Source organism: Mirounga angustirostris, unplaced genomic scaffold, assembly GCF_029215605.1.
Source record: "Mirounga angustirostris isolate CCGP_5_RB_7025 unplaced genomic scaffold, mMirAng1.0.hap1 SCAF_11, whole genome shotgun sequence".
NCBI classification, from domain to species: Eukaryota; Metazoa; Chordata; class Mammalia; order Carnivora; family Phocidae; genus Mirounga; species Mirounga angustirostris.
The window spans coordinates 32,352,604-32,640,961 of NW_026991719.1; the positions used below are offsets into that span (position 1 = coordinate 32,352,604).

The window sequence follows — 288,358 nt, forward strand, 5'->3', positions numbered from 1 at the left end:
TTTTTAAATAAAATATTTATAGTTAAACTTTAGAACCACTTTGGCCACTCTCCCATCTCCTAATTTTGTTGCAGTTTTTTAAATTAACATCTAATGTATTATTTGTTTCAGGGGTACAGGTCTGTGATTCATCAGTCTCTTATAATAACCAGTGCTCATTACAACACATATCCTCCCCAATGTCCATCACCCAGCCACCCCATCCCTCCACCCCTCTCCCCTCCAGCAGCCTTCAGTTTGTTTCCTATGATTAAGAGTCTCTTATGGTTTGTCTTGTTTCATTTTTTCCTCTCTTCCCCTATAGTCCTCTGCCTTGTTTCTTAAATTCCATATATCAGTGAGATCATGTGATAATTGTCTTTCTATGTTTGATTTATTTTGCTAAGCATAATACCCTCTAGTTCCATCCACATGGTTGCAAATGGCAAGATTTCATTTTTTTGATGGCTGCATAATAGTCCATTGTATATATATACCACATCTTCATTATTCATTCATCTGTTGATGGACATCTAGGCTCTTTCCATAGTGGACATTGCTGCTATAAACATTGGGATGCAGGTGCCCCTTTGGATCCCTACATTTGTATCTTTGGAGTAAATACCCAGTAGTGCAATTGCTGGGTCATAGGGTAGCTCTATTTTCAACTTTTTGAGGAACCCCCATACTGTTTTCCAGACTGGCTGTACCAGCTTGCATTTCCACCAACAGGGTAGGAAGGTTCCCCTTTCTCCACATCCCTGCCAACATCTGTCGTTTCCTGACTTGTTAATTTTAGCCATTCTTTTTTTTTTTTTAAGATTTTATTTATTTGACAGAGAGAGACACAGCGAGAGAGGGAACACAAGCAGGGGGAGTGGGGGAAGGAGAAGCAGGCTTCCCGCGGAGCTGGGAGCCCGATGCGGGGCTCGATCCCAGGACCCTGGGATCATGACCTGAGCCGAAGGCAGGCGCTTAACGACTGAGCCACCCAGGTGCCCCAATTTTAGCCATTCTGACTGGAGTGTGGTGGTATCTCATTGAGGTTTTGATTTGGATTTCCCTGATGCCGAGCGACGTTGAGCATTTTTTCATGTGTCTGTTGGCCATTTGTATGTCTTCTTTGGAGAAATGTCTGTTCATGTCTCCTGCCCTTTTTCTTGATTGGATTAGTTGTTCTTTGGGTATTGAGTTTGAGAAGTTTTTTATAGATATTGGATACCAGCCCTTTATTTGATATGTCATTTGCAAATATCTTCTCCCATTCTGTAGGTTGCCTTTTAGTTTTGTTGACTGTTTCCTTTGCTGTGCAGAAGCTTTTTATCTTGATGAAGTCCCAACAGTTCATTTTTGCCCTTGCTTCCCTTGCCTTTGGAGATGTGTCTAACAAGAAGTTGCTGCAGCTGAGGTCGAAGAGGTTGCTGCCTGTGTTCTCCTCTAGGATTTTGATGGATTCCTGTCTCACATTTAGGTCTTTCAACCATTTTGAGTCTATTTTTGTGTATGGTGTAAGGAAATGGTCCAGTTTCATTCTTCTGCATGTGGCTGTCCAATTTTCCCAACACATTTGTTGAAGAGACTGTCTTTTTTCCATTGGATATTCTTTCCTACTTTGTCGAAGACATAAGCCTTTCTTATGAGAATGCAGTGGTACCTCATAGAAGCCATGGGTAAGAATGCTATTGTAATCAGGAGGCAGACAACCATTGAGGATCTACACTCAGCTCCACTCTGTCTACTTTTTTTCTCTGTCTCTTCCCTGTCTTCTATCCCCTCCAGACTTTTTTTTTCTATTTCTCCTGATGGCGTAGCCCTTACGTTTTTGTTATAGCCCCAGACACCCAGTCTTACCAATTCCCTCTCCCCATTCTAAATCCCCAGGGAAGTTCTCTGATTGCCCCAACATAGGTGAGATACTCCCTCCCTATCCATCCTGATCCAATCAAGCGTGTGTGTGTGTGTGTGTGTGTTTATTTAGAAGGCTCATGGATTCCAGTCCAAAGAAATCATAATATATGGGGGTGGTATCCAGATAAGACATCAGTATTTTTTATAAGCACTCCAGTTTGGGAACTAATGATTGAGGCTCTGTTGTTTTTATGAAAAATAAAGACTGTGGTTGGGATTATAATGCACCCCTCCCCCCCACAATGCCAATGTGCTAATATCCAAAACATGTGGAAATACTATGTTACATGACAAAGGGGAATTAAAGTTATAGGTGGAATTAAGGTTGCTCATCAACTGACCTTAAAATAAGATTATATGAGATTATCTGGATGGGCCAAATATAATCACAAAAGTCCTTAAATGTGGAAGAAGTAGGCAGAATTTTCAGTGTGTCAGAGTAATGTCATTGCTGGCTTTGAAGATGGAAGGGGACCATGAACCAAGGAGGTGGCCTCTAGAATGTGGAAAGTCAAGGAAAAGGATTCTGCCTGGGACCTCCATACAGGAATTCAATTCTGCTGACACCGTGATTTTAGCCCAGTGTGACCCTTTTCAGAATTCTGTCTTCTAGAGCTGTAATAAATTTGTGTTGTATTAAAGGCACTACGTTTGTGGGGTTTTTTTAAAGCAGCCACAGAAAACTATTAAGAAGAATGGTTAATACTTGAATAAGAGAGAGAGGTAAGAGATCATTTCAAGGCTGTGTTCCTTAAGTAGATTTGTTCCATGGTGAACTTTTTTTTTATCTGTCCAGCACTTTTCTCTTGTTCTGAAAATAGCAACTCCCCTTACTCTTTTTTTTTCCCCTCCAACTAAGTGGTTCTACTGGGGGTACCATTGTTATGTCACACATGTACTTTTTCTCCAAGAATGATTATGTTACTTGATCTTACCCAATCATGCTCTTTATTTGGTGTTCTAAAAATTGGAACTGAGGGAAGAGAGGCTCATTCTGTCTGGTAACAACTTGATAGGTATGAGTCCACAATTTGTCAGAGGCCATGGTTCTAAGCCTACAGAACATGCCTTTCAGATGTTCTGAAAGAATGACCCTGTCTAAAAGAGGCTGTTTGAGAGCCTAACCTGGAATTTGAAGCATTCACGTTACTTGTTCCATTTATTCCGAAAGTCATTCATATACTTACCCTTTCACAGCTTGGGTTACACAATAACTTTCTCTTTTTGCCTAAGCTACTTCGTTGTACTTTTAGTCACTTCCATTAAAATATCCTGACAAACTCAGACATAGAATAAGAAAATAAACCCAGTAATCAAAGTTCACACACATATAGACACATCTATTAAGAATGCAAAAATTACCTTTATTAACTGAGTGGGGTTTTTTAAGATCTTCTGTATGTAAAACATTGTCAGTGAAATGAATAGGACAAAATCCTACTTACAGGCATTTACAGATTTATTCATCCTACAATTGGTGTTTACATTTACCAATATACATACCCTCTTACAGTATGTCTTCACTACAATCCCCCTATACTTATTTGACAAATAAAAAATAGAAATGAGTTCAAGAAAGTCTGGTTTGTAAAATACACAAATGGAAGAACCACAAAGGTTAATGGGAAGAATTTCAGGATATTCAGATCTCTAAGGGCAATTACCAGACTCTCCCCAAAAATGCTGCCATCACAGTCAAAACAGTTGCTGGGCAGGACTAGGGGTGTGGCCCTGTGGCAGTTCTTTTATTCTTAGCCAAATGTTTCTCAATTCCATCATAACTAAAGCAAAAAGAAGAAAGGAAAAGTAATTTGGAATAAATCACTTTAGGCCCACAGGCCAATTCACGTTGGATTCGCTCAGGTGTGTTTATTTTAATAGCTGCTCCGAGGGCACTTGAGATACCACAGCTGACCAGATTTTAAACATAAAAGCAGAGAACTTAAAACTAAGCACGCATGCAGCATGGAATAATAATCAAGTTGGGCTTCTTAAAATGCTAAATGCCAGAAAACCTGAAACCATTAGGGCAAAGTCCACACAACATAGGCCGAATATTCTGTTTCTCAGAGGGGCTTTTAGAAGGCTCAGATTCTAAGGTGGCTTCCTAAAAAGCAGGATCAAAGATGCGTCTTCTTTGACAACCCGTGTTCTTCTTCCCAAGATATTCGGGTAGGCTTATTCAAGAATCTTTTTAAGAAAAAAGCAGATTATTGTCACTAAAAGTGCAGAAACAGCAACAGTAGAGTTCTCAGGAAAAGTGCTGAGCTTTAACAGCTGTCTCTGGTTGGATAGTCACCCACTGCGTTCTGGGCTCGCACACAGCAGAGACACGTTAACCAGGATACGCTGCACAGACGGTCTGTGGGTGAGAAATCCCCAAGCCCCTCACCTCTGGAGGGCTGAGGGCTGCGCGCGCGAGGAGGAAAAATGCGCGGAGGGTAGGGGTGGGGGAATAACATGTGGGGAGATAGGCATGCAAAAAGGTGAAAGGCTAGCTAGGGAGGATCCAGGGTGGCTCCAGGGAGAGGCGTGGTGGCCCCCGGGGACTGGCTAGCTTGGCCCCACGCCAAGCGCGCTTTCTCGAGGATGAGTGTGGGGGTGCACCGAGGGGACCAGAAAACTTCTCTGCCAATGTTATCAACAGACCTCCAGAGTGGAAAACTCCAGCCGGGTGCCCTGAGCACTAGGTTTTCCGGACCAAGACGGCGGAGGCTCCGCGCCTCCTGTTTCCCACCCTGCCTGGCCACGCCCCTCCTCTCCTAACCCCGCCCGGGCCCCACCCCCTCCGCTTCCCACCTCCCTTCCCCTCGGTTCCCGGCTCCAGGCTCCTACTAGGTTCGTCGGCGGTGGGAGCGCGCAGGCGCGGCTGGTGGCTCCCTGAGAGCGGAGGAGCGGCGCCCGGGGCGCGGTGAGTGAGGTGGTGGCACCGGGCTGCTGGCTGCGAACCTGGTTCGCGCCGAACATCCCGGGAGGGTTCGGGGAGTGCGCGGGTGAGTGCCCGGGGAAGCTTCGGTCTCGGGAGGAGAAACTGGCCGGACTGCTTAAGGGTGTCCAGCCCCGGCTGCGTGCGGAACGGAGTGCGTGGTGGCGGGAGTGGGTGAGGGTTTGTGTGAGGAGGAAAATAGAAGAGAAGGGCTCCGGAGGCTGGAAGTCCTTACTCAGGCTTGGCAGGACTGGGAGGCTCGCCAAGGGCGCTGGAGGCTGTCCCAGCTTCAAGTTCAGTATGCCCCGCTGGGTGCCCCTGAGCGGCGTCCCGGGCCCATCCCTCCCCCCCGCGCTGCCGTCTCAGAGTGCGGAGTTGCCAGGAACGTTCCTTGTCGCGGGGGAGAGGGTCTGGGGAAGGTGGGCTTTCGCCCCAGGCTAGTGCCAAAGAGGGTGTGGCGTTCGTGTGACTTTCCTTCACCCCGCCCCCGGGAATGTGTCCGTCTTCTGGTACATTGTGCTCGTGGACATTTTAACAAAGGCTATGACTGTTTTCTAGGCAGTGGCGGGTGACAGCGGGGGCGGGTCGGTGGAGGGGGCAGTGTATGAGGTCGCAGTGTGGCCCTGGGGGGGGCGGGGGCAGGCATGGAGGGAATGGAAGGAAGGGAACAACCTCCCTGCCGCAGCTTTTTCCTTCTTCCTGGTCCGCTGATTTTGATCAGTGGTAGGAACAGCCTCGAGAGGGATATAATTGGAAATCATTGTGTGTGTTCGGACTCTGGCTGCAGCCATTGGTTTTGTAATTGTGCTGTTGATGTATTTTTTAAGTGTCCCTTCAGTAGAAAAGCGAAACTAATGAAATTGAAGAGGAAATAAGAGGTTGGGTGTCAAAACTTAGAGGTAAATTAATGCCTTCTGGTAGTCGTAGTATAAATACAGCCAGATTTTGAAGGATGTGAAGGAGTGCAAGTCAGGGTAAGTGAAAAGTTGATTAGTGTGCTGTTGATGGTTTCAGTCAAGAGATGTGTGTGTGGAGGTGTTGCCAAGTTCTTGGGTAGACTCACTTTAAAACCTTTAAAAATGATACTGGGAATATAAAACACTAGGGCAAACACTGTAGTATTGGATAAGGTTCTAAGGCTTTCATTTGCAAAATTAGGAACTTTATGGAAAGTGGTATATGTGTTTTCAAGCATAAATGTTGATTTCTTATTCATCTGTTTTAACTGAATACAGCAACTACTTCCTCCTCCACCCCTTTCCCTTGATTGTGAATCCTGTTTTATAAATAGTGAGCTTTCAGGGGTAGAGCAAGGTGGTGGAGGAGTAGGAGACCTAAATTTTGTCTGGTCCCAGGAATTCAGCTAGATAGTTATCAAACCATTCTGAACACCTACAGACTCAACAGGAGATCGAAGAAAAGAATAGCAGCAACTCTATGAACAGAAAAGTGACCACTTTCTGGAAGGTAGGACGTTTGGAGAAGTGAATCCGAGGCAATATTCGGGAGGATAGATGGCGGGGGAGGGGGCCTCCGTCGGCCGCTCCTGGCAAGTGATAAGAGCAGCAGAGCACAAAATTGGAGCTTTTAGAAGTCTGCTCCGCTGAGGGATGTCGCTCCAGTGGCTAAGCAAGGAGTGGAACCCTTGCTGGGACAGTGTGGTCTCGGGACCCTCGGGGTCACAGAAAGACTGGGGATGCCTGAGTGCAGCAGGGCTCCCACGTATCAGAGCGGGGAACCTGGCTGCAAAGAGTGAGCCTAGGAGTGGACTCTCAGCTCGGGGTTGCCATAGACCGTGATCCGTGGCACAATCTGGCCACTACTCTTCTAGCAGGGACCCACCAAGTGGCAGATCCAGGGAGACTCCCCTTCCTCTCCCAGGAGGAGTGGCCTGGGAGCGCACCGCAGGGATCTGCTGGGTTTGGAGACTTCACACAGGGTGGGGTGCCAGAGATAGAAATGCTCGGTCACAGGCCAAGTGAGCACGGAATGCAGCCAGAGACCAGGGAGGCAGGAGTGATTGACTGCTTTTCTCTGAGGGCTCACTGAGGAGTGCGGCCCCAAGTTCTCAGCTCCTCGGGACCAGAGATTGGGAGGCTGCCATTTTCATTCCCATCCTCTAGAGCTGTGCAGAAAGTGTTCAGAAAACAAAAGCTACCGAGAGCAAACCCGAGCAGATTACTTAGCCTGGCCCCTGGCAAGGGTGGTGCAATTCCACCTGGGGCGCCTGGTGGCAAAGACATTTGAGAATCACTACAACAGGTCCCTCCCCCAGATCAGCAAGAGCCAAGACCAAGTTTACTGATCAATGAGACCTGCAAAGCTCCAGCACTGGGGGAATACAGCACATAGAATTCATGGCTTTCTTCCCATTATTCTTTAGTCTTTCAACGTTAATTTTTTTAATTTTCTTTATTTTTTCTATTTCTTTTTTTGAATTTTTCTTCTTTTCAACCAACATCTTATCAATTCCTTTTTTAAACTCTTTTTTAAGTTTCATTTTTATAGCCATATTCCATCCCTTCATTGTATTTACCCTTATTTTTGTATATATATGAAGTTTTTTTTCTTTAAAATTTTGGGAGGCAGTTTCTTCTAACAGACCAAAATACACCCAAAATCTAGTGTGTGGCTCTGTGCTTTTCATCTGTCTGATCATATTCTTCATATTCTTTTCTTTCTTTCCCCCCCGGTTTTGGGTCTCTTCTGATTTGTTTATTTTTCTGGGGTTGTTGTCACCCTTTTAGCATTTTGTTCTCTCATTCATCTATTCTCCTCTGAACAAAATGACAAAATGGAAAAACTAACCTCAAAAAAAAAAAAAGAATAAGAGACCGTACCAACTGCCAGGGACCTAATCAATACAGACATTAGTAAGATGTCGCAACTAGAGTTCAGAATGATGAAAGATACTAGCTGGGTTTGAAAAAAGCATAGAAAATACTAGAGAATCCCTTTCTGGAGAAATAAAATCTAACCAAGTCAAAATCAAAAAGGCTATTAATGAGGTGTAATCAAAAATGGAGGCAATGGAGTCTCTAACCGCTAGGATAAATGAGGCAGAAGAGAAAATTAGTGATATAGAAGACCAAATGATGGAGAATAAAGAAGCTGAGGAAAAGAGAGATAAACAACTACCGGATCATGAGGGGGAGAATTCGAGAGATAAGTGATACCATAAGACAAAACAATATTAGAATAATTGGGATCCCAGAAGAAGAAGAAAGAGAGAGAGGGGCAGATGGTGTGTTGGAGCAAGTTATACTGGAGAACTTCCCTAATTTGGGGAAGGAAACAGGCATCCAGGAGGCACAGATAACCCCCCTCAAAATCAATAAAAATAGGTTAACACCCCGACATCATTTTTTTTTCTTTCTTCATTAAATAATTTTTTTAAATTAACATATAGTGTATTATTTGTTTCAGGGTTACAGGTCTGTGATTCATCAGTCTTACACAATTCACAGCACTCACCATAGCACATACCCTCCCCACTGTCCATCACCCAGCCACTCCATCCCTCCCACCTCCCTCCACTCCAGCAACCCTCAGTTTGTTTCCTGAGATTAAGAGTCTCTTATCGTTTGTCTCCCTCTCTGGTTTTGTCTTGTTTCATTTTTTCCCTCCTTTCCCCTATGATCCTCTGCCTTGTTTCTCAAATTCTTCATATCAGTGAGATCATATGATAATTATCTTTCTCTGATTGACTTATTTCGCTTAGCATAATACCCAAATAGGAAGATTTCATTTTTTGATGGCTGCATAATATTCCTGTGTGTGTGTGTATACATATATGTATATGTATACACATGCACACACATACCACATCTTCTTTATCCATTCATCTGTTGATGGACATCTAGGTTCTTTCCATAGTTTGGCTGTTGTGAACATTGCTGCTATAAACATTGGAGTGCAGGTGCCCCTTCAGATCACTACATTTGTATCTTTGAACACCCCAACATCTAATAATAAAACTTACAAATCTCAGAGACAAAGAGAAAATCCTGAAAGCAGCTCGGGACATGAGGTCTGTAACATACAATGGTAGAAACATTAGATTGGCAGCAGAACTATCCACAGAGACCTGGCAGGCCAGAAAGGACTGGCATGATATATTCAGGGCACTAAATGAGAAAAATATGCAGCCAAGAATACTATATCCAGCTAGGCTGTCATTGAAAATAGAAGGAGAGAGAAAAAGCTTCCAGGACAAACAAAACTAAAAGAATTTGTGATCACCACACCAGCCCTACAAGAAATATTGAAAGGGGTCCTCTAAGCAAAGAGAGAGCCTAAATGTAACATAAACCAGAAAGGAACAGAGACAATATACAGTAACAGTCACCTTACAGGCAATACAGTGGCACTAAATTCATATCTTTCTTTTTTTTTTTTTAAGATTTTATTTATTTATTTGAGAGAGAGAATGAGAGAGAGAGAGCACATGAGAGGGGGGAAGGGCCAGAGGGAGAAGCAGACTCCCCGCTGAGCAGGGAGCCTGATGTGGGACTCGATCCCAGGACTCCAGGATCATGACCTGAGCCGAAGGCAGTCGCTTAACCAACTGAGCCACCCAGGCACCCCTAAATTCATATCTTTTAATAGTTACCCTGAATGTAAATGGGCTAAATGCCCCCAATAAAAAGACACAGGTTATCAAGATGGATAAAAAAACAAGACCCATTGATACGCTGTCTGCAAGAGACTCATTTTAGACTCAAAGACACCTCCAGATTGAAAGTGAGGGTGTGGAAAACCATTTACCATGCTAATGGACATCAAAAGAAAGCTGGGGTGGCAATCCTTATATCAGACAAATTAGATTTTAAACCAAAAACTGTAATAGGAGATGAGGAAGGACACTATATCATACTTAAAGGGTCTATCCAATAAGAAGATCTAATAATTTTATATATTTATTCCCCTAACATGGGAGCAGCCAATTATATAAACCAATTAATAACAAAATCAAAGAAACACATTGAAAATAATACAATAATAGTGGGGGACTTTAACACCCCCCTCACAGCAATGGACAGATCATCTAAGCAAACAACAAGGAAATAAGGGCTTTAAATGACACATTGGACCAGAAGGACTTCACAGATATATTCAGACCTTTCCATCCCAAAGCAACAGAATACACATTCTCCTCTAGTGCACATGGAACATTCTCCATAATAGATCACATCCTGGGTCACCAATCAGGTCTCTACTGGTACCAAAAGATTGGGATCATTCCCTGCCTATTTTCAGACCACAGTGCTTTGAAACTAGAACTCAATCACAAGAAGAAAGTTGGAAAGAACTCAAATACATGGAGGCTAAAGAGCATCCTACTAAAGAATGAATGGGTCAACCAGGAAATTAAAGAAGAATTTAAAAATTCATGGAAACCAATGAAAATGAAAACACAACTATTCAAAATCTCTGGGATGTAGCAAAGGCAGTCCTAAGAGGAAAGTATATAGCAATATAAACATTTAGCTTTCAGATCTGAAGTGTGTTTAAAGGCACAACCCTCCCCCCCATGAAGTGAACAGCATTTCTTCTTGTCTTGTCATTTTAGTCCATATTTTCCTTTTATTTTAAGTTAAATGCCACAAACATTACGAATTTGGGGGAGGGAGTGATACCTTTTCCCTTTTCCAGTGCCTAATGAGCCCCTATTCATCCTTTAAGATTCAGTCTAAATTTTTCTTGGAGAAATTTGCCATCTCCCCCAGAATGAATTAATCACTCTCTTTTCTGTTAAACTGATACCACTGGTCTTATTTTTGTCTTGCAACTAGAACCTCAGTCTTTTGTGTTACCCTGATACTTAGGGCTGCTGCATATGTACTAAATGCCTAATAAATGCACTTACATGTAGATGTTAATAAATGCTGGTAGATTGATATTCATATTCATATTGTGTATTGTTCATACATTTCATATTGTGTATTGTTCATGGGGTAGTAGAAGAAATTCAGAATGCTGAAATTATATATCATATTTGAACAACATTATCTGGAATGTGGATAAGAAAAGTATGGAAATAAGTTCCCATGTGTTAGTCTGGTTTATCCTTCTAAAAGAGGTGCAAAAGCTTTGCATATATAGACAAAGTAGGTGTCAGGAAAAGGCCAGATTTTAAAACAAGTCAACTTCTGATACTGAAACTAGTGAAAAGTCAACATGAAACAGAAGATTAATCATTTGTAGAAGGATACTAACAGGGCACTGCTGGAATTTAGGAATTTACAACTGAATCAAGCTAGCCAGATGGTATCCTTCGAAGGCTAATACAACTAAAGAAACTGTAACCTATTAGACCAATTAGGGAGACTAATCAGTTGTATTATACTCCTAAATCTTAAGGTGGTTTGAGGGTTTGGCTAATGGGCCTCTTCACGTTATAGTGCCCTCCACAGGCTTTGCCTATTTCTGCAGCCCATCTTTGACATCTGTCTTAACTCTACCAGCATCGTGGGCTTTACAGTCACCTCTGGTTCATGAAGGGAATTATTTTTCCTTTGCTCCTTACCACTCAAGCTCATCACCCCCCCACACCTAGCTTTTATCTACTCAGTGGATTTACCAACTGGAGAAAATACTATGAGCAAATGATCACTCAACTTATAAGTGAGTAGAAATGATACTTTAGTCTAAAAATGAGTCAGGATTGGCTACTTGGTTAGTCTCAGTCTCTGTGCCAGCAATGCAGAGAACCTATTCTGGCTATTAGTAACTTCTGTTTTTCTCCTCTCAGATTATCCCCTTTCCACCTAAACATAAAAGCACTTTTTCTGTCTCTCTCTCTCTCTCTTTAAGATTTAATTTTTTATTTGACAGAGAGAGCACACAAGCAAGGGGGGCAGCAGGCAGAGGGAGAGGGAGAAGAAGGCTCTCCACCAAGCAGGAGCCCGATGTGGGACTTGATCCCTGGACCTTGGGGCCATGACCTGAGCCGAAGGCAGACTCTTAACCAACTGGGCCACCCAGTCACCCCTCCACATCACTTAAAAAAGAAAGAAAGAAAAAAGAATGTTAACTGTTGTTCACGCCAAAACACTTCAAGTTAATGCCTGGTTTTTCTGAGAAAAACTTGGGTCTCGGAGAGGATGAGTAGAGTCCGTAAAACTTCTTTTTAAAGAAGTTCTACCTACATCCTCTGTGGTCTTTAGATTCACTTACTGAAAAAGATATTCCAAACCATTGTGGTTAAGGCTTTCTTCTTAAACTTTCCTCACCTAGAGTTCCTCTCCATATTTGTGATTTTTACTCTCATTCTTTGACAGGTCAACCCCAGCTACTTCCACTGAGTCATCTTAGGGTTCTGTCCAAGACTCTCTTTCCCACTCTTTGTAGAAGACAATAATATGATGGTCAGGGGCACGGAACTGGAGGCATTTGTTAAACTTCTTTCTCTAAGTGTCAGTTTCTTCATCTATAAAAATAATGAGTATAATATTTACCTCATAAGTGAAGTCAGGTATATTACAGCTTATCATAATATTTGGCACATACTAATTGCCCTAAAAACGGTAGCTATTGTTATCTTTAATTGCCATTTCTTATGAGGAATGTAATTTCAATAGCAGTAAATTTCAAAATGTAAATGTACTGACATCTACTCTGTTCAAACTCTAGTCCTGTATTTGTAGATTCCTCCTATATATCTAAAACATATGGCTTAGCACAATGGTTCTCAAACATCAGCTTGCACAAGAATCCCAAGAATGTTCACTTAATTGGAAGTAAAATTGGTAGGGGGATATGACAAAGGATGAGTCAAGAATGATACCAAGGATTTTGGTCTGAGCACCTGGAAGGATAGAGTAGCCATTTAGTGAGATATGGAAGATTGCAGGAGGAGAAAATTTGAGAGGAGGATCATGAATTCAGTACTAAGCATGCTGAGTTCAAGATGACCTTGATATTTGGGTGGAATTCAGGAAAGAGGTATGGGTGGATAGGAAGCTCTGGGAATGGGTCAGATCATTACAAGGGAAGAGAAGAGGTCACTCCTTTGCTTTAAAAAAATATTAATGAACTATTTTTAGAGGATTTTAGGCTCATAGCAAAATTGAGAAGTACAGAGAGATCCCATATGCCTGCTGTCCACAGACACAACCCCCCCCCCCCCCCAACATCCTGCAACACAGTGGTACATTTGTTACAACTGATGAACTTACATTGACACATTTTTATTACCTGAAGTCCATAGTTTAAATTAATGTTCACTCTTGGTGTTGTACACTCTGTGGGTTTGGACAAACATTTAATAGTATCTACTATTGTGGTGTCTTACAGAATAGTTTTACTGCTCTAAAAGATCCTGTGTTCTGGGGCACCTGTGTGGCTCAGTCTATTAAGTGTCTGCCTTTGGCTCAGGTGATATCTTCAGGTCCTGGGATTGAGCCCCACATCTGGCTCCCTGTTCAGTGGAGTGGAGTCTGCTTCTCCCTCTCCCCTCCCTCTGAGCCATCCCCCCCCCATGCATGCTCTCTCAAATAAATAAATAGAATCTTTAAAAAAAATTCCTGTTTATCTACCTCTCCATCCCCTCCCGCCAATCCCCACAACCAATGTATCTTTTTACTGTCTCTCTAGTTTTGCCTTTTCCATTATGTCATATCATTGGAATCATAGTATGTAGCCTTTTCGAATTGGCTTCTTTCAATTAGTAATATGCATTTAAGCTTTCTCCAGGTCTTTGCATGGCTTGATAGCTCATTTCTTTTTAGCGCTGATTCACATTCCATTGTCTTGATCTACCACAATTTATTTATACATTAACCTACTAAACCTACAGGCAGACTGTTTTTCAAAGTAGCTATACCATTTTGCATGCTCGTATTCCTGTTGCTCCACATCTCCACCAGCATTTAGTTTTGCCAGTGTTTTGGATTTTGGCCATTCAAATAGGTGTGTAGTGGTATCTCGTTGTTTTAGTTTGGAATTCACTAATGACATGATATTAAACATCTTTTTGTATGTTTACTTGCTATCTGTATATCTTCTTTGATGAGGTGTCTTTTCAGGTTCCTTGCCCATTTTTAAATCAGGTTGTTCATTTTATTGTTTTAAAAGTTCCTTGTATACTTTGGATAATACGCCTTCACATGTCTATTTTTCTCTCAGTCTGTGGCTTGTCCTCTCATTCTTTTGACATTGCCTCTCACAGAGCAGAAGTTTTTAATTTTTTAAAAGATTTTATTTATTTAGGGGCGCCTGGGTGTCTCAGTTGTTAAGTGTCTGCCTTCAGCTCAGGTTATGGTCCCAGGGTCCTGGGATCAAGCCCCACATCGGGCTCCCTGCTCAGCGGGAAGCCTGCTTCTCCCTCTCCCACTCCCCCTGCTCATGTTCCCTCTCTTGCTGTGTCTCTCTCTGTCAAATAAATAAATAAAATCTTTAAAAAAAAAGATTTTATTTACTTATTAGAGAGCGAGAGAGTGAGAAAGAAAGAAAGAGATCACGAGCAGGGGTAGAGAGAGAAGCAGACTCCTTGCTGAGCAGGGAGCCTGACAGGGGACTTGATCCCAGGACCCCAGGATCATGACCTTAGCCAAAGGCAGACGCTTAACTGTCTGAGTCACCCGGGTGCCCCAGAAGTTTTTAATTTTAATGAAATCTAGCTTATCAGTTATTTCTTCCACAGATCATGCCTTTAGTGTTGTGTCTAAAAGTCATTGCCATGCCCAAGGTCAGTTAGGTTTTCACCTATGTTATATTCCAGGAGTTTTATAGTTTTGCATTATATGTAGTCTGTGATCCTTTTTTTTTTTTTTTTTTTTAGGATTTTATTTGACAGAGAGAGACACAGCGAGAGAGGGAACACAAGCAGGGGGAGTGGCAGAGGGAGAAGCAGGCTTCCCGCTGAGCAGGGAACCCGATGTGGGGCTTGATCCCAGGACCCTGGGACCATGACCTGAGCCGAAGGCAGACACTTAACAACTGAGCCACCCAGGCACCCCTGTGATCCATTTTGAGTTAAAATTTTTGAAGGGTGTAAGGTCTGTGTTTAGATTCTTTTTTGCAAGTTGTTCCAGCACATTTGGTGAAAGGACTGTCTTTGCTCCATTGTATTGCCTTTGCTCCTTTGTCAACAATCAGTTGACTGTATTTATGTGGGTCTGTTTCTGGGCTCTCTATTCTCTTCCATTAATGTCTTAGTAATCTTTACCAATACCTCACTCTCTTGATTACTGTACCTTTCTAATCTGTAAATAGGGTAGTTTTAGTCTTCTTTGTTCTCCTTTAGTATTGAGTTGGCTGTTCTAGGTCTTTTGCTTCTCTATATAAATATTGGGTAGGTTTGTCAATATCCACAAAATAACTTGGCTGGATTTTGATTGAGATTGTGTTGAATCTATGGGTCAACTTGAGAAGAACTTACATCTTGACAATATTGAGTCCTTCTATTCATGAACATGGAGTATTTCCCCATTTATTTAGTTCTTTGATATCTTTCATCACAATTTTGTAGTTTTCCTCAAATATCTTGTATATATTCTGTTAGATTTATACATAATTCATTTTGGGGGTGCTAATGTAAATGGTAATGTATTTTTAATTTCAAATTCTACTGATTTATTGCTGGCATATAGGAAATTGATTAATTTTTGTATATTAATCTTATACAACATTGCTATAATTGCTTATTAGTTCCAGGAATTTTTTTGTTGATTCTTTTAGATTTTCTACGTTGATGATAATGTCATCTGGAAACAAAGACAGTTTGGTTTATTTCCCAATCTCGTATAACTTTTATTTACTTTTCTTGTCCTATTGCATTAGCTAGGACTTCCAATATAATGTATAATGTATATAAAAGAGCAGTGAGGGGACATTGTTGCCTTGTTCCCGATAGTGGGAAAATTTTGAGTTTCTCACTACTAAGTATGATGTTAGCTGTAGGTTTTTTGTAGATGTTCTTAACAAGTTGACAACATCTCTATTCCTAATTTGCTGAGGTTGTTTTTTTTTTATCATGAATGAGTTTGAATTTTGTAAAATCCTTTTCTGTCATCTATTGATAGAATCATATGGTTTTTCTTTTTTTTAATGATTTTTCTTTTTTAGTCTGTTGATGTGATGGATTAAATTAATTGGTTGTTGAAACAAGCTTGCATACCTGAGAAATCTCACTTGGTTATGGTGTATAATTCTTTTTTTTTTTTTTAAAGATTTTATTTATTTATTTGACAGAGAGATAGAACAAGTAGGCAGAGAGGCAGGCAGAGGGAGAGGGAGAAGCAGGCTCCCAAGGAGCAGGGAGCCCGATGCGGGGCTCGATCCCAGGACCCTGGGATCACGACCTGAGCCGAAGGCAGCCACTTAACCAACTGAGCTACCCAGGCGCCCCTAATTCTTTTTATACATTGTTGGATTTGATTTACTAATAATTTGTATTAGGATTTTTGTATTAGGATTTTTGCATGTTATGTTCATGAGAGGGATTGATCTGTAGTTTTCTTTTAATGTCTTTGGTTTGGTATTAGGGTAATTCTGGCCTCATGAGCTAGGAAGTATTCCCTTGGTTTCTGTCTTCTGGAAGAGATTGTAGAAAATTGGTATGATATGTCCTTAAGTGTTTGATAGAATTCACAGGTAAGTCCATCTGGGCCTATCGCTTTCTGTTTTGGAAGGTTATTAATTATTGATTCAACTTCTTGAATAGATATAGGCCTATTCATATTGTCTATTTTTTTTTCTTGTGTGAGTTTTGGCAGATTGTCTCTTTCATTGAATCACTTCATTTCATTGAGGTTATCAAATTTGTAGGCATAGCTTTATTCATAATAATCCTTTATTAACTCTTTAATATCCATGTGATCTATAGTAATATCTCTTCTTTCATTTCTGATACTGTAATTTGTTTCTTCTCCTAGCCTGGCTAGCAGTTTATCAATTTTATAGATCTTTTCAGAGAATCAGGTTTTGGTTTTATTTATTTTCTCTATTGATTTCTTGTTTTCAATTTCATTGATAATCTGCTCTAATTTTTATTTGCTTTTAATTTGCTCTTTTTCTAGTTTTCTGAGGTGGAAGCTTAGATTGTTGATTTTAGATCCTCTTTTCTAATATATGCATTCAGTGCTGTAAATTTCCCTCTAAGCACTGCTTTCAGTGCATCCCATAGTATTTGATAAGTTGCATTTTCATTTTCATTTAGTTCAAAATATTTTTTAAGGATTTATTTATTTGAGAGAGAGAGCATGTGCGTGAGTGGGGGTGGGGTGCAGAGAGAGAGAGAGAGGGAATCATCTATGTGCACTTTGTAGGATGAAGTAGTCTGTAGATATCAATTATATCCAATTGGTTGATAGTGCTGTTTACGTTTTTATTGAATTTCTGCCTGATGGATCTGTCCATTTCTATTAGAGGAGTGTTAAAGTCTGAAGCTACAGTAGGGGATTATTCTTTTTCTCCTTATCAGTTGTATTAGTTTTTGCCTCATATATTTTGACATTTCATTGTTATGTGCATACACATTAAGGATTGTTATGTCTTCTTGGAGAATTGACCCTTTATCATTGTGTAATGATCCTCTTTATATCTGATAACTTTCCTTGCCCAAAAGTCTGCTCCATCTGAAATTTATATAAGCTATTTCTGCTTTCTTTTGATTAGTTGATAGCATGGTATATCTTTCTCCATCCCTTTCCTTTTTATCTATGTAGCTCTTTATATTTAAAATGTTTTTCTTGTATACAACATATAATTGGTTTTTTTAATCTAGTCTGACATTCTCTTTTAATTGGTGTATTTAGATCATTGTTGGATTAATATCTACCATAATTGTTACTGTTTTCTATTTGTTGCCCTTGTTCTTTGTTTTTGTCTTCCACGTTTTTTCTGCCTTTTGTGGTTTTGAGCATTTTATATATTATGTTTTCATTTTCTCTCATTTCCTATCATATTAATTATGCTTCCCCTTTTTTTTTTTTAACTTTTTTAGTGGTTGCTCTAACATTTGCAAAATGCATATTTCCAACTAATTCTATTCCACTTTCAAATAATACTGTACCACTTCATGGGTAATGCAAGTAACCTTATAATAGCAAAATAGTCCAAATTCCTCTTTCCCATCCCTGTATCATTGTTATCATTCATATCAGTTATACATAAGCATATTATATATATAACCATTCATAATTGAATACATTGTTGCTATTTTGAACAAAATGTTCTCTCTTACTTTTTTTTCAAACTTATTTTTAGGTCAATTAAGAATAAGAAAAATTAAAGTTTTTAAGTTTTACCTTTAGCTATTCATTTTTTGATGCTCTTTGTGTGTGTGTGTGTGTGTGTGTGTGTATAGATCTGACCTATATTATTTTCTTCTCTCTAAACTTCTTCTAACATATCTTGCCAGGCATATGTACTTGGCAAAAAATTCCCTCAACTTCTGTTTGTTGAGAAAGTCTTTATTTCTCCTTCCTTTTCTTTTTTTTTTTTTTTTAAGATTTTATTTATTTATTTGAGAGAGAGAGAATGAGAGACAGAGAGCATGAGAGGGAGGAGGGTCAAAGGGAGAAGCAGACCCCCTGCCGAGCAGGGAGCCCGATGCGGGACTCGATCCCGGGACTCCAGGATCATGACCTGAGCCAAAGGCAGTCGCTTAACCAACTGAGCCACCCAGGCACCCCTCTCCTTCCTTTTCAAAAGATAATTTTTCAGGGTACAAAATTCTGTGTTGGTGGACTTTTTTCTCTCAACACTATAAATATTTCACTTCACTCCCTTCTTGCTTGTGTGGTTCCTGAGGGGAAGTCAGTTGTAATTTTTACCTTTGCTCCTTTATAGGCAAAGTGTTTTTTTCCCTCTGGTTTCTTTAAATATTTTTTATCTTTGATTTTCTGCAGTTTGACTATGATTGCCTACTTGTAGTTGAGTTTGTTTTAGCATTTATCCTGTTTGGTGTTCTCTGAGATTCCCAAATCTATGATTTGGTATCTGACATTTATTGGGGAGATTCTCAGTCATTATTGCTTCAGATATTGCGTCTGTTCCTTTCTCTATTTCTGCTTTCTGGTCTTCTCATCATGCATATATTACCTTGTGAACTTGTCCCACAGTTCTTGGATATTTTGTTCTTTTTTTTTTTTTCAGCCTCTTTTTTTTTCTTTTAAGTTTTGGAAATTTCTACTCTCTCATTTTCAAGCTTAGAGACTCTTTCCTCAGCCATGTCCAGTCTCCTAATGATCCATCAAAGGCATTCTTTATTTCTGTTACAGCATTTTTGATTGGTAGTATTTTTAAAAATTCTTTCTTAGAATTTCCATCTCTCTGTTTCTATTATGTCTATTCTTACATGTTGCTTCTTTTTTCGATTAAAGCCCATAGCATATTAATCCTAATATTTTTAAATTCCTGGTCTGATAAGTCCAACATTCCTGCCATATCTGACTCTGGTTCTGATGTTTGTTCAGTCTCTTCATCCTGTGAATTTTTTCCTTTTCATATGCCTTGCAATTTTTTATTGAATAGTAAGCATGATGTACTGGGTAAAAGGAACTGCTGTAGCTAGGCCTTTAGTAATGTTGTAGTAAAGTGTGGGGGTAGGGGAAATGTTCTTTAGTCTTGTGATTGGTCCCAGTGTTTGGTGAGCCTGTAATGCCTGGACCGTGAACTTCACTGGTGCTTCTGTTTTTATTCCCCCTTAGGTGGTGGTATGGTTAGAGGGGGCTGGGGTTGTGTATTTTTCTACTCCTGGGTAGGTTTGGCTCTTTCAGGCTCTGGTAAAATAGGTTCTCCTGAGGGAAGTCCTTGTTATGAAGAACAGAGTGCTCCGGCATATTTCAAAGACTCCTTTTCCCCTCCCTGCACTGGAAGCATAAGGGAATTTTTTCCCACCATTTAATGTGAAAACTAGTTCTAGCCCCTGAAGGTAAATGTCACAGAAGTGTGCGGCCCCCCGTAACTGGGTCCACCTTAAAGGTTTAACTCTCGTACTTGTCTATACTGCATCTCCAGCAATTCATCACTAACAGTTCACATTGTCCTGCCTTGGCACTGGTTCCCTCTGAGGTTTCTGCTTTAAGAAAAGTTGTATTTTCAGTTTGATCAACTTTTTATTTGTTAAGAGAGAGTTGTGTGCCAGCCTGGAATCTAGAAGTCCCCTGTTGCTTTTCTTTAGAGTTTTACCACCTAATTGTCTCTAAATATTAGGGTTTTTTTTTTTTTTGCTTGTTTTGACCTTTCTATAAATTGGATCATCTGTATATACATTTTTTTTTTGCTCATCCTTACATTCATGGGATAAATTCATTAGTTTGATACTTCTCTGACATTGGTGTGAACGTGTATCCCTTGAGAATTTTGTTAAAATGCGGATTCTGGTTTAGAAGGTCTGGAATGTATTCTGAGATTTTGCCTTTTTAACAAGCTTTTGTGTGGTGCTGCTGTTGCTCTTCTGTAGACAATACCTGGAGTAATAATAAGGCTCTAGAGCATCCCATTTTCACCTGCTACATATGCTTTGAATAGCTCGGGTAATTTACTGTAGAGATTTTGTGCTGGAATAGGAAAAATGGGAAACTGTCCTTTGCTAAGTATCATTTTCCAGAGTTGGGGGCTTGGAGGAAACAAGTTATTTCATATTTAAAATGGATATTTTCATCAATATAATGTAAACTGAAGATACTATTTGAATAAAATATTAACAATATAGTCCTGTAAAATTTCTCACACTGCATTTCCAGTTGTAGGTAAGGTTTTGTTGACATTATTTCGTGTAGCTAATTTTTAGGTAAGGCAAAATTTCAAAGGATAAATTGGGGCACATGTATGCATGTATATGTGCTCACTTGGATATGTATGGGAGCAATAGACAAGGTAAAAAAAATTTTTTTTTGAACTTTTGACAGGAAGTAATTACTCAGGTGTTTTGATTTTTTCTGCCCTATTCACAGGGCTTGGAAGACAGTCTCTTGGTATTGCAACACCTTTTCCACAGTGACAAAGTAATTCGGTTATCCTGAAAACCTTGGGAGTCATACAAATAATATTGTCAGTGCAAGTGGACTTTTAGAGTCTCTTAAGGAAATGGCTTTATACAATATATGTCAAACTTTAATTCAGCATTTACTGAACACCTTTGCTGTGTAAAGAGTGTGTGTTCTATAACACCCAGTGCTCCATTCAGTACGTGCCCTCTTTAATACCCATCACCAGGCTAACCCCTGAATCATGGAATACTACATCAAAAACTAATGATGTAATGTATGGTGATTAACATAACAAAATAAAAAAATGTTAAAAAAAAAGTGTGTGTTCTAGCTTTACCGTTTGTAAAATTGAAACTTAAATTCTTCTGAAGAATGCTTCTTTTAAGCTTTATTTTAAGAGAGAGAGAGTGCGAGCGCATGCAAGCGGGGGTAGAGGGAGAGGGAGAGAGACAATCTCAAGCAGACTCCGTTGAGTGCAGAGCCCAACACAGAGCTCCATCTCAGGACCCTGAGATCATGACTTGAGGCAAAATCAAGTCAGCCTCTTAACGACTGAGCCCCCACGGTGCCCCTCTCAAGAATGTTATTGAGAAAGGAAAAAGAGTGTTATTGAGCATAATGAAGTGAGAATCAAATAAAGTGCCACTGTCTTGTGGGATAATCAGAACTCTTAAAAATATGCAATGGTTGCTTTGCTTTCTCCATTATTGGATGGTAATAACTGGTAAACTTCTTTTCAAGCTCATTCAGATACTAATGATGAATTTTTGATAGCACTCATTATCTTCTTGAAAGCCTTGGCAGTTAAATGGGTCATAATTTAAATAACAGTTTGAACTTCTTAGGTTCAGTGCCTCAGAATTTAGAACCCAGGATTTCTTTAGGAAGATGTGTTATATTTTATGTTCCTGACTTGGCTTAAGTTCCTTGTGTTTTATTTTTTCCCTTCTTTCAAAACTGTGTCTTAGAAGATATGTGTTATTCTGGAGTCCTAGGTAATCAGTCCCTTCCTTTTCGAGTGGCAAAGTCTTGTTCAAGGCCCTGTATGTTCTGTGTATCTGCTCCATTCAGTCTCCAGTATGCCTGTTCTTTGTGGTTTGGTTTCTAATGTTATGCATTCCAGTTTTGTTAAAAAAAAAATCCATATGACTAACTTGCCACAGTAATCCTCTTTGACGTGTTTGCTTCAGGGAGAAAGCTAGCAAAGTTAGAAACATATGCCTAGTTTTAAAATTTGCTGTCACTGCAAAAAAAAAAAAAAGTTAATGGAATATATTCTAGTTTTTTTCTCTGTGTTAGTCTTACTCATGGGACCAGAATAATGATTTTGGCAAGGATATATTTATTTTCCCATGTAATTTTATCATGCTTCATTATCTCACTCATTTTTCTTTAGGATTTACCAAGAAAATATTATTACATAGAGAAGTAAAAAATACTTCTTTAGACTCATAAGCAGTCTTTAATTTTTTTAATGGTTTATTTATTTGAGAGAGAGATTGTGCACACATGGGGTGAGGGGCAGGGCAGAGGGAGAGGGAGAGAGAACCTCAAGCAGATTTCCCACTGAGTGCGGAGCCTAATGACACAGGGTTCGAACCCACGACCCTCAGATCATGACCTGAGCCAAAATCAAGAGCTGGATGCTTAACCGACTGAGCCACACAGGCCCCCTCATTAGCAGTCTTTAAATGTCAGTCTTCAGATGTTTTTGTTGTATTAGTATTAATTATATTGCAAAATCAGTGTGTTCTTTGAATTTAAAATTTTCTTTAAAATATAAATGGTAGATGTTAGTATTTATTATTAGCATTTTATTTATATTTTATTCTCTAAACTGTGAATGTTCACTCAGTTTATAGAACTGACCTTTGCAAAGTTCACTAGTCCATTCCACTGCTATTGTCCTAGTTCAGAGTTTATTACTTCTTTCCTAACACTGTAATCATATCTCTTTTACTGGTCTACCCAGTCATTTATTACCAGTCCTTAACTCAAATCTGCCCATCTACATATACTCAAAGCCTCCAACTTATGGGCACCACACTTCACAGTGCTCTTAGAAAGTCCCATCCACAGTTATGTACCCAACTATTCACTTTCTCAAGGGTTGCATATGCCTAACCTTTCTGAGTTGGCTTCTACTTTTTCTGTTTAGGTTCCCTGGTTGCATTTCAGTTCTTAACCATTTAACTGGCGCTGTTTCTGTGCCACAATCTCAGCCTTAGAGCCAGGGGTGGTCAGAGCATCTATATTGTCTTTATCTACTTGATCTCTGCCTGGTTCCCAACACCAAGAGTCAGGATGATGAATATTCCTGGACTCCTTGCATCTATATTGGGTATTCTCTAGTCTGCTACAACAGGGCTGGTGTCAGGGCCCTCAGAAGACCGGGAAGGGGACTGAAGCAAATCCTGTGTAGAGTGGGATTTTGTTTTTTCTCCAGAACCCAGACCCATTCTTGGCTGGTCTGTTCACAGGAGTATACTGAGTTTATTATTCAGAAGATTGTCTGAACCATTTTTTCTCCTCATCTCTCAAGCAACTCTTTGCCACATGGGTTATGTTCTTTAATAATAATAATAATAATAGTAGTAGTAGTAATAAAGCAACTCCTGGCCACATGGATTATCTTTCTTGATAGTAATAATAACAACAGGCACAGTAACTGCAATGACAGTAACTCTTCTATGTTGTACTAGATGTGTTACTTTCATTATTTTTATTACCCTGTATGGTATATGATATTTATCTCTGTTTTATAGTGAGGACGCTGCAATTCAGAGAGGTTAAATGCCTCAGGTCACTTGGGAATATGTGGTAGAGCTGGAATTCTAATCCAAGTCTCCCTGACTCTGTCTTGGAGCTTTTTTTCTGGAGGTCCCACTGCATGAAGCATGCTTTTGGGCTGCCTCTTCCCATTCTCAGTTTACAGAGCGAGCACACCGAAACTGTTTAGGAAGAGAAAGTGAATATCAAACGCTTACTATGTATGCATTTTAAGCATTGACCATCATGGTCTAATAAGCATTAAGTGCTTAATGAATGTTGAATGAATGAATGAAAGGATACTATGTAAATTAGTTAGAAAGGGTAATCTCCCTGTTCTTAACACCGTAGCAGGCATGAAGTAGGTACTCAAAAATATTTGTTGAATTGATGAGATTATCCATTCAAATATTGTTGACTTATTCACTGTACTCTTCTGTAAAAACAGATGATGATGAATATAAGTATTTAAGTCCTAGATCTCTTCTTCTGGTGAAGTAAAGATGTGTTTTAATGGATGTTTTTTCCTTTGGATCCCTCAAAAAGTTAATTGATATCATATGATGAACTCTACTTCCGGAAGACTTCATTTACCTACTGCATCTTACCTGATCTCTTACTTATTCAGTCCCTGAAACTCCTTCCTTGACTTCTGCCCTTTCCCTAGATAATGCCACCGTGCCCATGACTTCAGCTTCATCTGCACACTGACAGTTCCCACAGCTATATCCAGTTAGAATTTTTCCTTGAAGATCCAGGGTCATATAAATGACAGTGTACCTTAAACTGAAATGTCTTAAATAAAACTTCTTCCCCTGCCCACTGATGTGATGGTGGGAATCTGGGAGGGAATTGTCGAGAAAGAATTCATGAGACCTCTTCAGTGCAAAAAGGTGGTTTATTAAAGCAATGGGGTGGGAGGTGGGATTGTGGGGGGCGGGGGCAGGACCTGTGAGCAGGGAGAGCTGCACTGGGATTGTGAGGAGCCATTGATTATATACTTTTAAGTTGGGAGGGGCAGAGAATAAAAGAAGTTTCCAAAAGGATTTTCATATGTTAAAGAAGACTTAACAGGATCCTGGAGGTCTGGCTATTGTCAAGCTAAGGTTGCTTTTTGCCTCTAGAAAACATTAATGTTCAGGCAGTTGTGAGTTCCTGGAGGAATGTCTCCAGTATTTGTCAATGGGCTGCAAGTTGTAAGGAGATTTTTGTCTACATTTCTTTTGCCTTTGTTCTCCGCATCACCCACTCCCCCATATATGTATCTGCTACTTTTTTGTGTCCCATGTTAAAGGGTAAGGAAGCGCTATATTCAAAATAAAGACTTCTATGGGCGCCTGGGTGGCTCAGTTGGTTGAGCGACTGTCTTCGGCTCAGGTCATGATCCTGGAGTCCCTGGATCGAGTCCCACATCGGGCTCCCTGCTCGGCAGGGAGTCTGCTTCTCCCTCTGACCCTCCCCCTCTCATGCTCTCTCTCTCTCTCTCATTCTCTCTCTCAAATAAATAAATAAAATCTTCAAAATAAAGACTTCTGGGTAAAAAGCTGCCTGAGTATAAGCATGAATGTGACACTTGGGGTTCCCTTGGTCATTTCTTTGGAGAAACCAGTCTTGGTCCTAGCCTTAGGAGCTCTAAATTAAGGGGCTAACAGGAGTCTGCCTCACCCTCTTCAGAGAAGTTTTTGTCTTTTGGTGCTTTTCTGTGCCCTTTTGACCTCCTCCTTCCTAATGCTAGCAGGGATGGCAGGAGACGGGCCTTGTTCTCATTACCTTCTTTTCTCAAGCATAATGTGTGAGAGAATGTCCTCTGATTACCATTTATAACAGGACTCATTCCAAATTTTATCTAAAATACAAGTCTTGGCATTAAATTCTTATTTTTCATCTGATACTTAATTGAACTACAATAGTCATATGACTTGGTAAATTACTTTGAGAGTTTATACTGCATTACAGGTTTAGCTTATCCTAGTGTCTATCAGTAGCCCTTAATTAGGACAGTTACATTATCTTGAATTTTCATTGTGGTTTCACATCACAGAACTCTCACTAGGTTTGTATGGATTTTTCTTCCATTATCTGTTTCTTAACTGGATAGTAGACCATAGATTGTTTTGTGGGTTATTTTTCCTTCTAGTTCTCACAGAGGTCCTGCCCAGTGACGTTGTGCCGTTATCTTTTACCTGCTTCTCTAGGCCTATCCATGGTTTCCCCTTCTTGTGCTACAGTTACTGGACTTCAGCTGATAGTGTTATTTTTTTTCCTATTACATTACTACAATGGCATGTGGTTTCGCTTCTTTTTTCTCCATCACACACTGGCTGGGACCTGTTTTCTAAAACAGTATATGAATTGTCTTCAAACAGCTTTAATTAAGTTAAATGTTGTCTCTGTATAATGTTGCCAAAGAAATCTTAAACATTACCTTCCTACATTTAGTCATATTAAAGAGAAATTTATAAGGAGTATTTCATTCTTTTTATTCCAAAAATGTTTAAGTCCTTATGCAGTATTGATGGGGAGCTGTGGATTCTTTTAAGATGATCAAAAGTGAATGCACTTCTAACCTTCATTTTAGTATAGATAAATCTTAGTTGCTGTATGATCATCCATTATCTATCTGTCCATATCTGTATTTAAAGAAATGTAATTCATACCTTTTTTGTTGTAGGTTCCCCAGTTAGCCAGGACTAAGGCACGCTGTTTCAGAGAGCTCTGATACGAGTTTGTTTACAGCCTAAAGTTCCAGCACTCTCTGGAGTGCTCTCTGATTATAGTGCGCTGGTTGTTTCAGAACCATAACCTTTGACTGACCCTACTGTATTTAATGAGCATTTAAGCAGCATTAATTCCAGAGAGTATTACCAGACCCCGAGACCAAGAGTGAGTGGTTAGGGAAGTCATCCACCTGGTGCAGTGCTTCCTTCTTTGTGCACTGCACATACCTCCCACAAATAGGCCCCCTGCTTCAAGGGTGCCTGTATATGGAGTGGTGAACTCCATTAGCCTGTACAGGTAGGTGACAGAGGACATTCCGTTAAAAACTTCACACTCCTCCTACTTCACCATGACTTTCTTTTAACTAATTTAGGCCCCAGCTGAAATTACTCTGTCACCTCTTAGTAAGTGCTTCAGAAATCTTGGCATTGAACATCATTCTTGTACTTCTGGATTCCAGAGAAGCAGATAAGTTCGGCATATTGTAGAAAAGCTTCTCTCTGCAGGACCTTGGCAGCCTTGTATGTCTTCTTTCAGGCCACGGGGGCAATGTTTGACCGTAATCTGACTTAAGTCTTGGCAAAATGCCCTGTGATGCCTCCCAGAGCAAGGGTAGATGAAGCAGCTGGTGAGGACCTGCCATGAGGCAGCTTCTCATACCATATCTTGTGGGAAACTGCCATCAGGACATTTCTCACCCACCTCCTGGTTTCAGCTGAGTGCAGGACTTTCCACCTGGTACCCTGTGGGGTACAACTTCAGGTGTTGTTGTAAATTTTATAAAACTGCTTCGGTTCAGTTTAGAGGTAGCTCGGATTGTCTGTCATCTGGCCCCTCCTGCTTGATCAGTCATCGTATGGGAACTCGGGAAATTGACACCATTCTGGTTTTGATTTTGCTGTCTTTGTAAGTAATAAATTGTTTGAATCCATTTGAGCTCATTGTCTCTTTACCTGCTGAATCTATGGAAGTGTGGCAAGGCAGTCTAATAATTGTGGTAGTAATACTTGTGGCCCCATCAGCCATGGTGTTGCTCCTTCGGGAATGTTTGACTATGTGATACACTAGGACTCTTCACTGGACAAATACTCAGCTGCTTTATGTACCATGACATGCTCTTTGAGCCTTATACTTGTCTGTGGGCAGAATGGGGTCCCCAGTTTGCAGGTGGGTAGAAGCCAGAGCTTTCTAATGGAATTGCCCTTTTCTCACATATGCAGGCCAAGGAAAATACCAAGACCTGCTCATTAGAAAGTCTTATTTATACAACTGGAAAGACTGCATAGATTCTGAAGCTGCCTCCCTCTCTACCCCCACCACTCACCCTTCAGTGTGGTAGGAAACAAAGCATAATAACAGTGTTTGGGCCTCCTCAGAATGGTGTACTTTTTTTTTTTTTTTTAAGATTTTATTTATTTATTTGACAGAGAGAGACACAGCAAGAGAGGAAACACAAGCAGGGGGAGTGGGAGAGGGAGAAGCAGGCTTCCTGCCTAGCAGGGAGCCCGATGTGGGGCTCGATCCCAGGACCCTGGGATCATGACCTGAGCCAAAGGCAGATGCTTAATGACTGAGCCACCCAGGCACCCCAGAATGGTGTTCTTTAAATGGTGCATTCCTACTCAGGAGGTCGTTGCCTCCTGCTCTTAGATCCTGTGGTTTCTTCAGTCTATAGTATTTTGGTTTCCAAGGAAACCAAATGTTTTACCATACAAGCATCTATAAAACATTCTTATTCTGGCCTCAGATCTGGAAAAAATAGAAGATACCATGGAGGGTAATTTCTGCTTATATATCTTTGGAAAATTTTCCGTAATACTTTTTGGTTTTGTATTGTCATTTTTAATGTAGGCATTTAAGGGTATAAATTTCCCTCTAAGTGCTACTTTAACTGCATTTCACAGATTTTGATGTTGTATTTTCTTTTCCACTTAGTTCAAAATATTGTCCAGTTTGTCTTGTAACTTATATCTTGATCCAGTGATTGTTTTGAGTTTTATTATTTACTTTCCAAATATGTAGGGTTTTCCTGGTTTTCATATTGCTGTTTGTGAGGAAAATGTTAACACAGTGGGCCTGGTTGCTAACTTCATGACTCTAAGGGAACCTGGAACCATGGTTGACTCTTGGTCAACCCTTGGGAATGTGGCCCTTTGAATGTTTTTATTTTAATGCTTGATTTTGTTTTGTACATCAGGAGCAATAGACCGTGCTGTACCTGTTTGTCTGAATTGCTTTGTACAGACATGCAGATTGATCGATCACGTGTACCTGGATTCATTAGTGGGGTCCTGAGTTTCAATTACCATGGCTGGTTGCATAGCAGGATATGCCTACATGACTAGCCCTCTGTAGAAGTCATGAATGCCGAAACTCAAATGCTCTTTCTGCCCTTCCCTGGGCAGAGATATTTTGCATATGTCTCTGTATTTTGCTTCTAGAGAGAAAACATATCTAAGAAGCCTATGTCTGGCCTTTCTGGGTTCTACCCAATGCATATCTTTTCCTGATGCTTTTACTTTGTACCCTTTGGTGTGATAAATCTTAGCCATGAGTATAACCTACTATTGAGTCCTGGTGAGTCACAAACTTGAGGGTGGTCCTGTGCCCTAAAACTGTATTCTAATTTAATTTTATTGTGGTCAGAGAACATACTCTGTATGATCTCATTTTTTAAAAACTGAGACTTGTTTTATAACCTAGAATATGGCCTGTCCTGGTAAGTGTACCATGTAAACCCAAAAAGAATATGTACTCTGCCATTATTGGGTATGTTGTTCAAATATAGGTCATAGTGTCTGGTAACGTTGTTTAGTTCTATGCCTTTGTTGATTTTCCCCCCTAATTCAATCAGTCCATTGCTGAGATAGGGGTCAAAGTCCCCAAATATGATTGGGGAATTGTCTATTTCTCTCTTTAAAAAATAAAAAGATTCATTTATTTTAAAGAGAGAAGGAGCACGCACAAGTGCAGGGAGAGGCAGAGGGACAGGGAGAATTGTAAGCAGTGTATATTTGTGTGGTTTATTTTACTTTGGCCTTTTGACAATCACTGGAGCATTTAATTTGGCAATCTTTACTGTAGTTACTGACACGATTGGGCTTAGGCCTAGTATTTTATTTTGTATTTTCTACACATCTCTGTTTTTCCTTCCTCTCTTCCTCCTTCCTGCTTGTTTTTAGAGTATTTGAATATGTTTTTAGGATTCCCTTTCATTTTTTTCTGTTGATATTTTAGATATTCTTTTCTTCTACTGTTTGTACTTTTTTTAAAATGGTGGCTGCCCTAAGGATTATAATGTACAAACGTAACTTTTCACAGTCCACTTTATTAATGTACTTCTCAGTACATTAATGAATAATGTACTACAAGTAAAACGTGGAAATCTTACAACAAAGTTACAGGCACACATCTCTGTTCTTTTGTTACATTTCTTACACACACACACACGCACATGGCACTGTTTTAGTTTACTATTTTTTTTTTAAAGATTTTATTTATTTATTTGACAGAGAGAGATACAGCGAGAGAGGGAACAACAAGCAGAGGGAGAGGGAGAAGCAGGCTTCCTGCTGAGCAGGGAGCCCGATGTAGGGCTCGATCCCGGGACCCTGGGATCATGACCTGAGCTGAAGACAGATGCTTAATGACTGAGCCACCCAGGCGCCCCTGCACTGTTTTAGTTTTAAAGAATTATTTGGTTTATAAAGAGAAGTAGAGGGAAAAAGCAAAAAATAGTCTTTTGCATTTACTCAGCCATTTACCATTTTGGGATCTCTTTATTCATTTCTGAGTATCTCAATTCCATCTGGTATTATTTCCTTTCCATATAAATAACTTTTAGCATTCCTTACAGTGCAAGTTTGCTGCCAACAAATGCACTTCTTATAGAGCCAATCTGCCAGTGACAAATGCTTTTAGTTTCCTTTTATCTGTAAATATCTTTACTTCATTTTCACTCTTCAATTATATCTTTGCTGGACATAGAATTCTGGGATAACATTTGACCCCATCCATCTCCTCCCCACCCCACCCCCACCCCCAAGACTTTAAATATGGTGTTCCAGTCTTTCCTCCATGGTTTCTAATAAGTTAACCATTAATTGGATCATTGGTTTCTTGACTGTGATATATGATTTTCCCCCATGCTGCCTTCAAGATTTGCTCTTTATCTTTGGCTTACAGTGATTTACTGTGTACTTTGGTCTTCTCTGTGTTTTTCTGTTTTGTGTTCATTTAGTATCTTGTATCTGTGAATTTCTGTCTTTCATCAATTTGGGGAAATTTTTATCCATTATTTCTTCAAATATTTTTTCTCTCTCCTCTTCATCTGGTATTCTAATTACACTTATTTGTGACTGTTTAGTATCATCTAACAGATCCCTGAGCTTCTGTTCATTTTGTTTCAATTTTCCTCCCTCTTCGCTTTCTGTGATTGTTATTTTATTTTTTTTTTAAGAGGGAGGGGGAAGAGGGGCAGAGGGAGAGACTCTTAAGCAGGCTCCATACCCAGTGTGGATCCTGACATGGGGATCGATTTCACAACCCTGAGATCATGACCTGAGCCGAAATCAAGAGTCTGATGCTTAACCAACTGAACCACCCAGGTGCCCTTTGATCTGTCTGGTTCACTTACTCCTCTGTCATTTCCATTTGGCTATAAATTCACTATACAGATTTTTTTCAGAAATTAATTTTTGGGGGACACCTGGGTGGCTCAGTTGGTTAAGCATCTGCATTCAGCTCAGGTTATGATCCCGGGGTCCTGGGATCGAGTCCCACATCGGGCTCCTTGCTCAGCGGGGAGCCTGCTTCTCTGCCTGCCACTCCCCCTGCTTGTGCACGTGCATGGTCTCTCTTCCTCTCTCTCTGACAAATAAATAAAATCTTTTTTAAAAAAAGATTATTTTTTTTGTTATTCTAAAATTTCTTTCTTAATTGTTTCTCTCTGCTGGGGTTTTTATGAATTGATCATTCCAACATCTCTGTCATAATTACGTATGGTTCTGATGCTTTCTCTGTCTCATCAAACTGGTTTTGTTTTGTTTTTGTTTGGCTGGTTTTATTATGCCTTGGAATTTTTTGTTGAAAGTTGGACATGATGTACTACTGGGAAAATAGGCTTTTAGTGTGAGGTTTGATGTTTATCTGGCTAAAGGTTAGGCTGTGTTTAGTGTTTGCTGTAGCTATAGGTATCAGAGGTTAAAATTTCTCCTGTTGTCTTTATTTTTGACTCCTCTGTTGTCTTTGGGTTCCCCTAGGGACTTGTTCTTTTTTTTTTTTTTTAAGATTTTATTTATTTGACAGAAAGAGAAGGAGAGAGAGAGAGCAAGCACAAGCAGGGGAACAGCAGAGGGAGAGGGAGAAGCAGGCTCTCCGCTGAGCAGCAAGCCTGATGTGGGACTTGATCCCAGGACCCTGGGACCATGACCTGAGCTAAAGACAGATGTTTAACCCACTGAGCTACCCAGGCACCCCAGGACTTGTTCTTAAATAAAGTCTGAGATGTGCAGTTCTTTCAGTGTGTTCCCCTGTTATTATATAGGAGTCATATTGATGTGGTGGCAAGGTGTGGAAAGAGAATAAGTGTTCTATAATCCTGTAGTTGGGTCTCAATCTTTTAATGAGCCTATGCCCCTGGGTTGTGACCTTCACAAGTGCTTCTCCCCCTTGAGTGAGACAGGAAGGTTAGATGGTGGCTAGAATTGGGTATTTCCTTTTCCTCATGTGGAAGGCTAGAGAGGGTTAGAGCCAGCTGGGTATTTGGGTATTTTGAGCCAATTTGAGTATTTTACTTCTCCAGGTTTGGTTAGGGTCTGGTAAATAGTTTCTCTTAAGGACAGGTCTTGTAAAGAAGAGAATGTTCTGGGCATGTTAAAAAAAAATGGATACTTTTCTCCTCCCCCTGCTTGGAAACCTGAGGGAAGTTTCCTCTGATCTTCACTGTGAGAACCTGGTAGGGCTCCTGGAGGTAAAACTCACAAAAGTGTGAAGGTTCCCCAAGATGGGGCCTCCCTGAAGTTTTTAACTCTCACACTGTTCACACTGAGCCTCCAGCTATCGGTGATGCTGGTACTGGTTCTGGACTTTTCTGTTTCTGGGTTTCTGATTTGGTGAGTTGGATTTTCTGTATCTTCCTGTCTGTTTCTACAATTTTGGGGGCATTGGTTTGCCTTGTGACCTCATTCGCCTGATGGATCTAGGAAGAGTTGTTGATTTTCAGTTTGTTCGCCCTTTTTGTTGTTGTAAGAATGGGAGTGGTGACTTCCAAGGTCCTTATATACCAGACCAGAAACTGGAAATCAGGTTTTTATGAATTAAAAACATCCCTCCTTGTATCTCATTGAGGATTGCCACTTTAACATTCTCCTCTTTTAATTCCAACATCTGGTTCATCTTTGAGTTAGAAAAGAATGACTTTCTTTTCTCCTGATAATGTGTTATATTTTCCTGAATCTTAGTATACTCAGTACTTTTGGATTATATCTTGGATATTATGAATAATAGTGAAAAGATTCTGGACTGTATTTTTTTCCCAATAAGTATTATTTCCTTTGTTTTAGCAGCTAGTTTTTTTTTCGCTGGGCTTGAACAGCTAACTTTTTCTTGTGTGGTAGCTCTTGTCTTTGTTCAGATTTGTTGTTCTGGGATGGGCTGCTAAGAATCTAGTCTGTGCAAGCATTGTTCAGGGTTTAGTCAGAGATAGGGGTAATCAGGGCTTAGGGATCTACTCTGGCTCGTTCTCTTCAATGCTTTTGATATCCTGGATTTTTTTTTATGTGGTTATCTAGGCCTGAATGACTGGATTTTTAAATATGTGCTCACTTCTGCTGTGGACTGCCCCTGGTCCCAGACTAAAAGCACACCATCTCCCCTCTTCCAAGTGAGTGCACAGTCTGCCAGTGTCATTCATTCACTAGTACCTTCTGGGTGGCAGCTATCATCTCAGTTCAGAATTTGTTCTTTTGCTTTGCATTTGTTTAACACCAGTATGGTCCAGGGTTCAGTTAAAGATGTGGGTAGACAGAATTTGGGCATTCCCTCTCTAGCTCTCTTCCTTCAGGGATTCCCCCTCTTCCTTTGACATTTTCCCAACTCAACTTTTCTGATTCCATAGATCTGAATAATGACTCCCCCCGCCCCCATGTATGCCCCCTCTAACTGCTGTTCACCACAAGTGCTGCACTTAGCCCCAGGCCAAAAGCCATGGTGATGAAAATTTGTTTAGCTCCCTGTCTCTGTTCCTCGTAGCAAGTATGAGTCCCCTGTGAGAGCCTGTATGCTTTTATTCATTGTCCAGTTTTCTACTAAAACCAGCTTTTGTAGTTACTTTCTGCTTGTATATGTGCAGGGGATGGAAAGAGTCCTATAGGTTCTGTGTTTATCGTACCTGTCATATTTCCTTGAGGGCAAAAAAATTTTTACTGAATAACCTCTTAGAAACCAAGACCATGCATTCCTTTAATGAGTGTTTGTAACACTGAATCTCATGATGTCCTAGCCTCTAGTTATTCATACAAAAGGGAGTAGGATGTATATAGAGAACCTGAAAGATTCCATCAAAAAACTGCTAGAACTGAGAAACAAATTCAGTGAAGTCAGAGGATACAAAATCAATGTACAGAAATCTGTTGCATTTCTATACACCAATAACAAAGCAGCAGAAAGAGAAATTAAGGAATCCCTCCCATTTACAATTGCACCAAAAACAGTAAGATACCTAGGACTAAACCTAACCAAAGAGGTGAAAGACCTGTACTCTGAAAACTATAAAACAGTGATGATAGAAATTGATGATGACACAAAGAAATGGAATGATATTCCATGCTCATGGATTGGAAGAACAAATATTATTAAAATGTCTAAACTACCCAAAGCAATCTACCTATTTGATACAATCCCTATCAAAATACTAACAGCATTGTTCACAGAGCTAGAACAAATAATCCTAAAATTTGTATGGAACCACAAAAGACCCCAAATGGTCAAAGCAACCTTGAAAAAGAAAAGCACCCTTGGATGCATCATAATTCCGGGCTTCAAGTTATATTACAAGGCTGTAGTATTCAAAACAGTATGGTATCAGGCCAAAAATAGACACATACATCCATTGAACAGAGTAGAAAACCCAGAAATGAATCCACAATTATATGGTCAATTAATCTTTGAATTGAAAGCAGGAAAGAATATCCAATGGGAAAAAGACTATCTCTTCAACAAACGGTGTTGGGAAAACTGGACAGCTACACGCAAAATAATGAAACTGGACCACTTTCTTACACCATACAGAAAAATACATTCAAAATGGGTGAAAGACCTAAATGTGAGACCCGAGGCCTAAAAATCCTAGAAGAGAACACAGGCAGTAACTTATTTTATATTGGCCATAGCAACTTCTTTCTATACATGTCTCCTGAGGCAAGGGAAACAAAAGCAAAAATAAGCTGTTAGGACTATATCAAAACAGAAGGCTTCTGCACCATGAGGAAAACAGTGAACAAAACTAAAAGGCAGCTACAGAATGGAAGAAGATATTTGCAAATGACATATCCAATAAAGGGTTAGTATCCAAAATCCAAAATATATAAAGAATTTATAAAACTCATAACCCAAAAAACAAATAATCCAGTAAAAAAAAATGGACAGAAGACATGAATAGACGTTTCCAAAGAAGTCGTACAGATGGCCAACAGACATGAAAAGACACTCAGCATTACTGATCATCAGGGCAATGCAAATCAAAATGACAGTGAGATATCACCACACACATGTCGGAATGGCTAAAGTCAACACAAGAAACAACAAGTGTTGGTGAGGATGTGGATAAAAGGGAACTCTCTTGCACTGTTGGTGGGAATGCAAAGTGCTGCAGCCACGGTAGAAAACAGTGTCAGATTCCTCAAAAAGTTGAAAATAGAACTACCTTCTGATCCAGCAGTTGTACTACTAGGTATTTACCCAAAGAATACAAAAATACTAATTCAAAGGAATACATGCACCCCATTGTTTATAGCAGCTTTATCTACAGTAGCCAAATTGTAGAACCAGCCCAAGTATCCATCAACTGATGAATGGATAAAGAAGTGGTGTGTGTGTGTGTGTGTATTGCATATATATATATATTGCATACACACACACACACAATGGAATATTACTCAACCATGAAAAGGAATGAAATCTTGCCAGTTGCAATGACATGCATGGAGCTAGAGAGTATTATACTTAAGTGAAATAAGTCAGAGAAAGACAAATATATGATTTGATTCAGATGTGGAATTTAAGAAAGAAAACAAAGGAGCAAAGGGGGAATAAAAGAGAGTGAGAGGCGGGGCGCCTGGGTGGCTCAGTTGGTTAAGCGACTGCTTTCGGCTCAGGTCATGATCCTGGAGTTCCGGAATCGAGTCCCACATCGGGCTCCCTGCTCAGCAGGGAGTCTGCTTCTCCCTCTGACCCTCCTCCCTCTCATGCTCTCTGTCTCTCATTCTCTCTCTTGCAAATAAATAAAATCTAAAAAAAAAAAAAGAGAGAGAGAGAGTGAGAGGCAAACCAAGAAACAGACTCTTAACTATAGAGAACAAACTGATGGTTACCAGAAGAGATGGGTGGGGGGATGGGTGAAATAGGCGATGGGGATAAAGAGTGCACTTGTAATGAGCACTGGGTGTTGTATGAAGTGTTGAATCACTGTATTGTATACCTGAAACTAATATTACACTGTATTTTAACTAGAATTTAAATAAAAACTTAAGAAATATAACAAGTGAAAAAAACTGAACCCTTGTATCTAATGACAAAAAAAGAGAGTAGGAGAGGGAGACATTTTAGAGTTAAGCAGACTTCTTTGGGGACTGTGTGTAACCTATGTGATCCCACCTCACTAAGTTGTTTTGAAAATAGAATAACTTTTTATAAAGTCTGGGAATTTTAAAAAATGTATTATGGCTCTTTTGAGCTAAATGCTAGATTCTACTTTGCTACAGTTCTGCTGTAGGTATTCAGTAAATGTTATTTGAATCCATTAGTTATGGATTCACCATAACAAATCACTCACCATTAATAAATTAGCTAAGAGTATTTTGATTATGTCAAGTAAGATGATTAAAGAAAAATATTTGTGTGTGTGTGTGTATATATATATATATATATATATTTTTTTTTTTTTTTTTTAAGAAAGAGCATGCATGAGAGAGAGTGAAGGGGGGCGGGAAGAGGCAGAAGGAGAGAGAATCCCAAGCAGGCTCCATGCCCAGTGCAGAGCCTGATACAGGGCTCGATTCCACACCCCCGAGACATGACCTGAGCCAAAATCAAGAGTCAGATGCCCAACCAACTGAGCCACCCAGTTGCCTCTGTATATGTTTCTTCCTGTACTCATGTGGATACATGGCTAGTAATATTTCAAGCCATTTAAAAGATGAATTTGTCTATGATATACTTTGCTATATAGTGCTATATATATGAATTATTTTGGGGAAAATCCCTGTAATGGTTATTTCTTACTTCTGTCTTAATTCATTTGTTGAAGGACTGTAGGGAATAGTGAGCTAAGTAATTAAATAAAGTTCATTTTATAGTTTGAACCTGATATGACAACCACAGTAAATGAGATTATTAACTTGAACACCTTAAGAATGCATATAGCAAGTAGATTTATAGAAATCATCTGGGAATTTAGGTTATAGAATAGCTAAGGATTAAAGTTTCTCTACTGTTGGGGTTAAAGTGTTCTGGAGCATAAGTCTACACACATACAAAGTATAGAATTCATCCAAATACAACTGACAACCTTTTGCCTCAATACCTTCTTGTTAATTTACATGTAAGAAATTATGTAGAGTCTTGATATCATTATGATAAATCACAAGCTGTACTATAGGTGCTACTCACTATTTAGTGGGAAGGAGATCAAAGCAGCCACATTGGTCTGTCATTAAAATCAGAGGTTGGGGGCGCCTGGGTGGCTCAGTTGGTTAAGCGACTGCCTTCAGCTCAGGTCATGATCCTGGAGTCCCTGGATCGAGTCCCGCATCGGGCTCCCTGCTCGGCAGGGAGTCTGCTTCTCCCTCTGACCCTCCCCCATCTCATGCTCTATCTCATTCTCTCTCTCAAATAAATAAATAAAATCTTTAAAAAAAAAAAATCAGAGGTTGGCACTGACTTGTCAGTGATTATTGTATAAGAGATGTAGTAGGAACTATTTCCTGAGATTAATCCAAGTATTAAGTATCCTAAATCAGAAACTCCCTTTAGTTCTCTGCCCCAGGTTTCTATTTACCCAGTGCTGTAGGCAGACGGGTGAGCCTGAGAAGGCTTAGGACTCCTAAGGGGCTGTGGTAGCTGCTTTGCTTTTGGCTCTAATGACCCATAACTACAGATCGCCCTGTTTGCAGCTCCTTTGTTCCTCACTTAACCTGGGGTGAAATTCACTGCCCCCAAGCTGCTTTGAGGCCCTAATTGCATGAGTGAGCAGTAAAAATGTGAAAATAATCATAGACCGAGTAACAGGTAAGTAAAGCCAAAGAATCTTTTTATGGATACTCATGCATGTTGCCAACAGGATTCCGTTTTTTTCCAGATGAGTCTCAGAGAGCATTTATAATTTAACGAATTTATGTGTGATTCTTTTGAGCACCCCGTTGCATTTCTCTTAGTTCTATACCAGACCACCTTCATTAGTACCTTTTGTCTTACTGTCATATCTCTGAGGTAGATGAATGCTTCAGTTGAATGGGAGATAAGGAGGTGTATTTTTAAGAAACTATTCCTCATGTTTCATGGTGTCTGTGTGATAAGGACAGGGAGGAAGTCTGTTTTGGAATAAGCTGCATGAGGTATTAGAATCCTGTAATGCTTATATGAAATTTGGTGAAATGCTTTTCCAAAGAGAATTTTCTCTTCAAATTAATAACTAAATTGGTTTATGGAAGGGACCTTCCCTAAGATTGACTTTCCTTGGTAGCTAAAACAGCAGCTAGACATTTCAGAAGCAGCTTCCAAGGAGGTGAACGGATGGTAAGGTGATTTTCTTAAGTACTTGGATCCCGGTTGTCTCCAGAGGCTTTGAAGCCATGAGTTACAAAATAGACTGATTTGATCTCCTGGGATTTTTGCCAGATTAGTAATTGCACTGAGATTTTTAATACTCACAAATGACAACATGGTGTTCTTCCTTTTACTTTAAGAGAGAGGTGATTCCTAGATGATAAGGAAACCGGAGTATGTTTTAGTTTGGAAGACTTGGGAAGATCAGACTTCTTATAGGCCAAACAGTGGTATATCTAAGCTATAGTTATGTAGCCACTAAGTTGTCACTACTTCTTTTATTGAGATAGCCTTGAAAATGTCTATTAGAGTGAGCAACATGAGGGTAAGATTTATGTCATTTTGGTAATCATTGAATCCTGGCACAATGCTTGGCTATGGTAGGGAAGAATGAGAAGTATACTGTATTGCAATGTGCTGGGTTTCTTTACTTGTTTTAGCCTAGGAAAAGAGGTAGCCATGTTGGACAGAAGACAAGGTAGCATATTCTGTCTCTTCTGCTCCGAGCAAACAAGTCTTCATATTTCAAGACTCAAATGTTGCTATGTCTGTGAAGCCTTCATATGTTTTCTGGGTACAGTTGACCTGACCACTTTTCCCTTAATGTATACTTTGCTTCTTTTACAGCATCATGACATTTTTATTGCATTTTTGGTGTGTTTCTGTCTCTTTCTATCATAGTGGAGAACTCAATTACTATTTGTCTGTTCCTAATATATTAGTAGGAATGAGTTTGGCTGCAGTTAGGAAATGCAGTTAGTGGAAGTTTAGATAAGGGTGTATTTATAAGCTTTGGAGGTAGACAGTTCAAGGTTAGGTGTCTTCAAGGGCACATATCTTTCTGTTTTTCTAGCCCACCAGGCTTAGCTTATGATTCTCATTCTCATGTTCGTACAATGGCTATGCTCCACATCTCATATCTGTATCCCAAGCAGAAGAAAGAGGGAAGATGTCAGAAGGGTTTGCCAGAAGTATGTCCTCTTGAAAAAAAGACTTTCCCCTTATATCACATTGGCTAGAACTGGGTTACATGGCCACACTTAGTTCAAGGGAGTCTGAGAACTTTTCAGTACTTATATTGGAGAAAGGGGGCAAAGGCATTATGGATGGCTTTTGTGTAGGTAGTCTACAATGCCATATTCAGGATTGGGATCTCCCTCAAAAATGTTTTGGTACAGGGGCACCTGGGTGGCTCAGTCGGTTAAGCATCTGCCTTTGGCTCAGGTCATGATCTCAGCCCCTGGGCAGGCTCCCTGTTCAGCGGGGAGTCTGCTTCTCCCTCTGCCCCTACCTCTGCTCACGCTTGCTCGCTCTCTCGCTCTCTCTCGCTCTCTCAAATAAATAAAGAAAACTTTTAAAAAAGTGTTTTGGTACGTGTCCAATCAATTATGTCACATATTGAACATAATTTAATAGTAAGCTTACCATCTTAAATGTCAAGGAGAAAATCTGTTTCTTTGCTATTTCTTCAGACTCTTTGTTATCTGTTTTTTTGTTTTAAAGATTTTATTTCTTTATTTGACAGAGAGAGAGTGTGCAGAAGCAGGGGGAGCAGGAGAAAGAGAGAGGGAGAAGCAGGTTCCCCAGTGAGCAAGGAGCCTGATGTGGGGCTTGATCCCAGGACCCGGGGATCATGACCTGAGCCGAAGGTGGATGCTTAACCGACTGAGCCACCCAGGTGCCCCTTTTGTTATCTGTTTTAAAAGTATGGCCTGGCTCATGGTTTCAAGTTAAACTTACTTTGGCCATTTCCAAAGTGAAGGGTATGGTCAGGGATGGAAATAAGCAGTAGTACAAGAGAATGTAGTTCCAGGAACTTGGCCCCAGCAGCATGGAAACCATTTAATTCTGTAAGTGATGGACTCCATAAATAATGTGTCTGCTTCCTAGGATTCTATGATTTTTTTTTTTTTAGATGTCCCTCAGCTCTCAATTTCTTCCTCCTGTGAATTCCATTTGATAGAAGAAGAGGCTGCAGCCCTTGTTGTGTCCCCTTATTTGTAGTGTGAGTTTATGTAATTTCTTTATCAACAAAGAGTCTCTGGGTGTCCTCTTAAGCTTTAAGAATGAAGTTGAGGGCAGCTGGGAACCGTTAGGACTCTAATCCTTGCTGCTTCCACCTGCTGTTACTCTATGTCGCCTGCTTCGGGTCCTCCTTCCCTGTGATTCATGAGTTTACATGTGTCCCTTACTGTGTTCTCTAGATAGTTGTGAATTTTAATGTCTCTCTTTTTTAAATTTTATTTTATTATGTTGTTAGTCACCATACATCATTAGTTTCTGATGTAGTGATCCATGATTGATTGTTTTGATATAACACCAGGTGCCCCATGCAGTATGTGCCCTCCATAATCCAAATACAGAACATTTGTTTTCAGCCATAAATTCTCTTCTTACCACAGTGATAGGAAAACTCTACAGTCTTATATATTAGATCCCTTTCCTCAGAGACCAAGCTTTGCTCCACAGTCCTTCCATTTAACTATTCTAAGAAAGGCAGGAGCTTTTCTGCAGGTTTCTTTATTTTTGAATTATATCTAGGAAATTTATGTCCAGTTTGGTAGTGGAGAATTTTTTTTTCCTTTGAGGGCCACATACATAAAAAGGAAGAGATCAAATAAGGGCCACACATGTAAAGATCTTACTTAGAGGTTAGTTCTTTTGTGTGGAAGCTTAATTTTTGAGAGAAAATGTTCCTCCTGTGTGCTTTCAAAATTAGAAACAGAGTGCACACACCCATAAAGAACAGAGAGCACAAAATTTTCTTAAGTAAACTCCATGCCCAATGTGGGGCTTGAACTCATGACCCCAAGATCAAGAGTTTCATGCTCTACTGACTGAGTCAGCCAGCGGCCCCAGAGAGCACAAAATCTTAACTAAAAGCTATAGGTTAGAAGGATGGATGGATGGATGGATGGATGGATGGATGGATGGATGGATGGGTGGATGGGTGGATGGGTGGATGGGTGGGTGGATGGGTGGATGGGTGGATGGATGGGTGGATGGATGGATGGGTGGATGGGTGGATGGATGGGTGGATGGATGGATGGATAGATAGATAGATGCATACATACATATTCAACCTGACTGGTGATCAAGGAATTATAAACTAAAGCACTGAGATAGCATTTTTAATTCATTGAATTCACAGATTTCAAAAATAAAATGTTAATACTCATTGTTGACAAGTAGAGAATAGACAGTCTTTAAAAGTTTTTTGTAATTAAGAAAAATAAACATAGAATAAATAGGCCAATATAATAAAAACTTATATATCTACCTTTTTTTTTCAGATCTTTTTTAAAAAGACCTGACCCTCCCTAATCTGATTCTTTCTCCTTCCTTCACTGTTATTCCCCCCAAAGGCAACATCAAGCAACCACTTTCTGTAAAGAAGCACCCTCATACATTGGTGGGGAAAATGAAATTGCTTCAAACTTCCTGGAGAGTAAGTTAGTGATACATATCACCCTTGGAATTTAATATTAGAAAATAATAAGAGATATGCATACATTTACCAGCATTATTTATGATAAAGAAATGGAACCATCCTAAATGAACATCATTAGAGGACTGTTGATGAAAAAAAATTATATGATGGATTACAAAGCAGCAATGACAGTTTATATATGTTCCAAGTTGTTTGCTTTAAGTATACTTCAGTTTGGTGAATAGAAAATATTCCCCATAGATGTCATGCAAGAATCTGTAGTCAATCCAGTGTTAAAAAAGCATGTAATTTGGTTTTGTGTTATGGACAGTTAAAATTAGAAAAAGAAAGGTAAAAGTGAAATTGGGAAATTAAAAGACTGGTTGAGCTTGTAATGAAAGATAGTGAAGTAGACAGCTAGTTGTTTAGGCTGTTCAGGGGACTTGCTGTCTTAGCCATCAGTTATTGAGTGTTTTCTCTGTGTCACCTGGGTGCTAGATACTATCATCACTCTAGAAAGGTCAAGTGATGGCCTCATCTGTCAGGCAGCTTACAATCTGGGAAGAGATAATACACACACAGAAAACCAGTGAGTAAACAAGTGAGAGTAGTATTTAGCCAATGAGTACTACAGATTTGAATGCTATAGAAATTTAGAGGACAGAGAGATTATATCCTGTTAAGCTGATAGAGCTATATTTCAGGAGGTGGGGGTATACTGTCATTAATAATGGCTTTAGGGTAAAAATAAGCCAAAAGGAAGGGACATCATATTTATTTGTTTATTTATGTTTAATCTCTCTACCCCACATGGAGTTCAAACTCACAACCCCAGTATTAAGAGTCACACACTCCTCCAACTGAGCCAACCAGGTGCCCCAGGGGGACATCATATTTAAATTAAGGGGAATGGTGTGAACAAAGCCTTGGAAGTGGGAAAATATATAGTAATGTGTAGAGAGCCAACTTGACTTGATTTGTAGGATTCCTGTTGGAGTGAAAAAGCAAATAAAAGAGACTACAACTCAACCTAAATGTCAACCTTGTTTGTCTTAGGACCTTTCACTCAGGTTTACATGCAGTTGTATTTGTTGTATTTGTTGTATTTGTTGCTTTTAATTGTAAGTTGCAGAAACAGCCATTTTAGTATTAGAAAGGGCTCATGAAATTAAGCTGATAAGTTCAAAACATACATTCTTGGTTCATTACTACAGTGGGGAAAGTATTAGAGTGAGAATCAGACCTGGAATGTGCTACAGGTTCTACCAAGTAGTGACAATGTAACCAAACCAAAGCTTGATTTCCTCATCTGTAAGACAAGGATGATATTATTCACCTTACTGGACTCACAGGGTTCCTACTCGATCTGTATATTAGGAATCCTGTGAGTTCTTCTTGTTGTAGTGCTGGTGGAGCAAAAAAAAATTTCAGATAGAGCGCCCTCTGTACCCTCTGCTTCCTCATCTCAACTTTGATGAAAAGATGTGTAGCTAGGAGAAATAAATGAATGATTAATTTGAACCCACCCAAAAATTGAGTACTAAAGTGATGATAGTCCAGAAAAATGTGCCCCTCACCTAGTACCAGAATCTTTAGTGCATTGTCCCCAGTTGGACTCCAGTATTACAAGGTTTTGGGTTTACTTTTCAGCCATTACTATATTATCACAAACATCTTTTTGTTTTGATTGATTATTTATTTGGTAAACCAACTTAGCAAGCTTTCCACAACGTACTTGCCTGGAGTAGTAATTCTTAGGGACCCAAGGCTACCCATAGATGAACTATAGTCCCTCTCTATTAATTATTTAGAATAGAATGATATTCTGAATTCTCTTGGCCCCTGGGGTTGCTTATAAGCATTTCTTTCAGGGCTGCTGCTGTGTTTTGAAGGGCCAGCACAGTGAGTCAGATCATGTAGGTTTTGGGTATAGAGTGGCCATCAGGATATTTGTCTGGATCAGCTAGATGCAATGAGTTTCCTTTGGCATAGGTATCCCACTGGGCCTGGGGTGTTTGCAGTTGTATCTAGGCAGTTTTAGGAAGCCATTTGAATGGGTCAGTTTCTAAATATATTATACAAATGTAGGGTACACTGCTTCTGTGCTATCTTGTCATTGGCCTACTTATAACAAAGAAGCTACAAGAAATTGTGCTATAAAATACCTTGTTGTATTTACAACATGGGTGCTGAAGATACTCATTACATTTCTTCTTTTGAAGACATCAGGAATAATTTTTCTATTTAATCTCAAAAATCATAAGTAATGAGGCTTCTGGGCAACTGCTTTACTGCTTTGTTTTTATCTTAGGGATACTGTGGCTCATGTAACTATTGTGTTTTTCTTTTGGCATTGGCTGCTCAGAGGTTTATCTCTTCTTTAACAAAGAGTCAACCTAAAAAAAAAAAAGATTCAACCTTTCAGCAAGCTTTTTTTATACAAACTTGAGTCCTCTCTATTCCTCTGAATCTCTTGATTTTTTTCCTTTGTCACATTTTCCTCAAATCCTTTTTAAATTTAAATTTTATTTTATCTTATATGACATTTTATATAAATCATCTTTAATTCTTTCCAGAACTGGGTAGGGTACAAGTAAATAAAGTGAATTTGATACTGAAATGTTAAGTTTAATGTGTTGAATTGGTATCTGTTTTGCTTCTTTTGTTTATCATGATTTGGTGATAACCTTCTGTGCCAAATAAGGTGATGTCCAGAAGTATCTAACAATTGAACCTTTAGATAAGCTAGCATGAGAGGTAAAGCAAGAAGTGATCATATGCCTACAGTAACCCCTGCGAATACTTCAAGGTGTGCCCAAGTTGTATCTTGGCCCTTTCCTCTCAGGCTTCTCCAAGTCTCAGTTCATTTCACCAGGAAAACTCTAATAGGAGAGTGAACAAGATCCCAGAAATGCGTCACAGCTGATGAAGTAACAGAACAAAAACTAAGTCCAGTGCATAGTCCCAGGTCAGGATCAATTCTGCCATACCCACCCTGTATAATCCAACTCTTTCACTGCCACACCATCTCCACCATAGGAAAACTCCAATTTTTGTAGTCTATTTCAGCTAGGTATTAAGAAGTAAGCTGATTAAATTAATTTACATATGTGTGAAGAGCTGATAACCTCCTCTGTTTGCCCCAAAGGATAAGATAGCTCTGTCTCTAGATGGGTAAATCCATCTTCTCCCACTTGTCTGTCCCAAGGAAATTTAAAAAATGAAAATAACAGTTTATATTAAAAAAATACACTATTACTTTATGACAACAAAAAATAGAATAAATTCTTAATGGATGCATCATTTTTTATTGTATTGGATGGAACAAAGTTTATTTCTCGGGCGCCTGGGTGGCTCAGTCATTAAGCGTCTGCCTTCAGCTCAGGTCATGATCCCAGGGTTCTGGGATCGAGTCCCACGTCGGGCTCCCTGCTCAGCAGGAAGCCTGCTTCTCCCTCTCCCACTCCCCCTGTTTGTGTTCCTTCTCCTGCTGTCTCTCTCTCTCTCTGTTGAAAAATAGGTGGAATCTTTAAAAAAAAAAAAAAAAAGTTTGTTTCTCAATGACAGAATATTTAGGAAATGGTTAAGTTATGGTACATGAATATAATGGAGTTATTAAGAATTATGTTCATGAAGTATTTAATTTTATAGAACGATTATTACATTATATGAATAAAACAAGTTTGATACAAAATGGAATATCATATGAGTTCAACTTGTTAAAATACAATATTTTATTTATTCAATAAATTTTGCATGTCTAGTATATGTCAAGTGTAGTGATGAGTATGGGAATACAGCATCAAACAAGATATACATGATCCCTGTTCAGCATTAAACAAAATAGGACATCATTATGAAATTAAATCTCCCTTTGGGGATTGGTGAGTTCTAGTCAAATGTGATTAAGCTCATTTTCTAGTTTGTGGATGCTCCAGGACCTTGGTTTCATTTCTCTTCTGCTTTTTGTCTGAGAATTCAGAGCTCTCCAGTTCAATTAGATTGAGCAGTGGAGTTTAAAAACAGTAGCAACAGACAATTCAAGCCTAGCATTCCCCATCATCTTTAGAATTTTTTTTTTCCTACCTACGTGGTCACTGTTGCCCAACAACATCAGTGAAATAGCTTCTCATAGGAATCCATTATTGAGATTTTGTCTGGGCTGCTCCTATGAGAAGGTATTAAGTAGTAAAGGATAAAAGCATTTCTGCATGGGCCTTTTTATTTTACCTTACAAACAAACCCATACTCATGCTTTTATGGAGTGTAATTCTTATTGTTATGTAGCATTATCAACTTAATTTTGTTCTTGAGACAAATTTCCTTTAAAAAATTTCAATGATACTTATAGGAAATGGACCTTTACTCAGGAATAATTTTTATTGAAGAAAGCTGTAAATACTGTTTATTTAAGAACTTCATCCTACAAAATATACCTTCTTCAGAGTTGAGGTTAATGTTTTGTCTGTGTTACACCATTAAATTTTGGTTCTCTCAGCAGCTTTCATATAATATCCTTGAACATATTAACGACAGTGATGTTTTGTTAATGATGCAACAGTATTACATGTTATAGAAATAACTCTTCTAAAGCCTCAGAGCTGTATCACATTTGTTCCATATACTATTTATGATTATTTTTCAGTGCCATTTTTTTGTAATGTGCATACACAGTAGGACAGTGGGATTATTAAAAATGTGAGAACCTATTTTTTTCTAGTTGAATTGTAAATATTGAGCTCTTGAAGTTATTTAGGTATATCTGATCTCATTTATTTAAAAAAAACTGGAATAGTGGAACTTCTTATATGATCACATTTAAAGCACCAGTTTGTTACATTAGGGGCTAAGATTCTGTGCTGTGGTATGCCTAAGATAATACAACCAAAGCCACATTATTTATTCTTCTACTTTTTCACTCACACATGGTGTCCATTATGCATTGATCTTGTCCAGCAATATTAACTTTCTTTAACTGATTGTTCTGCTATCTGAAGAGTCTTATTAAAGTTTAATCAGTAAACTAAAAATAAGCAGCTAATGCCATAGTGCATTCTGGTAACTCATAAAGGAAAAAAAAAGGTAAAGCCTAATGTAGCTTGTGAGGTTAAAGGAAGGTGAGTGTATATATTTTATTGGCTGTTCAAGGGTATATGTAAATTACAATTTTTCCTTTTTCTCAGCTGTATGATGTAATGGGAACACACAGGTGATTAACACATTTTCATTTGCAGAATATTTACTGTTTTCCCTGCACTAGCACTGAACTGCCCTGAATTATGACACTACATAATAGGGTTAAAGCCCATCTGTGCCCCCTTGTTTTCCTCAGAAAAGCTTTTGTAGATAGTGGCTACATGGCTAGCATGATTCTTGAGCTATGTCCTGTGTGTGCTGTACTTCCTTCCCATCCAGCAAAATGAAGCAAACCCTACCCTCATGCATCATCTTCATAATGGCCTCTCCCTTTTTGTCTCATTCTTACATTACGGGTTCCTTTTGCTTTACTGCTTTTCTTGTTTTTCTTCTCAAAACATTTCTAAATTTAGAAGAGGTACCTAACCATATTCCTGCTGTATTAGGTTTGTCTTTCTTTTTGATGACTCTGTTCTGCTCAAAAGTACTTGTTTTCATAATAATACAAAGAACTCATTATTTTAGAAAATTGTCGGGTGCCTGGGTGGCTCAGTTGGTTAAGCGACTGCCTTCAGCTCAGGTCATGATCCTGGAGTCCCAGGATCGAGTCCCACATCGGGCTCCCTGCTCGGCGGGGAGCCTGCTTCTCCCTCTGACCCTCCCCCCTCTCATGTGCTCTCTGTCTCTCTCATTCTCTCTGTCTCAAATAAATAAATAAAATCTTTAGAAAAAAAAATTGTCATGGCATTTTGCTGATCTTAAAAGTAATATTTCTTTAAATGAACAAAAGACTTGGAACAGGCATTTCAAAAAAAGATGTCCAATGGCCAGTTAATGTACAAAAAGATTTTCAACTTCACTCATTAGGAAAATGCACAAAATACCATTAACACCCATCAGAATAGCAAAGACAAAAAAGACAATACCAAGAGTCTGTAAGAATGTGGAGCAACTAGAACTCCATTGTACTGCTGTTGGGAATGTATACTGGTACAACCACATTGGAAAAGTGTTTATCAGGTAATGAGTAGAGCTGAATATAGGCATCCCTATGACCCAATAATTCCACTTCTAGGAATATACACAATAGAAATAGGGATATAGGTTCATAAAAAGACAGGTACAGGAATGTTCACAGCATTGTTTCTAATAAACCTAAGCCCAAGACAACCCAAATGTCCATCAAATGATAAAATGAATACATTGATGGGGATATATACCTAATATGGAATCAGTAGCAAGAATGAATGAATTATAACTAATGCAGAGATATGGATGAACCTTACAGACATGTTGAGCAAAAGAAGCTAGATCCGGGGCGCCTGGGTGGCTCAGTTGGTTAAGCGACTGCCTTCGGCTCAGGTCATGATCCTGGAGTCCCAGGATCGAGTCCCGCATCAGGCTCCCTGCTCAGTGGGGAGTCTGCTTCTCGCTCTGACCCTCCCCCTGCTCATGCTCTCTCTCTCTATCTCATTCTCTCTCTCAAATAAATAAATAAATAATCTTTAAAAAAAAAAAAAAAAAAAAAAAAAAAAGAAGCTAGATCCAAGAGTATACACTATGATTCCATTCATATGAAGTTCACAAACATGCAAACCTCATTTTATTTATTTTTTTAAAAAAAGATTTATTTATTTTAGCGAGAAAGAGCACGAGTGGGAGGGGCAGAAGGAGAGAGAGAGAGAATCTCAAGCAGACTCTGCACTGAGCATGGAGCCTGACAAGGGGCTTGATCCCAGGACGCTGAGGTCATGATCTAAGCCGAAAACAAAAGTCAGAGGCTTAACTGACTGTGCCACTCAAGCACTCCAAATCTCATTTCTGATACAAGAAATCAGGCTAGTGGCTACCCTTTTTGGGAGATAGTGACCAGACAGGGGGCACAAGCACAAGGAGTTCTTCTTTGGGGTGCTGGTAATGTTCTGCTTTGTGTCATGATGTGGGTACTAGTTACATGGGTGTGCTCACTTTATGAAAATTCAATTTGGAGTGTACTTATAATTTGTACACTTTTCTGTATGTATGTTATATCTTGATTATTTCTTATATAAGAGTGATAAATACTATATTACTTATCTACTGCTATATAACAAATTATACCCCAACCTGGCAGCTTAAAATTATGAACATTTATTATCTCAAATAGTTTCTGAGAGTCAGCAGTGGAGGAGCCAATAAGCTGGGTGGTTTTGGGTCAGGGTCTCTCATGAAGTTGCTGTTAAGATGGCCTGCAGGCCTACAGTCATGTGAAGGCTTGAATGGGGCTGGAGGATTTCTTTCAAGGTGGCTCTGCAACCTTTCTGTTGACAGAAAACCTCAGACTAAAAAAATATTACCTATATCCTATTCTGTTAACACAGACTAAAAAAATAAAACCCACAGGTAACAGTGTGTGTATGTATGTATAAAGTATGTTTTTACATGTGTTTACATGTATTAAGCAAATTATATCACAAACATTCTCATAATTGTTTTCTCCACTCAATATATCGTGGGCATCCTTTTTTTTCCTAATGATTGGCTCATCTATAGTTCTATTTCATCCTTTTTGTGTATAGCTTTTTTGGGGTATAATTGACATACAAAATTGACATACATGCACATATTTAAAGTGTACAATTGGATAAGGTTTTGCATATGTATACACCCATGAAATTGTCATCACAGTCAAGGTAATGAGTAATCTATCACTCTAAAAAGTTTCCTCGTCTCACCCTTTTTAATGGCTGAAAAGCTTTATTTACATGTGTAAAATGTCTTTAAAATCCATATGTACAAGTTTCTCACAGATAGGTCTAATTTGTTGTTTAGATTGTAAAAGTCTCACCCCATTTGGAGAAAGAAATCTCTCCCTCCCCAGTTAAGAATGTGCAAGCGAGATTGCCTGGATTAGAATCTTAGCTCTGCCACTTTACAAACCGTATGACTTTGAGCAAATTGCTTAACTACTTTGCATCAAATTTTTTTTTTTAAGATTTTATTTATTTATTTATTTATTTATTTATTTATTTATAGAGAGTGAGCTGGAGAGAAACAGCATGAGAGGGGAGAGGGTCAGAGGGAGAAGCAGACTCCCCGCTGAGCCGGGAGCCTGATGTGGGACTCGATCCCAGGACCCTGGGATCATGACCTGAGCTGAAGGCAGTCGCTTAACCAACTGAGTCACCCAGGCGCCCTGCATCAAATTTTTTATCTGTACCTCTGGTACTAATGATAGTACTATACCTAACTCATAAGATTGCAAAGATTAAAGGAATTAATGTACATACTAATGTGATAACCAACCAGGCACTATGTTACTGTCTGCTGTTATTATTTTCATGGGTTGTTACTGCTAAAAGCTTAGGTTGTCAAGCTTCTGATAATATCAAAACTATGAGTTGATGGGGCCCTGTGTTCTAATATCCTACCAGCACTTACCTCTTCCTTTTGCTCCTGTATCACATCCCTGTGAGCTCCTTACTAAAGGTGAGGAAAGGTATGTACTTAATATTAGGATCTTTTAGTATTTAAGTAATATCTTTAGGACATTTTATATGCTGAGAAGTACCTAAAATAGGATGTTTAAAAAAAATCCCAACTATGTTAAAATGCCACTTACATGTCTACATTGAAAGTCATTAGTGATCACTTAGATAATAGTGGTTACACATGTATAATAGCTATTCCTTTTATACAAACTAAGTATGTATTCTATGAAAGATTCAGAGAATTAAGATATTTTCTGTCCTTGGGAAACTACTATTAACTTGAAGAAATACTAGATTTTGTAGTGATGAGTATGGAAAGACTGGGATCAGTCATTAGAGATACAATAAAGGAAGACTGAGTAGGTCTTACTGATTGGTTATGTTAGATTGAGCTAAGGAGGGGGGAGGCAAGATGGCAGAGGAGTAGGGAACCTCATTTCAGCTAGTCCCTTGAATTTAGCTAGATAACTATCAAATCATTCTGAACACCTATGAATTCAAACTGAGATGTAAGAAAAGAATTGCTGGAATCCTACAAATAGAAAAGCACCCACTCTTTGCAAGGTAGGAGATGTGGAGAAGTGAATCTGAGGGGATATGTTGGGAGATAAATGGCGCTGGAGGGAACCTCAGTAAGCCAGTTTCCAGAAAGTGATATAGCCCTGGAATGTAAAACTGGAACTTCTAGAAGTCTGCCCCAGTGAGAGACTTCCCTGCCTGAAAGGTACTCAGGTAGCAAAGCGGGGCAGAATCCTAGGAGGGATAGTGTGGTCTCAGGATCTCCAGGGTCACAGAAAGAACGGGGCCAGGGGGTTCCTGAGCCGGCAGAGTTCCCAGGAGTGAGCCCAAGAGTGGGCTCTCAGCAAGAAACCACAACTGTGGAAGGATCAAATGACAGCTTTCTGCCAAGCGGCAGAACCGTGGCAACTCCCCCAACCCCCCACCCCAGGATCCATGTGGTTACGCAGCGCAGGAGTCTGCAGAGTTTGGTGCACATAAAAGTGAAGACTGATTTTCCCTGAGGGTTTACTGAAGAGAGGGGGCCCCGATCTTTTGGCTCTGGGGATAGAGATTGGGGCAGGGCCATTTTTTAAATTTTCATCCTCTAAAGTAGCGCAGAAAGCCTTCAGGGAACAGAAGCCACACAGAGCAACCCTAAGAAGCTTACACTGAGCCTGGCCCCCTGGCAAGGGGCAGTGCAACTCCACCCAGGCTAAGATACCTGTGAATCAGCACAGCAGGCCCCTCCCCCAGAAGACCAGCTGGAACATCAGGCGGATATCAAGTTTACGGAGCACACAGAACTGCAAAACTCCAGTGCTAGGGGAAAATAGTATATAGAATTTGAGGTTTTTTCTCATGATTCTTTGACCTTTCAGTTTAAAATTTTCCTTTTCAACTAGTTTCTTATTTTATCAGCTCTTTGTTTTTAAGTCTTTTTTAAACTTCCTTTTTTACATTTACATTTTATAGATGTATTCTTCATTTTTGGCTTCCTTTTGCTGTATTCAGTTTTATTTTTGTATATATATACATAAGTTTTGCTGTCTTTACAATTTTGGGATTTAATGTATTCTAACCTACAGACCAAAATACACCCAGATCACCCAGTTTTGTCCACCTGGGAGATTATTCTCTTTTTTCCCTTTTTCTTTTTTTCCTTTTCTGGTTTCTGACCCCTTTGGATTTGTCTAGTGTGTATTTCGCTTGGGTCATGGTTGATATTTTTGATTTTGTTGTCTCGTTCTTCCATTCTTCTCTAGGCAAAATGACTAGAAGGAGAAAGTCACAAAAAAAGAAGGAACCAGAGCTAATACTCTTGGCACAGATCTAATCGATATGGATATAAGTAAAATGTCAGAGCTGGAATTCAGGATAATGATTATAAAGTTACTAGCTGGGCTTGAAAAAAGCATAAAAGACACTCTTAGTGCAGAAATGAGATCTAATCAGGCCAAAATTAAAAATGCTCTAACTGAGATGCATTTTAAATGGATGCTGTAACAGCTGGGGTAAATGAGGCAGAAGAGAGTGACATAGAAGACAAGATGATGCAAAGGAAGGAAGCAGAGGGAAAGACAGAAAACAAACAAACAAACTAATAGACCATGAAGGAAGTCTTTGAGAAATCAGTTATACCACAAAGCAAAGCAATATTAGAATTATTGGGGTCCCAGAGGAAGAAGAAAGAGAGGGGGGCTGCAGAAGGTATATTTGAGCAAATAATAGCTGAGAATTTACCTAATCTGGGTGAGGAAACAGGCATTCAAGTGTAAGAGGTAGAGAGAACCCCCTCAAAAATCAATTAAAATAGATCATCACCCCGACATATAATAATAAAGCTTGCAAATTTCAGATACATAGAAAATCCTCTAAGCAGCCGAGACAAGAGGTTCCTAAACTACAGGGGTAGGAACATTAGACTGGCAGCAGACCTATCCACAGAGACCTGGCAGACCAGAAAGGGTTGGCATGATATATTCAGGGTACTAAATGAGAAGAATGTGCAGCCAAGAATACTTTATCCAGCAAGGCTGTCATTCAGAATGGAAGGAGAGATAAAGAGCTTCCAGGACAAACAGAAACCAAAAGACTTTATGATCACTAAACGAGCCCTGCAAGAAATATTAAAGGGGATCCTGTAAGTGAAAAGAGAGCCCAAAAGTAACATAGACCAGAAAGAAACAGAGACAATCTACAGAAATAGGGACTTTACAGGTAATACAATGGCACTAAATTCATATCTTTCAATAGTTACTCTGAAGGTAAGTGGGCTAATGCTCCCATCAAGACACAGGGTATCAGATTAAAAAAAAACAAGACCCATCCATATGCTGGCTGCAGGAGTTCATTTTAGACCTAAAGACACCTCCAGATTGAAACTGAGGGTGTGGAGAACCATTTACCATGCTAATGGACCTCAAAAGAAAGCTGGGGTAGCAATCCTCTTATCAGACAAATTAGATTTTAAACCAAAGATTGTAGTAAGTGATGAAGAGGGACACTATATCATACTTAAAGGATCCATCCAACAAGAAGATCTAACAATTATAAATATTTATGCTAACTTGGGAACAGCCAATTATATCAACCAATTAACAACCAAATTAAAGAAACACATTGATAATAATAATAATAGGGGACTTCAACATCCCCCTCACAGCAATGGACAAACCATCTAAGCAGAAGAGCAACAAGGAAACAAGGGCTTTGAATGACACACTGGACCAGTTGGACTTCACAGATATATACAGAGCATTCCATCCTAAAGCAACAGAATACACATTTTCTTGAGTGCACATGGAACATTCTCCAGAATAGATCACATACTGGGTCACAAATCAGGTCTCAACTGATAGCAGAAGATTGGGATTATTCCGTGCATATTTTCAGACTACAGTGCTTTGAAACTAGAACTCAATCACAAGAGGAAATTTGGAAGGAACTCAAAACACATGGAGGTTAAAGGGCATCCTACTAAAGAATGAATGGGTCAACCAGGAAATTAAAGAAGAATTAAAAAATTCATGGAAACAAATGAAAATGAAAGCACAACTGTTCAAAACCTTTGGGATACAACAAAGGTGGTCCTAAGAGGGAAGTATATAGCAATACAAGGCTTTCTCAAAAAATTAGAAAAGTCTTGAATACACAAGCTAACCTTACACCTAAAGGAGCTGGAGAAAGAACAGCAAATAAAACCTAAACCAAGCAGGAGAAGAGAACTAATAAAGATTAGAGCAGAAATCAGTGAAATAGAAACCAGAAGAACAGTAGAACAGATCAATGAAACTAGAAGCTGGTTCTTTGAAAGAATAAGATCGATAAACCCCTGGCCAGACTTATCGAAAAGAAAAGAGAAAGGACTGAAATTAATAAAATCATGAATGAAGGAGGAGAGATCACGGCCAACACCAAGGAAATACAAACAATTTTAAGAACATATTATGAGCAACTGTATGCCAACAAATTAGGCAATCTGGAAGAAATGGATGCATTTTACTTATAAACTACCAAAACTGAAACATGAAGAAATTGAAAATCTGAATAAATAACCAGCAGGGAAATTGAAGCAGTAATCAAAAATCTCACAAACAAACAAGAGTCCAGGGCCAGCGCGCCTGGGTGGCTCAGTTGGTTGAGCGACTGCCTTCGGCTCAGGTCATGATCCTGGAGTCCCTGGATCGAGTCCCGCATCAGGCTCCCTGCTTGGCGAGGAGCCTGCTTCTCCCTCTCCCACTCCCCCTGCTTGTGTTCCCTCTCTCACTGTCTCTCTCTCTCTGTCTAATAAATAAATAAAATCTTTTTTAAAAAAAAGCTGTAATCATCAAGAAAGTATGGTACTGGCACAAAAACAGACACATAAGTCAATGGAACAGAATAGAGACCCCAGAAATGAACCCTTAACTCTATGGCTAACTAATCTTTGACAAAGCAGGAAAGAATACCCAGTTATAAAAGGACAGTGTCTTCAATAAATGGTGCTAGGAAAATTGGTTAGCCATATATAGAAGAATGAAACTGGACCATTTTCTTACAACATACACAAAGATAAACCGAAAATGGGTGAAAGACCTAAACTGAGACAGGAGTCCATCAAAATCCTAGAGGAGAACACGGGCAGCAACCTCTGTGACCTCAGCCTCAGCAACTTTGTGCTAGACACGTCTCCAAAGGTAAGGAAAACAAGAGCAAAAAGGAACCAGTGGGACTTTATTAAGATAAAAAGCCTCTGCCCAGCAAAGGAAACAGTCAACAAAACTAAAAGGCAACCTACGGAATGGGAGAAGGTATTTGCAAATGACCTATCTGATAAAGGGCTAGTATCCAAGATCTGTAAAGAGCTTATCAAACTCAACACCCAAAAAACAAAGAATCCAGTCAAGAAATGGGCAGATGATATGAACAGACATTTCTCCAATGAAGACATACAAATGGCCAACAGACATGAAAAAATACTCCACATCACTTGGCATCTGGGAAATACAAATCAAAACCACAATGAGATACCACCTCACACCAGTCAGAATGGCTAAAATTAACAAGTCAGGAAACAGATGTTGGCAAGTTTGTGGAGAAAGGGGAACCTTCTTAAACTGTTGGTGAGAATGCATGCTGGTACAGCTACTCTGGAAAACAGTGTGGAGGTTCCTCAAATAGTTAAAAATAGAGGGGTGCGTGGGTGGCTTAGTCGGTTAAGCATCTGCCTTCAGCTCAGGTCATGATCCTGGGGTCCTGGGATTGATTCCCTGCTCAGCGGGGAGCCTGCTTCTCCCTCTCCCTCTGCTCCTCTCGCCTACTTGTGCTCTCTTTCTCCCTCTCTCTCCCTCTCAAATAGATAAATAAAATCTTTTTTAAAAAGTACGTGTCTTACATAGACAATCATCTTTAAATAATTTTTGCCTTCCTTTCCTGTCTTATTTTTTTCTCCTTGGTATGTACCACTATTTGTCACGATTTGACATGTGGGACATTTTTCTTTGTTTAAATAAACAAGCACAGGTTAATTAGTTCTTTCCATCTAGATTGTAACTTTCACGAGAGCAGGGATTTTTTTGTCTTTTGTTTACTGCTGTATCCCCAGCACCTAGGCAAGTAGGAGAAATACAATGTGTGTTTGAGTCGTCACCCAGTATATGTTGAATTGAAAGGATGTGCTGAATCTGCTCTATACTACTTTACCCAAATCTGAGGGTAATTGGATTGTAAATTCTAGAAAAGCAGAGCATTTGTCTCTTTTCTTTGCCACTGTTTCTCTAAAGCAAGGTTTCTCATCCTTGACACTATTGACACTATTGACATTTGGACTGAATAATTCTTTGTTGTGGGAGGGCTCTTCTGTGTATTGTAGGATGTTTAGCAGTATCCCTGGCCTCAGGCCACTAGATGCTAGTAGCACTCCTCCCCAGTTGTGACAAATGAAAATATCTCTAGACATTGCCAAATGTCCTGTGGGGAGAAAATTACCCTTAGTTGAGAACAACTGTCCTAAAGAGTAGAGCAGTGCCTGGCAAGGAAAAGACAATAAGTACTTTTAAATTAACCACAGGAATGAACGTTGTTCCACAAAGCATACTGCTTGTGATATGCAAAATAACTGTAGGAAATCCTGGAAAAGTTTGATATTTTAATAGTTACACATTTCATATGCATTAGAAAAATAAAACATAATCGAACCCATGCTTTCCTATACTATTTTATAGGACAGGGCTAAAGTGGACACTGAAGTAAAAAACCAGTAAGGAAGCATACATGATAAATGCATCTAGCAAGAATCATGAAATTGATTAAGGTGGTATGTAAATGACTGTGATTTGATGCAGTGATCTATACTAAGGAAAACTTAGGGAAGCATGATGTGTCCTAAATACACTTGATATGAGAGCTTCCCCTAAGCCTGGTTTGTGTAGGCCACTAGAACCCTCATCGGGAATGATCTAGTGCCCTGCATAAACTAGACAAGATGTAGAAGACAAATTGCTTACCCTCTGGGAATTAGACAGTCTGAGAGATACTGTAATAGATGCACATCTGTATGAAATAGCACCTAAATTCCATATCGTATAAGAGTATAAAGGAAAAAGATTACTTCCTGTTCAGGTAATGAAGAAAGGCTTCACTGATATTGAAGGATGACTGGAATTTTAGTAGGTGTCGATAATGCAGAGGAAAAGCGCAGAGGCATAGAGTTGGAACAGTTTAAAGCATATTTAAGGGATGGGTGGAGGCCGATTTGGCCAGAGTGTGGTGTAACTGTTAAGAAAGGTGGAACCTGGTTATAGAGAGTGTTTAATGCCAGGCTGGGTAAATCCATGGAATAGTGATTTTTATTTCCTAATGTCTGGCTAACAGCTGCTCTGCTGTAGTTGTTTTTTGTTTGTTTTTAAAGCGTGTTGCCATTACTCTAGAAGTGATGCTTTAGTTTGGGATGGGGACCTGAGAATCAAGTTTGACAAATACTCCTACTTAGAGAGGTATAAAAACTAGAATGAACACACACACAACACACCCCCCACTAGAATGAACGAACACACACACACACACACACACACACCTGAAAAAAGAGAATAGAGTGGAAAGAGCAGGCTACACCCTGGCATCAGAAGCATGGTGGTAACCTGGGACTGGGGGAGTTCAGGGTTTGGGAGTAATGTTGACAGTAGGCCTTGAAACCTCTTATCTCTGTAAGGAAGTTGTCTTTTTTAAAACAAGATTCTGATCTTTGGAGGTTTGTTCCTGGACCACTAGGTGAGGCAGCTGACAGGTGATACTGATTTTTGACTCCTTAGTTTCATCTTGCCCTGGAAGAGGGCTGCTTTTTGATGCCTGTCCTCCACCATGTTGACCTCCAGAGAGGCAAGTCCTCTTTGAAAGTCCTGGCCCATGCCTGACAAACCTTTCCTTTGTGGTTCCTCTAACACAAATGCAGGGGGCTGGATTCTTTTCAAAAAGGCTTTATTAAATATTAAAGAAGAAATAAAATACAAGAAGGCCTGCCAGATTTACCTAGCATCTCTGATATCACTGTACTCTCACCAGTCAGATCTCCTTTCCCTACTGCCATCAGAGCTATCTTCTCAAAATCCAAATTTAGCCATATGACTCCTCTGCTTAACTCTTTCATGATTTCTCATACAGGGATTGCATTTTAGTACATTAACTTTCATATGGTTTTTCCTGGACTGAGGACAGTTTTATAGTTCTCTTTACATAATACTTATTTTATTTATCTGACTTGGAAGGATTACAGTGAAAGTTAAGATGATACTTGGGAAAAGTAGAAGACCTTCCTATGAATATGTATGAGAGTTCCAGCTCTTTCCTAGAGCCTTCCACGAATAGCTTCATCTGAAGGATCAGGGGGTCACTAGATTTCAGACTCTGCTTCCTGTGGTGCTGGCTTTCTGATGAGTTTATCTAGGCTGCCTGAAGGAGAAATCCTAGTGGGTGGGACTACAGCCATCCTCCTCAAGTGAACCTGCAGAGTTTGGCCCTAGCCCATTTTATGTATTGGTGTTCTGTGTAAGATTTTTTGACGGTGGTTTGCAACTTTAAATAAAAGGGGGGGGGTAATGAGAGAAACCATTAGATGATTTCTAAAGTTCCTTTTGGTTTAAAAATTCTCGGAGAATCTAACCCCCCTGACTTCTTTCTTCATTCACTTTATGTTAATTTTGTTCCATACAATTTCTACCTTGTTAGAAAATGATGAAATTTCAGAGCTGCAAGAGGGTTTAGTAGTTACCTTGTCCAGTTTCCCAAACTGAGCTCCAAAAATAGGACTCCTGAGAAACATTGATTACTTACAAAAAGGATTATGTAGCCAAATACGCTGAGAGACTGTACTTTGATCACATTGCTAATTAGCATTTTTAAGGCTCTGAAAACTCTTATAATAAACCCATTTAACTTTAACACAGCATTTCTTACATTTATTTGATCAGAGCCCTGGTTTCGAATAATGCACTTTTTAACTTTCTGTGGAGGACAATTTGGGAAACACATGTAGTTCAGTGCCCTTCATTTGTAAGGAATTTGAGATAGAAAATTATTTTCCAGTGTCACACAACTAGTTATCAGGTCTCAGTTTCATATATATTCTCTAATTGTCTATGTTTCATATATGCTTAACTTCTTTTTTTTTTTCATGGCTTTTTTGAGATATAACTGACATAAAGCGTTGTGTAAGTTTAAAGTATATGATGTGTTGATTTGATGCATGTATGTTGTGAAGTGATTAACACAAAAGGTTAGCTAACAGATCACCTCACATAGTTTTAATTTTTTGTGTGTGTCCCTGCCCTAGGTATGTGGGATGGGTGTCTTTATGATAATCACCTGCGACCAACAAAGAATAACCAGCCCCTAAAACAGAAGTAAGCCATTGAAGGTGTTATCAATAGAGATGTTAAAAGGATTTAAGTCCCCTGGTTAGCTTTTTATAAAAGATCAACCCTAAAAGCTCTCGCTGGCAACCCTGTAGGGACCCCTCTCACTCTTGAGAGCTTTTTCTGTATCTTCACTTAATAAACTTCTATCACTTTACTCACTGAAAAAAAAATTGTGTTTGTCGAGAACTTTTAATATCTACTCACTTAATGTCTTTCAAATATACAGTACAGCATTGATAACCATAGTCACCATGCTGTACTTTATACCCCAGAACGTATTCATCTTAAAACTGGAAGTTGGTACCTTTTGACCACACCCCCCTTCCCCCTGCCCCTGGCAACAACCGTCTACTGTCTATTTTTATGGGGTTTTTTTTTAAGCTTCCACATATGAATGAGATCACACAGTATTTGTCTTTCAGTGTCTGACGTATTTCACTCAGCATAATGCCTTCAGGGTTCATCTGTGTTGTTGCAAATGGCAGAATTTCCTTTTTTGTGGCTGAATAATATTCCATTGTGTGGGTGTGTGTATATATGTCACATTTTCTTCATTCATCTGTCAGTGGATGTTTGTCTATGTCTTGACTATTGTAAATAATGCTGCAGTGAACATGGTGGTATAGAAATCTCTTCCAAATACTGATTTCATTTCTTTCAGATATATATACTAAAGTGAAATTGATGGATCATATAGCAGTTCTACTTTTTTTTAAAGATTTTATTTATTTACTTAGAGCATGAGCAGGGGGAGGGACAGAGGGAGAAGCAGACTCCCCGCTGAGCAGGGAGCCCGATGCGGGGCTCGAATCTGGGACCCTGAGATCATGACCTGAGCCAAAGGCAGATGTTTAACTGACTGAACCACCCAGGTGCCCCAGCAATTCTATTTTTTTAATTTCTTGAGCAACTTCCTTACTGTTTTCTATAGTGGCTGTACCAGGTTACATTACCACCAGCAGGGTACAAGGATTCCCTTTCCTCCCATCCTTGCTAGCATTTGTTATCTTTTGTCTTTTTGATAATAGACATCCTAACAGGTGTGAGGTGATATACCATTTTGGTTTTGATTTGCATTTCCCTGATGATTAGTTATCTTAAGCACCTTTTCATGTGCCTCTTAGCCATTTGTATGTCTTATTTTGAAAAATGTGTACTTGGGTCCATTGCCCATGTTTAAATTTGGTTGTTTTTTTGCTATTGAGTTGCATGAGTTCATTCTGTATTTTGGATATTAATGCCTTATCAGATATGTGGTTTCCAAATATACTCTTACATTCCCTAGATTGCCTTTGCATTTTGTTGATCATTTCTTTTGCTGCGCAGAAGCTTTTTAGTTTGGTGTAATCTCATTTATATGTGCTTTTGTTGCTTGTGTTTTTGGTTGTCATATCCAAAAAATCATTTCCAAGACCAGTTTCAGGGAGCTTTTTTTCCCTTTGTTCTTCCAGGAGTTTTATGGTTCCAGGTCTTACATTTCAGTCTTTAATCCATTTTGAGTTAATTTTTGTCAGTGGTTTAAAACAGGGGTCCAATTTCATTCTTTAACATGTGAGTATCTAGTTTTCCCAGCACTGTTTATTGAAGAGACTGTCTTTTCCCCATTGAGTTTTCTCAGCTCCCTTGTCAAGTGAATATTAGTTGATTTTATATGCCTGGGTTTATTTCTGCATTTGGGATTCTGTTCTTTGGTCTGTTTTTATGCCAGTATCATACTGTTTTGATCACGGTAGTTTTGTAATATAGTTTGCGATCAGGAAGTGTGATGTCTCTAGTTTTGTTCTTTCTCAGGATTGCTTTGGCTATTCAGGGTCTTTTGTGGTTCTATACAAATTTTAGGATTGTTTTTTCTATTTCTGTAAAAATTGCCATTGGAATCTTGATAGGGATTGTGTTGAATCTATAGATGGCTTTTGGTAGTATGGACATTTTTAACAATCCATGAGCATGGGATATTTTTCCATTTATTTGTTTTTCTATTACTTTCATGAACATCTTACACAGTTTTCAGTGCATAGATTGTTCACCTCCTTGGTTAAATTTATTCTTAGTATTTTTTTTTTCTTTTTGATGCTATTACAAGTGGGGTTATTCTTTATTTTTCAGACAGTTCATTGTTAGGCTCTGTAAACAACTTATTTTTGTATGTTAATTTTGTATCCTGCAATTTTACTGAAATCTTTTATTCTGACAATTTTTTTTTTTAGTAGAATTTTTAGGATTTTCTGTATATAAGATCATATCATCTGCACCCAGGGAGAATTTTACTTACTCCTTTCTGAGTTAGATGCCTTTTTTTTTTCCTTGCCTGATTGCTCTGGTTAGGACTTCAGTACTATGTTGGGTAGGAGTGGGGAATGTGGGCATCCTTGGGAATCTAAGACCATTCCTGATCGTAGAGGAAAAGCGTTCAACCTTTCATCATTAAGTATGATGTTATGATGTGGGCTTCTCTTGTATGGCCTTTATTATTTTGAGGTATATTCCTTCTGTACCCAATTCCTTGAGAGTTTTTTTTTTATCATGAATGAATGTTGAATTTTATCAAATGCTTTTTCTGCATCTACTGAGATGATTATATGATTTTTATCTTTTTTTTTTTTGGTAGAGTTTGAACAGGACTGGCATTAATTCTTCTTTAAATGTTAGAATTCACCAGGGAAACCATCTAGTCCAGGACTTTTCTTTGTTGGGAGGTTTTTGATTACTGATTCTATCTCCTTACTCATTATTAGTCTGTTCAGATTTTCTATTTTTAAATGTTAGAATTCACTGGGGAAACCATCTAGTCCAGGATTTTTCTTTGTTGGGAGGTTTTTGATTACTGATTCTATCTCCTTACTCATTATTAGTCTGTTCAGATTTTCTATTTCTTCATGATTTAGCTGGTGGGTTATATGTTTCTAGGAATGTATCAATTTTTTCTAGGTTGTCCAATTTATTGGTGTATAATTGTTTGTAGTAGTCTCATTTTCCTTTGTATTTGTGGTATTACTTGTAATGCATCCTCTTTCATTTCTGATCTTATTTTTTCTTGGTCTAGCTAAAGATTTGTCCATTTTGTTCATCTTTTTAATGAACCAACTCTTAGTTTTGTTAATCTTTTCTATTTTCTTATCTTTTATTTCTGCTCTAATACTTAGTATTTATTTCTTCTCCTAACTTTGGACTTGTTTTTCTTTTTTTTCCTTGAAAGTTCACTGCTATAAACCTCCCTCTTAGAACTGCTTTTCCTGCATCCCATTGTTTTTCTTATGTTGTGTTTCTATTTTTTTATGTCTCAAGATTTTTATTTTTTTTTTTTAATTTTCCTTTTGCTTTCTTCTTTGGTCCATTGTCGATCAGAGGTATGTTATTTAACTCCCATGTACGAGAATTTTTCAGCTTTCCTCCCATTTTTGATTTCTCATTTCATACCACTGTGGTTGTAAAAGGTAGTTGATATATTTGTTTCCTTGAATTTGTTGAGACTTGTGGCCTGCCATATGATCTGGTCCCTTTGGTCTATAATGTTATTTAAGTCTGCTGTTTCCTGATTGATTCTCTGTTTATATGACCTATCAATCACTGACAGTGGATATTAAAATCCCCAACTATTATTGTATTGCTGTTTATTTCTCCTTTTAGTTGTGTTAGCATCTGCTTTATGTATTTACATGTTTCAATGTTGGGTGAATAAATATTTACAATTAAATGACCTTCTTTGTCTCTTGTGACCATTTTTAGCTTAAAGTCTATCTTGTCTGATAACAAGTATAGCTATCCATACTTTCTTTTGGTTACCATTTGCTTGAAATATCTGTTTCTATCTCTTCACTTCATTTTATATGTGTCCTTAAAGTAAGTTTTTTTGTAGACAATATGTCATTTGGATCCTGTTTTTTATCCATTCAGCCATTCTGTGTTTTTTAATTGGTGAATTTAATCCATTTACATTAAAAAATAATTATTGATAGGTAAGCCATTCTGTTCTATTGAATTCTGCAGTTGTATTTTTAGCTCTAAGATTTCTGATTTTGATGGTTTCTCTTTCTTTGTTGCACTTCTCATTTTGTTCATAGCATTGTTTTCCTAATTTCATTTAGCTGTCTGTGTTTTCTTAAAGTTTACTACAGTTCTTTAAGAGGATTATTCTGAATTCTTTTTCAGGCAATCTATAGATCTCTGTTTTGTTAGGGTCACTTATTGAAGCTTTATAGTTTCCTTTGGTGGTGTCATGTTTACCTGTTTCTTCATGATTCTTGATGCTTTGCATTGGTGTCTCTGCATTTGCTTAAGCAGTCTCCTCTTTCAGACTTTACATGTTCACTTTAGCAGGGAAAGACCTTCACCAGTCACTATAGCTCGGGGGTACTGGACAGGTCATCTGGTAGCCTCTGTGGGAAGGCAGGGCTTGCTACTGGGGTTTCTAGTTGGGTGAGGCCATTGTCCATGTTCTGAGGTTGGGGGGATGCTGCTGGCTGGGCTCCACAGTTGGGTGGGCCTGTTGACTGGGCTCCATGTTCAAGCAGGATCAGTGGACAACCATCTCTTTGTTTGGGTGGGGCTGTTGATTGTGCTCTGAAATCAGGTGGGGACACTAGCTGGGCTCTGCAATCACCTCTGGTTGGTCAAAGTCCCAGGCTGTGTTCCCTGGCAGGGTGGCACCACTGGTTGAACTCCTTGATTGGACATGGCTACAGGCTGGGCTCCGCAATCACCCCTCATTGTATGGGGCCTTGGATTGTGCTCCACAACCAGATGGTGCCACTGGCTGAAGTCTGTGTTTACAAAGGGCCCACAGTTTGTGCCCTGAAGTTGAATGGGGCTGCATGCTCATCTTCCTGATCATGTAATCCATGGGCTGTGCTCACCTGGTAGGCAAGGTCATTGGCTAGACTTCCTTGTTTGGTGGGGTCACAGGCAATGCTCCTTGATTGGGTGGGGTTACTGGCTTGGTTTCTTGCCTTGGCAAGGCTACAGGCTATGTTCAACAATTGGGCAGGGCCAGTAGTCTGGGCTCCTCTGCTTATCAGGGTTGTAGGCTGAGCTCCATGACTGGATGGGATTGTAGGCTGAGCTCCATGACTGGATGGGATTGTAGGCTGGGCTGTGTCTCACAGTATAATAGGCTGTGCCCCCACGTTTCCCAGGTCACTGCTCAGGCTCCTTGGTTATGTGGGGCCAGAGGCTATGCTGAACTGTTGGGCATGGCTGCTGGCTTTACTCCCTGACTGAGCCAGGGCTATAGGATGAGCTCTGTGGCTGCTGTAGTTCTCTGGCTGGGCCTCCTGGATGGGCAGAGCTGGAGGCTTTGCTCAGCACTAGGGTGCGGCTGGGAATTTGCTTCCCTTCTTGGGCAGGGTGGTAGAAGAGGCTCCCCTACCAGTATGGCCCATTGACTGGGGATCCAAATCATGCAAAACTGCCAACCAAGTTCCCTAGCCAGAGGGGACCACTGGCTCAACTCTGCAGATGGCCAGAGGTGCTGGCTGGGATCTCTGCTCAGCAGTATTGCTGCAAGCAGGAATGCCATCTGCTAAGACCTGCTATAAGCTCTACCCCCTTCTCCATCTCTAGCTGATCCCCAGTGGTCAAGCCCTACAGATTCTTCCACTGACCCCTATGAGGCAAGATATGAGTGGGCTTCCTGCAAAGGGGTCCCATGTGCTGAAGGAGCTAGGTGTCTGCCTTGGGCTCTCTCTTCCCACTGTAGAAACCATAGTCCCTGGGCAGAGGTGGTGGGGGGAAGCCCTCTCAATGTGGCACTGTAGGGGATGGGCAATGGGGTCAGAGCGTGTCCCGTCCTCTTACCCTTCTAATGTCGGATTTTCACAGTGATGTTTTTTTCTATGGATAGTTGCCAGTTGGTCTTCTCGTGAGGGGGACTATAGTTGGGAATGACCTATATGGCCATCTTGATGATATCATTCTCCCCTATATGCTTAACTTCAAGTAGGTTATACATTCCTTAATGGATGGATAGATTATGTCTTATAATTTTGCCTCTGGTGCTTAGCTCCATGTTGGGAATGTGGCAGGTGAGTAATAAATGTGTGGTAATTCTATGATTGAACTCTGTAAGAAAATGAAGCATTATGGTATGAATTAGCTTCTGTGTATGTATTTTCATCTTTTAAAAACAGAATTGCTATTCCTCCATGCATACCTACATTTGGATTATGTGGTTTTTTCCCTACAAAATTTCTGTTGTCAGTAATTCATGGTTATTGATTCATACTGTTTATTGGTAATAGCTCTGTGGGCTGCTTTGCTTCAGGGATAATTTAATTAGGGGTACTGCTATTTGACACCATTCAGGAAAATGTTACACTGTAAAGGGTATATTGGATTTGTCACAGAACAATACTGAAGAGAAGCCAGGGATAGGCAAACTAATAACATGCCACTTGCTTATTAAAATTGGGCCTTTTGGCATTTTTGTCCAACATTTTTTGTTTGTATCACTGCCTTCCTAAGAAACAAGCGGGTGACCAGTTTGATGACTTTTATTTGGCAAGGGCAGAAACTAATGCTGGATAAACAAGGACATAGTAAGTTGATACAGATGGAGTCCATGCTTTCAGAATGCTGTTTCTGTTCTCTGAAGTTAGATACCTATTTGTGATGAAGAATACATTTGTGTAAGGGGGCAAGATTGGAATGCACTGAAGTGAAATGGCTCATGTTGACCACATCAGCTTTAATGGAACTTACTTGATATACTCACAATCTGACTGTGTATGTGCTGTGTTTTATACAGGGAATCATCATCCAGGGACCTGCCAGAGACCACAAGAAAACATGGGGAGGAGTAAGTGTCTCTTTGCTTTTTAATAATTCATACTTTCTCCATATTAATCTGTGTATCCAGGAAATTAAATTTGCAACTCAGTTTTTTTTTGTGGACATCTAACTTGTATTTCTGGTTAGTGTTAGAAAGTTTTTGTCTGAAGCAGGGCAGTGCAGGGAAAGACCATCAGACCACATGCTGCTCATTGGCTAGGGTCTTTTGTTTTCCTTCCTTCTGCTCTTTTCTGAACATCTCCCAGTATAGGGAGAGAAGGCTCCCTATATATAGACCTGTCCTAATCCCAGCTTCTTGACAACTCTTAGCAAAGTTACCCATATGCTTCCAATGGTTTCAAAGCCTTGTTGATAATGACATTAAGAAACAGACAAACAAAAAAGATATTGCTATGCAGCTAGTGACAGTATTAAAAAAGTCATCTGTGAGGTTGATTTATTAATGGTTTTGATTTCCCCTAAAATGTTAAAGCCTGGCATTAAGAACCATTAGATGAATTCCTTTTATTTTTCCTTTCTCATGAGGCTATTTATGAGCAGTAGACAGTAGACAAATTCAAGGTCATTTTGTTGTTAATATTAACTAGCCACCAGTGACTCCATAAATAATTCTAATCAACATAGACCATAAAACCAGATGCATAAAGGACCTCAGAGGGAGACTTGGTGTTGTGTAGTATAATGAGAAGAGTATTGGTCATGGAGTTAGAGGCCTGAATTCAAATTCTACTTCTACTGCCTTGATCATATCCTAGAGTTCCCCTACATTTGCTTGTCCCATCTCTCAAGTGGGATTTATATATTCTGCACTTCTAGCCACGGAAAGTTGTGGTTGGCATAAGGTAATGATACATATAAAAGTGTGTGAAGAACTCTAAAGTATAGGGGCGCCTGGGTGGCTCAGTCGTTAAGCATCTGCCTTCAGCTCAGGTCATGATCCCAGGGTCCTGGGATCGAGCCCCGCATCGGGCTCCCTGCTCCGCGGGAAGCCTGCTTCTCCCTCTCCCAGTCCTCCTGCTTGTGTTCCCTCTCTCACTGTGTCTCTCTCTGTCAAATAAATAAATAAAATCTTAAAAAAAAAAAAAACTCTAAAGTATATAAAAGAGAGCAGTGGAATCTGCTCATTGCTGTCCTTATTGAATAAGTATATTTTCATTGGTGCTGCCTTTTTTTAAAAGATTTATTTATTTTAGAGAAAGAGAGTGCGCGCATGAGCAGGAGGAGGGAGGGGTAGAGGGAGAAGGAGAGAGAATCCTAAGCAGACTGCGCTGAGTGCAGATCTTGATGCAGGGCTCAATCCGTGACCCTGAGATCACAACCTGAGCCGAAATCAAGAGCTGGCTGCTTAACTGATTGAGCTACCCAGGCACCCCCATTGGTTCTTTTAACAGTTAAAATGAAGTTATATGATCAGATGCTTATGTAGGCAACAGGGCTGGGATCAGGGTTGTGCAAGGGACAAAGAGTGCCTCCTTATATTTTGTGCTCTAGGCACTTTGCTTGCCACATCTTAGTATGGGCCCAGGTTGGCAGCCCCAGGGATTATGGATCAATCATGAAAAATTTCTTCCTGAACCTTGTTGAGTCAGATTTTGCCTGTTTTCTCCAGTGATTTCCTGGGGGACTGATTAGCCCCCGGGATTCTGGTTCTTTCCCAACCTCCACGAAATATATCAATCTCCTGATATTTTAGAAATGTAAAAGACATGAGTAAATTTGAAAAGAACCGGTGAAAGTTCTGGGACTAATCCACGCCATGTCCTAACTCCAAGTCAGCTATCAACAGAAGTGTCCAGAGTAACTCACTGTGGCTTGGTCCTCACCTAATCTCAAGCTTCAGGTGGATTTGGAGAATGTTTGGATTGTTGGATTTCATCATGACCACACAGAGAAGCTACACTGAGGCAGAGCAACACATTCCTTGTTGTTTCCTCTCTTCCTTTTCAGAATGATCATCAGGTCATTAGCAAGGAGATCATTAGGAGCTTACTTTAAAAGGTGCTTCAGCAAGTCTTTGTTTAAATGGTCAGGCAACTAAAAGGAGTTCTTGTAAAGGATAGGACATGGTAATGTTATCTGCAAGGATGGGCATATTTCCATTCTGGAGATTAGATAAGGGAAGTGCTCCAAAAAATGCTACTTAACAAACACATGGAAGCTTCTAATAGCATTTTGACTGTTTGTGTTGACCACTTTAAAAGCATCCTTCACATCCTGAATCTCAAAGACTCTATCCTTTTCTCCCTAAGCTTTACTTAGCTTGCATGATTTCACTTGCTAATTGCAGTCACTGTTAGTGGGGGGAAAAAGATGCTACTATGTGGTAATTTTTTTCTCTTCTGGCAACATACAATGAAGTTTTTTACTGGATTTGGCAAAGATTCTCACAAACATAGCTCAATGTGTCATACAAAGGGACAGCAGAGGAAAATATCACAAAGACATGGCACTAGCCTCATTAATGAGGAGGCCAGAAAACAAAGAACACAGCTGGAAAACCATACGGTGTAGGTGAAAAGTTAAAATTAATATTGGCGTGAATTTCTTTTAGTATTTTTTGGTACTGGATGAAGAAATTATCTATTAAAATGTGTTAGATGAATCATTCTTTTATGTAACATGAAAAAAAGTGTGAGCCAAGTCTTAAAAATGGTGGTGGGAGGATGAGAATACGCTTGTGTATTTAATTTTTTATTAGACCACCATCAGTGTCCATTTTATGTGTCATTGAAATCCCATTTACTACATATATATGAATTCTGAACTAGAGCTTTATATTTAGGACTTTAAGAATATATAATTATTTTGATATCAACAAGTGTCTGTGGAGCACTTCATAACTCACAAATATTTCTCGTGCATTATCTTATTTGAGTTGTAAGAGAACTCTATGATGTAAATAGGGATATTATCTTTATTTTATATATTATAAAACTGAAGGTAATGAGAGAAAGTCTTATCTAAATTCCACAGCCTATAAAATGGAGAGCCATAATGCAAACCTAGGTTTCCTTATGTCCTATGCAGTTTTTTTTTTCTTCCAATAGACCATGTTCTGAATACCCTAGTCATTAGTAGTATATAAAGTCAATTAAAAACTTAGGAGCTATCTGTTGATTTGATAGGTAGGGAAGAAAATGTTTTCTCAGATCTACGAGGATGTTCATATATTCCATGGGGGACTGGACAGATGGGCAAAGAGAATTGGCTCACTGTTCATCACCATTTATGATAACAGCTAAAACACATGTATTAGATAGTGGAGTGCCTCAAATATCAAAGTCTTGTGAGGAAAATTAATGAAGCAATGAACCCATAGTGCCAGGTGCCTAAAGTAAGGGGTCTAAAATACCACTTACCTGGTGAAAGCCACCATTCCTGATCAATAGGTTTTTGCCTTGGTGGTTTTTCTTAACAGGAAGAATATAATACATTATGGAACACCAGAATAGTAGGAGACAACAAAGGGAGATGCTGTTACAAAAAGGAACAGCATGTATAAATAAAATCATGTATAAGATTTCACTGGAGAATGAACATTTCACAAAGAAGAAAATGTGAGGATTTTATAATGTGTATGTATATACTGCTAGAGTATTTATCTTCATCATCTTCAGATGGAAATTAAAACTTTATTCTATGTTTTCATCCTCCCACCCCCTGAGCAACTGGTATATTAATGACAAAAGTCTCGATACTCCACAAAGCAATTCCTTGGGATTTTTCTTGCTAAAAATTTCGGGAGTTGTTTTGTTACAATGTGGTGTTTTGTTTTGTTTTTTTAGATTTATTTGAGAGAGAGAGAGTGTGAGAGAGAGCACAGGGTGGGGAGGGGCAGAGGGAGAAGGGAGAGAGAATCCAAGCAGACGCCCTTCTGAGTGCAGAGCCCAATGCAGGGCTCAGTCCCACAACCCTGAGATCATGACCTGAGCCAAAATCAAGAGTTGGTCACCCAACCAACTGAGCTACTCAAGCACCCCTGTTTTGTTACGAGTAGATTTTGATTTTTAAGTCATACTTCTTTCCATGTGAATTTTTTTTATATCAGAACACACTTCTCTTACTGCATGTTCTAAGTGCTAGAGCAGCAATTCATGGTTTTTATCAGCCTAATATACAGTTATGGATTGTGAATTCCACTGTCTTTACCTTAAGAACAGAGCTTCTGGAAGAAATTCATTATGTTGGCTCAATAATAGCCACAAGATGCTGCTACACCTGTTTTACAAAATGGGAATAATATTTAGCCATGAATCTTCGAAAGGATTAATTTTGCTTCATTGTATAGAAAACAGTATTGGGAATAGCTGAATGATGGCAAGCAGACAGGGCTTATTTGTGGAGAATAATTAAAATAATGTAGCTTAGCATTTTTTGTTTTTCCTCTTCCCTTATTTAGTCTTTAGAAATTTACCTAGCCTAGAAGAAAATCCTGGGTCTCTAAGATCTAAGTCTGAAAAATGAGTTTCTATCTTCATTTTCTATAACTAATGGTAACTTAATGCCCTTGATGTTCTCATATCCATGAACATATAAAAAAACAGCGGCCGTGTGCCAGTTACAGTCTTTGTTTTTTATTAAAACGTAGCAGCATAATTTCTTTGGGTCACTGGATGTACTTGGCTCCTTTAGCCCAAGAAACGCAAACATGTTACCCCACTTATCAAGACTTAGTGGAAGGAAAGATGGTTTCGAGCTACCACAGTAAATCTCTAAGCTCTTTGATTCCCTGCTGAACTACTGCTCAGTTGAGGCCAATCCTAAACTTTAACTCTGAGCATACAGCTCTGTATTTTCAAACAGGGAATGAACATTCAAACTGACAAGCACTGTAAAGTGACTTTCTTTTAATGTAATATCTAATTTTATTTGACAGCTCCCTGGTTTATAGTTCAAGTAAAGGCACACATTTAAAGCCAATTAATTATTTCATTTTCTGGCCTGTATTAAATTTCAGAGTTTCTTTATTACAGTAGCATATTCATGCCTCTGCAGTTTAGATGACATCACCAATTTATTGTAAACCCTTATCTTCATAATTTTATAACAGTAATACAAATCTGCTTGGGGTTGACAGTAGCCATTGCTTTTTCCTAGCAAGTCTTTTCCACTAGGAAAATGAGGTAACTATTTAAGGGTCAAGCTACTTTAAAAACAAACAAACAAACAAACTCATTATAGTGCTTGATGCTTCTTGTCTTTGATACAATCCTCTCTGCCTTTTACCTATTTAACAAGAAAATAACCTTTGGTACTTAAGTTAGGTTTGCACTGTTGACATTTTTTTTTCACTTGAGGCAAAATTCATGTAACAGAATTCACCATGTTAAAGGTACAATTCAGTGACACTTCATCATTCACAGTGTTATGCGACTATTTCCAAAAATGTTCATCACCTCCAGAGGAGACTCCAGACCCATTAAGCAGTCAGTCTCCAATCCTCCCTCTCCCTAGGCCCTGGCAACCTGTAATCTGCTTTCTTTCTCTATGGGTTTACCTATTTGGGATATTTCATATGCAGGGAATAATACAACATAAGACCTTTTGTGTCTGGCTTTTTTTTCCTTTTTTTTTTTTTTTTTTTTTAAGGTTTATCCATGTTGTTTTTGTTTTGTTTTGTTTTGCTTTAAAGATTTTATTTATTTATTTGACAGAGAGAGAGAGACAGCGAGAGAGGGAACACCAGCAGGGGGAGTGGGAGAGGGAGAAGCAGGCTTCCCGCAGAGCTGGGAGCCCGATGTGGGTCTCGTTCCCAGGACCCTGGGATCATGACCTGAGCCGAAGGCAGACGCTTAACGACTGAGCCACCCAGGTTCCCCTCCATGTTGTATTTGTATTAGTACCTTATCCCTTTTATGGCTGAATAATATCCCATTGTATAAATATACCACATTTTGAATATCTGTTCACCAGTTGATGGACATTTGGGTTGTTTCCACCCTTTGGCTATTGTAGGTAATGCTGCTGTGAACATTGTTGTACAAGTTTTTGTTTGAATATCTGTTTTCAGTTCTTTGAGATGTTTTCTAGGAGTGACTGTTGACATTTTTGGCTGGATAATTCTTTGTATGGGAGGGGGGTGCTGTCCTGTGTGTTCTAAGATGTTTAGAAACATCGTTGGCCTCTCCACACTAGATGCCAGGGGTTCCTTCCTCTCCAAGTTGTGACAACCAAAAATGTATCCAGACAGTGCTAAATGTTCCTTAGGGGTGCAAAATTGCCCTGGGCTGAGAACCACTAATTTAGAATAAAGTAAAGTAAATCTTTACAGACAAGCCATAATACACATATTATGGTGTTTTTCATAGAAGTATTTGAGTCTAAAGGGGAACGTTATATGGTTTTGGAAACCAAGATATAACCCTGGTTCTATAATCAAGCAGTTGTGTCCTTGGGTGAGTCACTTAACTTCTGGATTTCAGTTTTCTCATCAGTAAAATGAAGGGATTGAGATGGATCAGTGGTTTCCAGTGTGCTCAGTGAAGCCCCAGGTTTTCTAAAGGGATCCCTGAGGAGCCACCATGAGGGAAAGGAAGAAAACGAAGTATTCCTGGTAATTAGCACCTCCACTTTAGGCAGAGCAAGCAAAAGTTTGCATTGTGCTATCATTCCTAGAGAAAATTCACATATAAACAATATTAATTCCACCAGTAAAAAGTCATTTCTGAAGTCCATGTGCTAATTAACAAAGGCACTAATTTGTCAGTGAGACTCCATTTTCTAAATCCATTATGCTCTGCTGCTGTTGGCAGGAGAAAAAAGTAGCTGAGTGCTCTCTTTTGAGTGCTATCTGAATAGCCATCTCTGGAATGTGGCTTTTTGATTAACTGTAGAACATATTCTATTAGGACAATTATTCACTCCTAGAGTCTAGATTACAGCTATCACATAGGTAATATCATACTGTCTATGTTGACAAGTTGTAAAGCGTTCACTATAAATAGAGTTAGGTATTTAAAACCATATTTCGTATTTGGTGAGTTCTGTCTACCTGCCTTTTTTTCCCATTAAATGGCCATTATCAGTTATAGTTATTTCCATATTCTTCCATGTGGGTCAGAACTATAATCAGTGTAGATAGGATACGTAAACTAAAAAGAAACTTTTATGGTTCTAAGAACTGTAAACACTGAGACAAATGATACTCTTGCTGATATAATTAAGGTACTAGTGACAGGAGAAATACCCATCTTTGGAATTCTTCTGTTCTGATGATTCCACCTGATTATGTGCTTAATTTTGTATAAATTAGACCATTTTCTAATTCTGTATTTGTTTGTTTCCTATGGGTAAGGTGCACCCCCTCATCCATAAATATCATGTATTAGAGTATCCTACCTTTAAATCAGTTCTTATGATCACTAGTAACTTGATTGCTGCCATCTACCATCTCAGAAAAATTCCTTAATAAGGAGTTATGAATTGTAAAATTCCTCCAAAAGAAAATTTGGCCTTCTACCTTTTTTTATGAGACAATCTATGAGACCATTTCTCTGTATCTCATTATTCCTTATTAAGCATAAAATCAGTGGACAAGAGACATCTGAATGAATATACGTTGTAAAATTTGATTTTAAAGAAAACCATTTTGAGTTAGTAAGACTCACTCTTGGGGGAACCATGTTTTGTTTTTAGAGAATATTGACTTTATAGACATACATTACTTCTGTTGTTTTCTCTCTTATAGAAATCCATTTCTGGCATTTGCTCCACCCTTATTCCTGGAAACCTGCCTGTTATCATCTGGCATTTTGTTACATACCTCCGGGGGCACAAAGATGTATTTTTTTAAGTGTTAGATAGTGATCATAACCACCACATTGTCCTTAAGAAACAGCTTCAGGATTATTTCTTCTCTCAAACCCTGAGGCTTCCCACTCTCACTAGCTCAGTCCTGTAACTTCAAATTAATTTTTTAAGTATCTGAGTTCTTATATGGGCTTCAGCTCCCTAATTCACATGAAAACATATATATATATATATACTACATGCCATCATAAGCTGTACATTTGTAACATCTTGATTGGGTATATGAACACCACTATACAACAAATTTCTGAATTAGAAAACCTACCCCCTATGAAAAAATTAACCTTTAAGTTCTACAAATAGGTCACAGAGGTAAAATATAATTGGGAAATACTTTATTTTTTTTCCACCTTATCAAGAAATAGGAAGATGGTCCAAATGGCATCTTTTTAGTTTGCATAATTTTGTTTTTTAGTAAGTGAAGTGTCACTTTGGAATGTGAGAATTTGTTTTTCTAGGGAAAGTTACTTCCATCAGTCTGTGATAAGAAATACCTACTTAATACCTTTTTCAGCCAGAAAAAACCTTGAAGGCATTGTATGCATGACCAACGGAGTAAATAATAGTATCAAAATGGCTTAGAAGCAAGAAAACAAGGAATTATGAATATGACACATCGTAGATTCTTTTTATATATATCTGAGCACAGGGTTGGATGGGGAGGGTGTGCCTTGTTGATTTTCTCTTCTTATTTATTTGCTGTTGGTTTGGGGGATGGTGGTTGCTTGGCTGGAAAATAGTGTATTCATATCTCAAAAGGTTTTGGATAAGATAAACTACGCCTACTCAACAAAAATCTTTCCAATTAAAAAACTTCACAGTTACAACTGAAAGGGCCTAAGAAATCATATACGGCACCTTAGCTTAGGAGACAGGCCCAGATAAATTAAGCAATAAAGAACCATGTAGCCAGTTTAGTGCCAGAGCTGGAATAGGAATCTGCATATTGTGACTACAAATTCAGGACCTTTTCACCATATTACACTCCTCTCTTGTCCTGCAGTTTCACTGGGCTTAATTCAAGGTTGGTGAAAGTGGTGAACAGATACTGGTTTCGAAAAGATGGTTTCAGAAGTCGGTGTTGATGTGACAAACAGGAGGCTCATATATATGGATAGCTTAGCATATTCTGCAGTCTTATGAGAAATTCACAACTAAACAAGATATTAGAGATTTATTCAGAAAAGAAAAACAGCTTCCTGGTTAGTGTGTGAACCCATTATAGATTCAGTTGTTGCTGTACCAAGATTTACACAGCATTCTCTAGGAACAAACTTTCCATTTGAATAAATACATTTTGCAGATTACTGATGTTTATCTTTTTAATAAGTGTTTAAAAAAACTTTTTAAAAAGTATTTTTATGGAAATAGTTCTAAAACAGATCATATAATCTACTTCCTTCCTAAACAATATCGTGAACATCATGGTCCTTTCTTGATGACTCAGATTCATCATTATAAACATAATCACTGATACCTACAGCTTTGGTTAGTATGGGGGAAGGGGAGAGGTTAAAGCCTATTCCAAATAACCCTCAAAGGGCCTTCTGTCTCTCTTTTCCCTTGCCTTCAGATTAATCAGCTTTCATTTCTTGTTTCTCTCAGTGTGTTGAAGTAGTTCAGCCCATCCTGCCCCTTCTACTTTTCAGCTGTAATGTGCAGTGAGGCTTTCAAGTTTCATAGCCAGGCTCGTAGATGAGGGTTGCATAAATTGATCCTTGATGAATCTAAGGGAGCTGGGGCTTCCTGTAGGTAAAGCATAAGATAAATTGTAATGCAAGACCTTGGTCATCTCTTGTTTCTAAGTTCATGAGATAGGGTTTATTTGAGTGTTTTCTGCATAAATGATATATTACTATCAATATCCACAATGATCATGTAAAATATTGAATAGCTACCTGAACTATCAGATAACCTAAAAATGAATAGAAAATAATTATTCAGTGTATTTTGTTGTAGCTACTCCTGATTCTCTTTAGATATGTCATGTGTATAATTTTCATTTCTTATTCTAACCTTCTTAAAATCTTTGTGGTCTGTTGTTAAAATTCTAATGATAATAATAGACTGTCAGCATACATTTGACCAAACTTGAAGTTAATAAAAGTAAGCATATAAGTTATTGTAAAGGATGCTTCCTTATGATTTTGTTACAGATGTCAGATCCTTATAATAAGGACCAGAAATAGACCTTAATTTACGTTCTGAAGAATTTCTTGTATTTTAAAATCTCTTACCTCCCAAATATTTATTAATCATCAAAGTATATTGTGGCCACTGCACGGCATTAGGTAATTGAAAGAACCTATGAGATTCTCATAAGGCTTTAATAGTGGCTAAATGTATGGTGCAGCAGGAGAAAAATGGCTAAGGTGATTTTTAGTCGCACGGGACTCACTTTGTCTTCTAATTGTGAACCACCGAGATATATCTAAGATAACCTTGGTTTCAGGGAAGCCAAGGCACAAGTTCACTGAGAATCTTTGATACTCTGCTGATCAGATAGCTGAAGGTAGACTGCATATTCAATTAAGTCAGATGCACACCATCAGTCTATACATTTTCAATAAGCAGTCTAGACAGACTAGTACAGAGTGCCTCCAAGGGAGTTTCAGACTTAAAACAACACTTTATAAAGCTAGTACTTTTCATCCTAAACTTGACCAAGGGGACCAAACTCCCAGGCATCCCTAGAGTTAAGCATACAGATTCACTGCAAGTTAACCCGATCCTTATTCATTCTGTATTTTCTGAGTGTATTTTTATTATCAGTTTGGCAGATCTGTTGTTTATCCTTTTATGCAGTAACTGCCACCATGATGGTGACAAGTCATACTACTATTTATTGAGCATTCATTCTTTGCCAAGCCCTGAGTAAAGTACATTATGTACGTTACCTCATTTATAACTATGAGACTGGTGCTATCATTCCAGTCTTACAGATGAAGAAAGCAAGCTTAGGGTTTTTGCTTTTCTCCCATAGCTGTTTGCTCTAACAACTTTTTCTTGCTTTCTAAATGTGGAACTGATGTGCACCACTGAACAAGCTTGGGATACCAATGAGATCACATTTGTTACTCAAACAACCACAGCCTCTGGTAATACAAGAATGTCTTCCTTCCCTGACCAACCCTGTTCCCAGGGGAAATTCAAGAACTTTAGGATTGCACATTAGGTCTAGAAGAGTAGGTCTTGACTCTTGCATTGAAGAAAAGATAATGGAATGCTAGATTAATTTTACACAGTTCCTATTCTCTGTTGCTCTTGATTTTCTTGCTACTGTTGCTACTATATAGTCTTATATCAAAACCAGGGCAACTAAACCAGGTGTTCTGGTACCCAGAACAGTCCCAAGTACACTAAAGGAATCACTACAGTAATTGAATAAATTGCCCTAGCTGGGCTGGTAGTAATTTCCAGCAGTTCTGGAAAAAGAAAAGGGCACCTTTCTATTTAGCATTTCACTTACCTTTGCCTGCCCACTCCATAATACAGTAGGCCTGATTTCCCGGTAATTCAGCTATTTAGTGACCTTGTTGTTTCAGTTTTTATATTCCTGATCTCTTCTACAGGCAAGCTCATGGAAGCAGAGTGGCTAATTGAGGAAGGGCTAACTTAGTATAATCTACAACTGAGTGATGTGACTAGGGGAACTACACTGTATTCTTTTCTTGCTACCTATAACTCTTATGAAGGCTGCAATAACCCATATGATAGGTTTCTGTCACTTTGAACCTTCAAAAGGATCTTGATTTCCTTCCTCAAGAGAAGGAACTTCCCAGCCCATTTAAGCTTGGAGTGCCAAATAGATTTGGGAGAGTGGTAGCAAGATTCCATGTGTCTCCAGAACCTGTAGGTCGGAGTCTCCCACTTTCTGAGTTTTTGGTGCCCTTAATTGTCAGAGTGATTTTTTCATAGCAGCCATAGGCCGAAAGAAGTACCTAATAATTCCATTTAGTAAGTAAGTAGGTCCAAACAACTTAAATATTTCTATCCTGACAGCTTAGTAGCCATTTGAAAAAGTAATATACCTAAATTCAAAGAAAGTAATATTTTTATTTAAATATTAAATAGTCCTGCATAGGATGTGTGTTCCTGTTGGGTACTTCTCAAACCTTGGAATCAAATTGGATACTGCCACCTCCATTTCCTGTTCTATATTGATTTTTCACACAGCATTTTTTTTTTAAGATTTTATTTATTTATTTGACAAAGAGAGACAGCGAGAGCAGGAACACAAGCAGGGGAAGTGGGAGAGGGAGAAGCAGGCTTCCCGCCGAGCAGGGAGCCCGATGCGGGGCTCGATCCCAGGACCCTGGGATCATGACCTGAGCTGAAGGCAGACGCCCAATGACTGAGCCACCCAGGCGCCCGCACACAGCATATTTTTTTAATCACAGCTGAAAATCGAACTTCACGAAGGAAATGAGTCTAGAACTATCTAATGATGAAACCATTAACTACCTTAAGCTGGTAATTTGTGGGCCAGCAGATGTTGAGTATCAATGCATTTCCTTCAAAAATATAAAGTATCTGCACATTCTCCATGAATTTGCTGCAGCACCCTAGGGGCCCTTGGTACACACTTTGAGTACCAATGTGCTAGTTCCTTGCCAGGCCAAAAAGCATCTGGCTATGCCCTCTTCCCCAAAACAGTATGTGTCTAGCTACTCCACCTCTCCATAACTATTAGGGGAAGTGAGATGGTTCTTTTAGAACTAAAAATGTTGCTCCAAAGGGAGCACAAATAGAAGTATTCTACACATTTCAAAAGATAGTTTCTCTTGCTAAAAAAGGATATTTAAGTGCTGTAAATTACTTTACTGTTGTATTTGTTTCATAGTCGTATATTAAGTTTGCAGTGCTACTTTATAATTAGAACACAGTCCATGGTTTCCCAGGTTCTAGTCACTTTCAAGTTCTTCCCATTCTGCCTTTTCATTCATTCTGCACTTAGTGAATCCTATTCTTTTTTTTTTTTTTAAGATTTTATTTATTTATTTGACAGAGAGAGACACAGTGAGAGAAGGAACACAAGCAGGGGGAGTGGGAGAGGGAGAAGCAGGCTTCCCACCAAGCAGGGAGCCCAATGTGGGGCTTGATCCCAGGACCTCGGGAACATGACCTGAGCCGAAGGCAGACGCTTAATGACTGAGCCACCCAGGCGCCCCACTGAATCCTATTCTTACCAAGTTCTTTATCAGGTGTTATGAAAGGTTGGATCAAAATATTAATAATATATGGGCCTCTGCCCTCAGGAAGCTTACAGACTTCAGGGGGAACCAGATAGGCATACCAGAAATTATAATACAGCTTAATTAATTGCTGTAATTGACATATTCACAAATACTGAGAGTCTATAGCACCTCTGTCTAATGAAGTGGGTAGTAGAATCTGGGGAAAATTTTTAGAGGCTGTTACATCTGAGTGGAATAGGAGTTCACTAGGCAGAGGAAATATTAGGTACAAAATTAGAGAGGCATAAAAGAAATGGTGAATGGTAAGATTTGGTTTGACTGAGGGATAAGGTGCATGGTGCGTGTAGTGGCCGAAAAAATCACCCAGTAGCCATATCTTTCCTCTCTTTCCCCTTCTTTCCATTCCTGTTGCCACCATTCTAATGCATAACCTCATTATTTCTTAATCTGGTCTGTTGTCAGTAGCCTTTTACCTAGCCTTTATCCCTCCATTTTGTCTTCATCCCACCCCTAAATCTGTTGTATCTATACATTTTTCTAGGTAATGAAGTAGTAATCTAAAATCTTGAGTGCTATCGAATAGTTTGAATATTGTAGCTTAACATTGAGTGCCTCCATGACATGGCTATTGGCCCCCATTTCCAGTTTCATTTTCCACTCCTCCCATTTTGAATCTTATACTCTGGCCCTACTGACCAAGCTCACTGTACCTTATTTATGTCCCTTGCTTTATTCAATTCAAAGCCCTCATTCAGTGTTTTGTTTTCCTAGGATGTCTTTCCTCACCACCTTTGCATGTCCTAATCCTACCAATCCTTAAAAGGCCAGCCCAAAAAAACTTTTCAGGAGTCCTCCTCCAGGTTACTTTCCCACCCCCAAACATACGCACCCAGTAGAGTTATACCTGCCTTCTGACCTCAAAGAGCATCCACCATGGTCAGTCTTTCATTAGAGTTCTTTGTGTTTCTTTTATCTTTATTATCTTTTACACTGAAGAGCCTTGAGGGCAGAGGCCATCTGCTAGTCATCTTTGTAACTTGTCATGATCTCCTTGTACATAGTCTATATTCAGTAAGTATGTCCTAAGAAAAAGAATTGTGTTCACTTAAAAGAAAAATGTAAATATTTGCAACTTTAAATAGTGGCTTCTTCAGTGAAATCAGACCCAAAGTGAGAGAACTGATTAGATAATTGGAGTAGACATTTTTCGGGGGCAGTTCTTAATTTGCAGACCTAATTGTCTGCTGTTTTTCAGCAAATGTTTGTACGTGATTGCACTTGGCTAAAGATTTTTGGCATTATCCTACAATGCATTAAGAAATATATTCTACAACTACATATTTTGTTTAAGGCAGTAATTTAGGTAGTTACTTGAGCCATTCTCATTTATTTTTATTCTTTTCTTTTGAAGAGAAGGCATAGGTGAGAGCTATTTATTTTGAAATTATGAAAAAGTAGTTACATTTTTAAAATAAATATAATTGGTGGGTGTGTATGTATCAGTCCTAGATTTTAAATATTTTTATTAGTAAGGGTGTTTTCTAACTGAATCTAAAGAAAACAGTTTAGGTTTTTCTTTATTTCCTTAATGAGAGAAGTACATGTTTCAGTAACACCTCAGTGTTGTATTCTCAAAATAAATTTACATCCTGTATACTTGTCATATCATTTACTCTCTGATGCAGGCATACAAATGATTCCAGATACCTGTGGCTGACTCACACCCTTTGATGAGAAGGAAGCAGAGGAAGGTGATCAACTTTAGTTAAATATCACTGCCTTAGTTTTTGAAGTCCAAATATAAGCCCTTGCATCTTGGGAAGTGCCCAGTGTTTTAGGAAAAGGTAGTCTGATCTTATCCTATAGGTCCAGGCTGTTATCTTCCTCTTTATTTTGTTTCCACATTGAAAAACTCCTAATTCTGGTATCATCCATTAGATTTCCAAATTGCTTTGATGAGGACCTGACACAACTTCCTGTTCCCTAACATATGGCAGACATAACTAATCTATAACAATATCATTCCTGCTGGTCAGATTCTTACTACAGGTGGTATCTTTTACTTTTTTGATTTAAAAAAAAAATTATTTTTTAGTTTAAATTCAAGTTAGTTAACATATAGTATAGTATTGGTTTCATGAGTAGAATTTAGTGATTCATCACTTACGTATAACACTCAGTGCTCATCCCGACAAATGCCCTCCCCCTACCCTCCTCCCCTCCAGCAACCCTCAATTTTTTTCCTCTATGTTTAAGCATCTCTTATGGTTTGCCTCCCTCTCTCTTTTTATCTTACATTATTTTTCCTTCCCTTCCCCTGTGTTCATCTGTTTCGTTTCTTAAAACCCACATATGAGTGAAATCATGGTATTTGTCTTTCTCTGACTGACTTATTTTGCTTAGCATAATACCCTCCAGTTCTATCCACGTCAATGTAAATAGCACGATTTCATTCTTTTCGATGGCTGAGTAGTATTCCGTTGTGTATATATATATATGTATATACCACCTCTAATTTATCCATTCATCTGTCGCTAGACATCTGGGCTCTTTCCATAGTTTGGCTCTTATGGACATTGCTGCTATAAACATATGCCCCTTCTAAACCCTATGTTTGTATCCTTTAGATAAATACCAAGTAGTGCATTTGCTTGGTCTTAGGGTAGCTCTATATTTAATTTTTTGAGGAATCTCCATACTGTTTTTCGGAGTAGTTGTACCAGTTTGCATTCCCACCAACAGTGTAAAAGGGTTTCCCTTTCTCTGCATCCTTGCCAACATTTGTTGTTTCCTGTCTTGTTCATTTTAACCATTCCGACTGGTGTGATGTGGTATCTCATTGTGGCTTTCATTTGTATTTCCCTGATGCTGAGTGATATTGAGCATTTTTTCATGTGACTGTGAGCCATTTATATGTCTTCTTTGGAGAAATCTCTGTTCATGTCTTCTGCCCATTTCTTGACTGGATTTGTTGTTTTTTGGAGTGTTAAGTTAAATTCTTTATAGATTTTGTATGCTAAACCTTTATCTGATAAGACATTTGCAAACATCTTCTCCGATTCTGTAGGGTGTCTTTTAGTTTTGTCAATTGTTTTCTTTGCTGTGCAAAAGCTTTTTATCCTGATAAAGTCCCAATAGTTCATTTTTGCTTTTGTTTCCCTTGCCTTTGAAGACATGTCTAGTTAAGAAGTTGCTGCGACTGAGGTCAGAGAAGTTACTGCCTGTTTTCTAACTCCAGGATTTTGATGGATTCCTGTCTCACATTTAGGTCTTTAATCCATTTTGAATTTATTTATTTATTTATTTATTTTTAAAGACCTTATTTATTTACTTGACAGAGAGACACAGCGAGAGAGGGAACACAAGCAGGGGGAGTGGGAGAAGCAGGCTTCCTGCCAAGCAGGGAGCCCGATGCGGGGCTTGATCCCAGGACCCCAGGATCATGATCTGAGCCGAAGGCAGACACCCAGTGACTGAGCCACCCTGGCGCCCCTTGAATTTATTTCATTCATCCATAAGTCTGGGTAGGGGTTTATCAATTTTGTTAATTGTTTCAAAGAACCAGCTCCTAGTTTCATTGATTTGTTCTGCTTTTTTGATCTCTGTATCATTGATTTCTGCTCTAATCTTTATTATTTCCCTTCTCCTGCTGGTTTTAGACTTTGTTGTTTTTTCCAGCTTCTTTAGGTGTAAGGTTAGGTTGTGTGTTGGAGACTTTTCTTGCTTCCTGAGAAAGGCCTCTATTGCTATATACCTCCTCTTATGACCACCTTTGCTGCATCCTAAAGGTTTTGGATTGTCATGTTTTCATTTTCATTTGTTTCCATATATTTATTTATTTATTCTTTAATTTCCTGGTTAACCCATTCATTCTTTAGTAGGATTTTCTTTAACCTCCATGTATTTGTGGTCTTTCCCCTTTTTTTCTTGATACGGATATAATATTCATGATCTAATAGTTTTCTTTCCCTTTTCTTTTCCATTACATAATTTTCCATAATTTTATTTTCTATATCACCTATTCATTCCTCCTCTTCTTCCATTCTTGTTGTGATTTCATTTTTGCAGTTAGTTTTGCATCTCAGTTATAGCATTTTTTATTTTGGCCTGAGTAGTTTTTAGGTCTTTTATCTCTGCAGCCCGTGTTTCTCTGGTGTCTTCTATATTTCTTCCAGGCCTAGCTAGTATTCTTTTTTTTTTTAATTAATTAATTTTTATTTTTCAGAAAAAGTTTTACTCAACCAAAATATGCACTGTTAGCATTAACTGCTCTCCCCAAATAATAAATTTCTCCAAATATTATATATTCATAATATTCAACATTGTTAAAATATATTCAAATCCTTCAATTATTGTCTCTTTTGGAGAATATTCTCTTAGAGTTCCAAATGATGAAAGAGGTGATGATCTGTTGATAAAATTCAGGTGTATGTGATGGATATGGCAAAAGTTTTTGGCCCTATTCAGTTATTCCCTATGGTTGTCTGGGATTTCACCACCTGTAGTGGTCAGATGTTGTCATGGAAAAGTATAGGTCCATCCATGTCTGCTAACCAATGCAGAGTATGTTTAGATCCATTTTTGATACATAATTTCAACTTTTTTTTAAGATTTTATTTATGTATTTGACAGAGTGAGAGGGAGAGAGCACAAGCAGGCAGAGCAGCAGGCAGAGGGAGGGGGAGAAGCAGACTCCCCGCTGAGCAAGGAGCCCGATGTGGGGCTCGATCCCAGGACCCCCGGGATCATGACCTTAGCTGAAGGCAGATGCTTAACCAACTGAGCCACCCAGGTGCCCCCATAATTTCAACTTCTAGACAATAAGATGCTACTGTTAGTTTTGCCTGAGTTAAAAGTAATGAAATACTCTCTTTGCAGACCACCATACAGTTACCAGAACCTTCTTGTTGGTTATAGTGATGGTTTTAACACGTTTGGGAACTTCATCAACATCCAGCCATTTTCCAGACCACTTTCATTTTTTGTCAAAGCTTATGATCCTCTTCAAAATAGGTCTCTGCTCTTTCAAATCTTGAGGTATTAGTACATCTCTAATCATCTCAGTTTATGATCACCCATCAGTTGGTGTGTTACCTACCCACTTGTCCAACTGTCTTACCTTTCCTATTGCAGCCAGGTGTTGAGAAATTGTAGCAGAAACTAAGTCTGGTTCAAGGCCTCAAATTGCTGTTTTGGGGTTAGCTTCTACCATGGTTCTCAATTGATCTTTATTTAAAACAGATTTGGATCTCCCTCAAGCCTCATTTTTCAGACTCATATCCCCAGAATAAAATTTTTCACACCACCACCGTATAGTCCTTTCACTAGCAGAGCCTTCTCCAAAGACGGAATTGATGTTTCTACTTGGTGTGGTTGCACTATGTCCTAGTTTAAATTCATATAAAAACAGTATTCACAAATATTTCAAAGATATGGTACTGTTCACTTCTGTAAAAGGTGATGATTTCTCTGAGTGTTTTACTTTTAGAAGTTTCATGTTAAGAAATACATAAGCACAGGGACAAGATTTACATGCAGCAGGAACCTGTTGGTCGCACTAGGTGCATGACTTGGTGACCATCTTCACTTTCTTGTACAAGTTGAGGACTTGCTCCTCTCTAGCAGCCATGGCAGCTTGGGCTCCTCTAAGCCCAGCTAGTGTTGTTCTAAATTCTTGTTTAGATACATTGCTTATATCTGTTTAGAGCAAATCCCTGGCTGTGATTTCTTCTTGATCTTTCTTTTGGAGAGATTTCCTCCATCTTATCATTATGTCTAGGTTTCTGTCTTTTGCATTTTGAAAGCTTGTTATGTTTCCTGTTCCTTAGAGTAGTACTATAATTAAGAAGGGGTCGTACATTGTCTAGGGCCTGGTGCTTCAGGAAGTGTTTCCGGTGTATGCTGTGTGCACTCAGCTGTTGTGTTTTGGCTGCTCTCTCCCACAGGTCAGTTCTCTGCACAGAGTTCCTCCTTGCTTGCAGTGGGGAGTGTTTGGGCTTTTGTCTAGGTGTGCTTTTATTTGTTTGTTAAGATAAGCCTGATTTAAAAAAAGAAGAAGAGAAGAAGAAGAAGCCTGATCCAAGAAAAGAGTAAAGGAAAAGGAACAAAAAAGCAAACAAACAAAAAACTGTAAGCCTGGCTCCAAAGAAAAAGAAAGAAAGAAGGAATAAAGAAAGAAAAGGAGCCTGAGGGCGCCTGGGTGGCTCAGTTGGTTAAGCGACTGCCTTCGGCTTAGGTCATGATCCTGGAGTCCCAGGGTCACATCCTGTATCGAGCTCCCTGCTCAGCGGGGAGTCCGCTTCTCCCTCTGACCCTACCCCCTCTCATGCACTCTCTCTCTCACTGTCTCTCTCTCAAATAAATAAATCAAGTCTTTAAAAAAAAAAAAAAGAATCCTGATCCAAAAAATGAAAAGAGCCAATAAACAAAACAACAATTGAACAAAAAACTATAAGCCTGTTTTGAAAGAAAATAAGAAAATAAAGTAAAATAAATTTAAAAAATTTTTAAAATAATTGAAAAAAAGAAAGTCTAGTCCTATTTCCACCAGAACTGAAGCTGATGCTTTGGAACACTCTGTGATCAGTAGATCTGGTACATGCAGGGGACCTGTGTTGGTCTTCTGAGGGAGAGACCTGCCCTAGTATAGATGCCCCGGCCTGGTGCAGGCACATGGGGTTTGGTGTAAGCAACTCCAGCCTGCACTGGAAGTGCTGTGTTTTTCTCTCTGAACTCCAGCCTTGCTGGTGGGGGCGGGGGTGGAAAATGGTGGGGTAATTCACAGCTGCTGCGTTCAGGAGGCCCTCACAGAAAAGTGAACAATCTCCCGTCCTTTGTTCCAGGCTTTTGTCAGATCCCTGCCTTCAGCCTGTGTCTGGACCGTCAGCACTGCTGGCACTTCTGTGTTTTATGTCTGGCCAGTGGCCAGTGGATTCAAAATTCCAAATCTTAAATGACCTGGCAAGGCGCAGACCCACTGCCCTGTCCTGGAGGAGAGCCTTACAGCGCTGCGCCCAGCACCATTCTGCCCCATAAAAACAGTCCCATGGCTGCACAGGTGCCTGGAGTCTATGGTGAAGCGCAGCAAAAAGTTGTCCCCTGCCGTTTAATGGCTGCTGTGTGGCGCCTGGTGGGCCTTTTGTCCCTGGAGAGGCAATATACACTCTTCCAAATGTACTACTGCAAGGAGGGGAGCATTCTCTCTCACTGTGACCCAGGGGATCCCCACACCACAGTGTTTTGCAGGAACCCTACGCGTTGTTCTCTCTCCACTCTCTCCCTCTCTCCTTGACTTCCACTCCCTGAAAAGGCCTCCCTCCCCTCTGAGGCACTGCAGCTTTTCTCCCTCTCAGTTCATGTCTCAGAACCTCGCATCTGCCACGTTCTCTTCCTCCAGTTGTGCAGATTGTTTTCTTAATCCTTAGATCGATTTCCTAGTTGTTCAAAATGATTTGATGTTGATCTAGCTATATTCAAGGGACAAGGCAAGCTTGGGGTCCTCCTACCACTCTGCCATCATAACTGTCTGGGTGGTATTTTCTAATTGACCAGATTTGTTGGGCAAATGAGATAAAATCTACTTGCTAGCGTATTCTACCTAGACTTCTCAGTATTCTATTACCTTGCCGCCCAGTACAAGAAATACAAATACTGTGTTTGTGGAATGCTCTTGGTAATTTGATTAGGCTGGCATTAGAGAGCTGTGTCATGCTATACGTTACCTTAGAGTTGCTTAACTTTTTGAATTAGCCTGCTTTCTGGTTACAAGAGTTAGCTGCTTTCCTTGAACCCCTTTTCCATGTAGATGGTATATATGAAAATTATTTCTGAGGAGTATTTAGTTTTTTCTCTTAAAATCTTAAAATAACATTGTTGTTGATTGTTTGGTTTGTTTTCAAGAAAACTGTCCCAAAATCCAGGGGTATCTTAGACTGTATTAATATATCTGTTGTGTTTAAAAACAAGGAAGCAGATAGTCCTAATCAGTTTTACACTTGTCAGACCACTCAGAGTAATGCACTGAGTGTAGGACACTGCATTTTATGAGATAAAGATGGTGCAGACTCCTGTCTATTTTATATGGCCACAGATGAATAATCTAGACATGCTTATCCTGGAAAAGAGAAACCTCAGCAGAAATCAGTTACTGTCTTCATGTATTAGGTGGTCTATTTATGGAAGGGAATTGTATGTCATTTCAGAGATCAAAAATAAGACCAACGGCTAGAAAGTTGTTAATTCAGTGAAATGTTCTTTGATAAAGGGCTCTGTAATCAAATAATTATGACAAATGTACGTATCATATTCCTGTTCTGGAAGTTTGCACATATAGATTAAATATATGTTAAGGCCCCTAAAAAGTCATGCAGTAAAAGATCTTGTTAAATTTGTTAATGCCAGAACTGGTTTTCTAAGGAGCTCACATTTAGGTAGTGGTTCTCAAACTGTGGTAGTTAGACCAGCAGCACCAGCATTACCTGGAAACTTATTAGAAATGCATCTTCGGGGCACCTGGGTGGCCCATTTGTTAAGCGTCTGCCTTCGGCTCAGGTCATGATCCCAGGGTCCTGGGATTAAGCCCTGCGTTGAGCTCCCTGCTCAGTGGGAAGCCTGCTTCTCCCTCTCCCACTCCCCCTGCTTGGGTTCCCTCTCTCACTGTGTCTCTCTCTGTCAAATAAATAAATAAAATCTTAAAAAAAAAAAAAAAAAGAAAGAAATGCATCTTCTTAGCTCTACCCCAGACCTATAGAATCAGAAACTCTGGGAGCTGGGCCCAGTAACCTCAGTGATAATAAATCCTCAAGGGGATTCCGATGCTGCAACTGTGAGAAGTACTGCTAGAAAATTTCATTTTTTTTTTCCCAACTCAACAGCACCCTTTTCATTTCTTTTGTACTACTTGTCACAATTTTTATTTTTTACAATTTCTTCTAATGATATTCTTTGACTCTTAGCTCATTTTTTTTTATAGATGGTTATCCCTCTGAGGTATAGAAGGAAGGAAACTCTTATGAAAGGCCTACCATAGTTTTCATCCTAATGTAGGTGCCATCCAGGTGGTATCAATTTGGATACTATAAAGAATCCTAAGTAATGAATCCATATCTTCTGTGAAGTGAAATATTCATTTCTATAATGAAGTAAACCTTAAATTCATTGCTATTGTTGCCATTTTTTTAAAAGAGCACTTACTGTTTTTCATTTACTTTAAAATGTTCTTTGTAAAATGTAGACTTTTCTTTAACATCTTAAAAGGATCTGTAATGTGCCCTTTCTTATGTTAGAAGTCAATAAAATTAGAGATTTTTCTGATTTCCTTGCATTAGCAGAGATTAAATTCTTGTAGCATTGTATTTATCTACACAAAGAAGTATGAATGACACTTTTAGAAAAATGAAATTGTAGTTTAAAATGAATCTGTATGTAAAATTAAAAATGATTCCCTGTAAGTGTGCCTATAACTAGTGCCTTATTTATTTTATGGGTATCATAAATGTGCACTTTGAGTGTTTATATGAAATGCCTCTATAAGTCATATGGAAGAATTTTCTTTTTCTGTAGGACAGGGAAATTGGGTTGATATATTAAAATATCACAATATATTTAACCTAGGTGTATTTAGGACAAAATTATTAGTGTTCCTTGGAATGAGTTATGGCCAAATTCATCTTAATTTCTTGATACTGTCTTGTCAGCTCTTCTTTTCATAGAAGTAAGGGTTCCCTGGGTTTATATTACTAGGTCAGTTGGAGCTTTATTTATTTTTATTCAGGGGGACAAAGACTAGTAGTCTGGAGACTGGATTTTGATTTGGTTGCTGGTGTCCAACAGCAGAATGCCTGGAGGCATCCACTTGTAACACTGAGTATAAGTGGTGGAATCATTATTACTATATTTAAATACCGATAGTTGGCAGGAATATGCTAAAGTCTGAATCTAACCGTGAATTTTGTCCCTGTCCCTGCCCAGGGCAACTGCTACTGAAAAGACATGCTCATATGAGGAGGAAGACAGCAGAGGTGGTGGTTTGGAGCTAAATGTTACTTTGTTGTTGACTCAGGGGAAGAGGTGTAGGATGTTGGCTATGTTTTCTAAAGAGCACCTAGCAGTTTTCACCTTGTGTATTAAGCTTCTGCATGTTTTTCAAATTATAACTTTATGCTTATGATTTTATATCTTCTTAGTTTTCCTCACAGGAGAAAAAGCCAATTCAGTATTGAAACGCTATCCAAGAGCGAATGGACTTTTTGAAGAGATAAGACAGGGCAACATTGATCGTGAATGCAAAGAAGAAATCTGCACATTTGAAGAAGCAAGAGAAGCTTTTGAAAATACTGAGAAAACTGTAAGTATATTGGCAATTTTTAAGAAACCTTCACAGTTTTGCCTACCTTTTGGATGTATGTTTGCAATCTGCATTCCCAAATTGTGTGCATTGTTATCAGTTACAAATGGATCACAAATTACATTTGTGAAGAACTCTGGAAGTGGCATCTAACTAAGAATACTCTGTGGATAGGAGAGCCAGGTTCACTTCCCCGTCTATGAGGGCCCTGTTTCCATGGGACTCTGCTGAGCCAAGACTGATAATCCTAGCAAGGGGGAAGCGCTTGTTTCACAGGAGGCTCTGATGGGGAAAGTTATAAATACCATCACCTTACTCTGCCTCATCAGTGAGAAAGTGTGGAGGAACCTAATAGATATTGACACTGTTTTAAAATCGTTTACTTCTTGTACAAAAGACATATCCATATTTGAACTCTCCTCCCCACTCTAAGAATACTCCTTACCTCTCTTTACTCTAGATGGCAAGCCATTCAAGGAGAGCAGGGTTGGGAAAGCAAAAGGCAGTGGTATAAATTCTGTGGAACTGCTCTGCAGTTGGAGATGACATTACCAGGGGTAGCCATTATAGAAAGTTCCATTTCTGTGCACCGACCATGGAAATAACACTAGGTGCTAAACAAGTGATGTCAGATGTGCTTGGAGGGATATCAGTTATGTCTCAGAAGTAGCAGATAGAGAAGTTTTAAAGAAAGGGGTTTGTTTGTTTGTTTGCTTTTAAAGATTTATTCATTTATTAGAGAGAGAGACTGTGAGTGGGGCAAGGGGCAGAAGGAGAATCTCAAGCAGACTCCCCGCTGATCATGGAGCCCAACACAGGGTTTGATCCCACAACTCATGAGATCATGACCTGAGCCAAAATCACAAGTCAGATGCTTAACCCACTGAGCCACCCAGGCACCCCAGAGAAGGGGGTTCTGATCTTTTGTTAGATAGAAAAGGAGCCAGAAGTTAAGGAAGGAGCTCAAGGAGAGATGATGAGGGAAGCATCACAAAGTCAGTGTATAAATTGATAAGCTGTGAGCATCAGTTTTTATATTTTTATTTTTTTATTGAAGTATTTTTATTGAAGTATAATTGACATACTGTATTAGTTTCAGGTATATAACATATCAGTTGGACAGTTGCATACATTACTTAATGGTGTAGTCATCTTCTGTCACCATCCAATGTTATTACAATATTATTGGCTGTATTCCCTCTGCTCTACTTTTCCTCAGTGTGATTTAGTTTATAACTGGAAGTCCGTACCTCTTAATCCCTTTTATCTATTTTGCCCATCCCCCATCTACCTCCCCTCTGGCAATCACCAGTTTGTTGTCTGTATTTAAGGATCTGTTTGTTTGTTTTTTAGATTCCACATAAAAGTGAAATCATATAGTATTTGTCTTTCTCACTTAGCATAATATCCTCTAGGCCTGTTCATGTTGTTGCAGATGACAAGATCTCATTCTGTTTTATGGCTGAGCAGTATTCTACTGTGTGTGTGTGTATGTGTGTGTGTGTGTACCATATCTTCTTTATCTGTTTATCCTTGGACACATAGGTTGCTTCTGTATCTTGGCTATTGTAAATAATGTTACAGTAAACATCTGCGTGCATGTATCTTTTTGAATTAGTGTTTTTGTGTTCTTTGGATAAATACCCAGTAGTGGAATTACTGGGTCATATGATATTTCTTGTTTAATTTTTTTTTAAAGATTTTATTTGAGAGAGAGAGAGTACAAGTGGGGGAAGGGGTGGAGACAGAGGGAGAGGGAGAAGCAGACTCCCCACTGAGCAGGGAGCACGAAGTGGGGCTCCATCCCAGGACCCTGAGATCACGACCTGAGCCAAAGGCAGATGCTTAATCAACTGAGCCTGGTTTTAATTTTTTGAGGAGCCTCTATTGTTTTCCACAGTGGTTGCACCAATTTACATTCCCACCAACAGTGCATGAGGCTTCCTTCTCTCCATATCTTTGTCAAAACATTATTTCTTGTCTTTTTGATACTAGCCAATGTGACAGGTGTGAGGTGATAGCTCATTGTGGTTCAGATTTGCATTTCCCTCATGATGAGTCATGTTGGGCATCTTTTCATGTGTCTGTTGCCTATCTGTAGGTCTTTTTTGGCAAAATGCCTTTTCAGGTTCTCAGCCCACTTTTAAAATTTGATTGTGTTTGTTTAAAGTGGTTTTTATTTTTTTATTTGTTTTAAATCAAATTTATTTATTTAGAGACAGAGAGCACGAGTGGGGGGAGGGGCAGAGCGAGAAGGAGAGAATCTCAAGCAGACTCCGCACTGAGTGAGGAGCCTGACTCGGGGCACAATCTCACGACCTTGAGATCATGACCTGAGCCAAAATCAAGAGCCGGATATTTAACCGACTGAGCCCCCCAGATGCCCCTAAAGTGTTTTTTAAATCTTAAATCCCACAGTTAAAAATGAAAAAAAAAAATCATCTACAGTCCCATCGTGCAATCACAAAGCACTGTTGGCCTTTTAGTTTCTTTCCAGCTTTTTTGCTGTGCACCTGCTTAGTCCTTATTTTATTTTACACATTTATATTTTTCTTATGAAATTAATATATGGTCATTATAGAGAAATTTAAACTATAGTAAAACATGAAATGAATAAAATCATTTCAGTTTTTAGCACCATCAGTTTTCAGATTTTGGTATATATTATTCTGGCCTATTTTTAATACATAGATAATTTTTAAATAACAGTAAGATGGTAATATAAATAGTGCTTTATAGCATGCAGCTTTTAATAAAAACAGGTTAAAACAAGCAAAGTTTAGTTTTTGCTATTACCTTTTTTCAAAAAATACAAATTTTAGATATTCTACCATCATTTTCATAAAGCTAATGACTTTTCATCCTGCTTTATCATTCTTCTTTAATGGAAAGGTAAGAACTTTAGTGGAAAGATACTTTGAAATTATGTAAATCTCCTATTCTTCATCAGACTATTACCCACTAGTTTTAACATCTTCTGTTTATGATTCTTGACTGAATCAGTTATAGTTGCTAAATGATGATTTCTAACGCCATCATATGTACATTTGTTGTTTGGCATTCAGGAAGTAGCCATAAATTAAACATATTTTATTGAATGTGGATTTTTGATCATAGTAGAAAATCTTCTTCTACACCGTATTAGAGAGCAATTCACATAGTTTCTTCTAATATACTTGAGCTTTTACATTTAGATCTCTAATTGACTCACTAGTTTATTCTTGAGTATGGTGTGAGTTATGGATATGATTTTTTTTCACATGGCTATAGAGTTGTCCAAAGACCATTTCTTATAAAATCCCTCTTTGCTTCAGTGATTTTAGTTACCCTTATGCATCTCAGTGCTTCTATATATCCATTCCTGCCCACAGAGATAGGATACTGCATTTCAGCAGTCTTTGAAGCAAATAGAAGAAGAAACTCCTTCAGCAATTGCTTAAGCAGTTCTCTGCCCTCCCCAGCATCACCTTTTCTTCTCTGTAGATTCATTCTCATTAGTCTACACACCTTTGAAAAGAACTCTCTTCACCCCTCATCCCGCTCCAACAACTACCTCACGTCTTGAAATTCTGTTCTGTCTGTACTCAACTCCCCTGGTGAGGTTTCCTAGTGTCATGGTTTGAAATGCTAATGACTCCCAAATTTTTATCCTGGAGGGCCACCCTGCACTGCAGAGCTATGTGACTCACTGCTTACTCAGCATCTCCTCTTGGAATTGAATATGTTTTTTAAACTCAACATAAAAAATTCATGTCCCTTCCCCCCAAATCTGCTTCTACCACAGCCCTTCTGATCTGAGTGAGTGGTAACTCTATCCATCTCTTTGCCAAGCCCCCAAACCTTGTTGTTATCCCTGACTTTTCTCTTTGTTTCATATGCGCATCCCATCTGCCTGCCGATAGTGTTGGTTCTAACATGAAAATACATTCAGAATCTAACCACCTTTCACATCTCTCTACTTGTTAACACTTCACATCCAAGCCACCATCACTCTCTTATCTGTATGATTTCTTACCCCCCTCCCCATAGCTGATTCTCAAAACAGCAGGCCAGAGTGATCCTTTAAAGGGTCTTCTCTGTAATGTCTTCCTCACTTAACATCAGAGTGCTCGGAATCACCCACAAGGCACTATACTGGCAGTCCCAGGCCCTCTCCTCTCCACTCCTTCGCATCTCCTCTGCTGCTTTGCCTCTCGTTCACTTTGCTGTGGCTTTCTTGTGACTCCTTAGAAATACACAGTGCACGTCCTGCCGGTGTAGTCACAGTGCATGACTTCGGCTCTTTGCTTTTCCAGACAGATATGTCTGAGCTCCCTCACCACTCTGAGGTCAAGTTCACTTTCTCAGCAAGAACGAATCTTACCTTAACTTGTAACCTCTTGCCCCTTCTCTGAATTATTTTTCTTTCCGGCACTTCTCACCATCTGACATCTGTTAATTTTATTTATTGTTTGCTCTCCCTCGAGAACTATTAGCTCTACGACAGCTGCATTGCTTGGTCATAGCTACGGTCCTTAGCATATAAAACAGTGCTGGCACATAATAGGAATTAATTAAATATTTGATGCATGAATGAAGAATGAACGACTGGATTGGCATATTATGAGGTACGTTTATTTCATAGGAAGTAGTGATTTAAAACTTATTCACAAATTAGATGATAGATGTGGACTTAATTTTAAAAACTTTTTTATTATTATACTGGTATTAGGTTCTTTTCCTTTATGGTTTAGAGCTTGTCATCTGCGTTAGTTTATGTCGTTAAAACCATACCATTCACAGTAAGGTGTGCCCAAAGTCTTTTGGTTTAATAAGTGTAATAGAAATAGCATTCTGATCCCTGATCTGTTTCAGAATAGTGTTTGTTGTATGTTAAGAAGGATCTGCTCTGTGTTAAGAAGTACTGAACAACAGTTTCATCTTTGAAGTTCATGACTGATTAATTCTGGCAGTGAAGAAAATGATTGACTTTTGGGATTTGCTTTCTATACTTAGACTACTTATTAACTATCTTTCTGTTTACTAAAATTTATCACTCAGGTTTATTCGTACATATTTTCACCATCCCCCAATCTGAACTGTGTTAATTTAGAAGTATGCTTTCAGTAGGATGGGTTGGGGTTTGTTTGTTTGTTTGTTTGTTTTTGTAATTTTTTACCTAATTGGAACATAAGTCTAATTATAACATATAGTGGAAGAAAACGTAGTTCATGGTTCTCATTCTCATCATATAGAAATTTGGTCAGATTTAATCAGATTTATCTGCTAAGTACCTGCTATATAACAGACATGGGACATAAAACAGTGAATAAGCTGACCCTCCATCATGGCATTTGAGATATGATAGAGACAACATACATACACACAGAATCTCACATACGCATTAGTTTCCAGAATTCTGTGTCACAATCCTCTGCCTTGAGAATGACCAGTAGACCTGATTTGGTGTCTCAACTCTGCCACCTACTGACTATATTGCTTTGTGCAAACATTTTACCTTTCTAGGCATCAATTTCTGTATCTTTTAAAAAGTAGAAATTATACCTACAGCATTAGGTTTGAGGCTGTGCACTTAGCTTAGTGCTTGGCATAGAGGATGCTCTCAATAAATAAATTCTGTTCTAGTTTTTAGGTGCTCCATTACAGTCACTTTATTTAGGAATCATTATTTGATCTCTTCCGTTATTTTCTTTTTTCCTCTCTATTGGCACATCAGGGTGCTTTGCATGTTAGAATTTTAAATTTTGAACTAACATGAATAAAATATAAGTAATTTTTTAAAGCAGCTATTTCAGAACTTTTCTTCACGTATTCTAGTTTATTTGTGCTTGACTTTTCAAAATGGTTGTCCTCAAACTTTACTAGATTGCATAAGAATCAGGTTGGCTACTTGTCAGAACTGCATAGTTCCACTTAGCATCTAGATCTGGGTTTCTAATACTATTCGACAGTAAAAGGAACCATGACTATTTAGGGAAATGGCTGATTCTAGGGCTGGGGCAGGGAGAATATAAGATGAACTGGAGTATACTGCAGTACTAGAAAGTGAGGAAGTACTAAAAACAAAGAATGGGAGCATGTCACTGGGACACAGGAGCCAACCTGAAGGAGGTCTCAGTGGTCAAAGCTGGAACAATTTGAGTCACAGAATAAGTAATGCAGTATTGGATTATAACCCAAAGCATACAATAAATACACGTGTCCACAATGATATGAATGAATGAATGAAAAATAAATAGCTGAGAAAAATATACAGTACACAAGAATTCCAAATTATATATGCAGATACTCCCCTTTCCAGGAGGCGGAACTTAATTCTCTGCCTTTCTGGTGTGTGGTTTGGACTTAATGATCTGCTCCCAAAGAATAGAGTATGGGTAATACTGGGAAATAACTTACCATGGTGAAACCTGGCGAACACTGCCTTGACCATGTGATCAAGGTTAGTATCATCAGTGATAAGTCATATATAGCATGTGATGAGAAGGGACTTCACTTCTGTGGAGTTTTCCCCCCAGTGCATAACGCCAGTGGGATCATGAGAAAATTACCAAAGACATCCAAATTGAGAGACATTGTACAAAATACCTGACTCCTCAAAACAAGATCATAAAAAAGAAGACTGAGAAACTGTCACAGACCAGAGGAGACTAGACATGATGATTAAATGCAGTATGGCTCAAAAGGTCATTAGTGGGAAAAATAGTGAAATCCAAATCTGTTGTTAATAGTAATGGACCAATTTGTTCACTATTTCTAACAAATGTACCATTCCATTTTAAGATGCTAATTTTAGTGGATACTGGCTGAGGAGTATAGGAGAATGCTCTGTACTATCTTTGCGACTTTGCTATAAATATAAAATTACTGCAAAATAAAAATGTTTAGTTTTAAAATTCACGGTTCAGGGTCCACAGCTCTCCATGGGACCAGGGAACATGCTTTAAGGAGCAGCCTTGGGGATTCTAATGTACATGATCAGCAGGTAACATTTTATAAGATTGTAAAGTTGTTCAACTAAAACCATGTAGTTGGAATACGCAAAAAGCTTTGCAGTGTGTGGTGTTCTTAGGGGTGTGGATGACTGCGGTGTCCTGTCTGGGTGCATCATCCCAAGTCTTTATCCCATTCCCTGTGTCCTCCATGCTCCACTCTACACCCAAGCTGTGGTTGCATTTTAGAAACTGAGTCAGTAATATCCAAGGGTTTTAGATCTAGGTCCAATGATTGTGTTTTAGATAATACCTGTCATTCCAAAGTGTTGCTATTTAAATTGGTTTTATGTGAAAATTGTTGAAAGAGAAATTGAAGAAAGAACTATGCAGTGCCCTTTAGTGCTAGATGTTGTTAACAAAAGCAATACTGGCAATCTCTGAATTTAGAGCACCTGGCAAGATGTAGCATGTAGACACTTTTGTGTGGAGATAGCAATTACAAGAAGTGTTCAGTGTCTGAGGTATTTTAGACTTGGTTACTAGTTCCCCAGAGATTTCTCATCATACTTGCAGGCAGAAACTCATATTCTTTGGCATTGTTAAGGAAACTCCTATTTCACTTAGCTTCTGATGGCACTTGAGCCACTGATTCAGAACTCTGTCCTTTGAGGGATGAGGGACTTCAGGAAGGAAAGGAGGTAGGAGTTGAGTCTGGGCATAGACATGTAGGGGCAAACGTGGAGCATTGCTGCCACCATCTCCCAGCCATACTCTGCATATTCATCCACATCTTCCCACATGTTCCCTAGGCCCATCCCAAGCCCCTTCTGGGGGAGCCAAATATGAAGTTTCCCTTCAACCACATGAGAATTGTTTCCTGGGGCTCCTACAGGCATCCCCACTACTTCTTTTGGGATCTCTTGAGAATAAGATAGTAAGTTAGGCAGGGCCAAAGTATGTTATTTTGTGTGTATTTTGAAAATCCTCGTCTTGTTCCTGATCTTAGAGGAAAAGTCTCAGTTTTTCACCACTGAATATGATTTTAGCTGTGGGTCTGTCATACATGGCCTTTATTATGTTGAGCTGTGTTCTCTTTAAGCCCACTTTGTTGAGAGTTTTTATCGTGAACAGTGTTGAACTTTGTCAGATGCTTTTTCTGCATCTATTGAGATGTAAAGATTTTATTTATTTGAGAGAGAGAATGCGTGCATGTATGCGCATGAGTAGGGGGAGGGGCAGAGGGAAAGGAAGAAGCAGACTCCCCGCTGAGCAGGGAGCCTGATGCAAAGCTCAATCCCAGGACCCTGGGATCATGACCTGAGCTGAAGGCAGACGCTTAACCGACTGAGCTACCCAGGCGCCCTGAGATGATCATATAATTCTTATCCTTTGTTTTATTAATGTGGTGTATCATATCGGTTGATTTGCAAATACTGAACCATCCTTACATCTTTGGAGTAAATCCCACTTGGTCATGGTGAATGATCCTTTTAATGTCCTGTTGAATTTAGTTTGCTAATATTTTGTTGAGGATTTTTGTATCTATGTTCATCAGGGATATTGGCCTGTAGGTGTGGTGGTGGTTTGTTTTTTTTTTTTTTTTTTAGTGTCTTTGTCAGGATTATGATATCAGAGTAATGCTGGCCTCATGGAATGAATTTGGAAGTGTTACTTCCTCTTCAATTTTTGGAATAATTTGAGGAGAATAAGGATTGACTCTATTTTGAATGTTTGGTACAATTCACCTGTGAAGCCATCTGGCCCCGAACTTTTGTTGTTTGGAGCGTTTTGGCTACAAAATTCAGTTTCCTCACTAGTAATCAGTCTGTTCAGATTTTTTCTTTCTTCCTGATTCAGTTTTGGAAGATTGTATATTTCTAGATATTTATCCATTTTATTTATGTTCACTTTGTTGGCATAAATTTTTCATAGCAGTGTGTTATAATCATTGTATTTCTGTGCTGTCAGTTGTTACTTCTCTTTCATTTCTGATTTTATTTATTTATGTCCTTTTTTTGTCCTTGATGAATCTGGCTGAAAGTTTATCAGTTTTGTTTATTTTTTCAAAGAACCAGTGCTTGGTTTCGTTGATCTTCTTTTCTTTTTCTCTTTTTAGTCTCCGTGTCATGTGCTTCCACTCTGATCTTTATTATTTCCTTTATTCTACTAACTTTGGGCTTTGTTCTTTTTCTAGTTCCTTTAGGTGTAAGGTTAGATTGAGATTTTTCTTATTTCTTGAGGTAGGCCTCTATTGCTATAAACTTTCCTCTTAGAAATGCTTTCACTGTGTCCCAAATATTTTGGACTGTTGTGTGGGTTTGGTTTTTTTTTTTTTGAAGACTTTATTTACTTATTTATTTGAAAGAGAGGAGGGGCAAAGGGAGAGAAAGGATCTCAAGCAGACTCCACACTAAACGCAGAGCTCAGTGCGGGACTCGATCTCATGACCCTGAGACCATGACCTGAGCTGAAATCAAGAGTCGCAGGCTTAACCAACTGAGCCACCCAGGTGCCCCGAGAGACTGTTGTGTTTTTATTTTCATTAGTCTCCATGTATTTTTTTATTTCCTTTTTGATTTCTTCATTGACCGATTGGTTGTTCAGTAGCATTTTGTTTAGCCTCCACATGTTTGTGTTTTTTTCCAGTTTTCTTCTTGCATATGCTTTCTAGTTTCATACGGTTATGGTCAAAAAAGATGTTTGATATGATTTCAGTCTTGTTAAATTTATTGAGACTTGTTCTGTGGCCTAACCTATGATCTGTCCTGGAGAATTTTCCATGTGAACTTGAAAAGAATGTATATTCTATTGTTTTTGGATGGAATGTTCTGTATGTATCTGTTAGGTCCATCTGGTCTAGTGTGTCATTCAGAGTCACTGTTTCCTTGTTACTTTTCTTTCTGGATGATCTCTGCATTGATGTAAGTGGGTTGTTAAAATCCCCTATGATTAATTACATTTCTGTCAATTTCTCCCTTTTTGTCTGCTAATATTTGCTTTATGTATTTAGGTGCTCTCCTGTTGGATGCATACATATTTACAATTGTTATATCCTCCTGTTGGATTGATCCTCTTATCATTGTGTAATACCCTTCTTTGTCTCTGGCTATAGTCTTTTTTGTCCAATATAAGTATTGCTGTTCTGGCTTCTTTTTTGCTTCCATTTGCATGGAGAATCTTTTGCCATCCCTTCACTTTCATTCTGTATGTGTCTTTAGGTCTGAAGTGAGTCTCTTTTTTAGAGAGAGAGAGTTTGCAAGTAGGGAGGGGCAGAGGGAGAGAGAGAATCTTAAGCCGGCTCCATGCCCATCATGGAGCCTGAGGCAGGGCTCGATCTCACGACCCTGAGATCATGACCTGAGCTGAAATCAAGAATGGGGTGCTTAACCGACTGAGCCACCCAGGTGCCCCTGAAGTGAGTCTCTTATAGGCAGTACATAGATGGATCTTTTTCTTTTTTATCCATTTACCCTGTGTCTTTTGATTGAAGCATTTAGATCATTTACACTTAATTATTGATAGATACGTACTTATTGCCATTTGATAATTTTTTTCTGGTTGTTTTAGTACTACTCTATTCATTTCTTATTCTCTTGCTGTCTTTCCTTGTAACTGATGACTTTATTTAGTGTTATGCTTGGATTCCTTTCTCTTTATTTTTAGTGTATCTATTATAGGTTTTTGGTTTGTGGTTACCATAAGGTTCATATATCCTAAGTATATAGCCATCTATATTATGTTGATGGTTGCTTAAATTGGAGCACATTCTAAGAGGAACTTTATTTTTACTTCCTCTTCCATGTTTTATGTATATGTTGTCATATTTTATCTTTATTTTGTGAATCCCCCAACTATTTTTTAGATATAATCGATTTTTACTATTTTTGTCTTTAACCTTCCTACTAGCTTTATAAGTGATTGATCTACTACCTTTACTGTATGTTTGCTTTTACTTGTGCAATTTTTTTCCTTTGATAATTTTCTTCTAATTATGGCCTTTTCTGCTTAAAGTCCCTTTAACCTTTCTTGTAAGGCCATTTTAGTGGTGATAAACTTTAACTCATTTGTCTGGGAAAGTCTTTATCTCCACAATTCTGAATGATAACCTTGCTGGGTGGAGTACCCTTGGTCGTGGTTTTTTTTGTTTGTTTCCTTTTAGCACTTTGAATATATCATGCCATTCCTTTCTGGCCTGTCAAGTGTCTGCTGAAAAATTAGCTGACAGCTTTATGGGGTTTCCCTATTACATAACTGGTTACTTCTCTCTTGGTGCTTTTAAGATTCCCAACTTATCTTTAATCTTTGACATTTTAATTATTATATGTCTTGGTGTAGACCTCCTTGAGTTCATCTTGTTTGGTGCTCTCTTTTATTCCTGGACTTGGATGTCCATTGCCTTCCCCAGGTTAGGGAAGTTTTCAACTATTACTTCTTCACAAAAGTTTCTGCCCCTTTCTCTCTTCTTCTGGGATCTCTCTCATGCGAATGTTACTATGCTTGATGTTGTCCTAAAGAGCCCTTTACCTATTCCCATTTTTTAGAATTATTTTTTTGTTTTGCTGTTCAGCAGGGTGCTTAACATTACACTGTCTTCCAGATTGCTACTCTGTTATTCTCCATCTTCTAATCTGCTGTTGATTCCTTTTAGTGTATTTTACATTTCATTTACTGTATTCTTCAGTGGATTGATACTTTTTTATATTTTCTATCTCTTTGTTGAAGTTCTCATTGAGTCATTCAGTATATCCATTCTTCTCTAGTCTAGTGAGCATCTTTATGACCATTACTTTGAACTTTTTATTGGGTAGTTTGCTTATCTGTTTCATTTCTTTCTTGTTCTAAAGTTTTGTCTCATTCTTTCATTTGGAGCATATTTCTCTGTTTCCTCATTTTGTTTGACTTTCTGTGTTTGTGTCTATGAATTAGGCAGAATATCCACCTATAATGGCCTTGTGTAGGGACATCCCCTGTTTAGACTGCATGTACTTGGCAGCTTTGGCTGGTTGGCTGGAGTTTTAACAGGCATGGGCTGGAAGTCCCAGGGCACTCCAGGCTGGGGCCACCGTGCTTGGACAGCTGGAACTGAAGTGGGCACAAGCTGGGGAGCCCTGGGGCTCTCTGGATAGAGGGCAACCTGGCAATACAGCTGGAGCTATAACAGGTGTGGTCTGGGAGGTCCTGGGGCACTTTGCATAGGGGGTACCCTGGCGAGTCCCCCGGAGCTAAAGTGAGTGCAAGGCTGGGTGTCCCGGGATGCTTGATACCTGTGTTGCCTTGGTGAGATGACTAGAGCTATTGTAGACATTGTCCAGCAGTGTCCAGGTACGTGTGATGCTGGGGCCACTTTAGCGGGAAGGCTGGGGTTGGTGTGGGCTAGGGCCTCAGGGCTCACTAAGGTAGCTCGCTGGCTAGGGCACCCAGACACTACTCCCATATGTGCAGTCAAGGTGGAGAGGGAATATAAATTGTGGTGCTCACCAGCCCCTTCAACCCAAATAGCCGGGAAGCTTCCTGCTGTTTGGCAGAGTTCTAGGACTGGTTCCTTTATATTCTAGTTGCTCGTTTAAACTGTGCCTTCTTTTCTGTGCCCTCGGGCAGACAAATCTGTTTCTGATCCCTCAGTACTATCCCTCCCCACTGTAGTTCACAGTGTAGGAGGTGGGAGTTCTGGTCTTTTTCTTTCCTGCTGTTTTATATGCTGTCCCTCTATCCTTTGTTGTTCAGAAGCTGTTCAGTCAGTCCTCAGTTCTTTAGGAGCAATTGCTTTATATGTAGGTTTAGATTTGGTGTGTCCATGGAGGAGTGAGTTCAAGGTCTTCCTATGTCACCATCTTGGACCCTTTGAAAAACCTTATATGACCAATTAAAGTAAGTTTTTATTCATTAAATTGTTGATATTGTTTTTAAATTAGTGGTGTTTTATTCTCTGGCATTTGGGCCCTTTTTTAGATTATAAATCCTTTGAAGTCACAGTTATCCTTTTCAGGTTACAGTAAGAACTTAATTTGGAGGGTTTCAGAATGTGTATTACCAAAATAGTGGATTTGTTTCAGTGTGGGTCTCTCCTGCCCATGCCAGCAGTCTGTTAACCTTGGCCTGAAGTTACCTCAACAGGTTTCCTCTCCCACTACCAGTTACTCTTTTTCAGACCTGCCCTCATAGATTGGGTACTGGTGGGAGTAATGGGCCCAATTTTTTGTCACTTGTACAATCATTTGCATCATAGATTTGATGTAACTCTGCATATTATTGTAGGCAACAATGTCTAGTTAGTGAGGCCCTGTTTAACCTCCAAATATGCTATTCACCTAGGATTATACTAAAGACACATATAGAATTTCAGAACTCATCAGTGCTTCTTACTAGAATTAATTTGCCAGAAGATGTTCTTCTAATGGATATGGTGGAAATCCAAGGATTCCTTGACAATATTGCACCAGAGTTTGGGGTCACATAAATGATGAGTCAGGTGTCTAAAAAGACCCTGCTTTGTGTAGCCACTCTAGTTTGACAGTCTAAACTCCTATTCCTTAGGGATAGGCAGATCTCCTACCCATTCTCTTCCAATTGAAACTTCAGTGTTGGATTTCCTTTATGCCCACTTTTTTCTCCTTTGCTCCTTCAGCTTCGGCTAGACCTTGACCTTAAGATCATGGAGTGAGGAGAGAAGCATTATCTGCTCTTTAACCCTTACCCTTCCCATCTCTCTCCTTAAGTATTTTCGGGGGAAAGGAAGGGGAAAGGGGACAGATGTCTCTAACTTAACTGGTATTGCTCTATCCCCTTTTTGGCTGTCACTAATTCTTTGGTGGGCCTAGTTAAAATTGGGTAGGAGGTGAACAGTGTTCTTCAAGGGATCCCTAAAAGAAACCTCTGTACAACATAGTTCCAGGAATAGGAGTTATGACTCCTTGTTGGCCTCTTCCACCCCCTTTCCCAGCTGGCTTCTATCCTAGTATGTATGCCTCACATCCTTGTTGTTGGGACCTTTAGCCCTCTGGGACAGAATAGCTGCAACATGGCTCAAATTTTCCACAGTATCCACCTAACTGGTGGGAAATTCTTACACCCTTATTTTAATCTTTGGGAAAGGTCTGTAGTATCACTGACCCTGTTCTCTACCTTACTTTCCTCAGATCCACCCTGCCCTTCATATGGGCACAGGGGGCAGGAGTGGGGTACATCAGCCATTCCACTGCTTAAGCAGATGTCCACTCAGGGAATGAAATGTCAGTGTTCTCTTCATACACATATCCTAACTCCTGGCTTTCTTAGAGCTCCCCTCAGTAGTTCAAAGTCTTAAGTTCTAAACAGTAACTGTGACTCTGAAATGTGACATGCTAACCTAGCATGTGCAGCGGTGATCCTAGTGGCCTTGTCGGCTACTGTCCTTGTTAGAAATGGCTCACCTTATGTAACAGTGAGCTGCAGTCAGTCAGTGAAATTGAAGAGAATAAAACTTTCACATTCAAATTGGGATTTGAGTAGAAACCTAGGCCAGCAACGTTGCTTGTTAAATCGTTATCTGTTATTTCATTTGGAAGATGATGCCACATGCCTCCCATAGCATGCTAGGAGGAGGTTAGCCATGAATTCAAAGAACAGGGGTTTACCTGTTTCCCAAGGAATTATATTCCTTGGGCTAATACACTAAGCCTCTCCCTCCACAAAAGGAAAAGGAAAAAAGTCAGAAACCACCCATTCTAGGATGAGACTGAAATGTAAAATGACACAATATCCAAGACGAAATGCGTATTTTTTCTTTATTAATGTTTTCTGTCTGTACATAATACTGTAGACTATTAGGGCCACAAATAAATTACCAAAAAGTATAAACAATTATGAATATTTTAAAAGGTAGCTACTTTGATAAATGTATTCAGACAAGTTGATGAAAAAAATTACCATATTTCATTGATTGTCTGATCACTTACTTATTCACATTTTAACATCTCTGAAAAATTGAAGTGCAGCTTAAGATCAATGACATGTCATGGATTAGTTGAAAGCATTTTTTTTCTTTTTTAATACATAAAAAAATAGTGTGCTTTTCAATTCATGGTATATTTGATAAAATACAGCAATGAATCACCACTCATGCCCACTCAGAGATTCCCATCTGGGTGCAACCACCACTGTAAATCACTTTCTGTTATAGTAGGTAGCTGCTGATTCCTTTAATATTTGGAGTTGTCACTGTTCCCCCTCCCCCCACCCCCCGCGTTAGGGCATAGTCTCCCTAGGACAAGGCTGACAGTGGCTCTCATAGTTGGAATATCAGTAACTGTAGAAATAAGATTTCGTCGAGCTACTTCCAAAGTACAATAAAATCAGTGGCAAAGGGAATTGGAACTTTGCGATAGCCCTATAGTGTTAGCCCTAGGTCTTGGGTACTATCAAGCTGAAACAGACAATTTATTCTCCCAATGCACATAAAACAACGAACTGAGCAAAGATGGCTGTGCCTTTTCTTCAAGTGTATGCTTTAAAGACTTGCATGAATGCCATAAATTGAAATAGCATTATTATTTGAAGGTTAAGGTATTGTCCCATTCCCAAAGCTAATATTTGATACCAGTCACCGCTTGTCATGAATAGACTATAGGCTGATTTTTCCTTCCATTCCATGGCTGAAGAAAGATTCATGGAATAGGCTCCAGTAATATTTATAATTGATAGGGTCCATGAAAACCAAATAGGCCAAGCTCTTCATTTTTCAAATAATAGCCCCAAAGAAGTCAATTTACTCCTTTTCCATAGAAATTGGTGCAGCCCAAAATAGGACCCAGTTCTCCTAATTCAGTGTCTTCTCCACCCCTCCTTCCCCTTTCCTTGCTTTGCATTGAACATAGTTCCCTCCTAATTTAATTGGTGATGGTTATACCAGGAGTTTTACAATGAAACAACTTACCTCTAGGTTTCTTATGCTGGTTCTTATTAGGCCATTATTAGGCCATAAAGACACATCACAATATACTTATTCAAGTTCAGATATGATTGAAATGGAAAAATTGGTGGCTGGTACCTACTCTTAGCTGGCATTTTAATTTTACTGTTTTAAAATGCTTAAGAACAATACCATTTGGGACAGGCAAATCAGGTAATATTCTTTCCATCTCTGGACCAATATTGTGAATGCCAAAAAGACCAATGATACACGTGTCAAGAAGGAGACCACTCCCTTATTGATGTACTTTGCCTTCCTGTTCAAGGAAAAGCCTGTTAGTGAAATGGACATCACAACTGTGGATCAGATACATGCTAATTACATAGGTTAATCAAATGTGCCCTTTATTCCTAAGTATGCATGGAAAGGGTTTGTAAAATATTTGAGGAAAGTGAAAGAGAAGGTCATGATGAACAAACAGAACAATTCCTGAGGTTAAAAAAAAAATACAGGAAACAGAAGAGAACTTTACCAAAATATTAAAATTCATACCCAGAATTTTGAGAATATGAATTTGAATTAAGAATATGAATAAGGGGGCGCCTGGGTGGTTCAGTCAGTTGGCGGCTGCCTTCGGCTCAGTTCATGATCCTAGCGTCCTAGGATCCAGCCCCACATCGGGCTCCTTGCTCAGCGGGGAGCCTGCTTCACCCTCTCCCTCTGCCTGCCTGCCGCTCCCCCTGCTTGTGCTCGCTCTCTCACTATCTCTCTCTCTGTGTCAAATAAATAAATAAAAAATCTTAAAAAAAAGGGGTATGAATATGAATTGAATAAGACTATGAATTTGAATAAGAGTATGTATTTGAGTTTGAATAAGAACAGGCTGTAATAGAGGGGATCAGTTAGAGAACAAAATAAAGTACTTGGAAAATAGACACATTATCACATAATTTAAAACTTAATAAATGCCAAGTGCCCAGCGTGGGGTTGCCCTGCCTCACTTAGGCTCCAGCAGAACCTGGAACACATCACTCAGGCCCCGCCCCCGGCCCCACCCCCCAACCGGAAGCTCGCCCCCCCTTCCCTGGACCCCATTTCCGGTCCCATCCCAGAGCTCGGGCAACATCCCAACGGACACTTCCCTGAGGTCTTCCAGCCGCCACTGGTTCTGCCTCCTGCCTCCCTCGCCACTCAGGCTGGGAAATCTCCGAGGCCGCCACCGCCCTCGGCCCCGCCGCTGCCTGCTCCGCGGCCCTCGCTTCCGCGCCGTCCTTGCCTTCGCCTCGGTGCCCGGGCCGCCAGCCATGGCCACCGCGCCGCTCTCCCAAGTGCGCCAGAACTACCACCCCGACTGCGAGGCCGCCATCAACAGCCAGATCAACCTGGAGCTCTACGCCTCCTGCGTGTACCTGTCCATGGCCTGCTACTTCGACCGCGACGACGTGGCCTTGAAGAACTTCGCCCAGTTCTTCCTGCGCCAGGCCCGCGAGGAGACCGAGCACGCCGAGAAGCTGATGCAGCTGCAGAACCAGCGCGGCGGCCGCCTCCGCCTGCGCGACGTCAAGAAGCCGGACCGCGACGACTGGGAGAGCGGCCTGAGGGCCATGGAGTGCGCCCTGCACCTGGAGAAGAGCGTGAACCAGTGCCTGCTCGACCTGCACCAGCTGGCCGCCGCCAAGAACGACGCCCACCTGTGCGACTTCCTGGAGCGCCACTACCTGCACGAGCAAGTCAAGTCCATCAAAGAGCTGGGGGGCTATGTCACCAGCCTGCGCAGGATGCGGGCTCCCGAAGACGGCATGGCGGAGTACCTCTTTGACAAGCTCACCCTGGGCGACGGCGACGAAAAGAACTGAGGTGGGACTGTTCCCCTATAGCCCAGGGTGCGTGGCGACTTTCCCTGATCACCATGCCGAGCACGCATACTGCAGCATCGCCTTTGCGAAACGTTCCAGTTTTTTTCTTCCAGTTCTGCCATAAATAAAGTTAATTTGGTTTCAATAAAGTTATTTGGTTCTTAAAGAAAGGTCTCTGGTTGATTTGTATGCAAATCTCTCACCTTTTAAGTTTTAAAACAGGTATTCAGGAATCTCTCCACCCACCGAACCCTATCTACATGCAGCTCAGGACCTCTGAAGATAGAGGGAGAAGATATTTCATGGGACTGTAGAAAACACAAAATGAATCTTAACCCTTATAAACAGGGTGGGGTGGGTGGTCTAGGGCCCTGATGAATGTGGGAGCCTGTGCATAGTAAAAGTATAAAAATATGGCCTGAAAATTATGATTGGGGTTGATCTGGGGAAAGAGTGATAGAAATGGGTTTGGGCAGGGATTAAAGTAAAGGAGGTCTTCAGCTTTACCTGAAAACTTTTACTTTGTTAAAATATGTAAATACTAATGTTTGTTAATTCTAAATAGCAAGAAAGGGACTCCAGAAGCCATGGCAGGATACCTCTTTGACAAGCTCATCATGGGCAACAGTGATAAGAGAAACTGAATATTAGGCTGGCTTCCCCAAGATATGGGAGTGATTGCCTTTGGACCCCTTTGCAGGACATGCATATTGTCATTAGGAAACTTCTGCTTCCCCTTATAAATAATGTGATTATGTGGGATGGGGTAAGATGGGTGGTTTGGAGCCCTGGTTGCTGTAGATGGATGTGTATGACAAAAGTATAGAAAAAGCATGGTCTAGAATTCATAATAGTAGTTGCTTCTGGGAAAGAAGTGAAAAATGGGATTGGGCAGGGATTAAAATAAATGGAGTCTTCAACTTTATCTGAATCTTTTTTAGCTCATTAAGTCATGCAAATGTTGTTTATTGTTTCTCAGTAACAACTTGGGGGCCCTGGAAACTGGCATAGTAGATTATCTGCTTGGCAGGTTCACCGTTGTCAGTCAGTGAATATGGAACTGTGTTTTAGACTTATGTCTCTATATAGAGACACAGGTGTGATTTCAAATGGCCATCAGTGCCAGGTATGCATGCTGCCAATACAAAACCTCCAGTTACGGGTTTTTATGTACACTTTCTAATAGTTTGGTATGGAAAGAAGACCCTACTCAGTATAAGAGTTGAAAATTTAACAAAGATGCTAAACATCAAAATATTTAATAATATGAAGTAGATTGAATCTCCAAGAAAGAAATAATTCATAACAATAATAATTCATAGTCATAGAAGGACCTTGTACAATAACAACCACTCAGAAGAAATTCCCAAAGAAGAAAGCAAGGGGTTGTTCAGAGAGAGAGTAGACAATAATCAAGAAATAATTTTTTTAAAAATAGTATAATCCAAATACTATTATCTTATATATTTCCTCCTTTAATCTACTAATGTTCTGAATTACATTAATAGATTTTCCTGTGTGGAATTATTTTTTTATTCCTGGAATGAAACTTACTTGGTCACTGTCGATTTGTTTTACTACAATTTTTTTGAGATATAATTTAGAGATACAACATTATGTAATTTTAAGGTATACAGTGTGTTGATTTGATACACTTATATGTTGGGAAATGATTGCCACCAAAACCCTAGAAAAAACCTCCATCACTTCATATAGTTACCATTTCTTTTTGGTGGTGAGATTACTTAAGGTTTATTCTCTTAGCAATATTCAAAGATATAATATTGTTAACTATAATGGCCATACTATACATTAGATCTCTATAGTTTGTACCATTTGATCAATATCTCCCCATTTTCTCCAACCTCCAGCTTGTGGTAACTACCATTCTACTCTACGTTTCTGAGTTTGGCTTTTTTGAGTTCCTTATATAATTGATAGAATACAGTATTTGTCTTTTTCTGACTTATTTCACATAATATCCTCAAGTTTCATCCAAGTTGTTGCAAATGGCAGCATTTCTTTATTTCTTATTGCAGAATTATATATATATTATATATATACCACATCTTCTTTATCCATCTACCCACTGACCAACACTTAGGTTGTTGTTTCCATATATGGCCTATTGTGAATAATGTTGCAGTGAACATTGGGAAGCAGTTATCTCTTTGAGATCCTGTTTTCATTTCTTTGGGATAAATACCCAGAAAATAAATTGCTGGATCATATAGCAGTTCTATTTTTAATTTTTTGAGGAATGTCCATACTGTTTTCCATACTGGCTGTATCATGCAATACTCCCACCAACAGTACACAAGGGTTTCCTTTTCTCCACATCCTTGCCAACACTTGATATTTCTTGTCTTTTTAGTGATAGCCATTCTAACACATGTGAGGTGATATCTCATTGTGACTTTGATTTGCATTTCCCTGATGACTAGTGATGCTGAGCACCTTTTCATATACCTGTTAGCCATCTGTATGTCTTCTTTGGAAAAATGTCTTTTCAGGTTCTCGGCCCATTTTTTAATTGGGTTGTGTAAGTTCTTTATATATTTTGGATATTAATCCCTTATCAGATATATGCTTTCCAGATACTGTCTTCTATTCCATAGTTTGCCTTTTTGTTTCACTGATTCTTTTCCTCTGCAGAAGTTTTTTAGATTAATGTAGTCCCACTGATTTATTTTTTGCTTTTGTTGCTTGTGCTTTGGGTGTCATATCCAGAAAATCATTTCCAGGACCAATATCAAAGAACCTTTTTCCTATGTTACCTCCTGGGAGTTTTATGGCTTCAGGTCTTACGTGAAAGCCTTTAATCCTTTTTGAGTTAATTTTTGTGTATGGTATAAGATAGGGGTCCAGTTTCATTCTTCTGCATGTGGTTATTCAGTTTTCCCACCACAGTTTATCAAAGACACTATCCTTTCCCCACTGAGTATTCCTTGCTCCCTTGTCAAATATTAGTTGACCATTTATGTGTGAGTTTATTTCTGAGCTTTTGATTATGTTCCATTGGACTATGTGTCTTTTTTCATGCCAGTACCACACTGTTTTGCTTTATAAGGTTTTGTAGTATTGTTTGAATTCAGGAAGTACAATGCCTCCAGCTATGTTCTTTCTTAAGATTGCTTTGGATATTCAGGGTCTTTTGTAGCTCCATAGGCATTTTAGGATTGTTTTTCTATTTCTGTAAAAAATGCCATTGGAATTTTGATAGGGTTTACAGTGAATCTATAGATGACTTTGGGGAGTACAGACATTTTAACCATATCAATTCTTCTGATCAATGAACACAGGATATCTTTCTATTTATCTGTGTCATCTTTAATTTCATGAAATTCTTAAAGTTTTCAATGTACAGATCTTGGTTAAATTTATCCCTAATATTTTAATTGTTTTTGATGCTAATGTAAATGGGATTGTTTTCTTTATTTCTTTTTCTTGTTATTAGTATATAGAAATGCAGCTGTGTTTTTGTAACCTGTAACTTTTCTGAATTCACTGATTATTTCTGACAGGTTTTTGGTGGAGTCTTTAAGACTTTCTAGATATAAAAGCATATCATCTGCAAAGATAATTTGACTTTTTCCTTTCTAATATGAATGCCTTTTATTTCTTTTCCTTGCCTGAATTCTCTGGCTAGGACTTCCAGTACTATGATTAATATGAGTGGTGAGAGTAGGCACCTTTGTCTCATTCCTGATCTTAGAGGAAAAGCTTTCACCATTGTGGATATCACAGCTTGTCCTTTGTGACCTTATTATGTTGAGGTATCTTTTTATACTCAATTTGCTGAGAGTTTTTTTTATCATAAATAGATGTTGAATTTTGCCAGATCCTTTTTTCTGCATCTATTGAAATGATCATGATTTTTATCCATTTTGTTAAAGTGGTGTATTACATTGATTGATTTATGGGTGTTGAACCATCCTTGCATCCCTGGAATAAATGCCCCTTGATAATGGTATATAATCCTATTAAAGTTTTGTTTAATTTGGTTTGCTAATATTTTGTTGAGGATTTTTACATCTATATTTGTCAGAGATATTGGCTTGTAATTTTCTTGTGGTATCCTTGTCTGGCTTTAGTATCAAAATGTTGGCCTTGTAAAATGAATTTGGAAGTGTTCTGTCATATTTTTTTGCAATTGTTTGAAAAGAATTTGTATTCTTTTTTAAATGTTTGTCAGAATCCACCAGTAAAACTGGTACTGGACTTTTGTTTGTTGGGAGGTTTTTGATTACTGATTCACTCTCATTACTAGTAATTGGTCTGTTCAGATTTTCTAGTTCGTCATGTTTCTGTTTTGGTAGGTTGTATGTTTCTCAGAAATTATCCATTTTTTCTAGTTTGTCCAATTTGTTGGTGCCTACAGTTGAATGGGAGTTAGGTGCACCAGTCCCCTGTGCAGTCAAAAATCTGAGTATAACTTTTGGCTCCCCAGAAACCTTACTACTAATAGCCTACTATTAACCAGAAGCCTTACCAATAACATAAATAGCCAATTAACACATATTTTTATGTTATATGCATTATGCTGTATTCTTACAATAAGGTAGAGAAAATAAAATGTTACTAAGAAAATCATAAGGAAGAGAAAATTACACTTAGTACTGTAAAAAGTCCACATATAAGTGGACTTTTGCAGTTCAAACTTATGTTTAAGTGTCAACTGTAATTGTTTGGAGCAGTCTCTGAAGTTCATTTGTATTTCTGTTGTATTTGTCTCTTTTATTTCTGATTTTGTTTGTTTGAATCTTCTCTTTTTTTTCCTTAGTCTAGCCAAAGTTTATTGATTTTTTAAAATTTTTCATTTTCTTATTTTCTGAACATTCTATAATGTAATATCTACATTTATAAATTTTAAAAATCTTCAAAAAACATTCCAAAATAAACAAATAACATTCCATATGTTCTGCAATTTTTTATTAACTTTCAGAATAATAGAAATATCTTGGGAGTGTCCTGCCAAGTAACTATTGGAGGACAAAGTTCATATTGATCTGTAAGTACTGATTCAAATGTGGAAAATGGGTCTCGTGATCTCAGATACATCTGTAATATTCCAGCAACAAAACCTATTTCCTGCACTTGGGACCAGTCTTTCCTAAATCCATAGAAAGTACTTCTGTGAGAAGGTGCCCAACTGAAGCCAACTACAGGAGTATTAGCAGGGACTCAGAGTAAGCATCACCATGGACAGCAGCTGTTGCCACTGACTCCATGCAGGGCACAGTTGTTCTTGCTTGAAGATCTCCTGACAGAAGGGATGAGCACTTTTCCCCCAAAGGCTTGAGAACTGAAAGTATAGATGAATGAATTAATGAATGAATGAATGAGCAAGTGAATTTTAAGAAAATCAAAGGTGGTTGAAGAATGCCAGAGAGGTCTTCTGACCATTTGATTTTATTTATCCTTTCAAAAACCAGCTGTTAATTTTCTTGATCTTTTTAAATTTTTTTTCTGGTCTCTATTTCATGTTTTTCTCCTGTGGTATTTTTTTATTTCCTTTCTTATGCTAACTTTGGGCTTAGTGTGTTCTTTTTCTAGTTCCTTGGTGTGTAAAGTTGTTATTATTTTATCTTGATCTTTTTTTTCTTGATGTAGACATTTATCAGTATATACTTGCCTCTTAGAACTGCTTTTCCTGCATCCCATTTTTTTTTGTATGTTGTGTTTCCTTTTTTGTTTAATTCAAGATATTATTCTGATTCCCTTTTGAATTCTCCTTTGACCCACTGGTTGCTCAGGAGTGTGTTCTTTTGTTGTTAAGTTTTTATTTTTAATTAATCTCTACACCCAACATGGGGCTCGAACTTACAATCTGGAAATCAAGAGTTGCACACTCCACGTACTGAGTTAGCCAGGCACGCCAAGGAGTGTGTTTTTTTAATTTCCACATATTTGTGAATTTCCCAGCTTGCCTTTTGTTGACTTCTAGCTTCATACAGTTGTGTTCAGAAAAGATACTTGGTGGGGCGCCTAGGTGGCGCAGTCGGTTAAGCATCCAGCTCTTGGTTTCGGTTTAAGTCATGATCTCAGAGTACTGGGATCGAGCCCTGCATTGGGCTGTCTGTTCAACAGGGAGTCTGCTTGAGACTCTCTCCCTTTCCCCCTCGTGCTCATGCTCTCTCTTTCTCTTTCTCTAAAATCTTAAAAAAAAAGAAAAGATACTTGGTGTGATTTTGGTCTTAAATTTGCTAAAAATTGTTATATGACCTATCACGTGGTCTATCCAGAGAATGTTGTGTGCACTTGAGAAGAATGTATATTGTTTTTGGATGGAATGTTCTGTAGATTTCTGTTAGGTCCATGTGGTCTAAAGTGTAGTTCAAGTCCATCATTTCCTTTTTTTTTTTGGTCTGGATGACCTATGCGTTTTTGATAGTAGAAGCTTAAAATTCCCAGCTTTTTGTATTGCTGTTTATTTCTCTTTTTAGTTGTTAGTATTTGGTTTATATATTTAGGTGTTCTATTGTTGGGTGCCTAAATATTTACATATATCTTCTTTATGGATTGATCCCTTTATCTTTTTATAATGACTTTCTTTGTGTGTGTTGATCATTTTTAGCTTCAAATCTGTTTTGTGTGATAGAAGTATAGCTGTCCCTGCTTTCTTTTCCTTGAAATGTCTTTTTTCCATTTATTCACTCTCTACATGTGTCCTTAAAGCTAAAATAAGCCTTTTTTAAAAAAGGTTTTATTTTGGGGGCATCTGGGTGGTTCATTTGGTTAAGCTTCCAACTCTTGATTTTGGCTCAGGTCATGGTCTCGAGCCCACATCAGTCTCTGCGCTATGTGTGGACCCTGCTTAAGATTCTCTCTCCCTCTTTCTCTGCCCCTCCTCCTCCCCACTCTTGTGCACATGTTCTCTCTCTCTCAAAAATAAATAAATAAAAATGAAAGAATAAAAAAGATTTTATTTTTAAGTAATCTGTACACCCATTGTGGGGCTCGAACTTATGACCCTGAGATCAAGACTTGCACACTCCTCTGACTGTGCCAGCTAGGCACCCCTAAAATAAGTCTCTTATAGGCAGTTTATCATTGGACCTTGTTTTTTTTTTTTTTAATCCCTTCAGCCATTCTCTGTCTTTTGATTGGAGAATTTAATCCTTTTAAATTTAAAATAATTATTGATAAGTAAGGTCTTATTATTGCCATTTTGTTCATTGTTGTCTGTTTTGTAGATCCTTTGTTCCTTGCTTTCTCTCTTGCTGTGTTCCTTTGTGATTTGATGACTATTTGTAGTGGTATCCTTTGACTCTTATAATTTTTTTTTTTTTTGTATCTAATACAGTTTTTTCCTTTGTGTCTTTGGGATTGGTTGCTGGAAGATTATTGTATCCTTTGGTTGTGTCATGTTTCCTTGATTTTTTTCATGTTCCTTGAAGTTTTCCATTGCTCTGTTCTCATTTGAAGTAGCAATCTTTTACAGTCTTTACTAACTGCCTTCAGGAGAGAAATACTTGCCATTAACCCTGATAGTGATTCTGAGACTTTCTCGGACTTTCTATGGATACAGCTGCTCTCCACTTCTTACTCCCTCTTGTGGCAGAATTCTTAAGCTCTCTCTTATGCCTTCTCTCCATCCTGCAATGCACCAGGCCAGGTGTTGACATTCTCACTTTTGTTTTCCAAAGACTGGTACTAAAGCTTAAGTTTTTGCTACCTAGCCATTTCCCAAAGCTCACTTTTGCCACTGCTGACATGAATGTGCTAATGAGGAGGCACAGAAAACCACCAGAATCTGCAAGTCAGAGACCACAAATTTGAGCTATGGTGCCACTTTTTGGAAGACCGAAGTGAGAGGAGCGCACACCGGAAGCTGACCACAGTATGGCAGAGGTGTGTGGTGGAGGCATTCTGAGTGCTAGGGGTATGCATGGGCCAGTTGAGGTCATCTGTGGGTTTTACCAGCAACTTGTGGGCAGGCTTCTTGATGAAATGTAAGACATGGTTGGTCGATCCATGTCCCCTTAATACCCTCTGAGAGTCTTATTTGCTGGCTCTCCCAGCTTCTTCCTGATTCCCAGTCATGTAGCTGAAGATTGGGTACTTCTCCCCAGTGTGTCCCAAATTTGTATTTTGTACCAATGGTGTACAGAAGTTCTCTGGAAACCTGAACTTATACAAAGGCTTTCTAATCTGTGGATGCTTGTGTAAATCATTGTTTTCCAGGGGCTCCTGAAATGTAGCCAGGATGGACTGGAACCAGTTTACAGGCCACTACATGTTCCATAGCTGGGAACAAAGTCTATATGCCTTTACCCAATGCACAAGTGGTTGAGATTCCAGATTCCTTCTGAGTCATTTGGCATATGGAGCTGGATCATTTCATAGCTCCCACAAAGGCACTTCTGTCTGTGGATGGATGCCAAATGATGGTTGGGGTGGGGCAGTACAAAAACCAGAACTGTCTTATTACACCATGATGCTGACGTCACTCTTGCTAATATTTCTATTTAGGATTTCACATTTCTCTACTTTAACATGTAGTTTTCTTTTCAGATGTGTGAGTACCATCTTTGTCCTGTTTTGGTATTAGCATTATTCTGGCCCTGTAAAACAAATTGAGAGGTTTTCTTTCTTTCTTTTTTTTTTTCATTTTATATACTCTGGAATAGTTTTCATATTATAGGTTTTCTTGTTCTAAGAAGATTTAGTAGAATTCACATTAAAATTATCTGGGTCTCCTCTCTTTTTGAAGATAGATGCTTTTATTTCTGTAAAAAAAATGGCTTTGGGATTTTGATAGGGATAACATTGAATCTGTAGGTTGTTTTGGGTAGCACAGGTATTTTAACAGTATTAAGCCTTCTATTCCATGAATATGATCTGTCTTCACATGTACTTGTTTCTTTAATTTTTTCAGCAATGTTTTGTTCACATTGATTATCATATGTTCAACTATCCTCATGCCCCAAGGATAAATCCCACTTGTTGAGGTTTGTTGCATCTATATGCATCAGAAATATTGGCATGTAGTTTTCTTTTATTGTAGTGTCTTTTTCTGGCTTTGCAATCAGAATAATACTGGCCTCATAAAATGAGTCTGGAAGGGTCCCCTCTTCAGTTTCTTGGAAGACTTTGAGAAGGATTGGTATTAATTCCTCTTAAATTCATTTAGAACCACAAAAGGCCCCAATGGCCAAACAATCTTGAGAAAAAAGAACAAAGCTGGAGGCCTCATACTTCCTGAATTAAAAACATCTTACAAACCTACAGTAATAAAAACAGTATGGTACTGGCATAAAGACAGATAGACAATAGAACTGAATTGAGACCTCAGAAATAAACCCACAGATACACGCTCAAATGATCTTCAACAGGGGTGCCCAAATACACAATGGGGAATGTATAGTCTGGGAAATAGTGTTGGGAAAATTATACATCCATATGGGTAAGAATGAAAATGGAACTCTGTATTACACCAGAGACAAAAATCAACTCAAAATGGATTAAAGAGTTTGACATAAGAGGAAGGTTGGGCAGTGGGCAAAGGGGATCACATTAGAGCTACTGATAAAATTATAACTAAAACTGAAAATCATAATGCACGTTGCCATTGAGATTCTCAAGCTTCGTTACACATTAGAATTACCACCAGGCTACATCCCAGACCAGTTACATCCCAGACCAATTACGTGCCTCTGGGGGCAGTACCTAGGCATTCCAGGCCGTCAAACCAGTGTGAGTGAGCACCTTGCTCGTCAAAGTATGCTCTATGGCAAGTAGTCACCTGAGAGCCTGTTACAAATGCAAAATCCCAAGTCCCATCCCAGACCTACAGTATCAGAATCTCCATTTTAATAAGACTGCAGGTGATGAATATGCACCCTGATGTTTTTGAATCACTGCTTTATCATCCTGGTTTTCAACTATGGCAATACACTGGGATAACCTGGGATGCTGGAAAATAATACTCATGCTCAGACTTAAACAACTTACCCAGTTATATCCTTATGAACGTACTGAAGAAACACACTAAAAACTTATTGTAACTTCAGAAACTGTCATTGAATTAACAAATATTTAAAAAGACTTGAAAACCTTATCTAATTTCCATTGATGTTGGATATGTGCACACACACTCACTTTTTAACTTTTTTTTAATTCCAGTATATTTAACATACAATGTTATTTTTAGGTGTACAATATAGTGATTCACCAGTTTCATACATTACTCAGTGTTCATCCCGATAAGTATACTCTTAATCCCCCTTTACCTATTCCATCCATCCTCCTCCTCCCCACTGGTAACCATCTATTCTCTATAGTTAGGAGTCTGGTTTTTTTGTTTGGCTTGGTCTCACAACCCTGAGATCATGACCTAAGCTGAAATCATGAGTCAAATGCTCAACTGACTGAGCCACCTAGGTGCCCCAAGATTTCATTCTCTTTTATGGCTGAGTTATACCCTATTATTTATGTACCACATCTTTATCCATTCATCTGTCAGTGACCACTTGGGTTTTTTCCATATATTGGCTATTGTAAATAATGCTGCAATACATAGGGGTGCATGTCTCTTTGAATTCATGTTTTTGTAAATACCCAATAGTGGAATTATTGGATCATATGGTAATTCTATTTTTAATTTTTGAAGACCCTCCATACTGTTTTCTACAGTGACTGCAATAGTTTGCATTTCCAACAGTGCATGAGGGTTCCTGTTTCTGTACATCCTCGCCAACACTTGTTGTTTCTTGTATTTTTTTTTTAAGATTTTATTTATTTATTTGAGACAGAGAGAATGAGAGACAGAGAGCATGAGAGGGAGGAGGGTCAGAGGGAGAAGCAGACTCCCCGCCGAGCAGGGAGCCCGACGCGGGACTCGATCCCGGGACTCCAGGATCATGACCTGAGCCGAAGGCAGTCGCTTAACCAACTGAGCCACCCAGGCGCCCCATGTTTCTTGTATTTTTAATTTTAGTCATTTTGACAGGTGTGAGGTAATATCTCATTGTAGTTTTGATTTGCATTTCCATGGTAACTAGTGATGTACATCTTTTCATGTATCTGCTGGCCATCTGGATGTTTTTGGAGAAATGTCTGTTCATGTCTTAACTGGATTACTTGGTTTTTTGGTGTTGTGTAAGTTCTTTATACAGTTCTTTATACTCCCCCTTTATCAAATATGTCATTGGTGAATATCTTCTCCCATCCAGTAGGTTGTCTTTTAGTTTTGTTGGTTGTTTGCTTTGCTGTGCAAAAGCTTTTTATTTTGATGTAGTCCCAACAGTTTATTTTTGCTTTTATTTCCTTTGCCTCAGGAGACATATCTAGAAAGACGTTATGGCCCATGTCAGAGAAATAACAGCCTGTGCCCTCTTCTAGGATTTTTATGATTTCAGGTCTCAGATTTAGGTCCTTAATCCATTTTGAGTTCATTTTTGTGTATGGTGAAAGAAAGTGATCAGTTTTCCCAGCACCATTTGTTGAACCCATTACATATTCTTGCGTCCTTTGTCAAAGAGTAATTGACCATAACATCATGGGTTTATTTCTGGGCTTTCTATTCATTGATCTATGTATCTGTTGTCATGCCAGTACCATCCTGTTAAGATTACTACAGCTATGTAATATAACTTCAAATCTGTAATTGTGATACCTCCAGTTTTGTTCTTCCTTTTCAAGATTGTTTTGGCTATTTGGGGTCTTTTGTTAGTTCCATAAACATTTTAGGATTGTTTGTTTTAGTTCTGTGAAAAATACTGTTGGTATTTTGGTAGGGATTACATTTAATCTATACATTGCTTTGGGTAGAATGGACATTTTAACAATATTTGTTCTTCTAACCCATGAGCATGAAATGTCCTTCCATTTGTGTCATCTTTAATTTCTTTCATAAATATTTTATATTTTTCAGAGCACAAGTCTTTCACTTCCTTAACTTTACGTATTTTACTATTTTTAGTGCAATTATAAATGGGATTGTTTTGATTTTCTTTTTTTTAATACCCTTTCTTTTTTTCTTTTTTTTATTATGTTATGTTAATCACCATACATTACATCATTAGTTTTTGATGTAGTGTTCCATGATTCATTGTTTGCATATAACACCCAGAGCTCCATGCAGAACGTGCCCTCTTTAATACCCATCATCAGGCTAACCCATCCTCCCACCCCCCTCCCCTCTAGAATCCTCAGTTGGTTTTTCAGAGTCCATCATCTCTCATGGTTCATCTCCCCCTCCGATTTCCCTCCCCTTCATTCTTCCCCTCCTGCTATCTTCTTCTTTTTTTTTTTTTTAACATATAATGTATTATTTGTTTCAGAGGTACAGATCTGTGATTCAACAGTCTTGCACAATTCACAGCACTTACCAGAGCACATACCCTCCCCAATGTCTATCACCCAGCTGCCCCATCCCTCCCACCCCCCCCCCACCACTCCAGCAACCCTCAGTTTGTTTCCTGAGATTAAGAATTCCTCGTATCAGTGAGGTCATATGATACATGTCTTTCTCGGATTGACTTATTTCACTCAGCATAACACTCTCCAGTTCCATCCATGTCGTTGCAAATGGCAAGATTTCATTCCTTTTGATGGCTGCATAATATTCCATTGTATATATATGCCACATCTTCTTTATCCATTCTTGATTTCTCTTTCTGATATTTCATTATTAATGTATAGAAATGCAATGGATTTCTGTACTTTGATTTTGTATCCTGCAGCCTTACTGAATTTCATGTGTCTGTTCTAGTAGTATTTTGGTGGAGTTTTAGGGTTTTCTATATATAGTATCTTGTCATCTGCAGATAGTGAAAGCTTTACTTCTTCCTTACCAATTTGGATGCATTTTATTCCTTTTTTCTTGTCTCCTTCCTGTGGCTAGGACTTCCAGTACAGTGTAGAGTAAAAGTGAGAGTGGACATCCCTGTCTTGTTCTTTATCTTAGGGGAAAAGCTCTCAGTTTTTCACCATTGAGTTTGATGTTAGCTGTGGGTTTTTCATAGATGGCTTTTATTATGTTGAGGTATGTTCCCTCTAAACCTACTTTGTTGAAGGTTTCTATCATGAATTAATGTACTTTGGCAAATGCTTTTTCTGCATTTATTGAAATGATCATATGGTTTTTATCCTTTTCTCTTACTGATGTAATATATCACTTTGATTGATTTGCGAATATTGAACCACCCTTGCAACCCAGGAATAAAGCCCACATGATCATGGGGAATGATTTTTTTTAATACATTGTTGGATTCGGTTTGTTAATATTGTGATGAGGAGGGGTGTGTGGGTGGCTCAGTCGTTAAGCGTCTGCCTTCGGCTCAGGTCATGATCTCAGGGTCCTGGGATCGAGCCCCGCATTGGGCTTCCTGCTCTGCGGGAAGCCTGCTTCTCCCTCTCCCACTCCCCCTGCTTGTGTTCCCTCTCTCACTGTCTCTCTCTCTCAGTGCTCCATGCAGAACGTGCCCTCTTTAATACCCATCATCAGGCTAACCCATCCTCCCAGTCAAATAAATAAATAAAATCTTTAAAAAATATATATTGTGTTGAGGATTTTTGCATATATGTTCATCAGAGATACTGGCCTATAGTTCTCTTTTTTTGTGGTGTCTTTATCTGGTTTTGGTGTCAGAGTAATACTGGCCTCATAGAATGAATTTGGAAGTTTTCCTTCCTCTTCGATTTTTTGGAATGGTTTGAGAATAGGTGTTAACTCTTCCTTAAATGTCTGGTAGAATTCACTTGTGAAGTCAGGGCACCTTGGTGGCTCAGTCGGTTAAGTGTCCGACTTTTGGTTTCTGCTCAGGTCATGATCTCGCAGTCCTGGGATCAATCCCCACCTTGGGCTCTGTGCTCAGTCTGCTGGAGAGTCTCTCCCTCTCCCTCTGCTCCTCCTCCTGCTCACAGTCTCTCTCTCTCCCTGCTGAGCAGGGAGCCTAATGTGGAACTCGATCTGGGGACTCCGGGATCATGACTTGAGCCGAAGGCAGTTGCTTAACCAACTGAGCCACCCAGGCGCCCAATAAAATCTTTTTTTTTTTTTTTTTAAAGAATTCACCTGTGAAGCCATCTGTTGTGGCTTTTGTTTGTTGAGTTTTTTGATTACTGATCCAATTTCCTTGCTGGTAATTGGTCTGTTCAAATTTTCTATTTCTTCCTACTTCATTTTTGGTAGGTTTTATGTTTGTAGGAATTTATCTATTTCCTGTAGTTTGTCCAATTTGATGGGATATAATTTTTCATAATGTTCTCTTACAACCCTTTGTATTTCTCTGGTGTCTGTTATTTCACCTCTTTCATTTCTGATTTTGTTTATTTGAGCCCTTTCTCTTTTTTTCTTGTTGAGTCTGGCTAAGGGTTTGTCAATTTTGTTGATTTTTTTTTTTTCTTCAAAGAACCAGCTCCTGGTTTCATTGCTCTGTTCTGTTGGGGTTTTTTTTTTTAGTTTCTATATAATTTATTTCTGCTCTACTCATTATTATTTCCTTCCTTATACTGGTTTTGGGTTTTGCTTTTTGTCTTTTTTCTGCTCCTTTGGGTGTAAAGTTAGGATTTTTGAGATTTTTCTTGCTTCTTGAGGTAGGCCTGTATTGCTATAAACTTCCCTTTTATTATGGTTTTGCTGCATCTGAAAGATTTTTGGACGGTTAGGTTTTCATTTTCATTTGTGTCCATGTATTTTTTTATTTTTTCTTTGATTTCACAGTTGACCCTTGATTGTTTAGTAGCATGTTATTTAACCTCCATGTATTTGTACTCTTTCCAGATTTTTTCTTGTGGTTGATTTCTAGTTTCATAGCCTTGTAGTCATAAGAGAGGCATGGTATGACTCTGATCTTTTTGAGTTTGTGGAGGCTTGTTTTGTGGCTTATTATGTGATCTATTATGGAGAATGTTCCATGTGCACTTGCAAAGAATGTGTATTCTGCTGTTTTAGAATGAAACGTTCTCAGTATAGCTGTTAAATCCATCTGGTCCAATGTGTCATTCAAAGGTACTGTTTTCCTTGTTGATTTTCTGTTTGGATGATCTGTCCATTGATATAAATGGGGTGTTATAGTCCCCTACTATTATTGTATTACTATCAATTAATTCCTTTATATTTCACTATTTTATGTATTGGGTGCTTCCGTGTTGAGTGCATAAATACTTAAAATTGTTATATCTTCGGGGTACCTGGGTGGCTCAGTCGTTAAGCGTCTGCCTTTGGCTCAGGTCATGATCCCAGGGTCCTGGGATCAAGCCCCGCATTGGGCTCCCTGCTCCGCGGGAGGCCTGCTTCTCTCTCTCTCCCACTCCCCCTGCTTGTGTTCCCTCTCTCACTGTGTCTCTCCCTGTCAAATAAATAAAATCTTAAAAAAAAAATTTTGTTATATCTTCTTGTTGGATTGTCCCCTTAATGAGTATATGGTGTTCTTCTTTGTCTCTTGTTAGGGTCTTTTTTTAAAAGTCTATTTTGTCCAATATAAGTATTGCTACCCCCAGCTTTCTTTTCACAGCCAAACGTTTGCATGGTAAATATTTCTTCATCATTTCACTTCCAGTTTGCATGTGTCTTTAGGTCTGAAACGAGTCTCCTGTAGGCATTGTATAAATGGATCTTGTTTTTTTTATCCATTTCATCACCCTGTCTTTTATTTGAGCATTCAGTCCATTTACATTCAAAGTAATTACTGATAGGTATGTATTTATTGCCATTTTGTTACATGTTTTATGATTGTTTTTGTAGTTCTTCTCTGTCTGATTCTTCCCTTGCTTACTTCTCTCAGGATTAGTTGGCTTTCTTTAGTGATAGACTTGGATTCCTTTGTCTTTATTTTTTGCATCTCTATTACTGGTTTTTGATTTGTGTTACCATTAGGTTTGTATATAACATCTTCTGTAGCAGTCTATATTAAGTTTGTGGTTGCTTGAGTTTGAACCCATTTTTTAGTACTCTCCCTCTCACCATGTTTTAGGTATATGGTGTCCTACCAGCTTTTGTGAGTCACTTGACTGATTTTTATAGATATACTTATTTTTACTGCTTTTGTACTTCCTACCTTTCTTACTCTTATTTATAGTCTTTCCTTTCCAAAGAGTCCCCTTTATCATTTCTTGCATGGCTAGATTAGTGGTCATGAATTCCTTTAGTTTTTGTTTGACTGGGAAACTCTATTTCTTATATTCTGAATGGTAGCCTTGCTGGATGTTCTTGGCTGCAGATTTTTCCCTTTCAGCTTTTTTGAATATACCATGCCACTTTATTTTGGCCTGCAAGGTTTCTGCTGAAAAATCAGCTGATAGCCTTATGGGGTTCCCCTTGTATTTAACTATTTTCTTTTCTCTTGGTGCTTTTAGAATTCTCTCTTTACCACCATTTTTTGCCATTTTAATTACTATATGTCTTGGTGTGGACTCCTTGGGTTGACTTTGTTGGGGGCTCTCTGTTTTTTCCTGCATCTGAATTTCTGTTTCCTTCCTGATTTGTGAAGTTTTCAGCTATTGTTTCTTCAAATAAATTTTCCACCTCCTTTTCTCTCTTTTCTTTCTGGCATCCCTGTAATGTGAATGTTATTACCCTTGATGGAATCACTGAGTTCCCTAAGTCTATTCCCATTTTGCCTAGCTTTTTTTTTCCTCACCTGCTCAGCTTGATTAATTTCCACATTACTCCATCCTGCAGGTTCCTGATTTGTTCTTTCACTTCTTCTAATCTGCTGTTTATTCCACCTAGTGTATTTTAAATTTTATTTATTATGTTCTTCATTTCTGATTGATTCTTTTGTATCTCTTTATTAAGGGTCTCACTGATTTTTTCCACTCTTTTTCAAATCAAGTAGTATCTTTATGATCATTACTTTAAATTATCAGACATATTACTTATCTCTATGCTTTTGTCTAGTTCTTTCATTTGGGATATTTTCCTGTGTTTCCTCATTTTGTCTAACTCTTTCTGTGTCTCTTATTGTTAGGAAAGTCAGCCATGTCTCCTGCTCTTGAAAGTAGTGGTCTTATGAAAAAGGGGTCTTGTAGTGGCCTGCAGTGCACTGTCCCTGTTTACTGGAACCTGACACTTCAGGGGTGCCTCCTCTGTGTGTAGCATGTGCCATGCTGTTGTGACCCACGCTTTCCTTCAGTCCAGTTGTCTGCAGTGGCTTTCTTTGCCCATTGTGGACAGTGTTTGTACCTGTGGTGTTAGTGGAACAGTCTGGGGCTGCCTGGGGCTTGAGTTGAGTCAGACCAAGCATTTGCCAGAGATGCAGTAGCACCAAACTGCAGGGTGTTTACCCTGCACTGTCCTCTGAGAAGCTTTCAGTGTAAGCGTTTATCAGACCAGCTGTCTGCTCCTAGCCCACCTCTGCGTCCACAGTCGGACTGGTATGTGTAGTTGTCTTTCCCTCTCCCTAGGGCAGGAGTTACTTTGTAGTGGTGTTGGCCCCTGTCAGGGCTTCCTGCACGCTGCCAGGCTTCTGGCCCTGGTTTGAATGGTCTCTGGTCGGGAGCATTTCAGAAGAGGAAGATCTGCAATGTGTGAGGAGGTGGGGCTTGGTTGGGCAGCCATGTTAGCAAGCTATGCACTCCCCAGGTGTTCTGTGGGAGGGGCCTTGTAGACCCCAGACTGAAGTGGGCCTGTCTGGAAGGGGTGGATCTGTGGGTTGGGGGCATGGTATAAGTAAATTAGGTGGTGAATGTCAGCTCCCTGCTGTTTATTCCAGGGGGCGAGGGAGGGAAATGGTGCCTGCCAAGCTCCTTTGTTCTTGGAAAAGTCCCTCAGGGATCCCTGCCCCTCCAAGGCATGCTCTGAGATGAGGAAACAACTCTCCCTCCTGTATGACTCAGGTGTTTTTCTCAAACTAGTGATTCTGTTCTATATTTCAGGGGGCTGTTTGTTGTTCTGTCTCTTTAAGGGTGGGGACTCAGCTTCCTCTTACCCTCCAGGCTCTCCCAGAGCCAAGCCTACTGATTTTTAAAAGTCTAGGCTTTAGGTCCCACTGATTGTTACAAACTCATGAAATTTGGCCCCTGTGGTTTTCAAAGTCAGATGTAATAAAGACTCATTTTTGCTGCACAGCCTCCCTGGTGTAGTAGCCTTCTCTCCCTTCCCTGTGCCTGGGGGTCCCTCCCTCCCATGGTCCACTTGCAGTCTGTTGAGCTCCCTACCACATCTCCACCCTTCCTACCCTCTTTGATGTGGCCCCTTCTCTATGTTTGGTTGTGGAGTTTGTTCTGCTAGTGTTTGGGTCATTTTCTGGGTTTTTACACTGATAGGCATGTTATCTAGTTGTATCTATGGGACAAGGTGAGCTTAGGGTCTTCCTACTCTACCAACTTCCCCTAATCCCATACTTTATACCATTTCTTAGCTAATACACATCCTACTGTCCTTGCATAAAGATGTTTCTTGTATTATTTTTAGTAGATCTAATTACGTATATTAGAATTCTTAACCCTTAGAAGCCTTAACTTCTAATAAAAACTAAGAAGTAAGAAATTGTGAATTGTTATACCACATTTAGTAGATTGGCAAATTTATGAGTAGATATCATTATTTTTGGTAGCATGTGCTTTCTCAGAGTACAAAATGTGGCACAAGACATGTTTGCTGACATATCCAAGTACCTTTAGTAATTAATGTTTCAGTATTTTATCTTATTTGGAAATGATCTAGATATTCAATGAATTTCCATCACTTAACCTAGAAAAACTCTAAAGTTCCAGGTTACCAAAAATATTTGGGTAACTATTTTTCAGTAGGCATACCATAAAACATTATTATTGGAAAGTACACTTATAAACTTTTATTCCAATTATATGTTTAACATAGTTTTGAACAGTCATATTCAGATTACTTACGCAAATTTCATGAGAGATTAAAACAGCCATGACAAAGTTTGCAAAACATACAGAGTGAACTTATTTGACTTACCAACTCAGGTAGAATAAAAGATACATGACTACATTATATTCAGTGCTGACAACTCTGATGACATCTCTATTTTAATTAAACCAATATAGTTAAACTAGCTTTTATTTACCAAATATTATCCCAGATCACATGAATTTTAAAGCATTTGGGTTTGTTTCTGTATTCTGGAGAGTTTAAAAATATTAAATTTGATAAGTGCTTATTCTTCTGAGTCAATTAAATCAAGCTTTTTAAAAAGTAATTTTAGCAGTACCATCCAGGGGAAGAAAAATATGTCACATATGTATCATACATCCACAGACACAGATAGAAACACAGACACCCTATAGCTTACATTCAAAATTTTAGCTATGAGGGCGCCTGGGTGGCTCAGTTGTTAAGCATCTGCCTTCAGCTCAGGTCATGATCCCAGGGACCTGGGATCGAGCCTCACGTCAGGCTCCCTGCTCGGTGGGAAGCCTGCTTCTCCCTCTCACACTCCCCCTGCTTGTGTTCCCTCTCTTGCTATGCCTCTCTCTGTCAAATAAATAAATAAAATCTTTAAAAAAAAATTTTTTTAGCTATGAATCAGATACAATACAAACTCCACTAGTTAATAACACTTGAATTCAAATTATGTTCAGGCAGACAGAACAAGTTAAAGTTACGTGCTTCAGTGGCTGAGGCTTTTTACTAATATTTGTGAAGAAAATTATTATTTTTTAAGATTTTATTTATTCATTTGAAACACAGAGATAGAGAGAGAGAGAGAGAAAGCATGAGCAGGGAGAGAGGCAGAGGGAGAGGGAGAAGCAGGCTTCCCGCTGAGCAGGGAGCCCGAAGCGGGGCTCCATCCTAGGACCCTGGGATCAAGACCTGAGCAGAAGGCAGATGCTTAACCATCTGAGCCACCCAGGCGCCCCTGTGGAGAAAATTATTAAGATTTGTATTTTTCCTTCACAAGCAATCTTATGGAAGCTATGGACTAGATTTGGGCAAGGGAGCTTTTATAGCAGTTTGTATTTTAAAAGGCCTCTTTCCTCCACCGTTTCTCCATTCTTAGGTGATTGAGGGCAGTGTCTTATTTACCTCCTTGGGTATTTACATTTCAAAGACATGTAAAATTTACATCTTCAAGGGAGAAGTTTTAGTGCCTTTTGGATGACCTCAGCAGTCCTAATAAAATGTAGTAGTGAAGACCCATAATTAGGGGGAGTGTCTTGTCAAAGGAATTCTCTGGACTCAGGGTCAAATAGGGCATCTTTAGGGTTGCAACTGAAGGAGGGGGTCATTTGGGTCACTAAAGTCAGGGAAATGGTAAGCCCATTGGATCATGCCAATTTTGCACAGCAGGAGACAGACCTCATCTTAATGTTTTGCCTTCACTGTGATCCTTAGCAGTGATCACTGTTGGAAGGATGGGCACAGCACCAGGCAGTAAATTATCTGAGGAGAGGAAGGCCCCTGGTACAAATATCTGGCTCCAGGGACCTTTGCCTTCTCATTTCTCTTTTCCTTCTCACTGGAGTCTTTGATAACCCTGTCAGCTTTTTCCTTGGTCTTAGGGACCCCTTATGAATCCCATTTCTTGCTTTTGCCAGTTCATGGGAAAGCTGAGGGGGCTCAGGATCTGTGGTATCTCAGAGGAAACAAGCATATAGCTCAGATGGACCTTTAAGAAGATTGTGGATTTTAAGGTCTTTAGAGATGCTGAGCATTTGGCACATTTTGGCCACCATGAGTAACAATTCATAGCCCCTTCCAAAACAAAAAACAACCTGCAAGAGCCAATTAGCTTCCCTCTATCTTACGCAGTCCTGCTACATAAAATATTTTAAAAGGTTTAAATTTCAGTTAAGGTAGTTTCTGATCTGTTTCCACTTCTTCATTTTCTCCCATTCCCTTAATCTTATGTGTTGTTAACCAGTAAGCTTTGGATGATGTTACTGTGCACTCCCTTCATAGGCAGTTGCTTTCCAGGGTGTCCCAATCAACCTGTCCAGGAACTGGGTCCACCTCTACTAGCCTGATATGCACAAGCGCTTTGGGAAAAGCCCCTGGGCCTCGAGTGTAATGCCAGAGCCTTGGCATGTTGGTATGCTGCAGCACTGAGCAATGCCCAGGAATTTTCCAGGGGGTTCTACATTTATTAAGGAGCTAGTGCACCTCCTTGCTCGAGGTTCTTAGGGGGTGCTGGCAATAGATGTTCAGGAAATTTTTTTTTTTTTTTTAGCAACTTTGAACCAGGAATTGACCCGTGATAGTTCATCAGGTCAGAGGACGAAGAGCAACAACAGCACTGTGTTAAGTGGCAGCATAGAGACCATAGGCCTCTGTTGTATTTGCCTTTTCATAGGGCCACTGGTTTCCTGTTGCAAGGCTCTTTCACTCTCTGGGTTAGGACTTACATTCTAGGCACAACCCACTGACTCAACTGTTACAGGCAGAGGCTGCCCATCCTCTTCAACTACGGGAATCCTTTCCTCCTACTTTATTCCACAGCCTCTCCTTGCGCAGTGGCAATGGCTTTGCAGCCCACTCCACCCTACTTAGCTCTCCTCGGACCTGAGGCATGGAGGACCCTTGCGCACATTAATAGTCAGTTAAGGCCCTTATAATCAATGGTCTGATCATCTTGTTAGACCATATGGCCTTCATCGGGCTGCTCTTGGAAGAACACTGAATTATTATAGCAGCTGTGATATTTTGGGTTTCATACCACAGGCAACACATGACAGAGGCAATATGTGAAAGCACAGAGCAGTGCAGCAGACCTTCAGGAAGCAGTGTTCCTTTCTCAGATGAGGTTCCCCACTTGAGTTAGGTGGTTTTTAAGCAAGTTGCAGCTAAAGGACATTCTCTTAACTGCAAGGGCAAACACGAAGTCCTGCTGACTACCTCAATTGTGTGCAGATCTCAGCCTATCAGTAACCAATATTGAGGCTGGACCAGACCTTGTGGTTTTTATTATGATTACAAGACGCCCTCAGCAATACCATCAAGAAACTTTGAAACAAACAAGATTTATTGCTTACAGATTCTGGAAAGCACCCAGCAAGGTCGTGGGAAGAGAGAGAGAATACAGGACTAGGATTTTGTGTGTTCACTCTTTATCTGTGAATTTAAAACATACGAGTATGAATTTAAAGCACAGGAAGTGGAAAACAAGCCATCCAAATGGTCAGTTATCTAAATCAGAGAACATCTCTAAAACAAAGGAGCAGGAGCAGAGTTGTGGGGGTGACCTGGCTCTTTATCTAATTGTATAGCAGGCAATATATTTATTCAAGATAGCCATCTTTAAAGGGGATGCCTCTGCAGTCAAACCTTAAGTCAGATGCTTGCGTCATAGAAAGGAAAAACTGTCAGGGCTTACACTAGAGTATCTTAAAGGTTTCAGAGTTACCTCCTTGGTTAAATTTATTCCTAGGTATTTTATTCGTTTCAATGAAATTGTAAATGGGATTGTTTCCTTAATTTCTGATAATTATTAGTGTATAGAAATGCACCAGATTTTTGTATATTGATTTTGTATCCTGCAACTACACTGAATTTGTTCATTAGTTCTAATGGTTTTTGGCAGTCTTTAGAGTTTTCTATATATAATATGTCATCTACAAATACAGTTTTGCTTTTTCCTTTCCACTTTGGGTGCTTTTTATTTCTTTTTCTTGCCTAACTGCTCTGCCTAGGACTTCCAAAATTACCTTGAGTAAAAATGGTGAGAATGGTCATCCTTGTCCTGATCTTAAAGGAAAGCTTTCAGCTTTTCAACATTGAATATGATGTGAGCTGTGGGCTTTTATATATGGTCTTTATTAAGTTGAGGTAAGTTCCCTCTATACCTACTTTGTTGAGAGTTTTTATCATAAATGGATATTGAATTTTGTCACATGCTCTCTGCATCTCTTGAGATGACATAAGGTTTTTATTCTTTATTTGTGGTATGTCATATTGATTGATTTACACATTTATAAATGCTGAACCATCCTTGCATCCCTGGAATAATTCCCACTTATTTATGGTGTATGGTCCATTTAATATACTGTTTAATCTTGTTTGCTAATACTGTGTTGGGGGGGTTACATCTGTGCTTATCAGGGATATTGGCCTGTAATTTTCTTTTCATGTGATTTCCTTGTCTGGTTTTAGTATGAGGATAATGCTGGTCTTGTAAAATGAGTTTGGAAGTGTTCTCTTCTGTTTTTTAGAATAGTTGGAGAAGGATCTGTATTAATTCTTCTTTAAATGTTTGGTACAATTCACCAGTGAAACCATCTGGTCCTGGATTTTTGTGTGTTGGGAGGTTCTGGTTACTGATTCAATCTCCTAACTCGTAACTCATCTGTTCAGACTTTCTATTTCCTTATGATTCAGTCTTGGTAGGTTGTATATTTCTAGGAAATAATCCATTTCTTCTAGGTTGGCCAGTCTGTTGATGTATAATTGTCCATAGTACTCTTTTATGATCTTTTGTATTTTTGTGTTACCTGGTTTTAACTTCTCTTCTTTATCCTTTCAGAAAACCACCTCTAAGTTTCATTGATCTTTTCTGTTGTCTTTAGTGTCTCATTTATTTCCAATCTGATCTTTGGTACTTCCTTCTACTAACTTTGGGCTTTTTCTTTCTTTTTTTTTTTAACCATTTGAAAGTACACCGTTCAAGGGCATTAAATATATTCACAGCATCATGCATCCATCACCAACATCATCTCCAGAATTTTGTCATCCTCCTAAACAGAAACTCTGTCCCCATGAAACACTGACTCCCCAGCTCCCTCCCCTGCCCCTGGTGCCGCCATGCACTCTCTGTCTCTATGAGTTTAATTACTCAGTGTTCCTCATAAAAGTGTGATCATACAGTATTTTTTCATGTGTGACTGGCTTCTTTAATTTAGCATGTGTCTTCAAGGTCCATCCATGTTAGAGCATGTGTCAGAATTCCCTTCCTTGTTGAGGCTGAATGATATTCTATCCTCTACCCCATTTTATTTATCCATTGATGGACACCTGCGTTGCTTCCACTGCTTGGCTGGTGTGAACGCTGCTGCTGTGAACATGGGTGTGCAAATATCTCTTTGAGTCCCTACTTACAATTCTCTGGGGTATACACCTAAGAGTGGGATTGCTGGATCACATGGTAATTGTATGTTTACGGGTTTTTTTTAATTTTTTATTGTTATGTTAATCACCATACATTACATCATTAGTTTTAGATGTAGTGTTCCATGATTCATTGTTTGTGCATAACACCCAGTGCTCCATGCAGAACTTGCCCTCTTTAATACCCATCACCAGGCTAAACCATCCTCCCACCCCCTCCCCTCTAGAACCCTAGGTTTGTTTTTCAGAGTCCATCGTCTCTCACGGTTCGCCTCCCCCTCCGATTTCCCCCCCTTCATTCTTCCCCTCCTGCTATCTTCTTTTTTTGTTCTTCTTAACATATATTGCATTATTTGTTTCAGAGGTACATATCTGAGATTCAACAGTCTTGCACAATTCACAGTGCTTACCAGAGCACATACCCTCCCTAGTATCTATCACCCAGTCACCCCATCCCTCCCACCCCACCCCCCACTCCAGCAACCTTCAGTTTGTTTCCTGAGATTAAGAATTCCTCTTATCAATGAGGTCATATGATACATGCCTTTCTCTGTTTGACTTATTTCGCTCAGCATAATACCCTCCAGTTCCATCCATGTCGTTGCAAATGGCAAGATCTCATTCCTTTTGATGGCTGCATAATATTCCATTGTATATATATACCACCTCTTCTTTATCCATTCATCTGTCGATGGACATCTTGGCTCTTTCCACAGTTTGGCTATTGTGGACATTGCTGATATAAACATTGGGGTACCCGTAGCCCTTCGGATCCCTACTTTTGTATCTTTGGGGTAAATACTCAGTAGTGCAATTGCTAGATCATATGGTAGCTCTATTTTCAACTTTTTGAGGAACCTCCATACAGTTTTCCAGAGTGGCTGCACCAGCTTGCATTCCCACCAACAGTGTAGGAGGGTTCCCCTTTCTCCGCATCCCCGCCAACATCTCTCGTTTCCTGACTTGTTAATTTTAGCCATTCTGACTGGTGTGAGGTGGTATCTCATTGAGGTTTTGATTTGGATTTCCCTGATGCCGAGCGATGCTGAGCACTTTTTCATGTGTCTGTTGGCCATTTGGATGTCTTCTTTGGAAAAATGTCTGTTCATGTCTTTTGCCCATTTCTTGATTGGATTCTTTGTTCTTTGGGTGTTGAGTTTGAGAAGTTCTTTATAGATTTTGGATACTAGCCCTTTATCTGATAAGTCATTTGCAAATATCTTCTCCCATTCTGTCGGTTGTCTTTTGGTTTTGTTGACTGTTTCTTTTGCTGTGCAAAAGCTTTTTATCTTGATGAAGTCCCAATAGTTCATTTTTGCCCTTGCTTCCCTTGCCTTTGGCGATGTTTCTAGGAAGAAGTTGCTGCGGCTGAGGTTGAGAAGGTTGCTGCCTGTGTTCTCCTTTAGGATTTGGATGGACTCCTGTCTCACATTGAGGTCTTTCAACCATTTGGAGTCTATTTTTGTGTGGGGTGTAAGGAAACAGTCCAGTTTCATTCTTCTGCATGTGGCTGTCCAATTTTCCCAACACCATTTGTTGAAGAGACTTTTTTCCATTGGAGATTCTTTCCTGCTTTGTCAAAGATGAGTTGACCATAGAGTTGAGGGTCCATTTCTGGGCTCTCGATTCTGTTCCATTGATCTATGTGTCTGTTTTTGTGCCAGTACCATGCTGTCTTGATGATGACAGCTTTGTAATAGAGCTGGAAGTCCAGAATTGTGATGCCGCCAGCTTTGCTTTTCTTTTTCAACATTCCTCTGGCTATGCAGGGTCTTTTCTGGTTCCATACAAATTTTAGGATTATTTGTTCCATTTCTTTGAAAAAAGTGGATGGTATTTTGATGGGGATTGCATTGAATGTGTAGATTGCTCTAGGTAGCATTGACATCCTCACAATATTTGTTCTTCCAATCCATGAGCATGGAACGTTTTTCCATTTCTTTGTGTCTTCCTCAATTTCTTTCATGAGTATTTTATAGTTTTCTGAGTACAGATCCTTTGCCTCTTTGGTTAGATTTATGCCTAGGTATCTTATGGTTTTGGGTGCAATTGTAAATGGGATAGACTCCTTAATTTCTCTTCCTTCTGTCTTGTTGTTGGTGTATAGGAATGCCACTGATTTCTGTGCATTGATTTTATATCCTGCCACTTTACTGAATTCTTGTATGAGTTCTAGCAGTTTTGGGGTGGAGTCTTTGGGGTTTTCCACATAAAGTATCATATCATCTGCAAAGAGTGAGCGTTTGACTTCTTCTTTGCCAATTTGGATGCCTTTTATTTCTTTTTGTTGTCTGATTGCTGTGGCTAGGACTTCTAATACTATGTTGAATAGCAGTGGTGATAGTGACATCCCTGCCATGTTCCTGACCTTAGGGGGAAAGCTCTCAGTTTTTCCCCATTGAGAATGATATTCGCTGTAGGTTTTTCATAGATGGCTTTAATGATATTGAGGTATGTACCCTCTATCCCTATACTCTGAAGAGGTTTGATCAAGAAAGGATGCTGTACTTTGTCAAATGCTTTTCCTGCATCTATTGAGAGGATCATATGATTCTTGTTCTTTCTTTTGTTAATGTATTGTATCACATTGATTGATTTGTGGATGTTGAACCAACCTTGCAGCCCAGGGATAAATCCCACTTGGTTGTGGTGAATAATCCTTTTAATGTACTGTTGGATCCTATTGGCTAGTATTTTGGTGAGAATTTTTGCATCCATGTTCATCAGGGATATTGGTCTGTAATTCTCCTTTTTGATGGGGTCTTTGTCTGGTTTTGGGATCAAGGTAACGGTGGCCTCATAAAATGAGTTTGGAAGTTTTCTTTCCATTTCTATTTTTTGGAACAGTTTCAGAAGAATAGGTATTAATTCTTCTTGAAATGTTTGGTAGAATTCCCCTGGGAAGCCATCTGGCCCTGGGCTTTTGTGTTTTGGGAGATTTTTGATGACTGCTTCAATTTCCTTAGTGGTTATAGGTCTGTTCAGGTTTTCTATTTCTTCCTGGTTCAGTTTTGGTAGTTGATACATCTCTAGGAATGCATCCATTTCTTCCAGATTATCTAATTTGCTGACATAGAGTTTCTCATAATATGTTCTTATCATTGTTTGTATTTCTTTGGTGTTGGTTGTGATCTCTCCTCTTTCATTCATGATTTTGATTTGGGTCATTTCTCTTTTCTTTTTGATAAGTCTGGTCAGGGGTTTATCAATCTTGTTAATTCTTTCAAAGAACCAGCTCCTAGTTTGATCTGTTGATCTGTTCTACTGTTCTTTTGGTTTCTATTTCATTGATTTCTGCTCTGATTTTTATTATTTCTCTTCTCCTGCTGGGTTTAGGCTTTATTTGCTGTTCTTTCTCCAGCTCCTTTAGGTGTAGGGTTAGGTTGTGTACTTGAGACCTTTCTTATTTCTTGAGAAAGGCTTGTATTGCTATATACTTTCATCTTAGGACTGCCTATGCTGCATCCCAAAGATTTTGAATAGTTGTGTTTTCATTTTCATTAGTTTCCATGAATTTTTTAAATTCTTCTTTAATTTCCTGGTTGACCCATTTATTCTTTAGTAGGATGCTCTTTAGCCTCCATGTATTTGAGTTCTTTTCGACTTTCCTCTTGTGATTGAGTTCTAGTTTCAAAGCATTGTGGTCTGAAAATAGGCAGGGAATCTTTTGGTACCAGTTGAGACCTGATTTATGACCTAGGATGTGATCTATTCTGGAGAATGTTCCATGGGCACTAGAGAAGAGTGTGTATTCTGTTGCTTTGGGATGGAATGTTCTGAATATGTCTGTGAAGTCCATTTGGTCCAGTGTGTCATTTAAAGTCTTTATTTCCTTGTTGATCCTTTGCTTAGATGATCTGTCCATTTCAGTGAGGGGGGTGTTAAGGTCCCCCACTATTACTGTATTGTTGTCAATGTGTTTCTTTGCTTTTGTTATTAACTGGCTTATATAATTGGCTGCTCCCATGTTAGGGGCATAGATATTTATAATTGTTAGATCTTCTTGTTGGGTAGACCCTTTAAGTAGGATATAGTGTCCTTCCTCATCTCTTATTACAGTCTTTGGTTTAAAATCTAATTTGTCTGCTATAAGGATTGCCACCCCAGCTTTCTTTTGGTGTCCATTAGCATGGTAAATGGTTTTCCATCCCTTCACTTTCAATCTGGGGGTGTCTTTGGGTCTAAAATGAGTCTCTTGCAGACAGCATATCGATGGGTCTTGTTTTTTAATCCAATCTGATAGCCTGTGTCTTTTGATTGGGGCATTTAGCCCATTTACATTCAGGGTAACTATTGAAAGAGGAATTTATTGCCATTGTATCGCCTGTAAGGTGACTGTTACTGTATATTGTCTGTGTTCCTTTCTGGTCTATGTTGCTTTTAGGCTCTCTCTTTGCTTAGAGGACCCCTTTCAATATTTCTTGTAGGGCTGGTTTCGTGTTTGCAAATTCCTTTAGTTTTTGTTTGTCCTGGAAGCTTTTTATGTCTCCTTCTATTTTCAATGACAGCTTAGCTGGATATAGTATTCTTGGCTGCATGTTTTCCTCATTTAGTGCTCTGAATATATCCTGCCAGTCCTTTCTGGCCTGCCAGGTCTCTGGATAGGTCTGTTGCCAATCTAATGTTTCTACCATTGTAGGTTACATATCTCTTCTCCTGAGCTGCTTTCAGGATTTTCTCTTTGTCTATGAGACTCGTAAGTTTTACTATTAGATGTCGGGGTGTTGACCTATTTTTATTGATTTTGAGAAGGGTTCTCTGTGCTTCCTGGATTTTGATGCCTGTTTCCTTCCCCAAATTAGGGAAGTTCTCTGCTATAATTTGCTCCAGTATACCTTCTGCCCCTCTCTCTCTTTCTTCTTCTTCTGGGATCCCAATTATTCTAATGTTGTTTCGTCTTATGGCATCACTTATCTCTTGAACTCTGCCCTCGTGATCCAGTAGTTGTTTATCTCTCTTTTTCTCAGCTTCTTTATTTTCCATCATTTCATCTTCTATATCACTGATTCCCTCTTCTGCTTCATTTATCCTAGCAGTTAGCGACTTCGGGCTTTTTCTTTCCTAATTCTTTGAGGTATAAGGTTAGGTTGTTTAGATTTTTTTCTTGTTTCTTAATGTACACATTTATCACTATGGACTTTCCTCTTAGAACTGCTTTTGCTGCATCCCATAACTTTTGGTATGTTGTGTTTCCATTTTCATTTGTCTAGAGATATTTTAAAATTTCTTTTAATTTCTTTTCTTCTTTGACCCGTTGGTTATTCAGGAACATGTTTAATCTCTACCTATTTGTGAATTATTCAGTTTTAATTTCTAGTTTCTTACCATTGTAGTTGGAAAAGATGGGTGATATGATTTGTCTTCTTAAATTTATTAAAACTTGCTTTGTGGCCTAATGTGTGATCTTGGAGAATGTTCCATGTATGCTTCAGAAGAATGTGTATTTTATTGCTTTTGAATGGAATGTTCTGTATATACCTGTTAAGTCCATCTGGTCTAATATGTCATGGAATATCTTTTTCCATCCCTACACTTTCCATTGTGTGTGTGATTACATCTGAAGTGAGTCTCTGATAGACAATATAGATAGATCTTTTTTTTTTTTAATCCATTCAGTTACCTCATGTCTTTTGATTGGAGCATTTGGTCCATTTACGTTTAAAGTAATTACTGATACATATGTACTTAATGCATTCTTACTAATTGTTTTCTGGTTGTTTTTGGAGTTCTTCTCTGCTTTCTTTTTGTCTTCCTCTCTTCACTTGTGATTTGATGACTTTCTTTAGTGTTACACAAAAAAATATATAAAGAAAGGAATCCAAGCATATCTGTTACAGGTTTTTTGGTTTGTGGTAACCACGAGGTTCATTTATCACATTCTATGTAGATAGTAGACTATATTTTTGTATTTATGTTTTTTTAACTCTGTGACTGCTATTTGGTACTTCTATTTTCTGCCTCTTTGTGAAAGTTCTCACTTTGTTCATCCATTCCTCTCCTGAGCTCTGTGAGCATCTATGACTGTTATGTTGAATTCTTTATCAGATACACCACTCAACTCTGTTTTATTAAGGTCCTGCTCTGAGGTTTTTTTCTTGTTTCTTCATTGGAAACATACTCCTCTGTTTTCTCTTTTGCTTTACTCCCTATGTTGATTTCTATGCATGAGATGAAACAGCCACCTCTTCCAGTCTTAAAGAAGTGGCCTTGTGAAGGAGTTGAAACATCATTCAACCCTGCACAAGCTTTTGATGCCTCTCAAATCTTTGTGATTATCCAAGCAGCCTATTTTTAGTGCCTCCAAGTAGTTGAGGATGTGCCAAGACATGCCAGTGTCCCTAAGGGCAGGATGTCAGCCAGCATCAAGACTAAAGCTCACTGTAAGCAGAACCTCAGACAGCAGCTTTTAAAGTATGCAGACATAGTTCTTTGGGACCACGAGTGTAAATCCTGCTGGCCACCAGTGCCAGGCAATATAGAGGGGTCGTCTGGGCAGAAGCCACCAAAGAGCACCAGAAAAAGGGACCGTCTCCTTTTCAGGCAATACTGATGAGTTGAAACAAGGCAGAGGGAGCATGCAAAGATGGTGTCTCCTATCCTCCATCCCTAGAGTATTTCAGTAAGCCCCTAGATGCATCTTAAATTAGATGCCTGCCCCTCCTGCAGTGTGTTAAGATGAAGCAAGTAGGTCTCTTTCAAAGAAAGTCTGGGCACTTTTCAGTTGGCTGCATCTATACTCCGTGGTGAGTCTATTCATATGAGCCCCTTCAGAACCTTTTCTCAATTTTCCATAGCCTTATAGGTCTTGTGGATATAAGTCCCTTTAGCTTTCAAAGATCTCAGGCCTTAAAAGTTGTATATCTGATGTAGGGTTCAGACTTTTCACTCCTCAGGGAAAAGTAGCTCATGGTTTTGAGTTCCCTCACTCTTGATTGTGGGTCATCGCACCAGGGGTGGGGTTTATGATGAGATTATGTCTCAGGCTTTCTTAAGTGCTTCAATGTGGGTTTTTTCTCATTTGCCCAGTGTGTACAAGTTTAGGTATTTTTCATAGTAATTTGTATTTGTTCCATATGTAGCTATAGATTCAGTGTGTCTCTGGAAGGAGGTGAGTTCAGAATCTTGCTAAGTTGCTATCTTGAACCAGAACCCTGAAAGAATAAATTTTTAACAGTCAACTTTTAATACTGGGCATTAGGGGTATTTTGGATCTTGAGATTGCTCCTCTTGCCTCATACACCAGGACAACTATTTATTTCTTCCTCAAGTATCCTGACTCCCAACCGTAACAGTTCACAAATAATTACATATAAGTTAAAGAGGGTCTTATTTTGTGTTTGCCACCTTGCAAAATAATAGTCTCCATAATTAAAAAGACAACAAAACTGTACCATCTTCTTTCTCCCTCAGCTACACCATTTTCAACTCATAGTAGAATAAACTCAATTGGGGTGCCTGGGTGGCTCAGTCAGTTAAGCGTCTGCCTTTGGCTCAGGTCATGATCCCAGGGTGCTGGGATCGAGCTTCAAATCGTGCTCCCTACTCCGCGAGAAGCCTGCTTCTCCCTCTCCCTACTCGTGCTTTCTCTCTCATTCTCTCTCTCTCAAATAAATAAATAAATAAATTTTTAAAAAACTGAATTGACACCATACTCAGCATAAATATTGTTTCTCAACAGTTTGCACCTTAGTGGCAGTTTCAAGATAATGCCTTACTTTTCATAATGTAATTTAGTTTATACATGTTCTATCTTTTATCAGAAGTTATATCCACATATTCCTACCCTACTGATGAAGGAATTAACACAAAGATGTTAAGTGACTTTTGTATAACACCAGCTGTTTTCTGTAGAACATCCATCATCTTGGTAAAGAATCTCTTGCTGGAACGTCCCAACTTGTTCTCACTTGCGGCAACTTTTGGAGTTAGGATTGTGATTTTTGTCCCACCTCTCTGATAGTCTTTCCCTTTCATAACCCAGAGACATTGTGGGTTCAGTTCCAGACCACCACAATAAAGTGAATACTTTTATTCAATAAAGCTAAACAAAGGAATATTTTGGTTTCCCAGTCCATATAAAAGTTATGTTTACACTATACTGTAGTTTATTATTAAGTGTGAAATAGCATTATGTATAAAGAGATCATGTGCATACCTTAATTTAAAAATACATTATTGCTAGAAAATGCTAACCATCATCGGAGCTTTCAATGAATCATAATCTTTTTGCTAGTGGAGGGTCTTGTTTTGATGTTGATGCCTGCTGACTGATCAGGATGGTGGTTGTGGCACACTGATTGACTCTTCCTTTCATGAACAGTTTCTCTGTAGTATGCAATGCTGTTTCATAGTGTTTTACTCACAGAACCACTTTCAAAATTGGAGTCAGTCCTCTCAAACCCTAGTGCTGCTTTATCAACTAAGTTTATGTCATATTCTAAATCCCTTGCCATTTCAACACTCTTCCTAGCCCTTTGAGCAGTAGATTCCATCTCCAGAAACCACTTTTCTGCTCATCCATAACAAGCAACAAGCAACTCCTCATCCATTAAAAGTTTTATCATGAGACTGCAGCAATTCAGTCACATCTTCAGGTTCCACTCCTAATTCTAGTTCTCTATTTCCACCATATCTGCAGTTACTTCCTCCACTGAAGTCTTGAACTCCTCAAAGTTATCCATGAGGGTGGGAATCTACTTTTTCCAAACTCCCATCAGTGTTGATATTCTGACCTCTTCCCATTAATCACACATGTTCTTAATGGCATCTAGAATGGGGATTCCTTTCCAGAATGTTGGGTTTTTTTGTTTGTTTTTTAAGTTTCAGTGGTAGAGTTTAGTGATTCATCAGTTGCATATAATTACATCAGTGCCCTCCTTAATGCCCATCACCCAGTTACCCCATCCCCCTTGCCTCCAACAGCCCTCAGTTTGTTTCTTATAGTTAAGAGTCTCTTACGGTTTGTCTCTCTCTCTGACTGTCTTATTTTATTTTTCCATCCCTTCCCCTATGTTCATTTGTTTTGCTTCTTAAATTCCACATATGAAGGAATCATATGATACTTGTCTTTCTCTGACTTATTTCACTTAGCATAATAACCTCTAGTTCCATCCATGTCGTTGCAAATGGCAAGATTTCATTACTTTTGATGGCTAATATTCCATTGTATGTATGTGTGTATATATGTGTGTGTGTGTGTGTGTGTGTCTTCTTCATCCATTCATCTGTTGATGGACATCTGGGCTCTTTCCATAGTTTGGTTATTGTGGACATTGCTCCTATAAACATTGGGGTGCATATGCCCCTTTGACTCACTAAGTTTATATCCTTTGGATAAATACCTAGTAGTGCAATTGTTGGGTCATAGGGTAACTCCATATTTAACTTTTTGAGGAACCTCCGTACTGCTTTCCAAAGTAGTTGTACCTGTTTGCATTCCCACTAACAGTGTACTAAGAAGGTTCCCCTCCAACATCTGTCATTTCCTAAGTTGTTAATTTTAGCAATTCTGACTGGTGTGAGGTGGTGGTTCATTGTGGTTTCAATTTGTATTTCCCTGATGCTGAGTGATTTTGAGCATTTTTTCATGTCTTGTATGTCTTCTTTGGAGAAATGTCTGTTCATATCTTCTGCCCATTTCTTGGCTGGATTATTTGTTTTTTGGGCATTGAGTATGATAAGTTCTTTATAGATTTTGGATACTAGTCCTGTGTCTGATAAGATATTTGCAAATATCTTCTCCCATTCTGTAGGTTGCCTTGTAGTTTTGTTCACTGTTTCCTTTGCTGTGCAAAAACTTTTTATCTTGATGAAGTCCCAATTTTGGTCTTCTTTCCCTTGCCTTTGGAGACGTGTCTAGCAAGAAGTTGCTGTGGCTGAGGTCAAAGAGGTTGCTGCCTGTGTTCTCCTCTAGGATTTTGATGGATTCCTGTCTCACATTTAGGTCTTTCATCCATTTTGAGTTTATTTTTGTGTATGGTGTAAGAAAGTGGTCCAGTTTCATTCTTCTGCATGTGCTTGTCCAGTTTTCCCAAAACTATTTGTTGAACACATGGTCTTTTTTCCATTGGATATTTTCCTGCTTTGTCAAAGATTAGTGGAGCATAGAGTTGAGGGTCCGTTTCTGGGTTCTCTATTCTGTTCTCTTGATCTAGGTGTCTGTTTTTGTGCCAGTACCATACTGTCTTGATAATGACAGCTTTGTAATAGAGCTTGAAGTCCAGAATTGTGATGCCTCCAGCTTTGGTTTTCTTTTTCAACATTATTTTGGCTATTCAGGGTGTTTTCTGGTTCCATACAAATTTTAGGATTGTTTGTTCCAGCTCTGTGAAAAATGTTGATGGTATTTTGCTAGGGATTGCCCTGAATGTGTAGATTGCTTTGGGTAGAATAGGCATTTTAACAATATTTTTTTCTCTCAATCCAGGAGCATGGAATGTTTTTCCATCTCTTTTGTGTCTTCTCAATTTCTTTCATCCTTTACCTCTTTGGTTAGGTTTATTCCTAGGTATCTTATGGTTTTTGGTGCAATTGTAAGTGGGATCAGTTTTCCTTGATGTCTCTTTCTTCTGCCTCATTGTTAGTCTATAGAAACGCACCTGACTTCTGTGCATTGATTATATATCCTGCTACTTTGCTGAATTCTTGTAGGAGTTCTAGCAATTTTGGAGTGGAGTCTTTTGGTTTTCTACATTAAGTATCAAGTCATTTGTGAAGAGTGATTTGGTTGCCTTTTATTTCTTTTTGTTTTCTGAATGCTGAGGCTAGGACTTCCAATACTATGTTGAACAACAGTGTTGAGTTATGAAATTGAGGTATGTTCCTTTTATCCCTACTTTGTTGAGGGTTTTTATCAATGGGGCACCTGGGTGGCTCAGGTCATGATCCCAGGGTCCTGGGATCAAGCCCTGCATCGGGCTCCCTGCTCCTCCCTCTCCCACTCCCCCTGCTTGTGTTCCCTCTCTCACTGTGTGTCTGTCAAAGTCTTTAAAAAATAAAAAAGGATGCTGTATTTTGTCAAATGCTTTTTCTGCATCTGTTGAGAGGATCACATGGTTCTTGTCCTTCCTTTTATTAATGTGGTATATTACATTGATTGCTTTGCAGATATTGAACTGCCTTTGCAGCCCAGGAATAAATCTCACTTGGTCGTGGTGAATAATCCTTTTAACGTACTGTTGGATCCTTTTATCCAGTATCTTGGTGAGAATTTTTGCATCCATGTTCATCAGAGATATTGTTCTGTAATTCTCCTTTTCGGTGGGGTCTTTGTCTGGTTTTGGAATCAAGGTAATGCTGGCCTCATAGAATGAGTTTGGAAGTTTTCCTGCCATTTCTATTTTTTGAAACAGCTTCAGAAGAATAGGTATTAATTCTTCCTTAAATGTATGATAGAATTCTGCTGGGAGGCCATCTGGCCCTGGACTCTTCTTTATTGGGAGGTTTTTGATTGCTTTGATTTCCTTGCTGGTTATTTGTCTCTTCAGATTTTCAGTTTTGGCAATTTATATGTTTCTAGGAATTTACCCATTTCTTCCAGATTGCTTAATTTGTTAGTACATAATTGCTCATAATATTCTCTTATAATTTTACGTCTTTGGTGTTGGTTGTGATCTCTCCTCTTTGATCATGATTTTATTTCGGTCCTTTCTCTTTTCTTTTTGATAAGTCTGGCTCGGGGTTTATCGATCTTGTTCATTCTTTCAAAGAACCAGCTCCTAGTTTCATTGATCTCTTCTACTGTTTATTTTTATTTCAGCTCTTGTCTTGATTATTTCTCTTCTCCTGCTGGATTTAGGCTTTACTTATTGTTTTTTCTATCTCCCTTTAGGTGTAAGTTTAGGTTGTGTATTTGAGACTTTTCTTATTTCTTGGAAAGGCCAGTATTGCTATGTACTTCCCTCTTAGGACCACCTTTGATGCCCCCCAGAGGTTCTAAAATGTCATGTTTTTATTTTCATTTGCTTCCATGTATTTTTGTAATTCTTTAATTTTGTGGTTGACCCATTCATTCTTTAGTATGATGGTCTTTAATCTCCATGTATTTGTGTTCCTTCTAAATTTTCTCTTGTGATTGAATTCAAGTTTTAAAGCATTGTGATCTGAAAATATCCATGGTATAATCTGTCTTTTTGTACACATTCTGTAGCACCACAAAACAATTACAATAGTGATATTAATATATTTGTTATGGTAATCTTTGATAAGTTTGAAATATTCCAAGAATTACCAAAATGTGAAGTAGAAACAATTGTTGTTGGAAAACTTGCTCCATGCATGGTTGCCACAAACCTTCAATTTGTAAAAAACACAGTATCTATGAAGTAATTAATAAAGCAATGTGCATTACAACAAGGTATTGACTGTACCTTTTCAGAAAAGGAAGAAGCCACATGAGAGCTGCTGGGCCCTTTTCAGAAATACAAACCCACTGAGAACACCACCCACTTCCAAACTTTATTATGTATGTTCCAAGCTGATGAATCAGATTGTAAGACATGTTTATCTCTATTCCTTCCAATTATGAATAGAGTCCTTCAGGTCTTGAGTCACAATCTGAGTGACTCAAATACAATTTGACTATTCAAAAATGGAAGTGAGAAAATTCACAACCAAAAAGCACACATTTTATAAAACAACAAATATTGCTTGATAGAATCCTGTACATACTGAATTTTGTTCTGAAACCCACCTGTGATGAAACATTTACTTTGGGGCTCCTCCCTCTGAAATGGTTCAGATCTCTCTGGCAGCTTCAGATTACATTCTTTTCTTTTTTCTTATTTTTTATTGTGTTTCATGATTCACTGTTTGCATATAACACCCAGTACTCCATGCAATACGTGCCCTCTTTAATACCCATCACCAGGCTAACCCATCCCCCCACCCCCACTCCCCTCCCCTCTAAAACCCTCAGTTTGTTTCTCAGTCCATAGCCTCTCATGGTTCATCTCCCCCTCTGATCCCCCCCCCCTTCATTTTTCCCATGCTATTCCTTATGTTCCACAAATAAGTGAAACCATATAATTAACTTTCTCTGCTTGACCTATTTCACTTAGCATAATCTCCTCTGGTCCCATCCATGTTGATGTAAAAATTGGGTATTCATCCTTTCTGATGGCTGAGTAATATTCCATTGTATATATGGACCACATCCTCTTTATCCATTCGTCTATTGAAGGGCATCTCGGCTCTTTCCACAGTTTGGCTATTGTGGACATTGCTGCTTTGAACATTGGGGTGCCCATTGCCCTTTTTTTCACTACATCTGTGTCTTTGGGGTAAATACCCAGGAGTGCAATTGCTGGGTCATAGGGTAGCTCTCTTTTTAATTTTTTGAGGCAGCCCCACACTGTTTTCCAAAGTGGCTGTACCAACTTGCATTCCCACCAACTGTGTAAGAGGGTTCCCCTTTCTCCACAACCTCTCCAACATTTGTTGTTTCTTGCCTTGTCCATTTTTCCCATTCTAACTGGTGTGAGGTGGTATCTCAATGTGGTTTTGATTTTAATTTCCCTGATGGCTAATGATGATGAACATTTTTTCATGTGTCTGTTCATGTCTTCTGTCCATTTTTTGACTTGTTTTTTGGGTGTTGAGTTTGAGAAGTTCTTTATAGATCTTGGATATCAGCCCTTTGTCTGTAGTATCATTTGCAAATATCTTCTCCCATTCTGTGGGTTGCCTCTTGGTTTTGTTGACTGTTTCCTTTGCTATGCAGAAGCTTTTTATCTTGATGAAGTCCCAAAAGTTCCTTTTTGCTTTTGTTTCACTAGCCTTTGGAGATGAATCTAGAAAGAAGTTGCTGTGGCCGATGTCGAAGAGGTTACTGCCTATGTTCTCCTCTAGGATTCTGACGGATTCCTGTCTCACATTGAGATCTTTCATCCATTTTGAGTTTATCTTTGTGTATGATGTAAGAGAATGGTCGAGTTTCATTCTTCTGTATATAGCTGTCCAATTTTCCCAGCACCATTTATTGAAGAGACTGTCTTTTTTCCGTTCCATATTTTTCCTGTTTTGTTGAAGATTATTTGACCATAGAGTTGAGGGTCCATATCTGGGCTCTCTATTCTGTTCCATTGGTCTATATGTCTGTTTTTGTGCCAGTACCATGCTGTCCTGGTGATCACAGCTTTGTAATATAGCTTGAAATCAGGCAACGTGATGGCTCCAGCTTTTTCTTTTTCAACATTTCCTTGGTGATTCAGGGTCTTTTCTGATTCCATACAAATTTCAGGATTGTTTGTTCCAGCACTTTGGTATTTTGATCGGGATGGTGCTGAAAGTATAGATTGCTCTAGGCAGCATAGACATTTTAACAATGTTTATTCATGGATTGGAAGAATAAACATTGTTACAATGTCTACATTTATATAATTTTAACCTTATCTAAAACTACTGAGATCCTTTAATGATATTTTAAACAAATTTCCATTTCCTCTAAAAGCACTACTTTACCAAGTCTTAAAATCATATGTTCTTTCTGAATATCTTTTGGCTGCTTTCCGTGAGATAAAGGAGTACTTACATAGCTTACAGAGATATAAACTTGATTCTTTTGTATGAATAACAATTATAATATTAGTCTTTATTTCATGTGAAATTTCATCTGATTCTCTGGCTTCACATACAAAATAAATCTAGTTCCCAAAGAAATAAATGTGATAATTACCTTTTTTTTCAGATGATGTTACTTTAATCTATAAAATGAGCCCACTTGCTTTTGACTACACATTTAACATGATGCCTAGGAAAATGCCACAAACAGGTCCAAAATATCTAATAGATCAAGGCAGATTGCTTTTTGGCTTGCTCTGATGCCTGTTCTGTTCAAGGCCCCAGTTCTAACGTTTATATTTGAAATGACCTTGGTTTTATTATTATTTTTAAAATATCTCATCAAGAGTCGGGTGCTTAACTGAGCCACCCAGGCGCCCCACCTTTGGTTTATTATTAGGTAACCTCTCTGTGCCTTCATTTTGGCATCTTCAAGTGTGGATAATAAGTATGTCTTTATTATTGGGTGTGGATTAATTGAGTTACTATAGATAAAGTAAAAATCTGATTTTATGGGGGCACCTGAGCGGTTCAGTGGGTTAAATGTAGACTCTTGATTTCTGATCAGATTATGATCTCAGGGTCATGAGATGAGTGCTGTATCAAGCTCTGTGTGGGACGTGGAGCCTACTTAAGATTCTCTCTCTCCCTCTGCCCCTCTGCCTGCTTGCTCTCTTTCTCTCATTTTTATCTAAGCTTTGTAACACTTCAAAATAAAAGTTGATTGTTTTAGTCTGTGGATTATTTACTAAGATGCCAAATAAGCCAGAAAAATTTAATTATACAGCCAAGCATGAAAAAAAGGTCCTTTTCATGTGCATTGTTGATGCTTATCTCAATTGTATTTACCTAAGGCTAGCATTATATAATTATTTGAAATCACCTTTTGCCCCATTTAATATTATCCACAAAAAGGAAATACTTGTGATTCGAGAGATTAGGAGGAAACAGAGGAAATTGTCATCTGCAGGTAAAGAAAATTTACTACAAATCAGATATTTGATAGGTCTCCATAAATACATGATTACTAAATTAGAAAAAAAATTTCAGTTTGTGTAAGGATTCAACCGAATTGATAAAAGTAGATGTAAAACATTTTTAAGTTATAAAACAAATGTTCATAGTGATTATATCTTTGATATTTTTTGCAGATGATTGATTTGTATTCTTTAGATGTTTAAAGTTGGCCATCCTAAAAGTGACAATTTTATACAAAAAGTTAATAGTGTACACCTTTAGAAGCATATTTTGTTTTTTCTAAATGTCATTAGTTTGGACCTGTGATTAAATTTTTATTAAATGAATCAACAATATAAGGTTTTTGGTATTGTCCTAAAATGCTGTATTCTTGGGAGTGTGCTATTTCTACTTTGGGCTTATTTTAATATTGAATCTTGCATATTTTCATCTGTATATATGTGCAAATTTATCTTAGAATCACAGAATGTTGGAGTAATAATGTACCTTTTAGAAAATCTAGTTCAGGGGTGGAACAGATGATTTGGGGTCACTTTTATGCCCACAGCATACTTTCTAAGCCTGTATGGGAGGGGATTCACGATGGCAGCATAGGAAGACCACCTAGGACTCACTTCCTCACATGGATACCACAAGTTTATAAAGAAACTATTCCAAATGTAGCCATAAAGTACCTGAGAACTAGATGAACTGCACCTTCACAAGAGAGATGCTTCAAAAAGGGTAGCTGAGGCAGATATATGGCCTCACCTGGGAACCCACCCCAGATGCAGGAACCCCACAATCAGAACTGTCCCTTGAGGAGTGAAGCTATTAGGTCAGCACTTGAGAGATGAACCCCCAAAATGTCTGGTTTTGAAAATCAGTGACGATTAAGACCAAGAGAATCATAGAACTATGGGGAATGGAGATTCTGCTCTTAAATCTACTTACCCTGATAATCAGCATCAGAGTAACAGATTGAAAAGTACCTAGACCACAGTGATGGAGACCCATGTACTAATTTTAAAGTGACTGCAGGAGAAGCAGGGACTTTGTGTGAGGATGGAAGTGCTAGCAGACACTATTTCTGCAATCTCATCCTAACTTGCTGATGATGGAGTGGACCGTCACCATATTTCGTACTTTTCCTCTAGCCTGCTAGCACTGGAGGGTATGCTTTGCCCACCTCCTGCAACAGCCAAGCCCAAACTGAGACAGGTAAAGAGCTTCAACCTCACTGAGCTGCAACTATCCCATACAAAAGTTTCCCATAGGGTGCCTGGCTGTGGTTGGCAGGGCAGATTGAACTTCTGGGCCACAGAAAATGGCTGAGGGAGGTAGCCATTTTGCTTAATATAGATGGACAAACACAAAGAGACAGGAATGTGTCCAAATTAAAGGCAAAACCCCAGAAAAAGGCCCTAATGAAATGGTGATAAGCAACCTAAAGAGTTCAAAATAACAGCCATAAAGATACAGAATTCAGGTGAAGAATGGATGTGCACAGCAAGCACTTCAACAAAGAAATAATAGAAGTTAGAAAGAAGTGAGGATACCTTAAGGGACCTCTGAGACAACAACCTCAAGTGGAATAACACTTGCATTATAGGGGGTCCCAGAAGTAGAAGAGAGAAAGGGCCACAAAAGTCATTTGAAGAAATAATTGCTGAAAACTTAAACCTAATCTGGGGAAGGAAACAGACGGACATCCAGATAGCAGGAAATCCAGAGAGTTCCACATAAGATGAACTCATAGAGAAACACACCACAACACATAATAATTAAAATGGTAAAGGTTAAGTATAAAGAGAATCTTAAAAGGAGCAACATATTATGTACAAGGGAAACCCCATAAGGCTATGAGCAGATTTTTCAGCAGAAACTTTACAGGCCAGAAGGGAGGAGCATGACATATTCCAAGCACTGAAAGGAAAAAGCTGCCAACCAAGAATTCTCTACCCAGCAATATTATTATTCACAATTGAAGGAGCGATTAAAAGAGTTGTTCAGATAAGCAAAAGCTAAAGGAGTTTGTCACCACTAAACCAGCCTTACAAGAAATGTTAAAGGGACTACTCTAAGCTAAAAATTAAAGGAACTAATAAAATATGCATAAGTAAAAATCTCACTTGAAAAATAAATAGGAAAGGTAGTGGGTCAACCACTTGCATGAGGAATAGAAGACAAAAGTAAAATTTAAAACAGCAATTAGTTAAGGGATACATAAAGGTATAAAGCTTTGGAATGTGTTCAGAATTAAGTTACTATCCAACTTAAAAGAGACTGTTAGAACATCTTATGTATTTATGTGAAGTGAACCTCATGGTAACCACAAAGAATAAACATAAAATAAATACACAAAAGAAAGAGAGAAAGGAATCTAAACATGACGCTAGTGAATATAATCAAGCCAAAAGGGAAAAGAGAAAGAGAAGGAAAGGAACAACAAAAAGCAGTAAGTACCTACCTATTAATCATTACTTAAAATATAACTGGACTAAATTCTCCAATCAAAACACACAGGGTGACTGGATAAAAAACAAGATCCTTCTTTATGCTGCCTGTAAGAGACTCACTTCAAACCTAAAGACACAGACTCAAAATGAAGGCATGGGAAAATATAATTACTATATAAGTGGAAATGAAAAGAAAGCTGGGGTAGCAATACTTAAATGGACAATAAACAAAGACTGAAACAAAGAAGGTCATAACGTAATGATAAAGAGTCAATCCAACAACAGGATATAACATTTGTTATTATTGGCTTTATACATTTAGGTGCGTCGATGTTGGGTGACAAGGGGAAATAGGAAGGGACATTAATACCCCACTTTCATCAATGGATACATCATCCAGACAGAAAATTAGTAAGGAATCATTTGGCCTTAAATAACAGGTATATATAGAACATTCCATCCCCAAACAGCAGAATACACAATTCTTTTCAAGTGAACATGGAACATTCTCTAGGATTGGTCACTTGGTGGGCCGCAAAACCATTCTTGATAAATCAGTTATGAGAAGAAAAGTGGAAAATGCACAAACACATGGAGACTTAGCATGCTATTGAACAACTAATGGGTCAATGGAGAAATCAAAGAGGAAAAAATAATACCTTGAGAAAATGAAAATGGAAATACAATGTTTCAAAATCTTTGGGATTCAGTAAGAGCAGTTCTAAGAGGGAAGTTCATAGCAATACAGGCTAACCTAAAGAACAAAGAAAAATCTTAATCTAAGCCCAAAGTTAGTAGAAGGAAAGAATAAAGATCATAGCAGACATAAATGAAAGACTTAAAAAAATAATAGAAAAGAGCCATGAAACTAAAACCTGGTTCTTTGAAAAGACAGACAAAATTGATAAAAGAGAGAAATTACAAGCAATACTTCAGATATAAAAAGATTATATGCCAGCAAATTAGACAACCTAGAAGAAATGGATATATTCCTAGAAACATCCAATATTCCTAGACTGAATCAATAAAAAATATAAAATCTGAATAGACTGATTTTTAGTAACAAAATTGAATTAGTAATCAAAAAACTCCCAGTAAACTCCATATCCAGATGGCTTCATAGGTGAATTCCAGCAAACATTTAAAGAAGTGTTAATACCTTCCCTTCTTGGGCGCCTGGGTGGCTCAGTCGGTTAAGCAACTGCCTTCAGCTCAGGTCATGATCCTGGAGTTCCGGGATCGAGTCCTGCATCGGGCTCCCTGCTCAGCAGGGAGTCTGCTTCTCCTTCTGACCCTCCCCCCTCTCATGTGCTCTCTCTCTCTCATTCTCTCTCTCTCAAATAAATAAATAAAATCTTTAAAAAAAAAAATACCTTCCCTTCTTAAATATTCCAAAAAATTGAAGAGGAAGGAACACTTCCAAACTAACTTTACAAGGCCTTTATTACCCTAATACCAAAATCAGACAATGACACTACAAAAAAACCCACAAAATTACACACCAAAATCTCTGATGAACATAGATGCAAGAATCCTCAATAAAATATGAGCAAACCAAGGTCAACAACACACTAAAAAGATCACACAGTGTGACCAAGTGGGATTCATTCCAGGCATGCAAGGATGATTTATCACTCACAAATCAATGTGATACACTATATTAGCAAAATGAAGGATAAAAATCCTATGATTATTAAAATAGACAAAAAGCACTTGACAAAATTCAACTCCATTTATGATTTAAAACTCTCAACAAAGTTTGTATAGAGGAAATATACCTCAACATAATAAAGGCCATATATGACAAATCCACAGCAAACATTATACTCAATGGTGAAAAGCTGAAAGCTTTTCCTCTTGATCAGGAACAAGACAAGGATGCCCACTGTCAACACTTTCATTCAATATGGTATTGGAAGTTCTAGCCATACCAATTAGACAAGAAATAAAAGGTATCTAAATTAGAATGGAGGAAGTAAAGCTTTCACTATTTGCAGTGGGGACATGATACTATATATTGAATGTCCTGAAGACTCCACCAAAAAACTAAAGTTGCAGGATACAAAATTAATATACAGATGTCTGTTGAATTTCTATACACTACTAATGAAGTAGCAGAAAGAGTAAATTAAGAAAACAATCCCATTTACAATTGCATCAAAAAGAATAAAATACCTATGAATAAATTTAACCAAGGAAGTAAAACACTTATACTCTGAAAACTTTGAAAGAAAGTGAAGACAACAAATAAATGGAAAGAGATACTATGCTCATGGAGTGGAAGAATACTGTTAAAATGTCCATACTACCCACAGCAGAACGCCAATGGCATTTTTCAAGAAACTAGGACAAATAATCCTAAAATTTGTATGGAACCACAAAAGACCCCAAATAGCCAAAGCTAATCTTAAAAAAGAAGAACAAAGCTGGAGTGTCATGATCTCTTATTTCAAACTATACTATAAAGCTATAGTAACCAGAACAGTATGGAATTGGGATGAAGACAGGCACATAGATCAATAGAACAGAATAGACAGCCTAGAAATAAACCCATGCTTACATGGTCAATTAACCTGTGACAAAGAAGGCAAGATCATACAATGGCAAGAAGACAGTCTCTTCAATAAATAGTGTTGTCTCTTCAATAAATAGTGTTGTGGACACTGGACAGCTACATGCAAAAGAAAGAAACTGGGCCACATTCTTACACCACATGCCAAGTCAACTCAAAGTGGATTAAAGAATGCAATGTGGGGCACCTGGGTGGCTCAGTCTGTTGGGTGTCCGACTTTTGATCTCAGCTCAGGTCTCGATCTCAGAGTCATGGGTTTGGGCCCTGTGTTGGGGTCCATGTTGGGTGTGGAGCCTACTTAATTAAAAAAGAAGAATGGAATGTAAGACCTGAAACCATAAAACTGCAAGAAAACATAGGTAGTAAGCTCTATGACGTCAGTCTTAGCCATTTTTTTCTGGTGGGGGAGGAATCTGTCTCCTCTGGCAAGAGCAACAAAAGCAAAATAAACAAATGGGACTATATCAAGCTAAAAAGCTTTCCCACAGCAACGGAAACTATCAACAAAAGAAAAGGCAACCTACTAAATGGGAGAAGATACGTGGAAATGATAATCTCAAAAGGAGTTGATATCTAAAATATATAAAGAACTCCTAAAACTCAGTAATGGCAAAGAAAAACCAACCCAATTAAAAAATGGGCAGATGACCTGGATAGACATTTTTCCAAAGATATATAGATGGCCAAAAAACACATGAAAAGATGTTCAACAACATTCTTCATCAGGGAAATGCAAATCAAAACTACAAATGAGATACCACTTCACACCTGACAGAATGGCTAGTATCAAAAATGTAAGAGTTAACAAGTATTGGTGAGGATGTGCAGAAAAAGGAACCCTCGTGCACTGTTGGGAATGTAAATTGATGCTATGCTACTATGGAAAACAATATGGAGGTTTCTCAAAAAATTACAAATAGAACTACCGTATGATCCAACAATTCCACTTCTGGGGATTTGAAGAAAATGAGAATACTAATTCAAAAACATATATATGGACCTCTATGTTCATTGCAGCATTATTTATAATAGCCAGGATATGGAAGCAACCTAAGTGTCCATCCATAGATGAATGGATAAAGATGTGGTGTGTGTGTGTATACACACACACACAATGGACTATTAACCATAGAAAATAATGAAATCTTGCCATTTGTGGCAACATGGATGGACCTAGATGATAGTGTGCTAAGTCAGAGATTGACAAATACCATAAAATTTCACTTACATGTGGAATCAAGAAAAAAAACAGAAACAGACTCATAGAAACAGAACAAACTGGTGGTTGCCAGAGGGGAGGGGAGCAGATGAAATAGGTGAAGGGGATTAATAGATTTTACAACTTCCAGTTACAAAATAAGTCATGGGGATGTAGTGTACAACAGAGGGAATATAGTCAATAATATTATAATAACTTCGTATGATGACAGATGGTAACTAGACCTAAATGATCATTTTGTAATATATAAAAATATCAACTCATTATTGTATACTGAAACTAATATAATATTGTATATCAATTATAATCTAATAAAAAATAAGAGTGATAGAAAACAAAAACCAAAAGCCTCAGCCTGGTAAAAAGAAGTATAAAAATAAAATCTCACAAATAAGAAATAAATATTAAAGTCCAACAAACAAGTATAGGATTTCTTAGCTGCACATTGGAAACTGTAGTACCATGGAACACTATCTAGACTTCTTAGGGAAAAAGATAGCTACAACCTAAAAGTCTGAAATATCATTATGATAACATTTACCAATCAGGGTGAAGGAAAATTATTCATAGAGCTGCAAAATTTTATAGACTATTTCCCATGTGCCTCATCTATGGAAAATTCTTCAAAAAGGACTATTCAACTGCAAAATAGAACAGCAACTTCAAAATCAGGGAAGATGAAGAGAACAAATAGTAATGAGCAATGACTCATGCAATGTATGTATAATTAAGTTTGAATAGATAATGATATAGTGACTAGGAATTGGTAATGTTGTAAATGCTAGATATTCTTTCTTTTAAAAAAAGCCTGTGTGACTAATAAAATATATGACTATAAAACAACCAGCTTTAGTGCCCAGTGTCTTACTTTTAACCAGATTCATAGATTTATGTTAATGCCATGCTATCATGGGACGTCTGGCATTACAATCCCCAATCTAGTCCAACTCCCTCTATTTGCCCGTTTAGATAATGACCTGGTTCCCTTCCTTGGTGCCAGATATTTACTATCAGTGATGTGTAGTGCCTGCAAATAAATAGGATTGTAAGAAAAGCACTTACTGGTTAGGTTTAAACATTGAAAAAAGAGTCAGTAGCATTGGGATTGGAGGTGGTCTCCATACCAAGGTATGGGATAGATTAATCAGTGAATTTGAGGCAGTGACTTGATTATGATATACAAAAATTATAATTACCACTTGTGTATATGCCAAAGATTTAATTAGACGTGTGATATATGTTATTTCATATGATGCTTAGACAGCCTATAAAGACAGATTAGTATTATCCTGTTTTTCAGGTGAGGAAATTTAAGACTCAAAAGAGTAACCTGTCCAAGTCTCAGAGCTAGTAATTGGGTCAGGTTACCTTTTTATGTTTTCAGTATTTCCCCCCATCCAAATATTAAATATTTGAACTACTAGGTCTCATGCCTTTTGGGATTATAGTCTATGTTTGGAAATAACCTAACACAATTTCTTCACTAGCCTGAGCTTTCTACTAGGGGCAATGTGTAATTATGACATTCAATGAACATCTGTGTACTAAATTTTGGGGGTTGGAAAGGGAGTTGAGGGGTAAGGTCTGGTGGAAGGGGACCTCAAACACAACCATTAGAAAACAAAAGCATTCATCTGTAAAGCGTTTGACTACTGAAGGCCTACAACAGCCTAAAATAGCACATACCATTAATGATGATGGGCATTAGGGATCAGGAACTTCAGAGCTGGACATGGAAAATATTTGACATTTTTAAGGGAATATTATTTGGTTTAATTGAAAAACAGGAAATCTCTCACGCTTTGTTTTTCCTTCTAAAATGTCATAGCTGAAAATATAAATAACTCCCAAGTCTTGAAAAAGACTCTTGGGTTCTCATTGACCATTTTAGGAAGGATCCAGAGTGAACATCATAACATGATTTATTTGTAATTTCTTGTCATGGAAAATATAGGCAGTCGGTTATTTAAACCAACAAATCTGGTTTTGGTTTTTGGTTCATTATGTTAATAGAACCCAGACATTTGTTCATTTGCTATTTCCCATCTTTTGATCATACTGATTTTTATTTTATCTTTTATTTTCAGAAGGAGTTTTGGAACACCTACACAAAAGCACAACAAGGAGAGAGTAACAGAGGAAGTGACTGGTTTCAGTTTTACCTTACCTTTCCATTAATCTTTGGTCTCTTCATTATCCTTCTTGTCATTTTTCTAATTTGGAGATGCTTCCTCAGAAACAAAACTCGCAGACAGACAGTAACTGAAGGCCACATTCCTTTTCCACAGCACCTTAATATTATCACTCCACCTCCCCCAGCAGACGAAGTGTTTGATAGCAGTGGATTGTCACCAGGCTTTCTGGAATATGTAGTTGGGCGCTCCGATTCTGTCTCCACTCGCCTATCCAACTGTGATCCCCCACCCACCTATGAGGAAGCCACTGGCCAGGTGAACCTCCGGAGGAGTGAGACAGAACCTCATTTAGACCCACCCCCAGAGTATGAGGACATCATTAATTCCAACTCAGCCAGTGCCATTGCTATGGTGCCTGTGGTCACCACCATCAAATGAAACTTCAACCTTCTTTTTACTGTAATCATTTTTAAAATACTAATGAAAGAACTTTCTAGCACTTTACCACTACATAAATGCGCATTGACTTATTTTATTGGACTCTGACAGCATACCACTTTACATTTTCTGATTTGATTTTCATTAGTTTTGTTTCCTACTATAAAATCATTATCCATGCTCATTATCTCTAATGGAAATATGTGAAGAGGGAAAAAATCTTAGTGGAGGTCTTCACGTGATGTGATGAGACGTGTATCAGCCCAGTATACGTGCAAGTGTCTTAAAAAGCCATTAACTTCTGTCTAAATCACCTATAAAGAAAATATTACTCTCCAAAATTGGGGGTGGGGGGAGACACCAACAATTTGTGTAATAGCCACATGCTGTTGAATTTTGAAAATAAGATGAACTTAGCATGTTTTCTAATTCTTCCTGGATTTTGTTGACATCCCTTTTTCATCAACTACCTTAAATAAATAAATGCATGTATTCCATCTTTTTAGGAACATCTCAGAAATAGAGATAGAAGGAAGGCACAAATAAAGGATACTTTATTTATAGCGTATAGCAAGAATATCATTGGTCATTAGTGACATTTGGCTAGTTTTGGAGGAAGGATTTTGTTGTTGACTGCCTTTCCCCACCCGCTCACCCCCAAATTAAACAGTGTTGCTTAGTGTCTTTGAATGTCTCATGCTATTTGTATTAACATCTTGGTAGAGAGGATTTCCTGGTAACATAATAGTTTCTAAAGTAGTTATATGTATTAATGACAGGGAATAGATACAGATTTCTCCTTTGCTCATTTGTGACAAAATTATTTTCTTTTTGCTATTTTATTGCCTTTTACTCTACTGTCTACTCCCTCTCCTACCACCACAGAATCTATAAGAACCTAAGAATTTAGTTAAAATTCTTGAAATTATTTTCTTAGTTTTTGTATAGACTGGAGTCTTTGCCTCAAGATGCTTAGGAGGCATTTTTCCATTAAATTAAGAACTTTGATTTTATATTGCTCTTCAGTTGGTGGGGGGAAAACTGCAAAGTCTATGTTGTGCCAGGTGCACAATAAATCTGTTATAGTTTTACATAGATCTCATTATTGTTGCTATTTCGTTTTGTATTTTCATCATTTTCTTTTTAAGTGCAGGATTTTTCTTTCTTTTCCCGTGGAGTAGAGGGAACAGGCTATGAATTAACTGCCAACATAAACTGGCTCAGAAAGAAGTTGTTTCCTATACAGTTCCATTATGTATGCACTGATGGAAAATTTACTATATTGGTCAGGGAAATGGCTGTGCCACTCCCAAGCCTCCTTAGTGTTGGAGAAAATGGTTAATTGAGGCAGAAGGAACACAGGTTCTGGAAGCATCAGCCATATCCTGCTGCCTCCATCTTCATCCCCACAGGCCCCTCTCCCAATCCTGCCCTAGAACCCCAAAAAGGAGGAATGCTGGGGGGAAACCCTGAACTAGGACTCAGAGGACCTGAATTCTCATCCTGTTCTGTAAAAAAGGTACTTGCCATGGTGCTCTGGGGAAGGCCCATATCTGCACCTCAGATTCCTTAACTCTGAAACGGATAATGTCATTTGGCCTGCCCATCTCCAGGGGCTTTAAAAGGATCTAATGAGGTGGTGTGTATGAAAGTGATTTGTAAGATGTGAAGAGCTGCCTACGTGTGATGTCATAGCATTGTTCTTACTGTGCTTCAGGGAGAATTTTCTCCATTTCCCTAAAATGTATCAGAGCTTTCACATAGTGAGAACTAGAGGAGCCGCTCCATTAATGGCTAACATGCTCCTGATCTGAGTATGTGGGCTATATTATACTTCTGTCCCTCTCTGGTCTATACCAATGCTGTGCCAGTTCGAGAGATGACAGCCAGCTTAGCACAAACAGGATTTAGCAGATGTTGGAAAGGGAACTAAGATGTGTATGTTTAGTTAATAGGTTTTGTAGCTTTCATGAACTAAAAATTAATAAATCTTGACCCTGGTCTCAGTTGAAATGACTATTATTTTGAATTTGACTGTGAGCACATGGTGACTTTTGGCTTCTTACAGCTAAAAATGGGAGTGTTTGATCCAGTGACTTGTGTGTGCATGTATGACTATTTTGGTTTATTTTTAAAGGAAAATTAAGGTTCCTTTTGTGTGGATTTTTTTTTTTTTTTTTTTTTTTTTTTTTTGGTCATTAACATTAGGCCTTAGATTAAACCAGCAGTTTTTAAAGTATGCCTGGCCCATGAACCCCTGGGAGTCCTTGAGAGCCTTTCAGGGCACCTGTGAGATCAAAACTATTTTCGTAATAATACAAAGGCATTAGTTGTCTTTTCACTCCGTGTCTCAAAAAGTAGTTGAAAGTGTAAAACAATGCCATTTCCCACAAATCTTTCTTCTGTTTTAGGAAATACAGCTATTTTCTTAAACATGTTATTTATGTTAGCATGTAATAAACTTTAATTTTTGAATACTTAAATTTTTTTTCTGTTTTATTTTCTAATATGGCAAATACTGATGGATATAAACTATATAAACAAAACCTCTTTAACATCCAGGTCTCTAATAAATTTTAAGGAGTGTAAAGGGGTCTGGATATCAAAACTTTTAGAATTACAGGAGAAAGCAGGATATTCTATTACTATGTATATATTCTTGCAACTTTATTTTATATTTTAAAGTCCTGATACTGGATTTAATGCTGCCTCTTAGAGATACCTGCATTACAATATGAGAATGGATGTTGGTTCTTGAAGCAAAGGCCAAATGCTTAATCTAATCAATGGCTACAGCTTTTTCACCTGTTGGTCAAAGAAAACACACCACTCTGTAGTGATAACTGACACCAGCCATAGATCTCATGGCAGCATTCATGGGATAATGACAGGATAAACAAAAATACCACTTTCTTCAAGAAACATTCTCTTAGGTTTGGTTTGTTTGATTTTGACTTAGTTTTACATTTTTCAAAACCCTTTTGCTGCCCCATCTGGTTTTATAAACTGAGTTTCTTAACATTTGTTATAATTAAAGGGGCTCGTCTGGAATAATATGTATTTTTTATGCTTTTGCCTTTCTTACATGATTGATATTACATTCACCTTTGGTCATTTTTAATAAAGGTTTATTTTTGCAGACATATTTAGTACCTTTCTTAAGCAGTAACTAAATTGAATCAACCAGTTTGCATTTAAATGAGACACTGGGCTTAATGGTGTTCCAGTGGAATGATTTCCAGGCCTCCACATGCAGTGGCTGTGTCTGGAATCCTAGAACTGGCACTTTGCCTTTCTGCTTGGAATTATATCTGTTTAAAGTGAATTAAAGGATTTCTTTTTTTTTACTGACCAGTACAAATACAAATGCTGTGTTTGATTGATTCATTGTTAATGATGACTTCAAGATTGATGATCTGAGACAATAACTTGGTTCTGTGTAAATAGCATGTATTTTATTACAATTCACATTTTTAAACACTTGGTTTACATTAAATTATGGTATTTAACTATTTTTATGTTTATACTAGGTAAGGTTTTTCTTATGTTTCTGTGTTTTTGGTATGCTAAATAAAGCTATTTTTAAACCCAAGAGATTTTTTTCTGCCATGCATTAATTATATTATGGTTAGGTAATAAACATGCTTCATAAGCTTTTATTAATTATGGTCTTTTTAACAAGGGAAAATTGTCTTTTTTTTTCTTATCAATTTAAGAAATATTGCTCAGCAAAGAAATCAGAAATTATCTGGTGAAAACTTCAGGATGTTCTCAGCATAAGAAAGAATTTTCTGTACTAACTTTTTGAATGATGCTGGCGTGATACAAAATGGGAACACTCACTCCAAAGGGACCTCCCTGCTGTAGTGTAGTTTGTCAAGTATAGTGTTGTCCGCAGATACCAAGGAGCTACTTTTTCCCCTCCATAACAGCTTGCATTTAACATTTGAGAAGATGAGAAAGGAAAGCATAAGATGGAAACATTTATGACCACAGGACATCTTCCTAAGTGTAGTCACCAAACAGACTAGAAGGTGATGTGATGAGTCATTGACTAAGCAAATGTAAATATGACTTGATCTTTATGGTATAAAAATTAAAATGATTTACTTATCTAAACATTTCTCCTTGACTGTATCCATTTTATAAGCATAAATCCCAGAGAGTTGTCCAATCATAAAAAGATAATTTTTAAAAATATATAGCAATTTCTAAAAATTATATAACTTGGATTAAAACATCCATGACACCCAACACCTAGATCAAGATATTTCTAGTACCCCAGAAGGCTCCCTCACACCCCTCTCCCTAAAGATAACACTATTCTCACATCTATCATAAGAGATCAAGTTTTTAAATTTCATACTTGGCTGTAACCATAAGCCAAAAGACTCCTTCTATAAATTCTTATTTCAGAAAACTTCAAGGTAGAAGTTCCAGAGCTGCTCATCCATCTCTCGGCTCTCCTTGAACCTACTCCTTCTCTCTAAGCCTTTTCTACATACCTGAAGCTGTTTGAGGTCAAGAATTATGTTCAGTCCTTTTAACTCCCTCCCCACAATACATCAAATACCTAAAAGTGAGGGCTTTCTTAAGCCTATGTATTGACCAAAATAGCAGTAGTTTTCTGTCTTAATGCTTGTTTCTGCTGTAATTCTTATCATCTACCATTTCCTTAAACTTTGTATGATGACATTTTGTTCTCAGTAATTTTATTTATTTACTTTTTTTAGGCTTCAAATCCACTATAATCTGGTCCCACAGGCTTATCTAACCTTATTTCCTTACATAGCTAAGATAATAGATATTTACAAAGTGCCTATTTTGTATGAAGCTAAGGTGGTAAGAAAATAATGGTGCCTATAGACATCTCTGGGGATTTTGCAGTCAGGTTAAGACTGGGATAAATTTTTAATATAGTGTAACCCTAATTCCATTCCAGCTCACAGAGATTCTTTTTGCCCAAAATCCCATGGTATTTACAACCAGGCATATTTATCGTGCAGTCCTGTATATCAGTCTATTTGTTGTTTTTATGAGTTTTTAGCAGTGGAAGCTAACTTGCAAAAAATTTCATAGAACCATAATATAATCTACAGAATTATAGTGGTGGTTGACTACAGAAGTGGGAAGCTTGGAACCTCACCATCTGTGACCTTTCTTGTCAATCCCCCTTCAAGTCAGTCCAAGTCACAGAAAACACTAGAACTTTATGAACATAATTAGACAACCACTGGAATATAACATCTATTGATGTCCAACTTCATAACTCATCTTTACACACACACACACACACACACACACACACAACCTGTAGAATCCCTTCCACTAACAGACTGCTTAGGGTTCAAAATGCTCTTTTTAGTCCAGTTGTTCCTAATTCATAAGTATACTGCACTGGCCACTAACATACACTATCTATAAAAATGATGTTTGAAGAGAGAGCCATGGAATGTTAATAGTTCTGATTCTTTGTTTACATCACTTCAACATCACCATACTTCTTGCTATATTTTCAGTACTCAGTTGCATTTGTGGTTAATGATGGTTTTAATATATTCATAAATCATATTTAAAAATAAGCATACAGTGAGTGCTGTCACTGAAAACAGTATGGAGTAGGGAATTCCAAAAGCATGTTCTTCCACAAAAGCAGCAAATAAACTGGCAAAAACTGTCAGCATCAACTTCATCAGAGTTCTAGAAACTAATTACAATTTACAGCAACCAGGGAAGGAAAAAAGCCTTTAACAGCCTCGCCTTATCCCCTGCTTCCCTTCTCAGTGACATCTCGGAAGACAACTGCCCACATTCTAAGTTTAAGTTCCTAGTACGAGAGGGAGGAAAATGGACCTTATTATCAAAGAACCGAGGTTGATTATGCAGTCCTGTATTTTGGCTTCCTGAAGTACCAGCTGTAAGGCTTGCCTTTATTTTTTCTTACTGGGAACTTTCCCAAATTGGAGGCAACTACCTTGGGGGTGTTTTTCAAAAACACTTGAAAGTAAATGCATTAGCTGCTACCACCTGGATAAGGGATAACACCTGAGATAAACAACAGACAAACTGAAAAGCTTGGGAGGAAAGGCTGGGGAATAAAAAGAATAAGGACTTTGAAAAACTTCCACATAGTCAGGAATCTAGAGGGCTAAACACACATAAAGAGCTCAGGGAATGCTCTAAAAAAAAAAAAAAAAAAAATCTGAGAGGCTCTAAACTCTCAACTTTGACCTTCAGATTCTCCACAAGCAGAAAGCGAAGGTTATGGTAGAGTTGTATGTTGCCTGGCTGAAAGTTGAAGGTTTTCCCCAACACACAAGAGAGCCCATTTGCTAAAAATAGGATACTTTTGAGGAGAGGGGGTGCCAGGCGTCTAACGAACTCTGTCAGATCACTAGCTGACCACTACAGTAACACAAGCAAGACTACAGTGGTCACATGTGACAAAGAACACAGACTTTACAAAATGAGTTAAAAACGTCATTAAACCAACCAACACCTAAAACAGGCAGCAAGACAAACCCTGAAGACAAAGGAAAATTGATTTTCCAGAGTTGCCATTCTATAATATTAATTCATAGCCCTATGCACTACTGAGAATAGTACCCAGCCCTGAACATCTAGAAGCCTGACCAGAGAACCTAGGAAACCACAGAACCTAGCCTACAGCCTTGCTTAGGAAGGAAACCAAGCCAGCAGTCCAAATGTTCTCAGCTAGTGGCATCCCCTGCCCCCATACCAACCTCAGAGCTTGGGCAGTGGCCTCACCCAAAAATAGACCCTGACAGGAAGTCTCACCTACCCAAGGATGTTACCAGCAGACATGTCCAGAAACCCACAACAAGTCTCAACAAATTCAAAAAGATCAAAGTCATACCATGCATCTTTTCTGACCACAATGCTATGAAATAAGAAATCAACCACAAGAAAAAGTCTGGAAAGAGCACAAATACATGGAAATTAAATAATATGCTACTGGACAATGAATGGGTCAACCAAGAAATCAAAGAAAAAAATCAAAAAGTACATGGAAACAAATGAAAATGAAAATACAATGGTCCAAAATCTTTGGGGTGCAGCAAAAGTGATTCTAAGAGGGAAGTTTATAGCAATACAGGCCCACTTCAAGAAGGAAGAAAAATCTCTAATAAACGACCTAAACTTATACCTAAAGGAGCTAGAAAAAGAACAAAGCCCCAAGCCGTCAGAAGGAAGGCAATAATAAGTATTAGAGCAAAGATAAATGACACAGAAACTAAAAAAAACAATAGAATAGATCAACAAAACCAAGAGCTGGTTCTTCAAATACACAAAATCAGAAATGAAAAAGGAGAAATAACAAGCAGCACCAAAGAAACAGAAAAGATTGTAAGAGAATATCATGAAAAATTATATGCCAACAAATTGGACAACCTAGAAGAAATGGATAAATTCCTAGAAAAATATAAAACTGAATCAAGAAGAAATAGAAAATTTTAACAAACTAATTACCAGCAATGAAATTCAGTCAGTAATCAAAAATCCCAACAAACAAAAGTCCAGGGCCAGATGGCTTCACAGGTGAATTCTACCCAACATTTAAAGAGTTAATGTGTATTCCTCTCAAAATATTCCAAAAAGTAGAAGGGGAAAGAAAACTTCCAAATTCACTCTATGAGGCTAGCATTACCCTGATACCAAAGGCAGATAAAATACCACCAAAAAAAAAAAAAAAGAGAGAGAGAGAGAGAGAGAGAGGGAGAACCACAGGCCAATATCTCTGATGAACACAGATGCAAAAATCCTCAACAAAAAAGTCAGAAACAAAAAAGGAGATGTAACAACTGACACCACAGTAATACAAAGGATTATAAGAGAATACAATGAAAAATTATATGCCAACAAAATGGACAACCTAGAAGAAATAGATAAAATTCTAGGATCGTACAACCTTAAAAAACTGAATCAGGATGACATAAAAAATCTGAAGAGACTAATTACTAGTAATGAAACTGAATTGGTAATCAAAAATCTACCAAAAAATATGAATCCAGAATCAGATGACTTCACAGGTGAATTCTACCGAACATCTAAAGAATAGTTATTATCTATACTCCTCATAATATTCCAACAATAGCAGGGGAAGGAAAGCTTCCAACCAAATTCTACAGGGGCATCATTACCCTGAAAACAAAAGCAGACAAAGACACCACAAAAAAGAAAACTACAGGTCAATTATTCATGATGAACACAGATGCAAAAATTCTCAGCAAAATACTAGTAAACTGCATTCAACAATACATTATAAGGATCATTCACCACAGTCAAGTGGGATTTATTCCAGGGATGTCAGATGGTTGAATATTCACAAATCAATGAACATGATACACATTAACATTAACAAAGAATAACAATCATATAGTCATCTCAAAAGATGCAGAGAAAACACTTGACAGAATTCAACATCTGTTCATGATAAAAACTCTCAACAAAGTGAGTTTAGAGGAACATACCTCAATACAGTAAAAGCCATATGTGAAAACCCACAGCTAACAGCATACACAATGGTGAAAAACTGAGATTTTTCCTGTAAGATCAGGAATAAGACAGACAAGGATGTCCACTCTTGCCACTTTTATTCCACATAGTCCTGGAAGTCCTAGCCACAGCAATCAAAGAAGAAAAAGAAATAAAAGCCATCTATATTGGAAAGGAAGAAGTTAAAATGTCACTATTTGCAGGTAACATGATACCATACACAGAAAACTCTAAAGACTCCACCCCAAAACTAAGAATAAACTAGTTCAGTAAAGTACAGAATACAAAATTAACACTGAGAAATCAATTGCATTTCTATATACTAATGACAAAGTTGCAGGAAGAGAAAGTGAGAAAATAATCCCATTTATAATTGCACCAAAAAGAATAAAATTCCTAGGAATATACTTAACCAAACAAGTCCAAGAATCTGTAGTCTAATGACTATAAAACACTGATGAAAGAAATTAAAGACAACACAAATAAATGGAAAGATATACCATACTCATGGATTGGAAGAATTAACATTGTTAAAATGTCCATACTATCTAAAGCAATCTATACATCCAATGCAATCCCTATCAAAATACCAACAGCATTTTTCACAGAACTAGAATAATACTAAAATTTTATGAAACCGCAAAAGACCCCAGATAACCAAAGCAATCTTGAGCAAGAATAGACTTAGAGGTATCACAATCCCAGATTTCAAGATATACTACAAAGCTATAGTAATTAAAACATGGTTCTAGCATAAAAATGGACACACAGATCAAGAGAACAGGATAAAGAAATAATCCCACACATATATAGCCAATTAATCTATGACAGAGGAGGCAAGAACATACAATGGGGAAAAGACAGTCTCTTCAATAAATGGTGCTGGGAAAACTGGACAGCTACATGGAAAAAGAATGAAACTGAACCACTTCATAACACCATACACAAAAATAAATTCAAAATGGATTAGCCACCTAAATGTGAGACCTGAAACCATAAAACTCTTAGAAGAGAACACAGACAGTAATTTCTTTGACATCAGCCATAGAAACATTTTTCTAGATATGTTTCTTAAGGCAAAGGAAGCAAAGAATTTCCTTCCACACAGCAAAGGAAACCATCAACAAAAGGGCAACCTACTGAATGGGAGAAGATACTCTCAAATGATATATCCAATAAGGGGTTAATACCCTAAATATATAAAGAACTTACACAATTCAACACCAAATTAAACAATTAAAAAATGAGCAGAGGACCCGAAGAGACATTTTTCCAAAGACAACATATGGATGGCCAACAGACAAATGAAAAAAATGCTCAGCATTACTAGTGATCAGGGAAATGCAAATCAAAACCAAAATGAGATATCACCTCACACCTGTCAGATTGGCTAGAATCAAAAAGACAAGGATAAAGAGAAAGGAGGAACCCTCATGTACTCTTGGTAGTAATGTAAACTAGTACAGCCACTGTGGAAAACTGTATGGAGTTTCCTCAAAAAATTTAAAATAAAAATATCATAGGATCCAATCATTCCACTATTGGGTATTTACCCAAAGGAAATGAAAACACTAATTTGAAAAGATATCTGCACCCCTGTGATTACTGTTGCATTATTTACAATAGCCAAGATACAGAAGCAAGTGTTCACTGATAGTAAAAAATGAAGTGGTAGATATACACAATGGAATATTACTCAGCCATGAAAAGAGATGAGACCTTGCCATTTGCAACAACACAGATAAACCTAGAAGGTAATATGCTAAGTGAAACAAGTCAGACTGAGAAAGACAAATAACAGTATGATTTCACTTATAGTGGAATATAGGTGGAATCTAAAAAACAAATGAATAGACAAATAGAAAGCAGAACTAGACCTATAAATACAGAGAGCAAACTGATGGTTGCCAGAGGGGAGGGGGGTAGGGAGATGGGCAACATGAAGGGGAGAAGGCGATACAGGCTTCCAATTATGAAATGAGTAAGTCATAGAATAAAAGATACAGCATAGGGAATTTAGTCAGTGGTATTGTAATAGTGTTGTATGGTGAAAGATGGTAGTTACACTTGTGGTGAGGAAAGCATAACGTATAGACTTGTTGAATCACTGGGCTGTACACCTGAAACTAATGTAACATTGTGTGGCAACTATACAAAAAAAAAAAAAAAAGGAATGAAATTAGACTCCTATTTTATACCACCCCAAAAAATGAATTAGAAATGGATTAAAGATTTAAATATAAGCCCAGAAACCATAAGACTACTAGAAATAAACATAGGAAAAAGTTCCTTAACATGGGTCTTGGTAATGAATTTTTGTATAGAATACCTAGAGCATAATCAAAGCAAAAAATAAACAACTGAGACTACATCAAACTAAAAAGCTTCTGCAAAGCAATACTAAAAAATCAACAAAATGAGCAGAAAATGTGCAGAATGGGAAAAAAATATTTGCAAACCATATATAAGGGGTTAATAATCAAAATATATAAATAACTCATACAACTTTTTTTTTTTAAGATTTTATTATTTATCTGACAGAGAGAGACACAGTGAGAGAGGGAACACAAGCAGGGGGAGTGGGAGAGGAAGAAGCAGGCTCCCCGCAGAGCAGGGAGCCCGATGCCGGGCTCGATCCCAGGACCCTGGGATCATGACCTGAGCCGAAGGCAGACACTTAACGACTGAGCCACCCAGGCGCCCCTAACTCATACAACTTAATAGCAAACAAAACAAAATGCAATCTAATTTAAAATTAGGAAAGGACCTACGTAGACATTTTTAGGCATTTTTCCAAAGAAGATATATGAATGACCAGCAGTTACGTGAAAAGACGTTCATCATCACTAATCATTAGGAAAATGCAAATAAAATCCACAGCAAAATATCACCTCATGCCTGTTAGAACGGCTAGCATCACAAAGAGAAAAGTTAACAAAGATAACAAATGCTGGCAATAATGTGTAGAGAAGGGAATCTTTGCTATTGGTGGGATATAAATTGGTACAATTGTGGAATATAGTATGGAAGTACCTCAAAAAATAAAAAATAAAACTACAATATGATTAGCAATCCCACTTCTGAGGATATATCTGAAGGAAATGAAAACACTATGTTGAAGAGATATTTGCCCCCGATGTTCATGGCATCATTATTTATAATAGCCAAGGTATGGAAAAATCCTAAATGTCCATTAATGGATGAATGGATAAAGAAGACTTGGTATATATACACAATGAAATATTATTCAGCTATAAAAAAGGGAAATCCTGCCATTTATGACAACAGGGATGGACTTCTAGGGCATTATGCTCAATTACCCTAAGTCAGACAGAGAAAAACAAATACTGTATGATCTCACTTACATGGGGAATCCAAAAACAAACTCCTAAAAAAAGACATCAGATTTATGGTTGCCAGAGGTGGGGGGCCAGGGAAGTGGGGACTGTATAAAGCAGGTCAAAATGTATACACTTCCAGTTGTAAGATACAGAATTACTAGGGATGTAATGTACAACATGATGACTATTGCTAACACTGCTGTAGGATATATAAGAAAGATGTTAAGAAGAGTAAATCCGGGGCGCCCGGGTGGCTCAGTTGTTAAGCGTCTGCCTTCGGCTCAGGTCATGATCCCAGGGTCCTGGGATCAAGTCCCACATCGGGCTCCCTGCTCGGCAGGAAGCCTGCTTCTCCCTCTCCCACTCCCCCTGCTTGTGTTCCTGCTCTTGCTATCTCTCTCTGTCAAATAAATAAATAAAATATTTAAAAAAAAAAAAAAAGAGTAAATCCTAAGTGTTCTCATCGCAAGGAAAAAATGTTTTTCTTTTTCTTTTTTTTTTGTATTTGTATTTATATGAGATGATGGATGTTAATTAAACTTGTAGTGGTATCATTTTATATATATATAATATATATCATTATATATTATATATATTACATGTATATATTACATACATTTTATATACATATATCATTATATATATATAATCATTCTGTATACCTTAGACTTATACAATGCCATATGTGAATTATATCTAAGTAAAACTGGGGAAAAATCATACAGCATTTATGCATTTGAAGCATACCCTTGTTCCCTCAGCCATTTCTATGACCAATCCTTGCCTTAGAGGATGTAAAATAAGATGTGGCAAGTAAGGGCCAGTCTTGTTTATTGTAATGCACGTGCCTCACATCAAGCTTCTGATTGCTGAGGCATCCACTTCAAAGACAGCTATCTTGAATAAACACATTGCCAGCTACACTGATAAAGAGCCATGCCACCTACCCCTGAAGTTTCCTCTGTTTTAGAGATTTCTGGTTTACTTAGATAACTGTCCATTTGACACTTGTTTGTTCCTTCCCATATTTTAATTGCTGCTCTTATGCTTTAAATTCACAAGTAGGGAGGAGGCAAGCTAGCAGAAGAGTAAGGGACCTCACTTCATCTGGTCCCTTGAATTTAGCTAGATAACTATCAAACCATTCCAAATACCCATGAATTCATCCTGAGATATAAGAAAAAATATCTGGAACTCTACGAGTAGATAAGTGACCACTTTTTGCAAGGTAGGAGGTTCAGAGAAGTGAATCTGAGGGGAGATATCAGAAGATAAATGGAGGGGGGAGGGAGCCTCTGTAACCAGCTACTGGAAAGGAATATAGCATCAGAGGGCAAGATCGGAACCCTTAGTAATCTGCTCCAGGGAGAGACATCCCTGCCTGAAAGGAGCTCAGGGGATAAAATGGGCAGAATTCTAGGCGGGTCAGTGTGGTGTCAGAATCCCAGGAGTCACAGAACTAATGGGGGTGCCTGAGCCGCTGGAGTTCCCAAGCAATGGAGCAGGGAAACTGGTTATGGTCAGCGAGCCCAGAAGGGGGCTCTCAGCTCGGTTTGCCATAAACCGAGAGCCAGGCCTGATAAGTGACCGCCCTCTGGCTGGGCACCCTGCAGTAGACTAGAATGTGGGACCCTCCGCCATCCCCTGGGAGGCGCGGGAGGGGTGAGCCCATGACCGGGTAACAGCTCTCAGGGCAGTGGCCCTGTAAAGGACAGTATGGGGTGACCCTCTGCCTTCCCCTGGGGGGATCGCTGTGGGCATGCACCACAGGAGTCTGCAGAGTTTGGCACACACAAAAGTGAAGACCGTTTATCCCAGAGAGTTCATTAAAGAGAGGGGACCGTGATCTTTCAGCTCTGGGGCTTGAGATTGGGCATGGCCATTTTTATTTTGATCCCCTAAAAAGGCGCAGAAAGCCTTCAGGGAACAAAAGCCACACAGAGGACCAGCTTACACGGAGCCTGGCCCCCTGGCAAGGGGCGGTGCAATTCCGCCCAGGCAAAGACACCTGACAAGCAGTGCAGCAGGCCCCTCCTTCAGAAGACCAACTGGAAGAACAGGTGCACAACTAGTTTAGGGATCCCACAAGACTGTAAAACTCTGGTGCTAGGGGAATAGAACTTGAAGTTTTTTCTCATGATTGATTCATTTATCTTTCAGTCTAAAATTTTCCATTTCTCTTTTTTGCTTTTTTCCCCATTTCAACTAGTTTCTTATTTTGTCAACTCTTATTTTTAAGTCACTTTTTAACTAAAACAGTTGACAATTTTATTTTCACATTTTACAATACAAATGAAAATTGGTTTTTTTTGTTGTTTTGTTTTTGTTTTTGTTTTTGTTTTTTGTTTTTTTGTCCCACTACTCCCTGGCAAAAACTATTCTCTCTTTGATAGGAAGGGGGAGCAAGTCTTCTTTGTCCTGCTGTGAGAAAACACCCAGAGTCACAGCACCATGATCTCCTGGTGAAGTAGAACAAGTAATATAAAATGAATATAAAGAGGTTCTTCTCTCTTCTTATCTGTCTGATCGAGTCATTCCTGGCCAAGTGGGCACCATCATGGGATGGGCAGGAGGTCTCATCATTGGGGGCCCAGGCATCATTGGCATATGGCCTCCCATAGGTGGCCTCATTCCAGGAGCAGGTCCAACTGGCATCATCCCAGGAGGAGAAGGGCCCATCATTGGCATCATGGGAGGGCCCCCTTATATGGGGCGCTGGCATCATACCAGGGTGAGTAGGACCCAGGAGACTGGGAGGAGGTGGGATCATTGCCCCTGCAGGAGGAGGAGCAGAGAATGGAGTAGGAGGTATCTTTCCTTGTTGAAATGCAGCGGTTGTTTTGTCGATCAGGCTCTGAGCCTACTCTTCCATCCATTTTTGATAGTAGTCTTTCACATTCTCTTCGTGTTTCCTACCACTGCAGTGTGTCTTTCTCACAGATGGAGAGTCATGGGTGAGGTACGTGTCACAGTAGTCACAATGAAACTTAGGCATGTTGCTCTGCAGGCCGTTGGCCACTCCATCCCATGCCGCCCAGAAATGACGCCTTAAGTCACTTTTTAACTTTGATTTTTTATATCTACATTTTATAGGTATATTCTTTATTTTTGGCCTCCTTTCACTCTATTCAATTTTATTTTTGTATATATATAAGTTTTACTTTCTTTGCAATTTTGGGATTTAGTGTCTTCTAACACTGAGACCAAAATGCACTGAGGAACAAGTGGATCACCCTGTTTTGTCCACCCTGTGAAATTGTATTCCCCATTCCCCCCTCTTTATTTTGTCTTTTGTTTTTGTTTATTTTTCCGTTTTGGTTTCTGACCTCTTCACATTTGTCTCTTGTGTATTTTGCTTGGGTCATGGGTGATCTTTTTGATTCTGCTCACTTGCTCATCCATTCTTCTTTGGACAAAATGACTAAAAGGCAGAATTAACAAAAAAGAAAGAACCAGAGGTTGCTCTCTGACACAGATCTAATCGATATGGATATAAGTAAGATGCAAGAGATGGAATTCAGGATAACAATTATAAAGTTCATAGCTGGGCTTGAAAAAAAGCATAAAAGACACTAGAGAATCTCTTTGTGCAGAAATGAGATCTAATCAGGCCAAAATTAAAAATCTCTGAGATGCAGTCTAAATTGGATGCTCTAACAGCTAGGGTAAATTAGGAGGAAGAGAGAGTAAGTGATCTACAAGACAGGTTGATGGAAAGGAAGGAAGCTGAGGAAAAGAGAAAAACAACTAACATCCAATAAGGAGAGGCTTTGAGAAATCAGTGATGCCATAAAATGATCCAACATCAGAATTATTGGGGTGCCTGAGGATGAAGAGAGGGCCAGAAAGTATATTTGAGCAAATCACAGCTGAGCACTTCCCTAATCTGGGGAAGGAAACAGGCATTCAAGTCCAAGAAGTAGAGAGGACCCCTCCCAAAATCAATAAAAATAGATCAACACCTCAACATATAATAGTGAAGCTTGCAAATTTCAGAGATAAAGAGAAAATCCTGAAAGCAGCTCAAGACAAGAGTTTCTTAACCTACAGAGGGAGGAACATCAGACTAACATCAGACCTAACCACAGAGACCTGGCAGGCCAGAAAGGGTTGGCATTATATATTCAGGGTACTAAATGAGAAGAACATGCAGCCTAGAATAATTTATCAAGCAAGGCTGTCATTCAGAATGGAAAGAGAGATAAAGAGCTTCCAGGATAGACAGAAACTGAAAGAATATGTGACCACCAAGCCAGCCTTGCAAGAAGTATTAAGGGGGATCCTGTAAGGAAAGACAGAGCCCAAGAGTAACATAGGTCAGAAAGAAACAATCTACAGAAACAAGGACTTTATAGGCAATACAATGGCACTTAATTTATATTTTTAGTTACTCCGAATATAAATGGGCTAAATGCTCCAATCAAAAGACACAGGGTATCAGATTGGATAAAAAGCAAGACCCATCCATATGCTGTCTACAAGAGACTCATTTTAGACCCAAAGACACATCCAGACTGAAAGTGAGGGGGTGGAGAACCATTTACCACACTAATGGACATGAAAAGAAAACAAGGGATACAACGGTGGTTCAACATTCACAAATCAATCAGTGTGATACATCACATCATTAAAAGAAAAAACAAGAACCATATGATCCTCTCAATTGATGCAGAAAGCATCTGACAAAATACAGCATCCTTTCTTGATTAAAACTATTCATCATGTAGGGATAGAGGGAACATACCTCAATATCATAAAAGCCATCTATGTAAAGCCCACATTGAGTATCATTCTCAATGGGGAAAAACTGAGAGCTTTTCCCCTAAGGTCAGGAACACACAGGGATGCCCGCTTTCACCACTGTGGTTCAACACAGTACGAGAAGTCCTAACCTCAGCAATCAGACAACAAAAAGAAATAAAAGGCATTCAAATTGGCAAAGAAGTCAAACTCTTCACAGATGACATGATACTTTAAGTGGAAAACCCAAAAGACTCCACTCCAAAAATGCTAGAACTCATACAGGAATTCAGCAACATGGCAGGATACAAAATCAATGCACAGAAATCCATGGCATCTCTATACTCTAACAAGACTGAAGAAAGGGAAATTAAGGAATTGCACCAAAAAACATACCTAGGAATAAACCTAACCAAAGAGGCAAAGAACCTATACTCAGAAAACAATAGAACACTCATGAAAGAAATTGAGGAAGACACAAAGAGATGGAAAAACATTCCATGCTCCTGGATTGGAAGAATAAATATGTTAAATTGTCTATGCTACCCAGAGCAATCTACACATTCAGTGCTATTCCTATCAAAATACCATTGACATTTTTCACAGAGCTGGAACAAACAATCCTAAAATTTCTGTGGAATCAGAAAAGACCCCAAATAGCCAGAGTAATGTTGAAAAAGAAAACCAAAGCTGGTGGCATTACAATGCCAGACTTCAAGTTATATTACAAAGCTGTGATTATCAAGACAGCATGGTATTGGCGCAAAACCAGACACATAGATTGATGGAACAGAATAGAGAACCCAGAAATGGACCCTCAACTCTATGGTCAACTAATCTTCAACAAAGCAGGAAAGAATATCCAATGGAAAAAAGATAGTCTCTTCAATAAATGGTGCTGGGAATATTGGACAGCCACATGCAGAAGAATGAAACTGGACCACTTTCTTACACCTTACACAAAGATAAACCCAAGATGGATGAAACACCTAAATGTGAGACAGGAATCCATCAAAATCCTAGAGGAGAACATAGGCAGTAACCTCTTTGCCATCGCCCACAGTAACTTCTTTCAAGATACATCTCCAAAAGCTAGTGAAACAAAAGCAAAAATGAACTATTGGGACTTCATCAAGATAAAAAGCTTCTGCCTGGCAAAGGAAACAGTCAACAAAACAAAGAGGCAACCTACAGAATGGGAGAAGTTATTTGCAAATGACATATCAGATAAAGGGCTGGTATCCAAGATCTATAAAGAACTTATCAAACTCAACACCCAAAAAACAAAGAATCCAGTCATGAAATGGGCAGAAGACATGAATAGACATTTCTCCAATGAAGACGTACAAATGGCCAACAGACATATGAAAAAATGCTCCACATTACTTGCCATCAGGGAAATACAAATCAAAACCACAATGAGATACCACCTCACACCAGTTAGAATGGCCAAAAATAACAACACAGGGAACAACAAATGTTGGCAAGTTCGTGGAGAAAGGGGAACCCTCTTACACTACTGGTGGGAATGCAAGCTGGTACAGCCACTCTGGAAAACAGTATGGAGGTTCCTCAAGAAGTTAAAAATAGAGCTACCCTACAACCCAGCAATAGCACTACTGGGTATTTACCACAAAGATACAGATGTAGTGAAATGAAAGGGCACCTGCACCGCGATGTTCACAGCAGCAATGTCCACAATAGCCAAACTGTGGAAAGAGCTAAGATGTCCTTCGACAGTTGAATGGATAAAGATGTGGTTTAGGCAGCAGCTCTTTCTGCCCACAGGTCCTGTCCCCGTGCTTTAATAAACCACCATTTTGCACTAAAGAGGTCTCAAGAATTCTTTCTCAGTCGTTGGCTCCGGACTCCATCCCACTGAACCTCGCCTATATCCCAAAACCCCATCATATGGTGCCCAAACATGGGGCTTTGAGTCTTACATCTGGACTCTGAGCTTCGGTGGAAAATTGTGTCTCAGGCACCTCCCTTCACTGTCAAGGAGCAAGAAGAGCACCTCCTGGACCTAATACCACCTACTCTAGATTTCCCCACCAGTGTCTCAGTGTCAAGACTTCTTCACTGCCATAACTTCCAGCTAACAGATGATCCTTTCTACTCAAGGAGGTTCATCGATGTTGACCATGTTGGATTCAGCTCTATGCCCCTGTTCAGCAGGAAGACATTACAGAAGATGAGACCTTCCACCTTCAACAAGCTTAAAGATTTAAGGGTCAAATTGTTCAGGGGGGAACAGAAGGCAAGCTGAGGACAAAGCAGAAGCTGACACCCCACAACCCACCCCCCCACCCCCGCCATGGGATATATATGTGACATTCCTCAGGCACTCTGGCTGCCCTAAAGGAAAAACTAACTTATGGAGTCTCCCTCAGTTTACAAGTCTTAGCAATCTACAAGAACAAAGCATTTGATACTATCCTGAATAACCTAGCTCCCAGAAGGAAATGTAGATACGATGACGTTATAACCTGCAGCCCATTGACAGGTACTTGAAGTGGGCAGAGTGTCATGTTCCTCCAGGAAGTTCCCAACTATCTTCATGTTAATGCCTTACTAGAGGGGTAAACAACCTTAACTTGACAATGGCAAGGCTCCAGTATCCTGTTATCCTGTGAGTCTTCTTTAGCATATGAAAGTTCTTTTGGAAACCCCCCTTTTTCCTTACCTCCCCCAACCCCATAGTATATAACCAGCCACCGCTCACAACCCCAGGGCAGCAGCTCTTTCTGCCCACGGGTCCTGTCCCCGTGCTTTAATAAACCACCATTTTGCACCCAAAAAAAAAAGATGTGGTTTATATCTACAATGGAATATTATTCAGCCATCAGAAAGGATCAATACCTACCATTTACACACCAGTGTGGATGGAACTGGAGGGGATTATGCTAAGTGAAATAAGTGAATCAGAGAAAGACAATTATATGGTTTCTCTCATATGTGGAACATAAAGAATAATGCAGAGGACAATAGGGGAAGGGAGGGAAAACTGGGAAGAAATCAGAGAGGGAGACAAACCATGAGAGACTCTTAACTCTGGGAAACAAACTGAGGGTTGCTGAAGGGGAGGTGGGTGGGGGGATGGGGCAACTGGGTGATGGACATTAAGGAGGGCACTTGATGTGACAAGCACTGGGTGTTATCCGCAACTGATGAATTATTGAACAGTTCTCTGAAACTATGTTTCATCTGAAAATGATGTACCTATATGTTGGCTAATTGAATTTAATAAATAAATAAATAATAAATAAAGTAAACCTGCAAAACTCTAGGCACCCCACCCTAAGCCCTAATAAAAGCAGAACCCCAGATCTTTGTATGTGCATCCTCTCACACTCTCATGCTCTCTCTCTCTCTGTGTCTCTCTACTGCAACCCCACTGTGTGGTCCCAGGCATACCATGTATTCTCCAGGATTTGTGAATAATAAATTGTGTTGTTTTTCCAAGTTCCTTGATGCCTGTTGCCTAGGTAGGCCTTTTAATCATAAGAAGAACCATAAGGGCTGGTCTAGCTACAATATTGGCTCTGAAAGGGGAAATGTCTGTGATGGTTCATCTCAGGCCCAGGTGAGTGCCCCCAGGCATTTCATAACATCACTACTGGTAGGCTGAGACTGGCACAAAACAATTGGGGTAGTTGGTAGGATTGCATGATTGCTGTTGCATTTAACTGAAGGGAATGCACATGAGCTACAACTGGCTTACTGACTAACCCAGGTGGGTAACACCACCTGTGAAAGGAGCACTGTCCATTACAGGTCTGTCACACTGCTCTGTGCTTTCACATACTGCCTCTGCCGTGTGTTGCCTGTGGTATCCATCCTAAAATGTCACTGCTGCTATAATAATTCAACAATCTCCCCAGAGCAGCATGATCAAGGCCATATGGTCTACTGAGACAATTAGACCACTAATTATAAATGCCTTAATTGACTATTAATGTGCCTGAGGGTCCTTCATGCCTCGAGGCCAAGCGGAGCTAAGGCGGATGGACTGAATCTCAAGGCTATTGTCACTGTCCCAGGAAAGGCTCTTGGCTAAAGGCACAACGTAAGGATGTTTCCATAGGTAAGGAGGGTGGGAAACTCCCACCAGAGACCTCTGTGTCAGTGGGGTGTGCCTGGACTGTAAGTCTTAACCCAAAAGTCATAACCTTGCAACAGGAAACCAATGGCACTGTGAAAGGGGAAATACAAATACAACAGAGGCCTCATGTCTGTGTCATCACTTCGCTCGTTGCTGTCACTTTTTATCCCCTGACCTGATAGGATATTCTGGGTCCAATTCCTGAGGCAATGTTGCTAAAAAAAAATTAATGGACAAATATAAGTGTCCTGAACATCTATTGCCAGCACCCCCTAAGAACCTCGAGGAGGTGCACTAGCTCCTTGATAAATGGAGAGCCCCCTGGAAAATTCCTGGGCATTGCTCAGTGCCGATGCATACCAACATGCCAAGGCTCTGGCATTACACTCCAGAGGCCCAGGGGCTTTTCCCACAGACCCTGTAAATACTGCACTAGTGTAGGCAGACCCCAATCCTGGGGACGTCAATTAGGATAACCTGGGAAAGGAATGTGGCCACCTATGAAGAAGGCTTCACAGGGTATCATCCACAATTTTTTTTCTGGTAACAACATGTAAGATTAAGGTGGCAGGAGAAAATCATAAAGTAGAAACTGCGATCAGAAAGTGTATCCGGAAAAAAAAAAAAAAAGTGTATCTGAAAAATTCAAACCTTTCATGCAGCAGGAAGGAGAGAAGGGCGCTTATAGGCCATTTTGTGTCTTCGGGACAGGCTCTGAATTGTTACTCATGGTTGCCAACATGCATTAACCTGGCCAGTATCCCTAAAGATCTAAAATCCACAATCTTGTAAAAGATCCATCTGGGCTATAGGCTTATTTTCTCTGAGACACTACAGATCCTGAGGCCCCTCAGCTTTCCCCTGAATGGGGCAGAACCAAGAAATGTGCTTCACAATGCATCCTTGCCACCAAGGGAAAAGCTGACAGGGTTATGGGGGCCTCTTGTGAGGAGAAGGAGGGAAAAGGAAGGCAAAGGCCTCTAGAGCCACCAGTATTTGTATGAGGGCTCTCCCTTTCCTCATTTGGATTATTTACTGCCTGGCATCATGCCCATCCTTCTATCATAGCAATCACTGCTAAGGCTCACAGTGAATGGAAAACATTAGATGAGGCTCATCTCTTATTGTACAAAATTGGCACAGTCCAATGGGTTTATCATTTCCATGATCATCATGACCCCCTCCTTCATTTCCCACCTTCATTTCTCACCATGAAGAGGCCTCATTTGACACGGAGTCCAGAGAATTCTTTTTACAGGGCACTCCCCCTAATTACAGGATGGCACTACTATATTTTATTGGAACTGCTGAAACCATCCCAAAGGCCCTGAGGGCACTGACATCACTGATAGACCTAAAGGAGATCCTCACCCAGATAACTCAGACTCATGCCCCTCTGCTCCCACTGCCCCAGAAAGCTCTCACTCAAACAAATTTCCCTCAATAGAAAGGGTTCCCCACTCCTTCCCCAATGAACTCTGATCTAATTTTGCCCCTTATGGGAATACACAGGCAAGTTTCTACTGGAAGTTATAAAATCTCTTGGTTCCTGACACCTAATCTCTAGACAGCCGGTTTCTAAACTTCAGGCCCCAAAACTAGCATTTTCCCAACTACTGCCTTCTTCGGCCATCCATCCTCTTGCCACATGGCTGCCCTTTAACCCCTCTGGCCCCAACCCAGTCTCCACTATTCCCTCTGCCCCTTTCCCTAACCTCAAGGACTGGCAGCCATTTAAGCCCTACCCTTGAAAATTGGTGACTCCCTAGAGCTTGTCCCATCTCCCGAGGACAATTGCCCCTATACCACCCTGAGGGTCCACTGGGACAATAAAAACACACAGTCCTTTGTGGCCCTATTAGACACCAGGGCCCAAGTCACTGTCATTACATGTGACCAAAGTTGCTGCCAGTCCAGGCAATTTCTCTAAATTTCCAAAAGGGGAGCCCTTCTACCTATAGGGCATTGCCAGTAAAATAATCAAACGTGTACAAATCCATTCAGATGTAACTATTGGGGCCATTCCCCTCAAAAGCCTTCCGCTGGTTGTGGCCCCTGTGGCTCTTTTTTTCCCTATTATAGGCATGGATGTACTGACACAATGTCATGCCACATGGAACAAGCCCAGGTTCTTGGCATTCCTGGTGGGACTTGCCAAATGGTCACTGGTGACTTTCCCTCCCAGTCAAGATGGTCGACACTCCCAAATACCAACTTAAACAGGGCACTGAAGACCTACGTTCTGTCATTAAAGATATTCTTGAGACAAGAGTCATTAAGCCCACAATCCCCCCTTTTAATAACCCCATCTGGACAGTACTTAAACCAGCCACTAATGAATGGCACCTCACCACTGACTAGCAGAAACTCACTGCTCAGGTGCCCCACTTAAAGCTCTAATTCCAAATATTACAGAACTGATTGAGGATATACAATGGGCCAAGGAGGCACTGACCTAGCTAATATGTTCTATTATGTTCTTACCGTGGAGGAATCCCAGGCCCAATTTGCTTTCACTTTGGAAGGGACTCAGTATACATTTATGAGATTCCCAATGGCATATTTAAACAGTCCTGCAATTGCACAGAACCTCTACCACTGGGATTTAAATACCTTATAATTGGAAAGGTGCCAATTTTGGCGTTATATTGTTGACATTATTCTGAGGGGTCCCTCTGAAGAAAAAGTATGGGCAGATTTGCACACCCTCACACACTACTTAAGCGAAGGCAACTGGGCAATTGCCCCTCACAAGATCCAATGCCCAGCCTCATCTGTCAAGTTTCTGGGCATCATCTGGTCCCCTAAAGGCCAAGAAATTCCCAAACATCAGTTAGTCACCATTAAGCCACCTACTACACTCAGGCACAACACATACTAGGTTTTCTCATGTTCTGGAGGCAACACATCCCTCACCTCTCACTAATTCTTCACCCTATTTATGCAACCATATCAAGTCTGCCACCTACCATTGGGGTGAGGCCCAACAGTATGCTTTGGAAGTTGCCCAGCAGGCAGTCCAACAAGACTTACCTTAGTTCCCTCTGGCTCCAAGTTTGAAGTCAAGGCCTTGGCCTCCTTGAGTCTCTGAACCAAACATGGGTCTACCTGGCTTCCTATGGGGTTTTGGACTAAGTGCTTATCCCTGGTGACAGCCCAATATACTCCCCTTAAGTGCCAGCTTTTGGCATCCTATTGGGCTCTTTTAGAAGCTGAGGCCCCAACTAGCCCCCACCCAGTACTACTCTGCCCACAAGCTCCTACAATGCCCGGGTTAGAGATGTATCCCAATAAAAGGCCAGCACAGCCACTGATGCCTCCTTGGTAAAACAGAAATGGTACCTTCAGGAAAAGGCTATACTAAACAAACGTCAAAGGCCTTTCCAAATTACAGGACGATGCTGCTTCCCCCACGCTGAGCCACTTACTTGAGATCCTTGAGGAAGTAATAGTGGCACCCCTGCTTCCTCCTCCTCTGACTACTTGGGAATTTTCTTGGGACTAAATGAGATGGACAAGGAGTTGGTATTCTTCATGGATGGCAGGACCACCACTCTATACAACGCAGCTCACCAGAGAGCCACAGCATTCCTCCTGGCCTCAGGTACCTCTCTAGTCAAGGAGGGCACTCCCAGCTCAGGCCAACTGGCAGAACTTGTAGCTGTTCACCTAGTCCTTGGGGCCACCATAAAATGGGGCCTTTTACAGATCCACATTATCAAAGATTTCTGGACTGTTCCTAATGGTCTTATGGTTTGGTCTGGGCAGTGGCTAAGGGACAATTTTCTCATACAAGCCCAACTGGGGTGCTCAGATATAAAAGGAATTAGCAGAGTCTCCAATTCCTATCATTGTTATTCACATTTCTGCACAACTAACCACTCTACACCAAAAGCCATTTTCAACAATATCACAGACTCCCTCAGTCGGTTAAGTGGCCAGCTCTTGGTTTTGGCTCATGTCATGATCTCACGGTCCTGGGATCAAGCCCTAGGTCAGGCACCATGATCAGTGCAAAGTCTGCTTCAGGATTCTCTCCCTCTGCCCCTCCCCCAGCTTGCTTGTGCTCTCTCTAAAATAATCTTTTTCTTTTTTAAGATTTTATTTGTCAGAGAGAGAGAGTACAACAGGGGGAGCAGCAGGCAGAAGGAGAAGCAGGTTCCCCACTGAGCAGGGAGCCTGATATGGGACTCAATTCCAGGACCCTGGGATCATGACCTGGGCCAAAGGCAGATGCTTAACTGACTGAGCTACCCAGGTGTCCCTAAAATAATATTTTTAAAAAATTTAAAAAACACACAACAATATCATAGACTCCCTCAATAAATCCTCCACAATCTGCCCAGTACAGATAACTCAGGGTACTGACCTTTGCCAACAGCTCACAAAATGGGCCCACATAACCTTGGATCATGGGGAATTCATGCTTTAATAACTTGGGCTCAAGTGAGGGGACTCCTCTCCTCAGCAGCAGCTAAGGTTGTGATCGATAAGTGCATTCTCTGCTCCCAAACCGAACAATGGAGGCTATCTATATGGGGACATGGCCCCTGAAGAGACAAACTATACCCCCTCTGGAAGATTGATTTCATCTACCCCCTGCCCCCTTCTGCTGAGGCTTCCAGATATGTCATCACAATCATCAATACTTACATGGGACTCCTCTTGTGACCCCCACCTGGAATTCCTTCCTCCTTACTAAAATTTATTCTTGTTCCCTTCTGATTGCCAGACATATTGCTCTGACCAGGGTACCCACTTTACCTCCTAGGAGGCTTAACGATGGGCTCTCCAAATAAGATTTTTGCAACTTCCATCTAGGTTACCACCCTCAGGTGGCCAGGCTCATTAAGCATCCTAACAGCCTTCTTAAAGAGACACTACTTAAATTACTTTCAAGCAAGTAGTCCCCTAAATGGATCAAACTCTTGCCCCAGCCCCTCATCTTGCTTAATTCTGACCCCTGGGGCCTTCATATCTCACATACCAATTACTATACACCCTCCAAAATTCCACATTTGGTCATCTCTGGCAATCCTCAAGCTTTTGCACTCCAAGACAATGTGCTTTTTATTTTGTCCTCTGACTCTACTGCCCCTTCCACTAGGATTTTTCAATCATCTCACCATCTGCTTCATGCTGGCAACCTGACTGAGGGCGTATAGTCCAATAAGATTCCCTCATCACTGAACGTCCCACAGGACAAAAGCCCACCAAGTTAGTGCAAAATCATTTCTTTGGAAACTCTGACAACAGTGAGGACTTTCCAAAAGGAGCCACCTCCATGCTGGCCACCTTCACTGAATATAGTGTTTATAAGGACTGGCTAATGAAACTCAATTCCCTTACTAATTTATAAGTAGTATAAATGGTCACCCTGCAACTAACCAGTGACAAGAGTTTAGGTTTCTGAAAGAGGGAAAGAAACTCTCCGGTTGGTAGACATGAGCCATACTTGGAGATGAGTATGGAGGGAAAGCTGCAAGTCATGGCCTTATCCCACACTAGACAAGGTAACCCAGTACTTTCTCACCAAGAACAACCACACTCAGCCATTAACCAATATACAAATAGCTAATGCAGAAGGAACCCGACCCAACCTCACGTTCTATATGGCTATGGCTATTCTTACTGCTTTGTATGGCTGGGTGATAGGGTTACTTGGTAAACCCCTCAGGCCTAACCACCACAGACAGATAGAATGCTGGAACAATTCCACTCCAGCCCACAACTGCACCACAAGAAAACTAGGCCTCTAGTTTAAAGTGAACTTAGCAGAACATGCAGTGTGGATGAATATTTTCTGGGAACAATGGGCTAAACTTACTGCCCTGATGGAATAGGAGGATGACCCACTGGAATATTATTTTGCAGAATTTGCCAGGTGATTGCTGACTGACCCTACCCTATACCAAGAAGCCTCTCAGACCCATTAGGATATTTCTTGCTGACTGCAAGGCAGCACTGTATCATATTTTCCCATTATGGCAAGCCAAAATGTGCCCTCAGAACCAGACAGCTCTCCTGCCTACAAATACTGCAAATTGTTAATATCCTCACCATTAATTCTGATGCCTCAGCATCACATGGTGGATTGCAGTATAAACACCTGATAGTTTTTTTTTTTTTTTATTGTAACCCAAGTGCCTGACATTGAGCTTTTGATTGCTGAAGAGGCCACAAACACATTGCCAGCTACATCACTAGAGAACCAGGCTGCCCCACCCCTAAAGTTTCCTTTGTTTTAGAGATCTCTGGTTGATTTAGATAACTCACCATTTGACTACTTGTTTTTCTCTTCCCACATTTTAGTTCCCACTCTTATGTTTTAAATTCACCAATAAAGAGTGAATTTATGAAACCCTAGGCACCCACCCTGGACCACAGTAGAGTAGAACACCAGGCCTGCATGCTTTCTTTCTCTACCTACAACCTCACTGTGTGGTCCCAGGCAGAGCATGTACCCTCCAGGACTTGTGAATAAGAAACATTTTTTTCCCCAAATTTCCCTGATGGTTGTTGCTGACGTGTATTCCCAATCATAAGAACCACAAGGGGCCAGTCCAGCCACAATATTGGCTTTGAATGGGGAAATGTCTGTGAGGGCTCATCACAAATATATGGGCCCAGGTGAGTGCCCCAGGCATTTCTAGCCAATACCATCACTATAGATAGGCTGAGACTGACCCAAAACAGTAGGGCAGCCCCCACCACCAAGACTTCTGCTGTTCACTTTCCTCGTGTAGTGGTTCTTCCACGCTCCTCCTTGGGTGAAACTGGTCATTTGATAAGCAGTAAGTGGTCACTGGGGCCACTGTCAGTCTAGAACTTTCCCCAAGAAAGTCACAGTCTCTGGCCACATGTGACAGAGGAATCATTTGAGGTCCTTCCAAAATAAAAAGTACAACTGGGGTACTGGATACTTGAACCATATGTGCTCAATCATAAAATAACTGTTAGGAGAGTACTGAGGACCAATGATAATACCTATTGCTCTGTGTTAGTTTCTACACAAAATGGGTATGAGTCTGTTGCTAGCCACTAAATGCAGAACACAGACCCTAAAAATTATCTGACATACCACCCCACCCCTCACCTCCAGATTCAAAAATTGAGTGTGAAGAATTATGGTCCATTTGAGAAGCGTTGGCTTAGTTAAGCCAAATAGGTACATATAACCAGTAAACGATTACTTGGGACTTACGTGCACCAAACTATTGAGAGATGGAATGGGGAGATGATCTTAAGACCTCACAAAACACAGTCTAGTTCAAAATAAGCATACACAAATATCATGGTTATCTGGAGTATTGACCAAGAACAATAGCTTGGGAGAGAGGTGCTAAATAACTCCCTAGAAAACATTTTAATCCCATGAGGAAAAGCAATCGGAGTACCTCTTCTACTCTTAGGATGAAATATTCATTAGGCTCAATGAAAAAGGATGAGAAACCACAACCTTACAAGGAAATGTCACCTACAAATTAGACCAGTGGAATTAAATCAAGAACAATCCGGATAAAGGGCTGGGAAGATGGCAGAGTAGGAGGATCCTAAGCTTTCCTCATCCCACAGATACAACAAGGTAACACTCACATCAGTGTAAATAACCTAGAAAATGACCTGAAGGCTGGCAGAACAAACTCCACAATTAAAGGTAGAGAAGGCACATCAAAGAAGGAAGGAAGGGCTAGGATGTAGTTTGGGAGTGAAATATGGAGACCATGGCCATCCATGGTGGGGAAGGAGCTGGTGGCACCTAGAAGGGCAATAAAAACACACAAGACTACAATACCAGGGAGCCCTCACGGGGAAGACAAATCCCCATAATGTTTGGCTTTTTGAAAGCAAGAGGGGCTGAATTTTCTGAGTTCCTCCAACTAGCAGGACTTAAAAGCCTGGAATTTAAAAAATGTGCGGCCTCAGCTCTGGGACAGCTGGGAGGGCCTTAGGAAGTGAAGTCACCACCCTTAAAGAGACAGCAGAAAAAACAGCCCATGGAGATACAATTTAGAACCAGCAGTTTGAGAAATGCCAGGGGCAGACGGGAGGGAGAGTGATTTACTCATCTTGGAACATGTCCTAGAGAGGCAGGGATCATGAGGAGACCTCACCAGGAACAAAAGAGATGGCAAGTGCCATTTCCCTCCTCTGCCCCCTCCCTAGAATAAACACATGGCCACCTGTGAGAACCAGAGCTGTACCAGTAGTCGCTACCTAACTTGCTTACACCAAGCCCTGCCCCCCACACTTCAGTGCATCCACCCTTCCCAGTCATGTTTGCCTCAGTCACAGCACAGCAAGTCCCCAGAAGATGGATGTAAACCCCACCAACACCTTATCTTCCAGCCACACATTTTGCTGGACCTCAGTTCCAGCAGTGGTGGTGGTGGTGGCAGTGGCAGGTCTCATTTCACAAGGAGACCAGTGCATACCTTATTTTTTTTTTTTAAGATTTCATTTATTTGACAGAGAGAGAGACAGCAAGAGAGGGAACACAAGCAAGGCGAGTGTGAGAGGGAGAAGCAGGCTTCCCGCGGAGCGAGGAGCCCAATGCGGGGCTCGATCCCAGGACCCTGGGATCATGACCGGAGCTGAAGGCAGACGCTTAACGACTGAGCCACCCAGGCGCCCCCAGTGCATACCTTATTAAAACATGCCTGGGGGGCGGAGCAAGATGGCGGAGGAGTAGGAGACCTGGGTTTCGTCTCCTCTCAGGAATTCAGCTGGATAGGGATCAAACCATTCTGAACACCTACAAACTCAACAGGAGATCGAAGAAAAGAAGAGCAACAACTCTCTCATCAGAAAAGCGACCACTTTCTGGAAGGTAGGACGTGCGGAGAAGTGAATCTGAGGCGATATTCGGGAGGATAGACGGCAGGGGAGGGGCCTCCGTTGGCCGCTTCTGGCAAGTGATAGAGCCGCAGAGCACAAAATCGGAACTTTTAAAAGTCTGCTCCGCGGAGGGACGTCACTCTGGTGGCTAAGCGGGGGGTGGAACCTCCCGGGACAGTGTGGTCTCAGGACCCTCGGGGTCACAGAAAGACCGGGGGTGCCTGAGTGCGGCAGAGCTCCCAGGGATCGGAGCAGGAAAGCTGGCTGCAGAGGCGGAGCCCAGGCGCGAGCTCTCAGCTCGGGGTGGCCATGACCCGTGATCCGCGGCACAGTCGGGCCACTGCTCCTCCAGCAGGGACCCGACAAGCGGCAGATCCGGGGAGACTCACCTTCCTCCCCCGGAAGGAGCCGCGCGGGAGTGCACCGCAGGGATCTGCTGGGTTTGGAGACTCCACCCGGGGTCGGGTGCCAGAGAGAGAAACGCGTGGTCACAGGCCAGGTGAGCACGGAGTGCGGCCGGAGACCGGGGAGCCGGGAGTGACTGACGGCTTTTCTCTGGGCGCTCACTGAGGAGGGGGGCCCCGAGTTCTTGGCTCCTCCCGGGCGGAGATTAGGAGGCCGCCATTTTCACTCTCCGCCTCCAAAGCTGTACGGAAAGCTCGCAGGGAACAAAAGCCGCGGAGAGCAAACCCGAGCAGATTACTTAGCCGGGAGGGGGCAGGGGCGGGGCAATTCCGCCTCCGGCAGAGACATTTGGAAACCACGGCAACAGGCCCCTCCCCAGAAGATCAGCGAGAACAGCCGGCCAAGACCAAGTTTACCGATCAATGAGAACGGCAGAACTCCAGCGCTAGGGGTCTACTGCACATAGAAATCATGGCTTTTTTACCATGAGTCTTTAGTCTTTTAAAGTTAATTTTTTTTAACTGTCTTTTTGTCTTTTTATTTCTTTTTGAATTTTTCTTTTTCCCTTTTTCAACCAACATCTTATCAATCCCTATTTCTTAAAAAAAATTTTTTATTTTTCATTTTTAGAGTCATATTCTATCCCTTAATAGTAGTTACCCATATTTTTGGCTTATATATATAAGTTGTTCTCTCTTTAAAATTTTGAGATAGTTTCTTCTAACAGATTAAAATATACCCTAAATCTCTAGTATATGGTGTTTTCTATTCCCTTGCCTGATCACATCCTCTCCCTTTTTTTTTCTTTTTCTTTTTTCTTTTTTTAAATCCTCTTCTTTCTTTTTTCAAACAACTTCTTATCAATTCCTTTTATAAAATTTTTTATAATTTCCATTTTTACAGTCATATTCCATCCCTTCATCATATCAACCCTTATTTTTGTACATATATAAGTTTTTCTTTCTTTAAAATTTTGGGAGGCACTTTCTTCTAAAAGACCAAAATACACCCCAAATCTAGTGTGTGGCACTGATCTATATACCAGCCTGATCATATTTGATCACATTCTGGGTTTTTTTTTGTTGTTGTTGTTGTTGTTTTGTTTGTTTTTGTTTTTATCTTTATCTTTTTCTTTCTTTTTCTTTTTCTTTTTTCTCTCTTTCCCTTTCTTATCCCACTGCTTCAGGTCTTTTCTGATTTGTTTAGAGTATATTTTCTGGGGACGTGGTTACTCTGCTAGCATTTTGTTCTCTCATTAATCTATTCTCCTCTGCACAAAATGACAAGACGGAAAAAATCACCTCAACAAAAAGAACAAGAGGTAGTACTGACTGCCAGGGACCTACTCAATACAGACATTAGTACAATGTCAGATCTAGAGTTCAGAATCATCACTTTAAAGACTCTAGCTGGGCTTGAAAAAAATATGGAAGTTATTAGAGAAACCCTTTCTGGAGAAGTAAAAGAGCTAAAATCCAACCAAGTAGAAATCAAAAAGGCTATTAATGAAGTGCAATCAAAAATGGGGGCGCTAAGTGCTAGAATAAATGAGGCAGAAGAGAGAATCAGTAATATAGAAGATGAAATGATGGAAAATAAAGAAGCTGAGAAAAAGAGAGATAAACAACTACTGGATCATGAGGGCAGAATTCGAGAGATAAGCGATACCATAAGACGAAACTACATTAGAATAATTGGGATCCCAGAAGAAGAAGAAAGAGAGAGAGGGGCAGAAGGTATAATGGAGCAAATTATAGCAGAGAACTTCCCTAATTTGGGGAAAGAAACAGGCATGAAAATCCAGGAAGCACAGAGAACCCCTCTCAAAATCAATAAAAATAGGTCAACACCCCGACATCTAATAGTAAAACTTACGAGTCTCAGAGACAAAGAGAAAATCCTGAAAGCAGCTTGGGAGAAGAGATATGTAACCTACAATGGGAGAAACATTAGATTGGCAACAGACCTATCCACAGAGACCTGGCAGGCCAGAAAGGACTGGCAGGATATATTCAGAGCACTAAATGAGAAAAATATGCAGCCAAGAATACTATATCCAGCTAGGCTGTCATTGAAAATTGAAGGAGAGATAAAAAGCTTCCAGGACAAACAAAAACTAAAGGAATTTGCAAACACAAAACCAGCCCTACAGGAAATCTTGAAAGGGGTCCTCTAAGCAAAGAGAGAGCCTAAAAGCAACATAGACCAGAAAGGAACACAGACAATATACAGTAACAGTCACCTTACAGGCAATACAATGGCAATAAATTCCTATCTTTCAATAGTTACCCTGAATGTAAATGGGCTAAATGCCCCAATCAAAAGACAAAGGCTAACAGACTGGATTAAAAAACAAGACCCATCAATATGCTGTCTGCAAGAGACTCATTTTAGAACCAAAGACACCCCCAGATTGAAAGTGAGGGGGTGGAAAACCATTTACCATGTTAATGGACACCAAAAGAAAGCTGGGGTGGCAATCCTTATAGCAGACAAATTAGATTTTAAACTAAAGACTGTAATAAGAGATGAGGAAGGACACTATATCCTACTTAAAGGATCTATCCAACAAGAAGATCTAACAATTGTAAATATCTATGCCCCTAACATGGGAGCAGCCAATTATATAAGGCAATTAATAACAAAAGCAAAGAAACACATCGACAACAATACAAAAATAGTAGGGGACTTTAACATCCCCCTCACTGAAATGGACAGATCGTCTAAGCAAAAGATAAACAAGGAAATAAAGACTTTAAATGACACACTGGACCAAATGGACTTCACAGACATATTCAGAACATTCCACCCCAAAGCAACGGAATACACATTCTTCTCTAGTGCCCATGGAACATTCTCCAGAATAGATCACATCCTAGGTCATAAATCAGGTCTCAACCGGTACCAAAAGATTGGGATCATTCCCTGCCTATTTTCAGACCACAATGCTTTGAAACTAGAACTCAATCACAAGAGGAAAGTCGGAAAGAACTCAAATACATGGAGGCTAAAGAGCATCCTACTGAAGAATGAATGGGTCAACCAGGAAATTAAAGAAGAATTAAAAAAATACATGGAAACCAATGAAAATGAAAACACAACTGTTCAAAATCTTTGGGATGCAGCAAAGGCAGTCCTAAGAGGAAAGTATATAGCAATACAAGCCTTTCTCAAGAAACAAGAAAGGTCTCAAGTACACAACCTAACTCTACACCTAAAGGAGCTGGAGAAAGAACAGCAAATAAAGCCTAAACCCAGCAGGAGAAGAGAAATAATAAAGATCAGAGCAGAAATCAATGAAATAGAAACTAAAAGAACAGTAGAACAGATCAACGAAACTAGGAGCTGGTTCTTTGAAACAATTAACAAGATTGATAAACCCCTGGCCAGACTTATCAAAAAGAGAAGAGAAATGACCTAAATCAACAAAATCATGAATGAAAGAGGAGAGATCACAACCAACAGCAAAGAAATACAAACAATTATAAGAACATATTATGAGCAACTCTATGCCAGCAAATTAGATAACCTGGAAGAGATGGATGCATTCCTAGAGATGTATCAACTACCAAAACTGAACCAGGATGAAATAGAAAACCTGAACAGACCTATAACCACTAAGGAAATTGAAGCAGTCATCAAAAATCTCCCAAAAAACAAAAGCCCAGGGCCAAATGGCTTCCCAGGGGAATTCTATCAAACATTTCAAGAAGAATTAATACCTATTCTTCTGAAACTGTTCCAAAAAATAGAAATGGAAGGAAAACTTCCAAACTCGTTTTATGAGGCCAGCATTACCTTGATCCCAAAACCAGACAAAGACCCCATCAAAAAGGAGAATTACAGACCAATATCCCTGATGAACATGGATGCAAAAATTCTCACCAAAATACTAGCCAATAGGATCCAACAGTACATTAAAAGGATTATTCACCATGACCAAGTGGGATTTATCCCTGGGCTGCAAGGTTGGTTCAACATCCGCAAATCAATCAATGTGATACAATACATTAACAAAAGAAAGAACAAGAATCATATGATCCTCTCAATAGATGCAGAAAAAGCTTTTGACAAAGTACAGCATCCTTTCTTGATCAAAACTCTTCAGAGTATAGGGATAGAGGGTACATACCTCAATATCATAAAAGCCATCTATGAAAAACCTACAGCGAATATTATTCTCAATGGGGAAAAACTGAGAGCTTTCCCCCTAAGGTCAGGAACGCGGCAGGGATGTCCACTATCACCACTGCTATTCAACATAGTATTGGAAGTCCTAGCCACAGCCATCAGACAACAAAAAGAAATCAAAGGCATCCAAATCGGCAAAGAAGAAGTCAAACTCTCACTCTTTGCAGATGATATGATACTTTATGTGGAAAACCCCAAAGACTCTACCCCAAAACTGCTAGAACTCATACAGGAATTCAGTAAAGTGGCAGGATATAAAATCAATGCACAGAAGTCAGTGGCATTCCTATACACCAACAACAAGACAGAAGAAAGAGAAATTAAGGAGTCGATCCCATTTACAATTGCACCCAAAACCATAAGATACCTAGGCATAAATCTAACCAAAGAGACAAAGGATCTGCACTCAGAAAACTATAAAATACTCATGAAAGAAATTGAGGAAGACACAAAGAAATGGAAAAACGTGCCATGCTCATGGATTGGAAGAACAAATATTGTGAAGATGTCAATGCTACCTAGAGCAATCTACACATTCAATGCAATCCCCATCAAAATACCATCCACTTTTTTCAAAGAAATGGAACAAATAATCCTAAAATTTTTATGGAACCAGAAAAGACCCCGCATAGCCAGAGGAATGTTGAAAAAGAACAGCAAAGCCGGTGGCATCACAATTCCGGACTTCCAGCTCTATTACAAAGCTGTCATCATCAAGACAGCATGGTACTGGCACAAAAACAGACACATAGATCAATGGAACAGAATAGAGAGCCCAGAAATGGACCCTCAACTCTATGGTCAACTCATCTTCGACAAAGCAGGAAAGAATGTCCAATGGAACAAAGACAATCTCTTCAACAAATGGTGTTGGGAAAATTGGATAGCCACATGCAGAAGAATGAAACTGGACCATTTCCTTACACCACACACAAAAATAGACTCCAAATGGTTGAAAGACCTCAATGTGAGACAGGAGTCCATCCAAATCCTAAAGGAGAACACAGGCAGCAACCTCTTTGACCTCAGCCGAAGCAACTTCTTCCTAGAAACATCACCAAAGGCAAGGGAAGCAAGGGCAAAAATGAACTATTGGGACTTCATCAAGATAAAAAGCTTTTGCAAAGCAAAGGAAACAGTCAACAAAACCAAAAGACAACCGACAGAATGGGAGAAGATATTTGCAAATGACATATCCGATAAAGGGCTAGTATCCAAAATCTATAAAGAACTCATCAAACTCAACACCCAAAGAACAAAGAATCCAATCAAGAAATGGGCAGAAGACACGAACAGACATTTTTCCAAAGAAGACATCCAAATGGCCAACAGACACATGAAAAAGTGCTCAATATCGCTCAGCATCAGGGAAATCCAAATCAAAACCTCAATGAGATACCACCTCACACCAGTCAGAATGGCTAAAATGAACAAGTCAGGAAACGACAGATGTTGGCAGGGATGCGGAGAAAGGGGAACCCTCCTACACTGTTGGTGGGAATGCAAGCTGGTGCAGCCACTCTGGAAAACTGTATGGAGGTTCCTCAAAAAGTTGAAAATAGAGCTACCATATGATCCAGCAATTGCACTACTGGGTATTTACCCCAAAGATACAAAAGTAGGGATCCGAAGGGGTACGTGCACCCCGATGTTTATAACAGCAATGTCCACAATAGCCAAACTGTGGAAAGAGCCAAGATGCCCATCGACAGATGAATGGCTAAAGAAGAGGTGGTATATATATACAATGGAATATTATGCAGCCATCAAAAGGAATGAGATCTTGCCATTTGCAACGACGTGGATGGAACTGGAGGGTATTATGTTGAGTGAAATAAGTCAAACAGAGAAAGACATGTATCATATGATCTCACTGATATGAGGAATTCTTAATCGCAGGAAACAAACTGAGTGTTGTTGGAGTGGGGGTGGGGTGGGAGGGATGGGGTGGCTGGGTGATAGACACTGGGGAGGGTATGTGCTCTGGTAAGTGCTGTGAATTGTGCAAGACTGTTGAATCTCAGATATGTACCTCTGAAACAAATAATGCAATATATGTTAAGAAAAAAAAAAGAAGAAGAAGAAGGTAGCAGGAGGGGAAGAATGAAGGGGGGGAAATCGGAGGGGTAGACGAACCATGAGAGACGATGGACTCTGAAAAACAAACTGAGGGTTCTAGAGGGGAGGGCCGTGGGAGGATGGGTTAGCCTGGTGGTGGGTATTGAGGAGGGCACATTCTGCATGGAGCACTGGGTGTTATGCACAAACAATGAATCATGGAACACTTCATCTAAAACTAATGATGTAATGTATGGGGATTAACATAAGAATAATTAAAAAAAAAAACATGCCTCACTCAGCCAGGAACCAAACACTGCCTACAACAGGCAAAGAGAGCCTCTGCTGACAACTAGACTGAAGGAAAAAGCGGCCAGGACACAACAACAGAGCCAATGCAGCACACATCGGAGACACTCCCTGAAGTGCCAGGTCCTGGGGAAACAGGTGGCACTGCACTTCAGGGCACTACAGGACCTCTTCTTCATAAGGCCATTACTATCAAGAACAGCTGACTTGCCTAACACACAGAAACAGGCACAGAGAATTAGACAAAATGAGGAGAAAGAGAAATATGTTAAAAATGAAAGAAAAAGACCAAATCACAGCAAGAGACTTAAGTGAGATGGATATAAGTAATATGCCTGATAGAGAACTTAACATAATGATCATAAGGATACACAATGGACTTGAGAAAAGAGTGGAGGACATCAGTGAGACCCTTAACAAAGAGATTTAAAAAAAAAGAACCAATCAGAGATTAAGAACACAATAAATGAAATTAAAAATAAACCTAATAGAATAGCAGGCCAGAGGAAGGAGAGGAAAGAATTAATGACCTGGAAGAGAGAGTAATGGAAATTACTCAAGCAGAACAAATTAAAGGAAAAAATTATACAAATTGTGAATAGTCTTAGGGAACCCTAGAGAACCCAGTGACTCCATTGAGCATAATAACATTAGCATTACAGGGATGCCAGACAAAAAAGAAGAGAGAAAAGAGGGCAGAAAATTTATTTGAAGGAAAAATAGCTCAAACTTATCTAATCTGGGGAGGAAACAGAAATCCAGATCCAGACAGCACAGAGATTCCCCCAACAAAATCAACCAAAGGAGATCCACAGCAAGACACACAGTAATTAAAATGGCAAAAAATAGTAATGAAGAAATAAATTTTAAAGCAGCAAGAGAAAAGAAGACAGTTACATACAAGGGAAACCCCATATGGTTCAGTGGATTTTTCAGCAAAAACTCTGCAGGCCAGAAGGGAATGACATGGTATATTCAAAATGCTGAAAGGGAAAAATCTGCAGCCAAGAATACTCTATCCAGCAAGGGTATCATTCAGAATAGAAGAAGAGATAAAGAGTTTCCTAGATAAACAAAAACTAAAGGAGTTCATGACCACTAAACCAGTCCTACATGGAATATTAAAGGTGACTCTTTGGGAGGAAAGGAAACACCATAAATGAGAATAGGAAAAATATGATTATCTGTAAGAATCAGTCAAGGGATGCACAAAATAAAAGGATGTAAAGTATGACACCTTATACCTAAAACATGGGAGGAACAAAAGTAAAGAATGAGTTCAAACTTAAATGACCATCAACTTACTGTAGACTACTATATGTAGAAGATGTTATATACAAACCTAATGGTAACCACAAATCAAAAACCAGTAATAGATAAGAATAAAGAGAAAGGAATCCAAGTATATCACTAAAGAAAACCAGCAAACCATGAAAGAGAGCAAGAGAAAGATCAGAGAAAAACTATAGAAACAATGACAAAACAAGTAACAAAATGACAATAAATACATATCAGTAATTACTTTGAATGTAAATGGGCTAAATGCTCAATCAAAAGGCATAGGGTGATAGAATGGATAAGAAACAAGACCCATCTATATGCTGCCTACTAGAGACTCATTTCAGACCTAAAGACACCTGCAAATTGAAAGTGAGGAGATGGTGAAACACTTATCATGCAAATGGAAGTCAAAAGAAAGCTGGGGTAGCAATATTTAACCATCACACAAAATAGACTTTAAAACAAAAACCATAACAAGAGACAAAGAAGGACACTATATAATAATAAAGGGGACAATCCAACAAGATATAACATAAATTGTAAATATTTACACACCCAACATGGGAGCACCCAAATACACAAAACAAACATAATAATAACAATACATAATACATAATACATTAATAACAAACATAAAGGAATTAATCAATAATAATATAATAATAGTAGGGGACTTTTAATACCCCAATGACATCAAAGGAGAAATCATCCGAACAGAAAATCAACAAGGAAACAGTGGCTTGGAATGATACCCTGGACCAGACAGATTTAACAGACATATTCAGAACATGCCATCCTAAAACAGCAAAATACACATTCTCTCCAAGTGCACATGGACCATTCTCTAGAACAGATCACATAGGCCACAAAATAAGTCTCAACAAATTCAAAAAGATCAAAGTCATACCATGCATCTTGTCTGACCACAATGCTATAAAACTAGAAATCAACCACAAGAAAAAGTCCAGAAAGAGCACAATAAAAGGAAAAAAAGTGATCATTTCAACAGATGCAGAAAAAGCATTTGGCAAAGTACAACATCCACTCATGATAAAAACCTTCAACAAAGTAGGTTTAGAGGGAACATATCTCAACATAAGAAAGCCCTTGTATGGGGCGCGTGGGTGGCTCAGTCGTTAAGCGTCTGCCTTCGGCTCAGGTCATGGTCCCAGGGTCCTGGGATCGAGCCCCGCATCGGGCTCCCCGCTCGGCGGGAAGCCTGCCTCTCCCCCCTCCACTCCCCCTGCCTGTGCTCCTCTCTCAATGTGTCTCTCTCTGTCAAATAAATAAATAAAATCTTTAAAAAAAAAAAAAAAGAAAGAAAGCCCTTGTATGAGAAACCCACAGCAAACATCATACTCAAGGGGGGTGGGGGGAACAGCGCACTTCCCCTACGGTCAGGCACAAGACAAGAATGTCCACTCCCACCACTTTTATTCAACACAGTAGTGGAAGTCATAGCCTAAGCAATCAGACAACAAAAAGACTTAAAAGGCATCCAAACTGGTAAGGAAGAAGTAAAACTCTCACTATTGCCAGATGACACGATACTGTATATAAAAAACCCTAAAGACTCCACCAAAAAAACTATTAGAACTGATAAATGAATTCTGTAAAGTCCCAGGATACAAAATCAACATACAGAAATCTGTTGCTTTTCTATATACTAATAATGAAGCAGCAGAGAGAGAAATTAAGAAAACAATCCCATTTGCAATGCACCAAAAATAATACCTAGAAATAAACTTAACCAAGGAGGTCAAAGACCTGTACTCTGAAAACTACAAAACATTGATAAAAGAAATTGAAGAAGACACAAAGAAATGGAAAGACATTCCATGCTCATGGGTTGGAAGAAAAAATATTGTTAAAATGTCTATAAATAGATTTAATGCCATCCCTATCAAAATACTAAGAGCATTTTTCACAGAGCTGGAACAAAAAAAATCCTACAATTTGTATGGACCACAAAAGGCCCTGTATAGCCAAAACAATCTTGAAAAAGAACAACGAAATTGGAGGTATCACAATTCCAGACTTAAAGTTATAATACAAAGCTCTAGTATCAAAACAGAATGGTACTGGCACAAAAACAGACACATAGATCAATGGAACAGGATAGAAAACCCAGAAATAAACCCACAATTATATAATCAATTAATCTTCAACAAAAGACACAAGAGTATGGGAAAAATACTGTCTCTTCAACAAATGTTGTCGGGAAAACTGGAAAGCAACATGCAAAAGAGTGAAACTGGACCACTTTCTTACATTATACACAAAAGTAAATTCAAAATGGATGAAAGACCTAAATGTGAAATCTGAAACCTTAAAAATTCTTGAAGACAACACAGGCAATAATCTCTCAGACATCAGCTGTAACAACATTTTTCTAGATAGGTCTCCTGAGGCAAAGGAAACAAAAGCAAAAATAAACTATTCAACTTCACCAAAATAAAAAGCTCCTGCACAGCGAAGGGAACAATCAACAAAACTAAAAGGCAACCTTACTCAATGGGAGAAGATATTTGCAAATGATGTATCCAATAAAGGGTGAGTATCCAAAATATATAAAGAATTGATATAACAACATCCAAAAAACAAGCCAATTTAAAAATGGGCAGAAAACATGAATAGACATTTCTCCAAAGAAGACATCAGATGGCCAATAGACACACGGAAAGATACTCAACATCACTTATCATCAGTGAAATGCAAATCAAAACCACAATGCAATATCATTTCACATGTATCAGACTGGCTAAAGTAAAAAAACACAAGAAACAACAAGTATTTCGAGGATGTGAAGAAAGGGGAATGGTCTTGCACTGTTGGTGGGAATGCAAACTGGTGCAGCCACTGTGGAAAACAGTATGGAGTTTCCTTAAAAAGTTAAAAATAGAACTACCCTACAATCCAGAAATTATATCACTGGGTATTTACCTACCATCCAGCAATTATATTACTGGGTATTTACCCAAAGGATACAAAAATTCTGATTTGAAGGGATACATGCACCCCAATGTTATAACAGCCTTATCAACAATAGCCAAATTATGGAAAGAGCCCAAACAGCCATTGACTGATGAATGGATAAAGATGTGGTATATATGTACAATGGAATATTATTCAGCTATAAGAAGAATGAAATCTTGCCATTTGCAATAACGTGGATGGAGCTAGAGAGTATAATGCTAAGTGAAATAAGTCAGAGAAAGACAAATATCATACAATTTCATTCATATGTGGAATTTAAGAAACAAAACATATGAACATAGGGGGGAAAACAAAAGGGCAAACCATAAAACAGACTTAAATACAGAGAACAAACAGGGTTACTGGCAGTGAGATGGGCAGGTGGATGCATTAAATGGGTGATGGGTATTAAGGCAGGCACTTGTGATGAGCACTGGATGTTATAAGTGATGAATCGCTAATTCTACAGCTGAAACTAATATTACACTGCATGTTAACTAACTGGAATTTAAATAAAAACGTGAAAAAAGGAAAAATGGCAAGCTTTTGCCATTTGCGATGGTCCCTATCCTACCTGCAAGCCCCAAACCATGTATCCCAAAGGCAGAAATCTCCTTAATTGACACACTCTGCCCTCCCATTAAGATGAGAAGCCTATTAGTGAAAGACATCACAACTGTAGGTTAGATCTTTGTTAATTACCTAAGCTAATCAAACAAACCCTTTATTACTAAATATGAATGTGCAAAGTTTTAAGTATTCCAGGAAAGTGAAAGAGAAAATCATGATAAACCATATAATTATATATATATCAGTTATATATATATATATATATATATATATATATATATATATATATATATAATTACAGGAGAAAAAGAACTTTACCAAAAAATCCGAATGTTTTCAGAATTTTAAGGACAATGGGGTTTTAAAATGAGAACAGGGTGCTATAAAAGGGAGTAATTTTAAAGCAAGAGTCCTTGGAAAATAGAAATAGTTGCAAAATTAAAAATTTAATAGATGCCAGGTGCTCAACGCAGAGTCGCCCTGCCTCACCCAGGCTCTGACGGCGGAACCTGGAACACAGCGCTCACGCCTGCCCAACTCCCCCCCCCCCCCGCCCCCGCGTTTCCTGCTTCTCCCCTTCCTTCCCCCCATCCTTCCTCCCCCGAGGAATGTAACGGATCCTCCCTCCTTTAACCCCCCCACCCCGCGTAACGGACCCCATTTCCTACCTCAAAGAGCTGCGGCCGGACCCCACCGTCATCTGAGGGCGCCCTCCACTTCCACTCGGACAGTGCCCCGAGGTCCCCGCCATCGTCACCAGCTCCCTCGTCGCCCACCGTGAAAAGGCGCCGAGGACCCGTCGCCACCGCCTTTGGCCCCGCAGCCCTCGATTGCGCGCCGCCTTGCCTTCGCCTCGGTGCCCGGGCCGCCAGCCATGGCCACCGCGCCGCTCTCCCAAGTGCGCCAGAACTACCACCCCGACTGCGAGGCCGCCATCAACAGCCAGATCAACCTGGAGCTCTACGCCTCCTGCGTGTACCTGTCCATGGCCTGCTACTTCGACCGCGACGACGTGGCCTTGAAGAACTTCGCCCAGTTCTTCCTGCGCCAGGCCCGCGAGGAGACCGAGCACGCCGAGAAGCTGATGCAGCTGCAGAACCAGCGCGGCGGCCGCCTCCGCCTGCGCGACGTCAAGAAGCCGGACCGCGACGACTGGGAGAGCGGCCTGAGGGCCATGGAGTGCGCCCTGCACCTGGAGAAGAGCGTGAACCAGTGCCTGCTCGACCTGCACCAGCTGGCCGCCGCCAAGAACGACGCCCACCTGTGCGACTTCCTGGAGCGCCACTACCTGCACGAGCAAGTCAAGTCCATCAAAGAGCTGGGGGGCTATGTCACCAGCCTGCGCAGGATGCGGGCTCCCGAAGACGGCATGGCGGAGTACCTCTTTGACAAGCTCACCCTGGGCGACGGCGACGAAAAGAACTGAGGTGGGACTGTTCCCCTATAGCCCAGGGTGCGTGGCGACTTTCCCTGATCACCATGCCGAGCACGCATACTGCAGCATCGCCTTTGCGAAACGTTCCAGTTTTTTTTCTTCCAGTTCTGCCATAAATAAAGTTAATTTGGTTTCAATAAAGTTATTTGGTTCTTAAAGAAAGGTTTCTGGTTGATTCGCGTGCCAATCTTTCGCCTTTTAGGTTTTAAAACAGGTATCCAGGAGTCTCTCTATCCACCCAACCCCATCCACATGCAGCTCAGGATCTCGGGAGATGGAGGGAGAAGGTATTCCATGGGACCCTGGAAAACACAAATCAATTTTCCCTTTATAAACGATGTGGGGGCAGGGAGGTGGTGGGGTGAGGTGAGGTGGGTGGTCTGGGGCCCTGGGTGTCAGTGGGTGAATATGTACGGTAAAAGTATAAAAGAACATGGTCTAGAATTCACAACAGTGGTTGTCCCTATGGAAAAAGTGAAGAATGGGATTAGGCTGGTATTAAAGGGAGTCTTCAACTTCACTTGAAAACTTTTAGCTTACTAAAATATGCAAATATTAACAATTGTTGCTTCTGGGTAGCAACATGGGGGTCTTAGAAGCAGGAATGGCAGAGTATTTCTTTGACAAGCTTGCCCTGGGCAACAGTAACAGTGTAACTGAGCCTTAGGCTGGCTTCCCATAGACAGGGTTGGTCACCCTGCTAGACATGCATATTGCCCTTACAAAATATCCAAATACAATTTCAATTGTACCCTTTCTTCCATTAATGTAGCAGGAGTATCCAAAACCCCAAACTACGTTATTAGAACGGCTGAAAAATACAAGGTCAAGGTTGAAGCTCAAATTTGTGATACTGAATATGAAGTAGAATAAATCCCCCTGAATGTTAAGCCACTGAGTCTGACTGCTTTGTCAAATGTAGCGGGTGGGCAAGAGTTGAAGCTGGGAGGCCAATCAGGAGATACTGTAGCAGATCCAATGAGAGACTCTGGTGGCTGAACTGGAGTGAAAGCTAAAGAAAAGGAGACAACAAAATTCTAGTTGGATTTGGATGAATCAACAAGATTTGCTCAGGGACCACAGGTGAAGAATGAGAAATGAGGAAAATAATTTAGGTGTTTGTACTTGAACACCTGAGTTGATGGTAATGCTTAGTTATTAATTTGAGGGGTAGGGAAGGCATGTCATGTAAAATCTGAGATGCCTATTAGATATGCAAGTGGAACTGTCATGCAGGTAGTCAGAAAAATGAATCTGGAGCTCAGGTGGGATGTCAGGTTTAGAAATAAACATAAAAGAGACATCAGTCACAGATGGTGTTGAGGTCATGGGACTGGATAAGCTTACCAGAGAGTGTGGCACAGTCAGCCCCATGCCCTGGGCAGCTACCATTAGAGGATGGGTTGAGGTGTTACAACTCCCAGAGGGCTACTGGCCCCACCTTGACCATTACCTCATTCCAGACTGTGACCATGTGTGCCCATGCCCAGTGTCCCCAAATCAGCCTGTTCCTGATGTAAATGTGGTTTCAGGTTGCTCCTTTCAAGATGTGCAGAGGAGTTAGCCTATTACCATGTCTTCAGGGCTATTAGAAAGAAATTCCTTCCCAGTTTTATTTTTTTTTTAAAGATTTTGTGTATTTATTTGACAGAGGGAGGGGCAGAGAACACAAGCAGGGGGAGTGGCAGGCAGAGGGAGAAGGAGAAGCAGGCTCCCCACCAAGAAGGGACTTGGGGACTCGATCCCAAGACTCTGGGACCACGACCAGAGCCTAAGACAGACACCCAACTGACTGAGCCACCCAGGCACCCCTACTTCCCAGTTTAAAAAAAAAGATTCCTTAAGGAAATGCTAGATCTATTTTTTTTTCTGTCTGTTTTCTGGGTAGAAAAATTATTTCTCAGTAAAAATATTTCCCAAGGAAATGACAGCGCTGCTTCTCTATGGATTTTTTTTCTGCTCCCCTTTAACAACTCAGCTTCTTTTTCTGTCCACGGTATTTGACCAAATGAAATCTATACCCATATAAACACTAAGGTTGTCCTTGCCCAGGAAAAATACTCAGAACATGTTTCTTCTGTACTGTACATAGATAAAGGTTGAACTTTAGATTTTGCATGCCTTATCAAGGACACATGGCTAGCTTGAGTCTCTTTAGAGTTTGCAGATTGCTTTGAACATTTACTAAAATATGAACAAGCTTAGCTACACCATAATTACCTTTCACATTTCACCATGACTGTGCTTTAATACTTTCTTAAAAATGAGGATTATGTCCCTCTGATTAAGTTTCCAGAAAATGCTCTTGCCCCTTTGCTCTTCTTAGTCAAACTCAATCCTTTGACTCTTTCTTTCTCTGCCTCCTTTGAGGAGCAAGGAGAGGAGAGTAAATCATATGTACGATCTCATACATATGTATGAGATCTACATATATCATATGTATGATCTCAGATCATACATACAGGTGTCGGTTGACCTCTACATATGAGGAAGCATAGGGTGAGCATCAACATATGAGTGTTTAAAAACTGTAAGTTGACTGAGGATCCTTCTTACTTCCCTGTTTTGGAGAAGCAGTTGGTGTAGTGGTTTCTTAACCTCACGTTGCCTGGGTTCATATCCCAGCTTAGCCATTTACTAAATTGGGTGAATTGGGGCATGTCACTTAACTTTTCTGTGCCTCCGTTTCCTCCCACCTAAAAGAGGGATAAAAAAAGCATCAACCCCATTGGGTCGCTGAGAAGACTGAATGAGTTAATATTTTTAAATGCTTACGACAGTGCCTGGCACACATAGTACACGTATTATGTGTAAGCCGTCACTTACCATCATCACCTTCATCCACTAAGTTCTTCGTGGTGTTCCTCTGAGGAGAAGATTTCACATCTGCACTTTGCCACTGGGGGTCTCTCTTGCATTTCAACCAACTGTGTCATTCTGCATACTGAGAAGGAAAAATCCTTGCTAGCTGCTTGGCTGTCAAGTGCTGCCAGGATTCAGGAGGGCAGATGGCTGTTTTCACTGCCCCACACTCAGGCCCAAGCCTGGAGGTGTGTTTTGCTGCTTTAAACAGCCTCCCCCTCAAATTACTCCCTAGAACATCTTTTGCTTATTCTTCCCAAACCCAGGTTGCCTGAGCCTCCTCTTTCCAACTAAACTACATTCCACTCCTCAGAGGTGGGAAAGAAAGGATGAAGTGTTAATCCTGATCCCACCATCACCTGGATGTTTGGACCTGAAAAGGAGAGAAATGAGTCAGGGAGAGAAAGGAAGGGAAGAGAAGACCACATGTGGGCTACTGATAAAATAATTAAAATTAATAAAATCTCCATGCAACTTTGCCATGGAGGTTCTCAAGTTTTGCTGTACATTAGCATCACCTGCAGAGCTGGTTAGACCAGCAATCGTTTCAAGGCCTAGCCCAGACCTACTGAATCAGAATCTACCTTTTATAACAAGACCCCAGGTGATCAATATCATACTGAATTTTGAGTGGCACCCTTAACATCCTGGTTGTCAAACATGGCTGAACCTTGAAATCACCTGGGGTGCAAGAAAACAATAACGATGTCTTGGTTTAAACTCACTCAATTACACTCTAACTGAATTGGTAAATACCCAAAGGGACTTGGAAACCTTTCGTTTGATGTGTGCACGTGTGCATGCGTGCGCACACACACACGTAATTTTACCCATTTAGTTTTATCACAAACTGGTTTGTCTTAGACCACGGGTGGTCAAACTATGACCTGCAGGACAAATCCAAGCCACTATTTGTTGTTTTGTTTTTGTTTTTTTAATTGTTAAACACTTTATTTTTTAGAGTAGTTTAGGTTCATAGCAAAATTGAGAGAAAGGCAGAGATTTGCCATCTATCCACTGCTCCCACATAGACAGAGCCTACACCACTATCACCATCCAGTACCAGAGGGGTGAATTTATTACAAGTGATGAACCTACATTGACACATCATATTCACCCAAGGTCATAGTTTATATTCGGGCTCACCCTTGGTGGTGTATATTCTATGGGTTTGGACAAATGTATAATGACATGTGTTCAGTATTATAGTATTACACAGAATATTTTCACTGCCATAAAAATCTTCGGTGCTCCATCTATTCTTCCCTCCTCCCCTCTCCACTCTGGCAACCACTAATTTTTTTACTGTTTCCATATTTTTTAAATTGAGATATAATTGACATAACATTATATTAGATTTAGGTGTACAACACAATGATTCAATATTTGTATATATTGTGAAATAATCACCACAATAAGTCTAGTTAACATCCCAAACCACACAGTTAACACATTTTTTTCTTCTGATGAGAACTTTTAAATTTTACATTTTTAGCAACTTTCAAATACACAATACTGTATTCCTACTTTTTTAAGCCACTGAATTTTGTGGTTTATTTATTAATTACCTATTACAGAATCTAAGTATCTCCTACATATAACAATTTTGCATTTTAAATAATACCTCCGATTTTTAATGTCTACTTAGATATTATAGCTTGCTTATGAAAAATTTCAGTATTTCAAGAGACAGTAAAGACTAATAATATGCTTTGGACTGTACAAGGAATGAAAATATATGCCTTAACAATAACATTATTGACAAATAGGAAAAAAACACTCTAAAGGCATTCTTTTTATTTATTTAGCATCAAGTAAACCTAAAAATAAGATGACAATAAAATGAGGTGATGAGGATCTGAGGAGTTCTACCTCCAGACAAGATGCCAAGAGCAGGCCCATGTCTTGGGCCTCTTGCTGTGGCAGTGAGGACGAGGAGAGAAGGGGATGTTCTGTGGTTGAAAAAACAGGGTATAAAGAATGGTGTGTCCAGAAATTTGGGCCATGTTTAGATTTGCTGAGTATTTTATGCCCCTCTTGCCCATGCTTATTTTAGATTTTCAGCTTAAAAGCACTTCTCTTCAAAAAATAAGAGTAAAAGAAAGGAATATAGTTGTCTTACTCTGTCATCCATTAAAAGTATACTGTCTTCTCAAGCAGTGGGTTAAGCTTTTGAAATTTTTAAAGATTTATTTATTTATTTGAGGGGGGTGGGTAGAGGAACGGAGAGAGTCTTAAGCAGACTCCATGCTGAGTGCAGAGCCTGATGTGGGGCTCGATCTCACGACCTTGAGATCACGACCTGAGCTGAAACCAAGAGGCTGACATTTAACTAACTGCACCACCCAGGCGCCCCAAGCTTTTGAAATTTATATGCTTCAGATGTTTTTAGCCTTTTCGTGGATATTTTATACTGATATTTAGACTATGGCATATTATCAAGTAAGAACGTATTTGTTACCTACAAATACCTATTTAAGAAAAATCTAATATACACACACACATAAATTCTTACAAAGGTAGACAGTCATTTTGTATTATTTGAGAATTTAAAAAAATCTCATCTCTTTTTGAGATTTAGTCTTTAGTATTATGTTGTACTGATTTAAGCAATGTCCTTGGCTTTTTGTTCCATTCATAATTTAAATATGCCATTTTTAAGAATTTGTTTTTAAATGCCTTAGACAGGGGCGCCTGGGTGGCTCAGTCGTTGGGCATCTGCCTTCGGCTCAGGTCATGATCCCAGGGTCCTGGGATCGGGCCCCGCATGGGGCTCCCTGCACAGCGGGAGGCCTGATTCTCCCTCTCCCACACCCCCTGCTTGTGTTCTCTCTCTCGCTGTCTCTCTCTCTCTCTGTCAAATAAATAAAATCTTAAAAAAAAAAGGAAATGCCTTAGACAATTATTATATACATAATGTGTCAAAAACATTGGTATGTGTTTAATGACTATGTGGGAACACATCAGGCCCCCTATATTGCTACCATCACATTTCTTGTGGCTACAGTTACAGATATTTTTGTATACTTGCCCTTTTAAAACTCTAGTTATAGCACTCCTTATAATAGAGTTTCTATCTCCTCATCATCAGGATCATTAACAGATACGGTGTCAGCACTGTTCTGTGTTGTTTTGTTGATCTTTCCATTCTCCTTGAAATGTAAACACCTTACAATACTGTATTATTAACTACAGTCACCATGCTGTTCATTATATCCACAATTTATTTTATAACTGGAAGTTTGTACCTTTTGAACCCCTTCACCCATTTTGCCCATCCCCCAACCCCCACCTCTGCTCTGGCAATCACCACTCTGTTCTCCGTATCTATGAGCTTGAGGTATTTTTGCTTGTTTTTAGATTCCACGTATAAGTGAAATCATATGGTATTTGTCTTCCTCTATCTGACTTATTTCACTAGCCTAACACCCTCAAGGTCCATCCATATTGTCACAAATGGCAAAGTTTCCTTATTTATATGGCTGAATAATATTCTTTTTTGTGTGAGTGTATAAAATCACGTTTTCTTTATCTATTCATCCATCAATGGACACTTAGGTTTCTTCCATATCCTTGCTATTGTAAATAATGCTGCAAAGAACAAGGGAATGTAACTTTCTTTTCCACTTACTGTCTTCCCTTTCTTTGGATAAATACCCAGAAGTGGGATTGCTGGATCATATGGTAGTTTTTTTTTTATTTTTTTGAAGAAATTTGCATTAGTTTACATTCTCATGAGAAGTGCACAAAGGTTCCCTTTTCTTCACATCCTCACCAACACATTTCTTTTTGATAATAGTCATTCTGACAGGCGTGAGGTGATATCTCATTGTGGTTTTGATTTGCATTTCCCTGATGATGAGTGATGTTGAGCATCTTTTCATGTGTCTATTAGCCATCTGCTTGTCTTCTTTGGAAAAATGTCTAATCAGATTCTCTGCCCAATTTTTTAAAGCAGCTGCTTTTATTTTTAAGATTTTATTTTTAAAATTTTAAGTAGCCTCCACACCCAACATGGGGCTTGAACTCACAACCCCAAGATCAAGAGTCACATGCTCCACTGACTGAGCCAGCCAGGCACCCCAGATCCTCTGCCCATTTTTTAATAGGATTGTTTGTATTTTTGTTTTTTAGTTATATGAATTCTTTACATAGTTTGGATATTAGCCCCTTAGGAAATATGATTTGTAAATATTTTCTTCCGTTTAGTAGGTTGTCTTTTCATTTTGTTGATGGTTTCCTTTGCTGTACAGAAGCTTTGTAGTTTGATGTAGTCCCACTTGCTTTTCTTTTGTTGCCTTTGCTTTCGGTATCAAATCCAAAAAATCATCGCCAAGACTAAAGTCAAGGAGCTTACTCCCTAAGTTTCCTAGGAATTTTATGGCTTCATGTCTTATGTTCAAGTCTCTAATTTATTTTGAGTTGATTTTTGTGTATGGTGTAAAAAAGTGGTCCAGTTTCATTTTTTTGCATGTAGCTGTCCAGTTTTCCCAGCACCATTTGTTGAAGAAACTGTTTTTCCCATTGCATATTCTTGTCTCCTTTGTCGTAGACAATTAACCATATAATCATGGGTTTATTTCTGGGATCTCTGTTCTGTTCTATTGATCTATGTGTCTACTTTTGTGCCAATACCGTACTGTCTTAATTACTACAGCTTTGTGGGATATCTTGAAATCTGGGGTTGTGACAACTCCAGTTTTGTTCTTCTTTTTCAAGACAGGTTTGGCTATTCAGGGTCTTTTGTGGTTTCACACAAATTTTAGGATTATTTGTTCCAGTTCTGTGAAAAATGCTCTAAGTATTTTGATAGGGACTGCATCAAATCTGTAGATTGCTTTGGGTAGCACAGACTTTTTTTTTAATTAATTGCAGGTATTTATTTTATTTTATTTTATTATGTTATGTTAGTCACCATACAATACATCATTGGTTTTTGATGTGGTGATCCACAATCCATTGTTTTCGTATAACACCCAATGCTCCATGCAGTACGTGCCCTCCTTAATACCCATCGCTGGGCTAACCAATCCCCCCTCCCCCCTCCCCTCTAAAACCCTGTTTGTTTCTCGGAGTCCATAGTCTCTCATGGTTCATCTCTCCCTCCAATTCCCCCCCCGCCACTTTTCCCTTCCTTCTCCTAATGTCCTCCATGCTATTCTTTATGTTCCACAAATAAGTGAAACCATATGATAATTGACTTTCTCTGCTTGACTTATTTCACTTAGCATAATCTCCTCCAGTCCCATCCATGTTGATGTAAAAGTTGGGTATTCATCCTTTCTGATGGCTGAGTAATATTCCATTGTATATATGGACCACATCTTCTTTATCCATTCATCTGTTGAAGGGCATCTCGGCTCTTTCCACAGTTTGGCTATTGTGGACATTGCGGCTATGAACATTGGGGTGCATATGGCCCTTCTTGTCACTACATCTGTGTCTTTGGGGTAAATACCCAGGAGTGCAATTGCTGGGTCATAGGGTAGCTCTGTTTTTAACTTTTTGAGGAACCTCCACACTGTTTTCCAAAGTGGCTATACCAACTTGCATTCCCACAAACAGTGTAAGAGGGTTCCCCTTTCTCTGCAACCTCTCCAACATTTGTTGTTTCTTGCCCTGTTCATTTTTGCCATTCTTACTGGTGTAAGGTGGTATCTCAGTGTGGTTTTGATTTGGATTTCCCTGATGGCTAATGATGATGAACATTTTTTCATGTGTCTGTTAGCCATTTGTAGGTCGTCTTCAGAGAAGTGTCTTTTCATATCTTCTGCCCACTTTTTGACTTGATTGTTTGTTTTCTGGGTGTTGAGTTTGAGAAGTTCTTTATAGATCTTGGATACCAGCCCTTTATCTGTAGTGTCATTTGCAAACATCTTCTCCCATTCTGTGGGTTGCCTCTTTGTTTTGTTGACTGTTTCCTTTGCTGGGTAGCACAGACATTTTAACAATATTTGTTCTTCCAACCCAGGAGCATGGAATATCCTTTGATTTGTATCATCTTCAATTTGTTACATTAATGTTTTAGTTTTCAGACTACAGGTCTTTCACTCCTTGGTTAAGTTTATGCATAGGTATTTTATTATTTTTTGTGCAATTGTAAGTTCTTTTCTTCCTTTCTTTCTTTCTTTCTTTCTTTCTTTCTTTCTTTCTTTCTTTCTTTCTTTCTTTCTTTCTTTCTTTCTTTCTTTCCTCTCTCTCTCTCTCCCTCCCTCCCTCCCTCCCTTCCTTCCTTTCTTTCTTTGAAAGAGAAAGAGCAAGCGGGGGAAGGAGGGACAAAGGGAGAAGAGAATCTTAAGCAGACTCCATGCTGAGTGTGAACCCAACGTGGGGCTTGATCTCAGGACCTTGAGATCACAACTGAGCTGAAACCAGGAGTTGGATGCTTTTTTTAAAAGATTTTATTTATTTATTTGAGAGAGACAGAGAGAGCACAAGCGGGGGCAGGGGCAGAGAGAGAGGGGGAGGGAGAAGCAGCCTCCCCACTAAGTAGGGAGCCCAACCCAGGGCTTGATCCCAGGACCCTGGGATCATGACCTGAGCCAAAGGCAGATGCTTAACCGACTGAGCCACCCAGACACCCCTTTATTTTTTTTTTATTTTTTTTTCAGTTCTTTTTTTTCTTCCAAGATTTTATTTAAGTTCAAGTTAGTTAACTTACAGTGTAGTATTGGTTTCAGGAGTAGAATTTAGTGATTCATCACTTACATATGATACCCAGTGCTTATCACAAGTGCCCTCCTTAATGCCATCACCCATTTAGCCCATATCACCACCCACCTCCCCTCCAGCAACCCTCAGTTTGTTCTCTATAGTTAAGAGTCTCATATGATTTGCCTTCCTCTCTATTTTTATCTTATTTTACTTCTCCTTCCCTTCCCCTATGTTCATCTGTTTTGTTTCTTAAATTCCACATATGAGTGAAATCGTATGGTATTTGTCTTTCTCTGACTGACTTATTTTGCTTCACATAATATACTCTAGCTCCATCCACATCATTACTATTTTCCACAGTGGCTGCACCAGCTTGCATTCCCACAACAGTACAAGAGGGTTCCCCTTTCTCTGCATCCTTGCCAATATTGTTGTTTCCTGAGTTGTTAATTTGAGCCATTCTGACAGATGTGAAGTGGTATCTCATTGTGGTTTTGATTTGTATTTCCCTGATGATGAGTGATGGTGAGCATTTTTTCATGTATCTGTTAGCCATTTGTATGTTTTCTCTGGAGAAATGTCTGCTCATGTCTTCTGCCCATTTCCTAACTGGATTGTTTATTTTTTGGGTGTTGAGTTTGATAAGTTCTTTAAAGATTTTGGATACTAGCCCCTTATTGGATATGTCATTTGCAAATATCTTCTCCCATTGAGTAGGTTGTCTTTTAGTTTTGTTGATTGTTTCCTTCACTGTGCAGAAGCTTTTTATCTTAATGAGGTACCAATAGTTCATTTTGCTTTTGTTTCTCTTGCCTCTGGAGACATGTCTAGTAAGAAGCTGCTACAGCCGAGGTAAAGAGGTTCCTGCCCGTGTTCTCCTCTAGGATTTTGATGGTTTTCTGTCTCACATTTAGGTCTTTCATCCATTTTGAGTTTGTTTTTGTGTATGGTGTAAGAAAGTGGCCCAGTTTCATTCTGCATGTTGCTGTCCAGAATTCCCAGCACCATTTATTGAAGAGACTGTCTTTTTTCCCATTGGATATTCTTTCCTGCTTTGTCAAAGATTAGTTGACCACATAGCTGTGGGTCCATTTCTGGGTTCTCTATTTTGTTCCATTGATGTATATGTCTGTTTTTGTGCCAGTACCATACTGTCTTGATGATTACAGCTTTGTAATATAGCTTGAAGTCCAGAATCATCATGCTTCCAGCTTTGCTTTTCTTTTTCAACATTCCTTTGGCTATGCGGGGTCTTTTCTGGTTCCATATAAATTTTAGGATTGTTTGTTCTAGCTCTGTAAAAAATGCTGGTGGTGTTTTGACAGGGAATGCCTTAAATGTATAGATAGCTTTGGGTAGTATGGACATTTTAACAGTATTTGTTCTTCCAATCCATGAGCATGGAATGTTTTTCTATTTCTTTGTGTCTTCTTCAATTGATAAGTGTTCTATAGTTTTCAGAGTACAGATCTTTTACCTCTTTTGTTAGGTTTTTTTTCCTAGGTATCTTACAGGTTTTGGTGCAATTCTAAATGGGATCAATTCCTTGATTTCTCTTTCTGCTGCTTCATTACTGGTGTATAGAGATGCAAAAGATTTCTGTACATTGATTTTATATCCTGCAACTTTGCTGAATTCATGTTCTAGCAATTTTTTGGCAGAGTCTTTTGCATTTTCTACATAGAATATCATGTCTTCTGTGAAGAATGAAAGTTTGACTTCTTCCTTGCCAATTTGGATGCCTGTTATTTCTTTTTGTTGTCTGATTGCTGAAGCTAGGACTTCCATTACTATGCTGAACAGTGGTGAGAATGGACATTCCTGTCATGTTCCTGACCTTGGGGAAAAGGTCTTAGTTTTTCCCCATTGAGGATGATATTAGCTGTGGGTCTTTCATATACGGCCTTTATGATGTTGAGGTATGTTCCTTTAATTCTTACTTGCTTGAGGGTTTTTATCAAGAAGGGATGCTATATTTTATCAAATGCTTTTTCTACATCTATTGAGAGGATCATATGGTTCTTATCCTTTCTTTTATTGATGTGGTGTATCATGTTGATTGATTTGTAGGTGTTGAATCACCCTTGCCTCCCAGGAATAAATCCCACTTGGTCATGGTGAATAATCCTTTTAATGTACTGTTGGATCCTATTGGCTAGGATCTTGGTGAGAATTTTTGCATCCACGTTCATCAGGGATGCCAGTCTGTAATTCTCCTTTTTAGTGCAGTCTTTGTTTGATTTTGGGACCAAGGTAATGCTGGCCCCATAGAATGAGTTTGGACATTTTCCTTCCATTTCTACTTTTTTGAACATTTTCAGAAGAATAGGTATTAATTCTTCTTTAAATGTTTGGTAGAATTCCCCTGGGAGGCCATCTAGCCCTGGACTCTTGTTTGTTGGGAGATTTTTGATTACTGATTCAATTTCTTTGCTGGTTATAGGTCTGTTCAAATTTTCTATTTCTTCCTGTTTCAGTTTTGGTAGCATATATATTTCTAGGAATGCATCCATTTCTTCCAGATTGCTCAATTTGTTGGCACATAATTACTCATAATGTTCTCTTATAATTGTATTTCTTCAGTGTTGGTTGTGGTCTCTCCTCTTTCATTCATGATTTTATTAATTTGGGTCCTTTCTCTTTTCTTTTTGGTAAGTCTGGCTAGGGGCTTATCAATTTTGTTAATTCTTTCAAAGAACCAGCTCCTAGTTTCATTGATTTGTTCTACTGGTTTTTTTTAAATTTCTGTGTCATCGATTTCTGCTCTAATTTTTATTCTTTCCCTTTTCTTGCTGGTTTTATGCTTTATTTGCTGTTCATTTTCCAGGTCCTTTAGGTGTAAGGTTAGGTTGTGTATTTGAGACTTTTCTTGCTTCTTGAGGTAGGCCTGTATTGCAATATACTTCCCTCTTAGGACTGCCTTTGCTGTATTCCAAAGGTTTTATATGGTTGTGTTTTCATTTTCATTTGCTTCCATGCATTTTTTAAAATTTATTCTTTAATTTTCTGGTTGACCCATTCATTCTTTAGTAGGATGTTCTTTAACCTCCATGTATTTGTGGTCTTTCCAAATATTTTCTTGTGGTTGATTTCAAGTTTCATAGTGTGTGGTCTGAAAATATGCATGGTATGATCTCAATCTTTTTGTACTTATTCAGGGCTGATTTGTGACCCAGTATGTAATCTATTCTGGAGAATGTTCCATGTGCACTCAAAAAGAATGTGTATTCTGTTGCTTTAGGATGAAATGCTCTGAATATACTTGTTAAGTCCGTCCAGTCAGTGTGTCATTCAAAGCTATTGTTTCCTTGTTGATTTTCTGCTTAGACGATCTGTCCATTGCTGTAAGTGTGGGGTTAAAGTCCCCTACTATTATTATATTATCAGTGAGTTTCTTTATGCTTATTATTTATTGATTTATATATTTGTGTGCTTCTAAGTTGGGGACACAAATATCTATAATTGTTAGATCTTCTTGATGGATAGACCCCTTAATTATGATATAGTACGCTTCTTCATGTCTTGTTGCAGTCTTTGTTTTAAAATCTAGTTTGTCTGATATATGTATGGCTTCTCTGGCTTTCTTTTGACATCCATTAGCACAATAGATGGTTCTCCATCCTCTCACTTTCAGTCTGCAGATTCTTTAGGTCTAAAATGGGTCTCTTGTAAGCTGCATATAGATGGATCTTTTTTTTTTATCCATTCTGATACCTTATGTCTTTTGATCGGAGCATTTAGTCCATTTACATTCAGAGTTATTATTGAAAGAAATGAATTTAGTGACATTTTGTTCCCTGTAGAGTTAGCGTTTCTGGTGATATTCTCTGTCCTTTCTAGTCTTTGTTGCCTTTGGACTTTTTTTCCCCTCCCCTCAAAGAATCCCCCTTAAAATTTCTTTCAGGGCGGGGCACGTGGGTGGTTCAGTCATTAAGCGTCTGCCTTCGGCTCAGGTCATGATTCCAGGGGCCTGGGATCGAGCCCCACATCAGACTCCCTGCTCAGCGGAAAGCCTGCTTCTCCCTCTCCCACTCCCCCTGCTTGTGTTCCCTCTCTCGCCGTGTCTCTCTCTGTCAAATAAATAAATAAAATCTTTAAAAAAAATTTCTTTCAGGGCTGCTTTAGTGGTCATAAACTCCTTTAGTTTTTGTTTGTCTGGGAAACTCTTTATCTCTCCTTCTATTCTGAATGACAGGCTTGCTGGATAGTGTATTCTTGGCTACATATTTTTCCCATTTAGCACATTGAATATTTCCTGTCATTCCTTTCTGGCTTGCCAAGTTTTGGTGGACAGATCTGCTGCAAACCTGATCTGTCTTCCCTTGTAGGTTAAGGACTTTTTTCCCTTGCTGCTTTCAGGATTCTTCCCTTATCTGTGTATTTTGTGAATTTGACTATGATATGCCTTGGTGACGGTCATCTTTTGTTGAATTTAATGGGAGTTCTCTGTGCTTCTTGGATTTTGATGACTGTGTCCTTCCCCAAATTAGGGAAGTTTTCAGCTATTATTTGTTCAAATAAACCTTTTGCCCCTTTTTCTCTCTCTTCATCTTCTGGGACTCCTATGATATGAATGTTATTACATTTTAATAAGTCACTGAGCTCCCAAAGTCTACCTTTATGTTCCATTACCTTTCTTTCCCTCTTCTTTTCAGCTTCATTATTTTCCATAATTTTATCTTCTATATCCCTGATTGACTCCTCTGCTCTGTCCATTGTTATTTTCATGGCCTCCACTTGGGATTGTGTCTCAGTTATAGCATTTTTAATTTTGGCCTAACTAGATTTTAGTTCTTTTATCACTGCAGTAAGGGATTCTCTCGTGTCTTTTATGCTTTTTTCAAGCCCAGCTAGTATCCTTATAATTGCTGTTTTAAATTCTAGTTCAGACATCTTATTTATAACTATATTGATTGAATCCCTGGCCATGAGTACTACTTCCTATTCTATCTTTTGGGGTGAATTTCTTCATCTCCTCATTCTGTCCAGAAAGAAAAAAAAAGAAAGAAAAGGAAAAACAAAACAAAACAAAAAACCCTAAAAACTCAAAACAAAAAAACTAGACCCAGGGTGTGTTTTGTTCTGCTTGTTAAAAGAATCTAGATCCCAAAATAAAAGAAATAAAATTAAATAAAATGAAAGTAAACAAACAAAAAAATATATATATGTAGTATATATATAAATAAAAATTTTAAAAATTGATAATAAAAATTTAAAAGGAATTGAAAAAATAAGAAAATTAATGAAAAAAAATAAAGAGTAAAAGTAAACAAGAAGCTAGATCCTGTTTTCCCCCTAGAGCTGAAGCTTTGTAGCACTCTATGATCAGTAAACTTGGTGCGAAGGAGTTGTTGGTACTGGTCTTCTGGGAGAGAGGCCTGCTGCATTGGTTCTCAGGCTGACTTGTTTCAGTGGAAATGTGCCTCCAGGGCTCAGGAGGGTGGGCCTTGGTGTGAGTGGCTTAGGCCTCCACTAGGTTTTGCTCCCTGAAGGCTTTCAGGGATGATGGGCAGGATGAATATAGTGCCCCACCCCCCAGCCCCAGAGCTGAAAGTGCACCTCCCCACTCTTCAGTGAGCCCTCACAGAAGAGCAATCAATCACTCTTATCTCCCTGGCTTCCATCAGTACCCTGCATTTGCCCTGCCTGTGTCTGAGCTTCTTTATCTCAGATGCACAACTGAGTTTCAAAACTCCAAATTTTAGGGACTCCTGAGGTGTGGACCTCACTGTTTTTCTGGGGGAGGGTCTCACCACACTTTTGCTGCCGGGCTCATCCCAGGAAAGCAGTGGTGTGCCCATGCAGCGGTTCACAGTTTATGGCAAAATAGAGCAGAAAGCCGGCACCAAGACCTGCTGCTCTTGGCTGGCTTCCATATTCCTATGCCTGGGAATAGTGCAGCACTTAGGTGCCACCCATTCTTCTCGTGACCCATGGGATCCACAGACCATGGTGTCACACCTGGGATTCTTCCCAATTTGCCACCAGAGCACCTGTATGCCAGGCAAAACCCCCATGGTAGGCAAATTTTTAAAAGTTCAGATTTTATGCTCTGCTGCTTCTAATACTTTGCAGTAGCCTCCATAAGCAGTCTCCCTCCTTGCCACCATATCCACAGCTATATCTCCCCCCAAGTCAACTCTCCGTATGTCCTACCTTCCAAAAGGTGGTTGCTTTTCTACTTGTAGACTTGCAGTTTTTGTTCTCTCAGACCTCCAGTTGATTTCTTGGGTGTTCAGAATGATTTGGTAAATATCTAGCTGTGTTGGAGGGACAAGACAAGCTTAGGGTCCCCCTAATCCTCTGCCATGTTAACTCCCCCAAGGCATTACTTTTAACCAGATTCATAGATTTATGTTAATTTCATGCCCCCATGGGACATCTGAGATTGCAATCCCAGATTTAATCCAACTGCCTCTATATGCCTATTTGGATGACCTAACTCCCTTCCCCAAATCCACTTTTTCCAATTTGGATTCCAAGAGCTTCCTCCTTTGATGCTAGATATTTAAATAACATCAGTACCTATGGTGCGTACGAATAAATATAATTTGTGAAAGGCACTAATTGGCTAAGTTCAAACATTGAAAATAAAGTCAGTAGCATTGGGATTGGGGGTGATCTTTGCACCATGGTATGGGATAGATTCATCAGCCCATTTGAGGCAGAGACTTGGTTATCATATGTAAAAACTAATTATAATCACTACTACCTATTGACTGTTTATATGCTAGGGATTTCATTAGATGTGTTATATAAGTTATCTCCTATCATGCCCAGACAGCCTATAAGATAGGATAATATTATCCAATTTTTTTCTTTTTAGATTTTATTTATTTATTTGAGAGAGAATGGGAGAAAGAATATGAAGCATACTATGCACTGAGCACAGAGCGGAGTTCGATCCCACAACCACAAGACCGTGACCTGAGCTGAAACCAAGAGTCAGATGCTTAATTGACTGAGCCACTCAGGCGCCCCTAATATTATCCAGTTTTACAAGTAAGGAAACTAAGACTCAAAAGAGTAACTTGTCCAGGTCTCATAGCTGGTAATTGGGTCAGGTGACCTTTTTATGTTTTCAGTATTTCCCCCCATACAAATATTAAATATTTGAACTACTAGGTCTCATGTCTTTCAGGATTATAGTCTATGTTTTGCAATAACTTAACACAATTTCTTCACTAGCCTGAGCTTTCTTCTAGGGGCAATGTGTAATTACGACATTCAGTGAACATCTATGTACTAAACTTCGGGGGTGAAGAGAGCGTTGAGGAGTAAGGTCTGGTGGAAGGGGACCTCAAACAGAACAATTAGAAAACAAAGCATTCAGGGTGCCTGAGTGGCTCAGTCAGTTAAGCGTCCAACTCTTGATTTCAGCTCAGGTCATGATCCCAGGGTCCTGGAATCCAGCCCTGCATTGGGTTCCACACTCAGTAGGGAGTCTGCTTAAGGATTCTCTCCCTCTCCTTTTGCCCCTCTCCCTGCTCATGCACTCTCTTTAAAATAAATAAATCTTTTTTTTAAAAACATTCATCTATAAAGTGTTTGACTACTGAAAGCCTACAACAGCCTAAAATAGCACATACCACTAATGATGATGGGAATCAGTGATGAGAAACTTCATAGTTAGACATGTAAAATAATCTTTATTTATTTCTTTGAGAGAGAGAGAGAGAAAGAGAGAGAGAGCGCGCGAGCGCATGAGCAGGAGGGAGAAGCAGAGTCCCTGCTGAGCAGGGAACCCAACTCAGGGCTCAATCCCAGGACGCTGAGATCATGTCCTGAGCTGAAACCAGCTGCTTAACCAACTGAGCCACACACCAATAATAAAAAATTATTTAAAATCATTTTTAAATAGTAAAATTCTTTTTAAAGAATTTTTACTGTTATAAGGGGAAAGGAAAACCCTCATTCCTTTCCCCCCATAAAATGTCATAGCTAGAAATGTAAATAGCTCAAAATCCTAAAAAATATTCATGGGTTCTGAGTGACTATATTAGGGAGCACCCAGAATGAGTACTAAGATTTATTTGTAATTTCTTGTCATGGAAATTATAGGTGGCAAGGTGTTTGAAACAACAAATCTGGTTTTGGTTTTTGCTCCTTATGCTAACTGAAGTCAGACATTTGTTTATAAGATATTTTTCATTTCTTTAAAAATCATACTGATTTCCAATTTATCTTGTCTTGTATCTTCAGGAGGAATTCTGAAGCACCTATACGAATGCTGCTCCAGAGAGAAGGTGATTTGTGGAGGAAGATTGCAATGTCTTTGTTGGGCCAGGTGCACACTAAATCTAGTTATAGCCCCACATAAATTTCATGACTGTTGCTAGTTCATTTTTGTATTTTCATCAGATTTTTTTAAATGGAGGATTTTAACTTCTCTTGGAATGAAGGAAACAGTTTGTGACTGACTCGCTGCATTCACTGGCTCAGAAAAAAAAAAAAAAAAAGACAGTTGTTTCATATGAAGGTCCAGGCAGAGGGGAGCAGAGAGGAAACCAGGCCGAGGCCTGTCTGGTTCCCAGGTGCGTACCTCTGGCTTCTTCCTCTACGTGGCACTCTCCTGTCTCTCCACAGGGTTCAGAAGGCTGTGGTTTCACAGCCAGAGGCCCAGGCGTCCAGCCATCATGGGAGAGCCAGGCCCAGGGGCTACTTGGGGAAGCACCCCTAAGCATCTGGTCTACAGAAAGGGACACATGCAGCTATTCATTAAGGGCACACTCTGTGCCAGGCACTGTGTTCTGAGCAGCTAACAGGCACACATTAACTTAACCTTTGCGAAAATCCAAAGATGGAGGAACTCTTATTGTCCCCATTTCACACATGAGGAAAGTGCTGCTCAGAGAGAAGAGAGGACTGTCCAAGGTCACATGGCCAGAAAGTGGTGAACTGGGATGGCCAGCCCAGCTCCTCTGATCCTGTTCTGAGTGTGTCATATCCTGCTGCCTCCATCTCCATCCCCACAGACCCCTCCCCCAATCCTGCCCTGGAACCCAAAGAAGGAAGAATGCTGGAGGGGGGGAACCCTGAACTAGGAGTCAGATGACTTGAATTCTTATCCCATTCTATGACATACTTGCTATGGGTCTTTGGGAAAGACCCATATCTGAATCTCTAATTCCCCAACTCTGAAACAGGAATAATACCATTTGCCCTGCTCCTCTCCAGGGGTTTTAAAACGATCGAATGAGATGGTGGGTATGAAAGTAATTTGTAAGATATGAAGAGCTGTCTATGTGTGAGGTCATAGCATTGTTCTTATTGTGCTTAAGGGAGAATTTTCTTCCTCTGTTTCTGTAAAATTTATCAGAGTTTTCACATAGTAAGAAATAGAGTAGGCTGTTCCATAAATGGCTAACATGCTCCTGATCTGAGTATGTGGGCTTTTAGTTAAACTCCTGTCATTCTCTGGTATATACCATTATTGTGCCAACTTAGAGACAACAGTCAGCTAAGCAGGGGGCATGTGGAAATTCTCTGTACCTTCCCCTCAATTTTGCTGTGTACCTAAAACTGCTCTAAAAATAAAGTCTTAATAAAAAACAAACATGTCTCATTATCTTCAGACTGCAATTAGAGTCTCATTTATGTATAATTCTAATATTTATGCATAATCAAGTCTATTTCACAGAAAAGTAAGGAATGAGTAATTTATACTGTCTGTAATTTCAGTGGACTAGCACAGTTCAGAACACGAACAACCCAGCTTTCTACATTGGCACACATCCCTTATCCAATTTCTCAACACAGCAGAAACAAACGTTTACTGAAAGACACAAAGATAGAGGCTCCCTAGCATATACAAGTAAGAATCAGAAGTATATAAACTTATCATAAAATTCCTAGAAGAAAATATAAGCAGTAATTTCTTTGTTATCAGCCACAGAAATGTTTTTCTAGATATGCCTCCTCTGGCAAAGGAAACAAAAGCAAAATTAAGCTATTGGAACTATACCAGAATAAAAAGCTTTTGCACAGTGAAGGAAACCAACAACAAAACAAAAAGGCAACCTATTGAATACGAGAAGGTATTTGCAAATAATATATACAATAAGGGGTTAATACCCCCAAATATATAAAGAACTTATACAACTCAACACCAAAAAAGCAAATAATCCAATTAAAAAATGGGCAGAGGACCTGAATGAACATTTTTCCAAAGAGGACATACAGATGGCCAACAGATACATGAAATATCACTCAACATCACTAATCATCAAGGAAATGCAAATCAAAACCACAATGAGATATCACCTTATACCCATCAGAATGAAAAAGACCAGGATGTGGAGAAAAGGGAACCATCATGCACTACTAGCGGGAATGTAAATTGGTACGGCCACTGTGGAAAACAGTATGGAGGTTCCTCAGAAAATTAAAAATGGAAATACCATATGATCCAATAGTTCCACTACTGGGTATTTACCCAAAGAAAATGAAAACATACATTAGAAAAGATATCAGTACCCTTATGTTTATTGCAGCATTATTATAATAGCCAAGACATGGAAGCAGCCTAAATGTCCATCGATAGGTGAATGGATGAAGTATATATACAGTGGAATATTACTCAGCTGTAGAAAAGAATAAAATCTTGCTATTTGCAACCACATTGATCCTACAGTCTACTTAAGGAAAGGGAACAAACTGTGAAGGAGGCAGATATGGTGGGTCATATCTTGATTTTTCTGTCTGAAAAAATGTCTTGTTTTATGGATTTGACTTAGGAACACAAAATATTTTATATAATTTTAAAACACAACTAATTTTTTGTAAGAGCAATCTCTAAAAACAAAACCAAAATTGAATATTATAAATGTAACTGTGTGACAGTTGGTGGCTTAACTACACAGAGAGCAATGTTTTTAATGTCTTTAAAACTCAATAAATTGACTATAACCATTTTAAGATATATCTTAAGTTTAAAAAGCTACAAAAAATCAAATAAATTTTAAAACATTAAACTGTTTAATTCTAAGACTGTTGTATCTGTATACTGTGAGTGATTTTATTGATATAATTAGAAACCTGGATTTTCAACTTGGGAGAAAGGAGATACAGATCAATGAAGTTAAGAAAAAGTCATGTAGTTCTGAATTAAAGAATTTAATTGAAGGAGCAGCATGATCTCATTAGGTATGTTATCATTACATATAGATATATCCCCTGAAAATTCCTTGGAATAATCACCAATGCAGTAGGAATGAACATCCATAAGGCCCCAGTTGGGGTCTCTAAATACCATTTCCCCCCAGAAGGAACTAGGGCTCCTTGGAGAAATGGCTGATTTCAGATTTGGGGCTAGAATTTCTTGTCATACAGAATGCAAAGAAAGTATCTGGATCATATATCAAAGAGCCTTGGGAGCCAATTTGAAGAGGATTCCAGAATCATTAGGGCAATGAACTGTAAATACCAAGTATGTCTAAATCTAAGATTTCATATTGATATTTGAAAAATCTCTCGAAGATGATAGAGAATCAACATATTATTTGGAAAACAGGTACTTAAAGTGAAAGATAGAAGCATTTATCCTGATCTTCTATACATATTTAAATCTCAGGTTAACCAAAGCCTCTAAAACTATTAATTTATATGAAACATAGAGCAGGAAAGCATATTAAATGACACCATAGGAATTCAATTAGCAAAACCTTGACTCTGAAAAGTCTCCAGGACAACTGACCAAGTTCCTTTAACAATAATTTACAAAGAAAAAAATCAGAGAGGGAAAGGGAACCTAGAGATTAAAAGAGACTTAAGAGACACATTAACAAACTATAAAATAAATATGTATAAAATGCTTTGGGCATATTGTTTGTGTACTTCAAGCAGGCTCCTTTTCTTATTACAGCCATTGCATATATGCTCATATTATCTGGCAGGGCCTTTCCTTGGGCCTAGGCAGTGTGTATCTCATTTCCTGCCAGGAGCTTCTCTGATGCTAAATCATGGGACAATGCATAGACCAATAGGCATTCAGTCATGTACAAACTGCAAGTATAGGACAATTAAAGCATGTGGGATTGTCTTGACTAATGAGAGATGGGAGTTATTGGATAACTCTTCTCCTGATATGTCTCTTAAGCAGACAGCTCTAAGATGTATTTCATGAGGCAACTTAGAAGGTTCCCAAGATCACATACCTGTTACCCTTAGCAGTGGCCAACTTGATTATACATTTTGTATTGACCTTCTCTTCCTCCATTAACGCTCCTCTTATACTTCATTCCTGCTCCCTGGGATCACCTCTTAAAAAAACTACCTCACAGAGCTTTTTGTCTGTTTGGGACAAAACCTAAGCTAAGACATGAACAATGAGAAACATGTACCTGCAAACTGGGTATTTGCTGATATTAAGAAATTATTGTTTATATTTTTAAGTTTGATAATGACATTGTGGTTGTGGTAGATAGTGTCCAAAGATGCCTCCAGTGGTTTTAAGGCCTTTGTGTAGTTCCTCCCACATTAAATCCAGACTGAACTGTGATTTACTTTAACCATTCAAATGTGGCAGAAGTGATGCTACACCAGCTCAGTGTCTAAGCTTTAAGAAGCACTGGAAGCCTCCACTTCCACACTTTGGAGAACCCTGAGTTGTCATGAAAGAAGTCTAGCCACCAGAGTGACATGCAGTGACCACATAGAAAGACCACATAGAGAGGAAGAGGCTCTGAGATTACAGTGAAGTAGAGAGGCCCAGCCACCTCAGCATCCCATTTGAGCTCCTTCCAGCCAAATCTGCCAGTGTGCCAGACATATGAGTGAGACATTTTGGATATTCTAGCCCACTCAAATCCTCACATGAATTCTGCTCCAGCTGACATCAAAGGTAAGCCTCTGTGCCCTGTCTGAACTTTTGACCAATAGAATTATTAAAAATAATAAAATGGCTGTTATTTTAAGGATCTAAATTTTGTAGAAGAGGAAGGAAAACTGCCAAATTCATTCTTTGAGGCCAATATCAGCCAGATACCAAAACCAGATAAAGATACCACAAAAAAAGAGAACTACAAGCCAATAACTCTCATGAATATAAATGTAAAAATCCTTAATAAAATACTGGCAAAATGAATCCAACAATACATTTTTAAAAAGTCATACATCATGATCAAGTTGGATTTATTCCCAGGATGCAAGGGTGGCTCAATATTCACAAAACAATCAAAGTGCTACATCACATCAATAAAAGAAAGGATAAAACCCATATGGTCACTTCAATAGATACAGAAAAAGCATTCAACAAAGTACAACATCTATTCACAATAAAAACCCTCTGCAAACTAGGTCTAGAGGGAATATACCTCAAAATAATAAAGGCTTTATATAAAAAACCCATAGCCAACATCATACTCAATGGGGAAAACCTGAGAGCTTTTCCCCTAAGGTCAGGAACAAGACAAGCATGTCCCCTCTCACCACTTTTATTCAACATAGTACTACAAGTCCTAGTCACAGCAATTAGACAACATAAAGAAACAAAAGGAATCCAAATTGGTAAGGAAGAAGTAAAACTCATCAGTATTTGTAGATGACATGGTACTATATATAGAAAACGCTAAAGACTCTACCAAAAAAAAAAAAAACAAAAAACTACTAACTGATTAATGAATTCAGCAAAGTTGCAGAATACAAAATCAATGTACAGAAATCCGTTGCATTCCTATACATTACTAATGAAGCAGCAGAAAGTATAATTAAGAAAACAATCCCATTTAAAATTGCACCAAAACAGGGGGTGCTTGGCTGGCTCAGTCGGTAGAGCATGTGACTCTTGACCTCAGGGTTCTAAGTTTGAGCCCCACATTGGGTGTAGAGATCACTTAAAAATAAAGTCTTCATAAAAATAAAATAAGGGGCACCTGGGTGGTTCAATCTGTTAAGCATCTGATTCTTGATTTCACTTCAGGTCATGATCTCAGGGTTGTAAGATCAAGCCCCACATCAGGCTCCATGCTAAGAGTGGAGCCTGCTTAAGATTCTCTCTCTCCATCTCCCTCTGCCCCTTCTTGTACTCTCTCCCTCTCTCTAAAAATAAAATAAAATAAAATAGCACCAAAACAATAAAATATCTAGGAATAAACTTAACCAAAGATGTAAAAGACCTGTACTCTGGAAACTATAAAACACTGATGAAAGAAATTCAAGATGATGCCAAGAAATGGAAAGACATTCCGAGCTCATGGGTTGGAAGAACAAATATTGTTAAAGTGTCTATACTACCTAAATCAATCAACAGATTTAATGCAATCCTTATCAAAATACCAATAGCATTTCTCACAGAACTAGAACAAATAATCCTAAACTTCGTATGGAACCAAAAAGACCTCGAATAACCAAAGCAATCTTGAAAAAGAAAAGCAAAACTAGAGATATCAAAATTCCAGACTTCAAGTTGTATTACAAAGTGGTAGTAATTAAAACAGTATGGTACTGGCACAAAAATAGACACACAGAGCAATAGAACAGAATAGAGAGCGCACAAATAAACCCACAATTATATGGTTAATAGTCTGAGGCAAGAGTATGCAATGATGAAAATACAGCTAAATGGTACTGGGAAAACTGGACAGCTACATGCAAAAGAATGAAACTGGACCACTTTCTTACACCATACACAAAAGTAAACTCAAAATGGATTAAGGACCTAAATGTGAGACCTGACACCATAAAAATCCTAGTAGAAAGCAAAGGCAGTCATTTCTCTGACATTGGCTGTAGCAACATTTTTCTAGATATGTCTCCTGAGGCAAGGGAAACAAAAGCAAAAATAAACTATTGGGACTATATCAAAATAAAATGTTTCTGCACAGTGAAAGAAACAATCAACAAAACTAAAGGCAGCCTACTCAATGGGAGAAGATATTTGCAAATGACATATCCAATAAAGGGTCAGTATCCAAAATACATAAAGAACTGATACAACTCAACACCCAAAAAACAAAAAGGCAATTAAAAATGGGCAGAAGATATAAACAGACATTCTCCAAAGAAGACGTACAGATGGCCAACGGACACATGGAAAGATGCTCAACATCACTTATCATCAGTGAAATGCAAATCAAAACCACAATGAGCTATCACCTCATACCTGTCAGAATGGTTAGAATCAAAAACATAAGAAACAAGTATTGGCGAGAATGTTGAAGAAAAAGGAACCCTCATGCACTGTTGGTAGGAATGCAGACTGGTGCAGCTACTGTGGAAAACAGTATGGAGGTTCCTCAAAATATTAAAAATAGAATTACCATATGATCCAGTAATTCCACTAGTGGGTATTTACCTCCAAAATAAAAAAAAAAAACAAACACTAATTCAAAGGGATACATATACCCCTATTATGTTTACTGCAGCATTATTTACAATAGCCAAGACATGGAAGCAGCTCCAAGTATGCATTAATATATGAATGGATAAAGATGTGATACACACACACACACACACACAATGGAATATTACTCAACTGGAGAAAAGAATAAAATCTTGCCATTTGAAACCACGTGGATGTATCTAGAGGGTATAATGCTAAGTGAAATAAGTCAGAAAGACAAATACCATATGATCTCACTTATATGTGGAATTTAAGAAACAAAACAAACAAGCAAAGGGGAAAAAAAGAGAGAAACAAAACCAAGAAACAGACTCTTAACTATAGAGAACAAATTAATGATTACTAGAGGTGAGGAGGGTGGGGTGGGTGAATGGGTGAAATAGGGGATGAGGATTAAAAAGTACACTTATCATGATGGAAAAGATAAATAAAATAAAAATAAAAGTTCTTAGTTTAAAAAAATGATATAATTTGGGGATAATTTATTATACATAAATAGATAACCAAAATAGTTGTTAGGGGTTTTTTGAAGTTCTTATCTTTTAGAAATATATACTGAAATAATTACAGATGGGAAAATCATAAATTATATGGTTCAGAAACATCTGATCATCTATTCCACTGCTGAATCAACCTGGACTTCAAACAATGCTAAGATCTCCAAAGCTAGGGTTTAAATTTCAGCAAGTAACTTTCCCTTTGCTTCTCCCAAACTGCCTTCTTTGGTCAACTCATAGTGACAGATATGGAATTCAAACCCAGGACTGTTGACTCTAAGTCTCCTGCTTTTAATAACCCTTAGGCTATTCTGTTACTATTTTGTAAACTCTTTCTATATCTGGATAAAAACTGCTAGAGAGAAATCCAGTGATAGTAAGGTGAATTCCTTATCTTTTGATCTTAGTTCAGTAACACAAGATACTTTTGGCAGTATAGAGAGGCAGGGGGTAATCTTTCTTCCAGCCAGACAGGTTGCTTATTAAGAGAAGATATTTTTATTCTTCAGTGACTCAAGCAAGGAAGTCATCTCTCTTTATACTGGATTGCATTTAACTTCTGGTCTTTCTGTCAACTAACAACCTTGGCATTTTAAAAGGATTTTTGGAGATTATAATCTTTCTAACCTCCGCCCTCACTGAAGTTTTTTCCTAAACCCTTGGACATAAATTGGCACTCTTTTAAGCATTCAATCCTTTTCCTTTCAGCAATTTCTTTTGGGGGCATATTTCACATATGAAGATTTTTCTTTTATTTCCCATAAATGCCATATAACCTGTCAGCTGTTTATTCCTGAGCCATGGAATTGTTACTTTTGAGACTATCTGGATTTCTTCATTTAACCTCAAAAGGGGTTATGTGACTTTGATTGTTTCAGGCCATGCTTAACAAGGTTCAAGGGTGACAATCTTCTATAACCTCATGTACTAGATATCTTCAGGGAAGGAATGAGGGAGTGAAAGGGAAGAATGTAAGTGATCCCTAGCTTCCTGAGTTTGGCCAACTATCTGAACAGGATGACTTTAAGGGTAGGTGGTAAGCAGGCCTTAGTTGTATGATTTTTAGCTTGTGAGAAGGCTTCTTACCCTACCTCACAACCCAAAGGATCACATAATATATCCCCATCAACTAAAAAATAACATGTTTGACATAGAAGGTAAAGTGCTTGGGTATTTTTCTTTCTGCCACTCGATGGGAGAATCAGCAGTACCTGTAGGATCTTATTTGGAATTGACATTCTCTATTGTAATTTTGTTCCTGTTTGTTTTTAAATTTTCTTTTTGTTTCACTGGAAAGGAAAGATGATGCTCAGTTTTAAACATTAAAAGTGTCTAAGTTGCTTTGTTACAATAAAACTAAATGTGTACAGAAAGGCGAAGAAAAGCAGCTTTTGATTTTTTTAAAAAGGGAGAGAGTACTTTTTCTTTTCTTTTTTTTTTTAAGATTTTATTTATTTATTTATTTGACAGAGAGAGAATGAGAGAGCACATGAGAGGGGGGAAGGTCAGAGGGAGAAGCAGACTCCCTGCCGAGCAGGGAGCCCGATGCGGGACTCGATCCAGGGACTCGATCCAGGGACTCCAGGATCATGACCTGAGCCGAAGGCAGTCGCTTAACCAACTGAGCCACCCAGGCGCCCCGGGACAGAGTACTTTTTCTATAACAGTGGTGAGTGTTTGAGGGGCCAATGAAAGTTCATAATGAAGAGACAGAGGATTTCTAACAAACTTTTTTTTGGCATAAGGCAGCATTTCTCAGATTGTATATTTGGGAAACATTTGGTCTGAGATACATTTATCTTTTAAAAAGTTTTATGATCAATTAAGCTTGGAAAACACTTATATTATGACACATTTCTTAGAGATTCACAGTGCACAATATCATATTAAATCTCTAAAACTACTTCAATTTAAAAAGCAAGCTAAGTGGTGTTAGAGACTATTTTTGCTCCAGAAAAGAGAAAAGACCTCTTGCCTTTGATAATTTCTGGATATTATGTTCAAGTGATAAAAGGTACATACTCTTTAAAACCTAAGCATAAGAAATCATAACAAATCATATTTGTGTAAGAAAAATGCAGGTGATGGTGATTAAGGAGTGCACTTATGGAGATGAACACCAAGTGATTAAAATAAAAAGTTAAAAAAATAAGAAATTAAATAAATAAATGAATAAATAAAAAATTCCCAGAGTAGTGGTGGAAATTCCAGGGAAATGAAACTGGATTTAAAGTAATTTGAAAAAGATATCCAGAAGAAAGGTGTTTTTTTAAAAAGAACTTATTTATTTGAGAGAGCGAGAGAGAGCACAAGCAGGGAGAGTGGCAGGCAGAAGGAGAAGCAGGCTCCCCGGTGAGCAGGGAGCCTGATGCGGGGCTTGATCCCAGGACCCCGGAATGATGACCTGAGCCGAAGGCAGACATTAAACCAACTGAGCCACCCAGGTGCCCGAAAGGTGTTGGTTTTTTTTTAAGATTTTATTTATTTATTTATTTATTTTTTATTTATTTATTTATTTTCTATTTATTTATAAAGTGTGTAAGCAGGGGGAGGGGCAGAGGGAGAGAGAGAATCTCAAGCAGACTCCCTGCTGAGCACAGAGCCTGACACAGGGCTTGGTCTCACAACCCTGAGATCATGACCTGAGCCGAAATCAAGTCTGATGTTTAACTAACTGAGCCACCCAGGCGCCCCCAGAAGAAAGTTTTATAAGCAAATTGACATGAGTAAATCTGGTCCAAATAGGAAAATGGCAAAATACAGGTTAGAAAATGTCATGTATAATCTTCAAATGAGATTTGTTTCATTGCCCTATATTTTTATGAAATAAACAATTTTCTGAGCCTCTATCATGACTATTTAAATGCTGATCTGATGGTCCCTAACAAGATAAGTTTGTACCAGAACGTAAACCAATTCACTGTCTCCTTCACTGAGAGTCTTTCTTCCAAAAATATGTTATTTAGGGGCTCCTGGCTGGCTCAATTGGAAGAGTGTGTGACTCTTGATCTCAGGGTTGTGAGTTTGAGCCCCACGTTGGATATAGAGATTACTTAAATAAAATTAAACTTAAAACAAGCAAAAAAACCACCCCAAAATATGTTAGTTAAACTAAACAATGTGCTTGGTAACATATTTGATTCACTTCATGGGCCAAGCTCTTATCTTGTTGCAAATAATTATTAGAGTTTGCAGACCAGGATTGTAAGTAAGCACTGTTCTGGATGATATAAAATATATGAGCACAAAGATATAGCCTCAAGGGCTTGACATTTAGGCAAGTATATTGTTAAATAAAATAGTTCAGGTTATAGAAAAGCATAATTCCATGATGCCATTTATGAAAAATTTGTGCACATGGGGTGTGTGTGTGCATGTGTGTGTGTGTGTGTGCATGGACTGCTGACTAGAAGAATGAGCTTCAAAATAATAACTATGGTATTTGGGGGTAGTAGGATTTCAGGATATTTTCACTTTTTTATAATTTATTATATACTGTTTGTATGGTTTGTTTGGTTTTTTTTTCAACAACCATGCATCATTGCCTTTAGTATACTAGAAACTGCAAGGAATCCCTGAAATCTGGAAATTAGATGGAATGAAGCAAAAGATGGGAATCACAGCCCAAAATGCCCAGGATAGGACTGCTACAAAAGTTGCTCCACTTTCAGAGGTGGCAAATATCATGAGGAACAGGGAGCCTGTAGTCAACCAAGAGAGTGATTAGTTGGGTACCACAGGAGGAACACATACTGTTGTGCATGGCCTCTTCCTACTCTCAGTGCTTAGCAGTAGCAATAGAAGCAAGTGCTTTTAGATCAAGGCAGTATGTATGGAAGCTTAAGTCAGAAGGTTGGGACAGTGCCCACAGGTAGTAGGCAATACCCAGGAAGAACAAGAAGCATCCAAACTCAGAAAACCAGCACTTCACCAAAAATATGAGCAGACTCTCTCCAAATTCACTACTGGCTGGAGTACATGATGTCCCAACCCTGGCCCCACCAAGCATTCTAAATTCGCACAGTAAAATGTCCAAAAAGGAATCTCAAAATCAAACATGAGCACACAACAAAGAAACACCATCAAATACTTGAAAAAAACTTATTAAAAAGTGAATTACAAAAAGTAATGTTGGAGGCAGTCCAAGACAGCAGTGTAGAAGGCCCTGAATTCAGCTCCTCCCATGGACACATTGAATCCACACCTAAATATAAAGCAAGTCCTGCAGAAGAAGAACTGAGGGCTAATTGAATATCTTCTGCACAATAAACAATAGAGGAACCACAGAGAGAAAGATAGGAAAGAAGGAGACATAGTAACAATGGGAACCCCATCCCTAATGTGATGACCTGCAGTAGGGAGGGATATTACTGAGGGACCTGTGTACAAGAGGAACATAAGGCTATCAGCTGATTTTTCAGAAACCTACAGGCCAGAAGGGAATGGCAGGATATACTCAAAGTGCTGAACGGAAAAAACTACAACCAAGAATACTCAGCAAGGTTGAAAGAGAGTTTCCCAGATAAGAAAAGCTGAAGGAGTTCATTACCACTAAATCAGCCTTACAAGAAATGTTAAAGGACCTTCTTTAAGTGAAAAAGAAAAAGCCATAATTAGAAATAGGAAAATATATAAGAGAAAAAAAATCTCACTGGTAAAAGCAAATTTATAGTAAAGGCAGTAAATCAACCACTTAAAAAGTTAGTATGAAGGTTAAAGACAAACACAGTAAAATCAAATATAACTACAATAAGTAGTTAAGGGATACATAAAATGAAAATATGGAAAATAAGACATCAAAAACATAAAATACGCTGGGGAAGTAAAAATGTACTTTTAGAATGTGTTTGAACTTAAGCAATACTCATGTCAGACAAAATAAACTTTAAAACAAAGACTAACAAAAGACAAAGATGGCATTACATAATGATAAAAGGGTAAGTCCCAGAAGAGGATATAACATTCATAAATAATTACGCACCAAACACAGGAGCACCTAAATATATAAAGCAAATATTAACAAACATAAAGGGAGATATTGACAGCAATACAATAATAGTATTGTATAGTAAAATAGGGGACTTTAACACCCCACTTACATCAACGGATAGATCATCCACACAGAAAATCAATAAGGAAATATTGGCCTTAAATGGCACAAGACAAGATGGACTTCATAGATATAAACAGAACACTTCATCCAAAAACTACAGAATACACATTCTTTTCAAGTGCATATGTAACATTACCCAGAATAGATTGCATATTAGGCCACAAAAAAGACTCAATAAATTTAAGAAGATTGAAAGTATTTTAACATCTTTTCTGACCACAACAGTATGAAACTAGAAATCAGGTAGAAGAAGGTAACAGGAAAAACACAAAAACATGAGCACTAAACAATATGTTACTAAATAATCAATGGGTCAATGAAGAAATTACTTTGAGACAAATGAAAATGGAAACACAACTTTCCAAAATCTATGGGATACAGCAAAAGCAATTCCAAGAGGGAAGTTCATAGTGATACAGGTGTAGCTCAAGAAAGAATAATCCCAAATAAATAATATAGCTCCATACCTAAAGGAACTAGAAAAAGAAGACTAAACAAAGCCCAAAGCTAGTAAGAAAGAAATAATGATCGAAGTAGAAATAAATTAAATGGAAATTAATAAAACAATAGAAAAGATCAATGAAATTAAAAGCTGGCTCTTTGAAAAGATAAACAATATTGATAAACCTCTATCCAGATTTGTCAAGAAAAAAGAGAGAGGGCACAAATAAATAAAATCAGAAAGAGTTACAACTGACTCTACAGAAATACAAAACTCATAAGGGATTACCATGAACAATTATATGTGAACAAATGGGAAAATCTAGAAGAAATGGATAAATTCCTAGAAGCACACAATCTTCTAAGACTGAATCATAAAGTAATAAAAAATCTGAAGAGATCGATTATAAATAATGAAATTGAATCAGCAATCTATAAACTTGCTAAAAAACAAAAAACAAAAACAAAAAGAACTCAGGACCAGATGGCTTCATAGGTGAATTCTACCAAACATTTCTTTAAGATTTTATTTACTTATTTGATGGGGCGGGGGGAGAGCACAAGCAGGGGGAGCATGAGCATGGGGAGCATGAGCAGGGGGATGAGGCAGAGGGAGAGGGAGAAGCAGACTCCCCACTAGCAGAGAGCCCGATGCAGGGCTCGATCCCAGGACCCTGGGATCATCACCTGAGCCAAAGGCAGACGCTTAACCGACTGAGCCACACAGGCACCCTCTACTAAACATTTAAAGAAGAGTTAGTACCTATCGAATTATACCAAAAAAATTGAAGAGGAAGGACTTCTTCCATACCCATTTTACAAGGCCAACATTACCCTTATACCAAAATCAGACAAAGATATCACAAAAAAGAAAATTACAGGCCAATATCCCTAAGAAACATAGATGCAAAAATCCTCAACAAAATATTAGCAAACTGAGTTCAAAAATACTTTAAAAAGATAATATGCTATAATCAAGTGGGAATTATTCCAGGGATGCAAGGATGATTTAACATCTAAAGGCATTAAATATGACACACCATGTTACAAAATGAATTATTAAAATCATATAATCAATTCAAGAGATTCAGAAAAAGGATTTGACAAAATTCACCATTAATTTATAATAAAAATTCTCTACATGCTGGGCAGAGAGGGAACATACCTCAACATAATAAAGGCCATATATGACAAGACCACAGCTAACATCATACTTAATGGTGAAAAGCTGAAAGTTCTTCCTCTAAGATCAGTAACAAGACAAGGATGTCCACTCTCACCATTTTTATTCAACATAGTATTAGAAGGCCTAGCTAGAGCATAGTATTAGAAGGCCTAACTAGAGCATTTAGGTAAGAAAAACAAAATTCAAGTCAGAGAATCAGGATTCAAATCTGGGCCAACGGGCTGCAGAGACTGTGTATGATTATAGGAAGAAGGGGAATGTTGAGGCTCTGCTGGGAGAAATAAACAGTTTCACAACCTTTGAGGGAAAACCAATGAGAAGCATAGTCATATTAATAGATTCAAGCACCAAGGCCAAAGGAGTCCCCATTAATTTCTAAAAAGCTCAACTCCAAAGATCTATGGCTTCCTGAGCTCAAACCTCAATTACTTGTGACAATTGGTTGAAGAACAGATATGCAGAAATACTAGTGGGAAACAAGTGTGTCTTGATATTTAGACATAAATATGCCAAATAAACCTCAGTCTCATATGTATAATTTATTTCAGCTTAGACTGAAGAGAAACTGAATTATGATTCATAGAAATAGCCAACTAGATAAGGCATCCACTTGCAGTGAAAATAGTATTTATTCCAGATCCCCTTATAATCTTTTGGTGTATCCAAGGGGCAACATTCAAACTATAGCAGAAAGGAGACTCTATTGTGTGTTTTTACTGGCTACTCCATGCCAGCATGCCCCCCTGTGTTAGGGAAGGGCATTCAGTGATGGCTTTAACTGTAACACTTCTAAAACTTAAGAGTTTCCTGTATAATCTTATCTCCATAGGTGTTGTAAATGCAGTTGTCCCCCCTTACTGATGGAAGATACATCCCAAGACCCGCACTGGATGCCTGAAACCACAAATAGTACCAAGCCCCATATACACTGCATTTTCCTATACATACCTATGATAACGATTAATCTATAAATTAGTCTCAGTAAGGGATTAACAACAATAAATAATAATAAACTAGAACAATTATAACCATATACTGTAATAAAAGTTATATGAATATAAAAAAATAAATAAAGGCATCCAAATTAAAAAGGAAGAAGTAAAATGTCACTATTTGCAGACTACACGATATTATATAGAGAAAATCCTAAAGAGCCAGCAAATAACTGTTGGATCTAATAAAGGAATTCAGTAAAGTTGTAGCATACCCAATCAATATACAAAAATGTGTTGCATTTCTATACACTAACAACAAACTATCAGAAAGAGAAATTAAAAAACAATCTCATTTACAATTGCATCAAAAAGAATAAAACATAGGAATAAATTTAACCATGAAGGTGAATGATCTGTACACTGGAAACTGTATGACACTGATGTAAGAAACTGAAGAAGACAAAAATAAATGGAAAGATATTCTGTGCTCATGGGTTGGAAGAATTAATATTTCTAAAATGTCCATAGTACTCCAAACAATCTACAGATTCAATGCAGTCCCTATCAAAATTCTAATGACATTTTTCACAGAAATAGATAAACAATCCTAAAATTTGTATGGAACCACAAAAAATCTAAAGTAACCAAAGCCATCTTGAGAGAGAAGAACAAAGCTGGAGGCATCTCCCTCCTCAATTTGGAACTATATTACAAGGTTATAGTAATTAAAACTGTGTGATACTGGCATAAAAACAGACACATAGATCAATGAGCACAGAAATGAGCCCATGCAGAGATGGTCAATTAATTTACAACAAGGAAGTCAAGAATATACAATGGGTGAGATGCCTGGGTGGCTCAGTCGTTAAGCGTCTGCCTTCGGCTCAGGTCATGATCCCGGGGTCCTGGGATCAAGCCCTGTGTCAGGCTCTGCTCAGCGGGGAGCCTGCTTCTCCCTCTGTCTCTGCTCCTCCTACTTGGTCTCTCTCTCTCTCTCTGACAAATAAAATATAAAAGAAAAGAAACAAAGATTGTACAATGGGGAAAAGACAGTCTCTTCAATAAATGGTTCTGGAAAAACTGGATAGTTACATGCAAAAGAATGAAGCTACAATACTATCCTACACCATACGCAAAAATCAACTCAAAATGGATTAAAGACTTGAATGTAAGATCTAAAACCATAATACTCATAGAAGAAAACATAGGTAGTAAGCTCCTTGACATCATCTTGGTAATGATTTTTTAGATTTGACACCAAAAGCAAAGACAAAAAATGTGAAAATAAACGAGTGAGACTACATCAAACTACAATGCACAGCAAGGGAAACAATCAACCAAACGAAAAGACAACCTACCAAATGGGAGAAAATACTTACAAATCACATGTAAGGGGTTAATATCCAAAATATTAAAGAACTAATACAACTAAAAGCAAAAACAAAAACAAAACAAACAATCTGATTTAAAATGTGCAGAGGATCTGAATAGACATTTTTCCAAAGACGACATATAGATGGCCATCAGGCATATGAAAATATGCTCAATACCACTAATCGTCAAGGAAATGCAAATCAAAACCATAATGAGATCTTACCTCACATTTGTTAGATGGCTGTTATCATAAAGACAAAAAATAACAAGCATTGATGAAGATATAGAGAAAATGGAATCCTTGTGCCACCAATCCTGTTGGTAGGAATGTAAATTGGCGCAGCCACTAAGAGAAACAGTATGGAGGTTCCTCAAAAAATTAAAAACAGAATTACAGGGGCACCTGGGTGGCTCAGTCAGTTAAGCATCTGCCTTTGGCTCAGGTCATGATCCCAGGGTCCTGGGATCGAGCCCTATGTCGGGCTCTCTGCTTAGCAGGGAGCCTCCTTCTCCCTCTGCCTGCCGCTCCCCATGCTGTGCTCTATCTCTCTGTCAAATAAATTTTAAAAAAATAAAAATAAAAACAGAATTATAAATGATCCATTAATTCCACTTCTGGGTATTTCTCCAAAGAAAATGAAAATAGTAACTTGAAAAAAAAATCTGTACCCCATGTTCACTATAGCATTATTTATAATAGCCAAGATATATTATTCATAATAGCCAAGATATGTAAACAACCTAGGTGTCTGTCAATGGATAAATGGATACAGAAAATCAGGTACACATTCACACACACACACATACTAGATTATTATTTAGCCAAAAAAAAAAAAAAAGTCCTGCCATTTGTGACAACATGGATGGAACTTGAGGACATTATGCTAAGTGAAATAAGTCAGACAGAGAAAGAAGACAAATACCATATGATATCACTTATACGTGGAATCTTAAAAATGAAAACCAGCTCATAGATACAGAGAAGAGATTGGTGGTTGCCAGAGGTGGGGGTTAAGGGGCAGGCAAAATGGGTGAAGGGGGCCAAAAGTTATAAACTTCCAGTTATAAAATAAATAAGTCCTGGGGATGTAATGCACAGCATGGTGGCTATAGTTAATAATACTGTATTGCATATTTGAAAGTTGCTGAGGGTAGATCTTAAAAATTTCCATCACAAGAAAAAATTTGTAATTATGTATGGTGATGGATGTTAACTAGACTTATTGTGGTGATCATTTTGCAATATATACAAACATTGAATCCTTATGTTGTATACCTTAAACTAATAAAATTTTATATATGTTAATTATACTTCAATAAAAATATATAAAGTGCAAATAGTATCACATCTTCGGTTTGTTACAGAAATGACATAAGGAAAACACTTAGATTATTGCCTGGAATATAAGAGACACCCAAATAAATATTTGTTCTTGTTATTCATGTATTCTACTTTCTAAAAATTTATACTCTAGTTATAGAGACAAGACTTTAAATAGGAAATCAAAGGTTGAAAAGGAATTTAGATAAGAGAAGAGATAGTATAGAATATTATTAATACAGATGGATTATAAATTTTCTGGGAGTCAGAGAAAGAATAAACCTCAGGCCTCAGCGTCCATGTAAGGTTTTCCAAATGTGTGATTTTCCATGGCTATTATTATTATTATTCTTTTTTGTGCTCTCTGGACTTCTCTTCCTCTAGTTTCTACATGGGGATTTCCAGCAACACAGATCACACACATTACCACTCTGCAAAACTCTCTCTCACTTTGATCCACTACCAAATGATGTCAGTTTCAAAGTGCTCACTAATAGAACACACATGGTCATGTCTTCCTTATGGCCCCACTTATATTGGCATAAGTTGACATGGACATGTAGGGGAGTAATAATGAATCTGCAAAACTAAGTTTATAACCCACCTGAAGTTAGAAAACTGCAGTGGGACACCTTTTCATAGTTCACCAATATAGTCAGTGGGTTTACTAGCTCATGAACTTGGGGCGAATGTACAGAGGCTGTCAAATTGGTGCCAATTTTATATACCACCAATTAATTATGAAATTGGAATAACTAGAAAAATGAGAGTATGATGAGGTACTGGAGGGAAGAGGGAACAGGACTTCCCTTCCTCCCTTGTAAATGGGATTAATATTGGCTGTATAATGTTTTTGTGGCTCATATAACTGAAGTCTCACAGTGGGGAAGAAGGGAAACTTCTCCAATAAACTGATGCCCACAACAAATAGTATGAGAGAAGAGTCCTCAGGGTAGAGTCATAGCGTAATTCCCCCAGGTTGGTAAACAGCTGCAACGGCATGAACAGCAATCATGGCCTCTTTAACTTCAACTGGCATAGACGTTTAATAAATCAACCTGAGCGAAATTACTTTGATTGATTTATGTTTGCCCTGAGAGTCATTCATTCAATTAACATTTATTGGGCACCTACTATGTTCTGGGCCTTAACCTGGGACCCAGGGGATCGAAGCTGAACAAGGTACTATCCCTGTCCCTGAAGCACTCACCATATAATGAGGGGAACCACCAAGAGAATAACCAAGGACACTGTGGTAACAGCTAAGAGAATAGTACATTCAACTATATGAGGATGTCAGTTAGGACATTTTAAGAATTGGCAAGTAAGGATGCTGAGCTAGAAACCAAGAGGCAGCAAGTTCCTCTTACTATAAAGAGAGCCACAAAACAACTGGAGAGAGCTTCTGTTACCTCAGGTTCTTTAACTGATTGCCTCCTGCACTGGGAGCATAATGGACAAATGTTTGATGGTAAAAGGCAACAATGTCTGATAAATTCTAGAATATCTATATTATAGGGGAGAGCCAGTGAGTGAGGTAATATTAGGGCTCTTGGCTACAAACAACAGGACCCTTTCCAGATTGTTTTAGGAAGAGAGATTTATTAAGGGATATGAGAGAGGTTATAGATTCCTTGAGGTAGCTAAGAGAATCAGGCTTGGAGGCTACACAGCCAGCAACTCATCTGCTGAGAGGCAGCACTTAGACCTTAAGGTTCCACTGTCAAGCAAGGCCATTCTGTACTGCTCCTCCTTCCTTATGAAGTGCTCTTCCCAAACAGCCTTGCTTGACTGCATCTGACTGATAGGACCAAATCATGGGACACTGCAGCCACAAGAGAAGCTGGAAAGGTGAGTTCTGGTTTCTGTTCTGAAGAGGTGGGAGATCACCAACATATAGAAATGGTGTTCAAAAAATATCAAGTGTCCACAAAGACAGATAGCCACTCCAGAGTTTTTTCCTGTTTGCTTGTAATTTTCAACGGTGAGAAGTGACTAGCATTCTAAAGAATGAAAATTTCAGCTGAAAATAACTCTAATAAATATACGCCAATTTGGTTTATCTCACTTGCTTTTACTTACTGAGCAACTGCCACTGGCAATCATTATAAGCCAGTTAGGAAAGAAATTATTCTGAGACAAATTTCATATTTTCCCCAAAATTGAAAAGAGAGGGGAATGTAAAACTGGCAGTATACATGTAAATATATTAATGCCAATTTACTACCTTGGATGAAACCAAGCAAAACAAGGAAAAGCGAAAAGAAATTCTTCAGAGGAAGGGTTGATGCTATTTTGTTCTAAGGTCTTTTGGGTCTTGCCAGAGTGCAATTCCTGGAAGTGTACAGCCATTGAGGAAGTGGCTGAGGGTTGTTCCCGTTCTAATTCCTGCTTTCCTCACATTCTTGGCAATTTAAATGTTTTCACAGAAAACTGGTCATCTGTTAGATGGAAGAGTTTAGTTTGATTTGAAGGAAAGGTAAATTTTACTGTTAGCAAAGTGATCTAAATGTTAAGAAATGAAGGGTGGAAAGCTGACCAGAGCCCCTGTTCAATAATCCATGAAAAGTGTGTTTGTGAGTGGGATTTGGGGGTCCCCATCCAAGACCTTGTTTGGGCATTTTGTGTATTTCCACTTTTTATTGAAGTAGAACATACATACAGAAAAAGGCACATACTCGTAGAGCTCACTGAAATTTATGAACTGAAATATCCCTGAGAACAGTACCCAGATCAAGATTAAAAACATTACCTTTAGGCAGGCTTCATGAATGCTTACCTGTGTAGTTGCATGGGGCCCATACCTACAAGGTCTCTGCACTTGACTTAATGCTCTACTGTAGCTGTCTTAAAATTCTTAGTAATTTTTCACAAGGGATACTACATTTTTCTTTTGCACTGGGCCCTGCAAATTGCATAGCTGGCCCTGCTCACCAGCATCCCAGAGTCCCCCCACCCTCATGCCTCTTACTAATCACTATTCCTCCCTGCAATTATTTTCATATCCTGTTTTTCCACTTTATGTAAATGAAACAATACAGTATGTGCTCTTTTGTGACTGGCTTCATTTATTAAGCATTATGTTTTTCAAATGTTTTCACATTATCATGTATAGTTGTAGGTCATTTATTCTCATTGCCTCTCAAGTTGCATTGCGTGAATGCACAATTTACTTATCTATTCTAGTACTGATGGGTATTTAGATAGTTTCCAGTCTGAGGATATTTCTTATAGTACTGCTGTTCTTGTATATGTATTTGGTTATTTGTTTATGGTTTTAAACTAGGAAAATTTAACGTTAGATGTAGCACTTACAAATATCTTTATGTATGGTCCCACGCTACCAGTTTTGGTGAAAGTATCCACATCTAAATGAGAGAAATAAATATTTGCTCAAGAATACTAAGATATCTGGTATACTTTGGACACAGTTTAAAATATAATGCACATTCTGGGCGCCTGGGTGGCTCAGTCGTTAAGCGTCTGCCTTCGGCTCAGGTCATGATCCCAGGGTCCTGGGATCGAGTCCCACATCGGGCTCCCTGCTGGCAGGAAGCCTGCTTCTCCCTCTCCCACTCCCCGTGCTTGTGTTCCTGCTCTCGCTATCTCTCTCTGTCAAATAAATAAATAAAATCTTTAAAAATAAAATAAAACAAAATAAAATAAAATATAATGCACATTCTAAGAAAATATTGGTGCATTACAACCATGGCAGACACAAAAATTGCCAGTTTTCCCCTCCTAATTTATTTTTGCTATACACACATCTTTTAATGAAAATATGTTTGATATTATGCAGCCATTAAAAAAGTATGCCATTTGTGACAATACTGATGGACCTAGAAGGTATTATGCTAAGTGAAATAAATCAGAATGAAGATGACAAATACCATATGACTTCACTTATATGTGAAACCTAAAAAAATGAATAAACAAACAACAAAAAGAAGAATTAGACTTGTAAATGCAGAGAACAAAATGATGGTTGCTCAACAAATGGTGCTGGGAAAACTAGACAGCCACATGCAAAAGAATGAAACTGGACTACTTTCTTTCACGACATACAAAAATAAATTCAAATGGGTTAAAGACCTAAATGTGAAACCTGACACCATAAAAATCCTTAAAGACAGCATAGGCAGTAATCTCTCTGACATCAGCCATAGCAACATTTTTCTAGATATGTCTCCAGAGGCAAGGGACAAAAAAGCAAAAATAAACTATTGGGACTACTTCAAAATAAAATGTTTCTGCACAGCAAAGTTAACAACAAAACTAAAAGGCAACCTACTCAATGGGAGAAGATATTTGCAAATGACATATACAATAAAGGGTTAGTATCCAAAATCTATGAAGACCTGATACAACCCAACACCCAAAAAACAAATAAGCCAATTAAAAATGCACAGAAGACATGAACAGACATTTCTCCAAAGAAGACATACAGATGGCCAATGGACACATGGAAAGATGCTCAACATCACTCATCATCAGGCAAAAGCAAAGCAAAACTACAATGAGCTATCACCTCACATCTGTCAGAATGGCTAAAATAAAAAACACAGGAAACAACAAGTGTTGGTGAAGATGTGGAGAAAAAGGAACTTTCCTGCACTGTTGGTGGGAATGCAAACTGGTGCAGCCACTCTGGAAAACAGTATGGAAGTTCCTCAAAAAGTTAAAAATAGAACTACCCTCTAATCTAGCAACTGCACTGATAGGTATTTACCCAAAAAATACAAAAATACTAATTCAAAGGGATACGTGTATCCTTATGGTATAGCAGCATTATCTATAATAGCCAAATTTAGGAAAAAGCCCAAGTGCCCATCGACTGATGAATGGGTAAAGAACATGGGGTATATGTATACAATGGAATATTACTCAGCCATAAAAAAGAATGAAATCTTGTCATTTGCAATGACATAGATGGAGCTAGAGAGTATTATGCTAAATGAAATAAGTCAGTCAGAGAAAGCAAATACCATATGATTTTACTCATATGTGGAATTTAAGAAACAAAACAAATGAGCAAAGGTAAAAAAGAGAGAGTGACAAACCAAGAAACGGACTCTTAACTATAGAGAACAAACTGATGATTACCAGAGGGAGGTGGGTGGGAGGATGGGGGAAATAGGGGGTGGGGATTAAAGAGTACACTTATCATGATGAAAGAAAAAAAGAAAGAAAAATTAAAAGTGAACAAGTGAAAAAATAAAAAACAACAACAACAAAATAATGGTTGTCAGAGGGGAGGTAGGTGGGGGATGGGCAAAATGGGTGAAGGGGAGTGGGAGATATAGACTTCCACTTATGGGACGAGTAAGTCATGGGAATAAAAGGCACAGCATAAGGAATATAGTCAGTGACATTGTAATAGTGTTGTATGGTAAGAGATGGGAGCTACACTTGTGGTGAGCATAGCATAATGTATGAACTTTTCGAATCACCATGTTGTACCCCTGACACTAACGTAACATTGTGTGTCAACTACATTCAAATAAAAAAATTTTAAGTTAAAATTTAAAGAAAACAAATATGTGACCATTTCTGTTAGATATATACCTAAGAATGGAATTGTTGGGTCATAGGGCATGCGCATGTTCAACTTTAGTAAATACTGCCAAGCTGCCTTCCAAACTATACAAAAGTACACTCCCAGCAGCCGCCTTTGAAGTTCACCTCCTAGAGAGGCCTTGTTTTAAGTCCTATGCTATGATGACATCTGCTGGTGGTTGGTGTGACACTGAAGCTGTTAAGTGCAGGAAATAACAGTTCTTTTTAAGATGTGAAGATTTTATCTTTTCCACCCTAGATTCAGTTGAATGCATTCATTTTTGTTTTACATTATGAATCTTGAGGGGAAAACTCAAGTGCAGAAAGAGTACATGTTAAACGTGCACAGAACTTTCTACAACAGAGCAGGTATAGCAACAAGCCCCATGGCAAGGGTCAGAAGAGGTTAGCATAGGATTATTGTTAGATATTCTGCATTTCAAATTTTGGTCTTACCAAATTTTCCCTGCCAAAAGGTACTCAGGTGTTATTAGTAATTCACTTGGTGTATAACATATTTGGAAAAAGCCTATTGTGTACTAGGAATAGAGTAGTTGTTGAGGACTCCGTGTTGAATAATATAAATACAGCCCCTTCTCTCTGGGAGTTTACCATCTAGCTGGTAGAGAATTATACAAGTTCTACTTAAAAGTGTGACCACTATTAAGATAGGTCCATATATTATTGGTTAGAGATGTAGTCTCAAGCTGGGCTGCTGGGGTTTGGAGTCCAACCCCATACTTAATGATGTAGAGCACTTTTTTTTTTTTTAAACTACTTTGTACCTCAGTTTCTTCATACCTAAATGGGGATAATAACAGAACAAAATTCATAATGGTTTTGTGGAGATTAAATGAGTATAAATATACTCAGCATTAGTGACTAGCATGTAAGTTCCATTTGAAGTTGTTGCCATTATCTATCATTGTCTTTAGGGAAATTTAGGGTTAGAGAAGTTAGAAGGGGATAAAAAGGAATAAAGATTGCATTTGAATGTCTGGGTCAGGTAGACTTCCATTAAAAAGAGGGAAGGAGACAATTTTCTTGATCAAGTAATGCATATGAAACTTACTAATTGCAAGCATTAGTGAAGGAGTGGAATTTTGCACACCTTCTTAGTTCTATCTCTGTTCCAATTATCCATTACTGCATAACAAATCACCCTAAAACTTACTAGCTGAAGACAACGATTTATTATAGTCCCTCATGGTTCTATGTGTTGATTCTGCTTAGCTGGATGTATCTCACTTAGAGCCTCTCATTTGATTGGAATCAGACGCTGGCTAAGGCTAGAGTTTTCAGAAGGCCCTATTGGGAAGGATGTCCAAGATGCTGCACTCACAAAGCTGGCAGTTAATGTTTGGCTGTGGACAGGGTACATAACTAAGTCTATTGACTAGAGCATCTACAAGTCCTCCATATGGCTTGAGCTTCTCACAGAATGGCAATGGGGTCCAGGGGAAAGGGTTTTCCCAAAGTGAGCATTCCAGGGGCCCAGGTGGAAGCTACAAGTCTTCTGAGACTTAGCTACAGGTTTTATGTCCCAGAATGCCACTTCCATCACATTCCACTGGTCACACAGAGCCAGACTAGATTCAGTGTGGGATGTGACTGCACAAGGGCAGGAACACTAGGAGGTGAGGATCAATGGGGGCCATTTTGTAGACTGGCTACTATTACCAGGGATTCATACACTGGAGGTGAAGTCCGAGTCACAAACTGTAACTCAGACCCTATCAACTAGCTAATCACTCTAGGACTCAATTTTCTCATTTGTAAGTTGAAGGGACTAGAAAAGATGACCATTAGTATCCCTTGTGACTCTATGATTCTCCATCTATTTCTCCATCACTAAGTATCTTTTTATCTTAATGCACTTTTGTTTTTATTTGTATAATTTAATAACACTCACCATTCATGAGGATGTTGTTTATATTTATTAGATGCTATTTGTAAAAACCTACAAAATTTTGTAAAAGCAATGAATAATTGGAATCAAATATGTTTTTTATGGAGAACTTCAAGGCACCTAATTTTGGTATGCAGCCCTATTATCTTATCTTACTAAAATTAAAAATTGTATCAGATAAATGATAGATAAATTGGCAGGTGACTCCTAAATTTTTATAATCATAATTAGTTTTAAACTCCAGTGTGCATGCCTCTATCATTGATTCTCAGAATTTTGAGTTCCAACATTAGAGTTTTGCTGTTGATATTTTAAGTTTAAACTAACAAAATCAACATTTATCAGAAACATAAAGAGGACCAGGAATAGTTTGAAGTACTGTACACAGTATAGAACATAGCATTAAGTAACTATCTGCCAAAAATACCATTTTCACAGAGAGTAATATTTTCACAATTTGACAATGAATTCATTATGTGGAAGTGGGATACTTCTGGAACTTATTTCTCTTTATTCTTCCAGCTCAGGTTCCCACCTTTTTGCCCCAAGGTTCCCAAGGTTTGATTCACTTGTTTGAATGCATGAGGCAGCCTGTGGATTTTCTGTAACCAAAGAAATCACTTTATGCTCAACTTCCTGCAGTTTTATGGGCAGAAAACTACAGGTGCTCCTTTGAAGTCTGGTTATAACGTTTGTCAAAAAAAAAAAAAAATGTTCCCTTTATTGATGTCACAGCCTCAGAGCTGGAAACAATGGAAAGTTGGGTTATTTCCGGAATGCTTCTCTAGGCCAGACAGACACCATTATCATCACCTTCTTGTTTCCATTCTCTTGCTGGGTACAGCACACTCTACACAGAGACTTTCTTTGCTTCTCAGAATTTCAGTGTCCCACATCACATGTACTGGGACTGTTTTAGATTCTGCTATGAAACTTTTCTAAGGTTGTCCCTATCTCCTTAGAATCTTATTTTGTAAGGAAGTTATTTACAAATTTTGCTCTTACTGCTTTCAAAGAAAACCTGTGTTACAGTAGTTTTTTGTTCAAACCAAATAAATTCTAGTTCAATTTACTAAATGGGTGAGATTTTTGCAGGACTGTCAACTAGTAAACCAATCTCCCTAATATGGTACAATTTGGAATGCCTGCAACACTTGTCTACTTTCCTACTCCTACACTGGCATGTGAAATTAAGATCTAAAGTATAAATCTTTCAGGGTTTTAGGCATTTTATTAAGAGATAAGTTGCTTACCGGGCGCCTGGGTGGCTCAGTTGGTTAAGCAACTGCCTTCGGCTCAGGTCATAATCCTGGAGTCCCTGGATCGAGTCCCGCATCGGGCTCCCTGCTCGGCAGGGAGTCTGCTTCTCCCTCTGACCCTCCCCCCTCTCATGTGCTCTCTCTCATTCTCTCTCAAATAAATAAATAAAATCTTAAAAAAAAAGAGAGATAAGTTGCTTGCCTTTGCCTTCTGAACCATTTACATAAAGGTACTTCATATAAAGAACAGCACACCCTTATGAGCCTCCCCACCAATGGTCACACTCACACACATGCAGATGTTAACCCCACTAAAGTATACTTTCAAGTCCCTGCCACCACTTTCAAAATCATTTTTTTAATTTTATTATGTTATGTTAGTCACCATACAATACATCATTAGTTTTTGATGTAGTGATCCACGATTCATTGTTTTTGTATAACACCCAGTGCTCCATGCAGTACGTGCCCTCCTTAATACCCATCACCGGGCTAACCCATCCCCCCTCCCCTCTAAAACCCTCAGATTGTTTCTCAGAGTCCATAGTCTCTCATGTTCGTCTCTCTCTCTGATTTCCCCCCTTCATTTTTCCCTTCCTTCTCCTAATGTCCTCCATGCCCTATGATAATTGACTTTCTCTGCCTGACTTATTTCACTTAGCATAATATCCTCCAGTCCCATCCATGTTGATGTAAAAGTTGGGTATTCATCCTTTCTGATGGCTGAGTAATATTTCATTGTATATATGGACCACATCTTTATCCATTCATCTGTTGAAGGGCATCTCAGCTCTTTCCACAGTTTGGCTATTGCAGACATTGCTGCTACAAACATTGGGGTGCATATGGCCCTTCTTTTCACTACATCTGTGTCTTTGGGGTAAATACCCAGGAGTGTAATTGCTGGGTCATAGGGTAGCTCTATTTTTAATTTTCTGAGGCACCTCCACACTGTTTTCCAAAGTGGCTGTACCAACTTGCATTCCCACGAACAGTGTAAGAGGGTTCCCCTTTCTCCACAACCTCTCCAACATTTGTTGTTTCTTTCCCTGTCCATTTTTGCCATTCTTACTGGTGTAAGGTGGTATCTCAATGTGGTTTTGATTTGAATTTCCCTGATGGCTAATGATGATGAACATTTTTTCATGTTCTGTTAGCCATGTGTCTGTTTCTGTTAGTCATGTTCTGTTTCATGTGTCTGTTAGCCATTTGTATGTCTTCTTCGGAGAAGTGTCTGTTCATGTCTTCTGCCCATTTTTTTACTTGATTATTTGTTTTCTGTGTTGAGTTTGAGAAGTTCTTTATAGATCTTGGATACCAGCCCTTTGTCTGTAGTGTCATTTGCAAATATCTTCTCCCATTCTGTAGGTTGCCTCTTTGTTTTGTTGACTGTTTCCTTTGCTGTGCAGAAGCTTTTTATCCTGATCAAGTCCCAAAAGTTCATTTTTGCTTTTGTTTCACTAGCCTTTAGAGATGCATCTTGAAAGAAGTTGCTGTAGCCAATGTCAAAGAGGTTACTGCCTATGTTCTCCTCTAGGATTTTGATGGATTCCTGTCTCACATTGAGTTTTTTCATCCATTTTGAGTTTATCTTTGTGTATGGTGTTAGAGAATGGTTGAGTTTCATTCTTCTGCACGTGACTGTCCAATTTTCCCAGCACCATTTATTGAAGAGACTGTCTTTATTAAACTCTCTTTAGATACTCATGAGTCCTTGATGATGACTAAGATTTATTTTTTTTAATTGTATTCATTTATTTGAAAGAGAGAGCACGAGACAGACAGAGGGAGAGAATCTTCAAGCAGACTCCCCACTAGGCACAGAGTCTGATGTGGGGCTCAATCTCATGAGATCATGACCTCAGTCAAAAACCAAGAGTTGGATGCTTAACCGACTGAGTTACCCAGGCACCACTGACTAAGATTTATTATTTAGAAACTAATACATACATGTTCATTTCCCTAAAAAGAACCACAACAGATGGAACACTTGACTACCAAAATTTATTAACTCAAGAGACAATGTCAACTTTAGGGAAGAGGTTGGATGACTTATCCAAACCACACCCAAAACTGACAGAAATAACTTCATCTTGATTATTGCCCTCAGGCTATTTAGAGTAAGCTGAGCCATTTGTAATGTTTGAAAATCCTACAAGCATATTCTACCATCCATTGGTTCCATTTTTATGATCAAAGAAATTTAAGCATAATGCTATAAACTTGAGAAGGGCAATTATAAAATGAAATTTACATGTGGCAGTGAAACTCAAGAATTTAATGTCTAATATTTCATTGTGTTTGAATAAAATCATCTAATTTAGCTCAAAGCTCCATTCTTAGTGAAAGGACATTATCAACAATAAATAAAAACAGTAGTTTAAATTTCAAAGTGACTTTTTTACATGTAATTCTTGTGTTTAAGTGGTCTCATTTTCACAGAGACAATAGAAGATGAGAAACGAGCATTGAACTCGAAGGCCTGAATTAGACTCTAAGCACTGCCACACTGGCTGAGTGATTCTGGGCAAGTTCAATCTCTTTGAGTCTTTGTTTTGTCACTTGTAAACTGAGAGCATTGGACTAGTATATTAGTTAGGACATAAGTTATCTCTTTCTCTCAAGTAGATGTCTGAGCATAAGCATCCCAGGGTGGTGGGGTAACTTCAGGTAACAGGGCCCCAGACTCCTCCCATCTTGCTAGTCTTTTGGTAGGGTGTTGTCATCACCTACATGGTCCAAGATGGCCCACTACTACCACCTCTGCATTCTACCAAGAAGATAAAGAGAATGTAAAGAGGAAGAAACTTATTACTTCAGCTCACATCCCATTGGTCAGAACTTAGTTACCTGGCCCAACTAGCTGCAAGGGATACATGGCATACAACTGTTTGTATTGCGTGGCCATGTGCTCAGCTAAATATGGTAATTTCTATGATGTAGAGAGAAGAGATAGCAAAAAATATTGGGGACAATTGGCAATGTTTACCACAATAAGATAGCCTTTGAAGTCTCACCTAAGGCTACACTTCTTAGGTTCTAAGATGTGATTTTTGTTTTCACATATAGTCTTTGGATTTGTAAATTCTGCTCTTAGGAGATAGTTTATGAACTAATTAAGAAATAAAGAATGCTACTAACAGATGAAAAGTGGTATTTTACATGAATATAAGCAGAGAAGACATGCCAGGCTTTCCCTCAAATGGTCACTGATGCGTACATTGAGCTACATGGTTTTGCCAATATTTAAATATTTTGATGGACAAAAGAGCAATTCCATATGATTCAAACTTAATATATTCATATACTTCATATAGGAGGAGTATGCCAAACACCTAAGGATAATTATAAAATAGCATTGCCAATCATCATAATTAAATAAGTTATTATTTATTACTATTTCAAGAAAAATAAAAAACTGGGGCGCCTGGGTGGCTCAGTTGGTTGAGTGACTGCCTTCGGCTCAGGTCATGATCCTGGAGTCCCGGGATCAAGTCCCGCATCGGGCTCCCTGCTCAGCAGGGAGTCTGCTTCTCCCTCTCCCGCTCCCCCGTCTCGTGCTCACTCTCTCTCTCTCTCAAATAAATAAATAAAATCTTTAAAAAAAAAAGAAAAGAAAAGAAAAAGAAAAAAAGAAAAAGAAAAAACTGAGTTCTTCACAGTATAGTTGACCCCTGAACAACATGGGTTTGAACTGCATGGATCCGCTTATACATGGATTTTTTTTTCAATAAATATATTGGATAAATTTTTGGAGATTTGCTACAATTTGAAAAATCTCTCAGACAAACCATGTAGCAGGGACACATCAAAAAATTAATAACAAGTTAGGTATATCATGAATGTACAGTATATATATATATAGCCAATTTTATCATTTACTATCATAACGTATATACAAAGCTATTATAAAAAGTTAACATTTATTGAAACTTATGCACACATATGGACCATACATGACACCATTTGCAGTTGAGAGAAATAGAAACAAACATAAAGATGCAGTATTAAATCATAACTGCATAAAATTAACTATAGAACTACCATAATAGTATCAAAGCCACTTCCTGTTTATTGCCGTGAGCTCAAGTGTTTTGAGTATCCACTTAAAACAACATGCAGTGTTAACCATACCCATGTGGGCAGTTCATCTCTCCAGTAAATTGTGTACCACAGCAAAAAGTGATCTCTCGTGGTTCTCATGTATTTTTCATTGTGTTGTGTGTAATACCTCAAACCTTGAATAACACCATGGGACCCATACAAAGTGTCACCAGTGATGCTGGAAGTGGTCCTGAGAAGTAGAGAAAAGCCATGACATTACAAGAAAAAGTTGAATTGCCTGATATGTACTGTTGATTGAGGTCTGCTACTGCAGGTACCCACCATTTCAAGATAAATGAATCCAGCATAAGGATCATTGTAAAAATAGAAAAGGAAATTCATGAAGCCATGACTGCAGCAACACTAGCAGGTATGAAAACCTTGCATTTTTTACAAAATATCTTTTTATCTGGTATTGAAAATGTAGCTTTTATGTAGGTACAGGGTCGCTATAAGAAAGCCATGCCTATAGATTCTAATATGATTTGAGAAAAAGCAAATCATTATATGACATTTATTCATATATGACAACTTAAAGCAAAAGGAAGGTGAAGGATTTAAAGCTGGAGAATTTAATGCCAGCAAAGGATGGTTTGATAATTATAGAAAGAGGTTTGGCTTAAAAAATGTCAAGATAACAGGAGATCCAACTTCTGCTGACAAAGAGGCAGCAGATGAGTTCCCAGACACCTCTAAGAAAATCATTGAGGAGAAAGGGTATCTGCCTGAACAGGTTTTTAAAGCAGATGAAACTGCTCTATTCTGAGAAAAAAAAAATGCCACAAAGGACGTTTATTAGTAAGGAAGAGAAATGAGCACCAGGATTTAAGCAAGGAAGGGATAGGCTGACTACCGTTTTGTGCAAATGCAGTTAGGTTTATGAACAGGACTGTCCTTATTTATAAAGCTGCTAACCCCTGAGCCTTGAAGGAAAAGATAAACACTGGCTGTTAGTCTTCTAGTTGTACCACAAGAAGGCCTGGACAATGAGAAGCCTCTTTCTGGATTGGTTTCATCGATGCTTGTCCCTGAAGGCAGAAAGTACCTGGCCAGTAAGAGACTGTCATTTAAAGTTCTTTTGATATTGGACAATGCTCCTGGCCACCCAGAACCCCATGAGTTCAACATCAATGGTGTCAAAGTGATCTACTTGCCCCCAAACAAACACAATGTCTCTAATTCAGCCTCTAGATCAGGGGTCACAAGGACACTTAAGGCTCATTACACACATACTCTATGGGAAGGATTGTCAATGCTATGGAAGAGAACCCCAACAGAGAGAACATCATGAAAGTTTGGAAGGATTACACCATTGAAGATGCCATCATTGCTATAGGAAAAGCATGAAAGCCATTAAGCCCCAAATAATATATTCCTGCTGGAGAAAACTGTGTCCAGATATTTTCCATGACTTCCCAGGATTTATACAGAGCCAGTCAGGGAAATCATGAAAGAAATTGTGGCTATGGAAAAAAAAAGTGGGGAGTAATGGGTTTCAAGGTATAGATCTTGGAGAAATTCAAGACCTAATAGACACCACGCCAGAGGAGTGAAAAGAAGATGACTTGATTGAGATGAGTGCTTCCCAACCAGTGCCAGATGATGAGGAAGAAAATGTAGAAGTAGTGGTGCCAGAAAACAAATGGATATTAGACAGTCTGGCACAAGGGTTTCAATTATTCAAGACTGCTTTTGACTTCTTCTACAACATGGACCCTTCTATGTGTCAACACAAAATGAACAACCCTTTTAGAATCTCTAAAAGAAAGAGAGTGAGTTTTATTCAAGCCCAAGTTAGGACAGCTGCCCAAGATACACAGTCTTCACAAAGAAGAGAGTGCTTTGGGGAAGGCATACCTGGTGCAGGGTTATATACTTTTTTTTTTTTTTTACATAAAAAGTTACAAATCATCATGACAAAAGACATTTCAGAAAGTTATAAACTTTAAGCTTTTAGTATGAGCAGGTCTGTATGATGTCACTCTCATGAGAACCAGGGAGGTCATATCTTTATGTTTGGAATGTTCTTTTTTAGGTCATTAGACAACGAAGCAGATGTACAATGCTGGTTCGGGGCAGAAAGAGATCCCATGCATTGAGGTTTTGCCAAGTCATTCTGACCTTGGTAAATGTTAAAGCATAGCTTCCCTAAGAGCCCATGAGCAGGGCCCACAAATACTAAAAGTTGAAAATTTCCTTTATTTTATCATATGATACAGGCACTGGTTTTGTAAAGCAAAATTACTAAAGCAAACAGTGAATGAAGGATTGGCACCAGATAGAAACATTTTAAGAGAAATGAAAAAAGTCAGACAGAAATTACAATGTATTTCCATAAAATTACACCCAGTGGGCCCGTTGCTCTTTCCTTCCCTTGTAGCTCCTCCACCTCTGCCACCTCTGCCACCTCTGAAACAGTAAGACCAACCCCTCCTCTTCCTCTTCCTCTCCAGCCCACTCAACACAAAGAGACAAGGATGAAGACCTTTATGATGTTCCACTTCCACTTAACAAATAGTAAATAATCGTCATGCTGTACAGTTAATGAATTTATCTGTTGTGTAGGTGTGTGTCTTCTTGTGAAAATCTAATAACTATATGGCAAGAAATGTATGAGATTTTTTTTGTCATCATTGCCTAAGTATTCATCGTGTAGAACACCGTGTGCAAATCTTGGAAGTGGATAATCTATCCTTTCATAGGCATAAGGTGAGTGGTATTTAATATAGAAATAACAATGTGTTAGTTTTCTGTTCTCTAACTTTGCTTTCAAAGAATTCTATTACCATACAGTATGCCTCCCCTCATAATTGGAAAAACTGTGTATCAGCCTATCATCACAGGTAGTTTTTAAAAATGTAACAGTGTTTCCAATATTGTATTATGAATATTACTATAATACTGTATGCCATAAAATTTTACAATGATTCATTCATTAGTGTATAGGCTAGGCTACTCTGAAGCAATCATATCAATTTTACTAGGCTATCATAAAGCAATTGTTTTGCTGCTTCATTATTGATATATGAATGTGTTATACCCATAAATAAATATTTCTTTTTAACATGTTTCACTTTCACTTTCCACCTTCACTTTTCATGTTTGATGTCCAGTACTAATAATATGTATAACATCTACAGTGTTTTGTATCATATAAGACAATATTGGTGGAGGTACTGACAAAAAAATGATTCATCTTGTAACAGACAACATAATCTTATTGGTATTGATAAATATGTATAATACTGTAAATATATTTTCTCAACATTTTCTTTTCTCTAGCTTACTTTATTGTAAGAATACAATATATAACATGTATAACATACAAAATATATGTTAATCAACTGTTTATGTTTTCAGCAAGTCTTCTGGTCAACAGTAGGCTAATAGCAGTTAAGTTTTTGTGGAGTCAAAAGTTATATGTGGATTTTTAACTATGCAGAGGGTTAGTGCTCCTAACTCCCATGTTGTTCAAGGGTCAACTGTATTTTTTTTTTTCACAAACCCATAACGTTAAGAATCACTTTTTATATAGCTCTTGTGTACTTGAGCTGGAAATATGAAACTCTTAAGAACCAGTCTTCCTGGAATATATTTATGACTGGACCCGTATTGCAAGATGTCTTCTTAATATTTACAAAGGGGGGTACCTGGGTGGCGAAGTCAGTTAAGTGTCTCACTCTTGATTTCAGCTCAGGTCATGATCTCAGGGTCCTGGGGTGGAGCCCTGTGTCAGGCTCTGCACTCAGCGCAGAATCTGCTTAGGATTCTCTCTCTCCCTTTCCCTCTGCCCCTCCCCCTGCACTCTCTCTATAAAATAAATAAAATCTTTAAAAAATATATTTACAAAGGGGACTTACAAATTCTTGTTTTTTACTTTTTTTTTGTTTTGTTTTGTTTTTTGTTTTTTACTTTTAACATAGCAAATATAAAAGAAACTTGAGCAAGCGCTTCATCACCTCCATATTTACTGGTATGAACTCTGAAATTTTATTTCTCCAATCAGAAGGGGAAAGCATAACCCATGACCTTTTGCTGATTGCAGTGCATTGTTCTTTAGAGCTATTTCTCATGTAACTGTCAATTTACATGAAATAGTCTCTTGGCAATAATCACTCATCCAGAGCAAGACACTCTTTTTGATGCACTCTTTCTAAGAGAGCAAAGTTTTCATCTTTGAAAGGGATCAGTTTGCCTTTCCAGTTATAAATACAAAAGTTTAAAAGCACATTTAAGGATACCATGGTATTATTTAACAAAGAGTTCTCAGTTTTAGAGATACATACTGAAATAATTATGGGTAAAAAGAAATAATGTCTTATAGCTTCTTCAAAATAATAAGAGAGGAAGGGGAGAAATATTGCCATGAATTAATAATTATTGAAGGTGGAAGATGGGAACAAGGGATTTTATGGTAATATTCTGTCCATTTTTATACACAATTGAAATTGACCATAATCAAAAGATAATTCATACCCCCCACAGCACATATAGGTAGAACAAAACAAATTATTTCATACAAGTATAATGTCATCACAAAGCATTACAAAAACAACTTTAGTTGTTTATATTTACTGTTAAGCTTATATGGTACTGTTTAAAGGTCATAAATATTATTTATTTATTTACTTATTTTTAAAGATTTTATTTATTTTTCAGAGAGAGACAAGCGAGAGAGGGAACACAAGCAGGGGGAGTGGGAGAGGGAGAAGCAGGCTTCCCGCAGATCAGGGAGCCCGATGCAGGGCTCGATCCCAGGACCCTGGGACCATGACCTGAGCCGAAGGCAGACACTTAACGACTGAGCCACCCAGATGCTTAACAACTGAGCCGCCCCATAAATCTTATTTATAATAAGCAAAATAACTTGAGAATAAAATCCAGTTAGTTCTCTCTCACATTTATACATCTCATAAGAAGTGAGTTTCTAGTATTTATACCATTTTTATAGTAAATTCCAGAACTTTCCCTGATAACTTTTTTCAGTATTTATATACCACCATTGTTGGATAATTTAACCTTGAGAAAATATTTTTCTACTCCTGACAAAAACAACAATGCATAAATCTTTCATTGCATGCAAAAACTACCTTAGAGATTTGAAGAAAATGGGAGAGTATATAGTTTTGTTTTTATGTATAAGAAACATATGGTTATGCTTTTTGGGGGAATTGTTGATTGACAATATGAGGAGGGACTTAAATTTAACTTCCAAAATTAACTTTATTCAAAACAATTCCCTTTGGCAATTAAGACTTCAAAAGCAGATGAGAGGCAATGATTTGACATCCCAATTAAAAATGTAACTTTACAAGTTATGACCTTAAATAACAAATGTAATGTGTAGATCATGGCCACTTAAACCATTTCCCAGTTTTATAAAGCAACAGTTTTATTCAGCACCATTGGCTAAAAAGATTAGCATTGAATTTGAAAACATGATCTGAAGCTCGTTTTCTCATGCAAGAGTCTTGAAAGTATATTTTATTTCTATACTGTAAACATAATTAAGGGATCCAACTGATAAAATGTAAACCATGACTTCAGACCCTAAGCAGCTTTTCTCCCATGTAAAGATGTATTTTCTCCTCAGAGACAGTATAGCTTGGGGTCCTTAATCACTATCACCACATTTTCTCCCCAGCTTTGTCTCCCCCAACAGATGTGGTCATGTGACATTTTCCTGCACAACCCCAAACCAGAAATTTGAATTCTATGGTGCAATTTGATGGTGATAACTGAAGAGAGTCAGGGAAGTTAATACAAAGGGTTTTGGTATATGATCCAATAATGTGACTTATTTCCAGCATGTGTGCCCACAGACTTATAGCTACTTTCACATATGCCCTTAATTATCCCATTCTCTAGCACTGTTCATAGCCTTTCACCACATTTGCAAAAAGGTATGTATTATTAATCACTTTCATCGGGACACAGCAGCATAACATATGAAATAGCACACACTATGCAACCAGTATTCCAAATGATATTAATGGTACCAAATTGATGTTTTACCCTATTTGGTACTTTTCGCTCTTTATTGACTTTAAAAGCCCAATCATGCCTGAAACCTCCCTTACTTGTCTTAGTAATCTTCCACCCATGAGTTCATCTAATACTTTATTAAAGTCATGAATATTTTGAAGCCATACACCCTCCTGGAAAATAGGTCCTTCACATTTACTGTCTACTATGTAAAGTATGCATTGCTGCCTTTAATTTGAACGAAACTATCTTTTCAAAGTTCAAACGGGTGACTCTTCACTCCAGAATTTGAAAAACAAACAAGCCTAAGCTAATTGTCTCTATATACATTCAGATTTTATAAGCTTCAAACTTGCACTCACGTTAGGATCTGTCTTTGAAGACGAACTTAGAAAACCTACTCAGTAGAGTCCTCCAGCCCCTCAATTATACAAACTGCTGTTACTGAAGATGTTTCCAGTACTGCTAATGTCCTACTTGAAGTCTGTGATCAAAACTGAACAAGGAAATGTACGTGGAAAAAAAAATCAGTGTGCACAGATTCTTTCTGCACCCAGCTGCAGGCCCAGATGGGTGCTTTTTCTGTATTCCATAGAAACATCCCCAAGTGTTGTAACCACCTTAACCTACCTGTCAAGGGCGATGCAACCTTCTGGAGACACAGGGAGAAGAAGAGACATAAATCACTGTGGATTTCTGTTGGGTGCTATGACACATGGAAGTTTACATTTTGAGAGTACTGCCTTGCCCAGACCAACACCAAGTCCAGAGCATGTAATTTCATTCATTAGTCAATTGGTTTGTTGACTTCTTAAATCATTCATTTTTAAAAATCTAATATTTATTGAGCTGCTACTGTGTATCATGCCCTGCTCTGGGTGTTGTTGAAACAATGGTGACCTTACCTTTATGGCAGTTACGGTATAAGAAGTTATATGTCTTTCTCTTTCTGAAAAAAAAATTTAATTAGCTAGCACTCATGTATATCAGAGGGTTGTATGTTAGAGGGCTGTTAAAAATGCATAGCCAAATAATGAGGAAGAGGAAGAGAGGGAGCAAGGTTACTTAGCATTAGTAGCAGAGGTATCCAGGTATTGTTAAACTTCATGTCCAAAAAAGTTTTAGGTGTAAGAACACTCATGAGAACCAAATAGTCACTTTTCTTTGAGTCCATACTCCTAATTTTACTGTGTTTAAGGACTCCTTTTTAAACTAAAGCAAGATTCATATCCATTCCCCGACCACACACAGAGAATAAAGAGTAATGTTTGTCATAACTATATAAGAAGGCCCATAATAAGGAAAATTTCCTAGTAATGAATAAGGTTTTGCCTTAGGGTTCCTTCAAGTATACCTTTGAAACAAAGATTAGACTACAAGTAGTTTGTTTTGGAGGTGACACCAAGAAACACAACAGGGGAATGAGGAAGTAAGGTAGGGAAGGGAAAGAATGTAATAGAATAAGTTCATGGGTAGGTTCCTGCTGTAGGCAACTGGGGCTCAATCCCAATAAGGAGTCTCAGAGAGACGATGAACTATGCACCTAATAATTATCCCTTACATGAAAAAGAACCTGGAGTATTTATGTACCAACTACTGTTCCTCCTTGCATGAGGGTAGTTCCTATGGGCATTAACTCTCCAGCCCTTCTGACCTGCCAACCATGAACTGAGCTCACTCCTGGGGACAGAGAAAACTCTCAGGCAGAGAGCACAGGAACTATCTTCTGATGACCCCAGGTAGGCCTGGGTATATGGGCAGTTGCCAGCAACAAATTTTTAAATAAATTTGTATTTTCTTAATTACAAGAGTATTTATATACTTATGAAAACAGTAGTCCATTGTGAGCCATTATTAAGTCTTCAGACAAAGCTCTACCAAGGTCTACAACCCAAAGATTAGGACTATTGTCCTATATAATTTAAGAAACAAATGTTACAAGAAAATGGAAATATTTCTCTTCTTAAAACATCATAAAGAAAAAAGTCATATCGCACACTTATTTCTTTAGAGGATAATCCTATTACTTCAACCATTTTTTGCAACCAAACTCTGCCTTACAGGATGTAAAATAAGATGTGGCACCTTTATGTAGGGCAGCCCCTACCACCAAGATTTTTGCTATTCATCTTTCGCCTGTAGTGATTCTTCCACTCCTCCTTGGGTCAAACTGACCATTTGCTAAGTAGTAAGAGGTCAATGGAGTCATTGCTAGTCTAGAACTTTCCACAAGAAAGTCACAGTCTCTGGCCACATGTGACAGAGGAATCATTTGAACTCCTTCTAGAATAATAAGTACAACTAGGTTATTGGATATTTGAACCACATGTGCTCAATCATAAAATAACTACCAGGAGAGTATTAAGACCAGTAATGATCCCCCACAGCTCTTTGAGCTCATTTCTGCAAGAACTGAGCTTGAATCTCTTGGGGGCTAGAAAATGCTGAAAGCAGCCCATAATATATTTTTTTGCCTTAATACCCCCACTCCTCACTCCTAGACTAAAAAATGGCAGTGGGCACTTGTGAGCCACATTTGAAGTCTTGGTTTAGTTAATCCAAGCAGTAGGTATATCATTAGGCAATTATTTGAGACCTATTATGTGCACTAAACAATTTAGAGAGGGAAGAGGCGAGAAAATATTGTTGAAACCTCACAAAATTACATTCTTGTTGAAAATCAGCATACACAAATAGCAATGGTTATTAGTGGAATTGGCCAAGGAACAACAGGTTGGGAAAGGGAGGCTAAATAACTTTCTAGAAAACTAGTTTTAGTTCCATAAGGAAAAGCAATCCAAATCTCTTCTCTACCCTGACAGTGAAATATTGATCTTTCCAAATGAAGGATGGAAGACCACCTCCATATACAGAAATGCCACCTATAAAACAGAAGGACAATATTGAAATCAAGAATAACAAAAAAGTGTGATGCTCTAACCAGCACATGAGAGGAGAGCCTGCACAACCTAATCTCCCTTGTCCCATCCATGGCTAGAGGCTTGGCAGCCCACTGAGGAAAAGCATTGTTCATTCTCAAACTATAGTCCTTCATGATTTTTAAAACTTTAATTTTCTAGTAGAAACTGAGCAAGGAAAGACTATTCTGTGTAGCTGAATAGGAAAAAACTGGCCTTGCCAAAGGTTAGGACAGTCCCAAGAAAGCTGGGGCAGGGGGCAGGTGGTGTTACCGTGCTACTATGGAATCACAACAGCTTTTTCCTGCTTGTGTCTGTACTTATCTGTTCTCACATTACTTAAGCTGGGGAAGCCCTCAAGAAAGTACATGGCCCAGTGTCCTGTTTATACTCCATTTGTTAAAGAGATGATTGAGGTCACTAGGGGGTACAGTTGAGAGTCAGATCTGACTTTATCCAGTTTTTATATTATCTTGGGCAAATAACAATCTGATTTAAAAATTAGCAGAGGACCTAAACATTTTTTTCCAAAGAAGACATAAAAATGTTAACAAACACATGAAAAGATTCTCAACATCACTCATCATAAGGGAAATACAAATCAAAACCATAATGAGATACCACCTCACACCTGTCAGAATGGCTAAATTTAACAATACAGGAAACAACAGACATTGGTGAGGATGTAGAGAAGGGGGAACCCTCTTACACACTGTTGGTGGGAATGCAAACTGGGGCAGCCACTCTGGAAAACAGTATGGAGGTTCCTCAAAAAGATCAAAATGGAACCACCCTATGACCCGGCAATTGCACTTCTAGGTATTTAACCCAAAGGATACAAAAATACTGATTCGAAGGGGCACATGCACCCCAATGTTTATAGCGGCATTATCAACAATAGCCAGATTATGGAAAGAGCCCACATGTCCATTGACTGAGGAATAAAGGAGGAGTGGTGTATATATATATACATATTCATTCCATCATATATATATGATGGAATATTACTCAGCCATCAAAAACAATGAAATCTTGCCATTTGCAACGATGTGGATGGAGCTAGGCATATTATGCTAAGCAAAATAAGTTAGAGAAAGACAAATACCATATGATTTCATTCATACATGGAATTTAAGAAATAAAACAGTTGAACACAGGGGAAGGGAAAAAAAGAGGGAGGGGGAAGCAAACCATAAGAGACTCTTAACAATAGAGAACAAACTAAGGGTTGATAGAGGGAGGTGGGTGAGGGATGGGCTAAATAGATGATGGGTATTAAGGAGGGCACTTGTTGTGATGAGCATTGGGTGTTGTATGTAAGTGATGAATCACTTAATTCTACACCTGAAACCAATTTTACCATATGTGTTAACTAACTAGAATTTAAATAAAAACTTGAAATAAAAAAATAAACTACAAAGAGATATCACCTCATGCCTGTTAGAATTGTTAAAAATCAAGAAAACAAGAAATAAGTGGTGAGGATGTGGAGAAAAAGGAACCTTCATGCACTGTTGATGGGAATGTAAACTGGTCCAGCCACTTGGAAAATAGTATGGAGGTTCTTCAGAAAATTAAAAATAGAAATACTATATGATTGAATAATTCCACTATTCAGTATTTACCCAGGGAAAACAAAAATACTAACTCCAATACCATATGATTCCATTCATAAATGGAATCTTAAAATGAATAATAAAATAAGATGAAATCAGATAGACAAGCCAAAAGAGACTCTTAACCATATGAAACAAACTGAGGGCTGCTGGAGGGGAGGAGGGTGGGAGGATGGGGTAACTGGGTGATGGGCATTAAGGAGGGCACTTGATGTAATGAGCACTGGGTGTTATATACAACAGATGAATCACTGAACTCTACCTCTGAAACTAATAATACATGATATGTTAATTAATTGGATGTAAATTAAAAATAAAATCTTCAGTGGTATGGGAAAAAAAAAAAGCAGAATCAGAACTATAAATACAGACAAAAAACTGATGGTTGCCAGAAGGGAGAGGGGTGTGGTTTGGGCAAAATGGGTGAAGGGGAGTGGGAGATACAGGATTCCAGGTATGGAATGAGTAAGTCAGGGGAACAAAAAGCAGAGCATAAGGAATACAGTCAATGATATTGTAATAGCAATGTAACAGGACAGATGATAGCTATACTTGTGGTGAGCCTAGCATAATGCATAAACTTGTCAAATCACTAAATAGTACACCTGAAACTAATATAACACTGTGTGTGAGCTATATTCAGATAAATAAATAAATGTAGTTCTGTAGTGGATATTTCGGAATGCAACGGACATATGTAACCCCTGCTTTTATTACATTGTATTAGTCAGAAGAGACTTTTTATTCCCACTGACTGATTTTATAATAAATTCATTTTATAAACTCAAACAAAAGAAGGCAGAGTGGGCATGTGAATTTGAGAACCTCAAATTTTTTGCCACTCTCCATCTGTGAATGCCTATAAAAGTGCCACAAGTATTGATTTTAAGGTTACAAATAAATTTTAGTGAATGGGCAAATTCACAAATGACAGAATCTTTAAAAAATTAGGATCCACTGCTAATTGCAGAAATGGGCTTCAAATCCAGAGACAAATGCCATAAAAGACAACTATAAATATTTCTAATGTGCTTTTTACCTTTAGAAAATATTTAAAAGAAAAAAGTTCACATAAAAAATCCTCAGTACAGGAAAGATTTAGTTCATCTACCCATTTTCTATAATATAGAGATTTAAAGATGAATACCTTTTAAGAAACTCTTAGTACCTTAAAAACTATCCCTTTGAGAGGAAGTTTGCTGTATGTATTAGTTATTTAGTGAAGCAGTAACAAATTAACACAAACTTAGTGGCTTAAAACAACACAAATTTCTTACCATATGATCCAGTAATTCCACAAAGAAAAAAAAACTAATTCAAAAAGATATATGCACTTCTATGTTTATTGCAGCATTATTTACAACAGCTAAGATATGGAAGCAACCACAGTGTCCACTGATAGATGAATGGATAAAGAGGATGTGGTGTAAAAAAAAAAAATGTGGTGTAGATACACAATAAAATACTACTCAGCCATAAAAAAGAATACCTTGCCATTTGTGACAACATGGATGGACAACAAGAGGGTATTATGCTAAGTGAGAAAGACAAATACTATGTGATTTCACTTATATGTGGAATCTAAAAAACAAAACAAACAGACTCTGAAATACAGAGAATAAACTAGTGGTTGCCAGAGGGGAGTTGGGTGAGGGGATGGGTGAAATAAAGGGGATTAATAGGTATAAACTTCCGGTTATAAAATAAGTAAGTCACGAACATGAAAAGTACACTATAGGGAAAATAGTCATTAATATTGTAATAATGTTGTATTAAAATATTGGTGATTGCACTTATCATGGTGAGCAGAATATAGAGCATGTTGAGTCAACATGCTATACCCCTGAAACTAATATAACATTGTATGTTATACAAATTTCTGTATTGGTCAGTTCTGTAGGTCAGAAGTCTGACAAGGTCACCCTGGGTTAAAATCAAGGTGTAGGCAGGGCTTAATTCCTTCTGGAGTCTCCAGGGTAAAATCTATTTCTTTGCCTTTTCTAGATTCTAGAGGCTGCGCACATTCCTTGGCTTGCAGGCTTCTTCCTCAATCTTCAAAGTCAGCAATGCTCCATCTCTATGACTATTCTTCTTTCACAGTACATCTTTCTCTGACCATAACTGGGAAAATTTCTCCTTTTTTAAGGACTCATGTGATTATATTTGTCCCACCTATATAATTCATATAATCTCCCTATTTTAAAGCTCTTAATTTAATCATATATGCCAAATCCTTTTTGTCATATAAGTAACATATTCACAAATTCCAGGGATTGGGGTGTAAATATCTTTGGGAGGTCATTATTCTGTCTACTACATGCTACTTTATAAAGGAAACTAACTTAACACACCTTGTATGGAACTAAAGCCAAATAACTTGCACCTAAAGAGGTATTTTTTCTTTGCACATATAATAAAGGATTATGGTGCTCCTTGAAGCTTACGAGTTTTCATGGTAATTGGGTCTTGGAAACTACATAAAGTTAAACTTTTGTTCTTTGAAAATGTTTTATTAAAGCATTTACTGAAGTGAATTAGAACCTGAAAACTGACTTTACCAGGCAGCGATTAGCAATGACTAATAGCCATTATCTATTTACAGCTGAAGGTAATCAACATCTGGCTGCTATCATTCTATGTAGGGGGACCACATCAGTAAAAGAACTAGGTATGAAACTCTTATAGTTTGGGGAGTTGTCTTAGGCAATTTTGCTACAGGAAAGCTATCTAACAAGCAACTTCAAAATCTTATTCACAGGTCTACAGAATGACTTTTGCAGGACTCAGCTGGTACTTTCTAGGCTTGGCTGTGGATTGAATTTAGTTGTGTTGGGTTCATGTCCACTCTACATGTCTCCTCATTCTGCAACATGCCCCGGAAATGGTCTTCAAATGGTGGATCCAAGAAACATAAGAGGCCAAGCCCAAACATGCAAACACTTTTACATATTTTGGTCAAATTTGGCAAATCTTATGTCTTCTCACATAGCATTAACCAAAACAAATGACAAGGGACACACAAAGTCAAGGGTCAGGAAAGTATTCATGGACAGGGAGGGAAGAAATAACTGTGAGTAAATAATACAATCTACCATAAGGGAAAAGACAGTACAACAGAGTTCCTGGAGTGACATGGAAAAGGTGAATAGTAAGATTCTAGTGTCACTCCATCTTGGGTCTCCAAATCTGTACCATGCCTAGACTGACTTATGGCTTGGATGATCACAATGACTGACAGCAACAGCAATAAATTACACTGAGAAATTATGCAATAAATACAGATGAAAATTTAGATTTTAAAAGCAAGTGACAGACAGCCTTTGTTCATGCCACAAATATAGCTTGAACAAAAGAAAGAACAAAAGTGTTCTTAGGCTTCCATCTAGTGGCCACCAAGAGCCATCGTTCAAGACAGATGATGAGTAAAACATGTTAAAGGCAAATAAATGAATAAATAAATAAGTAAATATCTAGAACAGGGAAGATTTTGAAGATGGCAGCAGAGTAGGAGGACCCCAGGCTCATGTTGTCCCATGAACACAACTAGATAACTATCAAATCATCCTAAATACCCCAGAAATCAACTGAAGACTGACAGAACAAACTCCACAACTAAAGAGAGAGAAGAAGCCACATTTGAAAAGGTAGGAAGTGCGGAGATGGGGTTTAGGGGAGAAACAGATCACAGATGTTGTGGAGGGGAGGGAGCTGGGGATGCAGAGAGGGGAGGGAGAGAGAGGGAGAGGAACACACAGGGAAATGCACAAGGAGAACATTTCCTTAAAGCCATTGGCTTGGAAAATGAGAGGGGCTGAATTTTGTGAGTTCTTGCAACCAGCAGGGCTTAAATCCTGGAGTTTTAAAGGTCAGTGGGCTTGGCTGGGCTAGAACCTACAGGACACTGTGCTGCTCCTGGAGAGAAGGCAGGCAAACAACTGGGGGGCAGATAGCAGCATGGAAACAGTGATCTGAAGATCACCTGGGGCCCACAGTGGGGGAGATTATTCAAGCTTCTCAGAGTGCATCCCTGACAGGCAGCATTCATGGAGATGACTCTCTGGGAACAAAGGAGCTCGCTGGTGCCATTTCCCTCCCCACCCCTCAGCATAAACACAGAACCACCTGGGGGAAGCAGCACAGTACCCAAGGGCTGCCTAACTTGCTTACACCAAGTCCAATCCCACTGTGCTCTGGCAGGACGGCCCTTCTCAGTCAAGCTTGCATCAGTCTCAGCACAGTGGGCCCCTCACCCAGAAGACCAGCACAAGCCCCTGCCCATACCATGTCTCTAAAGCCTGGAGTTTTAAAGTCAGCAGGCTTGGATGGGATAAAGCCAGGAGGGAATGGCATTGCTCCTGGAGACAAGGCAGGCAAACAACCCAGAGGCAGACAGTGTGGAAACAGTGATCTGAAAAATGCCTGGGACACACAGAAGGGAGATTATTCACTCTTCTCAGAGCACGACCCTGGGAAGGAGCATTCATGGAGATACCTCTCCTGGAACAAAGGAGTTGGCTGGCACCATTTCTTTCCCCCACCCTTCAGCATAAATAGAGAGCCACCTGTGGGAAGTAGTGAAGCACTGACGCTGGATGCCTAACTTGCTTATATCCAGCTCCACTCCTCTGTGCTCTTGTGGGACTGCTCTTCTCAGTCAAGCTTGCCTCAGGTCCAGTGGAGTGTGCCATTCCCCTGGAAGGGAGAGTTCTGCAGAGCTGGTGGAGTTGGTGTTAGGTCCCATTTCACAACCACACCAAAGCACACCTAGTTAAAACTCACCACATTCAGGCCAGGGACCAAACACTGCCCACAGCAGGCAAGAAGAACCTCTGCAGACGACTGGCCTGAAGGATATAGCAGCCAGAACACAACAGCAGAGCACAGGCAGCACACACTGGAGACACTCCCTGAAGCTCCAGACCCTGTGCACTACAGAGCCTCTTCATAAGGCCATTATTTTCAGGAGCAGGAGATATAACTAGCTAAATAAATAGAAGACATCAATGAGACCCTTACCACAGAGATAAAAGAGTTAAAAAAGAATCAATCAGAGATGAAGAATCCAATAAATGAGATTGGACACAGGTTTGATGCAATAAAAAGCAAGCTGGAGGAGGCAGAGGAAAGTATTAGTGACCCAGAAGACAAAATAATGGAAAATAATGATGCTGAACAAAAGAGAGAAAGAAGAATTATGCAACACAAGAAAGACGTGGGAACTCAGTGACTCCATCAAATGCAATAACATTCATATTGTAGGAGTCCCAGAAGAAAAAGAGAGAGAAGAGGGAGCAGAAAATTTATTTCAAGAAATAATAGTTGAAAACTTCCCTAATCTGAGGACGGAAACAGACATCCACATTTAGGAGGCACAGAGAACTCTCATCAAAATTGATAAAAGCAGGCCAACACCAAGACTTATTGTAATTAAATTTGCAAAATATAAGTGATAAAGAAAAAATCCTGAAAGCAGGAAGACAAAAGAAGACAGTAACATACAAGGGAAAACCCATAAGGCAGCTGGAGATCATCAACAGAAATTTGGCAAGTCAGAAGAGAGTGGCATGATATATTCCAAGTGCTGAATGGGAAAAATCTGCAGCCAAAAATACTCTATCCAGCAAGGCTATCATTCAGAATAGAAGGAGAGATAAAGCGTTTCCCAGACAAACAAAAATGAAAGAAGTTTGTGACCACTAAACCAGCCCTGCAAGAAATACTAAAGGGCACTCTTTGAGTGCAAAGGAGATACCAAAAGTGACAGAGATGAGAAAGAATCAGAGAACCTCTCCAGACACAATAACAAGTAATAAAATGGCACTAAATACATATCTATCAATAATTACTTCAGATTTAAATGGACTAAACACTCCAATCAAAAGATGTAGGGTGTCAGAATGGATAAACAAACAAACAAACAAAAGACAAGACCCATCTATATGCTGCCTACAAGAGACTCATTTTAGACCTAACAACAAATGCAGATTGAAAGTGAGGGGGTGGAGAAACATTTATCACACAAATGGAAGTCAAAAGAAAGCCAAAGTAGCAATATTTATAACGGAAAAACTAGACTTTAAAACAAAGACTGTAAAAAGAGACAAAGAAGGGCATTATAAATCATAAAGGGGACAACCCAACAAGAAGATATAACACTTGTAAGTAGTTATGGAGCCAACATGGGAGCACCCAAATATATAAGACAATTAATAACAAACATAAAGGAACTAATTGATAATAACACAATAATAGTAGAGGACTTTAACACCCCACTTACATCAATGGATAGATCATCTAAACAGGAAATCAACAAGGAAACAAGGTTTTGAATGACACACTGGACCAGATGGACTTAACAGATATATTCAGAACATTCCATCATAAAACAGCAGACTACACATTCTTTTCAAGGGCACATGGGACATTTTCCAGAATAGATCACATATTAGGTCACAAAACAGGCCTCAATAAATACAAAAAGACTGAAATCATATCATGCACCTTTTTTGACCACTACACTATAAAACCAGAAGTCACCACAAGAAAAAAATTTTGAAAGACCACAAATACATGGAGGTTAAACAACATGCTACCAATGAATGGGTCAAACAGGAAATTAAAGAATAAATTTTAAAAAGACATGGAAACAAATGAAAATGAAAACACAACAATCCAGACCCTTTAGGATGTAGCAAAAGTGGTCCTAAGAAGGAAGTATATAGCAATACAGGCCTGCTTCAAGAAGCAAGAAAAATCTCAAATATACAACCTAACCTTACACCTACAGGAGCTAGAAAAAGAACAAATGAAGCCTAAAGCCAGCAGAAGAAGGGAAATAATAAAGATTAGAGCAGAAATAAATGATATAGAAACTGAAAAAACAATAGAACAGATCAATGAAACCAGGAGCTGGTTAGTTAAAAAGATCAACAAAGTTGATAAACCTCTAGCTAGACTTATCCAAAAGAAAAGAGAAAGGATCCAAATAAATAAAATCCCAAATGAGAGAGGAGAAATAACAACCAACACCACAGAAATACAATTATAGAGAATATTATTAAAAATTATATGCCAACACAACAGACCTATCCACAGAGACCTGGCAGGCCAGAAAGGACTGGCAGGATATATTCAGAGCACTAAATGAGAAAAATATGTAGCCAAGAATACTATATCCAGCTAAGCTGTCATTGAAAATAGAAGGAGAGAGAAAAAGCTTCCAGGACAAACAAAAACTAAAGGAATTTGCAAACACGAAACCAGCCCTACCAGAAATATTGAAAGGGTTCCTCTAAGCAGAGAGAGCCTAAAAGCAACATAGACCAGAAAGGAACACAGACAATATACAGTAACAGTCACCTTACAGGCAATACAATGGCAATAAATTCCTATCTTTCAATAGTTGCCCTGAATGTAAATGGGCTAAATGCCCCAATCAAAAGACACAGGCTATCAGATTGGATTAAAAAACAAGACCCATCGATATGCTGTCTGCAAGAGACTCATTTTAGACCCAAAGACACCCCCAGATTGAAAGTGAGGGGGTTGAAAACCATTTACCATGCTAATGGACACCAAAAGAAAGCTGGGGTGGCAATCCTTATATAGACAAATTAGATTGTAAACTAAAGACTGTAATAAGAGATGAGGAAGGACACTATAGCCTACTTAAAGGGTCTATCCAACAAGAAGATCTAACAATTGTAAATATCTATGCCCCTAACATGGGAGCAGCCAATTATATAAGGCAATTAATAACAAAAGCAAAGAAACACATTGACAACAATACAATAATAGTGGGGGACTTTAACACCCCCCTCACTGAAATGGACAGATCGTCTAAGCAAAAGATCAACAAGGAAATAAAGACTTTAAATGACACACTGGACCAAATGGACTTCACAGACCTATTCAGAACATTCCATCTCAAAGCAACGGAATACACATTCTTCTCTAGTGCCCATGGAACATTCTCCAGAATAGATCACATCCTAGGTCATAAATCAGGTCTCAACTGGTACCAAAAGATTGGGATCATTCCCTGCCTATTTTCAGACCACAATGCTTTGAAACTAGAACTCAATCACAAGAGGAAAGTCGGAAAGAACTCAAATACATGGAGGCTAAAGAGCATCCTACTAAAGAATGAATGGGTCAACCAGGAAATTAAAGAAGAATTTAAAAAATTCATGGAAACCAATGAAAATGAAAACACAACTATTCAAAATCTTTGGGATGCAGCAAAGGCAGTCCTAAGAGGAAACTACATAGCAATACAAGCCTTTCTCAAGAAACAAGAAAGGTCTCAAGTACACAACCTGACCCTACACCTAAAGGAGCTGGAGAAAGAACAGCAAATAAAGCCTAAACCCAGCAGGAGAAGAGAAATAATAAAAATCAGAGCAGAAATCAATGAAATAGAAACTAAAAAACCAGTAGAACAGATCAACGAAACTAGGAGCTGGTTCTTTGAAAGAATTAACAAGATTGATAAACCCCTGGCCAGACTTACCAAAAAGAAAAGAGAAATGACCCAAATCAACAAAATCATGAACGAAAGAGGAGAGATCACAACCAACACCAAAGAAATACAAACAATGATAAGAACATATGAGCAACTCTATGCCAGCAAATTAGATAATCTGGAAGAAATGGATGCATTCCTAGAGATGTATCAACTACCAAAACTGAACCAGGAAGAAATAGAAAACCTGAATAGACCTATAACCACTAAGGAAATTGAAGCAGTCATCAAAAATCTCCCAAAAAACAAAAGCCCAGGGCCAGATGGCTTCCCAGGGGAATTCTACCACACATTTCAAGAAGAATTAATACCTATTCTTCTGAAACTGTTCCAAAAGATAGAAATGGAAGGAAAACTTCCAAACTCATTTTATGAGGCCAGCATTACCTTGATCCCAAAACCAGACAAAGACCCCATCAAAAAGGAGAACTACAGACCAATATCCCTGATGAACATGGATGCAAAAATTCTCACCAAAATACTAGCCAATAGGATCCAACAGTACATTAAAAGGATTATTCACCACGACCAAGTGGGATTTATCCCTGGGCTGCAAGGTTGGTTCAACATCCGCAAATCAATCAACGTGATACAATACATTAACAAAAGAAAGAACAAGAATCATATGATCCTCTCAATAGATGCAGAAAAAGCATTTGACAAAATACAGCATCCTTTCTTGATCAAAACTCTTCAGAATATAGGCATAGAGGGTACATACCTCAATATCATAAAAGCCATCCATGAAAAGCCTACAGTGAATATCATTCTCAAAGGGGAAAAACTGAGAGCTTTCCCCCTAAGGTCAGGAACGCAGCAGGGATGTCCACTATCACCACTGCTATTCAACATAGTATTAGAAGTCCTAGCCACAGCAATTAGACAACAAAAAGAAATAAAAGGCATCCAAATTGGCAAAGAAGAAGTCAAACGCTCACTCTTTGCAGATGATATGATACTTTATGTGGAAAACCCCAAAGACTCCACCCCAAAACTGCTAGAACTCATACAGGAATTCAGTAAAGTGGCAGGATATAAAATCAATGCACAGAAGTCAGTGGCATTCCTATACACCAACAACAAGACAGAAGAAAGAGAAATTAAGGAGTCGATCCCATTTACAATTGCACCCAAAACCATAAGATACCTAGGCATAAATCTAACCAAAGAGGCAAAGGATCTGCACTCAGAAAACTATAAAATACTCATGAAAGAAATTGAGGAAGACACCAAGAAATGGAAAAACGTTCCATGCTCATGGATTGGAAGAACAAATATTGTGAAGATGTCAATGCTACCTAGAGCAATCTACACATTCAATACAATTCCCATCAAAATACCATCCACTTTTTTCAAAGAAATGGAACAAATAATCCTAAAATTTTTATGGAACCAGAAAAGACCCCGCATAGCCAGAGGAATGTTGAAAAAGAAAAGCAAAGCTGGCGGCATCACAATTCCGGACTTCCAGCTCTATTACAAAGCTGTCATCATCAAGACAGTATGGTACTGGCACAAAAACAGACACATAGATCAATGGAACAGAATCGAGAGCCCAGAAATGGACCCTCAACTCTATGGTCAACTAATCTTCGACAAAGCAGGAAAGAATGTCCAATGGAAAAAAGACAGTCTCTTCAACAAATGGTGTTGGGAAAATTGGACAGCCACATGCAGAAGATTGAAACTGGGCCATTTCCTTACACCACACACAAAAATAGACTCCAAATGGTTGAAAGACCTCAATGTGAGACAGGAGTCCATCCAAATCCTAAAGGAGAACACAGGCAGCAACCTCTTCGACCTCAGCCGCAGCAACTTCTTCCTAGAAACATTGCCAAAGGCAAGGGAAGCAAGGGCAAAAATGAACTATTGGGACTTCATCAAGATAAAAAGCTTTTGCAAAGCAAAGGAAACAGTCAACAAAACCAAAAGACAACCGACAGAATGGGAGAAGATATTTGCAAATGACATATCAGATAAAGGGCTAGTATCCAAAATCTATAAAGAACTTCTCAAACTCAACACCCAAAGAACAAAGAATCCAATCAAGAAATGGGCAGAAAACATGAACAGACATTTTTCCAATGAAGACGTACAAATGGCCAACAGACACATGAAAAAGAGCTCAATATCGCTCGGCATCAGGGAAATCCAAATCAAAACCTCAATGAGATACCACCTCACACCAGTCAAAATGGCTAAAATGAACAAGTCAGGAAATGATAGATGTTGGTGGGGATGCGGAGAAAGGGGAACCCTCCTACACTGTTGGTGGGAATGCAAGCTGGTGCAGCCACTCTGGAAAACAGTATGGAGGCTCCTCAAAAAGTTGAAAATAGAGCTACCATATGATCCAGCAATTGCACTACTGGGTATTTACCCCAAAGATACAAAAGTAGGGATCCGAAAGGGTACGTGCACCCCGATGTTTATAGCAGCAATGTCCACAATAGCCAAACTGTGGAAAGAGCGAAGATGTCCATCGATAGATGAATGGATAAAGAAGAGGTGGTATATATATACAATGGAATATTATGCAGCCATCAAAAGGAATGAGATCTTGCCATTTGCAACAACGTGGATGGAACTGGAGGGTATTATGCTGAGCGAAATAAGTCAAACAGAGAAAGACATGTATCATATGACCTCACTGATATGAGGAATTCTTAATCTCAGGAAACAAAGGGTTGCTGGAGTGGGGGGTGGGGTGGGAGGGATGGGGTGACTGGGTGATAGACACTGGGGAGGGTATGTGCTCTGGTAAGTGCTGTGAATTATGCAAGACTGTTGAATCTCAGATCTGTACCTCTGAAACAAATAATGCAATATATATTAAGAAAAAAAAAAGAAGAAGAAGAAGATAGCAGGAGGGGAAGAATGAAGGGGGGGAAATCGGAGGGGTGGACGAACCATGAGAGATGATGGACTCTGAAAAACAAACTGAGGGTTCTAGAGGGGAGGGGGTGGGAGGATGGGTTAGCTTGGTGATGGGTATTGAGGAGGACACGTTCTGCATGGAGCACTGGGTGTTATGCACAAACAATGAATCATGGAACACTACATCTAAAACTAATGATGTAATGTATGGGGATTAACACAACAATAAAAAAAAATTAAAAAAAAATTATATGCCAACAAATTGGACAGCCTGGAAGAAATGGAGTAATTCTCCTTTTTTTTTTTTTAAGATTTTTATTTATTTATTTGACAGAGAGAGACACAGCGAGAGAGGGAACACAAGCAGGGGGAATGGGAGAGGGAGAAGCAGGCTTCCTGCGGAGCAGGGAGCCGGATGTGGGGCTCGATCCCAGGACCCTGGGATCATGACCTGAGCTGAAGGCAGACGCTTAATGACTGAGCCACCCAGGCACCCCAGAAATGGACTAATTCTTAGAAACATATAAACTACCAAAACTGAAACAGGAAGAAATAGAAAACCTGGACAGACCAATGACCACCACAGACATTTAATCAGTAATCAAAAAACTCCCAAGAAACAAAAGTCTAGTGCCAGATGGATTCACGGGTGAATTCTACCGAACATTTAAAGAAGAGTTAATACCTACTTTTCTCAAGCTATTCCAAAAAATAGAAAAGGAAGGAAAGCCAAATTCATTCTATAAGACCAGCATTACCCTGATACCTAAACCAGATAAAGACACCACAAAAAAAGAGAACTACAGGCCAATATCCCTGATGAACATGGATACAAAAATTCTCAATAAAATACTAGCAAACTGAATGCAATAGTACTTTAAAAGAATCATTCACCATGATTAAGTGGGATTTATTCCTGGACTGCAGGGGTGGTTCAGTATTTTCAAATCAATCAACAAGATAGACCATGTTCATAAAAGAAAGGATGAAAACCATGTAATCCTTTCAATAGATGCAGAAAAAGCATTTGACAAAGTATAACATCCATTCATGATAGAATCCCTCAACGAAGTGGGTTTAGAGGGAACATACCTCAACGTAATAAAGGCCATATATGAAAAATCCACAGCTAATATCATCCTCAATGGGGAAAAACAGAGCTCTTCCCTTAGAGCAAGACAAGGATGTCCACTCTTACCACTGTTACTTTTTTTTAAGATTTTAAATTTATTATTTATTTGACAGAGAGAGAGACAGTGAGAGAGGGAACACAAGCAGGGGAAGTGGGAGAGGGAGAAGCAGGCTTCCCGCTGAGCAGGAAGCCCGATGCAGGGCTCGATCCCAGGACGCTGGGATCATGACCTGAGCCGAAGGCAGATGCTTAACGACTGAGCCACCCAGGTGCCCTGTTACTGCTGTTATTTACCATAGTACTTGAAGTCCTAGCATCAGTAATCAGACAAAAAAAAAAAAAAAAAAGAAAGAAAATGCATCCAAATCAGCGAGGAAGAAGTCAAACTCTTCCTATTTGCAGATGACATGATTCTCTATATAGAAACCCAAAAGACTCCACCAAGAAACTGCTAGAACTGATAACAGGAATTCAGTAAAGTTGCAGGATACAAAATCAATGTACAGAAATCTGTTGCATTTCTATATGCCAATAAAGAAACAGCAGAATGAGAAATTGAGGAATCAATCCCATTTACAATTGCACCTGAAACAATAAGATACCTAGGAAGAAACCTAACTGAAGTGGTAAAAGGCCTGTACTCTGAAAACTATAAAACACTGATGAAAGAAATTGAAGATGACACAAAGAAATGGAAAAGCTTGGAAGAAAAATTATTTTTAAAATGTCTATACTACCCAAAGCAACCTACACATTCCATGCAATCCCTATCAAAATACCAACAGCATGTTTCACAGAGCTGGAACAAACAACCCTAAAATTTGCATGGAATCAGAAAAGACCCCGAATAGCCAAAGTAACGTTGAAAAAAAAAAAAAAGCAAAGCTGGAGGCATCACACTTTCAGACTTCAAGTTATTGTACAAAGTGGTAGTGATCAAAACAGTATTGTACTGGCACAAAAATAAACACATAGATCAGTGGAAAAGAATAGAAAACCCAGAAATGAACCCACAATTATATGGTCAATTAATCTCTGACAAAGCAGGAAAGAATATCCAATGGGAAAAAGACTGTCTCTTCAACAAATGGTGTCGGGAAAACTGGACAGTTACATGCAAAAGAATGAAATTAGACCACTTTCTTACACCATACACAGAAATAAATTCAAAATGGATAAAAGACCTAAATGTGAGCCAAGAAACCATCAAAATCCTAGAGGAGACACAGGCAGTAACCTCTTTGACATCGGCTATAGCCACTTCTTTCTAGATACATTTCCTGAGGCAAGGGAAATGAAAGCAAAAATAAATTATTGTGACTTCATCAAAATAAAAAGCTCCTGCACAGCAAAGGGAACAATCAACAAAACTAAAAGGCAATCTGTGGAATGTGAGAAGATATTTGCAAATGACATATCTAATAAAGGGTTAGTATCCAAAATCTATAAAGAACTTATCAAACTCAACACCCAAAAATGAATAATCCAATTTAAAAAATGGACAGAAGACATGAATAGACATTTTCCCCAAAAGACATACAGATATCCAGTAGACACATGAAAAGATACTAAACATCCCTTATCATCAGGGAAATGCAAATCAAGTCCAATTCAATGAGATATCACGACACACCTGTCAGAATGTCTAAAATCAAAAACACAAGAAACAACAGGTGTTGGTGAGGATGTGGAGAAAGGGGAACTCGTGCACTGTTGGTGGGATTGCAAACTGGTGCAGCCACTCTAGAATAAAGTATGGAGGTTCCTCAAAAAGTTCAAAATAGAACTACCTTCTGATCTAGCAACCACACTACTAGTTATTTACCCAAAGAATACAAAAATACTAATTTAAAGTGATACAGGTACCCCAATGTTTATAGCAGCATTATCTACAATAACCAAATTATGAAAACAGCCTAAGTGTCCATCAGCTGATGAGTGGATAAAGAAGAGGTGGTATATACATACAATGGGATATTACCCAACCATAAAAAAGAATGAAATCTTGCCATTTGCAACAACATGGATGGAACTAGAGAGTATTATCTCAGCTAAGTGAGATAAGTCAGTCAGAGAAAGACAAATACTAAGTGATTTTACTCATTGTGGAATTTAAGAAACAAAACACAAGAACAAAGAAAAAAGAGACACACCAGAAAACAGGCTCTTAATTATGGAGAACAAACTGATGGTTACCAGAGGGGACGAGGGTGGGGGATGGGTGAAACAGGTGATGGGGATTAAGGAGTGCACTTGTCGTGATGAGCACTGGGTGATGTATGGAAGGGCTGAATCACTATATTGTACACCTGAAACTAATATTACCCTATATGTTAACTATACTGGAATTTAAATAAAAACTTTAAAAAAATAAATAAATATCTAGAACAGCTGTGGCCTGAAAGTCCAATTCAATCTATTTTAAGGCCAGCGTATTTATAGGCCAGAAATTTGTTTCTTAAGAGTTTCTTTCCTCTATAGTATACCTAGGCGGTGTCAGGATGGCCAAGTGGTCTAAGGCGCCAGACTCAAGCACCTGCTTCCCTCTATGGTATACCTAGAACAGAGCGTCACATACAGAAATTAAAGAGTATTTGTTGGTGGATTCCATTTAAGCAAGTTCCTCTTCCCCTAAGGAGCAAAAACCCCCTCATGTGAACGCTTTATCTTTTTATAGTCTTTGGTGGTAGATTTGCTTCCTTCAATATTGTCCAATTTGCTTCCTTCAATAATGCCCAATCATGAAAGTAATAACTTTTCATGACCAATGACCTGTACAGTCATTACTCTGAATTTCATCTCCATCATACAGCCTATTTTTGGCTGACATACAGTTCCTCTTTTTTTAAATAACAGCCTTATTATAATTATATATCACATAATTTTTAAATGTGTACAATTCAATGTTTTTAGTTTATTCACAGAGTAGTGCAACCATGATGACTACATAATTTCAAAACATTTTAATATCTTCAAAAGAAGCCATGTACCTATTCATACCCATTAGAAGTCACTCCCCATTCCCCTTCCCTCCAGCCCCTGGCAAATACTAATCTACTTTATTTCTCTATGGATTTGTCTATTCTGGGCATTTCATATAAGTGGAATCACACTATATGCAGCCTCTTGTAACAGGCTTCTTTCATTTCAGAATAATGTTTTCAAGGTTCATCCCTACTGATGCATGTATCAGTACTTTATTCAATTTTTTGTTGTTGTTGAGTAACACTCCATAGTATGAATATACCACATTTTGTTTATCTATTCATCAGTTGATGGGTATTTGGACTTTTAATTTTGGGTTTTTGTGAATAATACTGGCAGAACATTTGTGTACAAAATTTTGGGGGGGACATATATTTTCAAATCTATTTGGATGTAAACCTAGGAGTGGAATTGCTGAGCCATATGGTAACATCTATTTAACATTTTGAGGGACTGCCAGACTGTTTTCTAAGTTTCACATAATTTTACAATCCCACTGACCAGATATGAGAGTTCCAATTTCTCCACATCCTCATCAACACTTGTTGTTATCTTTTTTATTTTTGCTATATGTGGGTGAAGAGGTTTCTCATTGTGGTTTTGATTGCCTTTCCTGGTGGCTACTGATGTTAAGCATCATTTAATGTGATTATGGGCCATTTGCATGTCTTCTTTGGATATAAGTCTATCTAAATCCTTTGCTCATTTTTATTGGGTTATTTGATTTCTATTGTTTAGTTGTGAGTTCCTTATACATTATGGATACAAGTTCTTTGTAAGTTATGTATTTTGCAAATATTTTCTCCCATTCAGTGCATTGTCTTTTCCTTTTCTTTTGAATTACAAAAGTTTTTAATTTTGTTCTAGTCTTATCTTTTTCTTTAGTTTCTTATGCTTTTGGTGTCATATCTAAGAAACCAGTGTCTAGTCCAAGGTTATAAAGATTTACTCCTATTTTTTTTTCCAAAAGTTTTGTAGCTCTACCTCTTACATTTAAGTCTATAATTCATGTATGAGTTAATTTTTTTTGTATATGGTATGAGGTAGGTGTCTAAGTCTATTCTTTTGAATGTGGTCAATCAGTTATCCCAGTACCCTCTGTTGAAAAGATGGTTCCTTATCCACTGAATGGTCTTGGCAATCTTGTCAAAAATCAATTGGCCATAAATGTATAGTTTATTTCTGGATCCTCAATTCTATTCCATTGATCTATATTTCTATCCTTATACTAATACCACATAGTCTTTGTTAATGTAGCCTCATAGTAAGTTTTGAAATTAAGAAGCATGAGTCCTCCAACTTTGTCCTTTTTCATTGACATATGAATTTTAGGTTTATCTTATCAATTATTGAAAAAAAAGAACAATGACAAACCAAACAAACTGGGAGTTTTTAGAGATGTGTTGAATCTGTAGATTGCTTGGAGGATTGCCATCTGATTCCGGGTGGTGAATATTGAATGAAGGAATGCAGAAAGTAAATAAATATTTGTTAATGAGTGAGCCCCATTTACTAAAGGAGTACAGATAATGTGCACACTATACAGGTCTGACTGTGGATATTTTGGTGTTTGATATATGTGAATTATTTGGAATATGAACTCATGCTGATGCTGTATTTTTAAGAATTTATATGAGAGGCGCCTGGGTGGCTCAGTTGGTTAAGCATCTGACTCTTGATTTCGGCTCGCAGGGCATGATCTCAGGGTACTGGGTTTGAGCCCTGAGTTGGGCTCCCCACTCAGCAGGGAGTCTCCTTAAGATTCTCTCCCTCTGCCCCTCCTCCCCCCCAAATAAATAATCTAAAAAAAGAATTTATATGAGATAAGGTTAATCGAGAATAAATTGATAAAATTAAAAATGTGGCAGGGTTAATTTTGACTATGGAATAAATAACATTGAGATGGGAGGTGAACTGCCATCTTAACAATATTAAGTCTTCTGATCCATGAACATGGAATGTCTTTACATTTATTTAGGTCTTGTTCAGTTTCTTTCAAAAATGTTTTGTAGTTTTCTGTGTATGATCTTGCATTTCTTTTGTGAATGTATTCCTTAGTATTTTATTCTTTCCAATGCTATAGTGAATGGAATTGTTTTAATTTAATTTTCAGATTGTTCATTATTGGTGTTTAAAAACACAACTGATTTTTGTGCATTGATTTTGTATCTGAAAACCTTGCTGAACTTGTTTATTAATTTCTATAACTTTTTTGTGGAATCCTTAGGGATTTCTATATATTATCTGCAAATAAAAATAGTTTTACTTCTTCCTTTCCTAATTGAATGACTTTTATTTCTTTTTTTTTTTTAAAGATTTTATTTATTTATTTGACAGAGAAAGACACAGCAAGAGAGGGAACACAAGCAGGGGGAGTGGGAGAGGGAGAAGCAGGCTTCCCGCGGAGCAGGGAGCCCGATGCGGGGCTTGATCCCAGGACCCTGGGATCATGACCTGAGCCGAAGGCAGACGCTTAACGACTGAGCCACCCAGGCGCCCCTGACTTTTATTTCTTTTGCTCGTCTAATTTACCTGGCTAAAACCTCCAGTACAATGTTGAATAGATGTGGTGAGATCAGATATCTTTGTCTTGTTCCTAATCTTAGAGGAAAAATTTCATTTTCACCTTTAAGTATGATGTTAATTGTAGGTTTTTGTATATGTCTTTTCAGGATTAGGAAGTTTCCTTTTATTTTTAGTTTGTTGGCTGTTTTTATCATAAAAAGATGGCAGATCTTGTCAAATTCTTTCCCCACATTTTTTGAGATGTTGTTTTTGTCCTTTATTCTATTAACATAGTGTATTGCATTGATCGATTTTCATATACTGAAACAGTCCTGCACTCCTTAAATAAATCCCACTTGGTCGTGGTATATAATCATTTTTAAATGTTGCTGAATTCAGTTTGCTAATATTTTGTTCATAATTTTTGTATCTGTTCAACAGCACTATTTGTTTGTTGCTTTCTTTTCTTGTGATGGCTTTAGGTTTTGATATTGTGCCATTTTATTTTTTATTATTTTTTTGATGCTGTGCCATTTTAAATCTTCTACTTTCCTAGGTTGTTCTGTTGCTAAATAAATATAATTTTTCATTTTTCCTCAAATTATTCCACTTTCTGGATCTCTAGTTACTCACTGAAGGAAAGAGAAAGACAGTGAAACTAAGAAAAATGAGAGAAAGTGAAACTAAGGCAAAAATACTCTCAGTTATCATAAGTATGTATGATTGATCTTTAAGTGATTTTGACTTGTTAGCTAAATTCTGTGGCCTTGTCATAGGTTTTAAGACAGTTGACTAGAACTCTCTGGAGCTCTCTGGACTCCATTTTGTCAAAAGAGAACAAGGTGACTCTGGCCTACTCACACACACACACTAAACCACCACCATGACCACCACCATCACCACTGTACCTCCTTTAAATTCACACTCTGCCAAATTTGGCCTGAGAAGAAACCAACATTCCACCTCTATAGAGAAGTAGCACTTATCTATTCTTTTTCATTTTTTTAATATGAATATGTAGTTCATCTCCAGTGAGAGGACCAGGGCAGAGGCTAGTGAAATCATGCTGATAGTTCTCCTCTCACTCTGAACATGTTGACAGATAAAATCAAATTAAAGAAACATCAAGAAAAATCTAGAAAGGAGTATTATTATTCAAGGACAATCTTAGCCTGAAGGTTGGATTTCCATCCTTTTTCTTAGGGGCAGGAAATTAGGAAGGTAACTAACAAGAAGAACATTTGATTTTGAATTGGCTCTTCTTGTTCAGACACTTGGTTCTAGGCATACAGGTACAAGTCATTCAAAGGACAAAGCCTCGGGTAGTCATCTCAATTTGCCCTGGTCCAGAACCTACCAAGAACCCTCACTCTGCCCCATGTCTTTGATCCAGTCTCCTTTGGCATCATACTGTGGAAAGAGTCCTCACTTAGACCTCTAATCCAAATGAGCAGCCCAACCACATACCTTATAGCAGACCCACTGGTCTCTCCCTAGGGCCAATCCTCAATAAGAGTAGACATGCTTCACCCTTGGTTTATTCAAGGTTCTCAACATTTAGCTTGTCCCAGGCTGTAAAATACTTACTGACTTGTAACAAACTCTTCCTTACCTCTGCCTAATTGGACTTATTTTATTCTTCATTCTTTTAGTTCTTTTTAAAAAGATTTTATTTATTTATTTGAAAGAGAGAGTGTGTGCATGAGGAGGGGGAGGGCAGGGAGGTGAGGGAGAAGCAGACTCCCCGCTGAGCAGGGAGCCCAACGTGGGCTTGATCCCAAGACCCGAGGATGATGACCTGAGCCAAAGGCAGACGCTTAACCAACTGAGCCACCCAGGTGCCCCTTTTCTTTTAGTTTTTAAGGTGGGGAGTTCTATAATTTATTTGAGACTTTTACTCTTTTCTAATACAGGCACTTAGTGCTATCGATTTCCATCTAAACATTGGTTTTAGCTGCATCTCAAAATATTGATATGCTGTGCTTTACTTACATTGAGTTTCAAATAATTTTTAATACCCCTTGATCTCTTGGATTGTTTAGAAGAATATTGTATTACTAGTTTCCAAATATTTGAGGATTTTTCAGATACTTTTCTGTTGACAATTTCTGGTTTAATTCCATTGTGGTCAGAGAACATATCTTGCATGATTTGAATCCATTTAAGTTTATTGAGACTTGTTGTATGGCCCAGAGGATGGTCTGCCGTGGTAATGCTCCATATGCCCTCAAAAGTAATATGCTTCTAAAGAATATGTTTCTAAAGATGCTTATGTATCTATGATTTTTCTAAACATGAGCCGTATTTCTTCTTTTTCTTCCTCTTTTTTCTGACTACAACAAGTAATACCCCATTGGTTGCCTACAGGGAGTAGAACTATGTGGTTTCTGAGCCATGTGAATGCATTAATTATTTTAAAAACATAGGTATTTATATTTTTAAAAAGTAAAAAGTGGTAACTGAATCATGGTGGTGGACCAGACCCAAAAACATATACAAACCAGAATGAATATAGTTAGGAAACCAGAGGTCATGAAGAATGCTTGGAAGATAGAAACAGGAGCTGCTTTCAGACTGATAAAACCAGAGAACTTAAAATACCTGCAGTAGAAAGTCAAGCACACTCAAAGAAGGTTCAAGAATAGAGTCAATGAAATCAAAGGACAGCGAAGGTCCTGGGTATACTGTGAGATTAAAGAGTTACTCTCTGAACAACAAATCTGTTTTCTCCTGCTCTGCTCTGACCCTCCCCCAATGTTACTTACATTCAACAAAGCCACAGTGGCAACTGAACTGCTTTAATCTCTTTAAACTACACTCCAAAGACAGTGAATTACTTTATCAGAAAGGGAACCCAAGTTAGAGCAAGTCTGAGACAACTGCAGACCCGCAAAGCAGAAGAGAAACAAAACAGAACACATCTACCTGGAAGAGAGATCTACTGAAGTCTTTCAGTGTCAGAGAAATGCCATGCTTTTGGCTTTTGGGATGGCACATTTCCTACCTGCAAGCTCCATGATATGTACTCCCAAAGGAGAAGACCACTCCTTAATTGATACATTCCATCCTCCCCATTCAGAGGAGAAACCTATTAGTGAAATGAACATCACAACTGTAAATCAGATCCATGCTAATTACCTAGACTAATCAGATGAGTTCTTCATTACTAAATATGAATGTGCAGTTTTAAGTATTTCAGGAAAGTAAAAGAGAAGATGATAAACAGATATATTTATATTTTACAGGAAACAGAAGAGAAATTTACCAAAAATTCAAATTCACATGCTCAGAATTTTGGGAGACAATGGTTTTATAAAATAAAAACAGGCTGCAGGAAGGAAAGTACTTGGAAAATAGACATATTATCCCCAAATTAAAAACTTAATAAAACACCAAGTACACAGCACAGGGCTGCCCTGTCTCGCTTAGGCTCCAATAGAACCTGGAACACTGCCCTTGTTGCCCACCCCCCCAACCGGAAGCTCGCCCCCCCTTCCCTGGACCCCATTTCCGGTCCCATCCCAGAGCTCGGGCAACATCCCAACGGACACTTCCCTGAGGTCTTCCAGCCGCCACTGGTTCTGCCTCCTGCCTCCCTCGCCACTCAGGCTGGGAAATCTCCGAGGCCGCCACCGCCCTCGGCCCCGCCGCTGCCTGCTCCGCGGCCCTCGCTTCCGCGCCGTCCTTGCCTTCGCCTCGGTGCCCGGGCCGCCAGCCATGGCCACCGCGCCGCTCTCCCAAGTGCGCCAGAACTACCACCCCGACTGCGAGGCCGCCATCAACAGCCAGATCAACCTGGAGCTCTACGCCTCCTGCGTGTACCTGTCCATGGCCTGCTACTTCGACCGCGACGACGTGGCCTTGAAGAACTTCGCCCAGTTCTTCCTGCGCCAGGCCCGCGAGGAGACCGAGCACGCCGAGAAGCTGATGCAGCTGCAGAACCAGCGCGGCGGCCGCCTCCGCCTGCGCGACGTCAAGAAGCCGGACCGCGACGACTGGGAGAGCGGCCTGAGGGCCATGGAGTGCGCCCTGCACCTGGAGAAGAGCGTGAACCAGTGCCTGCTCGACCTGCACCAGCTGGCCGCCGCCAAGAACGACGCCCACCTGTGCGACTTCCTGGAGCGCCACTACCTGCACGAGCAAGTCAAGTCCATCAAAGAGCTGGGGGGCTATGTCACCAGCCTGCGCAGGATGCGGGCTCCCGAAGACGGCATGGCGGAGTACCTCTTTGACAAGCTCACCCTGGGCGACGGCGACGAAAAGAACTGAGGTGGGACTGTTCCCCTATAGCCCAGGGTGCGTGGCGACTTTCCCTGATCACCATGCCGAGCACGCATACTGCAGCATCGCCTTTGCGAAACGTTCCAGTTTTTTTCTTCCAGTTCTGCCATAAATAAATAAAGTTGTTTGGTTTCAATAAAGTTATTTGGCTCTTAAATAAATAAAGGTCTCTGGTTGATTCATGTGTGCAAATGGCTCACCTTTTACGTTTTAAAGCAGGTATCTAGGCCACATGCAGCTCAGGATCTCCATGGATGGAGGGAGAAGGTATTCCACAGGACCCTGGAAAATACAAATTTAATCTTCCCCTTATAAACAGTGTGGATAGATGGGGGTGGGCCGGTGTGAGTAGGGGCCCTGGTGAATGTGGGTGTGTGTGCATGGTAAATTATATTTAAAAAAATAAAATATGGGGGCGCCTGGGTGGCTCAGTCAGTTAAGCGGCTGCCTTCGGCTCAGGTCATGATCCCAGGGTCCTGGGATCGAGCCCCACATCAGGCTCCCTGCTCCGGGGGAAGCCTGCTTCTCCCTCTGCCACTCCCCCTGCTTGGGTTCCCTCTCTCACTGTGTCTCTCTCTGTCAAATAAATAAAAAAAATCTTTAAAATAAAATAAAATAAAATAAAATATGGTCTAGAATTCATCATAGTGGTTGCCTCTAAGGAAGAAGTGAAGAATGGGATAGGGCAGGGATTAAAATAAAGGGAATCTTCAACTTTACCTGAAGACTTTTCATTTACTAAAATATGCAAACATTAATGTTTGTGCATTGGGTAGCAACATGAGGGTCTTAGAAGCAGGTATGGCAGAGTATCTTTTTGACAAGCTCACCCTGGGCCACAGTGATAATATAATTGAGCCTTAGGCTCACTTTCTTATAGACATGGGAGTGACTTCCTAGGTCACCATGCTGAATATGCATATTACCCTTACAAAATATCCAAATATAGTTTTCTCCTTCAATTGTACCCTTTCTTCCCTTAAAGTAATATGCTACCAAAAAACCCACACTACCTGATTAGTTAATGAAAAATATCAGGTCAAGGCTAAGATCAAATTTGTGATACTGAATATGAAGTAGAATAAATCCCCCTAAATGTTAAGCCAATGAGTGGCTGCTTGGAGGAATGTAGTGGTGGGAGAGAGTTGAAGCTGGGAGGCCAGTCAGGAGATTTTGTACCCAGTCCAATGAGAGACATTAGTGGTTGAACTGGAGTGGAAGCTGAAGAAAAGGTGATGGAGACAAATTCTAGTTGGATTTGCTCATGGACCACAAGTGAAGAAGGAGAAATGGGGAAAATTATCTAGGTTCTGCTGTTTGTACTTGAACACCTGAGTTGATGGTAATGTTAGTTATTAATTTGAGGATGTGGGGAAGGCATGTCATGTAAAATCTGAGATGCCTATTAGATATGCAAGTGGAACTGTCATGCAGGTAGTCAGAAAAATGAATCTGGAGCTCAGGTGGGATGTCAGGTTTGGAAATAAACATATAAGAGACATCAGTCACAGATGGTGTTGAGGTCATGGGACTGGATAAGCTTACCAGAGAGTGTGGCACAGTCAGCCCCATGCCCTGCGCAGCTGCCATTAGAGGATGGGTTGAGGTGTTACAACACCCAGAGGGCTGCTGGCCCCACCTTGACCATTACCTCATTCCAGACTGTGACCATGTGTGCCCATACCCAGTGTCCCCATTATCAGCCTGTTCCTAACCTCAGTATGGCCTCTGGTTTCTCCTTTCAAGAGGTGGAGATGAGTTAGCCTATTACCTTGTCTTCATGGCTATGGGTAGAAGAAATGATTCCTCAGTAAAAAGATTTCCCAAGGAAATGATAGAGCTGCTTCTCTACAGAATTTTTTCTGCTCCCCTTAAAGAACTCCTCCCCTCTCAGTCCATTCTCTGTTTGACCAGATGAAATCTGTACCCACGTAAACCTTAAGGCTGTCCATGTCTGGAAAAAAATACTCAAAACACTTCTTTCTCTGCACTACATGTAGTTTACAAAGATCAAAATTAAAAAATTTATAGACGTTGTAGCCTATATTCAAAGACATATGGGTAGCTTCAGTCTCTTTAAAGCTAAAAAATTGCTTTGGAGTATTTAGTAAACTATGAACAATTTTAGCTAAGCAGTAATATCCTTTCACATTTTCCTGTGACTATGCTTCAGTACTTTCTTTAAAATGAGGATTATGGCCCTTTGAATTTTGTTTCCAGAAAATGTTATTACCCCTTTGATTTTTCTAGTCAAACTTGATCTCTTCACTCTTTCTCTGCCCGGTTTGAAGTTGTCTTCTCTCCCTGATATTGCTCAAGTGTGTGTGTGTGTGTGTGTGTGTGTGTGTGTGTTGTGTGTGTGTATACATATATACATACACATATATATGTATATACATATATGTGCATATATAACTGTTGTCTACATATGAGGAAGCATAGGGTGAGCATCAACATATGAGTGTTTAAAAACTGTAAGTTGACTGAGGATCCTTCTTACTTCCCTGTTTTGGAGAAGCAGTTGGTGTAGTGGTTTCTTAACCTCACGTTGCCTGGGTTCATATCCCAGCTTAGCCACTTACTAAATTGGGTGAATTGGGGCATGTCACTTAACTTTTCTGTGCCTCCGTTTCCTCCCACCTAAAAGAGGGATAAAAAAAAGCATCAACCCCATTGGGTCGCTGAGAAGACTAAATGAGTTAATATTTTTAAATGCTTACGACAGTGCCTGGCACACATAGTACACGTATTATGTGTAAGCCGTCACTTACCATCATCACCTTCATCCACTAAGTTCTTCGTGGTGTTCCTCTGAGGAGAAGATTTCACATCTGCACTTTGCCACTGGGGGTCTCTCTTGCATTTCAACCAACTGTGTCATTCTGCATACTGAGAAGGAAAAATCCTTGCTAGCTGCTTGGCTGTCAAGTGCTGCCAGGATTCAGGAGGGCAGATGGCTGTTTTCACTGCCCCACACTCAGGCCCAAGCCTGGAGGTGTGTTTTGCTGCTTTAAACAGCCTCCCCCTCAAATTACTCCCTAGAACATCTTTTGCTTATTCTTCCCAAACCCAGGTTGCCTGAGCCTCCTCTTTCCAACTAAACTACATTCCACTCCTCAGAGGTGGGAAAGAAAGGATGAAGTGCTAAACCTGATCCCACCATCATCATCTTGATGTCTGGACCTGAATTGGAGAGGAATGGGTAGATTGGGAGGGGAGAATGGGCAAAAGGGCTACTGATAACACAATAATTAAACTTGATAAATCACTTTAGCACAGAGGTTCTCAAACTTTGCTGCACATTAGAACCACCTGTGGCGTGTTTAGAAATCTCAATATCCAGTCCACATCCTAGACCAAATACATCAGTCTCTGGGGCAGGACCTAGACATCCCAGGCATGTTCAAGCACCTTGCTACTCAAAGTGTGGTCCTCTGACCAGCAGGTCAGTGTCATCAGAGAGCTTATTAGAACAGAGCTGCACCCATTCAATTACCTATTTTCTGTGGCTGCATTTGCACTACAAGGGCACAACCAGTAGTTGTAATAAAGACCATATAGCCTGCAAAGCCTAAAACATTTACAGAAAATCTTCCAGCCCATTTTTTATAGTAACTTGCCACAGGCCCTGAAATTCATCTAAATCTACCAAATATTTTAAACTTTTCACCTGCTTTTATGCATCTATTTGTCTTTTTCTGTTTTATTTTCTCTCACTTTCAAATAAATACTCTAGAATGCTTTGGATATATATAATATTTTATAATATTATAAATATTGCAATTGTCACCTACCAGACTGACATCTTTGTGTATTTCAGCAAGTCAACCTGTGGACTTTCTTTGTGTCTTCAGTTTTGCCAGTCCCCCTCAATGTGCCTTTGTTAATTGAGGGCCATGAGTCATCCTGCTTCTGGGAGCATTGGAGTGGAACAATGCCTGACTAGCCTTTTTGACTGATTCTCCATAATCACATATTCATCACAGAGGCTGTTTAAAGTATACTCATTTTTAAGTTATTGCAATCTATTCCAATCATTTTTCTTACTGTGAGGCATTTAAATTTCATTAATATGCAAAACTACTGCCTTGTCTGAGGAGGAATAGACTCTTTCCCTTATATCTGTATTTCAGTGTTTATTTTTTATAATGTTGCTTTTGGTTTATAATTTATTATATATGATATTAACTATGCCACATGCAACAAGATTTATTCTTTTTTTCCCGTGGGATAATTCTCTGTGCATTATTTTTTTTTCTCCTAAAGTTGAATTCTTCTATAAAGTTTATGGAGAAATAAAAGTTCCAATTTAAAATATATTTTAGATCTATAAGTTATAAGATAAACCTAAATTAAAACATTCTAGGAAAGAAGGATTCATGCCATTTGTGAATTTTTTGGCCGAATAGCCGTTCTTTCAACAAATTATATTGAATTCTGTGATGTGTTCTGCACTATGCTTGGCATTAGGAATATAAGGTGACTAGGGCACAGTTCCTACACACAGTGTGGTGGAAAAGACAGATATGTAAGTAGATACCTCTAATGTATACTTGGGTAAGATCTAAGAGAGGAGGAAACGCAAAGTGCTATGTGAGTCCAGGAAAGAAAAGTAGTCTAAATTTTACCTGGGACTTAGGAAACATCCACTTTGAAGGTGACATTGAGTCTTGAAAGACAAATTGGAATTCTTCAAGTAGAGAAGAGAGTAAAGGGTATTTTAGCTCTGTTTATTTGCTACAAAAGAGCCAATAGAGAGGAAAAGGCTACAAGAGTGTAAGGGGATACAGTAAATGAAAGAAGACCTAGAGGAGGGGAGAGGTGGTAGATTTACTTTATACAGGAGGAAGGATGGTTTTTTCTTTTAAGAAACTCTATAAAAACTCTTCTCTCAAGAGTAATCAGACTTAGTAATTAACATCACCATTGGTTTTTATTCAGCACTTGTCCTGCTTAATCACTCTGTAGCAATTAGAAGTGTTGACTAGTCCTTCCTTCCTTGCCTTTCCTGTCTTTTCAAAATTTACCTAAGACATATCTATAAAGAAATATATAGACCCGACCACTATTGGGGAGGAAAATTTTTCTTTCTACCCTTCTAGGTTTTGTGGCTGGTCAAACAATTAAAATGACATAAGACAGATTAACAGGAGAAAAACAAATTTAATTTAATACATATGGGATTCCCAAAGATACAAGACTCAGAATATAGTCAGATAATTGAGGGTTATATAAAATATAAGAAAGAAAGGGGGTTAGGAGTCTAGAGATACAAAGAGGAGGAAAGCCATTCACAGCAAGGTAAAGGGGCTGTTTGGAAAACAAAGGTTACCCTGTTATGCAGATAAATTTCTTAGTAAAAGGTATGTCTAGTAATAACTTTTCTCCTAGTATAAGCAGGCAGTTGAGCGGGGAGGCAAAGACCTTTTGCTGAATCTGCTGGATTTTGACTGCCTTTAGTTCAAGATAATCCCCATGCCAAGGAGCAATAGTTTGGGATGGCAGATTCTGTTCCTCTTCCCCACCCTTTTAGATTCTACTGTTGACCTTTTCAACTCTTATTTTATACATATACTCCCCCTTGAGTTCAGCCACATCCATGGCCAATGTTGGTATCTCTATCTCTGTCTCTCTCTGTCTCAGTCTCTCTCTCCTCCCAGATGCTTTTCTTGACTATGAGACTTGCACAGTTATCTGTGAAACATCTCCCTATGGATGTTCTCAGAAAACTCAGACTTAACAAGTCCCCAGATGAACTCATTGTCCCTTCCTCATATGCTCCCTAGATTTGCCACACCATCCCATAGTCTTACAAAATAAATTTCAGAGTTACCCTAGACTTCTGGCTCTTACTCAGTCTGGACATACTTGATCTCCCTCCTTTCCATGTGCTCCTCTCCTACCCAACAACCCCCATCTTTTTCCTACCTAACAATTTTTCCCCACCTAACAATTTCTATAATCTCTGAACCTGTCAGGGTTCTTGGTAACACATCACAAAATCTGACGCTGGCTAATAAAAACAGAAAAGAAATTTTTTTAGAAGAATGTCTGGAACATATTGGAAAGGCTGTAGAACTTTGACCAGAAAATTGGAAGCATCATAGTGTTAAACAAAAACCACAAAATTCAACCAAATAAACTTGAAGATCTAATTGGCTTTATTAAATGATTTGTGAATTGGGCAGCATCCCATCTTCAAGTCGAGGGAAGCTCCAAAGGGTTACAGAAAGGAAAAGGTTTTTAAAGACAAGACAAGGAAGACATAAACAGAAAAAGGAATATTTTGGGTGAGGTTACCTTCCTTTGGGGACAAAAGAAAAGGGTCTTAGTAGGTTGATTACCTCATCTTCCTTCGGAAGATGGAGAGGGTCCATGTAAAAGATTACCATATTGGCACTGACCAGGAAATTTCTGACTGACTGGTTAAAACTACATTTCTGAGGAAGGTTGAAAGTGCAATTAGGTTAGGTATTAAGCCCTAGTGTGGTGACTTGGCCTAACCAATGCCATTTGGGGCCTGTAGTTTCTTTTTAATAAAAAGTGGAGCTTTGTCTCCCGTCTGTTGTGATATTTTTCCTCAAACAGGAAGGATGCTCAGATGTTGGACTGCCCAAAATGATAAACATATAATCTAGTTCTTCTAACCCTCTTTTAGTAGATGTTGTTGGTGATCTGCCCAGATCAACTTGACTAGCCAGGACACCCAAACCTCCAGCTGTTTGTGAGTACACTGCAGCTGACAGCATATACCTGTGACCTCCTCAGAAAGATTGACCTTGACTAACTGGGGCAGCCAAGGACAGAGGCATAAGGTCTTAGATCCTTTGCCCTGTCTCTGCAGTGAGATTTATGCTCCAGAATCTGTCTTGTATCAAGCCAAGGTTAGATTTTGTGTGAGATTATATCCTTGCTTGGTTCTTCCTCTGCCCTATTCTGCTTCCTTTATTCCTGTACAGATTTCTCCTGAGTGTACTCCTTCAAACAATCCCTGTCTTAGGCTCTGTTTCCAGTGAACCCAACCTAAGATTCACCCTTAAACAGAGTTGACCACCCTCTCTTTTGTGTTACCAAAATTCCTACTTGATTTCTTTTTAATGGCACTTACTACTGTGTCTGCCAATTTTTTTCACATGTGTATATCCCTTAATAGTGTAGGAGCCAAGGGCAGGTGCCCCAAGATGGGCCACTTTGGCATGAAGATTTTTTTGAGTTACAAGCAATTAAAACCCAGAAGATTCAGGAAAAGCTCTGTATCTCCCCCTCAACTGCCTAAATGTACATTGGAAAGGAGAGCCTGTACTAGATATTCCTCTTTATCTATGAAAATTACCTACATAATAGGGCAACTTTTGTTTCCCGAATATCTCCTTTCACCTTCCTGCTAATGATCTTCCTCCCCTCTGTATCCTCAGATGCCTACCCCTCTCCTTAACTTAGGATGTCATTTAAGCCTCATGTTGCCTGACTATCTTTGGAATTTCATGTCTATGTGGATTCCCCATATATACAAAACTAAATTTGATTTTTTCCTGTTAATCTGTCCTATGTCAATTTGATCCTTAGCCCAGCTAGAAGGACAGAGGAAATTTCTTCCTCCCCAACAGTAGTCTAGGAAATCTTTGAGTGCAGAAAATGGATGTATTTTTTTTTCCTCTCTCTTTAAGCCCTAGCATATATGTAATGGAGACTTTTAAAAATGGTGAGGTGAACTTAGTTGAAAATTAAGGCCAGATCACAGTGGATTGAAGATTGAATAGAAGTGAGATAGTGGAGGCAATAAACACAATGGTAGGCTATTCTTTGCAATATCTAAATGTGCTTTGGAATATCGTTATTGGCTTACCTATTTTATCCCCCTACAAGATTTTGGATGAAAGAGCAAAAACAAGTTTTTAGTAATTAGTCTCAGGCCAAAAGGATTTCTTACAAGACATAAAGTTCATGCAATCTAGTTAATTTCCCAAATGGGTTAAATAAATTCTTAGTTTCTTTGCTAGTTTCATTATTATCTACTCAGAAAGAGTTCAATTTTAAAAATTTTTGACTTAGCAATTTATTCCCTTCAAATGTCTGAAAATAAGACTGCATGGCCAGGACTAAGGATTCCACACACTGTTTCAGCATTTTTGAAGCCTATATTCCTTATCACTCACCTACTTTGCACAATTATTTCATATTTTGCAAATGATTCCAGTTTTATTACCATGTTGCCTCATCTATAGGAGTCTGTGTGCAGTGGATATAGATAGTCATAAAGTTTACTGAGCATTTATTATGTATAGAATACTTTGCTATCAATTGTTGGGGGCTAGAACGTTGATAAGACAAGAAAGTGTCTCTATGTTGAAGGAGCTCAAGCTTGCTAGAATCATGGCATACATAGCGGCATACATAGCTTAGGATCACTTAAAGAGGACCTCATCAACCAGTTTCAAGTTAGTTAATAATTAATATTGAACTATTGTAGGGTTTAAGAGAGTATGATGAGATGATAAGCAGGCACCAAGTCAGTCAGGAAAGGAAGTTTTTTGGAGAGAAATTATTCTCAAGTATGCTAATGAACCTCATTTAAAAAGGTACTTTCTCAATATTTTTATGTAGCCCATGCCCTGCTTCTCATTTCTACTCTATAATTCTCAAGACATGATTCTAATCATGCTATACCCAAACACTGGAACAAATTGAGTGTGTAGTGAACAGTCTGTATTTCAGGCTAGGAGTCTCACTGAGCTGCTGCCACTTGGTGAGATACCATTGGTCCACGTTTTAGCTTTCATATTTATAAATTCATAGATCTCTTTTTCTCAATGAACCCAAAGGTGACCAGGTTCTACATGAAGGATCAGCATCCTTTATCTGTAAGGTGTAAATATTTTACAATTTACAGTCTT

General features: G+C 38.9%; 3 protein-coding genes, 1 non-coding gene and 1 pseudogene across 10 annotated transcripts; 4 read left to right on the forward strand and 1 right to left on the reverse strand.

The window, feature by feature from the left end:
• The first annotated feature begins 4,683 nt into the window (after positions 1–4,683).
• Positions 4,684–158,908, forward strand: PRRG1 (proline rich and Gla domain 1). 7 transcript variants are annotated; one of them, XM_064573913.1, is made up of 5 exons: positions 4,684–4,798; positions 65,953–66,003; positions 80,689–80,754; positions 89,188–89,348; positions 106,366–107,916. In XM_064573913.1, the coding sequence occupies exon 5, from the start codon at positions 106,475–106,477 to the stop codon at positions 107,024–107,026; it is 552 nt and encodes a 183-aa protein (XP_064429983.1). In that variant the 5' UTR covers positions 4,684–4,798; positions 65,953–66,003; positions 80,689–80,754; positions 89,188–89,348; positions 106,366–106,474; the 3' UTR covers positions 107,027–107,916. The 7 variants fall into 7 exon arrangements, with proteins under 7 accessions (XP_064429983.1, XP_045732171.1, XP_064429979.1 ...); XM_064573914.1 differs by having other exon boundaries at positions 4,721–4,880; XM_045876215.3 differs by lacking the exons at positions 80,689–80,754; positions 106,366–107,916 and adding an exon at positions 154,836–158,908.
• A 10,748-nt stretch (positions 158,909–169,656) lies between these two features.
• On the reverse strand, positions 169,657–170,200 carry LOC123854093 (U1 small nuclear ribonucleoprotein C-like; annotated as a pseudogene).
• A 27,147-nt stretch (positions 170,201–197,347) lies between these two features.
• LOC135362014 (ferritin heavy chain-like) lies at positions 197,348–198,192 on the forward strand. Its single transcript, XM_064574826.1, has one exon. It carries the CDS (start codon positions 197,527–197,529, stop codon positions 198,076–198,078), a length of 552 nt encoding a protein of 183 aa, XP_064430896.1. The 5' UTR covers positions 197,348–197,526; the 3' UTR covers positions 198,079–198,192.
• A 54,970-nt stretch (positions 198,193–253,162) lies between these two features.
• On the forward strand, positions 253,163–253,289 carry LOC123851738 (small nucleolar RNA SNORA77). Its single transcript, XR_006792692.1, has one exon. It is a non-coding gene; the product is annotated as a small nucleolar RNA SNORA77 (small nucleolar RNA).
• A 25,372-nt stretch (positions 253,290–278,661) lies between these two features.
• Positions 278,662–279,568, forward strand: LOC135362015 (ferritin heavy chain-like). Its single transcript, XM_064574827.1, has one exon. It carries the CDS (start codon positions 278,901–278,903, stop codon positions 279,450–279,452), a length of 552 nt encoding a protein of 183 aa, XP_064430897.1. The 5' UTR covers positions 278,662–278,900; the 3' UTR covers positions 279,453–279,568.
• The last annotated feature ends 8,790 nt before the right edge of the window (positions 279,569–288,358 follow it).

Bases quoted from the DNA above. Each gene is read 5' to 3' on its own strand.
- LOC135362015 (XM_064574827.1), top strand. From the start codon at position 278,901: ATGGCCACCGCGCCGCTCTCCCAAGTGCGCCAGAACTACCACCCCGAC.
- PRRG1 (XM_064573909.1), top strand. The intron at 89,349-106,282 runs GTAAGTATATTG...GTCCCATCCCAG, and splicing joins TTGAAAATACTGAGAAAACT to AGCTCGGGCAACATCCCAAC.
- LOC135362014 (XM_064574826.1), top strand. From the start codon at position 197,527: ATGGCCACCGCGCCGCTCTCCCAAGTGCGCCAGAACTACCACCCCGAC.